At 43.6% G+C, this 288,358-nt stretch overlaps 6 protein-coding genes across 25 annotated transcripts; 4 read left to right on the top strand and 2 right to left on the bottom strand.

Moving 5' to 3' along the window:
* Nucleotides 1-61,308: 61,308 nt before the first annotated feature.
* On the bottom strand, nucleotides 61,309-124,655 carry KIAA1143 (KIAA1143 ortholog). 6 transcript variants are annotated; one of them, XR_012659007.1, is made up of 5 exons: nucleotides 124,390-124,655; nucleotides 122,683-122,842; nucleotides 115,564-115,646; nucleotides 108,856-109,000; nucleotides 105,133-105,362 (listed from the first exon to the last, which is right to left on the bottom strand). XR_012659007.1 is itself a non-coding variant. In XM_075083464.1 (4 exons), exons 1-4 carry the CDS (start codon nucleotides 124,495-124,497, stop codon nucleotides 62,327-62,329), a joined length of 375 nt encoding a protein of 124 aa, XP_074939565.1. In that variant the 5' UTR covers nucleotides 124,498-124,638; the 3' UTR covers nucleotides 61,309-62,326. The 6 variants fall into 6 exon arrangements, 4 of the variants coding, with proteins under 4 accessions (XP_074939565.1, XP_074939564.1, XP_074939566.1 ...); XR_012659006.1 differs by lacking the exon at nucleotides 105,133-105,362 and adding an exon at nucleotides 111,293-111,388 and having other exon boundaries at nucleotides 124,390-124,638; XM_075083464.1 differs by lacking the exons at nucleotides 105,133-105,362; nucleotides 108,856-109,000 and adding an exon at nucleotides 61,309-62,350 and having other exon boundaries at nucleotides 124,390-124,638.
* A 100-nt stretch (nucleotides 124,656-124,755) lies between these two features.
* On the top strand, nucleotides 124,756-167,918 carry KIF15 (kinesin family member 15). 3 transcript variants are annotated; one of them, XM_075083457.1, is made up of 35 exons: nucleotides 124,756-124,884; nucleotides 126,528-126,567; nucleotides 127,718-127,901; nucleotides 128,948-129,024; nucleotides 130,142-130,179; nucleotides 131,118-131,215; nucleotides 131,598-131,777; nucleotides 132,466-132,675; nucleotides 132,786-132,911; nucleotides 134,287-134,409; nucleotides 135,148-135,271; nucleotides 137,009-137,100; nucleotides 137,756-137,965; nucleotides 139,087-139,264; nucleotides 139,687-139,825; nucleotides 142,174-142,315; nucleotides 142,656-142,853; nucleotides 143,786-143,893; nucleotides 144,663-144,768; nucleotides 145,321-145,486; nucleotides 146,889-147,039; nucleotides 148,051-148,136; nucleotides 148,564-148,639; nucleotides 148,915-149,001; nucleotides 149,972-150,076; nucleotides 150,946-151,068; nucleotides 157,823-157,969; nucleotides 158,970-159,074; nucleotides 159,359-159,523; nucleotides 159,960-160,066; nucleotides 162,691-162,763; nucleotides 163,352-163,389; nucleotides 165,047-165,212; nucleotides 165,639-165,770; nucleotides 166,354-167,918. In XM_075083457.1, exons 1-35 carry the CDS (start codon nucleotides 124,773-124,775, stop codon nucleotides 166,414-166,416), a joined length of 4,275 nt encoding a protein of 1,424 aa, XP_074939558.1. In that variant the 5' UTR covers nucleotides 124,756-124,772; the 3' UTR covers nucleotides 166,417-167,918. The 3 variants fall into 3 exon arrangements, with proteins under 3 accessions (XP_074939558.1, XP_074939561.1, XP_074939562.1); XM_075083460.1 differs by having other exon boundaries at nucleotides 124,815-124,884; nucleotides 135,148-135,284; nucleotides 137,013-137,100; XM_075083461.1 differs by lacking the exon at nucleotides 132,786-132,911 and having other exon boundaries at nucleotides 124,815-124,884; nucleotides 135,148-135,284; nucleotides 137,013-137,100.
* A 57-nt stretch (nucleotides 167,919-167,975) lies between these two features.
* TGM4 (transglutaminase 4) lies at nucleotides 167,976-201,875 on the top strand. Its single transcript, XM_075083456.1, is given in 17 exon segments — nucleotides 167,976-168,114; nucleotides 172,815-172,961; nucleotides 185,854-185,886; nucleotides 185,888-186,095; nucleotides 191,024-191,203; nucleotides 191,337-191,443; nucleotides 191,752-191,881; nucleotides 192,528-192,646; nucleotides 194,470-194,577; nucleotides 195,126-195,300; nucleotides 195,812-195,950; nucleotides 196,186-196,289; nucleotides 197,135-197,386; nucleotides 198,483-198,830; nucleotides 200,188-200,357; nucleotides 200,632-200,768; nucleotides 201,284-201,875. Coding segments are annotated over 17 exon segments (2,607 nt in total). The 5' UTR covers nucleotides 167,976-168,006; the 3' UTR covers nucleotides 201,426-201,875.
* An 850-nt stretch (nucleotides 201,876-202,725) lies between these two features.
* ZDHHC3 (zDHHC palmitoyltransferase 3) lies at nucleotides 202,726-239,403 on the bottom strand. 11 transcript variants are annotated; one of them, XM_075083447.1, is made up of 7 exons: nucleotides 239,111-239,403; nucleotides 225,139-225,468; nucleotides 222,381-222,505; nucleotides 219,079-219,175; nucleotides 217,098-217,179; nucleotides 215,204-215,334; nucleotides 202,726-206,520 (listed from the first exon to the last, which is right to left on the bottom strand). In XM_075083447.1, the coding sequence occupies exons 2-7, from the start codon at nucleotides 225,442-225,444 to the stop codon at nucleotides 206,281-206,283; spliced, it is 981 nt and encodes a 326-aa protein (XP_074939548.1). In that variant the 5' UTR covers nucleotides 225,445-225,468; nucleotides 239,111-239,403; the 3' UTR covers nucleotides 202,726-206,280. The 11 variants fall into 11 exon arrangements, with proteins under 11 accessions (XP_074939548.1, XP_074939546.1, XP_074939545.1 ...); XM_075083445.1 differs by lacking the exon at nucleotides 239,111-239,403 and adding an exon at nucleotides 237,049-237,275; XM_075083444.1 differs by lacking the exon at nucleotides 239,111-239,403 and adding an exon at nucleotides 236,854-236,968.
* On the top strand, nucleotides 239,313-261,153 carry EXOSC7 (exosome component 7). 3 transcript variants are annotated; one of them, XM_075083440.1, is made up of 8 exons: nucleotides 239,313-239,575; nucleotides 240,618-240,719; nucleotides 241,427-241,521; nucleotides 247,246-247,411; nucleotides 251,783-251,853; nucleotides 256,468-256,591; nucleotides 257,533-257,688; nucleotides 260,541-261,153. In XM_075083440.1, exons 1-8 carry the CDS (start codon nucleotides 239,519-239,521, stop codon nucleotides 260,643-260,645), a joined length of 876 nt encoding a protein of 291 aa, XP_074939541.1. In that variant the 5' UTR covers nucleotides 239,313-239,518; the 3' UTR covers nucleotides 260,646-261,153. The 3 variants fall into 3 exon arrangements, with proteins under 3 accessions (XP_074939541.1, XP_074939543.1, XP_074939542.1); XM_075083442.1 differs by having other exon boundaries at nucleotides 239,440-239,575; nucleotides 241,449-241,521; XM_075083441.1 differs by having other exon boundaries at nucleotides 239,486-239,575; nucleotides 240,618-240,723; nucleotides 241,449-241,521.
* A 9,529-nt stretch (nucleotides 261,154-270,682) lies between these two features.
* Nucleotides 270,683-279,235, top strand: CLEC3B (C-type lectin domain family 3 member B). Its single transcript, XM_075083455.1, has 3 exons — nucleotides 270,683-271,005; nucleotides 275,812-275,910; nucleotides 277,247-279,235. Exons 1-3 carry the CDS (start codon nucleotides 270,900-270,902, stop codon nucleotides 277,645-277,647), a joined length of 606 nt encoding a protein of 201 aa, XP_074939556.1. The 5' UTR covers nucleotides 270,683-270,899; the 3' UTR covers nucleotides 277,648-279,235.
* The last annotated feature ends 9,123 nt before the right edge of the window (nucleotides 279,236-288,358 follow it).

Here is a 288,358-nt window from a genome sequence, read left to right as displayed (position 1 = left end):
GGTTTTGTAGTGTTTATGGTCAGTAATTCAGCAGGAACCCAAACTGCTGTACCATACTGGCAATTGGCTTCTCTGTGGCTTTGGTTTCACTTGCCTCAGCTTGATCTCTCTGGACCTTAGACAGCTGTTCTTCAGCCCCATTCATCCACATTTCACACGGGCAGTGTAATATCTGGGAGACCCGCCCTTCGTTTTTGATAAATAGAGAAATGTGTGTCTCTGTGTAGCCAGTGCTAAGCAGGGTTTGGGCAGAGAGGGTCTCCCATTCTCTTCAAACGCACTTCAAGAGGTGCTCCAGAGTTTGGGAAGAGCTGTATGGGTTCTCAGATTGCAATCACCTCTGTGCACTTCTATTTTTACCTGCAAACCTCGACAGTTTGCAGTGGCCTTCTCGTCTGCAGAGTGAGGAGGAATGGCTGGCCTGTCTTGTCTGCAGGACCAGGAGGAATGGCTGGCCTGGGAGCAGCGACTGCCCTTTCAATAATCAACCTCATGCTGCCTCTAATAATTAGTGAGAAACGTAATGCAAAACATGAGTTACACAAATCTGAAAATCAGTGGTCCTAAAGGATCTCCTGAAAGCTGAAGCAATAGTACATGATGCCAATACCCTTTCCAGGGCTTTGCCAGACTAGTCCTTGAGGTTTGAATGTTATGAGAAGGGAAGGTGTGCATGAGAGATTTTAAATGGAAACAATCCCTGGCTTTGTGACATATGCAGTAATTTCACCAGGATATCTTCACAAGAGAGTACAAATGAAAAGTGTGTGTGTGTACATATATATAGGCCCTAATTTTCTTACACATACATATGTTTATATAAATAAAATTTCTTGGCTTGGAAAATTCAGTTTGGATACGTGATTGGTTTCCTCCAGTCTTACATCTCATCTCAGTGAGCAAGTCACCCAACAATCGTGTGCCTCAAAGTCAGGCCGTTAATTCGGACTACCTTACAGCTAAACACTTCTCTCTTTTTCACTTGCCTGCTCTAAACACAAGCCCATGTGATTTGCTCATTTACATAATATCTTCTGACAAGCTGACTCTGAAGTCTTCCTGGGTGATTTGCTTCTCTTTGCAAAACAAAATGGGAGACAGTAACATCCAAAGGAATGAGTGTATCTATTTCCCTTGGACTGAGCTCTTGGAGCTCTGGTTCCTCTGGAGGTAGAGGGATCAGAAATTATGCAGCTGCCATGGAGATGGAGGCAGAAAACCTCTAAAGGGATCTGGAACTACATCAAGTGGGTCAGCTCTCCGGCTTTGCATTACACAAACGAGAAGATGGTCTGAGATACTCTTCTTCTCCAGACAATGACAAAATGGCCGTAGTGTCCCCCATGTATGAAACTGGGAGGGTGACATGAGCCAGGAGTTAAACTATGTGCTTTCTCTCCCTGAAATAGCATGCAGTGGTGCTCTGCCTCTTGCAGACCTGCAAAGTTAGACAGATTAATATTTGCTAGTATTAAAAAAAAAAAAAAAAGGTTCCTGTGGATTATCTTTTCACAGAGCCATAAGCCTTTGAAAATTTGGTCCCAATGTTTCTTGCCTATGAAGTCAATTAGCTCCTAAAATGACAACACATTAGAAAGAACCCAGAAGCTGATATAGAAATACCTGGCTTTATTAAGCCTGGCCAGTTTTCTGTCAACAAAAATTATGCTTCTGAAGTGATGTGGAACAAGAATCAAACATGAAAGCATACAAGTATCCACTTTTGAGCCCTTGAACACTTATAAGAAGCCACTTCTTGGTATTTCTGCTACACAGAATGAATTTTCATTACCTGAAGTATCTATTATCTAATGAATAAAAAACTTGCATTATGCATTAAAGTGTAGCATGAACAAAACCCATGGAAAATATACGTTACTTCATGGTGAATTCTTGTGGCAGAAATGGTATTTTTAGTGACTTCTGTGGCATGGATGATGTGTCCCCAACCATATTGTTGAGCTTGCAGTCAAACTTCATCTTCTAAACAACAGAAGCAATGGATTTCACAAATAAGCGTGTGCTGGTCAGGGAACATATAATTTTTTCATCAGGACTCATGGTCCAGATGCTTGGTTGTGGTTGAGGAACACAGTTACCAAGTCCTGAGTGGTGCATGTGCAGTCCAAAAACCTACGGCAGATTGAAGTTACAGCATGACATAAACAGTCCACAACACCAAAGCCAGGTCTAGATATGTCAGGCCACCCCTGTTCTGGGAGCAAAGAATTGTGTGTTAATCCAGCTGTAGGCACGAAATCCACAAGGATTATAGTCTGGAGAACCTCCGAATGCTGGGACCTGCCCTGATGGCTTTGGTCTTCCCTTCACAGCACTTTAAAGGAACCTTGGGGAAAATACATACCTTCAGCTCCCCAGGAAAGAGAGACTATACTTTAAGTCTTGAAACCTCCATCCATTGTTTGAGCATTCAAGGATGGTGCCCTGCATCTGTGTTGTTTTCTGCTCCCTTGCTGGCCTGTCATGCCTTTCCTACCAGCAGCAAACCAGACAACAGGGTCTGTTAATACATCTGAATCTATCACAAGATATGCCATGCTTAATCCCAGCCACTTCATCCCACTTTTGCACATAGGGAAGTAGAGCCAAGTACACTCCAGTTGTGCACTCCCATGAAAAGGCAGCCTTAATGGCAGGGGTAGCCTAACGACCTACTGGGCTAAACACAGAGCTGGTTAATAGCATGAAGTGCTTTGGCCTCTGGGTAAGCTGTAAGAAATATAAGCGATTTAGTTGTTTGGGGAATGGTGGCAATTGCTGATTTACACCTTGGATAACACAATGAACAAATGCAAAGGCTGAGAAGGGCACAGCTCCAACAGAAAGAGGAGTGCCTGGGTTGTGGTTGAGTCAAGTGCTTTTAACCTCAGGTAGCAGACGTGCAGATGTGCAGGGAGTGGTGCAGTTAGCACCGTGCTCTGAGGAGGCATGAGGAACCATAAAGAACAGTAAAACATTGTTTACAGAAGCCAAACAGCCGAGGCTGTGATAACAGATCCATAAAGTTATACTGGAGTGCTAGTCATGAGGAGCAGGAGTTTGGCAGAATGCCTGTGACCATTGAAATAATTGATATTTTCAGTTAGGTGGCCAGAACCAAAAAAAGGAGAAAAAAATCAGTCTGAGTTGTCCAAAACCATTTTCCCCCCTTTTTCAGTAAGGAAAAAATAAACTGTCTTGAGCCAAAGAAACATTTTCTTCAAGCAAAAACATTTTGCTTCCCCACATCTTTAACAGAGCAAAAGAAAAAGCAATGCAGGGCTAGCTTCTTTCATTTAGACTCAGGGGTTAATCTAGATACTGAGGAGGACACAGGTGCTCAAAGGGCTGCTCCCTTCCTCCTCCAAAGCTCAGCCAGCAGCTCAGGCCCTCCCCTGCAATATGGGTGGAGAGTACTGATCCACCCTGACAGTGAGGCAGACATGCCTGAGAAGCCTGAAAAGCCCCATACCCACTTTCTGCAAGATGCTGTAAGCTCTGCAAGGAGAGGCACAGGGGAACAAGGTCAGTACCACTATGGAGAGGCAATCCAGAGCACAGGCATCCTTGGCTGCCTGATTTTTGACCCAGGATGGGGTTAAAAGCCGTATAAAGGAAAGCCTGGGGAAGAGGATCAGGCACAGGTTAGCTCTCGTGCAAGAAGCTTGGAACAAGGTCAGGCTCTGGAGAGGAAGGTGGGAAATGTGGGGTTACTCTATGGGATAGAGTAGGGTCTGTTGCAACAGGACAAGGGGTAATGGTTTTAAACTAAAAGAGGGTAGATTCAGACCACATTTAAGAAAGAAATTTTTACAGTGAGGGTGGTGAAACCCTGGAACAGTTTGCCCAGGGAAGTGGCAGATGCCCTGTCCCTGGAAATAGTCAAGGTCAGGTTGGACGGGGCTCTGAGCAACCTGATCTAGTTGAAGGTGTCCCTGCTCACTGCAGGGGAGGTCGGACTAAATGATCTTTAAAGGTCCCTTCCAACCCCAACCATTCTAGGATTCTATGGAGTGAACCCAAGATGAACTAAACCACTCAAGATAGGATGGGTGGAGATGCCTAGCTTTTTGTGGTTTTTTTTGGCAGGGGGTTATAAATTAGTTGTGGGGCAGGGACAGAGAAAGGGGAGATTTCAAACAACAAAAAAGGGAGTGAGACTGAAAGGGGTAAATACTCACCAGCTCGGACAAGGCAACAGTAACTGGGTGCTTATACAGCAAGGGTAGATGAGCGTCAGGTTTTGGTCCAAATATTCAAGTACCTTTTCCTCTGTGTATTCAAGTATTTTTAACATGGGTGAAAGAATTTCAAGAGAAAATAGAGTCAATATCCAAAAATATCCTAAAGCTCAATAGTGAAGGGCCCTTCCAAATGTACAAATCAGATGGAGAAGGGGCTGGAGCTGAGCGCTCCCCTGTCCCAAGTGTGTCCTCACATTTGGATGGCAAGTATGCATGTAAAGATGTATGTAAGAATGCAGTGGAAGCAAGTTGGGGAGAAGGAGGTAAAAGGGGTATTCTTCATCAATAACCACCCACATTTTCAAAGAATCTGTCAAATCATAGCAACTGCAAAAGGAAAACCTCTGGGATGAAAATGCTGCTACTAAGTCCATTGAATACATCTGCTTTTTCTTTTTGTGTTTCCTGAAAACATTGGCTGAATTGTTTTTCTTGTCCTGACACTAGAATAAATGATTTTCTGATGAAAAATCTTGCCTGAGACTAGTAGCACTGCATACTTTAACTAAATATATCAATCAAGTAGAATACGGCATCTATGCCCCTACTCCAAAGCACATACATAGATATGCAGCTTCTGTTGGAAGCTGCAATTCAAACCATATAAAGGAAAAAGCACAACCCAAGTCTTGATTTAAATGCCATAACTTTAGCTACCTGCCCTCCAGTCAAAGCTGTGTCTTATCGCTTTCCCTCCCCTCTGCCTGGTAGCAGAAAGCAGTCACCTAGAATAGGGTGACACCTGCACAGTCAGAGAACGGGGCTTGGAATTAAACAAAGTCCATTTCCTCATCCTCACACTGAATCCCGGTAATTCAGATGATCATAAATGACTTCTTCCTAGGCAATGCTGAAAACCCGCTCCAGCACATTGTGATCTGTTTTTATACAGGTTAGTGAAATTTCTAAAAATGTTTTTAGGGGAAAAGCAAACACAAATAAGCTCTCAGCCTTCTCAAAATCCTCCTCAAATCCAAGTCTATGCAACACATAATTAGGAGCAATATATAATAATGTTGATTTAGAACCTGTTGTGATTTTGTCCACACCATTGGGAACACAGTACATTAGAGACCTCATCCCAGCCTAAATGATGTATAGCAACACCATCTCATTTCCCAAGCCAGGCTAAGTGAAACCTGCATTTGCTGTCATAGATAAGTAGCAAAAGGTATGTTAAATATTAGGGTCCCCCTTTCAATGAACCCAGTCATGATAAAGAATTATTGGGTCCCATGAGTTTCTGTGATGATCTTTTTTTGTTTTTTCCCTAGAACCAGTAGTGAGCTTGCAATATTTAGGTAAGGAGACTAGAGCACCTCTACACCCCACACCTGAAGCCTTGCAGCTCGCTGCTCATTGGCAGTGGCACTGGTGGGTATGTGGTACACATCATGTCTTTTTGGGGCAAGCTGCAGGCAGCAGCAGCTCAGGCACTGGCACCCACAGCCCAGCAGTCGTCACAACAGTGTGCTGCAAGCTCCACTCCATACACAAGCTGTGGCACCACTTAGACTGCTCCAGAGGCCTGCTTCCTTCTTACACCATGTGTGGTGTCGTTTAAATCCTCCTCCAAGCTCCCACTATTCTCCTTCCACTCCCACCATCTGCGCTGAAGAACAGAAGCATCCACAGGTGACCCCCTGTTTCCATGGCATGATCCTGCTCTTATCAGTGTGATAATTAAGATGGCAAGTCCTGGTTTCCAAAAAACCCACCAACTTGAGAAGTAGCCAATTAAAAAAAAAAAAAAATCTGGTTCTTTCCTGTCTCCTACTCAGATCAGTCTGAAAATGAAACACCATGCAAACACAAAAAGTTATTATGTGGCTTACAGCCTCCAGCTATTCTGACTTCATTGGATGCCACAAGCACCCAGTGTTCTTGAAGATAGCCTGAGCCATGCTTCCCAGACAGATTATTATATATTCTTGCTATGAGGAGGAAAAAATTCTCTGATACTGTGTCACATCATGTCTTTAGTGGTATCTCATATGCAGTATGCCGTGGAGGTGTGAGAAGGAAGAAAACAAACCTGTTATATGACTAGTGGTGTTGAACCACTTATACTATGGACCCAAGAGCCCATATTTTACTCCACCTCTGACTCCACCTCTGTGCTCCTCGCCAGCTCTCAGTATCGCTACACTCTGCCCTCCGAAGTAGTAAACCTCTCTATTTGGTTGCAAAAGCCTTTTTGCTGATCCCAAAAAGATAAATCCTCGATGGCCTGCCTCCCCACAGCAGCTACGCTTGCATTTGTCCTTGGGGCTGGTTCCATCTCCATCTGAAGAGCTGCTCCTGCAAAGGGTGGGTCCCCTGCTGTCACTATGTGCTTTGGACAAACTCCTGAAGAGCTGACAGAAACTCTCCTGTAGACCTCCCAAAGCCCTGAGTTCAGCCGTCTGTGATGAGATGTGTGGTTTATATGGTTAACCTATACATGGGAATGTGCAGCAGGAGCTGGTGATGAGGTGCTCTCTGAAAGCACGTGCAGAGCTTTTCATCCACATGGTCAGCCATAAGCTCTCTTCAAGGGATGGTATCCAAATACTCAAGAAGGGATTGTGACTGCATACCACAAGATATGGCACTGATTTTCCAATTTCAGCAAACTTGAAAAAATTAGTTTTGAACCCTCACAATGCTGTGCAGGTTGGTAATTTATCAACAAGCTTCCACATCCACTAGCACTAAATATCAAACACTTTTCTTTTTTGGAACTGGGTTTTGGGGAAAGGAACAAACCTCCTCAATGAAGGAGGGCATCAGCTTGGTTCAGCAGGGCCAGGAGCTAGACTGGGCAACACAACGTTATGGTGCAGTATGAATGAAGGCTTCATCTCCACCTCCCCAATGACATTACAAGGGGCCACTACTTAGCAGCATGTTGTGGTGTTATTTAAAGTGGTTAGGCAAAAAAAAGGGAGCAAACAGAAGGTGACAGGGCTACTTTCTCCTTCCCACCAGAACTTCAGCTGCTAGCGCTATGTCCCAACTTTCCCAAACATCCTTTTCAAGAACGTAATGTGCTCTCACCGCAGTGGTCTTGGTTCCTCCTACCAGACTGGTGTTTGCAGGATGGATGAGGACATGCTGCAGGGGTCACCTTTCCCGGTTAGATGTAATCCAGAGAAGAGATGGCATATATTATATCATAGTGGATTATGATTGAACCAGCAATCCATGCTGAGATTTTATATTCTGGGTAGTAGTTACATGCTTTTGAAGTCTTGTAATCTCATGCAGCACAGAGGTGTAAAGCTAAAAACAAGGAAAAGGCAAAATATAGCAAGAGAAATCACAGTCTCCATAACATAATAACAGCAGTTCTCCCTCAGATTTTGTTTTCATATTTCTTCTAGGCCACAATTCGCAGAAAAGCTTGTTATTACATTCGCACGGCCCTGGTATGCTGTTTCAGTTACAGTACTGTCCTCTGACGCCTCTCCCACCAGGATTCACTTGAAGGAATCATTATTTGTATTACTATAGTCCTACAGGAACAGAGTCAGGCACACAGAAGCAAAGCAAGCCAGACCAAAGGCAGTAAGGAAGGGGGGGTGGGTCTTGCCAAACCCATATGTGAGAAAGCCAAGCAAATGTCTATTTATTTTGCTCATGTGAATCTCAGGGCAAAATACCCTATGAGGTTTGGGGTGTGGTTTACAGCTGCTGGAGAGTGAAGAATTCAAAGTTGAAATGCATGCATCAAAGCAAAAGCACTGCAACCGGTACAGGAATTTATGCCCTGGCTAATCTTGTCTCAATCTCAAATGGAAAAACCAAAAGGACAATAACCTGGTACCTGGCTTAGAGACTGTTCACAGAGCGGGGATCTTTAGAATTAAAAATAAAATGAAATAAAATGAAATAAAATGAAATGAAATGAAATGAAATAAAATAAAATAAAATAAAATAATAAAATAAAATGCAGGCCTTTAAAACAACAGAGAGAGAAGCAGGTTTAGGATAACTGAGTGAGAAGCTTTACTGACCTGATTTTTCCCCCCGGACAGACTGTTTCTCCCCATTTCTCCATGCCAGTCTGTGAAGCTGAGGTATCCTGTGCCTCCCACCCCAGGGTGCTTGAGACAGGACAAGCCACATTGAGCTGCAGCACTGCAGAGTATGGGGCGGCCATGAGCCATGGCCATATCCCCATTTGGAGAGGAGCCATTTCTGGTGACACTGCCCCAGGCGAGGGGTACTCCTGGGCACATGGTGGGGAGACAGGCAGGGGAAGCAGAAATACTGCAAAGCTAGCACAGAGGCAGGAGGAGGAAGCCAGAACGAGGCAGAAACTGAACTGAGGGCACTTTGGAAGTTGGGAAGTAGAGTGTTTCCCCTCTATTTCTGCTTGAACCTGTCACAAATTCACCATAATATGTATCAGACAGGAAGGGGGAGTCTAATGGAAATAATAGCATGGATAATTAGCAAACATGGTATCACCATGCTAAAACATTAAGCCTAAAAGAGCCAAATTAACATGTATTCTATAATCTGTATGACTTGCTCCATGGACTCAGAGGAACCTGAAATGAGGCAGGTGGGCCTGTGAGTAATTCAAGGGCCCTCTGAGCTCCTGAAGTACTTACAGCAGTAGCTGTCTCCCGAGTTTAGCCCCCCGTGACTCCAGGGGACAGGATCCACATGGCTATTTCAGACCTGGAGCACTGGTGGGAGCTGCTGTGGGTAACCAGGGTCAGTTCTCCACCCACAGCCAAAGGGCAGGTGTGGGAAGAGTTTCATAAGCTCTCAGAAAGACAGTTCTGGGGATTTATTTTGGATGAGACAAGTGTGCAAGACAAAAACGATGACTTGACCATCCTGCTCAGGGACTATTCATTCTTACCATCCCAAACCATACTGCTCCAAAAGAGCTGCTGAAACCCAGGGCTCAGGAACTGCCTCAAAAATGAACCAGTTGCTCTTGCAGGAACCCCCTGAGTTTGAGGGCAGGATGGCCCTCATTCGTTCAAAACACTTAATCCAAAATGTCTTGAAAAGTCTTTGTGGACACTCCAGGCTGTTCTGCGTTGTTAATAAGACATTATGAACTTTTATAGCTTCTCTTCAAAGAAAAAAACCATATAATGGTCCCTCACCACATCCTTGTGAGATCAGCAGAGATTATAATCTTTCTTTATTGAAATAGGAATAGGCAGGGAGAGGGCATTGGCCACTTCAAAATTCATATCCACATGATAATTAGGTGCCACAAACATAATGAGGAGAAATCACAGGAAGTGAAGCACCTACACTACTGCTTTAAGTCTTGAAGTGTCTGGAAAAAATGGCTTTTTTTTTTTAAGTCTCGGACATAACTGAGAATAAAACTCTCATCTCCTGATTTGCAGAGATGTCCTTTAACCGGAAGACTTTTCTCAAAAGAGGTTACGCTAACAGCAGCCTGTTAACACCAACCAGCCCATCAGCACTTACAGGGGATTGCAACCTCCTCCTTACACCCTGGCTGGGTCATCGTTGATCGAAGTCTCCTTTATCCTAGGTGGCAATGACTGCTACTTTATGCTAGACATAAAATTTCAGGATTGTATTCACCCCACCCGTGGTGTACTGAGGGTCAAGAGGCACAAATAAGCTTCACCTACTTAACATCCAAAATTTGGACCTTGCGCGGACTCAGTGTCTTGCTGTTACTCTGTCATGATGTAAAATTAAGCTTCACGTGAGATTCAGTGACAGGAAAGGTGGAAGGAGAACGACCTAGATTTCTTGTCAGCTAAAGCCCCCTACTGCTTTGAGGTCACTCTGGAGCTGAAGGAGGGCATAAGTATTTGTAAATATTTTTAATTAAAGTTCTTCTGATTCTATAAGTCATGTCAAGGAGTTCATAGACTGCCATGCTGAAATTGGAGGTTATCAGTTCGTGGTAGTCAAGGTCCCTCAGAGGCACAGGAGTAAGAACAGGAGCTGAGCAAATGATTTTCAATTAATATTTTTTTCATGAACTTCACCTTTGTCTGAGAATTCTCTATAAACAGATTGCAACATTCTCTAATTTATTCATTATTTATGTTCAGTAGTAATGTCAGTAAATAACTTCTTCTCTGTAGGGCAGGCCATTATAAATTATAATATGCAATATGTGCCATATCCATCTATTTCCCTTTCTATTACTTGTTAAGGGGAGTTAGGTAACAAAGCAGTGCAATGTAAATTTTACAAGAAAATAAACTATTCAGAATTCACTGATGGTCAGTACATGAGCATTTCTGTTTAAAATTCACTCAGCAAGCCCTCATGCTTGTAGAGCTTGAATATACAAATAAATGCAGAAGTCAAACACAGAAGGACTGCTGAACTCAATCAAATCAAAATTCACCTTCAAATTCAAATTATTACATACATTTTTTTTCTCTATTCCTACTCACTCCACTCTGCTGGGAAGCAAAAAAGTACTACACACAGCAGCTTCAGGTCCAGGAAGGTCTCATGAACCTTCCTCCCCCTTTTTTTCCTGCCACGCAATCAAAAGATCTCCAAATTTCAATGCCCAATTCAGCAGAAACCATGAAGAATGCTGTTGATCACTTAAAATCATCATCTTTTGCTGAAACTAGCTGATTCCAGTATGAAATTAGACACTGGTTCACTAGAAAAGTTCCATTTCTCACCTCTGCCCTCTGCCAGGTCCCCCTGGAAAGCTGAGCTGGGGCTAGAAAAATACCAGCAGACATAAAACCTAGCACGGTTGAGTTTCATAGGGAAAGCATTGCTCAGCCAGCAGCATGTGGGGCTAGGAATTGTGTGCATAGAAAGCTTAATCCATTGCAAAATTCCCAGGAATGACTTAACCAAATTTATGCCTAATCTCTAGTTCATTTTATACTTGAGTTGCAGACTATGCCACAAGCACACCTGAGCTTGGTATCTCACAGTGCTGGGCTTTCCATACCACTCCCAAAGGACATGATCCAGGACTCTAGCCTCTCCAAGCACATCACCAAATCATGGTTTGTCCACCTGAAAGTCAGTCTCTTGGTCTACCTACACAAGCCACTCTATGTACTGTATGGATGGATGTGATCGTTTATATGGTGTGTGCAAGTATGTGCCTGGAGGCTGAAACAGAGCTTGGGAAATCTGTGGCGTACCAAATATACACAATATATACACTACACTGTTTTGTAGCAGCAGACCCCACGTGTCCTGATACCGTCCTTTATATTCCTTGTAACTGTACTACACACTGCATTTCTTTGTAATGTAGACAAACATTCCCATTTGAACCATGTCATCTACCCAATTTCAAGATGATTAGGCAGTGTGCATGCTAATAGCACCAGGGCCACACTAATGCTTGTTGCAGCTACAGGGAAATATTTAGCAGGGCAGGTTCTTCGCTGCGCAGACCTAGAAAGACTGAGTCCTCTTCTAAAATGCAAATTTTTATTCAATATATTGCAAATGTGCTCCAAAGAACTCTTCTAGGAAAAGCATTTACTGTGAATAAATATTACATGTTCCTGGTTAGCTGTAATTTGTTCAAATCTTGCTCTGCTCTGAGATCTTGAGGCAGCAGGTGGCAAAAAGAGAAAAATGTAAAAGCTTTTTTCCAAAAGAAATACACTTTTGAAATTAGGCACACAGATCCTAACATAACGCATGCACTACCTCTGCTGAAAATCAGAATTTTTATTTTATCGGATGACTTGAATGCCCAGTCGCTTCTTTAAAATCAAAACAAAACCACATAGTGGTCTCCAACATGGCCCAACACCTGCATAATCATGACCACAGGACGTAGATTTTCCCCACTGTTGTAGAATAATGTAATTTCATGGACAGATTCAACTCCTTTGTGCTTCAGTGTGAAAGATAATGACTGCTCACTGGAGGCCAGATCTTGCACACCTTAAACAGATGAGCTGTCCCTGTTGATTTCAGGCTGTCACCGTAAGCTCTTCCACCTCCTCATATAGTTTGCAGCAGCACATGTGCTCCAAGCATGTTTGCTTGGTGAGGCTGAAGATCAGAAGTAGCAGCCACGACGGAGCTGTCTGTACACACCGCTTTGGGGGGGAAGTGTTGGAGTGGAGATGTCAAGAAGTGATGAGCCTTAAAACTATTTTTATCTCACGCTCCACTACAAGCTTTGCTTCCTGCAACCGAACACTGGCACAATGGAGGTGCTTTCATATTAACTCCAAGCAGCCTACACGACAAAAGTCTTTGTTGCCATGTGCAGTATCAAAGCTCCCTCTGTGTTTAAAAAAAGCGTTACGAAATTTTTAGTGTTGCTGAGTTACTTGGGTTCATTCACTCAATCCCCTGCTCTTGTGGCCCTTTGAATTCACTTTCCACCAAAACATTCGGGCTTAATATTCCCAAAATAGCTGTCGGCAGGAAATGTTAAGAGTTCTCAGTCTGAGAAATAACAGGGCCGTCTGTTGATCTGAATCACTGAGGGTGGGCTTTTCAGTCTGTGTGTTGCTGAAGAGGAGGAGGGAGACACAGAGGGGGGGAGAGAGCCTCTCCCAGCAGCTCCCCGTGGGGTTTGCAGTGGCGTTCATGAGTGTGGCAATAGCTGCAGACCCTCACGAGTCACTCACCACAGCTCACAAGCACAGTGTGAGATGTAATCTTTGAGCTGGTTATCAGGAGAAAGTCCTCAGCACCTCCTGGGCAGAAATAAAGAAAGAAAGAAACAAATGGAGTGATAACTGAGATCAGCTTGTCCTTGGACAGTACCAGGGACCTGCTCCAATGCTCACTGAGACTGGAGGAGAGACCCTCCTGGACTTCACTGTGCTTTGGAACAAGCCTCAGTTGTTCCCTTGTCTCTTTTGCTTTGGAAAATAACTAATGGCACCTGATCTCTACTTGTCAGCAAACCTACTTTCCCCATTTGCTCTTAGAGTTATATACTCATCTGTCCTACAAAGTTTCAGAATTGATGAGTATGGCCCAGGCATCTCCTTCCTTGACCTGGTTTTACCTCTGCCCATCCAGGCCATCCTCTTAAATGGCTGTTCTTGTTCCTGATGATTTCCAAGGTTGTACAACCTGGAAATTGTGCTGTGGTTGTACTGTATGCAGAAATGAAAACTTGGTGTGTAATTGGATCTTGCCAGAAACGCTGACTTTTGAGGCAAAGCAACCCATGAGAAAAGGCTGGGCCAGGGCACATCACAGCTTTGTCAAAAAATGAAAAGAAACCCAAACCATCATGTTGCAGATGTTCTGGCCACACCTGCAGCCAGCTTTCCTTGGCCACACTCTGGAAGTTCAGGAGGAGGAGGACATAGTTTGAAAGACAGACTGGGAGATAGATGTTTCTGGCTGGCCTGGGAGAGAGAGTGATGAATCTTTACTTTGTTCTCTCATAGGAACAAATGTGAGGAAAAAAAATAAGAAAAAAATTTGCACTCCAATCATCAATAAACTGAAGAGTGAGGCTGCTGAAAGGGGTGGGACTGGAACCGGCATGCAGACCTTCACAGGGCAGTGGCAGAAAGGGCTTGCTCTCTCCCTCTAGCAAACAGGGTGCCTATCCTAATTAAGCTTCTGCAAAAGTGAACAGTTTTGCTTCATGGGAATCTGAATATATGTGTCCTTCACCTTTAACCTGCATGGTGGCCATTTCCAACTTGCAGCAACGGTCTGGTTAAAAAGCAGTGAACGGGGCAGGAGCAAGCTCCCAACTGCTCTGTGGCACTGGGATTGAGGTACCATTTTTGGGCAGAGAGCTGTGCTCGGACTTGCTGCTATTGGCCTTAAAATCTCTTCTTCCTCCAGGGCTGCGGTGCTATGTCAGTCAGCGTTTATGAGGTGCTACAACACTCCAACACAACGTACCTGGAAAAGCCTAACCTTACAGATTTGTGCTGTGACCCACTGCAAGCTGCTGGAAATAAAGGCTTTCCCAGTTATTGTCTCAGCACAGTTTCACTCCTCGCTGCAAATGCTTCCCACATTTCTGAATGTAGCAGTCACCTTCTCATTCACCCCGTCACCATATTAAAACCAGACATGGGTCAGATACAGCCACGACTAACATGATGCATTCCCTTTCCTAGGCTTAGCGCCTCAGCCATAGCTAGAAGCGCTTGGTTGCCTGCCAGAGCTGAATTAATAAGGGGGAGACTGCAAGACAGACAGATAGCAGTCAGTTCAGCAGAGGAAGAAGCAGGCTGTGCCCAAGTTGTCAGGTGCCCGATAATAGAAATTTCCAGCTTCATGAGGAATGTAGGACCTGACAGATATCACACTAAGCCTCAGAGAAAACAGCGTGAGAGGTACATAAACACCTCGGCAAAAAGCACTGAGCACACTTGCACTCGTTGCTGACTTGGTAAGGTATATCTTGGTTTAAAATGTGAGCCCCAAGATCCCGCACAGCTGTATTCCTCTTGGCAGGGTAAATCACTATGCTGTACCTCATTTGTGGATGGGAACACGTTCTGAGCATGATGCTGGACTTCCTGGTGCTTTCCTCTGCCCGGCTTTCCCTCTCTAGGGTATAAGGTCCTTCCTCCCAGATTAATGAGTAGCGAGGCTCCTGCTAACTCTATGTACATCTTAATGGTCACTTGGAATGGTAATTAGGTGCATATACATTGCAGAAAATGATCTTTGATAATTAGGGAAGGATGTTAGACATGAGCAATGCTATTTTCCACTTAAACTTTTCCATTTATATACACCAGAAGTTTAGTTATGATAGGCATATCAGATTGAAGAGGGAAATGTAACCCTTTGCATATTCATATGGGGTCAATCTTCTTGCAGGGAATAGCAATTCTGCCTCAGAGGCATTGCTACAAGGCTTTACATCGGGGAGGACAATGGCTGAGTGCAGTGGCAATGCCCAGGAAGAGCTCACCTATGGCAGAAAACAAAACAGCCCAGGTCCTGGACAGAGCAGACCCCGCACCCCAGTGGGAAAGTCCTAACTGACACTAGTGGTGACCAGGCTCTGTGATCACCCACATGAGCCATCAACGCTTATATGTTAATTTATCACTGCTGTGGGCCAGGCATCCACATGTGCGCTTATCCTTGAACAAGCCGTGTTTCTGTGCCCTGTCTGAGACCAGGAGCAACTGAGTGCAGGTGTATCATAATTTACCCATCCTGAAAGAGATTCCCACTAATTCCTTCTCCTGAAGGATCCAGGTCTGTAGATGGAAAGATGCTTCCTTCAGCACAGAGCAGATGAATGAACTCAGAGACCCCAGCAGAGACGAAGTGGAAGTATACAAGTTTGGGTTAAGCCCAAGAAAGGAATATGACTCATCAGAAGTATTTCTCCAGGTGTTGGAAGGAAAGAGCCTTTAAAAGCAACTGCAAATAGCTCAGTATCTCCTCCATTAACACCATGTGAGTCCTGAGAATGCTGGGTGAAGGCATCTTTAGTGAACGACAGGACAGAGAAGCACTCTGCTCCCCACTACCCAGGAGGAGCAGGAAGGGAGCGAGGACTGCCCTTGGACATCTATCACCTCTCCTCTCTCCATGGGTCTGTCCCTGCCATGGTGCTAACTGAAGCCACCCCCACTTGGTGACCTATATCCATCTCTGGTGTGCCAACAACTCCTACTCCTCTTTCGAAAAGGTGCCATTAAACGGCAGTGCTGAGACGGGTGAATTACCACAGCTCTGTGCTGGGACAAAAAAGCTTGAAGCGGCTCAGTCCTCTTGCCGGGGTGGCTCATAGCACAGTATTACAGGTTTTCTGGCAGTTAATTCTGGAGATCAGAAGAGCTGGAGACCAAGGAAATGCTGTTTCTTAGCGGGCAACTCTTCCCACAGCATACCAAGAAGAAAGCAGTATTTATAGCTTGTAGGAGGCAGCTTCACGGTCACCTGGGGTCTGGCTTGTACTCAGCCTGCCCACAGCTGCTTTCTCTGGTCAAAAAGCCCTGAAAAGCCCGGGGAATCCAGCCAGGCCTGTGCTGCAGAGGTACGACTCAGGCAGTGGAAACCTGCACAGATGGTGTCTTTGGAGACCGGGCTGTATCTGAATGCAGGCTGAGCAACTGAAGGAAACATCCCTGCATGGGGTCTGGTGGCTCATTGTACTGCCAGTCACTATTCTCTCTCACTTTTCTCCTGCTCCCAGGTTGATAAATCCAATATTAATGAGGCATTTATACTCCATCATGGAGCCCTCCAAGAACATGCATTTACTCCTAATGGGGTGGGCTGTTAAATAAATTAATAACATTTTAAATTTTTTTAATTATTATTTTGGGAAGATTATGTAGAGCAGGGCTTTTTTTCTCCCCTCTGGAGCAATATAACAAACAGCAGCTGGCTGGATGTTTCATGCTACCTGTGGTCTGGCTAATCAGCACAGCTGGCTATAAGTGAGCAGGAGTATGTGCTTGCACAACGTCATGTGTTTCTCAGGGTACTCTTAGAATATCAGTGACACGGGAAGTGACAAGAGTATCAATGACACTAGGACAAGGGGAAATTAACTGTGAGCTGGTGAAAACCACAAAAGGAAATAAAATTTCCACTCAGACGGTGCTGCCTGAGTCAAATGCCCAAGCCAGAGAGTTTATTGACTTGCAATGTTTGTTGTCACAGATGCTAAAATACAACCATAGCCAAATCCATCATGTCTCACTTTTGCTGACTGCCATTTCACCAGCATGGGTGGGTACCTTGCCCCCACCATGGAGATGAAGAACAATTATGTTGATTCACCCCATGTGCCAGAGAAGGCAGTTCTTACTGCTCCAATTACTAAAGGATTATGAGTCTTGGAGAGAAATAACAGGAGCAAAGACTCCTCTAGGAAGAGCTGAGCTGATAAGGAAACTCAGGCTCATAAGTGTTTATTTCCCATAAGCAAATAATGAAGAAAAGCCCCAATGGGCGTGCATGCACTACAGTAGGAGCAGGAAACAACATGGACCTAGAGGCATATCTGGCCACAACTATGCAGAGATTTTAAAACACACAGGCACACAGGCTCATGCATTCACAGACCCAAGCTGGAGATCTTCCTAGCAGAGGAGACTGTCAGGGACATGCAGAATTATTTCCCTATAATTTTGCATTGCAACCTTGCAGGTCTTTAACACTGGGATTTTGATAATGTTATCTAGTGAGGGAAGGAAAGTGCGAAGTTCAAACAGGCTCGAATGTCACAGACAATATATACTCTGCTTGCCAAGGCTCTCGCTCTTGCAGCATACTCCTCCAGAAGGCAGCAGCAGCAGCAGCAGCAGCAGCAGCCAGTTTTGCGCATCTAATTTGGAAGGGTTTGGAGGGAGGGACAAAGGATCATCTGTGCATCTTTTCAGTATGAAGCCTGTTATTACCTGCCTGCTCAGGATGTTATCATTGCTCTCAGGAAACATGCCTGGACTGCAGAAGAGGCATGAACTGCATTAATTCTGCCCAGCACCTGGGTATTCAGTACTCCTTCATGCAAATATTTACTGCGCATAGTTGTATCACAGAGGTAGATGCTGGACATTTCAGCGTCTCTGCAGGGAACATTTGGAGATACAACTCTTAAGGGCAGGGAGGAGTTTTGAGATTGAAGGATGTACATTTTAGAACAGATGGGTCAGTGCATAAATCATTTCACCATGGAGATATAAGCTGTCATTAGGTTTAGGAGATGGAGGTGAGTTCATCTACCTCTTACAGATTTTCAGGGCTCTCTAAAGATTTATTTATGTTGAAATGGTGCGCACTCCCTCACATTGTTAAAGATTTCTTCATAGTCCTCATGACTTATTGTTTCACACACACACCCTTTTTTTTTTAATAGAATTTTGTATTTTGAACCATGACTTACTGAAAGAGGTGGAGCTTGTGGCAAACTCTCTAGCTGAGGAGCGACAGAAAACAGTAAGAGCCCTGCTGGAGAATGCACATGGTCTCAACATGGAGAGCAAACCACATAAGAAAATGCCATTATTCTCTACTGTCTCCATCACCTCAGGGTCTGAGGTCTGCTCCATCTGCCACTGAGGACTTTGGCCCAAATTCCAGCCATGCAGTAGTCACCAGGGGCGTCTCTCCCAGCACACCCTTATGCTGGACCCACCTGAGCTCTAACCAGAGCCAACTATGCTGCACCTCAAAATCCTCAGACAGATGAGCAGCAAAATTTTAATTTTTTTTCCTGTGAATTCAACAAAGAAATGCTTCACCTGCAGCTGTGCATAGCACGGCTTCACCTCTCTCCAGCAGACCTGAACTGGGAGATGTCTGACCTGGTGCAGAGAGGGGTTCCAGGCGCTGGTGGGTTCAATGCATTGCAAAACCACAGCACCAGCCACCATGCAGCCCCTGCCCTGCCTGTCCCCAGCACCCACTGCAGCCTGCCCACCTCCCCAGCACCATTTGGCCCCTTTGCAGGCACGTACCTGACACTATGCTCGGCTGCAAGCTGTGCACTAAGTCATTTTTCTCTCTCACTGTGGGCAGCGTGATAATTTAATAAGCAAACTGATGTTTTGAAGGCTTACAAAGTCAGCAGAGGGAAAATAGTAGTGAGGAGGAGAAAGTGTCATGCCAGCAAGCAGCTTTCATTCCGTGATGGGAGGCAGGGAAAGCTTCCAGAGGAAAAATGCCACTCCCAGCTAAAAATAAAGTCATCCCAGGAAGCCTAAGCCCAACAGCTTGTCTGCTGCTAACTGAAGCAGCACTAGCTGAGAGAGAAGATATTGATCAGCTTCTGCAAGGAGGCAACAGAATGCCTTCTGCTTTTGAATATATTTCATATTTACTGGTTCATAGCAGAGTATAAAATGTGAGGGCTTTGCTGTTTTGACAGCAGGATGAGATCTTTTCATGCAAATCATAGAGTTGAAAGTGCAAGACGACACCTGCCTGAAGGGAAGAATTTCCTACTAGAGTGATGGAGGCTTTTGGGTTCGGAAACCCAAGTTCTCTTCCACAAGCACCTGTGAGGGCTGGGTGTTTTGTGCATGACTTTCTCACTGAAACTGGTGCAGGGTTTCCCTGTATCACCCTGCCTCAGCTGCATAGAAAACTAAGATTTGCCTGCCTTAGTGTCTCTGAGGCTATATAGTGCCCAGCTTACAAAGAGATCTTTGCTCTGAAGGCATTAAAACCTGATTTTGGTGCACAGCCATCACAGAATTAGTGACAACATCACCCTCTCTTAGACTTCACAGCATCACTGACAATCTCACCCTTCATAAATACCACTCAAGGGAGAACTTAAAAGGCAAAAACCTCTGAGAGAGGTTTATTATGCAAACAAGCAAAAATAGCTACTGTACACATTGCATTGGAGTGAATAGATGACCAAAATCAACTCTGATGACCTGCCTATCAGTTACAGACACTTGAAGTTATGTTCTCAAAGTTAATGGAGACATTAGTGGTTCCCAAGCCCAAGCGTGTTCTGGGTCTCCACTCATTTGGGGACTATCTACTGCATGTACAGTGTGAGGTACCATGTACACCTGTAGCCTTCATGGACTGCCTGTAATGACACTCACAACTGTGAGGGGCCATCAGACTTCCACATATGGAGGAGAAAGCAACACTGAGGAGCAAGGAGCTCACATCATATCTGCAGCAAGGACAGTTCTTTCCTTTACATTTAACAGTTTAGGTGCTATATTCTCATCCTATTTTATCCCAGCAAGCCACTTAAAGAAAATTACTATCATGGTAGAAATTAGCACCACAAAATTTGCCAGACATGATGCATCTGTTTCAGCACGCTCCCTCTGACAGCCCAGGGTGCTGCAAACAGGGAAGGCTCCTTTAAGAGAACAGTTTGCAGCAAGATTACTGCTAAGCCATTTTCAGAAACACAGACATTTCCTAGGGCAAAAGAGGTTCCTTGTACAAAAGGTGGAGGGAATCTTTTGTCATAATAATCTCAGTCATTTTCACAACACACCAGATTTCCTGTCAACATGGTGAGTACAAGCGCATGAGACTCGACGCCTGCTGGAGTTGTAGCAATGGGGAGAGAAAAACTTAACACTCATGGCACTGTTCCCCACATTCAAAGGCTCTTGGAGGAAACTGCCAGGAAAGCAAATATGGTTTTAAGCGGGGATGTCTCCAGAGACTTAGGAATCTTTCTACTGGATGTTCTGAATATGGTTGTGAGCCTCCGAAATCCAGATAAGAAAGTTCCTGCTGAGATGTTCTGTTGAAGTTAAAATGTCTATACGGAACCACTGGAAATCAGCAAATAAAACGTGCATTAGAGACTCACCATGCACACTTTTGAGTCTTTGGAGAATTATTATATTACGTGCAAAAGAGGAAGAAGGATTTATGGGGATCTACAAAACCGGTAAACATATTTATTTTGATTATGAATATTGTAAACATGTATGTTGCACATGAGTACTAATCCATGCATTAAGCTGTGAGGATTTTGCTGTGCTTTTCTTGGCTGTTTATAAAAGTAAGACACTTACTGCATTGATTTGTGACCCCATCCCCTTTACTCACCCATGACATTTGCTCCTGCATTCAGCTGTGACTCACAGATCTCCAAAGTGTGAGGACATTCAGTTCCCAGGACATACCTTTAGTCTACCTCTAATTTTAATGAACCAGAAATGGGATGAGGAACAAAAAAAGCAGGTGTTTGAAAACCAGGGCAGCTTCTCCAGAGGTGCTCTGATAGCTAGGGACTAGGAAACCCAGCTAAAGCATAGCAGTACGCTGCTGCCATGGTGCCCGCAACATATTTTATCACAGAAGCATCTTGTGTTTTGAATGCCTACTATGGGTATGCTTTTAGCACACCAGGCAGGCAGTGACACTCTCAAAGCTCTTGTCTGCATACAGCTTTAACTACCATCATCAAAAATGTAAAAAAGGGAAAGGAAAGGGAGAGATTTTGTTTTTCAAGTATGTGCAAAACCAGGTTTACACTCTGTTCATGCAGGGAGATGCTCCCTGCCACAGTTTCTAGGGCTGTGGGCTGGGTAGACAAAACCCAATGGATAGAAGGCAAGCCCAGGCTCCGGGGAGGAAGACCAAAACCCACGTCACAGCCACCAGCCTTCTGCCTGTGGTGGTAGGGGAGAGAAGAGAGGCAGAAAGGAGGCATTAATACTATGCAGTCCCCCAGCGAGGGCAGTGCAGTGCTGCCTGCACCGGCTGCCTTCCCTTCTTCTTTCCTCCACCACTGCCCTGCCCTGGTGCCACCCTGGGCAAATGACTTCCCATGCAGCTGGGGCAGCTTCACCTTGGTACATCAACCTCTTCAAAGCAAAACTCTAGGAAGTGGGCAAAGGAAGGGAAACCCAGTAAAAAACCAAGGACTAACAAATGCATAGCAGCATAAATCACAGAGATGTTTGCCTGAGAGATATTTGCAAAACCCCAGCACTAATGCGACTCTGGACTGCAAAAGGTATGAGGTCAGAAAGAGACCTGCCTTCATCAATGTGGTTTTTGAAGGAGAAAACGGACATTAGTAGAGAAAGGGCTTCAAATGATAAAATGAAGGTGGACTAGGATTAAAATACTATATATTTATATATACTTATTTATATAGGTGGGACAACAGAGGACTTCTCTGCAGTTGCTGAGGAGGCTGGCTTTCCCTCTGAGGCACAGGGAATTCACATAAACAGGAAGCAGTGAGTAGCTTGGTCATCACAAAGGTATAAAAAACCCCTTTGGCCTTGTCTATCCTATGAAACATTTATACGGTCTAGATAAGACAGTACAGAGGCAGTGACTTTGTTCTAATCTAACTGCCTGATTAATATGTCTGCAGTTAGCAGGACACTGGACTCAATAAAGCCAGTTAGTAGGAAGGAGATAAGCAAGGGCACAGTGATATGTTTGTTCAGGTGTTAGCATGACAAACATTTTACACCTGCAGCCTTCCTTTGTTTTTAATAAATTCCCCTCCCATTCGCTGAAGGTTCAGGTCTCTATGGCTGCCTCTTCAGAGAAGCAGATAAATGGCTTTTCTAGTATCAGGGCTAGGTAAAAAAACTAAAGAGGCTTGTTTGTGTGCACAATGGGCACTCCATCTCCAGGAAGGCAGGCAGCCAGAGAGAGGTCCCACTGTGGCAGAATTGACTATAAAGAAATGGGAATTTCTGGGGTAAACCCTGCCTCATTTTATGAGCCAGGCTTTCCTCCCATCTGCTCCAGTAAAACCCCCAGCACTGAAGAGCTGACCTCTGGGAGACGCTGTTCTGCCTTCAGTCTCACTGGCTGAGGGGAGCCCTGGGCAGTCAGGATCCCTGAAAATCAGACTAGTGGTTTTTAGGCTTTTTTACATTTTGTTTTCAGGGGATTTCCTAAAATGGAAACATCATCTTATTAATTCTTTAACCACAACAATCTTAGAGCAGATTTCTGGCTTATTAAAAATAATGCAGTATGTCAGGCAGTGCCAAGCTAACATAAAACTAACTCTACATAAAACAGTAACTTGCTAAAAAAGAAAACCTGATTGTCTAGACCCTTTATGTACTTTATAGTCACTTATCATGATAATGGTGTAATACATGGTGTAATACGTGGTGTAAAACTCCGACTTACTAGGGGTTTTTTTAGTTTCCTTTTGCACCAATGCAAAAGACTGCAGTTGGCAAGCAAATAAAATTGGACAATGCTAAATATCTTGTACCTCTTTGAGACCCAGTTCTGCTCTGGACCTCCTCTCTCCCCAAAGCCTGTCTGAAATATTTTAAGACTTCAAGGCAGACCGGACCTCACTTGCTTCTCCATTCTTGTCTTAATGGGGGGGGAAAAAAGAAGCAGGGAGAGGAGATATTTAACCCTGACTCACTGAGGCTGCAGAAGATCCTGAAGATGAAGTGTCTGTCTGCCAGTGAGTTGGGTTTGCCTCAGACAGCAGTGATCCGTCCATAGGATGGGATCCTGGATGACTTATTTATCATGTTGCTGCCCATCACCATTCCCTTCTCCCTGACAGAGAAACTATATGAGGCCGGGCAAATGTGTGGGACAGACTGACAGCCCCTTGGCAGCCAGCAGCAGCAGCTTAGTGGCAGGGGAAAAGAAACACTCAATAAGAAATCTTCAGAAAGGACTAGAGGAAGGCTAAATTTGCAATCTTAGAAATGCAAGAAGGTTTAGGTTCACACCATTCCACTTGTCACTACCATCCTTGTCTTTTGACTAAGTTCAGTGAAATCCTGTCCCTGGTTCTGACAGCAAGATTTCCACTGATTTCAGTGGGAATCTGCAGTGTCACCCTCTGTGTACTTAGACTTTGTGTCTGCTGTGCTTGCAGCCAGCATGACTGAAAGCATGAGCCAGAAAATCAGCAGGGGCAATCTGGTGTAACATCCCACTCCCAGCTCAGGATCTGGCCCAGCCTTTGCTAATTGCCTTTCGTGTCTTCACAAAGACACCACTGTGGTCCTGGCAAAACTGACTGCAAAAGCAAAAGGGTGTGAAGAAGCAATTTTAATTCCAACATCCGATACAGCTTTCAGGAAGATGTTAGCATAAAAAACGCAGCAGCATCTGATCTCTCCTTCCCCTCCACCCAAGAGGCTGCCTTTGCTCTGCAACCCACATGGACAGTGACCGGGGCAGCTCATCCTGCTCTCCACAGTGGTGGCCCCATAGGAGCAGTGGTCCTTGCAGGTGCTGGGCGCATGCCCGTGCACCTCCATGTTGACACTATGGATGTGAACATTTCTCCTTACTTAGAATTAGCTACCATCTATCCTAATTTGCTGTTGGTGTGAACTCAGAATTCAGACAGGACCAGGAGATGATACAGGGCTGGTTTGGTGAGCTGGGCTTGAATGCAGTGAAGGAAAAATGAGGGTTGAAGAGAGTTTCTTCCATGAGAGAGAGATCTGCACAGCAAAATGAGGGACATCTGGCCGAGCCATGGTTTTGTCAGTAGAGATATACCAGCAGCACAGCATGGGCTTCCCACCAGCTGGAAAATGAAACATGTGTCCCTGGTTCAGGATGTCCCTCCAACATCTCGCTCTACAGCCCTGCAGCTACATCTGCCCTCGTATTGTTTTCCATGCTTGGGAGATTAGCCTCCCAGAGGTACACCTGTCCACACGTCACCCGCAGTGCAGTTGTGCCCACAGATCAGTTCAAGATTTTGCCTTTCCTGCTGGCTCTTATTTAGTTGCATAATTTTTTTCTAAACAAAGCCACCCAGACTGCTGGGGGAGGGAAAAACAGAACAAGCTTTTACTCTGGAGGTAGAGAGAAAACAGGGCAGGATTCCCCACTGAGTAACAGAAACACCCAGGGGCTCTGATCAGAAGAGGTCAGAGTCCTGGTGTGTCTGCACGGTGCCCAGTCCATGGTGCAAGGCAGCCAGTGCCCCGGAGAGCTTACCAACTGCCAGTACAGCTTGGATAAGGCAGTCATCTGCCAGGCACACTGTACGGTCTGCAGCTTCCCCAGTAACTGGGAGTGCGGTGTGAACGTTAGGAAGGTGCAGCTCAAACCCAGGGAACTCTTTGAGGCTGGAAAATAAAACAGGGTTTAAACAAAACAGTGGGGGTCTTGCAGGGCATGCCATGCTCTTCCCTAGTGTCCTACCAGTCTGCAGTCAAGCCGTTGTCTCTCTTCTACCAAAACCTCCTGGAAAAATGCCCACCCAGCTTCACCAGTCTCTTCAACGTTGAGACCAGAATGGAAGAATTTTGGCAGGTCAGGTATTGAGCTTTTTCCAGTGGATTATCATGACATTATACTCTGCAGTTCTGCCCCGTTGGTTTTGGTTTTTTTTTCTGGCTTTGCATGTGTGTGTCTGAGAGAGAGGTGTGTTTGCATGTGTTCAGCAAAGAGGTAGCTTTAGTTCACCTATCTCCAGTATCGATGACAGCAGAGGCTGCAATTGCCAGGCACACCTGACGGCTGCGGTGCATGTGAACAGCTCAAGCAACACACCTTAAATGGACCAGCTGAATATTGTTTAGCTGGATACTGCCTTGGTGCCAGAGCAGGGACACCCGCAGGTCCCCTCCATGTGTCCCTCCACAGGAAAGCAATGGCTGCATGTCAGCCAGGGGGCACAGACTGAGCAGGAGGCAATGAGCACCTTCATGGGAAATGTGGTTCTGCTTGGGGGTCACCAGGATGGGCAGCAGGGAGGTACCACCAGGCTTCTGGATGTGCTGCAGCTCTCAGCATCTTTTCAGGATCAATCCCTTCATTACCTGCTCAGGGTGTCCGAGAATATGCAAAGGCTGTTTTAATGAAAAAGCAGAAATATCTGGCCCAGACCCACCATCTCAAAGAGGACACCACAGAGCGATCCCAAGAGACTCAGAGCATAGCATCCCCTCAGAAGACATGACATGCTTGCTTTACACCTGCACACCTTAGCAGCACACCTCCTCTGAAATGAGGATGAGGTCTCCATAACTGTGTTTTTTATACAGTAAGAGAATATTCTTCAAGTGCAGTAATCAAATTCCAACTCAAAAGAACATGCACAAAGGAAATAAGTAATCTTCCCACTGTTTACATTCATTACACTGAGTAACTCTGCACTGGGCACTTCTCAGAACTAAGATCTGAAGGGCAAACACGGTTTGACCAGTTTTGTTCTAGAGGAGGAAAGAAAAACAGTTTGGGCAAATTAAGAACAAACCTTAAGCCTCAGCTGCAATCTAAAATTAGGTTTCAAAGTACAAAAAGAATGTAAAGATCCAAGCAATTATTTTGCCTCTGTTTATTGTTGATTGCCTCTGTCTTTCCATACCTCAGGCTGTTCTGGAAGCAGAAATATTAGGAAATATATCTTTAAAAAGTTTATTAAGTTTGTTAAGAAGACTTGGTTCAACGGAAATTTGCAAGTCCATGGGACAAAAATCTGTCAAATAAGAATAAATGTTCACTCAATCTTTTTTTAAAACAAAAGATGGGCCAACTCAACTGCGAAATTCTGATCTGGGGACAGATTTTAAATACTGCAAATGTCTTAGCTTTGCAATCAAACTTCATTGTAGCTTATTACTGAAACAGAGCAGTCACGGAGCTTTGACCCAGAACAGCAGGTTAAATTCCTTCTCAAGGGCTACGAAGTCCTTGTGGGATCTTGGCAGCCTGAGATACCAGGGCTCTGCATCTGGTTCTTCTGATTCTCTGCTAGTTTTGTCAAAAGCCGTTTTCCCTTCAGCTTCTGCAGTGGGGCAGGTACATAGCCCATGAAGTTACTGGTGGCAAGAGCAGACCTGACTTTGATAGTTTCCCTCTAGGTGAGATGAAAGGGAAGGGAACACTCACCAGGTGATGCTGTCATTATCAGGCAGCTGCCAGGATCGTCTGGGCACATTGCACTGACTTTCAACTCCCAACAGGGAGCACCGGTAGTTTTTCCCATGTATAATTTGTGACGCATACCCAATGAGTCACTCCTAACAAATAAAGTTCTTCAATGGCAGCAACACCACCCCATTACTCCTCCGAACATAACAGCAAGATAGTGAAGCCAGTCTAATTACCTTTTCCCCCAACTAATGATCATTCACTGGATCTGAGATGACTCAGCTGGTCTTTGATCATAACCAGTCCTGCACACAGCGCCTTCCTGGTAGGACGAGAGCTGCAGTGGCTGTGCAAAGGACTTGGCTTGTTTGCAAGACTCTTACCCAGCAGCTGCAATGAGGTTTCCAGGGGCAGGTGTTTGGGGACCCAGGCTGTCCCCATCCTGCGGCGATGGGGTGAGATGCAGGGCTGAATGCAGTGGGGCTGTTTTGATGTAAGCTAAATGTATCTCCCCACCATCAAACTTTGGTGTGGTCAGATGGGGGGCGGGGAGGGGGGCAGCTACAGGAGGCAGGAGGAAGGAACACGGCTGCTTCCAGCCTCTCTTGGTGCGAACTCACTACTTTACCTTTGCAAGCTATAACAACCATGGCAACAATGCCAGTTACACTGAAAATGAAATGGGTTCAAGGTCCAGGTTCAACAGCACAGTTTCTACCCACACCGCTCTCAGAGCGAGAGGCTCCACAGCACATTTGTGGTTAGCCTGATAAAAGCCCCCAGGAATTGCTCAGCCAGTCTGTTCTCGTCAACAAGGAAATTCCTGTCCTTGGGTTTTGGTGGGGGTTTGTTGTTGTTGTTGTTGCTGTGGGGTTTTTTTGTTTTGGTTTGGTGTTTTTGTTTTTTTTTTAACTGCTCTGTCTAATCTAGGGGAGAGTTGGGGCAAACAAATCAAAGCCCAGGTGCCTTGGGCATTCTCCTCCCATAGCCCATCAGGCCCTGCAAAAAAGCAGCAGTGCAGCTTAAGACCACATTGTTGCTGGGATTTGGGTAGCATGACCAGCGTCAAATATCTGCCTTCCCTTCGTAATTTTTAATAACTCCACATGTCTGGGATCTTTGTTTTTTCATGTCATTCATCAGCCAGTTATTTGTGAAGAAGGTAGGTAAAGGCACTGTTGCCCCCCACTTGTACTGACCCCCCAACATCTGTATCCCAAGCAAACTCTGCGAAGCTCAGTGAGGCAACACAGGCCTGAACATGAGGGAGAACTAGAGGACAACAGAGGAAGGAAAACCTCATTTGCTACAGGAAAAGTCCTTACCTACAGCTGTGATTCTCTGTGATTTAATGAAGGATGATGTTTCTCACCAGGTTATGAAGCTGGCTTTTCAATAGTCCTGAGCTGGGGAGCACTGGGGGTGGTCCTCACGCAGGTGTTCCCATGCAGAAGTTCAGGGTTGCATCCTGCTGTACCTTCTGCCCAGAGACGAGTGCATCTCAAGGTTACCCTACAGCCTCGCTGCAGAGGGGAACTGGGACATGACTCAGGGATTCTGCGTCAGCCGGTCCTCTCCCCCACTCTGCCCAAAGCAGCATCTTCAGTTTCAGGAGCTTTTGAGCAGGTGCATAATGAATCCAGGATTGAAATGGTGCAGCAAGGAAGACCTGGGAGGTACCTAGCATGCACTCAGTATCTCACATCCCTGCTCAGTGCAGGGAAGAGGAACACGTGCTGCAGTTCAGCTGTACAGCCCCCAGGCTCCCCTACAGCACAGGGGCCCCATGCAAAAAAAAGAAGAAAAAAAAAAAGAAAGAAAAAAGCTGGGAGAAGGGTAAGACTCATTTGTGTTCAGGAGACACCGAGATGGAAGATAACTGATGGTGTCTGTAGCTGTGTGCCATGTTGCCACACAGGACATTATTGTATTTTGTATTCTGACTTTGAGCCTCTCCCCCCTATTTTTTCTAAACGGCAGCATCAGCGTTAATTGCAAAGTGCTGTGTGGGAGTTCCAATTAAGCCGCTTTCACTGGATGCTACTAGGATATATTTTAAACCCTTTATGGGGTTATGCATATTTTTAACTCTTGGAAGAAACTTTGTTTCCAAGGAAGTACATTGCTGATAAGACTAGCCCTGTAAATAAAGATGAAACCAGCTTTTTCAAGGTGGGAGTAATTTCATGCTCAAAGTGAGCAGGAAGCATATAGCTTCACAGCATATTTGCATTAGTGCCAGCCTCCTCAGTAACATAAATTACATCACCATAGAGCAATATTTACTTTCTGAAAGCAGAAATATATCTATATGCTAAGGCAGGGCCATGACTTTTAGGGAACTATTCAGTTGCTATTGAATCCAGCTTCTGCTGCAAAACTTCACCAAGGAATTTGGAGACTTAAGTTTTAGACTTTCTAGCTAAAAGAAATACTGTTTCTTTTTAAAAGTTGAACTAACACTCATCTGTCTCCCTGAGTTTGGAAGAGGCTGCTGAGGAAGCAATGAGACAAATGTTGCAAGGTGCCACAACGACACTGCAAGTATGACAATACTTTATGTTCCTCTCAAAGTCCTGACTCCCCAAATCTTTACACTACAAGCTCGGCTGTCGATGGAGGAAATTATGTTTCTTCCTCTCAGTTTCAGAGAAAGTTTTAAAAGTGCTGGCACAAAAAGCTCAAGAACTAGAAGGCAAATGAAAAGGTGATTAATCACATTGGTTTTGAAGGCACGTAGCATGCAGACTCCCCAGTGTTAATCATCAAAGTTGAATTTGATTCTATGGCTTTCAACACTCTTACGTGTGGAAGTGCTGATTGCTCCACCAGAACCAGGCTCCTTACGCTGCCCAGCTGGAAACTGCCTCCCCATCCCTGCAGTAAGAAGATCCTGCCTGCCTCGCTGCTGGGACCTCCTACCTCCCCTCAGCAGCTTTGCCAGTGCACTTTGGCATGGACTGCACATGAAAAAAAAAGGCACATGATTTTCAGCAGTGGCACGTGAAATTGAAAGTGTAGGGAAACAGCATAAATGGACACTGAGAGGGATGAGACAGAGGATAAGCCACACTTTATGTTATTAACACATCTGGTTAATTCAGTGGATCTGCTGGGGTTTTTTTTCCCCTAATGGGAAATAAGCTGCCACCAGATTTTTAATTTTGTGCATCAGAGCCCTGGTTGCCATCCAGAAGAGGGGACCTTGATAACAGGGTCTTGCTACACATCCAAGACAATAACACACAAGGGCAGGTGTTAGCAACACTTCTTCTGGGTACCATACAAGGTATCCAGATGAGATGAGGGACACAGAGGCTTCACACCTTTCACTGGAGGGCTGTTATCACTGCTGCGCTACCGCTGTGCCTTGTGGGTTTATTGGCTCCCCCTCACCCTAGACTCAGTGCTACTGCTCAAGTTCAGTGGGATGGGATAGTAGAAAGTGGTAATCAAACATTCAATAAATAAGAAGGGGACCAACAGGCAAATCCATCACAGCTGCTGATGGTGCCTGAGATTGCATCTAGTCTACTGGACCCAGTCATGCTTTGGGATAGTGGTCATCTCCTGTCTGCAGAGTGAAATGAGGAAAAAAGCCACAACCAACCTCAGAGAAGGGCATGAAAGCCTCTTAGAGGCTTTGGAAACAGGTATTTGCACTGGATGAACTGCAAAGACCTTTGGGCATCATGAAAAATTGGGATGGATGAAGGTTTAGAACAACGGTGGAAGGAATAGATTGGTAAGAGGGCAAATAGAAAATAGGAAGTGGGCACACCAAAAAAAAGGATGGCACTAACAGGAAAATGTAGCTGAGTCTGGAAAGCATCATCAGCGTACAACCACAAAGACAATGTCATTCATCCTCATTTACTTTAACACTTTGTTTATTGCTCCATCACGGATGCTATCCTGTTCCAAAACTTATCAATTCCTACAAAAAACAAGTTTAGGGAGACTGCCAGTGTCAAAGCTTTTTTGTTTTGTTTTTTTTTTTTCTTCTTTTTGACAAGAAAATTTGAATTTGGGTCTAGACTGCCTGGAGACAAGCATTTCAGAAAACACTTCCTCCCTCATCCTTCCCTAACCCCAGCTCTGCCCATCTGAAGGGCTCTGCATCATGGCACCTGCCAGAAAGACAGTAAAACAGGCTGGTTTTGATCTTTTACCTTTCTGCTCAATCGACCCTCCTATATTCACCTTTTCATCCTGGGAGAGAAACAAAAACAAAGAGAAAACAAACATGAAGATCCCTGCAAGCTGAACTGTTATCTCAGGAGTCACAGAAAGATCAACATTGACTTTCACTGGCTGCTGCCCCCAGCCCAGGCTGTACCTGTCGAAGCCTAGAGCCTGGGCATAGAGCAGCAGTACAGCACAGTTAGCTCTCCGGCCACCGCACAGGCCCTGCTGTGCTTCCCCTTCCCCTCAAGCCCTCCTTTCCTAAGAAATCAAGTATAGTAAGTTTCTGCTCTCCCTGAGCAAAGATCTACCTCAGAATTCACACCATTAAATGATAAAGTGTAGGAAACTAAACTTTGTTCCCTCGGAGCCTGTTCTGCCCTGTCTCTCTGCTGTTGCCAACAGGGCAAGTTCAAAAAATCTAGAAAAAATGGTGTAGTGAGCTCAGCTGCATTTCTCTGGTCTAGACACTGCCCCAAAGTACCCAGACAGACCCAAGTCCCCAGGACAGTCTGCTCAACCCAGGGCATCCCCCCTACAGCAACGGGGGTCCTGGCATTCCACACAGGGAACTGCTGCTTTGGTGGAGGACCAGGAAAATTGGTGGCATAGACCAGGCTCCCTCATCCACTGCTTCAGCTCAGTCCTCGGAAGGGGCTTTTCCTTGCCCCAGGACCAGCCAGCTTTGCAGGTGACAATAGGGCACACAGGTAGAGGGCAGAGAGCAGAGGGGGGATGCCCTCACTCTGCCCATGGGTCTCTAGGCATGCAGCAGGCTGAGATTAACTCAACAGACCCTGTGTTCCCAGGAGACATGAGTCAGAGTGAGTCAGCTCGCATACGACCACCCTTTCCGCTCTCAGCTGCACAAGAAACACTGTATTATTGATGGCAAGCTTAATGAGGAGGTGGAAACAGTGATGGAGAACAATTGTACAATTGCGTGGTGCACACACAGGCTTTGGTGCCCAGAAACGCTCCATATCACCTTCCCCACTGCCTGCAGGCATGACATTTGTCCCAAGGAGATTTCCAACCAGGATTGCTCCTCCTGAGAGCTGCACCTCCAAAGAAAGATGTTTCTTCCCTCTGCAGAATGACCAGCTTTCCCCTTTCCCACCATCAAGCTAATGGAGACCCTCCAGGACAGGACCTGCCACCTGTGGAGACCCACCATCATCCTTCTCCCATTCTGTGCAACCAGCCTGTGCTTCCTCCCAGCTAAAGGGGAAAAAACCCACCCAGGTTCCAAAGAAATGTACCATCAGATATTGACTTTGCTGCAGTTCATGGCCAGTGATGAACCCACAGGAAAGGATTAGGCTTCCAGGGAGCACAGCAGGCTCGACCCCAGATCCACGTGCACCACAGATGGTTGTTTGAGGGGTGGGGTGGCGAGCCTGGCCTGTGTTTTTTAAGGTTGTATTTCTGCCTGGTTTAGCACACATTAGTCTTTTTGAGTTGATTGCAATTAACCCACCCTGGTTTAGCTTCCTTCAATGGGAAAAAAATGGCAGCTAGGTCAGTGTCTGCGAGACTGAGGAGTAAATCTGTGTAAAAAGATGGAGAAACTGCAGTTAATGACCCTGCTTGGGTTTTCCAGCCAGGAAAGCAGATTTTCCTTGTGGTGGCTGCCGTTGTGTATTGCAGACTCTTTTCCTTCGGAAAGGTGGTAGTTTAAATTGGAGTTAGACTTACGGTACCTGCCAAGTTCAACATGCCTCTGAGACAAACACGGCTCTGTCCGCGAGAGGCCCTGCATCACCGAGGCTATGCAAAGGCCAGCTCAGCTATGGAAAACAGCAGGGAGAGGACTTGGCTGTGTGAAAATGCAACGGCTTCTTGCAATGTAGACATAAACTTTTCAAGGAAGGGTTGCTGGAAGGGCAGAGACAAATGTGAAATACAGGCCCGACTGTTTTTTTTTAATTTTTTTTTTTTTTTTTTTTTGCAAGAGTTCATTCCCAGTTCCCCTGTGCTGCACACAGACATTGCTCTGTGCGCTGGCTGCCCCTGTGCCAGGACTGCTCAGCCCCAGGACCAGCAGGTTTCAGCTCTTTCCAGCAGTCATGCCACATGTCGAAGGCTTGGAGCCCATCTCACTGAGTCCCCATCCCCACCAAGCTGTGTCCCCAGCAAGAGGGGATGGAAAATGACTGGGACCCATACTCTCTCCGGGATCTCTGAACTGCCTCTCCTGGGTGCCGCTGGAGAGAAATCAAAGCACCCCAGGCAACCTTCTTTGTACAGGAGTTTGGGGGGGATCCTTCAGAAGCCAGTTTCAGCAGCATTGATTCCTCCCTTGACATTAAAGGGGAAGAGGTAGAGCATCCCAATCTCCCCCAGCTGCCTGGTCAGGCATCATTGGATGCATCACCCACAGCACTGCCCAGAAAGGAGCAGCTTGCTCCCTCTTCCCATTCTTGTTTCTCAGGTGGGAATGGGCGTGGTTTGCCCTCTTCATCTTTAAAGCTTGTGGTAGCACATGCTGAAGTGCTGAGCTCCTACACTCAATGCAAGGCTAGGGCCTTCTGACAAAATGGTCTGCCCTTGGAAAGCCTGACTCAAAGAAACAGAGACTTCCTGTGGAAATGCATCCATGTCTACAAAAGTTTCCTTAGGTACTTGCCTGGACCTGGGCTTGCCTGACTTGTCTCGCTTGTTTGCCTTGTCCGTATGGTTTTGCCTGGAAAAGCCCCAGACCAGCTCCACAGTTTGAACACCGCTCTGCCCAGCCCCAAGTAGGAACATGGTGGATCTGTGTCTCGCATCCCAGCTGAGTGCTCCAGCTGTTGGGTAGGTTTTTTCTCCATTACATGCCTCCTCCTCTTTCTTTCCCTGCACCCAAGAAACCCACCTGAACTTCCTTAATTTCTATGCCCATATGACTCACTCTCAGGCTACCAGTAGATCCAGCTGAATTATTCACTGCAATCTTTATCATTAATCCAGCCTATTTGCTGAGCCAGCTCAGATGGGTGAATACGTTTGTCATTCCCAGGTGTTTGCCAAAATAGCCTGCATGAGCCATTTAGCCCAGGGCCATTTGTAGTAGTTATTTGTGTTCCTTTCCATTAAAACTCATCTCTTCTGTAATGGCCAGTACAAGCCCTGTGCAGCGCTGAAACCCCGCTCAGGTGCTCTTTCGAGCACCTTGGTGCAGGGTGCATTCCCCTGACTCGTTTCTGCTTTAGCAGCCTATCTGCGCTGCCAGGGTGGCACAACACAGCTTGGCAGAGAGCAGCACTAGCTCCCGGAGGCGGAGCTATAATTCCTCAAATTAATGCTTTTCCCCTCTATAACTATTACCTTTTTTTTTAATTGTCTCCAGTCATAGCTTTTCCTGGCTATGGACTCCAAAGTTACGTGGATTTTCTGTTTGCTTCTTCAAAAATGCATGTGCATATGGGTGGAGAAAAGGTACTAAATGCCAAAGCTTATATTTCCCCAAGTGTTGTAGTAGGCTCTATGGTTACAGTCACAGAGTGCAAAGGAAATGCAAATGCTGAAGTGGCTGCAGGAGCTGGAACTGAGCCTCTGTGCGTAAGACTGGTGTGTATTTAACATGAGAGGCTATAGGCTAGGTGATCTGTTTAAAAATATAACCTGTGCACAGTGTTGAAGCCTAATCTGTTGGGGGACCCATTTCTGGTGATGGCTGCCTAAAAACTGCACATTGTATTTTTCCATTTCCTAAGCCCTGGTAAAGATGTGCAACATCCTCAGTTGCACAGAACCCTTTAGAGTCACCATGTAGCTCACCATTATTTGCTAACAATGCAATATGTATTTAATATAAATTAAGCTATTAACTATGCATGTGCATTGCAATTTGAAGGATTCACCCCCTATTAAATCTGGGGTAATGCTGCAAAAAAAAATCCCTATTAGTGACATATTTGTTGTAAATCCTGACAAGGTAAAAAAGGCCTTCAGCTAGCCAGTCAACTTTGGATAAAAAATATTAACATTTAACCCAGAAAATGGCAAAGATGACCCAAGCCTTGTCCCTGCAAATGTAAATAAAATTCATCTTTTGAGATGGGTGGTGTTCAGAAGGAGGCCTGGATTAGCCAGACAGCACCAACTTCATCCCTTCAAACTCCATGACCATGAGGATCCCAATGTGTGGTGGCTGTTACATGTAATGACAGAAGAGACAAACTGCTTGAAACCGCTTCCAAATTTAAGCCCACGGAAGACAAAGCTGATTACATCAGACGTGCTTTTGGCCTCTAAACTGCTGAAAAGCACATAATCAGTTATTTTCTTTGCTTGCAAGACAGAGGCTCCAGCCTCGGACATGGCCAGAGCATGTGGTCAGTGAGGACCGCACTCCGGAGGGATGCACGAGGTTAGCACTGAAGCCATATCCCCCCCTGCATGTCACGTCTCCTCCTGGCATTTTTTCCCATTATCTGTTTGTCACAGCCATCCCTGGATCACACAGCCTGTTTCTGACCAACTGCTTCAACCATCCTCTGATGAAAGAGGGATGATCAGCCTCATGTGTAGCATCGATGGCAGGATGCACGTAGGCAGGTGCTCGGAGCTGCTGACCCACTTGCAGTTCACACTAATTTACTTTCTATCCATAGCCTGATAGTACACCACCTTTGCCTGGCCAGAGAGGACTCTGTTTTCACCGTGCTTCCATCAGGGCCATACAATAAAAACATAGTGTGTCAAGACATCAGATTTCAGAGGTTCTGCCTGTAAATATTTTAGCCTCTGATAATGACTTTTTGCAAACAGGTGATAAAATGCAATTGCTCCCTCCATTTAAAGTGACAGCGGTGTACGATAAGCACCCCCGAGAAGAAGAAATATATTGTTCCACAGCTAGACATATTCATAGTTTTAGACCTACATGTTGCATTAAATGAGTTGCCATCAATCAGCTAGGAAATACTTTAGGTCTGTGAAGCATGCCGTGTTTTAGAGAATCAAAGGATGTACTGCAGAGCCCTTCATCATCAGGACGGGGACACTGCTCTGGGAAATGGTTGTTTCCAAAGATAAAGCCTCATGGATCAAAACTCGAGCTGAGAAATAACAGTAAAATTATACTGACATTCTGAAATGGCCCTGGACCAGCTCCCAGAAACACACCATTAACAAAGGCATTGCAGGACATCTCTACTTGCTGCGCTGCATGGTGGCTCCCCGCTTTCCTCCCTCTCTTCCCCCACGTGGGCAGGAACCCCATTGACACAAGCGGTAATTCTGCCCAGGTAGAAAGACAAATTTATGTCACCAAAAGTAGGACTTTACCACAAGACCTATTTTTTGGGATAAATGGGCCACTCTTGAAATTTATAGATGTTAAACTTCTGTGGCTAGGGCTCATATTTGCCTCATATCTGCACAAAAACTATACCAGCTTTGTGCACGTGATCTCCCCAGATCTTTATTTGCAACTTGGGTGTTAATGCAAGCTGGGAATGTATCTCTGAGGGGAATCAAATCCTTTCTTGCCTCAATCCTGCAGCAGATACTACTCCAGGAGCAAGGTGAGCACACCAGGGCAGTGGGAGGTTTGACATAAACACCATCATCTTTCCCCAGCCTTCCTTGTAATCAGATCCCAAGGATCCCTCTTGGAACTTCCTACAAGTTCAAAATTTGTCTTTGCAGGGAAATGATGACAAAATAAACCAAGTGTTGAATGCAAAGCCCCTTCACCATTGTAGAAAAGCTGCCTTTATACATGCTCTTCTTCCAGAGCAGAAGTGTTCAGAGAGGAACTACTCTAGAACAATGTTGGTCTGCATGGACCAGACCTCGACAGGCTTTTGCAGGGCAAAACATCCTGGTTGCAGTATGCTGAGCAGGTACTGCTAGAAGAAAAGAAAGAAAAGCGAATATGACATTGCCTTCTCTAGGCATGGCTTTGTAAATCTGCATCAAAGAAAGCTTGTGGAGCTTGATAGATGGAAACAAGACACACAGAGCAAAGTACTCAGCATTGAATGGACACAGGGCAAGCAGAGAAGACTGGCATCAACAAGAATTTCCAACACTCCACTGCTTTAGCATGTCAACTGCTACTTAAAATGTGATTCTGGAATAAGAGATCCCAGAAATACATGGTAATCGTTCCCACTTTGCTTCATGACCCCATAAGTGGTGGCACTGGCAGCAGCCTGGGACAGGAGAAAGCATGGGAACTGCTTCAGCTGCCTTTGCTGCCAGGGAGAAATTGCCGTGCAACCACAGCCCCAGGTTCCCTGCAGCAGTTCTGCCTCTGACTGTCAAAGCGTGACGAATCCCATCACCACCCACTCCATGCCCATGGTTGCTCCCAGCTGCACACAGCGGTGCCAGGGATGAAGATGAGGAGGGCCACAGGAAGGGGCCAGCAGCTGCAGGGAGGAACAGATGGCCTCAGCCTTTCCACGGCAGCTGCAGTTGCGTCTGTTTAGAAATTGCTGCAAAGTGCCAATTTTTATTACGTGAAGGACTGAATACTTGCCTGGTGGTAACCACATTTCATCACAACCTACACAAACCAGATATTGAACAGCATCCTGGAGATTAAATGAAATTCTATTAGCCTGGGTCTATTTTCGAATCAGGTTTTAACAATTCTTTCATTTTTACACCTGAGCAATTTTCATGCAGACCCTCTCCCCGCTCACTGCTGCAAACGCAGAGGAAACTGAGCCCAGAGACCAACACAGGACAAAGTTAACAAGATTTAAAGAAGGCAGAGGATGCGTGGAGTTCTCCCCGCTCCTGATAGCAATCCTTCCTGGGGACCAGAGCAGGGCTTCGTTTAAGGGTAGGGACAGATGGCTGTACCATCAGAAATTGCCATGCTTTCAGCCGAGATACAGTATCAGTGCACACTGGTCACCTTGGATAAAGAATTACTTGAAAGGAGTTATTTTCACAGGAACAAAACTCACCTTGCTTCCAGGCAGTGATCTGCAACCAACCGCAGGAACAGGAGGGGCGGGTGAAGGAAGGGAATTGAATGCTTAAACACTTGGCTGCATATTCTGAAATGTTTTACATGTAAAATAGATTAAAGAACATCATGAGGAAGAGAGAATATGGAACAGTGGGTTCATGATTACTGGTGTTGGTCTAACATGCATTCATGGTAAGGTCAGAGCACACAGGAAAACCTCATCTTAAGAAAAAAAAAAAAAAAAAAAGCCCAGATCAGATTCTTGTGTATCCAAGGGTTTTAAGTCTTTTAAAGAATTATGATTAACCTGAATGACAGCATTTGGAGCTCCAGGAGAGCTCAGTGAAGCAAATCATGCTGAACTAAAATTAGCAGCGTCTAAAATTCAGCCGTCTACTTGGCATCCACACACAATGCTTCCCTGGCCCCAGACCCATCACATCACTCAGCTTTCACAGTGCCGTCAGCTCCTTGCTTTCAAAAGCATTGCTAAGTGAATCGATGCTGTTCACATGCAGCCTGCACCTGCCTGGAGTCAGCAAGCCCAATTGCTAGACAGGGGTTTGTGTTATATTTTTCCAATATTTCCTTCAATGTTTATTTGCTGATTGTTTTCCAGGCAGCTGGAATTCAAGATGTGAAATGTGAACTGTCTGTCAGTGAAAGGATGGAAAAAGACCAGAGATAATAAGAGGAGATCACAGGTCTGGAAATATGCTGGAATCCCACATGGCTCAAAATGGACATGAACCATGTCCTAGGAAAAGTAAGGAGGGGTTTATTGTGGTCCACAAGCTATAGGGCAGTGAGACATGAGTTAAGGTCTGCTTAAAGTTTGGACTAGATGATCCCTGAGGTCCCTTCCAACCTGTGATTCTGTGATTCTGTGATTCTAGGGCACTTAGCACAGAGAATGAGTGTGGAAATAAAGTTTTGTGGCTCTGCCCTAGATCCCTTGTGTTCACAGCATCTGAGCACAAGAGTATGGCTGGCCTCACTCACCCTAAGCATCTTTATAGCTTTGAGCTCACCGTTCCCATTTCCTGCCTACAAGTCCATAGGCACATGGGCCAAGCTCTGAACCACACTTAAGCACTCACTGCCCTTGCCCAGGCCCATGCTTTTGCTCACAGGGTCTGGAGGGACTGGTGTGACTGTGCTACAGACTAGTTCACCAGCAGTAATCCCAAAGCCAGCTCCAGTTGGAAACTTTGAGCCCAAACTGCACTAAGAGCCAACAGTGTGGATGGAAAGTGCTCAGGCAAAAGGATCCAGTGTTTGTCACCTCACAGAGCCCAAAGAGTGCCTTGTGAGGAGTAACTTCTCCTAGGGAGGATGAAAAGTATGACTCCAGACATTAGGACAGAGCAGCAATCTAGCTTCCCATGCAGCATTCATTTCCATCTGTAGAAAACCCCTCAGAGATACTGGGGAATGCTGAATGTGAGGTTTTTTGCCTGAAGAAGGATTAAGGTGTGAAACTTGGCAGATGATGCACAGTACACTGGTAACATCTAGAGAGTAAGACAAGTTCACCACAGCTTGCCGAAAGGGTGGACAAGCAGCACAGTAGCGGTCAAAACACATGGCCAGCAAGCACATGTTGGAACAACCCATGGAAAAGGCAAACTAGAAAACTGCGTCACTTCAGGAAGACAGGGTGGCCAGCAATAAATCAAGGATGAGGCAGGGGGAATCCAAAGAGGGTAGAGAAAGAGAAGGAGGAACCAAGATTCACCCACATTACAACAGAAGACACAACAAAGCTAGGGAAAAAGTAAGGATATGGGACATCATAAATGAACGGTATTTAAAATCTATACTGAATTTCTCCTTGTATCACAATGCAGACATCATTCAAAGAATCTGTCAGGGAGCAAAACAGAGACAAGAAAACATACACATACTGTGGAACTCAAGGCCATTAAGGCCACAGATCTATCATGATTCATGCCATGAAATCTTCATATCCACAACTAAATACCAAGAGAGTTTCAGGAGCAACAAAGATCCACATGTCCCACGATTACACCAATGGCAATAACGGACATTAGCAAAGACTCACCTCTTGTAGAATACTCCATATCTATCTATTGCAAGGGTTTTTCACTCATCCCTCTGAGCATTTCACATCAGGTACAACACTGGACTGGAGAGACTACTGGACCTACCTAATACAGTAATTTCCATGCTACTATTTTTTCTAACAGCCTTTATCTTCTGATGTCTTACAGTCATCTTCTCACCTGTGCTCCCTTTCTGCACAGACACATACTGTCTGCATCCTTGTGATGAGGTATTTTCACAGGCTTGCCCAAGTACAGCCTTTGAAAGAAGAGCTGCAGTCAGGAGCATGTGGCTGGGTGCTAATGGATCCTGCTGTGGACTACCTGGTGGAAAAAGGCACGACTTACAGACACAGAGCAGTGGAAGCCATGAGATGAGAATGAAAATAGAGAGGAAATGAGGATGTCCAGATGCCGGTCCTGCCTGGCACAGCAGCCAGCCATGTGCTTCATTTATTCCATCTCCACATCCTCCCAGGCTCCATTTTAGGCTCTGCAAACACCTTTTCCTGATACCATTTGCTGCTGAGCGCAAAGGAGTTTCTGTGCCTCCCAAGCTTCCCTCCCTGCCTCCACCAGCCCCACCACCTTGCACCTTCTGATCTCCGCGAGGTGATTCACAGATCACCATCAGCCCTGACCTTTCCTGCTCACCTTCTCCTGCCTGGACACAGGCAGTAGCACTCAAGGCTTTTATCAGCTTTGAGAGCAGATTTCCATGGCTACCGCAATGCTCAGCCATGCCAAGCCAGCACTGGCTTCCAAGAAACCTTCCTGCCCCAATAGCCATCTTACCTCACCATGGAACGTGAAACATGGACACATTTCATCGGGACCACCAAATCAGATGTTTTTTATGGTGCACAAGCGGCAAGTAGGGTCCCCAGAAGCTGATAAACCAACCAAGGTAAAGCAAGGGGAAGAGAACACTTTTGCTCAGAGCACATAAACGTTGGTTAAGAAACAGGCATAAAAAGCGGTTTGAGGCACAATCATTCAGGCCATTACTCCTGTATTGAGGCTGCATTTTGCATAATAAACAATTTGTGCAAGTTTCTTGAAATGCTTGGAGTTTACTATTATTTGCAGGTCTCAAATGCAGCAGGTAGAGCCCTCAGGCTAAAGCCGTGCCTTTTCCTAGACTTGAGAACTGCTATCCCTATTTTGTCACAGTAGATAAGGCATTAAAAATGAATAACTGTTTTGCTGCCCCTCATTCCCTCCCCCACTACTCTTCCCCCTCACCACCTGAGTAGAAAGTGAAACCTTCTTTCCTCAGAAACCTAATAGCACTGAGCCAAATCACCTCACAGCAAAGTAGTGCCCTTTCTAAAGGTACTGGGGTCACATACAGCTTGAACTCCAGTGCCACATACTGCACTGGGGATGCTGGGGATCAAGGGAAGCGGAAAGCAGGGTAAAGGAAAACAAAAGCAAAAGACAGAAGCAGGGGAACAAGGGCTTTGTCACAGCAGCCATTCTCAGGCCTGGCTTGAGGGCTGTTCTTTGCCACTGGGAAACTGCACGCAAAAAACTTCCCCTGCAGGAATGTCAAGAAGGGTATGAAGTCAGACACTTGGGAATTGGGAAATACCAGCTTTCCCAGAACACCTTTTCTTCCGCACAGTGTGTAATGAAGTGCTGTATTTTCCACAGGACCCCTGCCCAAGATGGAGGCAGAGGGGAGCAGAATCCAGGCACGAACAGTCAATTATAGCATGTCCTAACTTTCAACCAATGGACTTTGTAACTTCAGCAGCCCACTTTTACTATTTGTATGTGTCAGTATGTTGATGCACACACATGCACAGGCAAACACAAGGTAGATTTTCAGCCGCCACTAGTGTGCAGAGCACTGCTGGGAGCAGGGATGCCACGCAGGTTGTGCAAGCTGAGACACAAATGCCCCCCCAGAGTAGACAGATAACACATTTCTCACCAAGAGCAGCGCTACACCCATCAGCTGAGTCACAGGGGTTAGGGACCCAGGCAACTATTTCAATCCTTTTGTTGTTCTGGCATGGTTTCTGGGAGGCTTGGGAAGAGGCAGCACAGTCACATGGGTCATGAGAAAGCAGCAGCACTTACTTCTGCCACCTTCCTAAGCCTTTCCAAATGAGTGGTTTGGGCCAGTTATTCCTCTGCCAACCAGCAGAGATGTCTGCTCAATCAATGCACTTATTTAGCAGGCAATGAGGAAATGAGCTTTCCCTCCAGCTCTGCATGCTTAAAAAGAGGGCAGCATTGGCCAGAAACATGATACCCAACAAGACTAGATACTCGTCGTGTATCAGCCTCTGACAGATTGCAGTCTCCCAGGTCTATGTAAAGTTACAGATATTTTTCCTGCTTTTAGGGAAAGACTGCCAACTGTTTGTTGCAAATGTCCTCTCCGACAGCAATGGCCCACCCAAGTCCCATGGCAGCGTTAGTTTCCTGCCTGGATAAGCACAAATCTTGTAATCAGGAGAAGGTTTTGGAAAGGCCCTTGGTGGCTTTCACTGCCTAGGGACAGGAGGCAGATAAGCTGTGACTCTACAAGTTTTGTACAGATGAGTTTCAGCTTTTCCTTTCTGGGCCACACAGACCTTTGCCTGAGGCACTGCTACTTCAAAAAAAAAAAAGCACACACACAAAAAAACACAAACCAAACTTAAGCTGCTCAACAGATTTGTTGGCAAGATATGGATCTTCCAGTTAATTCTGTCTGAGTACTTGTTAGACGTACTTATGTACATGCATGTTTTTATTTACAGAAGACTGGCACACCCATGTCTGGCTGACTTCATAGCCTTTGTTCCAGAGACCTGGCAGGGCTTTCTGAAAACAGGATCCCACGTTAAAACCTATTATTCCATTTGCAAATAATGAGGTTTAATTTTGCTTTCAGTAGGTATCCAGAGCAGTAAATCTTCACTGTTCGAGTGTTCACAGCTCATGAATGCAAGAGAGGTGTGAACACAGATAAAGCAAGCATATTTTTCAGTCAGAGCAAATACTCACAGAAAATGTACTAAATTCTTCCAGCCTGCTAACCAGAGACTGTGCCGGGCTGCTCTGTTTACTCTGGAACGGAGTGACTCCCATCTGTGCAAGTTAGAGAGAGGTTCATGAAACCAACCAAGTTATTTTTCACAAATCATTTTAGAGATTTAGGCCTTCAGCGTTTACAGTTTGCTTGCAAGCAAGGTTCTTTTTTAAACAAACCTCTTCTGTATTCATAACTATTTGGCAAACACTCCAAGCAAACAAATTTCAGCCTCCTGATTGTTTGCAAGCTGTGTCCATTTGCTATCATTATTTCTATTGCAGAGTGGTGGGCTCCAAATTCCTGCATGAGAAGGAAGAGTTTACTCCTGGGCTCAGCAGAAGCAGGCAGCCCAGCCTTGATCAGCAATACTGTGGTGGAAAGCACACCCTGTCTGGACAAATATACATATCCACCACCTCGTTCACTGTAGGACTACCAGCTAACAGGTCTGCTGTAAACTGCAAGACACTCAGGAGCGACTGGTGCTGTTGTGATAGGTGCTTATGATATTTTTGGCTAGTGAAACACTTATTTGCTGGAAATAAAAAAAATAAAAGGGCAGTTTCAGGGTGGCCAAAGCTATTTGTAAATTCAGGCAGCTCGACTCTGCACGGACTATTTGAACATTTAGCAAGCCAGAGACAGGCAGACTGAGGGCAACAAATCAGTTGCTGCTGATTGAGGTGAAAAGGTTGCCACTCCCAAGAACACTTCACTGTCCCAGCCTCTCCCCACACTGAGAGTAGTTATCACATTCACTTTTTTACCCAGTTTAAACAGTTTGTTTGATTACTTCCAAACACAAACCTGTAAACCCTCCACCTTAATAATAACAAAAAAAAAAAACCACTAAGAACATAATACTATTAAAAATATTTTTAAAAATTTCCCAGACTGTTAATCATTACACAATGGACAGAAAGTTACACAAATACAGTGAAGTTACACAGCAGTAAAAACTGACGACAAGGATGTGGGAAGAAAGTTATGACAACCAGCTGGAGACAGAGATGAGAGAACAAGTAATCTGGACCAACAGCTGGAACAGGTCATCAAGGTCAACAGCTGGAACAGGGACTCAAAGGGAGACCAGGCAAGTTCATGGAAGAGAAATACCTTGGGTGTTACTAATATAAGGAAACAGCATTTGACTCAGAAAAATCCCTGAAGATAGTTGAAGGCTGGGAGCACACTCAGGAAATGCATCCTTGGCATGTTTGAAGTCTTCTCCAGGAACCCACATCTGGCCACTGCTGGAAGCAGGACATAGCACTAGGCAGAATCTTGGTCTGGCACTAGAGAGATACTTGACACCTGGCTAGACAGACGTGATGGGCAGCCCACACGCCCGAGGAGTTAAACAGCTTAGTTCAAATCTCTGTTTCAGTTCCAGCTGAGAAAGTCTGGTGAAGGCACTATTCATTTGGGTAGTAATGATGTGGGGCTAGACTGTGGGAAGAGGGGGAAAGTGGTAATGGGCCTTGAGTGCTATCTGCTAAAGATACACCCAAGCAGTGCTTTTTTTAAGGATTCTTAGACCATGAAGCAAGGCCAGATCACTGTAAGAACAAGTGATGCCAATATATGAGGAATATAAGCTGATGACAGGTCCGTTTTCTGTGTCTCCTACCAAGGATACAGGTGTCCCTGTGATCAAGTAACATTTGCTAATACATTCTTCCAATGAAGCACTTTTCTAGTCCTTAGAACCTCTCCTAACAGTTTTACAAAAGTAATATCGCCTCCACTTTTTAAGGTCAAAAAGACCTTTTTTAACAAAGGCTGTTGGAGCAAGTGGGATAAGTGACAGCATCGAGATTTGATCTGCATCATTAATACTGACTTCTAAAGAAGGCAGTTCACACAGGGCAGGTGACAGGATCAAATATATTGTTTAAACGGGCACAAGAAGAATAACCATCCATCTTCCTTGCGTCCTGAAGCTCTGCAGAGCGTGTAAACGACAACACTTTCATGTCACTAGATCAGCCAGTTGGAACAGTCCTGGGACCAGTTCTTTCAGCAGTTAGTATGGCTCATACACAATCTCCCTGCTGGGGAATCACAAGGTCTTTTTCTAGACGTGCTAAGAGAACTAAAGCATCACTTCTCAGAAATACTGCAGTCACCCAGGTAGTTTGTATTTATACTATTGACCCCTGCCAGGCAAAATGGAGGCTAGTGAATTGTATGTTGTGAGCCACACATCATAAGCCAGCAAAACATGTTCTCCTATGGCATGAGGGAATCAAGTTTCTGGAGTATCGGGAGTATATTCAGCCCTTGATGTCATATTTATCTTCTGTCTGTCACCGGCAAACTTTAAACATGTTTAGCTCATATGTGAGGACATAGTGAAGAGGTGAAGGGTTTGGTAGAATCTCAGTATGTGATCAAGTCATAGAGCTTTATTTTTGAAAGACATTTGGGACTTGCACAGACAAACCTTGAGGGATCTGCAACTGGCACTGAACTACTGAAAGCCAGGTACAACGTCAAGACATGAACTGGACAAACCCAATGCCTCAGGCACTGGTCCCAGGAGCAGTTTTCCAAATCAGCCTCGTATCCACCCTTTCCAAGGTACCTGAGTTCACTGGCTATTGCAAAACTGCTGCCCAAAGCCATTAGGAATGCCTGTCTCAATGGAGAGAGTGGTACGTCCCACAATTTGTGTTGTGATTTCTATAGCAGAGCTCCATGTATCATCCCATGTCAATTGCTGCAGGCCCTTCCTGAGGGTCTTTGCCTAGGAATTGTACCCAGAGGTGAATTAACAAGGACTGGCATAGCAAAGGAGGTTTGTATCCAGCACCGGTCCAGAAAATGCCCTGTACTGCAGAGATGAGATTTTCCCTTACATTGCATGCTGAGGATTTGAAAACTTCCTCTCTCCAGATCTGATTTTTCTTCACTAATGGTGTCCAAAGCAAAGCATAATACTGACCCTTTCTTCCCCATAGGTATGGTGATGTGGAAGCCCATGGGAAAAGAGCTACACAGCCTACACCCTCTTGCCTACTTCAGGGAATGGGCAAAATCATGCTCTTCATTCCTAGAATGACCAGACCTGCTGGTGGCAAGAGCCCTTCAGGCAGATGCTGTGAGAAAAATCCTTCTGCAGCAGTATTAATGGTGAGCCTTGCACATAGGGATCCTGGCTCATTTGCTGCATGTCAACTCCTGTGCCTTATTAATCTATAGGGTAGCTTTTTGAGTCAGAAACCCTAACAGCTAGAGATAAATTAAGCCGGAATTGGAGCTGGACCAAGAACATTTGAGTAATCCATCCAGCCTAAGAAGATCCCCAAGACAGGAAATCTCAGTGAGAGCCTAGAAAGAGATTATAAAAGAAAATAAGCTCAGGCACCGCAGTCGTGCTGGTGGGATGGCCCAGCAGAAGTGAGAACAAATTAGAGGCCATAAAGCCCACTGCCTGTAAAGGCTGTTATAAGCACAAGTCAAAGCATAAGAAAACCTCAGCTGCAAGCAGAACTTACTTAGAAAAATTGTGTCCTTCAGGATCTATGGTTTATTTTTGTGGCTCTATGCTACAGCATCTTCTGCTGTTGCCTTTGCCTGAGCACCTGTAAGACAACAGGAAAGGAAAGCTAATGAGTCCTGTGCATAAACGTGCCTGCTTGGGTCAAGCTGCAGCCCATCAAATGTATTTACCTCTTACCACAGAATATGCTAACATCACACCTGTCCTCAGAGCAAAAGGTACAGGAAAAAGCTACACTGCCATGATCTAGAGGTACATCCTGAAACTGAAGAGTGCAGGAACCCTTGCAGTGGTGTTTCTCACAGCCTAAAACCATGTTACGGGTGCCTGACTAGGGTGGCAGGGACTTTCACCAGGATTTTACGGGCTGTTTCTTGACTCAGCCCTGCTTTTTTCTCCTGTGCAACAATGATACTCCTGAGGTCAAAAGTTTTACTTCTACCATGTAATCCCTCCAACATGACTGCCCTGCCTTTCACTTCAGGTTATTTCCACACCGAGTAGGGCACCTTGCTGAGGACAAGGGCTGGCCAAGACACTTTCACCTCCCCCAAAGGCATCACTGGCTAACAGTGTGCAGCCTGCTTCCCATCACAAACCCCCCAAAATGCCACAGCAGCATTAGCATTTCTCCTGCTCACACACAGCCACATCCCAGCCTAATGCAGTGGCTACACAGGACAAGTAAATTTCTAGCAAAAATACCATTAGCTGTCCTTACTAGGGGCACTGCCTTGAGGCTAAGCGAGGCTCTGGGATATAGGAAGGTGGGTAAGCATAGGAAGCATGAGAAATCTGAGTGCAGACAAAGGGGACTTGTATCAGGAGTAAGTGGGAGAGGATAAGGACTGCTAAGCTTTTAAAGGGAACTGGAATTTAATGAAGTGATTGAACAAAGAAATTGAAAGCCTCCTTTGCCTCCTGCAAGGGTCGAATGGATCTGAGCAATACTTGGCTTGGCTGCATTACAGGGTTGTTATTTAATTTTAAATAACTTGGAAGCTTTCAATGTACTTCATAATTCTATTGACATTTATGATTTGAGATACTTAATCTTGAAAAACACAAACACAATGCTGATCTGCCTCTCACCCAAGAGAATCATGAATCAGTTCCTGCAGCTCTTTAACGCAGCAGACATAGGCCCTGTTTGCCATGGGCCAGATTTTACCTACCTCCAGCACTGACACCAGCCAGGGACCTTGCACTTTGCAGAGCTGAATTATTCAATCCTGAATAATCTGATACCTCTAAAATCAGCTTGTTTCATATTTACCTTGCCAGGCTGTGACTCTGGTCTTGCTCCTGGAGAAAGCCCTCACCCCTCCCAAGCCATGCTCAGGCTGAGATCCTTCCTCCCATAAACCTGGATGGAATGAGTGGAGCCATGGCCACATCACCCATCCATCAGCAGCAAAGCTCATGCAACTTGCTCTTGTTGGACCCCTGACTGCATGAGGGGACCAAGGACTCAACATCCCAGGCTCCATCCTGGGTACCCCAGAGAATCCGCAAAGCTACAGCTGACCCTGTGTGTGTTTTGGGGTGTGTGCATATGATACTGTACAACTGAAACTGGCTGGGTGCTTTTGGGTCATTCTGCCTCCCCTGGCAAAAGATCCCACAGAAACCAATATGAGTAATGTTGGTATATTAAGTCTCATATTAGGACCATTATCCAATTAATGTATTGCAAAGCTCAGGTCTGTGAGGTTTGTGAGCCCCCCACGTGTGAGGGCAGATGTTGCCAGTAATCATACGTATTAAAATGGAAGAATATATGTGGTAAGCCTGAAATTAATTAGGGTAAGATTCTGCTCTCATTATCAGGCGTGCAATTCCCATTGACTAAAAAAGATGTTGTACCCTTAGAACAGACTTTGGTCCTTAATTTTCACACCATGAAATTGGGGCCAGCTTTTCAAAAACATTACAGTAGCTGAAAGCTTGACCCTTGGTCTTAGCTACCAAATGCATTTTCAGAGCATGACCAATTTGCAAAGCCTAACATTACACTCATTATTTAGCGAACGAAAAGCACTTTGAAGATCAGAAGTGCTATTATTATTTCCATATTTTTGCCAAATCGAAGATCCCATGCTGAAGACATGTGTGTCAAATCTAAAGCATTACCTCCAACGCTTTCTTTCTGAGCAGACCCTCCCCACATGCCCCCATTGTTCTGCCTCCATCTGTGTTTCAAGATTATTTTGTGAAGATGCAGTCAATGATGTGGCAGTACTGCAGGGACGGTGGAAGGCGCACCCAGATAGGACAGCAAAGAAAGCTCTGATTTGGATTTCACGACCATGTTAGGGAGCAGTAACATAACATCCAAATCAGGTGTCAGCAGAGATGGAGGATACCGTGGAGACAGGGCAGTGGATCATCGCTGCTCCAGGATGGCAGGCTTGAGGTGAGGAGGCTGTGGGGGGGACCAGGGAGCAACTGAAGAGGAGAGAAAAAACGGAGTGCAAGAAGAAACATACTCTTGACCACCTTGCACTCAGTCCCGTGCCTGGCTGGTGGCGTGTTACAATATGAGATTGAGCATGGGAAAGCAGATGACTCGCAGATTTGGACCAAGTGGAAAACTCAAGAGCCTCATGCTTTGCACAGGGAGACATGACTCCCCTTCGTGAGTGGCTTTGCTGAAAATCCCCCCCTCTGAGCTCCCACAGCCACCCTGCATGCCCATACTGCCAAAGGGACATAGCCAGATGGGAGTTGGAAATAATCTAGAGAACAGCCAAGCCTGTGGGAATTTTTCCATTGATTTTAGCAGACTTTTGATCATATCCCAAGTGAAGCAGAACTTGAGTGTTTGATACCGAATTCCATTCCAGCTCCAGCGAGAAGGAGGAGGGTTGGGTAGAAAAATGGGAAAGATAGGAGGTGAAGCTGCCTTTAATTTTTTTCTTCTCCTATTAAAGCTTCTCCTATTTCATGAACTACCAAATGTAGAAGGAAGGGGAGACAAAAAGGGCCAAATCATACGTGAAGGAAGAATTTGCAGTGCTGAGATGGGGAAGGTCTGCCCTTAGCGAGATAGTATTTCTGATCTGCAGGTGCACAAAGCCTTCATAATTGCCGGCGTCATTATTTTCTGTAGATGGCACAGAGACATGACAGGTACTGCAGGACACATAATAAGCTGGAATGAGCAGTGATGTTAATCCAATACCATCAAAGATCGGGCTCATCACAGAATCCCATTTAAAGTCCACAACAGCAGCCCTGATATTGCTAAGGAATATGTTTCATCTAAGTGCAGACATCACTCGGTGCAAGGCTTCAGTCCATGGCTGTATGTTTGCAGTCTCCTCCTCTGCTCCCAAATGCTGCAGCAACAATCTGTCCACCCCAGTTTACCCCAACCATGTATCTGACCCACCATTTGTTAAAGCCTGGCTGCCTGTATTTTTTTTCTGTACCTAAACTATCTCCAGCCATGAGGAGGCCAGTAACAACCTTAAACAGTGTATGTAAAAATTCACTTATCTTTCAGCCCAGCTTCCAAGGCTGCAGGTGCTGAGTTGCTCCCATGAACTTAGGGGCTGTAAGCTGAGTTTCAGCTCTCAGACATTTTCTATTTATCGTGATTCCCAGGTGCAGCATCACTGAACACCTCAGCATACCTCCTTGCTTCCACAGCATGCCAGGTAAGGAGTATATGTCTAGACAGAAGGCAAGGCTGAAGCTAGGGATAATTTTTCCTCCAGCAGCCCCTTGACAGCTTTCAGCACAAGAATGATAGTGAGGGATTTATGGATAGGTTGCCGAGTCCAAACAGACAGACACCTTACTCAGGTGCTTTTGTGGGGTTGGGAGACATAGGAGACAGCTGCCGAAACAGCACGGCGTAGGAGGACATGTTTAGTCAGAGCTTTGTGAAGCACATTCCTGAATGTTTATTAAATACAAATTTGACTGCACAATTTATGACCCCTAAGCTGGATACAAGTGTTCCTGCAGAGAGACATGCGCGAGAACTGAGGCTGAGCTGTAGCTGACTTCAGTGGAAATAGCACCCAAGGTCTTGAGCATTTGGCCTGTTTCTTATTTTTAGCACTTGAATTTTGTACCAGGGTCTCTGTGAACTTTACTAATTTGATAGTAACCAGAGTGCTCCAAGTGAACAAAACAAGAGAATAAAGCAACTTCAACTTTTAACTACCGTTGTAGGGGAAAGCTGCAAGACACAGCAAAAGGCACATTTGAATTTATACCAAAGAACTTCTTAGCTGACTGCTTATTTAGAAACTATAGCAGTGTGACCTAATAGCCCTGGCATCCAAAGATTCAGTAGCAGAGGACCGGTTTGGGTATACAAATATCCTACAGCACTATAAAACCAAAATGGTACTTGTTTTACTATATTTCTGGAGCATAATGCCTTTCCTCCTCTTCTAACAAAGCAGAGTGTGCCAAGTTTCAATGACTGCAATTAGCCTCCCATCTTAGTTTTGTGGATGTTCTGTTTATTGGTTCTTCTCAAGAAAACCCTGTTTAATGAGGGCTCAACTCTGCCTTGAAAACTTAGCTTCTACAGGAGACACTAAACTAGCCTGGATAACAAAGGACAGATAGGGCTTAACTGGAAGGAAACCAGAGAACGCAGAAAAACAGCCATAAGGGACAGCTATTTGTACTGGGGAAGTATCAACAACAAGTTGGTGTTCAGATACCAGCTCCCTCCTTCAGCTGCACACTAGAACTCAACCTCCTTACCTACGATTAATGCATGCATGCTTTTAAAAAACTTGGAGCACTTGGAGTATGAAGAGAATTTTCAGATTTACAACAATATCCATTAAATGCATTTTTAACAAAATTGAAAATAAAGACTGGGTCTTTATGATACTTAGCACTTCTGCCAGTCTTCTGTTCAACGTTCCCGTACAGTTAAAAATTAAACTCTTGTGTGCCCAGGCTGTATCTGAAGACATTAGCTTGTAACTAAGCCAAACCAGTAATGATTTATATGAGTGAGATGATTATGTAGACTACTGCCAGGGCCTGCTCAACAGATTCCCACAGCTGCCTGGTAGTTGTCTGAAACACTACCAGCTCTCTCTGCAACACTGGAGGATAACGTGCCATCACCTATGGTCAAAGCACCGGTGGCAAACAAAGGGTACTCCATCCCTTGTGACGTGTTAGCTCCACCTGCACACAGTCTAAATTAGCTGCCTAGGTTTTCTCTAGGAGCAACAGAGGGAGAAGATGACACATCGAAGAGGCAGTTCATCCCTTCTGATTTACCTTAGGACAGGTATCTCCAGAGGCAACTCACCTTACAGACCTGCACTAACTAGAGAGTTACTTAAGACAACTAAACTGAACACCTTGCTTTTATTTAGCTCGAGATAGACAAGGCATGCTTGGGATTGCCACCAATATAACAGGAACTTTCAGGGTGCTAGCAGCTGTAATCACCCCCACAAATCAATCAGAAATTAGAATCCTGTTTCTTAACGGGCCTCGGCCATTTTGGGCTCAGGTAGCTCACAACACTTTTAAGTCAAGTGTACCCTCCTTCACATTGCTCTGCTTTGCTGCTGAATTCACTGTCTGAAGCAAGCATTCCAGACTGTCAGAAATAACTGGCTATGCAGGCGAAATAAAGAAGATTTGCAACTCATTGCATTAACTTGAGGGCTAAGAGATCCCTGAAGTGTTGCTCCATTGGTGCTCAAAAACACGTTACATCCCTTTCAAATGCTGTCCAACCCCTAGACTAGCAAGACCCTCCTTCTGCTGGCTATTACTTGCAGAAAGGCTACCATATCCTTACGCTAGAGCCACACCACCATACAAGAAGGCACTTGACCTTTTACTGCTCCAGATCAAATTTTTTGCTTGCAGATTGCAGAGCAAAGTTAGGATTGTTTGGCAGATTGAACTTGTGTCTTTCTTGCAGTAACCTACAAAGATTTCTTTCAAACACCCCCCAATGCTTTTTATCCTTGAATTGTTGAAATAAACACTCCACCTTAAAGGACTTTGTCTTTAAATTACTTGTGGCCAGAGGAACTGAACATATATTCAGTGATAACAGCACCACTGCCCCTGCAATTTGAAGTCTTCTTCAGCCTGTTAGATCACCAGAACAGCAATATTCTGCATGATTTCAGATAAAAGCCTGTGATGTGGTCTGATTTCCAGGAAATTAGTTATCTTTATTAGAAATATTTCGTTAGGTCAGTGTTCAAGACTTACAGGATGACTTGCATTGCTGAGACCACTGTGTGCCTTTAAATCTGTAAGCAGATTTAGCATCCCTCTTCCAAACAGCAATGTCTTGCTGCCTGACCCTTACCATGCCAGTAAATCCCATGTATCTCTCAGAGCTCATGTGTCACCCTGTGAAAGGTGGGAACAATCAGTAGCTGCAAATATAGATTCAGAGGCCTCAGCCATGTACTCATATAGCTCCTTTCACTCTCAGGGGAGAGGAAGGTATAAACAAAGGGTCCCTTACATTTCTTCAGGCTCACTCAGAAAGTCCAATACAACGCGTTCCCCAGAGCATCCATCAAGAAAGACCTTCTCTGCCATTTTCATGAAGGGTTGCTTATGAACTTTGGAGTCAGTGGGAGACAGCCCTTTGTGTTTTGGGTGTACATGGAGAACCGAGTGGACATTATTACTTGGCAGTGATCAAAATCTACCCATGGTTTCTGAGAGTCACAAATCAACACTGAGTCCCAATGGATAAAGTTGTCTTAGTCCTCCTTTGTTCTGACCCTAGCACCTGCTAAAATGCTCAGGAAAATAGGATCAGAGCTCATATAAACAATCCATACCATGCCCACTCACCCTTTCCACTCTGTGGTGGATTGACCCTGGCTGGACACCAGGTGCCCACCGAAGCTGCTCTATCACTCCCTCCTCAGCTGGACAGGGGAGAGAAAATATAATGAATGGCTCGTGGGTCGAGATAAGGGCAGGGAGAGATCACTCAGCAATTACCATCATGGGTAAAATCGACTTGACTTGGGTAAAATTAATTTAATTTATTATCATTCAAATCAGAGTAAGATAATGAGAAATAAACCCAAACCTTAAAAACACCTTCTCCCCACCCCTCCCTTCTTTCCAGGTTTAACTTTACTCTGGATTTCTCCACCTCCTCCCTGTCAGCAGCACAGGGGAATAGGGAATGGGGGTTGTGGTCACTTCATCACACATTTCTGTGGCTGCTTCTTCCTCTGGGGAGGACTCCTCACACTCTTCCCCTGCTCCAGTGTTGGGTCTCTCCCACAGGAGGCAGTACTCCATGGACTTCTCCAATGCAGGTCCTTCCCATGGGCTGCAGTTCATGAACTGCTCTAGTGTGGGTCCCTTCCATAGGGTGCAGTCCTTCAGGAACAGCCTGCTCCAGCATGGGTCCCCGACAGGGTCACAACTCCTGCCAGAAAACCTCCTCCAGCATGGGCTCCTCTCTCCACGGTGCCATAGGTCCTGCCAGGAGCCTGGGGCAGGTTTCTCATGGGGTCACAGCCTCCTTTGGGCATCCATCTGCTCTACAATGGACCTCCATGGGCTGCAGCGGGGCAGCCTGCCTTACCATGGTCTTCACCATAGGCTGTAGGGGAATCTCTGCTCTGGCACCTGGAGCACCTCTTTGCCCTCCTTCTTCACTGACCTTGGTGTCTGCAGGGTTGTTTCTCTCACATATTCTTGCTCCTCTCTCCAGCTGCTGCTGTGCATTTTTTTCGCCTTTTTAAATATGTTATTGCAGAGGTGTTACCACCATCACTGATGGGCTCGGCCTTGCCCAGAGGCGGGTGCATCTTGGAACCAGCTGGCACTGGCTCTATCAGACATACGGGAAGCTTCTAGCATCTCTGACAGAAGCCACCCGCTTCTAAAGTCCCCCCCGCTACTTCTTAGTCCCCCCGCTACTAAAACCTTGCCACACAAACCCAACACACACTCCAAAACACCTGAGCTCTGAAGGCTTTCAGAAATCCTCAGTCATACCATCTCAGCCAGCATCTCTAAATGAAGGCTTTGCATATGATCCCAGTGCTGACAAATTCAGACTCCTGCTTGGCAAGCAGAGAAGCTGGCTTAAAACATGAAGGTCAGTCAGTCGTTCAATAGCCGTTTACGCCAGAAGGTTGTTACTTTGAACAGCATCGGACCAGACTGTGCAGATGTCAACTTGGAGGCTCCTGCCTCCACTGCCTGAGCAGTGAGCGAGGGGCCCTCCCCTGCCTCCCCCAGGCATGATAAGCTTTGACCCCGAGGAGCTCAGCCCTCCACCCCTGCCCACCGTCACCCCACCAGCAGTGCACTGCAGTGCAGCTTTTGTTGGTGGTTTGTTTGTGGTTTTTTTTAACCTCCTTTATGTAAGCCACTTTATGCAATGGAAAGTCCATTTCATGGGGAACAGCTTAAAGCACCCCATCGAAAAAGGCAACAGCAGCAGGAGAGAGGTGTTAAGAAAGAGAGGAAGGAGTGAGTAAGGGCAGGTTAAAATGGTATTGAATTACATTTCGAAGTTGCAATCCAGGTCCTCCTATCGTGCAGGTGTTCACATTTGTCCTTAAAGCATTTACTTATACCTGCAATCACATAAAAATGGCCAAAGCATAGTAAACCTTGCCAGAAAGTAGAGCTTTGGGAAGAGGAGGAGCATTGGCAATTCAATCCAAACTTATTTGTTTCAAGTCCTACGAAGGGAACAAATTTTTTTTTTTTCAGTGTTGAAACATTCATTTTCAACTTAAGAAGTATTTCATTCCTTTCAACATTTCTGAGATGGCATTTTTAATGTACAAAGCAACCCAAGTTACAAGCGAAAAGGCTAGGCTCCCCAAAGTAAATATTTTCCAAATAAAGTGTTACAGGTCAACCCAAAATTGTTTTTCTGGTTTTGTATTTTCCCGGAGAGCTTAATAAAATCTTTGGGTTTTGAGTAAAAACCCAAATTTTTCTAGTCCAGCCACTGCCCAAACAAACCCTTTATTTTCCAAGTTCTACTCGCACAGATATTCCCACCATCAGACCTGTGTTTAGTGCTCCCAGCTTCTCTGAATTTATTATACGTAAGGTGATTTTATCCTGGAAGAACACAAGACACCCTATCAATTTTCTGACTGCCCAACACATATTCCTCGTACTGGCTGCAGAAGAGCAGCCAGTCACAATTACTACGGGAGACAGGGAGAGCCACAAGGAGATTTCAGACAGGATGCACGGCAGAGTAATAACAAGTATTTTCACAAGCAGGGAGGTGAAACCGTAAAGCCCAGTCGAAGTAAGTCTAAGGCTGCTTTGTGTCACCAGAAGCAGTGGAGGGACCACCAGAAGCCTGCTGGACCTTCTAGTGGGGACAAATGTGTCTCTGACTCTGCCACCACCCCAAGAGTGCCTTCTCCATCCACACACCCCCACGCAATATGCGTGCCAGGCTTTTCTGACTCAGTGATGTGGGTTTTTTTTACCCTGAGTTCTCAGATATCACAACCATGGGAGGGGGAAGGGGGGGGGTTAATTGCATTTCTTTAAAAAATTAGGAAGTTAAGCTTATCTCTCTGCCTGCACATGGGGAGCTGTGTGTCCTGGATGAGTGAGCTGACGCGAGATGGTTTCTAGGCAACTTCTGCAAGCCGTGTTGGAACAGGAATACAATTAAAATTAAAAACAAAACCCAAACAAGTCAAACAAAACAAGTAGCAGCTACTCCACATAAAACCAGTTTTGACTGACTCGTGAGGTTCGTGCAAGGTCTTTTGTGGGATTAATATTGCTTTACTGTTAAGGAGAGTTAAACTGGCACCCCTGCACCAGCATCTACTGTGAGACACGTGATAAGTGTGTTTATGCAGACAACATATATAGCTTGTGTGTGATAAGAGGCCTGTCATGCCATGTCTATGCAATGATATTACTTGATAGCTGAAATACCACAAGCCAAGTGTTCCAGGAACACCAGCCTGAGTACACCCAGCAGCTGGAAAACAGTGTCATTAACTCCAGTTCTTTCCTCTTTCCCAAAACATTTTGCTTTGTATTTATCAATTCATTATACCACTTTTTTCAAGGGATTGGTAAAGTTTATGCAAGAAGTAGTGTTCTTGGGAGCTGCCTTTATTTGTTTCTTTACTATGTAGTACAGAAGCAAGGAAGATATATCTCACCTGCTTAGGTTATTCTGTAGTATTAGGAATTGGTTGTTGTACTTCTTTAGTCTCAGCCTATGTTTCAGGACTAAGGTGAGGTGATCCCATTCCCCTCAAAATTTATTCTTCCAACATCATCACCAATTTATTGAACTACGGAGGTCTCAGACAGAACATAACCTCACCCATGTAAATCAAGAGTTGGGTCATTTTTCCAATGTTAGAGTAAAATTTAGTCCTCAGTGCCTCAGCCGAAAATTAATGGTTTCACACCCTGCACTGTCAACTTTGTTTCTGAGCCAGCATAACATGGGGTACTGGATGCAGTGTTTACAGACTTCTCTTAAGTCATGGAGGGCAAGGAATGCCTTCTAGGGATTGTAATTATCAGCATCCCATTCTGCTCCTGCATTTGCCAGTGTGAATGAAAAGCAACTGCCAAAGTCTGAACTTAACTGAGATCAGGGAATTTGGATTGTCAAATAAAATTGCTAGTAGGTGCTTTAAAAGCCAGCATCACCATCATTATTCCGTAGTGTGTGTTTAGGTTTCAAGAAGGTAGATACCAAAATCAAGTGAAGTGATTAATAACCAGGCCTCCAAAGCAGTTTAATTTTTAATTTTTTTTTTCTCTTAAAGCTTGTATGGCACCATTTGTCTGACTGTAAGGTCATCTTCCCACAAGAAAGCAGGCTATAAGCAGTGACACTTCACAAATATTGTTGTTCATATGAAGCCAGAGCAAATCAAAGTTATAGTTAGAAAATAAAATCTCTAAGCCTAGCTCAAGATTTTCTCCCAGCTCTAAAGAAATCATCAACAAGCAACACTTCTGGGCTTTCTTCCAATGGTTACGGACCCAACACCGGCTTTAGCAGGGGTGTGTTTCCTCTGCTTGAAAGCCCAGAGCAGCATCCCAGATACTTCAAATCCCTCCACATGTATCCAGCCCCTGATCCTTCACAGCTTCTGACAGATGGCTAGTGAGTGAGCACTCCTGGGCTCACCTCTGGGGACTGGGCTGTGCTGGGTCAACACCTCTGGCAGTGACATGGTCTGGCTCCATCATCTCTTGCTAGCAAGACGGCTAGGCTTCCCTGCCTTAGATATCCTGTGCAGCAGGACCCTGCTGGTTGTTTCCATGGCTGCTCCTGTTGATGCTGGCTGGAGTTTGTAAATCCAAATTTAATCACACTAGCACTTGATTCCCATGCATTTGGCATCAATTTCTGGCGTTAGCCAGTCCTTAGCACTTGTAGGTGACTTACTCTTCCAATCCCTCACAGATTTCTTTATGGCTGCTTTCTTCAGAGTCCCTGAGACCCGCTCAGACCTCTAAGAGTTTGGTAGGCTCAGCTCAGCCTGAGTACCTCTGAAGCAGATACTGAGACTGGCCTTTTTCCTGCAGTCTTCCTATGTGTTCCCAAACTGACAGCTCTGCTCCCTGCAGTAAATATTGTCGCCTGCTGTCATCACTGGAAAGCTCACTGCCTGCCTTGCTTGCAGACAGAAATGGGCCTATGTAATAAAATAAGGAGGAAAAATTAGCAAAAAGGCCATGCTGTGACACCGATTACAGGGAGTAATGATAGCAGAGGCATCCGTGGTATAATCTGGAGTGACACAGCCTCTCCACAGTCAGGCTCTGGCCCTTCTAGAGGGATAAACTCCAATGACCACATGAAGCGACTCACAGCTTTGGGAGTGAAGCACTTCTGCAGAGGCTCCTCCACTCCTCACTACCGTTTACCAACACTCCACCATCCAGAAGACACACCAAAAGCTATTTTAGGGGTGGTCTTGGATTAGTCAAAGAGGTTGCATCAGAACGAGGAAAGACAATTTCTCCTCTCAGTGATTCAAGCTACTGCCTCAGTAAGATTTACAAATAGCCCTCAGAAACCCAGGACAGGAAACCCACAAAAACTAGATGTCACTTATTGTAGTTCTAACCCAGAATGAAGGACAACAATTGGGTATGCAGTGTATTATTATTATTATTATTGTTGTTGTTGTTGTTGTTGTTGTTGTTATTGTTATTGCTGTTGTTACTACTACTACTACCACTAGAGTGAGAATGCAGGTGGTACCCGACATTGCTCACATATTAGAGAAGCTAACAACTGTCCTTCACTACCTTCTGGGATTTTAGCATTTTCCAACGACACTAGCTTAGCCACAAGTGAAAATTTAGCAGCAGAGCTGATGGAACTATGGTTGCTCCAGCCTGCACCCTTCCCTTTTCCCCCACACACTGCTTGATGCAGGACTGAGGTACTAGATCACCCATCGTGACAGCAGTCATATGGTTATAGAGGTCCCCTCTGTGCACCTTGGCTGCTCTCACCCCTATCAGCATAAGAAGAAATTTGGCATGAGATAATGTTGAAAGATGCTCTTTGGACAGTTCAAGTAGAAAAACTGTGTTTTGCAAAATTAAACCCCAAACTGTGGATGACTTGAATCTAAGTCCTACCATATCTGTACCCTGACAGCCTGCCAGGAAAAGAAGGCTCCAAAAGAGGTCTTAGTTTACCTCTCCCATGTAAGCAAATACACAGTTATGTATGAACAGGTGTCTCATTGATGGCCAGGTATGTTTCAAAAACCTTTGGTGTTTTTAGGGATTTAAAAGACCTGTCACCCATGAAAGGCCATTACCATACCCTCCAATAAGCTACGCAGAGCTTTGTCAATTCTGTTCCATGAAGGAGCCATCTAACACAAAGGCACTGTGGCGCTACACAGGTCTCACCATTTCAAGGACTTCACAGAAGAAAATGGCTGAGGTTCACATATTAGCTTTAATGGACACCCATAAAAATTTCAGGATTACCTGTTATTATATAAGCAAGTGCAATTCTTACACTGCAGATTAAAAAATGCAGAAAGATTTTGCAGTAAAGGTCTACTACTCATTTATGCCTTTTCAGAGGACTACTGGATCTTTGCAGTTTCTCTCTTCTAGAGACCTGAGGACATTGCAAGATACAGCCACATCTGTTTCCTGAATGCAAACCTACGGGCAGTGACAGCTTGCTCTGTCTAATTGTGTCTGTCAGTTTGTGGCAGTAAAAATAGGGTTGTGTTATTCACACATGCATACACACACATAATATTCTGGTGGTGACTTAAGCTAAAGCCTTAAATCAAAACACCAGAGGTATCAGAACCATAACCAATTCTGTGGGTTCACCGTGCACATGATTTCAGCATAATTTTATGTCTTGCCTTGTGGGTTTTTCTTGATAGCATTTTTCTAGAGGGAAATTGTGAGTAAAATGCTGTAGGCAAGGGTCTGATCAGCTTCTGGAATCTGGTGCCAAATTTTCAGCAAAGTCTGAGTCAAAATAGCAGGAGAGGATAGATAAAGATGATTTTTCCACATGCTTGCTATTACAACTTAGTGGTGGGATGCTCAGGGCTATGTCACAGCACAAGCACTTCAGCACATGGTACAACTTGAATAGCATGGGGCAATGGGGGCAAGTGCCTGCTGAGTTATCTGATCAGCAGAATAAATGTCTAGCTGTTGTGTGAAGCACCCTGGGTAAGCCCACAGTGCTTAGTGTACCCTGCCATATCCCAGCAAACAGCCAAACTTGTCTCTGCATAAAACAGCTCAGTCCACATGTAATTCCTGCAACAATTAACTTTCACATGTTAATTACCTGGTTTTTCTGTCATCAGTCTACTCCATTACAGACCATTCCTCTGATTTTCGTTGCTCAAGTCTTAAGAAAGCCACATACTCCTTTTTTTTTATGGTTGAGGAGAAGGTAAGAAGCACGTTTTGACCACCGAGACAATGCATTAGGCAAGGAGCCCCAGGGGGATTACTGCTTCGGCCCTGCTGTCTCCACTGAGAGATAAAGGTGAGCAGAAGTTCACGTGAAACATCACTGCATGATGTTTTGAGCAACTAAACCTCAAAAGGTTTGCAAAATGCTCCTAAGTAAGTTACAGGTGGGTGACCATACTGTCACCTCAGAGAGATACTGAGCTGTTCAGTGTCATTTTCTGAAGTACATTAGACTGCAAAAGGGAAATTCTCATAGCAATGTGAATAGTGATTGATTAGATATCTTTCTGACCTGCCATTTCAAAACAACATGGGACCACCAATTAATTTTTTAGGCTGAACGGCAGGGGCAGCTAACCAGCATAAAAATATATTGCTTTTAAAATGCTTCATTTCCATTTTATGTGGATTTTTCTAGAGGAATTCCATTGAAATCCACCAAAATCCACTATTCCCAATTTACACCACTGGGATTGAAATCTGGTCCCCTCCTTAAGGAGGGCCCATTAAGGTGTCTATGATCCAGTAACGAGATGTTAATAACTCCTTATTAGCAGCATTTAGAAGTCTTCCAAAAACCTGAAGGAAGACCAGAGCTGCCTGGAGCTGCACAGGAAGCCAAATGCATGGTCCCATCTTGCCTCAAAGTCTATTGCTTCGCCCAAGTAAAGCATCCATGTTCTCATTTAGAGTAAAGGCATCTGCAGGTAAATTACTCTCTGCCCAGTCTAATGGTCCATTTTCTGTTTTCGTTTCTGGGGATATAAATCTTAGCTTCAGTTTTCTGACAACACAGGGGATTTCAGTGTAAGAAATTTCATCCAAAAACCTCAAAACCCTGAATGGTTTCCTAACTTGGGGCTTTTTTCAGAGTCCTACAGTCTATTCTTTGTATGAAAACAGCGTACCAAGAGGCACGGCAACCTTACTGCAGATGTCAGCAGCTTATCCAAATAGACCTTTCCAGGAGACATTTCAAAATGAAGGGTGCACCACACCAGCATCATCTGTCTTCAGCCTGGCTCTGCCGTCGGCATTGCAAAGTCAGCTGAAGTGCAATAATGGGCCCAAAGTGTAATGGCTTGGTGCAGGGCACAAAGGAGAAGAAAAGTGAAGACTGAGAAGCATCCATCACGTGGGCTTCTGTGTTTAACATCTGCAAAAGAACATTGTTTTTCTAACAGCTGCTTTTTGCAAAAGGCTTTTACTGCAAACAAGGTACAAACTTTATTCTTAAAAAGCTTTTAATGAAGCAGTTTCAGTAGTACAACAGACCACCTTAGGAAGCGAAAACATTTCACCTATGGTTTCTGTCCCCTGCTTCTGTCTCTTTGCTTTGGTGACTGATGCTTATCCAGCATGCAGGAGGAGCACCTCAGCATGCTCAGGAGCATGAATGCTGAGCTCTCTGAGAAATCGAGTCACTGTTGTTTTCCCCTGTAAAAGGGCTATATGCATAGATATATGTAAGAAGAGCAGGTTTGACCTCTGCTGCTGATTCAGTAAGAAAAATGTAATGCAAAGAGGAGACAAGAAATTAAGCAGACAGCTAGTGGGGGTGCAGAAGCCATCTGCTGATACCTATGCAAAGTGTTGCTGTTTACCCATGATTGACGGCCACTGCTTGAAACTCCTGGGTTTTAAAGTCGTGGCTCACTTTGCTTTCTGCGCTTCTCTATTTGCTCATCTTGGTGCTGGAAGGAGGGCAGAGGAATTAGCCACTTTTCCACACTGTGGTATTTGCCATATAAGTAGTAAGTTAAAAGTGGTTCTTAAAAAGGTACCTGGGGTGGGGCTGTGGAGAAAGGAAGGTGCATTAGCGGGATGTTTAAGAGTCTTGCACCTGATAGATCAATCAAAGCAAAATTCAAAGGCAGAGGTTTAAAAACTAAAATAGTTTAAGAGATTAAGACCTGAATTTTCAGTATGAAACATAAGATACTCGGATGAAGACCCTATATGAGCACTCTAGATGTCATAATCATGGGAAAGGAAAGGGAGAGCTATCTTCTTTCCATCGACCACTGAGGAAGCTCCCAGGAGTGGTCTTTTAATGGGGCACTCTCAGCTGAATGCTTGATGTGAGATGTGAGGCCGTGATTAGTACACTTGGCTGTAGGATTCAGGCTTGAGTTTAGGCAAAGACTCAGTCATAGGCCTCGCTGCTCCAGTGATGGCGCAGCAGGAGTCCAGTTGCTGTGCAGATATGGAGACTCTCTCCTGCTTCCTGATGCTTTGCATCATGCACTATGGTTACCTGCAGAAGGAGCCGGTCACCTGGAGGAGTGGAAATAAGATAGTGGTAACCAGAAAGTACTGAAGCAAACCTAGCTAGTACAAGACAGCAGTCAACACTTGCTAGTCCTCAGATCATGTGGTGAGTCTCAGTCCAGCTCCCAGTGCACCAAGGTCTCCCTTGCAGAGGCCTTCATGGTCAGTGATGCTGAAATGACAAGGCCAGTCCCTGTTACAGTGCCTTTTTCACGGGATGCCCTACAGCTCTATAGATCTGCCCATATATGCTGTCATGAAGCAGAAGACCGTGAGTTCATAAAGGCACCCTGTGAACTGCAGAGACTGGTCTTGTTGACACCTGTCCCTCCAAACCCTCACTCCCACTGTGCTTTTTTCAAGCATATTTAAAATTCCCTTTCATGCAATCGGCGATTTCCCTTCCCTCCCTCCTACAGGTTAGGTTAAAAGGGGCAGGAGGTCCTTTTCCATATTGATTTGTTTTCCTGACCTTTCAGATACATGCAGAGAAGATCAGCAAAAAGGCGCTGGAAAAGGAGCAGAACAAAAGCGCAGACCTTGCTCTCATTTAAAGAAGTAAGAGAAACATGAGACTTAGCATTGAGTAGAAAATAAACTGTCCACTGAGGAAAGGAAAGAAGCTGCCCGTACAGAGAAAGGACTGTGAGAAGCACCACTTTGCACTGCAACACCGATGGAGCAGGCTATGAAGATGGAGAGTCAGCCTTCAGAGAGCAGTCATTATCTCAGAGGTCCTGGTTTTCTCTTCACTTTTCTCTTTTTTTTTTTTTAATGTAATTTGAATAGATAAATCCTATTTCCAAATAAAAGGAAATCAGATAAGTTATTTTTAATCCTTGATATTTACACCCTGCTATTAAGCCGTTCCCCTCCACAGTGCACTGTGTGTGGTACCATGATATGTGCGGTCGATTTGGTTAGACATAAAGCAGACACCCTGATCACTAAAGCTCCCCTGACATTTTCTTGCGAGCACATCACGGTGGCTTGACCAAATTCTAAGCTGGGTAGTAATATTTTTTTTCTTGCATAATTCCTCCCATGCATTCAATAAGATTTTATATTCATCTTCCCCCCCATATCTTGTGGCGCTGCTTTGCCTTGCTGTATTCCACACTAAAAGCAGGCATAGCACAGCAATGAACAAAGTGATTGTTACAAGGCCTTTACCAACCTCACAGGGACATGGTTGAGGATTAATTAATTGCTTATTCAGAGCTTTTATATTCTAAGATTAAAAATAGTATAATCATAATAAAAACAGATTACTACATTATCAGAATCAGTTACTAAAATCCCCAGAAAAGACAATACAAGTTTCCTACTAAAAAAATTTGGGGATTGTATTCCAATTACACTCCTGCTGGGAGGCACAAAAAAATTAACCCAGACTAACTTTTACGGTAGTAAGTTATATCTCATTAAAGGCCTGTATGACGTTCTCTCATAATTATGCTGAAACGAATTAGGATCATTTTAATTCTGAAGAGAAGAATCTAAGGAATCCATCCGTTTATGTGGCTTTGCTAATCCACTTTTAATTCACACATTTAGTTAATTCAGATTAAGCTTTCATCAGCAATTCTCCATAAGCAAATCCTCACTCTGAAGCAACCACCTCCCATCACAGATACTCATCAGCAGCTTTCATAAGTTTGGTAACCTTGTGGATTTATGTGGTTGGACATGAGCAATGGTTTCTTCAAAGCCTCAAACCTCTGGGATTCAGATCTGAGCACCAGAGAAGTGAGGGAACTGAAGAGGAGATTCCCGTAGCCCCTTGCTCAAGATGTGACCCAGGGTTGCTCCAAACCACAGTCCAGATGCAGTAACCCTTGAGGCCTGTCAAGCAGCCAAAAGCAGATGGGCTGCGGGTCCTCCGGTGCCATTCCCTCTCGTGCCTCACTCATCCCTGGTACTGAGAGGCAGCAGGGATCCATCTCTCCATGCAAAATTTACTCCTTCGGGTACAATGTTCATCCTAAAGGAATCCTTTGTGGAGCACTTGGGTTCATAGGGCCAGAAACTGATTTAGAATTGAGAGTTCTATGTCCAATTTTCGTACCATGAATACCTGCCAGGTCCTCAGGACCTCACTGCAAGCACAACTTCATTGTTTTAGAAAGAGAAATACTCCATCAAGTTGCAAACCCTCTGCAAGATGGCACTACTGCACTCCACTATTAAGCCACTACCAGTGAGATCTGCTGAAAGACACCAGCATGAGGGCAGAGTCCACAAATGGGAAACTGAAGCAGAGTACCTAGACACGCAAAGAGCCAACACTCAATTCAAAACAACCAAAACAATCCTTTCCTTGTGCCCCGAGGCACTGAAATTCTCTCTGAGAGTGACATTCTTTTAAAAGAAGAGTAATCAAATATAAATGCTTTTCAGCACTGAAGCTGATGCCTACGCCCACGATGTGCAGGGACAAATGCACCTGTGAAGAAAACGCTTTTGTTCCTTTCCAGCTCACATCAGGGCAATGTGCTGTAGATGGCTGCAACTCCTGGAGCTGCATGTAAAGGCTGTGCCCTAAAAAAAAGAAAACATTGCTTTTGTGTACAGTTAAATCTGGCTTGCCACCAGGGATTCGTTTAAGATACAGGGGGTCCTGAGGCTACATGCCACTGATGTATTTTGAAGTTAGGGCAGATCTTTTCATTGCTAAGCAAACCTTTACAAATATGTTAGTGCACCCTGCATAAGCCATAGGAGGTGTTTAGAAGACTACAGAGGAGCGTTCATTAGAGCTGCTCAGCAGTGAGGAACTGAAGCGCCAACGCATTCTGCCGAGAGAGGAACAAACACACTGCTCAGGGCAGGTTTGCAGATATGTACACCATTATAAAGTGCTCTTACTGCAGTGTTTCAGCTTCTCTGTTGTACCTTTTCTTGTGTTTTCTCCTTCCTTTCCTCACCTTCATTATTCCCCATTGCTCCTCTCTCTGTCTTTACCTTGCTGTTTTCTCTCGTTCCTTCCCACCTCTAGCTGTGAGGCCACTCTTCCTCCCAGGTCTAAGCAGTCCTAGCAATACGACAGCAGCTACTCTGACACTTCACTAGCTCTACAGTCCTCCCTGGCAGGACCTGAACACTTTTGGGCACACAGGCCTGGATACATATCCACTCAATGCATTAACCTGAACTTTGCATTACTGACTGGTCACCCTAAGAGCTCTGTTTGTCTTCCCCCAAGACAGATAAAGAGGTCCGGCAGGGTGATTCACCCCATTCTCCTTGCCTTCTGGAGTGGTTTCACTTGCACTGACATAGGTTATATGCTTAGGTGATGCTCCTGAATCAGACACCTCAATTAGATTTGTCTTTACCTCAGAGTAGCCAGGATGAATCTGGGCTTCACACCCTGCCAGCCTGATGTACCCTTTGTGGTAGGCTTGGGGTTGGTGTATTTTTTTGCCAACTCAGGCCAAGGATAAATATTAAATTTGGATTCACTGAAGTTGTATACGTGAAGTCTGCACTGGGTTCAGTCCTTTCCTAACTATGGAGAAGCTCAAAGCCACCGTCAGCTGCACAAACAATCTATGAATTCATAATCTGTGAATTTTTGAGGATGGGGAACAATTACTGTACAATGCTGCACATGTATTATTCAAGCTTCTGAAGCCACCCAGCTGGCAATACAACAAAAGAACAAACATTTTGCAATAAAGTACATTTTAATTGAAAGACCAAAGAATCACATATGCCTCTCCTTTTAGCCTTAAGAACAGCAGTAAAACTAATGTCATTTTCAGAGCCACTGCTATTAAAAAGGGAGTGAGGGGGGCTTTGTTTTTTAACTATCAGAGAGGCATATTCACTTTTAATGCCTGTCTATGCTACTCTACCATTACACAGAGGAGTCCATTTTGGTGAGACTATGATGTTGTATAATTTGCCTTTTATGGATTATATGGCCTGTCACCTCAAATGTTAATCTAGATATTACCAGAGAAGGGATAAACACAATAAAGATCTGGTTCTGTAACTCAGTCCTCATTCATGACACCTCTATACAAAATCAGTGCCATGTGGGAAGCCCTTTGGTGTATTATCCTTGGCATAAGAAATAGCTCAACAACTAAATGAAATTAGATTCTCCGATTTAGAGGCAAGTGCACATTGGCTGTCTTCAGGACAAACTCACGCACCAGGCTAGAAGTCGGGGTGGCGACATTTCTTTCTTTTTTCTTTCTTGGTTTATAAATCACTAAAGGCAGTTTTGCATGGTACAAATCTGCAGTTTTGCACAACTCAGAATTGAAGTCCCAAAGTGACCAAAACCACTGGTACAGACTGTTCCAAGCACACATATTTATGAGGACAAAACTTGTGAGATTGGAAAGTGAGACCCGGATGAAGCCAGCTTCAGGCTAACTAACTGCTGCGTCCCTCAAAAGTGCAAAACCATAAGCTTCAACCTCCTCATGCATTCTCCTAGAGTGACCTGCTGCTATTAATAGCCCGCTACCATCAAGATCCAGTGTGACACATCAGAGCAAAAGAAATTGCTCCTTTTTGGAAAAGGCAGACAGCTACAATGTTCCCTGCCTGGCTTCCCTGAGCTGCTCACTATGCTATACTCTATCCATGAAGGGCAAATTCCATGGCCTCCTTCATTGGTTTAAAAGGGTGTGCATCAAATGAGGTAGAAATAAAATTCGGATTCTTTGTACTTGGATGGTTGCAGTAGATACAGAGCTCCTCCGTGACACTGTGAAAGCATGAGACTTTCATGCCTGCTGCAAAGCTGCACGGCTGCAGCTCCTGGGAAACTGCTCTCCTGAAGCAAGGAAAAAGGTATTCTCTGCAGAAATGAGCTCTGACTTCTTTCCAGGACAACAGGATCTGCTTGATTAGACAGAGGTGTTTTGCCCATACCCTACAGGACAGCACATCTGCTTTTCTGGGGACCTAAGCCCTTTATTAAGGGCTCACTCCTGCTTGACCAAGTCAAAAGTCCCCCTACCTCCAAGTAGCATAGTATCAGGCTCTTAAACCTTCAACACACTCAGGAGCACAGAGTTCAGTGAATTTCACTTTTTAACTGAAACCTCTGGCCAGTGAACCATGGTTTGCTCCATCCTGAGCTCCCTGTAGTGCTTTACTTCAGATCTCCAAAAATGCTCACCAAATGTAAACTTGCTCAGATTCCTTTTTTAAAAGGTGGAAGTTTTGCCTTTTTTTTTTTTTTTTTTTTGCCTTTTTTTTTAAGCTTTGGAAATCGATTGTTTCTGAATAGCTGCTTGCAGCACTGATTCTTCCCCTCCTGTCATGCTGGGTGAATCTAGATACTTTAATAATGCTCTAAGGCTGCATCTGCCCTGTACCAGAAACCACTCTTTAGTTTTGTGCTGCAAAACATATATGTATTGCTTGCTGTTTGTTGGCCTCCGGTCAAAGGAAATAACAAATGAGCACAATAAATTTAAGATATGGGAGAAGAGGGATCTTTTGGATGTGGAAACGTCAGTACTAGCAATTTCAAAACCCACTCCACTTACCCCAACCCTTCCAAACTCTGTCCCCCCTCCTGCCTTCCAGGATATCAGCAGTCCTGGAGGTGGGGAGAAGCCAAACGAACAACAGCTGCTGAAATCCGGCTTCTGCAAACAGTCCAAGGACAATCTGCTCCTTTCCAGACCACTTGGGGGGGAAAAAAATACCCTTCAGTTTTTTTAAGCATACATTTTGTATTTAAAAGACCACACACAGTCCAGAGCTTTGAAATGATACTGTGGGATTCAAAAGGATATTTTCTGGCCATAATGATTTATGGTCCTGCATCAGAGCCCTCTTTGAAGAAATGAGGTGAAGCCAAGTGGCTTTGGCAGGAAGGGAAACGGCCATCCAACGATATGTCCAGGCATCAGGTTTAAAACAAATAAAGACCCAACCATCACCGCAGGATGTTGCAAAGGCTGGAATTACAAATGGGTTAAAAAAGGGATTAGACAAATTCATGGAGACTGGGCCCACTGGCAGCTATTAAACATGAGGATCTGGCTGCAGCCTCTGGCTTGTGAAGTTCCCTAATCCACTGACTGCCAGCAACTGCTAGGTTTAACTGAACAGAGATATCTTTATGTGCCCTATCATTGTAGTCTTTCCTTACACAGCTGCCACCCACAAAAGGTGGTGTGCTAGTACAGCCCCGAGTCTCATGCAGGAGGGGGAAGCGCTGAATGGCTCTGCTGAGCGACCCCAGGCTGTGCAAATGAGTGCTGCCGGTGGCACAGGGGGGTCTTGTGTCAAATGAATGTACAAAGGTGTCCAGTGGACACTAAATGCAGAGCAAGTGGAAAGGAGCATCCTGCGTCATGCTCGCTCAGGAGCCAAGCAGGTACGTGCATCCCAGTGCAGCTCCCAGGAGGATGACAGCTACAAGAAAATACACTCGTCAGGTTTCCTGCAGTACTTTTGGAAAAAAATACACACACCCTAGTAAAGTCTTTAGCACTGAACAGAAACACTGCAGTGTAGACAGCAAGAATCCCCTCCACCAATTCAAAATATAGCCCAGGACTGAGAGCTTGTGCAACCATATCCTCACTAGTATGGGTGGAGGAAAAAGCACAGGGAGAGTTTCCAAGAATGCAGCCCAGTGAGGGGAAGCTGTGTTCAGCAGAGAGGCCTTCCCCCATGCTCTCCAGTGATGTCCCCAGGTCTCCATACCTTGCTGAAGAACAACCCAGATGTATTTTCAGAAGAGATACAACTGAGATCAGACTTCACAAATACCCATCATCATCTTGAAAACAGAAACTCTTGACATGAGCAGCTCCCCACATGATCCAAAGTGCCTGGTGTTGGTGAAGACCCTGCCCTGCGGTTACCTACCCAGGCAAGAAGGGACATCTCCTCAAAGCCTAGCCCCCTTCTCAAGGAAAAAGCGGTTGAAGATCTGGATTCTCACTCAGAAAATCCACTGATCGATCTTTGCACTTTAATAATGTGGTGTAGGAGAGTTGTCCTGCATTTTGAGACGTTGTGTGATTTTTTTTTCAAGTAAATCCTCCCTCCCTAATACCTTATGCAAGCAGACTTTAATGCCGATCCCGTACAGCACCTGTAAGCCATCTGGAAGATGAACAGCTACAAAGACACAAGCAGCCTACCCCAAAATTATGGCAATGAGAGATAATGATCCTGACTGCAAAGGCAGAGGCAGAGCACTATTCTCAACAACATCTTTTTAAAGTCTTCTCCCAGCCATAACTCTTCTCCCAGCCCTGTCACACCAAGCCTGGTCTCATTCTCCTCATGTTTACACAAGTGTAAACGCAGGGATATATGCATTACAGCTGGTAGTGGGGATTTTCCTCCTTTCTCAAGCAGGGTCACTTTGTTAGGTAGCACAAAAAAAAAAAAAAAAAAAAAGCACTCACTGAAATCTGTGAGATTGTGCTTTGTCCCACGCATCTTCCAGCGCCCAGCATTAAATGTCACCACAGAGGGCAACAGCAGGGAAAGGTCAGACGGTCCCTGAATCAGCATGTTAGCGCAGTGCCAGTGGCAAACAGCTGGAGCGTGGCCAGCTCTCTTATTCACTCCTTCCTTGATTGCTACAGTTTGTACCCAATTGTAAAAACACCAGGCACGGCCTATGTTTGAGGGAGTGAAGCCTTAAGGGAGGTGAGGTGCACAGAGGAAAAAAATGATGCAATGACTAAAACAGGCACTGGGGACTCCAGGGATGCGGGTGCTGCATGACACCAGGCAGTCAGCCCCCAGTTCTGCATGCCTTCCTGCACCACAGTGGTGGTGGGAGGCTTAATAAGCCCTTGGGAATCCTGCAACTTTTTTTTTTAATTAAATTGTGCTGCACTGTGAGCTTTTGCTATAACAGGTCTGGCTGAAATACCATTCACAACAGTCTGCTCGAAAGTCACCTCAACATTACAAATGACTGGGGAAAAATACATCTAGAATTCATTTTTAATGTGCATATTTTTTTCTCCATCCTATTTTAATTCCCCTATTTTTCTCCTATCCCTCCTCTCTCCTTTTATTTCAGTCCAGCCTTGTAAAAGGCTGGTCCAGCTCTCCGACTTCTGGTTCCTGTGCTGCAGGTCTTATGTTCAAATCCCCGAGTGGTAGCAGCAGGTGGAGTAGATGATCTCTTCAAAATTTTTAGGGCTTTAAAATGGATGTTGAACCATTTATGGAAGGCATTATATGCTTTTTCTTCCAGTCCAAAGGACCTTTTAAAAGCAAGAAGTAGCCAAAGTAGGGGAAAGACTTATTCTATTTAAATGAAGAAAAGCTTTAAATAAATTATGGTTTCACAAGGAAATGAGACTTGCTGACCAATTCCTCAGGCATCTTTTGGGCTGGCTGGTCCAATTCAGCCAGGTTTGCCAAACAGACAGACACCTCAGATTCCTGTGAGCTTCAAGGCAGCCAGCAGAGAAGAAAAGCCTCACTGATAATTATGAATGTTGTCACTACTTCTCCAGCTTCGCCATCCAAGCGGGGATCAAGCAGTGAGGAAGAAAAAGGAAGCAGCCATGATCAGCATGACTCCTTGGAGGGGAAGGAGGCACAGTTAGGAACCTGAGGATGCTGCAGTGAGACTCTAGAAGGTTTTTGGGGAATCAGATACAACTCCAATAGCCAGATGGAGAGCACCAGGCCCGATTGTGTCTGTCAGGAGCACTGCGCTGGTGCTTTTTTTTAATGCAACAACAACAGGGCCGGTAAGAGCTGGTAGGGGTGTCATAAGGAAGCTGCTGCAAAGGCCAGAGATGGTCCCCAGTCTCATAAAATCTATCTCAATGGGAGCAAGTAGGACTCATCTCACTATTTACATTGCAACAAAGCAGCCTGCCACTAAGCTTGTCAACCCCATCTCTATTTACAGAAAGAGGGGAAGAACAACACAGTTTTAGGGTGCCATCACCTGGTTTAGGACAAGGGGAAGACTCAAGACTATGTTAGTTATGTGTATGCTGACAGTAATGCAAGCCTAGGGTCACTGCTGCAGAAATCCAGTATGGGGAAGTCCTTCTTCAGGTGGGTAAGTCCCATTCAGTAGTGCCCCTAACCTCTTTTTGCTTAAGCCTGCCATTCAAAAAGAAATTACACTCCCACAAGCAGGTATTTTCAGCAGAGAGAGGATCCCAAACCTGAGGTCAACTTCCTCAAAGTACTGTACCCTAAATACAGAGGAGCACTCTCCCGTGCTTAGCGCTGCTTTTGCAATCCCTCTCCACAGCACCATCTAATTCCCCATCCCTCAGCCAGGGAGAAGGCGTGAGAGCAGGATAGTGAGCACACAACCAGGCTGCCAACATAAGCGCAAGGGAGGGACCAAACAGCACTCTCTACAAAGGGAATTCCCAGCTACACACTAGCTGCCTGCCAGCCGTACCAAGCTGTGCAGTGGTGTGTCTAGCCAGTAGCACTGCACCCCCAGAGACCTGATTTGCAGAGGCTGCGAATAATGAAGAATACCTTGAAGAAAAAAAAATCCTATTAAAAACTTCTGCTTTTAAAAGGATTTCCACAGTCATCCTGTTTCACGTCTTCAACCACAGAGTAAAGGTAAGAGCTAGTTTCATTGCCCAGGCATCCCTTTGCAGCAGCTGCAGTGCTACCCCTCTTTACCCACTTCTCTCCCATGAGGATAAATCCCCTGCAGGCTTTTTCTGAACTGCGTCTGCAGCTTCTGTACAGCAGACGCAGATCTTAACATCCACCAAAAGATCCACCAGACCTCAGTCCTTCTGTCATCCCCAAGACTTCATCTGCCATCCTCCTCCACCAACAGCCACCTGCCTTTGCCATGAGACACCATCCCATGTTACTCAGCAGGACAGATTTCTTCAGCTGCTAAGAGTCTGCCGTTCCACATAGTCTTTTCCCTCTCCTTGCCAAGTAGCAGACAAGGTCTGCAGGTGCCTCTGGCGGGGGACAACAAGAAAAAACAGCAAAGGAGCCACTGAGCCACTTCCTGGTCTGCTGCAGGGAGGCCCCAGAGGGATTTGGGGAGATGCACAAGATGAAGGAAAGCCTGTGCATTAATGGTCTCACGCGCTAGTACCAGAATGACTGTCTGCTCCTCCTGAACACAACTCCTGTGTGTCTGGTTTTGATAACATAGCATGCACCTTTGCAGTGGTCATGAAGACACTCTGACCTTGAAGTCAGGGCTCTTCCAGGCCTGGACCTGCCACGCAGGTATGCAGGGGAGTGAACCATGGGTCCTTGCCAACCTTCCCTGCCTCTCTGTTGCTTACTCAACAGAGATGGCATGCAATGCACTGAGTCAGACACCAGACCCCATTGCTCTGAGTTCTCAATAGATACAACTCCAGAAAGACCTCCAGCTGAAAATGCACAAGAAGGGGGATATGCATGCCACAGATACCTTTTTTTTTTCTCCACCATGCCTTTCCAACCTCTGTATGTGACACGTACAGCTAATCACATTATCTACCTTTGATAGTTTGTTAGTGACTTGCATCTTTTTGTTAATTATCTCATCACCTGCAAAGAGCAGATAATTCAGTGGGTCTGCCGGTGCCATTCAGCAGCCATGTCCCCATGTTATAAAGTGAAGTGCCAAGTGGAAAATTTTAATGACTAGGGGATGGTGAAATCTTAGATTGATGGCAATATATGGTGAAGTCTCTTAAATAATATGAAATGCCCTTTTTGGCTGGAAAGGGCTGGATGAACCTCTGGTTGATAAGTTGTTAAATTACATCCTATGGGAATGCTTGTCTTGGGAAAGTACCGAATGATAAGTGCGCAAATTATTATTACCACACGGAGTGAAACTATTTTCAGCAGAGATGATTTGATAAAAGAGAAGTTATTTATCATGATTAAAAATTGCACATTTGTACTTCCCCACACTGAACAGATCCTGAACTGGCAATCATTTTCTGAAATGGTACCTGAGCCTGACTTAAAGGGCTTTATGACTGTTTTAATGGATGGGTTTTTCTCTCATGGAGAAAGAAGATTTTAATATCTAAATTGCTGTGTTCCTCAGAATTATTTCCCTGTTCATTGCAAGCAACTTGATTTCATTTTGGTTTTCACACCCTGTTGTCATATTTTACTTTTCCTAAAGAAACGGTCTTTCACAAACAAGGAGGAAACAGGCTGCTACATGCAATTGTAGAGGACAGCTTTGTCTTCTATACCTTTACTTTGGGTCATGCAGAGACAGACAATGCTTAAGTTAATTTTCAGTGTTTGGCTACTTAGCAATGGAAGGGATTAGTTGGTAGAGTCAGTTTTGTTGCAAGAGACAGAGTGACTTCAGTTAGCTTTAACTACCACAGCTGGCAGATAACCATTAGCCACTGCCCAGTGGCCTTTTGAACCTCTCAGGGGATAGCTCAGATTAACTTGATATGAGCTCATATAAGCTATCATTTGAAATATGAGCTTCCTGTAGAGCTCTACAGGGTACCAAAGCCATGCTGGGCAAGACGAAGCCGGCAATGTTCAGTGAAATTAATGGATAAACAAAGGGTGTTATTCTCCAGTACCATTATTGCAGGCTCCTTCAGCTAAGTCAGTTAAATGAAACAGGTGGGACTACTTGTAGAGTACCATGACTGCCACAAGGAGCTGGTGAGAGCCATCACTAGCACCATTACACAGTAGCCCTTGCATGGGGAAGAGCCCAATCATATTCCCAAACCATTCCCTTTCCCTTCCCCTACATCACAAGGGACTTGTCCATTTTTCCTTCCTTGAAACAGCATGAAAACCCCCACTTCATTATAACATTAAGCTTATAGTCCAGCAAGGCAGCTAAAGATGTCTGGGCCAAAAGACAAGAATCAATGGGACTGCCTCACGTGCATAGAGTACATGAAGTCTAGTTTGCTGAACTAAAACCTCTTTCCACTATTTCTTGAGGTCTGAGGAAGACATAATTGTTGACATCTTGACATCAATTTACAGGCCCGCTATCTCCTATTGATACAATAGTAGCTGGTTTAGGTTTGATTATCAAACCACCTAATCTGACTTTACATCTAATATGAGCCAAGGGCTAACACAGGTGAGATATTTACCCTCCTGCAGTTCAGCCAAGTTCACCTGCATCTGACTACAGTGCCCCTTTAAACAGTCTTAGTCTTGACCTGAAGTCTTCCAGAGAGGCGATTCAACGCCAGTGTGGACATTTCAAACAAAAGTACCTTTCAAAAAGGGGAAAGAAATTTCACCCATAACTATATAATGATAATGCTGCAGTATCTAGAGCACCAGTGCCTTCCAAAGCTGCACTAGTGCCATCACCAAAGGGAAGAAAATGTCACCTTGTGCTGACATGATACCTTCTGGTAAGGTACACATTCAAGAACTTTGAAAGTTTTTCTCTTCTTGTATTACAGGAGCTGCAATGCTATTATAGATAACTTCTTTCAGTATTTTTTCCTCTCTTCCTCTGTTTATTTATTTATTTATATTTCATTAATACTCTATGCCTATGAAAGTTAGACATTCTTTGAGATTTTCTGATGCTCAGAACACGTAAATCCCCAATAACAGTTTATTCACAAGGAGTGTGTTCAACAAGACAACCTTAGAAGAGAGATGGAATTAAAGATTGATTGAGGGATCAAAACGCTGTTCTTTAAATCTGCATGCTTGCCAGCCAAACAAGGACAGGGCAGCAGTAGGATTTCATAACTAAGTTCTCATAGGGCTCTTCACGCTGCCCTGACAGGAGACAGCATGGAATATTTTTGTTCAGCTGCACCTTAGTATCAAACCCATCATGCCTCAGCAGAGTTTTGTCTTCTCAAACAAGGGACAAATTTGGCCAAGAAGCTTTAGTGGAATAGTTAGCACATAGATAGCCCTGAGCAAACCTTGGTCCTGTCAAAATGTCTGTTTTCTGTCTCCATTAAAAAACATGTCCCAGCATATAATCACTCAGCTGGCAGAATGTGGATCTCCTTTAGCATGCAGTTAATCAGAGCCCTGGTCCTTCTGTCCTGACCTTTTTTATTTGCAGTGAAAGACCAGATGTCTCAGTTCAGCCATGGCACACATGGGGCTTGTGCAGGAGTGGGACCTCATCACTAAGAGCTTTCTGTGCCACATGGACTGAAGGACAAAGCGGTACCCAAGCCCTCACTTGCCTTACTGACATCAGTGGGAAAAGGGGCAGATGCTAAGAGCAGAAATTGCCGAAGGGACATTTTTGGTGACTTCTCTGCTTTGCTGAAATCCAAATGCTTTAAGGCAAATGGTAATTCTTTCCATAAGAAAAGTTTCATGAGAGAGAAAATACTGGGGTGCTGTCACAGACTAGAATAACTCCTGGTGTGTGACCAAGTTCATTGAGTAGGAGTAAACTAAAAAAGTGGGCAAGCTCAACTATTCAGTGGACAACAAGAGAGGCCAAATTCTATGTTGTCTAAATCAGGTGTGGAGCAGCACTGCTTACCTTCTGCTATGCACCTGGGAAGGAAGACTCAGGGTCATCCACAGCTCTGGACATGAGTCAATAACCCAATAACCTGTCTGTCCTCCTGTGCCCAAGCTGGGCACCTCCTCATCCACTGCTGTCACCATGTTGGATGGGAAGAATTAAAACAAATGGCAGAACTCAGAAGCTGCTCCAAAATTGGAATTATCCTCCTTCAACTGGCTTCATTAACCAGCACTTTATCAGAGTCTGGATTCCTTACAAAGACAGGACAGTCTTGGAAATTTTAAAATAGCTCCAGCTGTGTAATTTCTAACAGTGCTTGGAAAATCCACCCAGGTCAACTTGAGCAAAGCACTCCCCTACCTGCTCAGCATGAGGTGCGCTTAGAGGAGTGGGCTTGGATTAAAGCACATACTTAAAATAACACATATGAATAATTGGTTTGCTAATTTGGGGTCTTAAAGTTGAAAAGGTCCTTTTAGAAACTCAGGGCTGAGATATTATTCTGATTTCCAATGGCATCACTAAGTGCAACTGCTCTCAGATGTTTATGTATGGTGAATATGTGTGCAGCAGATAACCTAGAACTGCATTGACTCAAACTCTAAAACATGAGTAATAGTTTCAGTGCTCATGCACTAATAAAAAATCCCATGCTCCATTTATGCTTCTGTTCCCCTGTGTCTCCCCTGTAGTAACCCAGGGCAGTGATGGAAAACAAGCTAAACCCATAATACCCACCCCAGTTTGCTAGGATTCCCTTTTCAAGACCCCAGAGGAACAGGGCAGGCTCTTAGTGGCATTCTGTATTAGCAATTCTGCCCCCATGGGGGAATGAAATGAATTTTCATTGTCTTGACTCACAGAGATGGAGAGCAAGGGCCTTGATCTCTGCTCAGGTGTCTGCAGTGCTACCTGCAGCAGAGGGAATGCCGCAAAGCCAGAAGCAGGGGTGTGCAACAGTACCCCCTAAAATGAATTAAGAAGGGCCACATTGCATCAAAACAAGGATTTGTCTAGCCCTCCCTCAGACAGTGGTCAGAAGCAGATGTTTGGAAAGAACAGAAATAGGGTTTGTATACGAAGATCTTTCCCTGATATGCCCTCTCAGCTTCTGCCTGTCAGCAGTTCAGGCACTCTCTGGGTCTCAGGTTGTATTTTAGTTACCAGTCGATCCTTCCTCCCCATTGCTACACAAAACTTTGCTAAAACCATTTACACTTAGGGCTGCCACAGCGGTCTGTGGCTGTAGCTCCATGAGCCATTTCTGTTGTCAGTGAGTTACCAGCATGCAAAACTGAGGACTCGTTCTGCTGTTTCAGGGAATCCAAAAGGACCAAGTTTACGGACAGATGTAGCTGATCAAGAATGAGCCAAACAAAAGGTGCTTGTTACTTATCCTGTTGATTTGTTACCTCTCCATTCTGCCAATGGACCTTTGCCAAGCAGCCATGTTTTCATGCTGATGCCCATGTTCCTCCATGCCCTTCCCTTTCCCTACAGCATCTGGTGTCAGCTTGCAAGGTCCTGAGGGTAGAGAGCAATGTAGTTGTACTCTGAAAGTCTAACAAGCTCCTGGTAACTGGAAAATATAATTACTGATAGCACTATTTAGTCTATGCTATTAAAGTATACACAGCTGGCTAAAACTCACCCATACTCTGCTAGGCAATTTACTTGAGATGGTTGACAACCAGCACATAAATGACAAAGTTACTTTGTTGCAGGGGAAAAGCATGTGGGTACTTAAGATATTGATGAACTGGACTATAAGCGGATTATCACAACGCTATGAGTAGAGACTAATTTCCCAGTAGAAAAAGCCTTTTGAAATACAAGACAAAATGTCAATCCATTTACTAGTCACACATGTTTAAAACATTTCTCTTATTTTGCTCCCTGCTACTGACTCCTAGCCTTCAAATGATACAGAACTGAGAGGAATGTCCAGCATTAAAACATCACATAACTTTCAGATGAACTGGATCACAAGATTTAGAAATTCGGGACTTGGTGGAAAGGTAAAAGGTTTGTAAAGTTCCATAGTCCACCCAAATTCGTCTAGAGTCTAAAACTCAAACACATAGATTTTCCTTAAAATGACTGCTTTGGGGCAGGAGGATTTCTCCCATGGACTGGTGGAGGAATCCAGGACCTTCTACGTATACCTTGAGGCCCTTTTCCAGCCTGTCGTTTCAGTCACGTGGAAAATTCCCTTAGATTTCTGTGTGACAAAGAGAACATACAGCATAAAACCCTTACTGGAGGGATCCCACTATTTTCAGAACTTAGAGGACTTAGAGAGACTACCCTTCCTTTGGGCAAATCACAGCTCAACCTTGGGAATCTGTAGGTGGATCACCCAAGCCATAGATTCAGCATCTCTTAGGGTACATGAGTCCAGTGCCATGCCAGACTTGAGGCCGCGTGCTCACCACTCAGGCTGGGCTCGATCCTTCCCAAAACCCTGCTGCTGGGCAAAGAACACTTCAGGGTTCAGAGCCAAAGAGAGCACACAGCTCTCTAGTCTCTAATTGCAATCTCTGCCTGGGAGGAAGGAGACCTGGGATGAAGTTCCTGGTATTAGGATTGGGTCTGCGTTTTAGCAAGTGACCCTTTAACTTAAAAAATTATGTCCAGGAGCAGGACCCGTGGTATCGTGCTCTATGATGGTGGCCCAGCCACTGGTGAGCAGGAGCCAGGTACCCTGGGGCTGCCATTGGCCAACAGCCAGAAGCTGCTTGGAAGGGACCGAAGTCGCGCAGGGAGGGCTGAGACAAGGAAAGTCCTGCCTGGGAGAATTTAATAGCACAGCTCAAAGGGGCTGCTCCAAAATTAAATGAAGACATGGGGAATATTTCCACCCATGTCTTTGGGTAAGATTTGGGAGCCATTTCAGGAAAATGCATGAGCACATGACAAATGCGATTGAAGATGGTGACATTTAATCACATCTTCAATTCTGACCTCATGCTTACACATGTACCTGTATAGGAGGCTGACAGCAGCACTCCCATTAACTTCCACTTTTCAGACTTTATGGCTGATCAGATCCTTACGTCGCCAGGGTCATTTTAATCCTAACTCAGCTGGAACAATACACAGGTTGCCTGTCTAGACATAAATCTATTTCTGAAAAAAAAATATATATGGAAAAAAAAAAAGAGGGAGAGAGGGAAGAATGAAAATCTTTTAAACCATTTTCAAATCCCAGATCTTCAAAAAATGCAATTTCACAGACGATTTTGGGTTCTGATTTTGGTTTTGCCAACAAAAGCAAATATACGTTTTTTTAAAGACATTTAAAGAGTCCCGCTGAGGCAAAATTCAAACTCCTGTGCCTGGCTGCCATCTCAAAGGATTGGGCCCGCCAGCGGAGCAGGTGGCGTGTGGGTCACCCGCGCCTGTGTGACAAACTGTGATAATTGGATTGTTTGGGGAGTGGGGGAGGGATGCGACCGCTGTGTACAAACCTCAGAAGGGAATTAAAAGCGAGCCTGCATCCCAGTTAATAGCGCTCTATAAAAATGCAAAGTGGCTAATGATAAGCAAAGGAAGTTCCATTAAGCCATGCGCCTGGCGTGAAGGGGCATCATTGACCCCATGAAGGATATTTGCTGGGAACGGTCAGGCAGCAGAAACAGGTGCAGAAATAAAAGCAAACCAACAGCTAGTTTTAAACTCCCCAATCTGCAATGTTAATGAACATGAGGGCCAGGGACAGCCAAAGACACTAAAGTGGCCAGAGCATAATTTTTTGTACCCATTAAAGTGACAGCCATGCTCAAAAACAGAGGAAAATTGGGAAATGGCTTGCCTAGTGCTGGTCATCCATTAGCCCTGCACAGCAGTATGCCGCACCGAGAGCTTGCCGAGGTTATTTGGGGTGGGGTGGGATGGAGGGCAGGGAAGGGGCACAGGGAAAAGTTCCCCTCAGCCCCAAACACCCACCAAGCTGCGCTGCAGTCAGTGGGGAAAGGGACTCTCGTTGGGCCGATAATGAGCCACCCTCATTATAAGATTAGATGCCAGAGTGAACAACACCCTCTTAATAATGCACACATCACTATGACAACCACGGAGTTTGATACCCGAGGACAACTTTATTGTGCTTGTGAAATTTCCTTATTTTAAAAACACTATTTATAGTCATCAGACATTGATTCGCCATATCCACCCTCCTCCTCGTCTCTTCGCCTTCCTTGTTTCCAAGGCAGGATCGGCCAAAGTGTTTATGCGCCACTCCTAAGGTTAGCAAACTGCTGTCAAGTATCAGCGCCAGAGTCTGCTGACATAATTATCCTGCTAGCCCATACATAATTAGTAAAGCTAAGCCCAAACTATATTAATACCAGGATTAATTACAGTGGAAGCATAAACAAGGATATTAATGCTATGAAAGTAGCAGTATGGATATTCAACAGCCCATATGCTTGTCTGTAGGACCACTAGGGATTGTGTTGAATCAGGAGCTGTGCAGTGCCCTGACTGTAATGAGAAATGAGAAAACTGCTGAAAAATTGATGCCGCCTGCAGATTGCACAATCCGCTGAACAGCAGGGGGTCGGCTTCTTACATCTCCCACTCTCGGTACAATATGCTAATTTCTGCATGCATACGAGTGTAAAAGGAAAGAAGAAAAGATTTCACAAAAGGAAAAAAATGCAAATGACAGCCACAAAGATCACTGCAGAGAAATCCATGAGCTTTATATGGATTAACTGTGTTGGAGCTAGTGCTCATCTAAGTTTAACCCTTTCTGTCCTAGACCCTTTGCCAGGTCCTTTTTGTGGTACAGAGGAATACTTACGGCTCCTTTGTGGGGAGGGAAGGAGGGAGGGGAGGGCAGCAGGGAGCTGAAAGGATGGAAAGGATCTTTTTTGCTCTTTTCCATGGCTGCACCCCTCTTGCTTTAACATTGACAAGGAAGCAAGGGTCTGGAAGGGGGATAAAAAAGGGACTGGGAGGGGAGTTTAGAAAAGGAGGCTCACCAAATGTTGGTAGTGTGTGAGAGGAGACCACTATAGCCCAGTCAGGTCCAGCTTTAACTGGGGGGAACTGGCAACAGACCCTCCTTTGGCCTGCAAGAACTCCTCTGACTCCCTTTGCCCTTTGCAGCATGTGGCCAGCAAGACCCTCCTAATAACACGCTACAAAATCATCATCAAGAATACAATTACCCTGTGATTATTTTCTGCTCTTGATTCACCACCTCTTCCTCGCAGGCAAAAGAAGCAGATGTGCTGGCTTGATGACAAGCCCATCTCTTTGCAGAAGAGAGCCGGTGCGCCGGCGGTCCTGTGGTTCCCTGACGTGCCCAGAACGTGCAGCACGCCTGCAGACAAGCGGGCTCCAGCAGCGCCCAGACAATCCTGCTGCCATTTGCATTCGCCTTGCTCCCAGAGAGAGCCTAACCCTGCCCTCAGCTTGCCCTGCTCTGCCGCCCATGGGACCAGAGGGAATTGCTTCTACCACAGCTCCAGGGAGCAAACTGGCCCCTCTGCCTTGCACACAGTGTTGCCAGTGTGGGATAAAACCCATGTGTGCCAACTCCATTGAAGATAATGGAGGGGTGGGTGTCCGTACAACCCCGCTCTTCCTTCAGGTGCTGCCAGTGCGGGCCACCCACCCAACGGTTTAAGCCCCTCTTGCAGCCAAACTGGAAGGCAAAGAGCATCTCCTCCCCAACCTGCAGGGGGGAAATAACTATGTTTCTGCAATAAGACAAATCAAAGCCTTCATTCTTCTCCAATAATTAAAGAGATTAGTTGCTCCCTCTTTAGTAGCAGCAGGAGCAGCAGCAGGTGATGTTATGCTTGGTCCAATGTATGCATAAAGCAGCTTCTGTATGCAATCGCTGTGTCCAAGTACGAACAGAGACCTTAGGAAATATTTGTCATTAAGAAGTTGCTGCTGGGCCTGTGTAATATAGTAAGAGCTTAGGAAAAAGAAATTGTTTGCTTGTTTGTTTTAAATAGTTTTGGAAAGAATTTAGCACTCCTGGAAAAAATACTACTGCTCTGGCAGCCCAGAACACAAGGACTGGAAATGCCTTGTCTCACGCCCGGCAGGGAGCAAGATGCACATCTTGGAAATGCTGCTTTGCCCCAACCCGGACAGACACTTGGAGTGAACAGGAGAGGTGTCAGAGGAGAAAAATCTGAAGTCTGACCGGCCTCCGTACCTGACTGTGGCAGAGACTGTACGAAAGGAGGAAAAATGCTTTGGGGTTTTTGATGATATAAACTTACCACCAGAAACTGGGACAACAACCAGTGACCACCCTGCAGACTTCAGTACTTATGTGAATCTTCAGCCCTCAAGAGAAAATTATTTGCATCCCACTGGAAAGTCTCCAATCACCTTCTGAGTGTTCTCCCATCCACCAACCTTCTCCCTCAAGATACTGTCTCCTCCTCCAAGCTTCTTTTATCACCAGTGCCGCTTATACTAATTGCTGATTTATAAGGGATTTTTCCTGACTGTGACTTATCAATTTGATTTTAACCTTTGTATCTTTGATTGCTTGTACACACTTTTCTTCCCCTGCTGAGTATTATTCCCACCAAACCATATAGAGTCTTTTCCCTGGTCTGATGCTGGAACCTGTAAAAGCAGGTGAGTTATCACCTGGGAGATCTTCACAGCAGATCCTTCTTCCCATATGGTTGTATAATGGCTTATAGATCCTGATTCAGAGCATCACCTAACTTGGCAGGTCAGAATGGCTCTGACCCAGGTCACAGACACGGTGATCGTACCCTATCCGAAGCCTTCTGACTCTGTGGCAATAGCAGTAATAGCAATAACAGATGAAGAAGAGCAGTTGGCAAACGATGAGACACACATGTTTCTTTCCTCTTCTCAAATACTTTTGCTTGCAGGTAAACAGGGGCATTAGAACAAAGAACAGTCATTCCCCTAATATTTGTGTAAGGGAAGTCCCTTTAGGTAGATGTTCAAATAGCAAACAAGTAAATGAAGCATGAGTTGTTGTTGAGTAAAGTCATCATTTGGAATAGCAATGAATATCTGAAAACAACCTTCAGTAGAAATTATTATTTAGTGTTTGATCAGCTCTACCATTACAATAACCTTCCTGAAGTTACACAGAAAGTCTAGGATGGCACTCAAATTTCTTCCTTTTCTATTGCTCTGTTTGCACCAGCCTGACAGACTAAGAATATGAATGCCATGCTTTAACCTTGTTGGAGTTAAAAGGTGTTTGGGGGAAGGGGGAAGCACTGTGTTTATAGCAGAAAGGCTGTCCCCCTAAATGACAGAGTAGCACAAGAAGACACTGTTATGAATACCACAGGAGGAAAAACCCATGGCCCAGGTGAAAGAATATCCTGTTGGTAGTAATTTAGAGCTGTTATGTTTCAGGAATAATCCGCCCACTCCTGAAACCCCTCTATCCAAAGCTGTCAGCCGGAGCCAGCCAGCTGGAGAAAATGTGGAGAATGGAGAGAGCAGAGAAAAACACCAAATCAAATGGGGCAAGTCAGAACTCCCCCCATCCAGGCATCTTTGCAGCAACTGTGGGGCATGCACCCACACAAGACGCTGGCACCCAGGGGCATGTAGGTGCTGGGGGGGGGTACAGCATGCTGCCAGATCTGGTCCCCCAGGCAGTGTGGCAGTGCCTGCGCCAGATTCACCGCAATCAGTCGAACTACGTCAGATTAAACCAGCTCATTAAAGTGGCCTCTCAGATGTATAATGAAGGCTTCTCCTTTATGTAAGCTAAACTGGCATCCCTGGACTATACAGGCATTTGATTTGAAACAGAAACAACGCCTAATTCTCCTAGTCTGCACTGGCTTGGCTGACGAGCAGTTTAATTTTGACTCCCACTGCAATTTAACACTATGGTGGGAAATTTCAGTTTAAATCATATTTACCCCTCTTCTCTATGCTTTTTTGCATCGCTGCATCATCTCTGGGTAAAATTGTTTGCACTGTAAAACCAGCCTTGCCTGATTTATTATTTAAACCTGGGTCAGCTCACTGATACAGTCAAAAGCCCAATGCCACAAAGAATCAGATCAGCTCTGCTGAAGGAGAAGCACAGAGGCAGGGACAGAAGCCCTTACACCAGGATCATTGCTGAGAAGAAAGTAGCCACACAACGTCGGAGTCTTCTAGAAACACCAAATGCTGTTTCCACCAGGGAAACTAGCATTTCGAAATCTATAGCAGGGCAATGCAGGACATATTTTCATCAGGACATGTCCATTTGAATTTGTGCTGAGCTCAGGAGGACCAGGTGAGTTTGCATAATTAAAAACCTGACCTTGCAACCTGAATGCAAATGCAGCTCCCAGTGAAGTCAACAGGAGATTGCTGTGTGTGAAGAAAGCAAGGTTCATATATGAGCTTCATATATGGCAGTGATGAATTCAGCCATAAAAATGTTTATACAATGGCAGTATTTCTTTCCCTTTTTTTTTTTTTTAAGAGAAATTCTAAGGAATTTGTGGTGGCAGGAAAGTACAGAAAGGCTGTGACCATTCCTGTGACAACAACTTGCTGCTGGTACAAAAAACCTACATAAATTAAGCTTTGCAGAGCACTTGTGGGAGAGGATCTTGGTCCCACAAGCCCCACTGAAGACTTCAAAAAGGGCGATAGCTAAGGAGAAACATATCTAGGCAATGGCAAGATCCCCTTCCGGAGGCTGTGGCAAACAACTCAAGCCATGAGGCCTACCTCAGATATGCTAATGCTCTGGCTCCCGTCCAGGGAAGCCATCGTGCCACCGAGCCTCCCTTACCTCCCTCTTTCCCGGAAAGTTGTGTAGTGCTGCTGCGAGCGCTGTTAGACAGATGCCCCTCGCCGCTCCAGCCCAGGGGAGCCCCGCGTGGCACGGGGATGCGTAGATGTGCACAATATGCTTCTGCCTGTTGCTTGGCTGTGGTGGCGCTTTGAGCTGTATTTTTTTTTTTCTGGATAAAAGGGGCTGCATGAACATAAGTCCTGATTGCTACCCCAGGTTGCGTGCAAGCCCTCTGAGCAGGACTGATCTGTCATGGTGGGCAGTTCTCTGTCTGATGTGACCTGAAGTAATTAAAAGTGGCCCAGCAGGCTGGTGCCTCCCTCCTCCCATCTCTCCTCTAGCTCTGTTTGCTGGCATTTACCCAAAACAACAGTGACTGACGGCTCCAAGAAGGCTGTTGCTGCTTTCCCTGACATGATATGGGCATTGATCCGGCAGCATCTGCCAACTCATCTGCGCTTAATCTAATACCCTCCCTCCAGGTTTGGGGTTTTTGTTTCCCTTTCCCCCTTCACCTCAGGTGAAAATTGCTGCAAAGGAGAACTACCGTTTGACCAGCCTGATGAGATCAACCACCAAGATTGAGTTATAATCTGGAATTGCAATAATTGCACCAAAAGCCTATTATCAACAGCCTGGACATGGCCTTTTTGCAAAGCAAGAATGAAATCCAGAGCAATGACCATCTGCTGTAGCTTCAGAGATGTGAAGTGGGTCTGCCCTGGGTCAGCCCAGGGTGTGTAAGTGAGTGTGAGCAACTCCCCATGAATTTCCCCAGTAGCAAAAGGGGTTTTTGCCATTGGAGATGAAAGAACAACCACCACCATTGATACATTGCCTTTCAGGAGGTGGATTCATTATAAATTAAGCCTTAGATCTGCAAGTTACATGAGCAGTTTGAAGAACTTGGCATGAATTGGCCTGGCTCCAAAGGACTCAATACACCTCTGTGGGAATCATTGCAGCTTCTGTGGACCAATAGCACCTGAGGGATACAGGACCCACAGACAACACCAGTAGGGATGTTAGTCTGTTTTCACTGGTGTTTGAGACTACCTTTTTTCCTCTCTTCCCTGTTAAGGCATGATATAACTATTACTAAGCACAAATAATGACTATTTTACAATGGTTTTAAATTCAGCACAGGACCACGCTAACCAGAAACCCCGTAACACCTTCTGGTTTCCTTTTTTTCTTCCTATTTTTTTTTCTTTTAGCTTCTACTTTCAGATGGAGGTATGCACACACAGAGCAAAGATACCTCTTTCACATAATGTAGGTGTACGGGTGACTGCTCCACCAGGGACCTTGCTGGCCACTTGTACATCCTGGGATGCAACCTGCAGGCTCATGAGCAGGCTGATCCTCTTCCACATTGCAGTGTGCCAGCCTGCCCAAACTAGGCTTATATGCTACCACACACCCACCACTGGTAATTGCATCCAAGAGCTCCTCTGCCCCAGGGAGAAGAAACAACTTTTACCTCCTCACTAAACACCTAGAAAACTCTTTTGGTCCAGGTCTTTCTTTGCTCAGTCTCCACTCATCCGTATGATGATTTCAACTTCAGATGAAAACATCTGACCTTTCTGACCACAGGAATTCAAATATCATCAGCTGGACACTCAACCATCCTGAGAGCACCTTAAACGTGCTGGGATTTGGGAGGAATATTGCAACACCGGTTTGCTACCTTTAGGAAGCTCCATTTTTCCAGCAGGGATGAGAACAAGAGTGCTTGGCACTGTCTCCTCTGTTGCTTTCAGCCCTCCCTCCTGCCCTGTTGTGCAGCTCATCTGTTGTGCAGAGGGCACATCTGGCTGACATGCTTCAGCCTCACTGGGGGTTTTCACCAAGCACCGTGTGGAGTGGCACCAGCCATGCTCAGGAGCCGGATGTGGCCCGTCAGCTGTACTTTCGTCACCCTGCGCGGCGGCTTGCATTGAAAGGAAATGTCAGCCATGCCATTTTATCTTGGGCCTGAGAACGCCCCGCAAAATCCAAAACTCATGTTTCATCCAGACGCAACACTGCTGCTGCAGCAGGCGTGGTGGACACAGCCCTGGGAGGCTGACGTGACCCCGCAGGCATCCCGCCTGGCTCCAGCCCAGCAGACCTGAACTGCAGCTCACCGTCTGAGGCCGAGGAGCGGGCTGAGCACAGATGAGTTGGAAAATAAGACTGCTCTTCAAGTTCAACATGGAGGTGTCAGGCAGCAGGCAGGAGGACCCCTAAATAGCACTGGCCTCTGATGAACTTTTTGATAAAACTTTGAAGTTTGAAGCAAATATATAGAGATACACTTAAACAAGACGCAAGAAAGAAAATGATTTTCTTCCCACTTTTGCTGCAGAATGAGACACGGAGGAGTCTTTCGTCTGCTTGTGGGTTGTTTTTCTATCCAAATGTCAGGGCAGTCCAACCTGCTGCTGTGCTGGCAGGACTTCTGAAGGGCTAAGAAACACCATGCTGTCAGGTTCATCAGCCTTCAGTCAAAGCACTGACCAAATTTTTTTAAGCCTGTATGACCATTTTCTCCTGGCACTGTGTTTTGGCTCTTAGATTAACCTGACCTAAATGCAGACAGCCCCCAAAAGAGGTGAAGGGTCTTGCCCTGAGCCCAGTGTCTGTGTTGCCTCCCTTCTGCTAGTGTGTGTGGCAGCAAGGTCACCTGGAGTGAGGCGCTAACCCACCTGGACACTACTCCTACCAAAAAAAATAGTGATGCTTTTCAATGGGATCAGTCCTCTCCTTGGGCAGACTGCACATCCACTTTTACACTGCTTTCAACTGGCTGTGAAAGAGCGCACAGCCTGTTTCTCAACTGTCAGAATGAAGTTGGATATTAGGAAAAGGTTCTTCACCCAGAGCGTGGTGAAGCACTGGAACAGGTGCCCCAGGGAGGTAGTCACAGCATCAAGCCTGGCAATATTTAAAAAGCATTTGGACAATGCCCTCAGTCACCTGGTGTGAATTTTGGGGTTGTCCTATGCAGGGACAGGGGTTGGACTCAATGATTCTTGTGGGTCGTTTCAAACTCAGGCCATTCTATGATTCTGTGATAACATCAACAGAGATCTCAGTGTCACTCTCACGAAGGAAACCTCCACGTGCTGGTAAGTGAAGTTAGAGTGAGCAATCTGACAGCAACGCTTCTTCCTCATTTCAAATTAATATTGCTGTAGAGGTGCAGAGACAGGGAGAAGGTGGCAAAATCTTCCACACACACAACTTGGAAGAAGGAAAAGCAAAGGCCTTTTAAAAAAGTCTGGGCCTATTTACCTAATTTTCTTTTTTAATTACCACCCCTTCACAATCTAACCACTCAAGTGATGAACATGCTTGTTAGGATTAGTTATGTGACTCCCTTATTCAGGGATCACCAGTGTCCCAAGATGGTATCAATTCCACCTGGGGAAAAAACCATATTCACTTTATTTTCTATTGCTGGGGCAGAGGCTGCATTTTTTGTAAAGTTCCAAAAGAGTATTTGGAGACATCCCCAGCCTGGTGAGATTACAAGACAAACACTTTGTTCAGAGCCACAAGAACTCTGCTGACTCCAAAAAAATATCATGGTAATAATGAATAGCAAATGTGGGTCAGATGCTCAGCTAAGAAAAACGGGCATCATTCATCAGTCTTCGGCAGCACTTAGGTGGTTTACACCAGTGAAGGGCCAGGGTTTCTCACTCTACCTGAGAATATCTACAGAGGATTCCTTATTTGCTGGGGTGGCATAAAGCTGTTATTGACATGAATTTGGGATGCCTGCTCCACTCATGATTAATGAGGCCACAAGTGAGTTATATTAGTCACCCTGGCATGACTGACACTTGGATTTTTACTGTGCCACACCACTGCCTGTTGTTTATGCCAAAGGATTTACAGACACAAAACCTAACTCTGAGACTTTATTAACGTCTGGTTTCTTAATCTGTCTACCTATACTGCTAATTTGCCTTAGCAGAGACCTAGGAGGGAAAATAAATATAAATGGTGCATTTTAAAATGTCTAAGCAACTCCCTAAAACAGCAGTCCTGTCAGTCAGTGTCATGATTTAAAAATCTTATATTTCCAATCTGCCACGGCTGGAAACACTTTCTGTATTTCTCTGGAAAGGAGGATTTCTCAGCTATCCGGTAGCAGAAAGCCTTTCTTTCAAGCACTCATAATGATAGATATTGATATTTGTTTCTTACAGTTGCCACTGTTTGAGGGACTGAATATTGTACATATAGCAAAACCAGCCAGCAGACTAATTAATTGATTGGTTGGTTGATTTTCAAGTGGAAGCAGGATTTTGTATTTGAAAAGGAAATTTTTGCTGTTGGTCAATGTGGAGAAGCTTAAAGTAAATTGGCTGAGGTATGAAATCTCAGATATACATCCTCATTTACAAATAAATACATTTGTTCTAATTAGAGTTGAGATTTCGAGCCACGTAATCCCAGGGGAATTCACAGCCAAGACGATGTTCCAAAGGAAAAGTCTTCTTAAGCAGCCAAGGCCAAAGACTGAGGTAATCAAAGGTGAAAGTTAGATTAAGTAAAATTTAGCACCTGCTTTACCAGCTTACCACATGGGTATATGATTGCCTCATAGGGTAAAATACATGCATGCGTGTATATTAAATAGAGATACAAATCTGGGAATAAATTCACCTTAGTATTTAAAAGCTTGACTCAACAGCAAAATTACACTGCTGTAAACCAAAGTGTGAATCTAAACTCACATAACTACTCAGGCACTGTCCTCTGTGGATATCCTTACTCTGGAATTGGTCACGTACTGCGATGCAGGTAGCTGGTAAGACTTTCTGCCACAGAGAGTTCCTAACTCTCTACCTCATCTGTAAAAGACAGCTTAAGTGATCTAAACTGCAGCCACAAAACATCTGTTTACTTACACTGGCTGCTTCACTTCCACCACTACATGGAGTTAGTTAAGGCTGAATTGAAAAAGCGACCACCAGTATCTATGGAGATAGTTCAGTAAACATATATTGCACCCACAGCCACAGACCCATTTTCACTCGAGAGGTGAACTTGCCCAGATGAGTGGGTTAAAGAACAGTCTTGGCATTTTCATTATGTTTAATAAAGGGAGAGCCTGAAGAGAAGGGTCAAAAAGCCTGAGGAGGTGAAAGTCATGTAAAAGCTGCTCCCGACCATGTGTAAAACGGTTGGCGACTCCAGTGTCATAACAGTTAGACACTGAGCTGGCAGCGTATGCTCTCCCATATGCCAGTTTCTCATGGGGCAAAGGACAGCTTTCCTTGAATTGCCAAGCCTGCTCCAATGATCAGATATTATTGAAGAGGTGACAGGGGCTGGGACTGGAAGGGCTGGTTTGCTTTCAGAGGTATTAGAGGTATTATATTCAGTTCCAAGCTAGTGACATCTGCTTGGACTCAGATCCTCATGAGGCTCTTACTCCTGTTTATTATTTACAGTGTACTTCTTTTCCAGGGGCAAATGTCTAAAGATTTTGTAGCTGGCGTTTTTGTAGAGAAACAGTTCTAGCATATAGAACAATCTCAGTGAAATGGAGGATGAAAATAGAGGCAGGAAGGGTTAGAAGAAGAGCAGCTAGCAAAATACCAAACTTAGCTAATAATAAAACAAAGTGTCCAGATGATTTCTTTTCTTTCTTTCACTGGTGCCTTTTGCCAGCAGTTAAATAACAAAAGAGGAGATGGACCAAAACCTGTGATACGAACAGTTCCTCCCTGCTTCTCTGCTGAAGTTCAGGGAAGTTCAGCTCCAAACTTTGTAACTTTCTCCTGTTTGATATTAACTAAAAAATCCTAGCATTTGCCAATGATTACATTCCTCAGCAAATCCATCTGCTACTGTGCTGTTTCCATGGAGGATGAGCTCATCAGCTTTTGCACTGTTTTGATGCCCATGCATGTTTTCAGCCAGCTTGAAGGCATACCTGAGAAACCATAAGGCCCCTTTTTCAGGAGATCTTTTGTAGCTCAATACCTGCAACCTACAAGGCTCATTGCAAGGTTGAGTCCCAAATCAGTAACTTCAGCTAAAGAAGAAGAAGGGTTGTGCCAAGATGGAAAGAGTTTAGCTATGGAACCTATCCTTTGTTAACATACAAGCACATCATGAACTTGGGAATGAAATTCTAAATCTGTAAACTTCCCACCTACTCTCATTACCAGGAGAGGACAAAAGTCTCAAGATGCCAAAAAACTAATATGGACTGTCCCTCCCCAGGTTTGGTTATTGTGTGCTTTCGGGAATGGTCAGCTTGCTGCCCTGTCCACTGGCACCACTGTGCTGCTCTGCTCAGACCCCTCTGGAGCTCGCTTCCCCCTCAATTTTGTCAGCATAATTGTACATGAAAGGGCTCTCTAACCCAACTGTTGAAGTGATGAGAGCTACAAAAATAAACGTAGTACTGGAAGTGTTGAGGCTGACCCAGATTCCTGTGACAGAATTGGGTTAGGGAGCACCTCCAACCTGCAGTTATGCTGGCAGATACGAAGCAGGGATAATGTTTGGCAGAGTGGAAAAGGACAGCTGGGGCAGGGGGTGCTCTGAAACTGGGTTCATCTGAGGCCAGAAGAGCATATTAACCCCTGCTTTAAACAGCACCTGCTGCCAAGAGAGCATCTCATTTCTTAGCTGTGTGAACTCTTCCCTACGGTACAAGCATTCAGGAGGCTTTTCAGTGATAACAGCAGTGAAGCTAAAAGAAGCAATGAAGAGAAAGAGGGACAGGGTGGGAAGGTGGTAAGAAGTGAAGGTTGTCCTTGTTTTAGGATCTAGGCAAAAGACTTCTGAATTACAAACAAGTAAGAGAAAAGCCCTCTTCTTTCACCAAACCTTTAGAAGGAGATGGGTTTTTTTCAAACCAACAGAAGCTCCAGGGTAGAGATGAACTCTGCCATCTCAGTGAACACTTCTGAACTGAAGTCCATCCCTCACTCAATATTAGCATTTCCCCCTCTCCTAGCACTTGCTGCAGCAGGCACTTGAGTCAGTGAATGTCAGACTCTTTCGTGTCTCTGCATCCTGACTCTGGTCACGTGTTAGAAAAGCTTATTGCAAAGATAGGAACAATTATTACAAAGAAAAGAAGTTTCCGTTTCTTGGAAGCTCTCTTCTGTGGCAGGTTGTTAATCAAATGGTATCAGAAGTAAATTTTTTTTCACAGAAGTGGAGAAAAGGACAAAAAGTCTCCACTTCTTATTTGGGATAGGGCCAGGTGAAGAGCAGGAAAACTCAGAGTGGAAAGTAACCAGCCATCCGCCAAGGTAAAACTATACTTCTTTGAAGAGAGAGGGCATATGTCAGATCTGTCCCAGAAGGTCAAGCTCAGGAGAGAAAGAGAAGGCATGGAAGAAAAGGCAGAAAGGCTAGCTCTGTTTTTTCAAGACTACCTGCAGCTTTCCTGGCCTCTGGTGAGAGAGATGTCCTGCTCAGAGCGCCCCATTCAAGGGAGGTCACCACAGGCAGGTGATGTGGCCAGGGAAAAATCTCCCTCAGCACAGGAACAGAATTAAGACAGGATATTAAGTGGAAGCTATTTGCATTTGGTAAACAAGTTGTATTAGCTTAACAAAACCCTGAAATTATGCTACATATCCTGGACACCACCTACTGATAACCTCTCTGCTGTTCCTCATGAATAACATGTATATATGGTGGGTGATACAAAGCACTCTTTTAATAGCAACCTGAGACCAGTTTGAGGGTGTTGGCTTTGCAGTAACCCCTGGAAAGCCTGGCCTCTGGGTCATAACAGGGCCACTACCCTGTAACTGATTAAAAGCACCTCTTATTCTTAGCAGCACTCCCTCAGGTCTCAACTTTACAATATGATTCAGGTAATGAGAGCAAGGTGATCAGAGATATTAATAGACATCCCATCTAGCTGGAAGATGGGAAGCTGCCTGTAAATGTGAACACCTCCCTTAAGCGAGTTTTGTCTGTGAGCTGGTGAAAGGACTGAAGTGCAAGGGAGAGAGAGTCATTCTCATTTCCGGTAATATTTTATTGATTTACTTCACATAATGCAGTTCAATAACTCATCCCCCAAATAGACGAAACTTCAGCTCCATCTAAATAGGTATTAATCTCAAGTAAATTACTGACGAGTCTTAATTAAGCAATAAGATGGAACAGCCCATACAGTTGGGCTGATTAATGGCAGACCTCAGGCATGTACTGAGGCACAGGGAGGCACAGGGCAAACTAAAGTGCTTCCAGTCCACTCATGGCATGAAATTAATTAGCAGAATGGTAACTCCAAACCCACGCTCAGGGTATCGGCATAGTCGAGGGCTTGACTGTTGCTCCAGCCATGACCATGCAACTTATAACTGCTTTTTTAGAAGAAAATATGGCAGAAACTGAGTCCCTCAGATTCTTCTAAAGCAGCAGGCCATGTGATTGCATCGCTGTTTGCGTCTCTCTTATGCATCCAAGTAAAACACGTCAATAAGAGCAGCAGAAGCACGGGAGAAGGTGTATAATGCAAGAAACTCACTAAGTAGAGAGATACCTTTGCAAATCCCTGGAATACACTGTGTTCTTCAGTGTAAGCTGAAAACAATTCTGCACATTTCAGAGGGCATCGTTGCAATTTTGTTTATGGCACTGTAAATTAGGAGGGACTCCATGGAGGTCAACAGAACTAAAAGAGTGTGAAATTGATGCAAGCGAGAGAAGCGGGGGAAAAAAGCTCCGTATGTTTCTCTCCTTGCACACTAGCGTCAGAGTCTGCTTCCTGGTTTATCAAAGCATGCTATAGCCCTTTCTATTTCCCGCTAGAGAAGTAGACTATTAGCATACAGCTGCATCTCTTAGGCAAGAAAACCAAGAAGAACGGGAGTTTTGGCGGGGTGTTTTTCTGTGGGTTTTTTTCACAACAGGCAATATATAACACACAGAAGAGGGAGACACGACAAAGCAGGTTCTCAGCTACAGTAATTCAGTGCAGCTTCATTGTAGTCAGTGGGGTTATACTGACTTACACTAGATGGTTAATTTACATCTTTCTTCTCCCACCCCCTCTCTCCCCCTGAGTCCAGAGAGGTTGAAAGCAAGCACTGAAGAGAAAACAACATATAAGGCCAAAGAAATTCAAGTGGCAGGGAACCTTGCAGAATGAGAATACATCAATATTTAACAATGCAGAGACGATGTGCCAGAGAGGGAAAAGGGTGACAGAGGACATTCCCAGGAAACTGGGAAGTTTCCAGTGGAAAAGGCATTGCAGCTGGACAGTCCTGAACTGCTAGCACCACTTCTGACCCCTTCTGAAAAGGGGGAAATATAAGTTTAAGAAGTGAGTAAATGAGGGACTTCCACTCTACTCTACAGGTTGAGATTATGGGTTCATACTTACAGGAGCCCAGTGATTGCAGGTTCCCGTGACCCCTTTGCTCAGGGTCTTCCTAGTCTCCTGCATGCTGGAGCTCTGCATGACCTCATTCCCACTGTTCATCCTCTGATTCACCAGGATCCCTCCCTACCACCACCACAGGACCTGCCTGGCATCTCCTTATAATTTTTTCCTCCTCTCCTCCTGTGTCCCTTCACCACTGATTTTGTGGGTTCCATTTTCATTAAGGAGGGAGGTAGGTGAAGACAAGAGCCATTGGCTGTTGATTATTAGCACAAAGGACTTAGTCCCAAAGATAACTGTCCTTGCTGATTAAAGTACTGACTGTGGCTATCAAATCACTTTCCAGTTTAATAGTACTTTTCCTGTGTGCTCTGCCCACCCTTCCAATCCAATTGGAAAAGTCCAGAGCAGGCTGGAAGCTTTGACAATGAAAAGCAGTTCTTTTACAGGACCGTTACGAATAAACCCTTTGTCGGGAACAAGTTATTTGAATCAAATTAATATGGTATGTTGTTACATGGCACAGCTGAGGAACAACCAGGTCAGTTGTTCTATCATGGCCTGCTTCTGATAGCGATAAGCTCTTGCTGAAGTGAGGTGGGCAGAAGTCAGCAACCTCTTCAGCCACCCCCACTGAATCCAACAGGCAGTATGAGTCAGCTGGTGTTCAAGGTGTCAGGATGTCCTGCTGATTTTTCCGCAAATTTAGCATTCTTTTGTTGTTTTGGTTGTTGGTTTTTTTTTCACCTAAGCACCAGAACAACAGGTTGCATATCAGAACTCTTCTTTTTCTTTCACTATTTACTCTGTACTTCAGCTACCCTCCATGCACACATGCACAGACACACACACACACCATTTGAGCTACTGGCAGTCCAGCTATATCTATCCCAGCAAAGCCCTCTAGGGCAGATGTAAGTAACACCAGCCAAAAGTGCTTTGGGTAGTGCACCTTTTAGTCTGGTTCACTGATGTAAATGAACTCTGCCAGGGAAAAAAAAATGCTTGTTTTTATGCTTGATGTTGGTTTAACTGCAGCTGCCATAAAAATCTAGCTCGAAATGTCACAGCAGAATCACACCCTGACTGACAATGAAATACCAGCCAATGTTTCTAGCACAAATCTTGTGTAAAGAAAGTACCAAGGTTTAATTTCTAGGACAAAGGGAAGCGGGCAGACCCAGCAGGCAAGAATTTAAAAGAAAAGAAAGAAGAAAGGCCCTTTAGGAGAAAACAATTCTATTATTAAATAGATATTCATTCATGCACATTAGCAGATAGTGCTGCATACCATTAGCAGTCACTTTTACAACAGTAAGAATTTTTCTATCTGTATAAGGCCTCTGGATAAAGCTGCCAATTGTTAAATGGAAAAAGCTCCAATGAAAATATTTAGTTTTGGCAGAGACAAGGCCACCTATGAGGCTTTCCATTTCCCTTTTTTCTCTCCCAACCCCCTTGCCACCATTAATTTACTAGCAGCAGCTGTGATTGTCTGAGATATGCAGAGAAGCATAAGAAGACCATCCTGCGCCTCATGCCAATGCTGTTAGTTCAGGAATATTACAGGATTATTTTTTAAGGTGTTCCTCCTGTTGTATGCAAGGCTGGAATTGAAAAAAAGGAACTTAAGCGGATTTTCATGCAGTGTGTTTGTTATTCATTTTGTTGTTGCCACAGCATGTGGGATTTGTGTGCATTTAAGATATCAACTTAGCTATGTACCCTTCACTTCATTACTTGTGTTTGCCAGCTGATGGGATGCCAAGGTGAGGTAAATGAATCAAAGAAGAAGATTTAAAGTAAATATCGTTTAGAATACAGGGCAAACAATGTAACGCTAGTGACGTGGCTAGAGAACGGGGAGAGGATGGGAGTAAAAGGGGTACCATGTGCCGTTTTAATAGAGGGTGCCTCTCCAAAAGACTAATGAGAGAAGAAACCAGCTGTCCTGACAAAAATAATCTCAAATATTGCCAGAGACTTCTGTTGTTATCAGTCCTTCTTTCAAAGGACTGCTGCACTCCGGTTTTATTTGGTGATGTCTTTTACTGTGTTCTGAAAGGTGTTCCAATCATTAGTTATCCTTAGGAGGATAACTACAAATACACTACTGCATTGTGCCATAGATTGTTTTTGTCCCATTTGCACTGTTTCTTTACCAGATAGGCCTTATCAGTGTACACCTAATAGATTTTGCCTTTCATCTTCTCATTCTCAGATTTTTTCATTACAGATACCACGAAGGTAAAGATGAAAAACTAGATGATTGGGGTATAAGCACTGGCTACATACTCTGTGCCCTACCTCCTTTTTCTGGGGACCCCTATTGAGTTAGCTCATTCACATGGCAGAGCTCTGCCCAAGGGGCAAGCATGTGACATTACCTTCACTGTTTTCTAGTTGGGAAGGTAAAATCTACTATCACACACCTATCTAAAATTTCACTTGTCAAGGAGGCTGGCAGTGGTGTGTAGTTAATCTTTTAGAGAAAGGAATGAAGTGTCCTGTTCTTGAAAACAATGAAATAACTTGGCTCTTGAAGAACTGACTTCTATCAGGAACTCTCACTACCTGCACTTAAGGCACTTCAGGGTTAGGGTAACTGATTTTCAGTCTTTTAAACAACAAAACAATATTGTGCCTAGGGAACACACTAGTGTGGCAAATTCAGAAAAATTTTCTCTATATACCTGTCTCTCCTCCATCCAGATCTTGGAAATTTGGATATTTATTAACAGCGGCAAAGTGGAAAAGATATGGCCCAGTGAAGGGGAAAAGTCATTGTTACTCCTTGCGAAAATCCTTTTCTAACAGCTTCAAAACTCATGGACCTGCCAAGATAGCCTTCATTTGAAAGGGAAGGGATGGGGGCTTCTGGTATCAGATAAATGTCATGTAAAACATGAAGAACCAATGGCTGCATTACCGTGCAAAGGCCTGATTTCAAAATGGCTCACTCAGTGTTCTCCAAGCCTTGCTGCCTTCCATGTAGCTGCCCATAATAACAGATTTAGCCTCAAAATGTCATCAGGAAACTGACACCTCTGACCCCCATCTTACAGGTGGGCGCGTAGCACAGAGGCTCCGAGCAGGGAGGAGATAGACGTAGATCTCCCAAATGCTTAGCCGGCATCTCGACTGCAAGTGATACCCCATCCCCAAGACCCCTTTGAGCGGCATACATCACCCAATAGTTCCAGCTGTCACCGTGCCAGCATGCTGCTGGCTGTGCCCACACAGCAGAACGCAACATGCCAGCGTACCTGCCTTTTTGCCGGCAAGGGTAACGACAGTGGGGAAAACGGGGGCAGTGGGGGCTTTGGCACATGTTAGGAATCAAACCACATAACCGGGATCCCTGGAGTGTTTGCATGTTGGTTGCTAGCAAATGATAGAGCCCTGGCAGTAACAGAGGCACAGCTGCTGTCGCCCACACTACTTAAGAGTAATGTAGGACATGATACAATCATACCTTTGCTCTTCTCTGAGGCTTTTGGCCATTGCTTGTGAGTCACAGCCCAGGGGCACTGGACAAGATGTCAGGACACCAGACTGCACGTGGCTTGAGACAGGTCATTCCACTTCTGTGCCTCTATTTCTCAGGGGTTTCCAGCCCTAATAATTATTCCTACACTACCATTGAATCTTTTTGTTCTCCTGTTTACAGTGCAGCTTACAAGGCTGCTGTGTACCACTCTCATGTAGTTTTACTTTTTTAACCTCTATAGTTTACAAAACTCCACTTAAAAGGCTGAAAATAAAATTTGTCTATTGATTTCTTTTCTTTTTCCATTTGGCAAACATTGATTTTTTTTTTTCCTTGTGTTTTTAATGGAGCTTGAAATTAACATGAATCTGTTTGTTCAGAACCCTGTTTGAATTAGTGCAGTTTTAGTAATAAAGTTAGGTAGCTGTTACCTTGGAAACAGAGCTCTGTTTTAGCAAACACTTTAACAAAACGTTAGGGCCTACACAAATAGAAGTAGTAAAACCAAATTGCTTGATAAGAGATTGGTGGATGTTGGTATTAGCTCAGCCAGTACCTTCAGCCCAGAACACTGCCTGCCTGATGGCGATCATATAAAAAGTGTGTTAACTTGGGGGCTTTGGCTGTTTCACAAGGTTCAAGCTTTTGCAAATGCTTCTTTTTTCCCTTTTCATCAAGTAGTGCCATGTTGTCAGTCAGTATTAAGGATTCGCTGATTTTCACTATCCCTTAATTGCCAAGCTAATCTGAACTACTTGGCTTAGCTGTGTGATCCTGTAAAGGTGCAGGCGTACTCTACGTACCTCTGATGCCACAGCAGTATCACATCCAAGGTACTGGGCACTATTGTCACAGCAAGTTGGCCACAGGGAGCTGATTATTAGTTGCAGGGACATACTATGCTAGTACAAACATGCAGGTTTGAACAGTAACCCACATACTCAGAAATGTGTTAGGCCTTATCTTCTGCAGAAGTGCAGGAAAGAGCTTTGAGACAAAAATACTGAACTGTATGTGACAGTTCAGAGAGCAGTGGTACAAACACTGAGGCAGAATATATCCCACAGCCAAAACTGGAAAGTGGTTGTCCATATATGACTTCACTGGACAGAATAAGAGGCAGAGCAGACTGAGCCAGCTGTGTTAAGCTAGATCACCTGAAAATTGCTATTTATACTAGTTAGATAAGGTTCATTTTTCTCAATTTCTTTAGTTTCCAGTAACATCCCACTTGTGCACAAGATTAGGACCGCTCTTCCTCTTTCTCCCCCCGAAGCATTTAACAAAGACCAAAAAACCTCCAGAATAGCAGAATTGTTTCAACACCTCCTTGAGAGGCGTGATTCACGTACGCCCAACTTGCTTTGACCATGAGGCTAAAGGTGTCTTGGCCATGCTTGCTCAGATTCCAATTTAAAATAAATAAAAATAAAACGCTGAAGGAGAGGTGATATGCTGTTCTGCTGAGGTTTGCTGCTTTTGCGATTGTTTCTGGCTTCCAATATTACCTTCAAAAAACAAAACTTGGAGCTTTGCAAAACACCAGCTGGCTGGTTACTTATTTAGCTACATGTATCTTTTGCAGGCAGGCACCAGAACAATGCAGAAGGAAGGATAACGCTTAGTGTAACCTCAGTGTTAATGCACGCAGCGTAACAGATGCGTAGCCACCGCATTTGAAGAGCAGTTCATGAAGCAAAGTAGAAATGATGTGTGTGCAGGATATAATTACAGCAGTAATGTAATAACATTCCATGTTAGATTATTAGGGGTCTATTCTGCCCTTGACATGCCTACATAACTCCCATTAATGTTAATTGAGGTTATGCACGTGAATCAGCAGCTGAGCAAATCACTAAATTAATTACATGTAAAGTACCTGTTTCATTTTTTTAAATCCACTGATACGTTTGGCCAGTGCAAATGCTTATAGTCCAGGAATGAACTACCACAGGGTGGAGGAGAAGGGATGTGGAGAAGACTGTGCGGATTTAAAAACCCCGTTAAACAAAATTAAGTTTTGACAAATAGGTAAGGGATAGTGTGAATATTAATTCCTGGACGGCGTTTCCTGTACATTCTTCAGAAACCCTGGGGCTCTGTTTGAATAAGCTAGGAGAGACTCTTGCTCTTCTGTAGCACCTCCTGCCGAGGAGGTTATCTGGAGCTTTTGTAAACAAAGGTGTTAAATACTGGCTCTGCAGGCAAAGGCGGCACCTATTGCGAGTGCAGCCATAAGAGCAACGACAGGCTTGGATAAGGCATACAGCTACTTTTTTTTTTTTTCCCTTGGCAATGGCAACCCCCACTTTCTGTTCAGGAATGCTTTGATCAAGCAGATGTGATGACAAGGATCAGTGTGATGACAAAGTCTTTGCATATGGTGGGAGAACTCATTCTGCAAACACTTATCCCCAAGTTTGAAGGGTGGAGATTGTTATACAAGAAACTGAATCAACCTTCTCTCACTTTCTTTGTTTCATTTTTGGTTTAAGCACCAGGAGCTCTTGAGCTTTCAGTACCCCTGAGCTGATAAAACTGGGTGCAAAGAACGGAAAGCGTTTCCTGGAGAAAAGAGGGGGGCAGTGAATACCCTCCATCATCTGTACCTCTAATATTGCCTCCTTCTGATGCTATAATTAGAGCAGAGCTGGGTTGTCAGCCTTTTCCACAGCAGGAACCCCCTGGAATCCCCTTCGCAGCTGGGCAGGATCTCGGAGGGATTCCCCCACCATTCAGCAACCTGAGAAGGCCCGGATGGTCATAAAACCCTGGCACCTGTTTGTGATCCCCCACCGGGAGGGGCGACAACTGCCCCACATTCAGACTCCCTGAAATAGAGCAATATCCATGAGACAACCATCAGAGCTCCCCTCCTATAGATTAGAAAGGATGCCTGAGCTTTTAAACCTTTATTTTGCATGGAGTAAACAGCCTTTCTGGTTTCGTCTGGACCTCTCTGAAAGAGCAGCTTCTGGAGTGCCTTCAGTTACAGCGAGCTCAGCTGCCCCCACAGATAGTTTGTGGCCTGGCTCCCCATGTGTGCCTGGTGGCACTGGAGCATGTTAGACATGCTTAGCCATGTAAAGAGGCCTGGCTTCAAGGAGTTACGCTAACAGGCTCACTGCCTGCCTGACAGGCAAAGGGGAACTGAAGTTTCGCCTCAAGACAGTGTGGACATAGCTGCCGAAGAAAAGTGAAGCTAACCCTGGTTAGATGTACTGCACGTGGGGTGGCCAATTTAATTATCAGTAGTGTTACTTTCTGTAATTCTTAATAGATATTTTATTTATACCCATTTATTTGTAATAATTTTCACTTAGGAGCCTCTTGTCATCACTGGGGCTATAAAGAGCGCCAACTGGAGGCACAAGCAAGGTGTGCAGTCACCCAGGCTGGTAGAGAGAAAGGAGAGAAAGTAAAATTGCAGCTTTAAGTGAGATCTCACCACAGTGGCCATGGCCTGCACTGTTTCAGTGGCAATGAACAGCATAGCTATTCCCACAGGTCCCATCTCTCTCGAGGAGTAACGAGCAGTGATGGCTCTGCTGCATCGGTGTCTGGTGTACTGCTGTCTCCCTCCCTCATAGTTGAGGACAGACAGCCTACACAGAAATTATGCTTCCCAGGGGCAGGGAAAGGAAGGCGGGATAGAATAAAGGTGTCTAGAGACAGAGCATGTTTCTTCCTCCCCTCTCCCTCCTCTCTGGCACGTGTCTCAATGTTGTCTTGGTGGAACCCCATCAGCAGGACCACAGCAGCCAACTGTGGGGCTGGGGAACCTTCGCTTAGTGCCTCAAAATGTTCAAGACAGATGGCACTTAAAGAAATTGCTCTGCTGCAGCAAAGGAACCCCAGTGCAGGTGAGATGGTCTCCTTTACCTTCCTTGCACCCTGCACTGCGTACACTGATGAGAAACTGGAAGTTGTCATGGAAAAAGGCCTCTGCCTCAAAAAGCTAAAAAGCTATCACCTAAAAAAAGATGAGAATACAGAGGATAGATATTCAAATGCCAAATAAGAATTATGATGCTTCATTTCAGATGCTCATGTTTGATAATATACATATACGTATTTGCTTGAGAAACATAATTACTTGTTCATCCCTTGGTTTTATTCAGTTAAGTCTACAGAGGTCTCTGAAAAGCATTCAAGCTTGTGGAATTGGTAGCTTAAGAAGGAAAGGTGGACCTTGTGGACATAGGACTGGCTTTCCACCTATGTCTAACATAAGCATTTGGCTCAAAATCTCAGTTGCTGCCCACTTCTATTTAAAAATACAATTATAAAGCAAAGAGAAAACAGCATGTGAAAATGCTCACCAGCAGGTTTCATAATGTTTTTAAAAGGACAGCTATCTTAACTGTCCTCATTTCAGAAAGGAGAGGACTGGCACTCAGAGGAAAAGCTGCAAGTAGTCAGGCAGCCACCAAATGGCAGAACCATTTAAATGAACTCCTGTCCCATATCATATTGTGCAAATTTCATTACCTGATGTGTGCACGGATCCTATTCCCCTAACAAGTCACATTCAGAGATATCACAAAACATAACTCACCTCCAGAATGACTTTTATGTCTCCAGCACATAATGCCTTTCTAGGACAACGCCTATGCATACAGGCTCAGTGTAAGCATACAAGGTCTGATGATTAAATATCCCTGTATCAAACATCCAGTAGTTGGAAATTTTACTCTGCAATTCCACAAATATTGATTACTTGACCTGAACTCTTCTGCTCTTTATGACATATTAGAAATCACATCGTACTAGGGCCTCTCCTTTTGCATTACATATTGTAGTTCAGGCTAAATATTCAACTCCAGTATGTTTCACTTAATAAAGTTCTGGGCACATCTGTGCTGGGAGAGAAGTCATAAATAACACAAATAGATGGCAGACAGGCACTGCAAATAGAGCCAGCCAAATCAAAGAGAACTTGAAAGATTTAGACATTGATGATATTAAAGTTTCAATGGTGGCACACAGAATTGGGCTATGCCTCCCTCACACCCTGTGGGGCTGATTACAGAGGCTGTCACTGAAGCCAGTGGAGACTTTCCACATGACTTAGCTTCCACCTCTGTAACAATTGCAAGACATAGCCCATAACAAGTACCCTGTGTCACAAAGGGGAATCTTTTTCCACTACATTTTTTCTTCATTGAATTTTAAGGCTGTCCTGGTAAGCCCTATTTTTGGCCTCTTTTTTGGGTGCTCCACAGGCAGTCCCCCATCCTCCCTGCAGTTAATCTCCCACCTGCTCCAACCAACACAAGGGGCCTCACTCAGAGCTGCCCATCAATTAGGCCGCTAATCCTGGGTCGTGGAGGTCAGCTGCCAGAGGAGCATGCAAGCCCTGGCGTGCTTCATCCTCGTCCCTGTCCCCATCCTCATCCTCACCTTGGGGCCAGCCAGCCCTGAGGCTCTGACACCCTTGCGAGGTGCCCCAAGCCTTGGCTCCCACTCACCCATGGCAGCACAGTGCATGGCAGGAGCCAACGTGGCAGCCAGGGAGTATCGAAAGGGGACCAGCGGGCACTAGCGGTGCAGTGGCTGCCCCACGGTGCAGTCAGTGCTGGCAACCCAAGAACACAGCTTTCACTGGAGGCTGGCATCGCTGGATCTTGCCCCTCACAGCACTTTGTTCCTCGCTCATCCCAAATTAAATATAAACCCGAGCAGCAGATGTTACCCTAGATAAGTAGAAGAGGGAGGAGGGAAAGAAAAAAGGGAAGAGAAGAGGGGAAATAAGAAAAAAAAAAAAAAAACCCAAAACAACCAAAACCGCAGCCGTGCGCCATGCAACTCTTCTGCTGACAGCCCTGAGGAAAGCCTCCCTGCCTCCCAGCCAGGCCCCCCGCCGCGATGAAAGGCCGGCGGGGCCGGGCGACGGGGCGCGGGCTGCGGCGCGGATCCTGCTGGGCAGCGCCGCGGATCCTGCTGGGCAGCGCCGCCGAGCCGCGCTCTTCCAGCGGCAGGTGTCGGGGGGGCGCCAGTAAGGGCAGAGCCGGCGATAACCCCCGGGAACACCGGCACGGCACGGCACGGCCCGGCCCCGCCGGCCTGCCCGCCCGCCGCGGAGGCGGCCTCCCGCCCCGCTGCCTGAGGCGCGGCCGCCACCTGCCGTCCCGTAGCCGCGCTGCAGCCTGCGCCCAGCCCGCGGGGAAAGGTGGCAGGGGCTGCGGCCTCGGTCGGGCTGTTAGCTGAGGGAAATGCGCTGAAGGAAGCCTTTTTGTGAAGGGAAGCCGGGCTCGCTGGAGCAGCCAGAGGGCCGCGGCCACCACCGCCTTCCTCCCGCCTCCCCGGGTGTCTGCCCTTGCTCGGCGCCGGGCCCACTCCTTCGACTCAGCCGAGGGCGTAAGGCCCACACAGGCCCCCCAAAATCGCCCTGGTGCTGCCTCAGGCTGGCGGGGCTCCCGGCAGCCTCCTCCCACCCGCTCGGTGAAAGGACCAGCCGGTTGAAGCAAAGCAAAATGTAGCTCTGAGGGTCTGTCAGCTCCCGACTGATTTCAGACGTAAATTAAGGCTACAAGTGAGTGCAGATCTCCTGGGTGCCTTTGAGCAAGAAAACCCTGAAACGCCACAAACGGCACCGATGATCAGTCAGGAGTAACTGGAGCTGGGCAGTGGGATAGGCCAGAAACAGGGCAAACCGTGCACTGTTTGCTATTCTTTCCCCTCTCCTTTGCTTTTTTATGTGCTAATAGTACGGGTTTTGCAGACAGGTCCCAGGCTCATGTAGATCACACCACATCATCGCAATGTCCCCTCACATGTCCTCTCTCTTAAAAGCTGTAGACACAGACTGCTGTCTGCCATTCCCAAGCAGAGATCAGACCACTTCACGTAGGGATTTATTTCTTCTCCACTATTTTTGGGATAACAGTTTGATGATGGACAAATAATTATCAGCGCTGCGATCAAAGAGTAGGCATAGATTATGAGCGAGTAACTGCTGAGCTGGAGCATGGTCAGAGGCAAGACCAGGAGAGAAGTTTCTCCCTCTTGTGAACCTTCTTTGGTAACATGATGTAAATGCTGTTGCCCGTCACTGCTTTGTTCACATGTGCAGCTCCCAGAATACAGTCCTGTGGGTTTTAGAAAAAGGAAATAAGGCTAGAGAGGATGCTTACTTGGTCAGAAGATAGTTATTCCTCTGTAGCTGTATTGATTACCTTTAGGTATGAATAGCAATGGTATTCTTATCCTCCAAATGTTCATTCTAGTCAATAACAAAATTAATTTGTATACCAACAAATCTGCAGCTATCCAAGAGGGAAATGAGCTCAGTATATAACAGAGGGGAGAGTTTTGGCAAAAGGGAGAGTGTAGAAAGAAGCCTGCTTATAAGAATTATTGATAAAAGAATTACATGTTTATAGAATCCAATTCTGTATCTTGAAGCGTTTTATATGCTCAGTCCTCAGCGATAACTCCAACCATTTCAATAATTGCTGTTTGCTAAAGAAGATTGATTTTTTAAATCTCCCTGATTAATTTACAAATTACTATTATTTTTTGTACTAAAGTAGCACTCCAGAGTCTGTGGCACAGATTGGGGCTCTTCTGGGGTAGGTGCTGTGTAAACCTGTAGTACAGGAGCGTTGTGTTGTCCCGTCAAACCATCACCTAGGAACAGGCTTTGTAAACCACACAGCTCAACAAGATCCATGGGTATATATTTGTGCGTGTGGTAGTGAATGACTGCACTAAAGCCGACACCTGAGATAAAAGCATTCATTTATTAGAGCCTACACAGGCTTTCAAGCTCTGAAAGTTGCCTTAAAAAAGCTAGCATCCACACATAAAAGTCTCTAACTCACTCAAACCCCAAATCCAGCCGGTGTTGCAGCCACCATGGACTCTGAACTCCTTCACGACGCAGAGAAGCTGGGGGAATGTTGGAGCACCATTCACAGGCACTTTCAGCCTCTGCCTTGTGCCAACCCAAAGCTGAGGGCAAAGAGGACAACACAGGAGGTTTGCAGAGGTGTGACAGGATGCAAACACCTTACCTCACTCCTTCAGTTCTGCTGAGGACATGCAATGAACAGTCCCCTTCCCCCCCTGCAGGGAACACTTGCTGGATGACACGTTAGCCTCAGCGCTAGGGCTGCAGGGGGAAGGGGGAACTAAAGAGCAAATGGCCCAAGAGATACAAGGAAAAATGCACCGGGGGACTCACAATCCAAAAGAATTGCCACCATATGTAAATAAGCGAGATAGACACAAAAGGGGTAGGAAAAAAGTATTATTCTCCTCACACTAGGGTATGTGGTGAACTGCCAATATGGGAAAACAAGAAGTTAAGAACCAGTAAACATACGACAGGACCAGGAAACGATCCCCATTACTGTGTCTGAATAACAAGGTTTACCTTCATCTTAATCTCAGTGTTAACCAATGCGCAAAATGAATGAAACTGCATTTTAAGGTTAAGTGATGCTTTGCCATGGACTGTACCCACAGGGGAGAGCAAATGAGTGTTTTGAGCAATGCAAAGCACAAACTAGAAACAAGTGATGTGGGGTGACATGGGGGAAATTAGTCCTCAGACAAAGGACAGTGCATCTTAAGTTGAAATTTAGGGGGCACATGGGATCTGGAGCACCAACCTGGAGGTGCACTTTATCCCCCACCTACACAACCACAGCAGAAGCTGAGGAATATGCACAAAGAATGCCCCAAAAAAGACAAGGAAGGTAGCCATGATCTGGATGCACCAGGATATTTGTGTTGTTTGCCCATCTATCTCCAAAACACGTGAAGGGCAAGTCTCTAGTGAAACAGATGTGTAACCATGGCAAAAGCTACTCTTGACTCTGATCCAAAGCCCACAGCAGTCAAGGGAAGTCCTACTCTACGGCAAATCTCATGCAGTACCCACCACTTCAATGAACATGGTCAGTCTGTAACACGGGAATATTGAAGATACATAGGGGAAAGGGTGTCTTAACAGCACCCTGACAAGCATTTCATCATTACGAAAACCAACTGATAGCATCCTTCTCTCTGCTGTATGCAGTAAAACAATTTAATGGCCAAATATCCAGTCACAAGGTTACCAACTTTCATGGTATATGTTGAATTTTTTCAAATCTCAGCTTCTAGAAGCATTCTGTGATTATGTGAAAAGCCCAGTTTTATTCTGGTTTTGGTTTTATTTTTACTTTAGTTTCTATTCTCCATGTAGCTGAAGAAAAAAGCTCAAAAGCCATGAACACTGAAGGCCAAACTCAAATTCACATCAAATATATAATATATATATTATAACCCTACTTCATGGTTTGACATAGGAGTTTTAGAACCTGAGGACTTGGCAATACTGTTATAATTAATTGCCAGGCATAGCCTTTGGAGAGAAAAACATACGGGGCACATCGCTGAACACTAGGGTATCACCAGGCACCAAAGTGACAGTGCCAAATTCTTGGCTGCTCAAAACTGGCATAGTTCCACCCAGTTACATAAATCAGCAGCTGGGTCATGAACTAAAACCCGTAATCAGGGAAAATACAAAATTCTGGGAATACAGACATTTCAGCTTGCTTCACACCCCCCCATCTTTTGTTAATTTTTTTTTTTTTTGGCATTTGCACAGAAAACATGCTAGTGTGTCTTTTACAGCACTCTGAGGAAGAAAATTCAAGCTGCTCTGCCTGATATTAAAAGATGTGGCATTTGGTAATATTTGGATGCAATCCAATTGCTAAACTGCTGAACCGCAGTTTGTAACACAAGCACAGCTTGAAGGGAAAGCAGCAAAAGACAGATGAAAATGAAATTTATCAACTGGAATAAAAGAACATGTGAGCAGAAAGCGGGAGGAGGAATATCCAGTGTCTGAGAATGGAGAGAAGTGTACTGAGCACATTAACAGCGCATTAGTGATTTGAAGACAGCCACGTAATGAAGCTGAGCACTAGCGTCATGATAAATCGGAGGGGCAGAACGAGCTTTGGAGTGAGTGCACGGTAGCACAGCGTGTGGCCAAACGTGTGATGGCATGTGAAATCAGAGTGACCCCAGCTGGAATATGCTAGATGCTAAAGACCAATGCCTGCTACTTACTCAAATGACGAAATGGAAGTTGCAGTCTGTAACATTAATACACGCTAGAAGAAACAGATTCTTATGCTGGTGAAAAAGATCATGAGCTGGTCGTAAAAGACTCAGTTGTGTAACCTCCAAGTATTTAGCCTTTGAACAAGCGCTACATGCATTCAAGTATTAATAATTACAGGTGAGATATCAACTTTAAGCTTTGAATTTTCCCAGTCAGTTTAAATCTGACTCTTGGCATCGCTATAGCATGTTTTTGCTTTTAAAAGGAATGATGAGGTCCTAGGAATATCACATCAACCTTCCTAATGAGAGAACCATAAAAAACAGGGCTGGAAGGGACCTTGTGAGGTCATCTAGTCCAGCCCTCTGCCCTAAGGCAGGATCAATTATACCCAAATCATTCCTGACAGATGTTTGTCTAACCTGTTCTTAAAACGTCTGGCAATGAAGACTCCACAACCTCCCCAGGCAATCTGTTTCAGTACTTCACTACTGTTACAACTAGAAAGCCTGTCCTAATGTCTTCCTTAAATCTCCTTTGCTGCAATTTAAATCCATTAGTTCTTTTTGTATTCCCAGTGGACACAGAGAACAATTTATTACTTTTCTCTTTGCACCAAGCTTTACATACCTGGAGGCTGATATCACATTCTTATTCCCTCCCCTGCATCTCCTTTCTCTAGATAAACCCACTTTCAATCTGTCCTCACAGGTCATGTTTTCTGGACTTCTGATCAATAGCACTACTTTCTGCTGGACTTTGCAACTGGTCTACATTTTTCTTTTTTGAAGTACAGCTCACAAAAGTAGATGCATTACTCCAGCTGAGGTCTGAATCAGAGAATAAGTAGGGTAGGATTACTTCACATTTCTTCTCCATGACACATTATTTATAGGGCTGAAATTGTATTAGCCTTCCTCACACCGTGGCCTGTGTTCGGTTTTTAATTCACAGCAGTCACAGATCCCTGCAGAATGACTACTGAGTCAGTCACTCCCATCATTTATGTATGTTGTGGGCTATATGAATTCAGTGGCAAGATCCTGGACTGTCCAATGCTTTACTTCCTTGAATTTAAACCTATTCACCTCAGACAACCTTGTTCAGGTTTAGGAAGGAGCTCATGTACTTATCAGTATAATTTTTTGAGAGCAATGGAGTAACATCCAAAAATACTTTAGCCCAAGCTGCCCAACCAGCACAGAGGCATTCAACAACAGTTCTTCCCACTAATACCATGTTTAGCATATTCAGTCTGTAATAATCTGAAATACAAGGATATCTTTTTAGAGGAGTTGGAGAAGTTTAAAATACAGAAAATTAAACACCAAATATTATAGCTCAGAGGTATCCCAACATGATGAAAGGTCCCCAACCTACCTGTATCCTGATGGGCATAATGCCCAGTGAGGTGAAGGCTCTTGCAAGCACCAACTATACCCAAAATAGGATGAAATGGGAACTATATCTTATCAGCTCCACCTTGGCTAGCGGTCCAGAAGGAAACTTCAATCTCTATTCATGTCTGTAATATAAGGAACCATATTTGTCTTACATAACCTTGAAATGTGTGACAAGGAACCAGGTATTGTACTCTTTCTGCTCTACAGGCAGATCCTTCTCCGTAGCAGCTAGAGTAACTTGCACAAACAGCCTTAAGCCAAGAGAGAACAAAGTTCCTCACAGTAATGGGGCCTAAACAACAACCCAAAACTACACTGTGGTAAGAAAAGGGTCAACTCTTCAAGTGCCACAGTGTTTTTTCACCTGAAATAGAATTCAAGTTATGCCTACCCCCACCCCTGCTGTTTATAAGCACATTAAGCACAATAGCAGTGAAATTTAAAAATTGCTCTGAATTTGACCTTCATCTAATATTGATTTTTTACAGAGTATTTGAAACAATCTGGCATGATTAAAATATAATAGTGGAATCCTAAGTAGCTCAATGGAACAAACCACCTAACTCCCGTCAAACTCAAATGCGTAATTCCCACAGGTGCCTTTGAAAATCCCTATTTTGAATGTTGTTGTCCATTGGATAAACAGTTCAGACATCACTGGCTTTCTACACAGACATCACCTGCCTGCAATAATTTATGAAAACCATAAAATTGATTTAAGCTTTTCTCAGTGCTCCATAAATTTTATGCAGCCCTTAAATTATAAAACTGCTGCTGCTGCGGCACTCATCAGAACAATGCTTAATCTCTTCTCTCGAGATAGTTGGCATGTCAGAGGAGAAAAGAAGAGACTCAGGCAGCTGAACTGTTTGTTTCAATTTAACAGGGCAGAATAAAACAGCCTAGATGCCAGGGCTCTAGTCCCACTGAGACTGTGTGCATCAGATTTTTATTGCCAAAATAGTTGTTCTAACCTTCCCCTGCCTTTCCCCAGTTTTAAACCAGAAACTAACTTTCATTATTTCACAAGGATGCTTTTTTTGCACACGTCATCAGATTTGTGGTACTTGAGATGTTCCCCATCTAATTTATAATCAGTGTGTTCCTGTTCTCAGAAACATGACAAAAAAATGCTGCATCTGCCCAGTTACACATTGGGGCAAAAAAGCTCTGCAAACCTCACTACGTCCTTATCATATAGCCTCCCTCTCAGCCCAAAGCTGTACCAGAACAAAGGTAGGCTTTTTGCTTTTACTAAAAATCAGAGTTTTTTAGAAGCGTTTGAAATTTTTTTTCTCTACCTTCCTTGGCAAAGATTAAAAACATCATTTTGGCACTGAATCTAACACAAGGTGAAACTGAAGTCCTAGTGTAGAGAAACAATGTTTGAATGGGCTCCTTTACTCTTAAATTTGGCCTATTAAAACCGCAGACTGCTTCAGACTGCTTTGGCTTTACTAAGATTTTCGATCTTGGTAAGAGCACGTTAAGAGCATCCTTGTTTTTCTGGTGAAGACTCATCTGCAGTAGCCCAGTTTTCAAAGGCAAAGTGCTCAGATCATTATTAGAATCACTCTTTTCAGTGTTTCATCCTGGGAATCCAAAGTCAGCAGCTACTAGTCTTTTTCTTAGCACTGACACATTCCAGCTCTTTCCGCTCTCTTGATAACGTTTCCTAGTCTGTCATTCAGGCAGTCGTCATTTTTAAGGGATGCGTTTTCAACCTTTCTGTACTCACGCTTTTCTCCCACATAACCCTGCGAGTTTCATTCTTCCTCGTACGCTATGTTTTTGCTCAGAGGTGTACAAACCATCTGTGCCTCTAATACAATGTTCTTAAATAGCCTCCAGGCAGATCTCTATGGTTTTTAAGTACTCCTCTTTGCCCTTCAGCCTGCTGTTAACCATTTTCCTCATAGTTTTATAATCTGCCCTTTTAAAGTTTGTTGTTACTATGCTGTCCCTAAAGGAACAACTCTTTCATGATATCAAAACAAAAAGCGTGCAGTGATCACCGTTACCCCACGGAGGCTTGACAACACCTTCCTCTAATAACTTCTGCCTATTACAAGGTAGCTCCCTCTTGCCCATGGCCTTAATTAATCAGGCATTGCACTGAGGACTGCCACAGGAGTCAAGGAAAAGGAATCCTTTGCCATATGGATTGGAATGGCACCAAAGCCACTTTACATCTCCTGACAGAGGAAACACTGCTTTTGCCAGCTGTTGCTTTACCTCCAACAAAAAATAAGACGCGATAGCAGAGTAAATACTGTAGAATTCAATTTTGTGTAATTTTCCTGACTGGTCCCATCCATTTCCTCCAGCAGAAAGTTACTTCCCAGGGCCTGGCTCTGATATTTTGTAGGTTCTCAAAATCTTGAGGAAGCCTACAGGAGATTGCAGTCACTCACCTAAAAACCTGTGGTGTTTCTCCCCTGGTCTTCATGTCTACCCTTGTTACTGCTGCCTCTGGAATGCTCTCAGGAAAGCAGGGCAGACAGGGAGGTCTAGAACATGAAAAATCTCTTTGCAGATTAACACCTCACTCTAGGAATGGGAACAAAGGGATGATACTGAAGAGGCAGTTGATACACCAGCCTTTCAGTTTGCTGAATGCACAAAGGATTGATTTATTGGCATCTTGCCACGGGAGAGGGCTATAGGTTATTAACCAACTTCAATGGACAAATGCTTGCTGAGACTGCATATCATACTACTACTGCTGTACCGAAGGTAATGACTCATCTTCAGACATGCCTGATGTCCTTGAGAATGCAATTGGCTCTACACAGCCAAGTGAAGCATTACTTAGTTTATACACTACAGCACGAGGGAAACAATCAGCTCAAACGATGACATTGCTACTTCCTGCTTCATTATACATCTGCAGCTTCCTAACAGGATTATATACTGAAGTACTGTAAAAAAAGACATTAAGTTCTGTGATGAAACTTAAAAAAATATGTAATTAGAACAGCTAAATACAGGATTCTTGTGTACAGTGTCTGCAAAACACAGCCTTTGATCCACCAAATGATATTTCCTGGAAAAGTGCCGGATAGAAAAACTATCAGAATAGAATTCTGACTCATTCCTTCCTGTTTAGGCCAATGAAATGACCATTTGCAGTTCAACAAATTTGTTTTGAGAAACAGGCTGGAAATATAAGCAAGGGTAGGAACCCCTGGACCACCTGCCCACACGTGTACTTGCTTGCTCATTCTGTCCCATGTCTTTGCAATTTCTGTCTCAATAATGCAGCACTCTTGATGATTCACCTTGATTCCTATCATTTAGAGAAGGATTCTGTTACTTCAAAAGAAGGAAAGGTGACAGAGCATCTCACCTTTCCTGATGACATCCAAGCTCCTTTGCAACATAAAAAGCCTCCACTATAAGCATCCATCTCTGCAATGCTCCTACAGTTCACCAGGTTTGTTTTGGCTTACTGCTCAGCTAAGAAAAGCAAGAACTAACACCACCATCAATAAATGTTTTGGAGTCTTAATGAACTGGGAAATTTCAAAGACTGTATTAATAAACACTGTACAAGATCCCCATATTAGGTAACAGGCCACAGCTACTTTCACCTTGCTCCTCCACAGCACTTCTTTCACACTTAAGCTGAGGAAGCTCCAGAAGGAGAAAAAAAGAAAAAAACAAAACATGCATTCCCCCACTACAGGAGGGGAAAAGGGCTGGGGATGGGGGCAGGGATGAGAGAGAGAAAAAAAAACCAGGAAGATTGTCCATTCCAGTCCTAGTCCCATGTGCTCGCTTTGGCTTCCCCTTTATTAGAAAGTTCTTATGATTGTTATTTTTCCATTACCCATTGCTTAATGCAGATGATTGCTTAAGACAATTTCACATTTCCTTCCTAAATGAACAAATACTTGTTCTCTTTAGTCACAGGTTTCATGAGGAGTTGATGGCGTGTGTAATTTTCCTGGTGTGTCACATTAAGAACACTGAATTTTCACATGACTACTCGACTAAAATGCTCCTCTGCATCACTCACCCTCTTAAGAAATATATCCAATTAGTTATTGTTAGGTGAACTGGGAGCAAAATACAATTAATACAAAGGCCTCCTCCTGGTCAGAGCACCACAAATCAGTCAGAATAAAGGAAAGAAACCGGGTTTCCGTATCTACCTTTCTTTCCCCTGCTGTGTTGCCTGAAGAACAACATGCCTTTCATTGTATTTCCAAGTAAACCCAATTAATTTATTTGCGTTCCAGACATCTATCAGGAACTTGTAGGGCAAGAAGCATGAGTAAGCGAAAGTACTGCACCCAATATTTTGGGGTAACCCTCTTTTTACTAGACTTCAGTCTCACAAGTCTTTCACTAGAAATAATGATTTTTGTTTAAAGGCAGTTACTAACCAGATACAAACAAGACCTCAATCTTATTTTGAACATGCCAAGTCAGCTGCATATCTGGGAGGCCCTCTCTAATTTTAAGGTAAATCCAAATTCCCTCTGATCCTTGGCAAGCATTTATCTCTTGATAGCCGTGTCTCCTAAACTGCCTCACAGCTAAAGTGAAGAGCTTTCAGGCTGTGCAAGAAAAATGTAAGCAAATATATTTTTTGTGCTGACAAACAGAACCAGAAAAGTTGAAGTAAGTAGTCAATGGTTAATTCATTCTTTCAGATGAGTCTCAGCAAGTCAGAATATTTACTCAGTTGTTGAAATATGCCCAAATACTCCTTCAGTATACTGTAATGCTACAAGATTTCTCATGGGTGTGTATATATATATACTTTAATGGATTCAAACAAGTTTTAAGTATACAAAATAAATAGAAAGATTAATCCCTGGGATCCTTTGATTCTGTATTTCTTCTTCCTACGTTTGACTTTTCTTTTTTATATATGCAGAATACAAATTATGTATTTACAAATGTAACATGTCCTCAGGGGAATAATCAGGTTGTCACACTGCACCTCTCTGGAAGTTCTAATATTAGACCAGTGCTACAACATGACTTTAATATCCATTTATAGCTCTGGTGTTAATTTTCTGAAAGGATAACAAATCTTTTTCAAAATCAGGGTAACATGCACTGACACAATTAGCGTGAAATAGTATGCGGACTTGCATCTGATCTTACGCTGCAGGAAGCTGGTATGTATGGAGACAGGTAGCAGTCATAAGAGGCTTCATTATCAGGTGACAAAAAAAATATTGATTTTACACACCAAAATTTTCATTAGAATATCTTTGGACCACTTACAGAAAACATAATTTATTGTTTAATACCAGATTAACAAACTAAAACCAGCTGTTTCACACAGCAACTTCAAATTTGCTCCTCAATGAAGCTTTACAGCCCAAATAATTTTCAGTGTCCTGTCACGCTGCAGAGTAACTGGTTTCATTGCCTTGTACCCTGTAATTCTGCAGCAGTCACAGGTCTTGCTTAAATATGGATACAGAACACACCATACTTCCAAATAATCTCAGAGTCACTAGTCCCATTTCCACCACCTTGTTCTCCCCAATTCCATCAGCTCTCAGTGTTATTTTGAATTTCAGCATATCCTGTCACATAAATGGTATAGAAATGGTCACTTTCAGTGTCCTGTACATGGGCAACTGCAAAATTTTATGACAGCTATAACATTTCTTGACTTAAATTTCCTGTTTACAATTTCCTACTTGAAGAAAACCAACATAATGCTTTTCCACTGCTTAAAGATGAAATACGTTTTTTAAAATAAGCTGTTTGAGATCCCAAATAATTATGAACACATACATAGCCAACCGGAAAAAATATAATTAAAATAACCAAAACAAAACACCACCAAACCACTGAGCCCATCAGTGTAATAACCAAAGTGCACAATCTCCAGGGGTTTAGACATCTTTTTGCAGTAGCTGATACCATCAACTACAACCAAAATTTTTGTATCTGGCTAGCGCAATCAATTCAAATGAATTTGACGCTTCTTAGACTCCATTCACCAAAGACACGACTAATGCTACATGATTTCAGCAGCTGCACTCTCGCTTACTGCAAGGGCTCTGCAAAGAGCTAATCTGCCAAACCACACCTGCAAAAGTTAACACAAACTTTTCTTACGCCATGAGAGAGAAAACTTCAGTCTCTGTCCACAGCAATGCAGTCTCTCTTTCGAATGTCAAGTCAACAATAACAGGTAAAAACCACACAACTGTCAACTAAGGCCAGTAAATAGAGAGGGAATATGTTTTTAGTAATGGAGGACATTTTAAAATGTATTGATTCAAAATGTATATAAGCTGGATATGTACAGGTATATTTTGCTACTCATTTGTGACCTCAAATAGCTTTTACATACATGGTTAAATTCTCTTTCAATATAAAGACATGACATACTGTTCATACAGTTCCACCTGAACTGCAAAGATTTAGCTCTTGCTAGTTTTACACTATGTTGCTCTAGTTGGACACTAACAAAGTAAGAGAAGATGTGGATACCATGCTTCGATTTCTAGGAAAACACTCAATCTTACTCAGATCCCTAGAAGGGTAAGTAAAATATATTTTAAAAACCCCTATACAACTCCTAGTCATCATTTTCCTCATCATCAAATGAGAGAAGACTGCTATTTTTTATTTGCTTAGCTGTACTCGGAGTAGTTGCTTCTCTCTTAGTTTTCTTTGCGTCTTTCATCTTCTTACTTGAACTTACATTGAAGTCCAAAAGCTTCTCTGATGAACGTTTGGCTGGTTTCCTGAACATAATTTTTCCATCAGCAGGTTCTGATTCACCATCTATAACAAAGAGTAAAAGCAGAATTCATCTGCACATGTTTACACACACATACAGACCTTCACTATTATCTCCTCTTTTTCCCCAAGACCAAGATCAGCAACACCTCTGATAGAACAGTCAGGAAAATGTATTTTTTGGCCACAAAGTCTGTACAAATGAACATCCTTCATGCACACGCAGCTGCTCCACGGAAACCAGCCCTTGAGGACAGTTCTTCCTGCAGTTCCTGTTAGAAATGGGTTTTAACTTAGAGAAGACTGTGAGCAGTAGAGCTTTTCCCACACAATCCAGCTGCATCCACTTACCTGAATGGACAGGACAACTTTATAGAATCCTCTAATTCCACTTCACTATTTGTAAAATCCATGAGAACAAATGCAGTTATTTCAGAATTATGATACCTCTTTTAAAGAACAAAATGGTACCTATACCAGACAAAGCTTTTCTTCTAATACACCCTGTCCTGCTGAGACAGCTAAAAAGATTACATGGTCATAAACCTGCCTTTTATTATCACATAGGATTAAAGTTTTAGGGTTTCTTTGTATCTGCAAAATCACCAAACTATTGTAACTGACTAATTCTGCTCCTCTGCATATATTAGAGCAAATAACAATTTTAAAAATAAGAACAGTCCCTTCCAGGATTATCAGGCAGAGGAGGAAAGCTACTGCACAAGTAACAGCATCAAGGCCATATTTCGGGGGGGGGGGGGGGGGGGGGGGGGGGCGAGGGGGAAGATGTAATTGTAAAGTCACGACAGACACAAAGGCTCACGCTGCAGTAGTTTGCAATTTTTAAAATGTATATGAGACAGGATGTTAAAGAACCATAGGTTCTGTGCAAGATATTTTTCCTGAAGTACTTTTGTGAAATTCATGATTCAACAGAAATTTCTATGTGCTTGACAAGATTAAGTGCTGTTTAATTATAACCAATAAATACCTTTTGTCTTTAGCACAAATTCTTTCCTCAATGCATAAGTATTATGGCAGAAGACTTAACGTTTCAGTGTTATCATGCACAGCACTTGCTGAAATACTCTTCAGTGCATACTCCAAACAATACAACTATTAAATCTGGTGTCTTAAGGGTTGTATGGCACAAATTAAGACCATCAACCTCACTCGGAAACTTCATTTATAATTCCTTAAGTTTCACAGACCCTTTTTAAGAAGAAACCTAGCTTAAAAAACTAAGCACCCATTCTGCCAATAACTTCTACAGTACGCACGCAGAGCGTGCGTCGTTTATAACAGCATACTACTATGCAGAAAATACCTAACCAAGTTTTGGGAAAATATTTCAGTACCGGTGTATTAGAAAAGCATTACAATTACAAGGAATTACCAGCAACATGATAAGCATACTTGCCAGTGGATTCATTATGAATTCTGCATGGAAAGCTTCGGTGTTTAGATGCTGTACATGGGATACAGAAGTTTATGAAGTGCCTATGGTAAATTCTGGCAGAGCAAAATAACTGTTCTGGAAAACATATCACACGCAACTAATCAAAATGCACTACATACCATTTGTCTCCAAAGTTGGATGAGAAATTCAAAATATTTTTCCACATAACTGCCTCAATTTTGGGGCTGTGAAGTTAAATATAAAATAAATCCCCTTACTAATTGTTAGTTAACCAGAATATTTGTTGGGAAACCCAGATCTGCTAACTTAAACAAAATCCAAGGCACATGATACAAGCCAAATTCTGCAAAAAAAAAAAAAAAAAAAAGCATCTGTAAGAAAAACTTCACTTATAAGCAGACCCAACTGTCCATATACGGGAGCCAGTCAGCACAAAGACTGTATACAGTACTAGTACAGCTGTGGAAATAGGACTTCAAAGCAACCAGCTACTGCATAAGCATGAGGAGCATCAAAAAATCTCATTGGATACTCTTTGAAAGAGTGACTACTACATTTCTTAGAATGGTAAATTGAAAACCCAAACCCCTAAAAAACAAAAGCATATAAACAAAATAAATCTGATAAAAAACTATGTACTCATACTCCATGTAAAAATGGAAGTCAGGATTTTCAGTTTGACCCCCAAGTCTCCTGCTACCTACGTTTTGAACTGCACAAAAACCATTTCATCTTGTCTCCCAGATGGAGAAACTGATAGGTATCTTTGCAATATGTATTTAAACTCTTAATAAGCAAAGTGCATAAACAGAGCAAAGCTCAAACGCTCCACCAAAATTACAACTAGCTTAGCTCTGACCTCCAGGGCCTCAATACTATTTGCATATCATTCTGCATCAAAGGAAAAGATTTTAAGCTCTTGGCCTGGTTAAACACTGTCAAAATTTCATTATATGCTCAAGGACATTCCTTTCAGCAGGAAGCCCAGGCCAGCTTCCGAGAACTATGATGTTCTTGACAGTGCTTGACAAAGAGTGAAGCAGATGAAGAAACACAGCAGGCCTGTCCTTACCTAAGCAACTTGTGGAAAGAGGGAGAACAGGAAGACTATGCTTTTTGAAAGAACCTGATGTAGCAGCTCAAGAAATTTGTGTTGATTTGTTAAGACTGTCTTTTCTAGCTGGTAAAGCTTCACCTCATCCTTTCTCATTTTACCAGAGTCTTATGTGTCATCCGTCTTTTCTGTTTTTATCAATCACCTCCAAAAATTGGCTTGTTTTAAGCAATGCAAAGAAGGGACTGAAGAAACAACCTCACTGCTGGTAGTTTTTAAAACAGAGCCCTGATAAAATACTGGATCAGTATTACAAATTATGGAAAAAGCAGGATTTCTGATAAACACACTGAAACGTGAAAAGTAAAATACAACCAACATAAAAGCATTACAGGAGAAATAACAAAAGCCACTTCTGGTAAGAGTCAAAAAACTACACTAGCAGTTCAAATTCTGACCGTTCTTAGCCATTGCTGCTTTTTAACCAGATCACAAACCTTTACACTGGTCAACTAAGAGGGGCACAATCAGATGCTGAGCTGAAAACTCACTTCACAAGTGACATCAATTTAAGAAGCAGAAATTTTTTTCTTCTAATTGTAAGTTATATATTATAGAAGAAGTAGAAATGAGGGTCTGAAAAAAAACACTGCTCTTCAGTTTACTGTATTTTTTTTATTTAGTAGTCATTTGTGTAGTTAGCAGCACCATTTTTCAGCAGTTTCTGTTCACATGGGTGAATGAGGCAACAACAGAAAACAAACACCACTAAACTGGCAGGAACAGTAAAAACAATATTTCAAGATATATGTCAATTCAATTTTTTCCCAAACTTTATCATTATGATAACCTGGCCAATGTCTTAATGGTTTCTAAGGTTAGAAGTTCAGGGCAGCCATTTCAGATGATCCTTCTAGTGCTTTCTGGCCAGCCATCTCTACACTTGCTCTTAGAAGCATTTACTACCGGAATTCTGCACACTGGTATTATGAAGATAAAAAGGCCAGTCTTGCTTAGATAGTCACTCTCAATTATTTATGAGGACACTTGGGAAAGTTTTTGTTACTTAAATACTGTAAAATTAGCTTTGATTGAGATTCCTGCTGTTCACAGGACAAAGAGCAGCATGAACTCTGTGATGTATATCTGATTTAACAGCTGCTTAAGCTAAGGAAAGAGCTCGGATACCCAAGACAGCATGGACTGTATCCTCCTTCCCTCTCCCCTCTCTTGTCTTCCCCCAACCCCTGCACATAGAATGAGACAAGAATAGTATTGGACTTTCAATGAGTAAGGACACCTTCTGCCAAATTTGGACATCTGCATGTATCAGAGTACCACAGAGGCCAGATGAACTAGAAAAGCAGTTGAAAAATCAATTTCATATACTATAATTAGTGCTGGGATAAAAGTATTTTGCAGTAATTGCCATCTTTTCTTCTTGTGCAAATTTAGTTTCTTGTAAAACCATTTTTCTTTGCCTTTGAACCAACAGTTTCTATTTATAAAATGCTGCATAAAAATATTAAGCAAAATTACTGTTAATAAATTACTTCTTTTTAAAAAGCCTCTAAGTCAGTCTTACATGGAGAAAAGTATTTCAAGATGGAAGGTCGTTTTCTCACATAGGAAAGGTTCAGTCCTAAATAAAAACGTTCCCTTCGACTATACTTGAAAAGCCAACGTATGAGCTTCACTGAATTTTGTTCTGCCTTAGGACACAACTAAGTGCAGCTAGGACATTCATCAGCTGGCTTTGCCAAATTAATGCAAAAGCGTTACTCATCTGTTAAAGAAAATGCAAGTCACAGGAACTGCTGATGCCTGAAATAAAAAGTATAGCCGTGTCAAACTGGTTATAGGAGAAAATACAGGAGAAGATGTAAACGAGATATGGAAAATCCTAGAGTAACATCCCAAACAAAAGCCTGAAGACAAGGACCTTCAAATGAAGACAATCGCTACAAATACAAAAGAGGAGAGGGCAGAACCTCAAAACTGAGTACCTTCCATGTTTCGAAAAAACTAAGTTTCTCTTCACAACAGATAGTTAGCAGCACATGACTTATGATCTATCAAAGTGCCTCAGCACTGATGCATGGTGGAAAGGAAAATTATCAATTGGAAAATTTACTCCCCTGCTACCTTTTCAGCTTCATGTCATTTCACTAATGATCTGATTTGGGGCTATATATAATGGTCTAGTACCCATTATATTAACTTCATTTTCAACTCTGTGGTAAAAATCGAAGAACAAGAAATGTAATCAAATCATGCAGCATCAAACTTTCCTTATACTTCCCATTTTCAGAATTGACAATTATCCAAAAGAAGAAAAGAAATTGACGTGTTATTCAAAACTCTATTAAACTGGAAGTAACCAGCTGTCTAAATACCTGCCTCTGAGTAGAAATCAATTTAAATCTAGAGGTCAGAATGATAGTGCAAAAATGGACAAAGACTTAAAAAAGCCTTCAGCAAGCCGTAGCACAGTAATCCACACCTTATTAAAAATTTCACAGTGGGTACTCTCCATAGCAGAGGAACATAGTAGCGCTTACCCCTAAGCCAAAAAAAGAAAAAGGAGTCCAAGACCTCACATTAACAGAGAAGGCAGATGAACAACACAAGGATGTACAACACAGGGCAGCGGTCCCCTGAGCATAGTTGTTCAACACTCTTGCTGCCTACTACTGGGGTTTTTTCCCTCCAAACGCAAGTTATTACTGAAGGGCTAAAGGGGTAATAAACAGAGGTGCCAATGTCCCACAAGGACTCAATACTACCATGCTCACCACGTACAAGTATGTCTTAGGAATGTCTTTTTCCACCACAGAAGTTCAGTTACTCTGTTCAAATACATTTCCATTTCACACTGTGTATTCAACTTGGTAGCTCTTTTGGACTTCTTACACAGCATGGACTCCACCACAACAGATTCTCATGCACAACTGCTTCTTTTTGCCCAGCCTTACAAAATCATTTTTCCTCCTACTGTGATAATTCAAAATTCAAGTTGCTTATATGAAAAGGAAACCAATGCTTAGAAAGAATACTGTCGTTTCTTTCCATAGGTTGAAATTTCTCCCAATACTAGGAGGGTGATCCCACTTTTGAAAAGAAATCACGTGACGTCTTCTCAAACTCCAACACCAAGCACATGCATTACACTTCAATAATAAGAGACCAGGAAGTAAGCCAGAAGCTGAACGCATTTTCTCAGAGGACTTCAAATTATATAAACACAGCCCTCAGTCCACTACCTGGTTACACCTTACATATACATACCTACCTGCAGAAACAAACCAGACAGTAAGCTAACCTATATTATAAAAATCAAGAATTTTTCATCTGCTTTTCAAAAACATAAAATTCTTAGTGTATTTTCTCCCACTAATGCTATTTGACTTCTCTATTTATACATTTCTACCATTTAAATTTTAGCACATGCCTCCTACATAGCAACAGCGCAGACCTGAATTTTCGAATCCAAATGGCAGAAAAAGACAGAAACTGAGGATGTCATATTGATAGCTGTGTGCTAGCCTCTCAGTCTGCTCTAAACTCTATTTACAGCCTTTGTAAATAGTCACAATAGCTAACTGAGGAAAAAGTCCACAGCTTCTATGAATCACCGTTCTATTTTATACTTAGGTTCCAGTTCTGTACTCTTACTTATCAAGACATTTTCACTAGAGACAGTAATACCTACCTTTAATCTGTCATGTCTTCTGTCAGCAAAAAATAAAAATAAAGCTACATTTCATCACACCCTGTGTGATGATGGAAGTTTTTTGACTCTCAAAGCATTTATGCAAACCATATCTGAATGATGAATACTGACAGAATTTCTTAACGTAACTGTATTCACCAGCTACAGTTTCACGTCTTTATTGTCTTAACTGCAGCAACCTCTCCCACACCTCTTCCATCTTTCCATTCTTGAAAAGCCTGTTCAATAACTTAGATAAAGCTTTCTAATTCTTTGTAGCCTTGCTGTTTGTTGGCACTATTGTATCATCTGTTATTTTCAACTAACCCATTAATCTTGCTTAATATATTTGCAAGTCACAACACACATCGGGGAAGATTTTAAGCAAGTAATAACATGAACCAGTCCGTTAAGTGAACATATTACTGAGCTTACACACCTGCCATTCCTTCTACTGAAGCACTAACCTGAGTTTCCTCCTTCCACCCACTCTCTTTCATGAACTCATACGATTACCTTTAAGATATCCACTCCACTGTCAAATTTGGCTGAACTAATTAATGAGTTCAGAAATTATCACAGGTGATGTCAAAAGACTGTGTACTAGGACAATGACATACCATAACAAAACAAAACAAAAAAAAAGAAAAAATATTTAAGGTGGTGTTTGGAGGCAGGACGATGCACAATCATGAAGCACAGAACTGCCAGACAGCTTAGATATGTACTCAGCAACTTCAGATTAGGAAACACAAGACTAAATTATTTATCTGAAAAATTCAAAACAACTAATCAAAGGTGGTATATTAAATGGTAAAAAACTGGGCAAATATCAAGCTCCCTTTTATGGGTTCTCTGACTATATAAAGCAAGAAATTAGTATTTTGAAATTCACCTGATTCATTTGACTTTAAGGCCTCTTTGATTTGCTGTTTAATTTTCATCGCTTCTTCAGCAGTCAAGTCCCCTTTTTTCAGTGTTACCACCTGAGGCTGCTCATCCTCCTTGTCACTGCCGTTCTCACTATCATCATCTGCAAGCGGAAGCTGCTCTTTCTAGACAGGAGAGAAATAAAAGCAATTCTGATCACCATATTAAATCACAACAGCTAAGGGTGGGCTAGTACTCTTGTTTCACTTTTGCTGTAATGTTAGCGATGAGACATGGCACAGCTGCCAGCGCCAGGCCCTCCGAACACACTTTGTCCAAATGGCACTCCAATTCTATCACGGACACATAGCAGCCCCTAGAAAAAAACAGTATGGGCTCTTTCAATTAAAGACCAAAGCAGTAGGAACTTGTAAGGTAAGAAATTAATTCCTTTTGTTTGTTATCTTTACTGTACAAGCACTGCCTGTGATGCAACACTAAGAAAATCTTAAATGTGCGAGTCCAAATCTAAATCTTCTATGCTGTACTCAAAACAATGCAAAGGGAAGAGGAGTCCATGGTGGCCTTGTTATTAAAGCTGCCTAACCAAATCACTGTAAGCATTATTGACACAAGAAGACCATGTCCCTGTTTCCACTCTCTCAAACTCGTGCTCTGAGACAGAAGAATCATTTGGAATAACATTTTACATAAACTTGCTGGCATGGAAACTTCAGTGAAACAACATAAAGTTTGGCAATATTATAGGAACGGAAAACTTCCATCTTATAAGAAGTATAGATAGCATTACCATGATCTACTGAAGTTACCAAGAGATAGACAAAATGCAACCTTCCTCAGGAAGTGAAACAGTTCATACTAAGTTTACTAAAGGCATACTTTTATCTCAAATTCCAGGTCATCACAAATAATGACAGGCCTCTTTCTTAATACACCTTCTAAAAACCTTACAAATAGCAGGAAACACATGCAAAAGCACACTGGAAACAAAGAAGAAAAAAAAAAAAGAACGCCTCCAGAAAAGGCTCCCTTTTAACAAGCTGGCTCAAGCCCTACTGCCCCTGCCCCGACTTCCTGGCCATCATACTGGAGTTTGTGTCTACTGACCTCATGTTAAGATGATGTTAACCCCTTTCCAATATTTTTTACCATACTCTTAAAAAAATTTTTTTTTCTTTTCCTGCCCGGGCTTTTTAAGTCCAGTTAAACTTGGAACATCATCACAGACCACTTGGGCACTGACAGGTCGGCACTGGCTTCCTCTAAAAAGCCAATTTCTTCCGGCTTTTGCTCTGCAAAGGGCACCATAAACACCACGGCTACTATTATTAAAAACAGCAAGGGGGAGGGGCACTAAATTTTTTTTGCTGTTGTTGTTTTGAATCTCCAACACAGAAGAAAAAACAAGTTACAAAGCCAGTTCCAGTTAACTTTAAGCAGGTAAACTACAGTTACCGCTCGGCCTACAGGGGCAAAGCCTGGAACTGCTGCTTCCCCATTGCCTGCAGCGGGGCTTCGCCTCCACCTTCACTGTAGGCCCCCGGGGAGGGGGAGAGCATCGCGGCAGAGGAAGCCCATGGAGCGGCGGTCGGCGGCGGGAAGGGAAGCAGGGCCCCGCCACAAGCCTTCCCCCCCCACTCCCCCGACACACACGGGAAGGGGCCGGCGGCGGGGAGGGCCGCGCTGCCCGAGCACGGGGCCAGGCCGTTACCTTGGTTTCCACCGTGGGCCCCTCCCGATACCCGACCTGCCGCTTGAAGCGGCTGAGAAAGGCGGGCTCGGCCGGCCGCACGTAGGAGACCTGGTTCCGTTTGCTCATGGCCGCTGCACACCGTGCTGCCGCCGCCGCCGCCACTTCCCCCCCGCCCGGCCGCGGCCCCCCTCCCACCGCGCGCTTCTGGGCCGAGCAAGCGCGAGAGGACGGTAGCCCTAGCGGGACACGAGTCACACACCACCTCCCTTCCGTACCCCTCCCCATCACGTGAAGGGGGCGAAGGCTCTGTCAGCCAATAGCAGGAGAGAAACCGGAACCGGGAAGGAGGCCATAGAGCGAAATGGCCGCTCCCACGCTGGCTTCGGGGAGGGGGCGGGGCTATGCCGCCTGCGGCTCTTAGCGCCAAATTCAAACGTTCCGCCATTTTGGAGAGGTGGCCGGTGGGCGGGGAGGTGCTGGGGCCGGCGGGGATTATGGCTCCCGGTGTGAGAGGTGAGCGGGATGGGGCGGCCCAGAGGGGGATGAGAGATGTTCCCCCTCGGAGCAGGCGGGGACCGGGGCGGCTCAGTGAAGGAGGCCGCGCAGCACGCAGTGCCCCTGGCCGGGCGAGGGGCGGCTCTGCCCTTTGGGGCTGGCCGTCCCCGATGGGGACATTGCACAGCTGTAAGAACAAACCGGGCCCGGTAGAGGTACGGCCGGGTTGGCTGGGCTCGGTGCCCGGGCGGGAGGGGTCGGTGTCCGGGACTGCGGTCTCGGAGTGCTCGCAGGGCAGCCGCGCTGCCCCCAGTGGTGCCGGGGAGGGGCGGTGGGGCTGGAGGAGCCGGGTGGCCCCTAGTGCTTCCAGAAGCACTTCTGACACCCGTATCCCTAAGGGCTTCCCGTGCTTGATAACGTGTGAACAGTCCTGCCAAGCGGGAAGGCTTTACAAACCCTGCTGCTCTCAGCCGTCCCGCGCTCACCAGTTAGTCTTCTGCAATTTTATCAAGTTTTAATTAGCTGTGATGTTTGTAACTAGTCTCTTAGAAACGTTCAAGTAAGAGCAGTGCTTTAAAATGGGAGCTAAGAATGATTAGCTGAGAGTCGGTCATTTCCCAAGGTACCGGTTGCACAAGTATCTATCAGTCTGGTTTCAGTTTTAAAATGCACAGCTTTTGTTGCCCCAGCTAGTTTTGATAGCATTTGAAGAATAAATAACCGAATTAGAAGTTAGCACATCTCTCAGATGTTGTTGTGTGAATCAAAGCAGGTAGGCTTGCACAGCAGCAGCAGGATATTTATGTAGCATGAGCGTTAATGAGAAGGTTAGTGCCTTTGCACATCATTATTAATCCTACTTTTAAAGGGAACCCCCTACAATAGCACCTGTGCAGTTTCAGAGACTTTATAAGGGCTTTATTGTTGTAATATTTTGGTAAATCATCTTTCACTATAATTTCATTTGCTTTTAAATTGTATTCTGTTTTTCTAGTTAATGTTTTGACTAACCTGCGTGAAATAACTTCATGTCAGATTCACCCTTAAGCAAAAAAATAAGTCACTGCATCTACCTGTGGGGTAATACGTGCCGCCTTCTTGAGATGTGAAGCTGTGCAAAATGATGCTCGTATGAGTAGGAGAGCTTTATGCATTACAGAGTGCTCAGTAATACTTTATAAAAGTGAAAGTAATATAGCTACTCAGTTTTGCAGGTTTAGGAAACTGAGTCTTTGCAGTCACGTCAGTAAAATTATTTCATTCATTATTGTTGTTTTATGCGCAGTGAGTTAGCAATTTTAAAAATATGAGAATATATAATACTATTAACATATATGCTCCTAATTCTCCAAAACACTTGCAAAATCTTATATACCTTAATTTAAGAGAATACTCATTGCACATATGTTTACAGGTGTCTGCATGCTCACATATCAGGACTGGAGTTTCCTCTACCTTTGCAAGAAGCTGCAAACTTTCTGTCAAAGGAAGATAGTTACTAAATATTCTTGTGCTGTTCTGATTCATGCATGAAATGGATATTTATAAGGCTCTCCACTTATCTCCTCCAGTACTGCTTACAGTATTTTCTATTTAAATGGGGGGTTTTAAGCAATAATTCTATCTTGTTTAATTTTTTTGTGTGTATTTCTCTTTTATAGGAGATTTGCGGGAGACTGCATTACCTTTGAACTCACCTAGGTAAAGTAGTATTGGTCTGTTCCTGTATATGAATAATCACATTGTACAAAAAGTAGTACTACTTTGCAAAGGAATTTAAAGTTTGTTGGATTTTTGTGTTTTTTTTTTTTAATATTCTCCTGCATGAGATTGTTGCCTTTCTCGCCTCACTTCCTTACAGGCTTAAAAAAAAGTTCTCTTAATAAAAGTATTTTTCTGAGGCATTGGATTCCTCTTGGAATGCTGCCATGCAATAAATTTTCATTGGTCCACAAACTTTGCAGCTGAACTTTAGAATTTCTTTGAAGTGATATGCCACAGGGAGCTTCAATTCTGTGAGGAAGTCTTAAGCTAAACCAAAAAGCCCTCCAAATATAAACAGTTGCTGCCACAACTCAGAATAATATTATCTAATGAAAAAACAGTTATAACACCCTTGTGCAATAACCGCCTTTTGGGAAAGAATGAACTAAAGTAAATCCAAGTTTGCTGCCACTTCATGTAAGAATTTAATTCTTCAATATTATATTGGTATTTATGCCAGAACTCCTCAAAGCTTTAATATAATAGCCATGCACAGTTCAAATCAAGCTAAATTTACTGCTGCATCCACTTATAAATGTGATAAAATAGATTAGGGAGCTTTTAGGTGTAGGCATTGCTATACTTTATTGGACTCCTGGATCAAGAATTGATTGTTCTTTCCATTCTCGCAAGCAGCAAAGAAAAATGCTAGTAACTTTGTTGCTGGAATGTAGCATCATCACCTCCATTTGTAAAGATTTGTATAACTTCCAGTAGTAAGGAGGATGCTTGAAGCCCATAGTCTTAGCAGCTACTGAAGTCTTTATTATAACATATACATAAACATTACACATAATGGTTTTATGTGTCTCAAGTTCATGGTGAAATGTGTTCTTTTAGAGCTGAAGTTACATGCAACAGCAATAAAATCCACTAACTTCATGATCTTTGTTTTTAAATCTGCCACATTGTTGTCTTTAATAAATCTTTGACTTGTAATGAGTTGATGTGCATGGCTAGAAGCAGTATATTTTCAAGAGAAACCTTTGGATGACTTCACATGCTTGATCTGATTTTTATGATGTAATTTTATCAAACAGCTGATAGATCTATTTCAAAGTAACCTAATGCATAATTATTCATTTAGTGTTGAAGGTGACGCTATCAAAGTTTATGTAAGGGTACGTCCCCCTTCAGAGGGAACTGTGTTAACTGATGGAGATCAAGGCTTGTGTTTATCTGTTCTTTCATCAAATACCATCCGTCTGCATTCGAAGCCTGAGCCAAAGATCTTCACTTTTGATTACGTTGCAAATATGGAAACAACACAGGTAATAACTTCCAGAATCTGATGACAGCATTGCAGTTTTTCCCCCAAATTATGGCAACTGCTACACTAAACCTTTCTAAAGCTCTAATGTCGTCTTTTGCAGTGGTCAGACTGGTACTATATAGTTATAGTACAGAAATGTTGCGCTGAATTCTGCTGTTTAGTAGTCTTAATGTATTTTTTAACTGTTAATTTCTTTAATCAAATTTTGCATTTAAACTGAAATTTCTATTTGTAAATGTTACAGTAACACCGTACACAGAAAATAAAATCCCCTGTTGAGACAAACATAAAAATAGCTGGCAGTCAGCAGCTGATATTAAGGGTGTGATTTATACATTAGGAACTTAAATGTTTATATTAGTTATTTCCTTCTTAAATATTTGCCTTTTAAACAGGTGCATTGTTCATCTGGGACAGGTAATACTAGAAGGAAGATACTTCAATTTAATTTTTATAATATTGTGTTTGAAATTCTGAACATAATTTTAATTCCTCTAAGACTTCAATTCCATTTAATTTCTGTTTAAAAAACCAAAAACCCCCAAAACCCCTCACCCACTGTGGGCAGTTATTTGTAGCTAGGCTATTCTTGCAGGTCTAAGAGAAATATGTGAAAATAGATGAGGCTAACAGCTGTGCAGATTTGTTGAATATACCTTTGTGCAGTGGCAAATGTTGAAAATTAACTAGATTTGAGTGTCATAGGTTCAATGTTGACCTACTGATGGTATAAACCTCATAACCTAATCAAAAACACTGGGCCAAAATTAATATAATATATATGTGAAAGCTGTTACTATGATGCTGAGTTTTATTATTTTTCTTTCAGTTATCAATAAAGTAAAATTTTTTCAGAGGGAGTCATTTATGTCACGAAGACTTAGGATGTATTGTTTTGTTGTGAGAACTCCAGGGATCATGATACATGTCTAATTTTAAGGAATGCTTCTGTTTTATACATTATAAAGTTATGGCATAGAAAACACTGATAGAAGAGACATTAAATGACCGTTGCCAAGTGTCTTCTCTTTCTCTTGTCCCCAGGAGTCAGTGTTCTCAAGTGTGGCCAAAAAGATTGTTGAATCTTGTATGAATGGCTACAATGGAACCATCTTTGCATAGTAAGTCATTTAATGCTATTTCATAGCAGTTGCAAAATTTGAGGAGACTGTTAATGAATAGTTGTGGTTTTAAGTGCCAGAGCCTGCTTAATGTTAGAGTAAACTTTGAAAGTGTTTCCTTAGTGCAGCACAACATGAGGAATGGTACTGCAATATTGAAAAGAACTTCTTACTCTTCTTTCAGAGCAATGTATTTATAGGTGTTATGCTTCTAAATACTTCTGTCTGATAATGCAGATTGTAAACTCATTTCCATTTTATTATTGTTTGTCTAAAAACTAGGAGTTTTATTATTTAGTTGTTTTCAGTCTGTTCCTAGTAAAATGGACGGAAAATAGCTTTACCTTGGTATTTGGCCAGCTCAACTCTTCAGTGAGTCTTAGCTGCCTGTGGGAAAACTCATGAATGATAATTTTAACTTTCAAAACGTTTTCAAGGTAGAAATATATCCATGACTAGTAGCATGAATAGCATTATATTAACTCAATATTTCTTCGTTTTGAAAACTGTGTAAGTGCTTTGGTCAAAAATGCTAACTCAAAGGACTGATCTAATCAAAACCTTACTGGGTTTTTAGCCTAGCACAGCATTTGCAAAACTGAACTGAAGACTACTTTGTCACAATATAAAAACGTGGAAAAATGAAGTGAAATTGCCTTGAAGTTTCTCTAGCGTGATTAATAACTATGGTGGAAAAAAAAAAGATATATTCAACTTAAAAGTATCTTTCTTGGTTTGGGTTTATGCATACTGCTGAGTGACATAAAACTCAATAGATTGACCCAAAAATTAGTTTAATGTATATATTTGAAAGCCTTCATTTTAATGCTGAGTTCCACTGTTTCCCTTTCCAACAGAAATAAGGAAGAAAATGGTGAGTGGTGGGGGAAAGAAAAGGTGATACCTCTAACAGAATTTCATGGTCAAATTAGTTGTTCTCTTTTTATACCTTTTTAGCTGACTGATTTCTCAGCTTGCCTGTCTCTTTTTATCTTCAGTTTAGAAATTTTTTTTTTGTTTTATTTTAAGCTGTGAGTTCTCCTTAAAAGATGCAGATCAATAAAACTTTATTCTGGTTCTGAATTTATCTGACTTTTTTTTTTTTTTTTTTTGTTAGTGGCCAGACTGGGTCAGGAAAAACCTTTACTATGATGGGTAAGTGGATGAGAGAGTGGTTTCTTAATGTATTTTTTTTGTCTTGAGTTAAAACATTGTCCTGCGTAAACACCAGAGATGACACAGATTTTTGTCGTCTTGCAGGTAACTTTAAGGCTTAAGATATAGTGTAGTGCTCAGTGCAGTTGTTCTTGCTTTATATCAAAAAGAGTGAAGTATAGGTACTCTTTATCTATGTTTTTTGAAGATGTAGATTTGTTCTCTGTTTTTAACAGGAGAAACTTTTCAGTTAAATCAAGCACTCTTAGTAAATTTTCTCAAAAATTAGTATTCTACTGGTTTCCCTGTTTGGCTGATATCCCTTGCATGTGTAGAAAAATATTCTAGTATGCAAGGGTCTTCCATATTAAGGTACGGTGGAATTTTTAAAATAACTGCTTCCTACCCCACTAGGAATTCAAGGCCTCTCTGTATATGAAGAGATCCCTTGTAATCTTGTTCTTTTTCAGTGGTGATTTTAAATGCATTAAAATTGTACTTGATTATAGAAAGTTACTGAAATAACCAAAACCAGTTTGGCCGACATGTTTTCAAGGACTACATAGAAATGAACTAAACATGGGGACAAATCTACCCCATCCTTGTGGTTCTTCAAATCACGGTTAAGGTAGCTGTATTGATGTACTTGCACATCCGTATATGTTTTCTATGGAAGTCCAAGTAGTTGATACTGTTTTAGAATTAGGTAACCTATGGATGGGTAAAATAAACTTTCACAAGGATTTTTAAAACGACATATAAATCTGATTATGGAATATTATCTTAGATCTTGGAAGTGGATTTTATTGCATGTCTTCTGTGGTTTTGCCATAAACTAGATAAAGCCTGGTTGCTGAATTCTTCTATAATGACATCTTGAAAAGATCAACCATTATTCTTGAGTGGTACTAACTAATTTTAATAAAAAATCTCTTTAGGGCCATCTGATTCTGATAACTTCACTCACAGTCTGAGAGGTGTAATTCCACGGAGCTTTGAATACTTATTTTTTCTAATTGAACGTGAAAAAGAAAAGGTAAATCTATTTTATACTTATTATTGCAATGAAAGTAATGCCTCGCATTAAAGATGAGCTAAGGCTGTTTGGTAAGCCCAGTGTGTAGCAGTTAAGTTTTCAGGATTATTGCTGTCTTGCATCAAATTTATTAATGAGAAACACTTCTGTCTAGTACTCTACCAAATTAGAGTACATTTTCTTCAGACACAAGTGTGCTTATATTTTGAGCCTAAAAATGCATCTTGGTTTCTGGGTGTCATCTGGGTATCAGAAATGCATAGTATGCAGAATATATATGCAAACTAGTAGCTTCAGATATGCACAAAAAGATACTCACTGTCATATAGTGCAAGACATAATAAAACCAATATGTTTAAAGTGTAAATTACTGTGTTTTCAGGCTGGCAGTGGAAAGAGTTTTCTCTGCAAATGCTCATTTATTGAAATCTACAATGAGCAGATATTTGACTTGCTAGATTCTGCTTCAGCTGGACTCTTTCTCAGAGAACATATCAAGAAGGGAGTCTTTGTTGATGGTGCTGTTGAACAGGTGTTGTCATCTGCTGCTGAAGCATACCAGGTATTTTTTGTCACTTTTTAGTATTTGGATTATTTATCTTGATGCATATTTGGTAAATATTCCTCTTTGATTAAAGCACACAATTTTTTTGCATGGTATCTGTACACCTTCTTCCCCTATCTCCATCCTCAAAAAAAACAGTGTAAAAAGCTGTTTCTAGGCAATGCTTCCTGACTATCCCACACATGTAAGAAATCATATAATTCTGGAGTTTGGAATATATGAATTGCAATTGCAGTAATCCTCCTCTAATGCTTGCCCTACACATCTCTGAAATAACAACAGAAAACTTACATGTCCTGCTAATTATGTGCTGTGTGTTCCAGAAATTGTCAGGTTTATTTCTCCATGAATGAGACACCTACACATAGTACTACTGTGACTTTAATTTTTTTTTCTTGTGTACTGCTAACATATACCAGTGTTGTGTATGTTATGCTTTCAAATGGCAATAGCACTCTTGGAGGAAAGAAGTTAATATTATAATTAGTGGTTTTATTAAGCTGGACTGTAGCTATATTTTTGCACTTCCAAAATACTTCTATTGGAAAAAAAAGTTTAAAAAGTCCTTGAGATTTTTAACAGCTGTTACACTGAAATATGCTTCCTAATGTTTATGTCACCTGTATGTAAATACTGGATACAGTCTGAGATACTTGATATTATTTGACATCTTTTTCATGCTTAGGTATTAACTATGGGCTGGAGAAACCGTCGTGTAGCATCAACCTCAATGAACAGAGAATCCTCACGATCACATGCAGTTTTCACTATCACAGTGGAATCCATGGAGAAAAACAATGATGTTGTTAACATTCGGTCTTCCCTGCTCAACCTGGTAGACTTGGCAGGATCTGAGAGACAGAAAGACACCCATACAGAAGGACTGAGGTTGAAGGTTAGTTCTGTAATATCTGTGGGATCTTTCTTCTTTCAGATCCACTGCCCTGTTCCATCCACCAAATCTGTTCACCTTTGTTGCCTTGTCCTTTTTTTTTTTTTTTTTAGGAAGCAGGTAACATAAATCGATCACTAAGCTGCCTGGGCCAAGTAATCACAGCACTTGTTGATGTGGGTAATGGAAAACAGAGACACATTTGTTACCGGGATTCCAAGCTCACTTTTTTGTTACGGGTATATATCCTCTGGAGTTCATATGCTACTTGGGGTGTGGAAAAAATATGTTTCGGTTGGGTTGTTGTTTTTTTTACTCTAAAAAGGTAAACTTGAGAGCATTTAAAAACTTGTTTCAATATTGGGCAAGTGGAAGAAAGCCTGGAAAATATCTCTTTACCTAAACAGACTTATAGTCGATTTATTGCTGTTAACTGAAGACAAATTTATTTATGCTTATAACTTCCTTTTACATATTTGCAAGTTTTCATCCCTATAATTTGGGTAGTACTGTGTAACACTATGTAATACTTACACATGTTGAAACATTTGACAGGATTTTCAGAATTAGTCTGTGTGCTAAGTGTTGGTATGATTTAGGAATTAGGTAAATTTGCAGTTTCCTACAGGAGAGCTTATGGGCTCTTTTCAAGATGAACAGAAAACAAAGATGGAAGCAGCCAAAGATTTGTTGTATGCACTTGTGGAAATTCTGTGAACAGTAACAAATAATATCTGTAATATATTTTATATATAATATAGTACTTGTAACACAAACACTATAGTATGTACAACATGGTATTGTTGTGATCACAGCAAAATTTCCCAATCGTTCCATCCCTGTTCTATGTAGATCTTAAGAATCATGAGCCTCTGAAGGATTATGTTCTTCCAAGGCAACGCAAAATACATAGAAATTGGAAGAGAATTGCAACTGTATGAGCTGTTACTTTCTTAAGTGGTTATATTTTTAGGTGGTTGTACTGCAAAGAAGTCCACAAACGTGACCTTTTCTATTAGACAGAGAATGCCATTGAGGCTTGTGGGCGATGTTGTGGTACTAGGCTTTTAGCATCTTAGGTAAAACTGTTGCTTTCTCCAGAGACTTGAGAGCTACTTGTCTAATGGCACAGAGGTATTTGGAGACATGCATTTAAAAGGGAGAGGTTTCTCTTATATCCTTGGTCAAGAATCTGTTGTTTTGTCATTTTGTTTGTTTGTTTGTTTGGCAATTGCCACCAGAGGATCAGTTGGAACAATCAAGAGGCTGATGTTCAAAATAGTGTGAATACCAATCTGCTAATGACCAAAATGAAAGTGAAATATCTACTTTATTCCCTGAATTTTTTCTTTTTTTTCTTCTCTCTGTTGTTCAGGTGTAACAAATATCTCAAATTGTTGATTAGTAACATAGAATCAGGGTTTTGAAAAGCCAGATAAAGTCTTCGTTTACAGTCACATCCTTTATACCCATGTTTGAAATAGAATTCAGAAACTTAAGTAGCATGGAGATTTGTTAAATCCCTTCTGCAGTTTGTTCGAAGGGATACACAGTATATCTTAGGGGATGGCTTCAAAACATGCAAATAAAACTAACTTCTGTGTTTTTAAATAGGATTCTCTTGGTGGTAATGCGAAAACATGTATAATTGCAAATGTTCATCCAGGATCCAGGTGTTTTGGTGAAACACTGTCTACTCTTAATTTTGCTCAGCGAGCAAAGTTGATCAAAAACAAGGTAAGAGAGGTACTCAGTGTCTTTATTGTTGCAAGAAATGATTTCTTGTCATTTAAACCACACATCTGCAAACAGGATAGCATCATTGCAGTTGACTGAAATAATTGAAATACTCTTGTGCTTTCACTAATTTAAGTGAATATAACTTATTTTAAAATCCTGGATTTGCTTTCCTAAATGCTTACAACATGATTTTTGGAAAGGATTAGTTTGCTTTTGATTATGACTAGAGAATCTAACAGTCGGGGACTAGTTAATGGCTGATAATAGTGTGTGTTCATTGCTTGTTCCCTGAGGGCTTCATTGGATAAAGTAAGTAAATCTGCACTAGAAATTAAAATTGTCATTATAAAAGGTTAGATTGAATGGTATTTCAGTGCATCTAGTTTTTATATGTGTTAATTCCCAAAACATAATGTCTCATGAGTGGGTTTTAAAAGTATGTTGCTATCTGGCTGGAAACTACTGCCTTTGATAAATACTGCTTAGCTTTGTTGGTCAAAAAGCTCCAGAGAAAATTCCACAGAAAAGGTTAAAATTTTTAACTGATGTTTTTAGTTAAAGTACAGCTTACTGGTTTCTCAGTAAATTGAATGTTGCTCTTCCTCTCCTAAGATGGAAAACTTCTTAGTAGTAGTTTTGTTGCTTTGCAGTCTTTGACTTTTCTTTTTTCCTATAAAATAGAAGATTTTTTTTTATTTGTACCTCTTCCTAATTTTCTCTTAACATTTATGAAAGGCTGTGGTGAATGAAGACACACAAGGGAATGTGAGCCAACTGCAAGCTGAGGTCAAGAAGCTGAAAGAGCAGCTTGCACAACTTACTTCAGTGCCGTCTATGCATGATATTTCTGTATCAGAGGGTAAGAGTTGGAAGTGAAGGAGAAAGAATTTGCTGCTACTTTAGCCTAGAGTGTTGGAGCCTTATATAATTCATTAAGTTTCTGAACAATTAATATTTTTGTAGGGACTGACCTACAGAGGTTGCCTTTGTCTTATGGATCCCATTGCCTGTATTTGTATCTAATATTTTGCAGAAATTGTGATTTTTATTTTCTTCCTCTCGTAAGTTTGTGTACAGGGCTATGTTTCTTTTGTAGAATACGTAGAATACACTTCCAGTGTCTAAAAGGTATGCTGCCTATTCCTTTAAGAAACCAAAAGTTTATGTGTGATTGCTTGTACGTTTAGGTTGGAGAGAGGGCATTAACGTGTTGATAATGCCAATTGAATCTGCATTCTTTTTAAGCTCGGGACTGGATTTCCCTCCCCCCCCCTTCCCTTTTTGCCCCTTCAGGAAGATTCTAAGAAGAATGTTTATCTTTTGATAAAAGACCTGTTTCCATGTAAGATGGTAAAGGGGCTTTTATCAATATGTAATCTTTTTCTTCCAGTAGCTTTTCACTAGCCCACTATATCTGCAGTATAGAACCCAGCATACCTTTCTACTATGTATACTTCTCACTGAAATATGCTACCTTGTAATGTTTGATTACAAGGTAGTAAACTTGGTCTTCTAACTCTTACTGTGATCCTAAGTCAACTCTTTCCTGACCTTGCCAAGAAATAGAAGATACAACAATAGAAGTTACTACAGAAGTTAGAAAAACTTGTCTAATGTAAAGCATCTGTGGTTGAGTTTTCCTAAGGAAAAACTACTTCTCTGTGAGCATACACATTTAACCAGTAAAAACAAGTCAGTGATTATGTGGGGCACTGAATTGCTGTCTGTGAATACATGAATATTGACAGAGGGCTCAAAAACGTTGTTAGACTTGTGATAGAGTTCTGAGGGAAAGCAAGTGATGATGCTTAAACACTGAAAAGAGGTTTTATGCTGAACCTAATGTACCAGAGCTGTATTTGGTCTATACGGTTAAATCATGTTTATAACATTTGGTCACACAAATATGAAATCTGCTTACTACCTATTTTAAAACATGATGGCATTTTTCAATATATTGAATTATAATAGGGTAGTTGTTATGCACCTAGATAATCTGGTGATTAGCATTCTATAAATAAGTAGCCTTGCCTGCATGAGGATATCAAAGAAAGCTATTTTGAATTCATTTCTGAAGTGGATTAGTTAAAGCCTTTCAATCCCTTGTGTGGACGCTTTCCTTCCAGATTAAATCACTAATTGTCCACTTAATTCATGCCTATTTTCCTGAATTTCCTTCTCATAAGCCAGTTAGTCAATTTTTAATATGTACAAACTGTAATAATAATGCCAATAATGGCTTAGTGTTACCAAATAAATTTCAGAGGGATTTTGCATTTTATAGATATACTCAGCTGAACAAACAGATTCTTTTATTCTCAGAAAAGTTCATCATAAAGCTGTTTAATGCTTGAACAACTTTGTTATTATTCAATTAAGTATATTGACTCTGTTCTTTATCGGCACTTGCAGGTGATTAAGAATTACAGTCTAAACTTCTTTGCTCTGGGTATGGCTCATGATCTTAGAGGAATTATATTGTTCACAGAATTTATTTAAACTTTCTTTACAAAACTGTCACATTATGTAGGTAGGAAAACCTGATTAACTGGTGTGTTAATAAATATGGCGTTTGTTTCTTTGACTTACCCTACAGGTAGTGTTGAAAAGGGGAAGAAGAACATAAATTACAGGAGTAACTTTCTTGAAGCAATGTTGTTCTGGGAGAAATCAGAAGGTGAAAAGAAGGTAAGAAAGCACTAGTATTTTGAAGCTTATTCTGGGTACTCTCGTTTTCAAATAAAAATAATCTGTCCAAAGATAAGGTTTGGTAATAAGGGAACTAGTCAAATGACATTTAAGATAAAATCTTTCAAATTCAGACAAGCCATAGGTTAGCTTTCCTAGTATGTTTCCTTTTAGGGGTGGGTTTTCTAATAAATTTGAGCAGAACAACAAACCTCCCTTCTACTTAATTTTGAGTGCATCTTTGAGTGTTTGGATCAACATTGAGTTTTTTGAAGTAAATCTCCCTGTCATCCCCATTTTATTGTGCTTTGGTTCATGTCATGTTGCAGTGTTGAATCATTCAAAATGGATTTTTTTTAAGAAAATTAACTAAAACAAGCAGTCTAGGGATGCACCTGATATGCTTAACTGAATACTTAGTCTACAGGATCATACTGGAGCTTCTAAGTAAAGTTTTTGCAATATAGTGTGTAATTTGGCTTCTTGGTATGAGCTGTTGCTCTCTACAGATCTGCTCCAAATGAATATAATAGTCTGTGTATTCACAAAATTATTAACTGAGTTCTGCGTGATTTGTGTATGTCTTATGGGCACCTTAAAAATTCATCTAATGTAACTGTCACTTTCCTGGCAATCTGTGTATGTACTTTCTAAGAATTTATTAGAAAAAATTGCTCAACTAGAAGATCTGTGTGCCAAGAAGGAGAAGTTTATTCAGTCCAATAAAATGATAGTTAAATTCCGTGAAGACCATATTGTTCGCTTGGAGAGATTACATAAAGAGGCTGGTGGAAGTTTAATGCCAAAAGAGCAAGATGATCTTCTCAGTGAATTGAGGGAGGAATTGCAGACACTCAGAGAACAGGCAAGTCTCTGGTTTTTTTTCTTTCTAGAACAATTTTATTATGTGAGAATAGCTCATGTGATGGAGTTCTGTGATGGGTGGATACAGACGTTTTAGGAAAGGCAGACAGGAGAAAAAGAGGATGGGTGGTGCGTTCCTGTAAAGAAACATCTCAAATGCATGGAGTTTCCCTGTGGAAGGGGAAACGGGTGGGTTTAGAGCTTGTGACTTTGCGTAAGAGGAAAGGCTAGTAAGGGTGATGTCATCATGGTGGGAGCTTGGTACAGGCCACCTGATCTGCGTTAGGCAGAGGACTAAGCCTCCTTTAAGTAACTCAGTGAAGTCTCTAAATCACAAATCCTCATTCTTATGGGAGACTTTATAGCTCCATGACATCTGTTGAAAGGGAAGGATGGCAGGATCCAAGTAATACAGCAGGTTTCTGAAGGATAATAACGCAGGTGCTAGATTGGCCAATCAGGGGTGATGCTGTCTTGGAGCTGTTTGAGGAAGGGAAGTAGCAAAGTAATACCTGAGGCTTTAGGTTATTCATGATTTCAGTAGGTGTGATATCTTTTGCAAGGTAGTTTTGAAGAATGAAAAAGCTCAAGAGAGAAGGCAGATCTTTAACAAAAAATTTCCTCCAAGCACAAGTAGGATATAGGAGTAGAAAAAGGAGTAGATGTATTAAAAGACCAGCTTGAATTTGTAGCTCATAACTGAGCTCCAAAGTGAAGGGCAGAAAAAAGTACAGAAGTCAGGACAGTCATTGAAGGACCACAGAAACATTACGATGGACTATAGGAATATTACTATCACAGTGTTAAAGCCAAAACTCAAAGTTGAGACTGAAATGGGTTGTCAAGGGAAGCAAGAAAAGCTTCTACTGCCTTATTACTAGTAAAAGAATAAATACATAAAATGTAAACCCACTGTCTCTTTTGAGAGCAGATTCCAAGGGAGTAAGAAGACTAACCAAAAAAAAAAATTGGGGCAGTTTTAACCACTGTAGGGAATACCTTTTTCTTTTTTTCCTCTTCCATTAAAATTTAATGCTTATTAAAGGTAGTAGAGCAACAGCTAGATATGTATAGCATTGTCTGGAAAATAAAAACTGTTGAATAAAATACTGCTTATCACAGATGGAGCAACATCCACGAATTGCAAAGTATGCCATGGAGAACCATAACCTGAGAGAGGAGAATAAAAGACTTCGTTCTTTACAGTCAGTTAAAAAGGCTCAAGAAATTGATGCTCAGACCATTACAGAACTAGAGAAAGCTTTTTTGGAAGCTTCAACCACAGAGAAAAATACTGGAGGTAAACATATGCTCATGTTTTTCAGCTAAATAAGCTTACTGTATTTCTATTTTGTGCAGCATAGTGTGAAAATGTTTGTCTTGATGTACTTTTGCCTTCTTCAAAGTGATACCTGAAGACTGATAAATCAGGTTTACTTCATTTTATGTTGGCCTTCAAGCAAACACAGCAACAGGGGATTTGGATTCTTGTGCATCTTGTGACCACCATCCATAATCTCATTTTGTTGTCCTTAGTTGTCGTGAAGACTGCAGTAATATTACTTATGCCACTGGTTTTCATGTGGACTGTTGCTGATACCCATTTTGTTCAATCTCAATTGTTGCTATGCTGTTCAAAAGCCTACAAATGCTTCCGTTTTAGTAAAACTTAAGATATGTGAGCTACTCTGTGATTTCAGAGGGTGTATGTTTGTTCTTTAGGTCATCATTTATATTCCACCACCGTATCAGTGGAAGGTTCACTGGCATCTGTTGAAAGGTTGAAAGCACGCCTGCTGCAGACTCAGAGTGAACTGGCAAGTTCAAAACAAGAATATGAAGAATTTAAAGAGCTAACCAAGTGAGACAAGACAGTATAGAAATGCCTTTAATTAAATGTCTATAAATAATTACTTATATTGATCTTTTAAAGTTAGTCTCAGGTCCTGAATATACAGAATAAGTTTGTTCTCTGCACATAAGAGAGGGCCAGGTTAAAAAAAATGGCACGCACACAGAATATGTTCATGTTGAACTCGGTCACTCCCAGACTAGGAAACAACCATGATGCAGTCTGAAGGCATGTCTGCACTGTTGCCGCTTTGTCTTTCTGAAAGCTCTTGATGCTAAGATACAAAACAATGCTTCACAACATGCAGGAGATGCACATACCCTGGAATTCTGATAATCACCTGCTTAACAGGACAGGGAGAGTTTGGCTTAGTTTCCGTGTTGAGCAAGTATTTTTCAGTAAATGAAATATTAGAGATGGAAACAGTGACAGGAACTCAGTTGATGAGTTTGTGGGGGTATTTTGGGGTTTTTGTTTGGTTTAGTGCAATAGTAGTTTTTAATATAACCTCTTTAAGACTGCACTTTTGAGCCACCATAAACATAGAATCAAAGCACCCCAAAAAATTCTAGCTAACCTGTTGGTTAACTTTTTGCCTCCACTTCAAAGAATAAGAAGGCAATAGTACCATTTTTGAGACTTGTTATTGGAACAGGGATTTAGTTAAAATTAGAGCAAAGACACGATATCAATAGTTCATTCATGTCCATTTGCTTTGGCATCCAAACATAACATAAGGGTCTACTTTTGTCCTTACTAGTGTAGTAAAGAAGTTACTGTCAGTGTTCTCCTTGAGGGTAGCACAAGGTAACGCGAAAGGCCTGAGTAATACCTTCGGGGTGTGTGTGTATATATATATTAATCTGCAAGTGACTAATACATGGCTTAACTTGATCAATCCCATTTCTGAAAAATTCAGGACCTGTTACTGGAGATACAAGAAAAATAATTGCATTTCCAGCAAACATAATGTAAACCTGGAAGGCAAAAGGGACCTGATTTTTTATTATATTTATTTTTAGCTTGTACCTAACACTGCGGCTTTTCATTGATTTCAGTGAACCTAGAGGGTAATTCTAGAAGCATTGGGTACAAGATATTTCCATTTTTGTCTCCCCACTTTTTTTTTTCAAGTAGGTTTGTCATGTCCTTTTTGCTCATTCAGGCAATTGTACAAATCTGTATTTTCATTCTTAGATTTCTGTGTAGCAAATGCTATGACTTTATAAATCGTAATGTTATGATCTACTGAGTATATCAATTCAGCAATCCATCTATTGTCCTGTATCATTAGTTACAATGGTTTATTTATATCTTTGTATATTAATTACATTATTTTCCTTCCAATTCAATGTATTCCTAGTTTATGTATTCCATGCTTTGTGCATGTCTTGATTTTCTTGATAGTGGAATGCATTTTTATTATTGGTTACTGACATTTTCTTAGTGGAGTGCAGTCAGAGAAGTGTACTTTTGAGCCTCTGGATTCACCTCTGGGTTACACTAAATTTTAAACTTGTTTCCAGTTTCAGAGTAACTGGCTGCTTAATTTTACATGCAAGTGTAACTGTATGCTGTAACTGAATAAGTTGATTTTGTGAAATTGTTAAATTTCACTCTATGTATACTAATTTTTCTGTTGTCCCATAGCAGTCAGAACTGAAGTTCTATTCTGTTCCTTAAGTTGTGCTGCAGATGCTAAAAACATGAGGGAAAGCGATAGCATTAAACTGCCAAAAGATGAAATAGTGTATTTCCTTTTGCCTGTAGACTTTGACCCTACAATTATGTCAGTAAGGTCAACTATCACAGTAACAGCATGTAGCTCTACAAAATACCTAATGAAAATTATTCCTACATTTCTGCTCAACTGTTGGATTTCAGTTAAGGTACTCTTAGAGGGCAAAATAATCTTAACAGAGCAGCACTTCAGAGGGGAAAAAAAAAAACCACAAACCAACTTTAAATGATTTATTTTTTTTTAATCCTGGCAAGCACTGGTTCAGACTTCTCATATAACTGGATAACATTGTTAAAGCTTAAAACCCTATTGGTATGGGTGATATCACTTTCTCATAACAGGAATTGCAGAGCTCTCAGCTTATTTATTACCGTATAATGGATTTTTTCTGACACGTTTAGTTATCCACCTGCTTGCTTCATTATGCAAGCACAAATAAGCTGCTTAGCTTTTTAATTTTTAATACAGCAGTGGTGGCTTTCTTCTCAAAATAATTTAATTTCGATGTTTGGGCAAGAGTTCAGCTTCAGTTAGCTCATTGGAAATACTGCAGCTTAATCTTACTGATGGGAGGGCATACTGACGTTTTGACAGTAGTAAAATACTTCCTAAATAGGAAAAAGCATATGGAACTGGAATCAGAGCTTCAGTCCCTTCAGAAAGCAAATCAACATCTTGAAAACATTCTGGAGGCAACCAAAGCACACAAGCGCCGAGAAGTCTCTCAGTTACATAAGCTCCACAGAGAAACTCTTAAGGTAGGAGAATAAGTATATTTAAAACCATGCATACTTACTCCTGAGTTGTGTGAGAACATAGACCTTCATTTGTATGACCCCTTAACCTAACTAGCTTTCTGGCATGTAATCCATATGTGATAAAGCAGATATGCTGCTCTTTTTTTGTTCTGAAATGCTTACAGAATGACTGCTACTGTAATCAGATGACAAATCTGAAAAAGTATAGAGGTTTACAACTAACCACTTTGAGCATTTTATTTCCTTATTCTGTCTGGTATTGTATTTCATAGTTCTATAAGCGAAGTCTTGATTCCATTTTACAGTTAAAATAAAGACTTCTTTGTAATCTTTATAACAGAACATAACCACTCCAACAAAAGCTTACCAGCTAAGATCTCGCCTAGTGCCACGAATAAGCCCAGAAATCTTAGATTATCATTCTGAAGATTTTCAGTGTTCTAAAGAGATGATGGATGACATCTTGAAAGAGCCAGTTCCCCCAGAGGTGAATGAACAAGCATATGAGGCCCTTGCTGAGGAGCTCAAAGTGGCACAGGTGAATGTTCTGAATAAAACCTGAAGTGTATGTGTAACTTCATAATAAAGCGGGTTTTGGCATGAAATACTTCACCCACACCCACCCCACCCCACCCCACCCCGATATATTTTAAGTTGCATGGGAAGCTGAAGCTCTTGATGAATACTTAAGTATTCACTAAACAGTTTATTATACATTGTACTTAAGAGGATTTACAATGAAAATATTGAAAGGGATTTTGAGAGTTGAATATCAAAGTAGTTTAAGATACACAGGGCATTTAAACTTTTACTATTTTAACCTGATCACTTGTTTCTGAGGAAACTTCTTTGTAAGTCCCTGGTGGCAGCTACGTTTGGAACAATACCTAAACTTAATATCTAATATTGCATTATTTGAAGAAACCTGCCAAATGTTGCTCGTCCACCATTATACCTTAATTGTCTTGTATCTTTCCTAAAGGGCAGGGAAGGTCTTTTGTCACACAGAGTGCTACAAACTTACCTGAACTACTCTCTAGAAGCTGGAGCTGACTTCAGTGCATGTAAAACCCTGGCACAACAGCCAAAACCCCTCTTTGATGCTTACTATAGTGCAGAGATCCTGTAAGGAATTTAGCTAGCCTATATTTGAGTAACCTCTTTTTAAAGCCTTATTTCTCCCAGATAAATATATGTTTGTGTTATGTGTTTGTTAGATTCAGTCCTTGTATTCCCTAATGGATTTTCTTGTGTTCTGGCCGTTTAGTTAGCAATAGGAGAAATCAGCTTAAGTATAGCACTATACTTAAGATAGCAGCTTATTTTTGAATGTTCTGTCTTCTGTTGGTTCAGGTCATAAAAAGAGAAAGTAGTTGACATTTTTATATTTAATATGCACAGACTGCCCTATGGCATGTGAGAATAACTGCAAGATGGGTGTTCTAATTTTGGGCATCTGTTGTGTCACAGGAGCAGCTAAGCACAATGCAGACAAAGCTGGATGAAGAGGAAAGCAAGAATATAAAACTCCAGCAGCATATTAATAAACTGGAGCATCATTCTGCACAAATACAGGAGGTGAGAGATCAATATAATACAGAGCTATATGTGAGTGTGCCTATATGGCAAAGTGAGATCTACCACACTCGTATCACTGTGGTGTCTAGTGAGGTCTGCAGTGGTACTTGCATTTTGACTTTTGACAAACTTATATAGCATCAGCTGAGGGCTGTACAGCAAGACAAAGGACTTCATTTAACATAACACTGCAGGTTTGGGTTTGTTTTGTTGCTTTAAATGTTGTGATTCTGAGCCTGCTTGATCTTAAATATAAGCAAATGGACACTCAAGATGTCTGTGCTGGGTTTTGGCCAACTTCATGATTTCTGGAAAACAGCAATATTCACAAGAAAATTTTAAACTTTAGAATGCTGAAAATACTACTTGCCTTAGTTGGAACTGAAATGTCCTTACTCTATAAAATATTTACAAGTCTTTCTTAATGGCTAGGTTTGACTTAACATAGAAAAGAAAATAAGGCCTGCTTTCTTCCCAGATCAGTGTCATTTCTGATAGCCCTGTTCTGAAGTAGGTCTCAGCTCCTATGCTGTGGGTTGCTTCTGAAAGAACTTTTTAGATAAGGTAGCATCTTCAGTTATATTGAAATATTTTTTTAATTGGACTTCTGTGGATTTCAGATTCACCAAACATCAAATTTGAAAGAAAAATGCATCTTGTATTTATAATCAGCTGATGAAATGCTCTAATACATTATTATTGTTACAGCTCTGTAACTTAGCTACTCCTACATTTCCTTCCATTTAAAAATTTTACTTCTCTTCTCAAGCTTCTTTCATCCGAAAGGAATGACTGGAGTAAAGAGCGCCAGGAGCTCCTTGAACAGATAAAATCGCTTGAAAAGCAATTTCAAGACAGTCAAAGCAAGACTGATAGTAAGTCTATGTAACACTGAAAGTCCATCTGAAGTTTTGAGGTGTCTTAATGTTTTCAGTCAACAATAACATATGCTGAGTAACTATTTGGGTTTAAGATGTTAAAGTCATACTGGTCTGACTTTTTGTTTTACCTTTTTTTAAAGAAAAAATCTCTAATACTTACAGAATAGCTGTTCTCCACCCAGTCTTGCACAGCATACAAGAGTAAAAATTGTTCTCTGTTCACTCTGAATGTGAAGGGAGTACAGGATAAAATATTTAATAAAGAAGATATTAACTAAAAATAAAGCGAAAATCCTCTATTGGTCTATGGAAATGCAGTGATGTTGTCTGGAATGTTTTTGATTCTGCTTTTAAAGTTCTGTTCTTAAAGTCAATGTTTCATTGACCTTTTCCATTTACAAATCCTTTTTGTGTGTTACTTCAAGGTTAATTTCACTGAAAATGTGTAAAGTTTTGTGCGACTTTCTGAGGATGTTCTGTAGTGTTACACGTCCCGTATCTAGCATAGTTTTCCAAATAACATGTAAAATATTTGTTTTTTTACAGTATTAAAAAGTGAAGTCTATGACTTGCGCATTGTCCTGCAGTCTGCAGACAAGGAGCTGTCTGCTGTAAAACTGGAATATAGTGCCTTTAGGGAAAAGCAAGAGAAAGAAATAAGTCAGCTTTCTGGTAGACATATGGATGTACAGTTCCAGCTGGACAGTGTCAGGTATGTTGGCAGCTTGGTAAAATGCCTTAACCTGCCTTCTGGATGCATCCAGTGATTTAGTTGTTCTTTTCTGCATGTGAACTTGCACTTTACATCTCTTATTTAAAGTCATTATTTTGTGTTTATGTCCTTTGCTTATTTTTTTCGTCAATTATTTCTTTGCCTGTTTCAGAGCCATGAGGGGGAATGTGGTGAAATTAGCAGAAAGAAAATAAAATGAGGCTTGCTTAATTTTGGTTTCTTATAGCATTTCCCCATTAAGTAGGATATACCTATAAGTTTATTGATCTCCAGAAGTTAAGTAGATGAAGAGGCATTGTTTGTTTGGGGTTGGTTTTTTTTCCAATTTAGTCCTAAAAAATAACTGTTACTTCTCAGTCTGGTCACATGAAACAGGTGACATAATGATGCTGCTCTAAAAACACAGGCAAAAGAAACCATAAAAATAAACTGAAGCTTGACTACTGAAGCGTGAAAGGCTCACTATATTATATGCAATGGTTGACATTATTATTGGGAGATAAAAATCAGTGAGATTTTTTTATCATGAGTATGACTTAGCTATACTGGGTTTTGTTGTTGTTTTTTTGCTTGTTTTGTTGGGTTTTGGTTTTGTGTTTTTGTGTTTGGTTTTGTTTTTTTTCCTGGAAAGCTTAACTACATTATTGCATTATAGCAGGTCATGTCTTAGTTGAAGTCACTTTTTGAGTGATGAATTGGTGAGACTGGGAACCTAGAACTGAAATTAAATGTTGTGGTTTCATTGATGCCTTCTGTGTTAGCAGAAGTATTGACTTTCTGGAGGATATTCTTTCTGTAGACTCTCTATTAATAACATGATTCGAAACACTTGTCTAGCAGTTCTTTTACCCCTCTTTGTTTTTCACTTTTGTGAAAGATCAAATGAAATGTTTTGGGGGCAACAATTTAGAGGGAAATAACCCAGACTTGCCTAGAATATATAAAGATTTTATATGGGGTAAATAACCCAGATATCAACTAAGCAGATGTAGGTACTCCAGATCATTTTAGCAGAGCGCAGAGTCTTTTGTCCAACAGCTGTCTTAAAAAAAAAAAATAAATTTTTAAATGGGTGAACATTATCAAGACAGTGATTGAAATTTCTATAGAATTTTTTAAGTAGTAAATTATTTCTAGGGATCAGAAAGAGTACTTTGCCTCTTCTGCCAATGCAACTTAAATTTCTTGTGCCCTTCATAAATTTGGGGTTTCTGAGTTTAAACAGAAATTACCATTTACGTCAGTCACTTCATTCTAAAATAACTACTCTGTATATTATATGAAGATTATAAAATACAATTGATTGGAGTATTTTTATAATTAAACAAATCCTTATCTTAACATTGTGGGTGGGTTTGTTTTTGTGCTTTTTTTAATAAAGGCTAGAACACGAAAAGATTCTTGAAGAAAAAGCAAGCCTGCAGGATGACTATGACAATTTGCAGGAAGTAACGAAGTTTGAGACAGATCAACTGAAGCAACAACTTGAGGACAGCAAACAAGAAGCAGAAGCAATGAAAACTGAGATTTGTGTAAGACAGTCAAGGCTTTTAAAGGACTCTATTATACAGTTACTCATGTAGCCAGACTGTTTCATCCCTGTTACTGCAACATCAGTAATAGATTCCATAGTAATAATAGGTTTCCTGGTGATCTCATTTGGAAGACATACCCAGAATCTTTTTTGTAAAACTTAATGCAATATTTTTGCAATTGCAGGCTACAAGAAATATCCAATAGCATGATGAAGTAGAAGGTTTTACAGCTGAAGAAATTGGTCTGGAAACATTGAGGGAGATGAGTTGATTTAGTAAAGGAATAAGAAACTGCTTTGGAAAAGAATCCTGACATTGAAATTCTGGTGATCTTTCATCTCAGTGCTGACTAAGACTAGCTTACTTATTCTATCTTTACAAAGCAGTTTCTTAAAAATTTTCATAGTGGATGTGATCTCGTTAAAATGAGCTATGCCTTCCTGTGGTGGATCACTGTCCTGCAATTTAGTTGATGCTGTCCTTGAAAGCTTGTCAGAATGCAGTGACTGCAAAACAGGAAGGTTGCTCAAGGGCTTTTGCAAATTATTTTGTCTGTTTTTCTGCATTGTACACTGTGCCTGCTCAGCAAGTTTGCTGTAAGTTTTCCTTTTTAGTGTTTAAAGGAATACTGACAGCTTAAACTATTGTTTTAAATTCCTTATAGTCTAATCTCTTGAACTGCTGGTTAGAATTTGAAAAAAATCCTCCCAAGTTAATCTACAGTTGAAAACTGTAATTTCTCCCTTTAAAGCCTTGGATATTGAAGAACATTATAGCTATATGAAATCATTATCAATGGCAGGTAAAAAGAGCTGATTGCTTAATATAAATAAGATTTTACTTTTGAACTTGTCTAGGACAAAACTAAAGATCTCTCTGTTTCCATCTAAGGATTTTTTGGAGGAGGTTGTCATCTTAGGAGTTTGTTTAGATTTTTATTATGGTTTAAATTATTCTAAAGACATTATATTATAACTTCTTATAAGAACATATATTTTTATATTCTAGAACCTTTTGAAACTCCTGAAAACAGAAAAAGAACATAATGAAAAACTAATATTACAATTACAAGAAGATAAAGAAAACAATTCAAAGTAAGTTTTAATTAGTGGTGGGGTTTGTTTTCATCTGACTTCATTGGTTTTTGTCCTATGCTGGGTTTTGAGTTCAGATGGGGATCCTATTTGTAGAGGTGTTTTTCCCGAGCTAGGTGGAGGTAATTACATAATGGGCTTTTTTATTTTATCAACTTAGAACAACACTTCATTTTAACGTATGCAATTAACATGACAAATGTAATTTCATTACAAGTATAGTTTTTCATGTCAAAGGTAAAGTTCCACTGCTGATAGCAGTGTATAAATAGTAACTAAGCTATTAGTCTTCCGTATATCACTGAGAAGGTGATAGTTAAGAACTTTTCAAAAAAAGTTAAGTGCAAATAAGAATAAACCTGTTTTTTGTTAAAGGTCTGTTATGCTCCGATTATATTTCTCACTAGAAATAAGTTTTCTTTTCCAGGGAGCTCTTGAAAGTACTTGAAAAAGCACAGGTGGAGAAACCATCCGCTGAAATGGTGGCACGGTGTGAGCAACAGGTACAACAGTAGAATTGAATGACTAAATCATGTGCTCATGGATTTCCTTGTACACTAATAGCAAATTTATTGGTGAACTGACTGTTCTGTAGATTACCAGCAAAGTAAATGTAGAGATCTCCAGTTTCAGATTGTTTTGTTAAGCTACTACTTAATTTTTCTGGTAAGGTAAACAACTTAGTTACTTCCTTTTTTTTTTTTTCATGGCTTTGTGCTTTACAAAACATCCTTCAAAAGTAATTAGGTCGCTCCTTCACAATTATTATTCCTTCTAGGAAGCAAAACTGCAGAAACTGGAGCAGGATCTGGCTGCTGCTGAAGAGTTTATCGCTTCTCTGAAGAAGACAAACGATGCAGATAAGGTTTGGGTTTTGTTTGTTTTTTGTTACTGATACCCAGTTTTGTGGGTAACTGTGTTCTGTACTAGAGTTGAAAGCCCAGAGTATTTCTATGATACTTAGTAACTCTGATTCTAGGCAATCCTGGCTGTGTATCTAGGTAACATAAACCCTACCTTTATACTGGTATGAAGTATGCAGGATAGTAGGAAACTGGTATGCATTCAGAGAAAACACAAGATAACTGAAGGTTAAACAAAAAAAAAATCAAGGCAAAATCAAAGGCTGTTTACTGGTCAAACATTCAATGCATAAACAATGCATAATTTCCCTGGTGATTAACGGGGCCTACCAATCAGTGTCATGTCGTAATGGGCTAATAGAAAAGCTAAGAAAGGTGATATAAGAATGTGACTGGGTATCTTTATTAATAAAATCAAAGCACTTTTACATGAAAAGATTGTTCTTGTGTTCTGAAACCTTAAATAGCAGAAGTTCCCATAGTACAAGCATTTATGCTGTATGTAAGACAGGCAAGAGAAATCACATAGTGTGTTTACTATCCAGCACAATGCATTGACAAGTCTTGCTTTTTCTATGCCGAAACCAAAAATTTGACGTGTGTGGTCAGAAGGATCTGTTATTGTCAGTGCAGCGGTTTTTCTTGAATGTGCCTTTTTCCATCACAAACAAATGTAACCTTAAACTATAGCACTTCTGTTGTCCTATTAGAAACCCATTACAGCCTGAGACTAAATCAGAGGGCTAGTCTTCTCTTCTGATGAACATAGCAGGTTATTTAATTCTTTATGTAAGTGCTTGGAACCCAATGATTTAACAACTGTCCTGTTACTGCTTCATATGTGCCTGCTGAGGCTTCATTTTTCAAATGGCTGTTTGAAATTTCGGATTGACAAATTATACACCAAAGTAAGTCCAGTAGTAAAATGTATATTATATATAATGTCTCAGGATTAACTTTTTTATGTTGCAGGAAGTTGTAACTGACTTGATGAGACAGATCCAGGAGCTGAGATCTTCAATTAATCATAAAACTGAGTCCATAGATGGGCTGACAAGAGAGCTCGAGGATATAAATGTATGTTCTGTCATTTTGAAGGACATGGTTTAGCTTTTCAGAAATGGAAGGCAATGACACATCTTATCATGGGTCTCATACAGCGTAACTTGCTGTAGTGTTTTAGAAGGAAACTTCTTTGTTTTGACATGCTGAAATCTTCTGAACATTTTATGCCTAAGGCTGTCTTGAAAACTGAACTCTTCCCCTGTGGTGGTGGGTAAAGAGCAGAGTCTCTAAAGGGACCTATTCATATCCTGTAAACTACACTCAGCTGACAGTCACATTTAGATTTTCTCAGCAATTGGCAATTTGACCTCAACAATTGAGGCTGAATAGTAAATTGATTTTTGAGGGTGTGAATTTTTATGTTGCTGAACATTACTCTGTTCTACACCTGAAAACATAAGTATAAAGAACTAAAACTATGTATTTTAATAGCTATGAATAAATGTGATGCATCTTCTTTATTAAAACAGGTCTGGTTTGCAAACTGATAGAGCAACCCATAGAATGTTTTTGATACTGTATGTGTATGAACAATGAATTCAAAAGGTCCTACAGACAAAATGTTGATGAGACAGACTTCTACACATGGTTATCTGCTTTTTCAGTAATGGTTTTAACAGTTAATATGTATTGTGGTTGCTAATGCATATTAAATTAATAACCTTTTTCCATTGTTCTGACAAATCATTTCTAATAACAGTACAATTTAGCAAATATGTTATATTGTTCTGATTTTAGTCATTGACACTGAAATTTTAAACATTTGTAGTTGTCATCACAGCACTTGGGATATATATATTTATTTGTATTATGTTTGCCAACTTTCCTTGATAACATGTTTTCCTAAAATATTCTGAAGTTTAATTTCATTCTCTTCGTAGTACAAGTATAATCTTGTCCTGGCTGCAAAAGAAGAAAGCAAAGGAATCATAGAGGATCAAGAAAAGAAGATTGAAGAACTGAGAGAAGCCTTGGAGAGAAGACAAATAGCTGATAACATTGAGGTAAAAACATTAAAGTTGGCATATTATGATTATTTGTTCAACTGGCCAATTGGATGTGGTTTTGCTTAAAATACATGTATAAAACTTAATCTCATTTTAGTTCAAACTAGAGGTAGTTAAGCTGTTCTGAAAGGAATTTTTCATAAGATACCTGACACATTCTGTTAAATTATCACATTACTTGACATAAATATTTTATAAGCTACTTCATAAAAACCTGTGCTAAAAGGCTGGTTTAATTTTAAGGCCACTAAGGAATCATAGAATCGTTAAGGTTGGAAAAGACCCTTAAGACCATCGAGTCCAACCGCTAACCTATCACTGCCAAGTCCACCACTAAACCATATCCTCAAGCACCACGTCTACCCTTTTAAATACTTCCAGGGATGGAGACTCCACCACCTCCCTGGGCAGCCTGTTCCAATGCCTGACAACCCTTTCAGTGAAGAAGTTTTTCCTAATATCCAACCTAAACTTCCCCTGGCGCAGCTTGAGGCCATTTCCTCTCGTCCTATCACTTGTTACTAGGGAAAAGAGACTGACCCCCACCTCACTACAACCTCCTTTCAGGTAGTTGTAGAGAGCAATAAGGTCTCCCCTCAGCCTCCTCCAGGCTAAACAACCCCAATTACCTCAGCCACTCCTCATAAGACGTGTTCTCTAGACCCTTCACCAACTTTGCCCTTCTCTGGACAAGCTCCAGCGCCTTGATGTCCTTCTTATAGTGAGGAGCCCAAAACTGCACACAGTACTTGAGGTGCGGCCTCACCAGTGCTGAGTACAGGGGCACGATCACCTCCCTGCTCCTACTGGCCACCCAATTCCTGATACAAGCCAGGATGCCATTGGCCTTCTTGGCCACCTGGGCACACTGCTGGCTCATGTTCAGCTGGCTGGCAACCAACACCCCCAGGTCCTTTTCCTCCAGGCAGCTCTCCCGCCACTCCTCCCCAAGCCTGTAGCGTTGCATGGGGTTGTTGTGACCCAAGTGCATGACCTGGCACTGAGCCTTGTTGAATCTCATACTGTTGGCTCCGGCCCAATGATCCAGCCTGTCCAGGTCCCTCTGTAGGGCCTTCCTGCCCTCCAGCAGATCAACACTTCCACCCAGCTTGGTGTCATCTGCAAACTTACTGAGGGTGTACTCGATCCCCTCATTCAGATCATCAGTGAAGATATTGAACAGGACTGGCCCCAACACTGAGCCCTGGGGAACATCACTCATGACTGGCCACCAACTGGATTTTGCTCCATTCACTACTACTCTCTGGGCTCGGCTGTCCAGCCAGTTTTTAACCCAGTGCAGAGTGCATTTGTCCAAGCCATGAGCAGCCAGCTTCTCCAGGAGAATGCTGTGGGAGACAGTGTCAAAGGCCTTACTAAAGTCCAAGTAGACAATGTCTACAGCCTTCCCCTCATCCACTAAGCAGGTCACCTTATAGAAGGAGACAAGGTTAGTGAGGCAGGACCTCCCATTCATAAACCCATGCTGGCTGAGCCCAACCCCCTGGGTGTCCCGCATGTGCTGCGTAATGGTATTCAAGATGATCTGCTCCATGACCTTTCCCAGCACTGAGGTCAGGCTGACAGGCCTGTAGTTCCCTGGATCCTCCTTCCGACCCTTCTTGTAGAGGGGCGTCACATTCGCTAGTTTCCAGTCGTTTGGGACCTCCCAGGTTGACCAGGACTGCTGATAAATGATGGACAGTGGCTTGGCGAGCTCCTCTGCCAGCTCCCTCAGTATCCTCTGGTGGATCCCATCATGCCCCATGGACTTGTGAACATCCAGGTGAAGGAGCAGGGCAGTGACTGCCACCTCTTCAACAACTGGGACTTCGTTCTGCATACTATCTCCATCTCCCAGCACAGAGGCCTGACAACCCTGAGGGTGACCAGTCCGACTATTAAAGACTGAGGCAAAGAAAGCATTAAGTACCTCAGCCTTCTCATCTTTCCTGGCAAGGTTACCTTCCGCATCCAACAAAGGAGGGAGATTCTCCCTGGCCCTTCTTTTGTCACTGATGTATTTATAAAAACATTTTTTGTTACCTTTAACAGTGGCGGCCAGTTTAAGTTCCAGCTGGGCCTTTGCCTTCCTAATCTTTTCCCTGCATAACCTCACAACATCCTTGTAGTCCTCCTGAGTCACCTGTCCCTTCTTCCAAAGGCGGTAAGCTCTCCTTTTTTTCTTGAGTTCCAGCCAAAGCTCACTCTTCAGCCAAGCCGGTCTTCTTCCCCGCCTGCTCGACTTACGGCACATGGGGACGGCCTGCTCCTGCACCTCTGAGACTTCCTTCTTTAATAACATCCAGCCTTCCTGGACTCCTTTGCCCTTCAGGACTGCCTCCCAAGGGGCTCTGTTAACCAGACTCCTTAACAATCCAAAGTCTGCCCTTCTGAAGTCCAGGGTAGTGGTTTTGCTGACCCTCTTTCTTACTTCTCCAAGAATCGAAAACTCTATCATGTCATTGTTGCTGAGCCCACAACAGCCTCTGACCACCACATCACCCACCAGGCCTTCTCTGTGTGTAAACACCAGGTCCGGCGGGGCACCTCCCCTGGTTGGCTCGCTTACCAGTTGCGTCAGGAAGGTATCTCCCACACACTCCAGGAATCTCCAAGATTCTTTCTCTCTGCTGTGTTGTATTTCCAGCAGACATCTGGTAAGTTGAAGTCTCCCACGAGAACTAGGGCTAGAGATTGTGAGACTTCAGCCAACTGCTTGTACAGTACTTCATCTGTCTCTTCATCCTGGTTGGGTGGTCTGTAACAGACTCCCACCGGGATGTCTCCCTTATTGGCCTTCCCCCTGACCCTTACCCATAAGCACTCAACCTTATTACCGTCATTGAGTTCTAGACAGTCAAAAAACTCTCTAACATACAAGGCTACCCCTCCACCTCTCCTTCCTTGGCTGTCCCTTCTAAAGAGCTTATAGCCATCCATTGCAGCGCTCCAGTTGTGCGAGTCATCCCAACATATTTCTGTGATGGCGACCACATCATAGTTTCCCTGGCACGCGATGGCTTCCAGCTCCTCCTGTTTATTGCCCATGCTGCGTGCATTGGTATAAATGCACTTCAACTGATCTATTGATCTCGCTTCTAACACAGGTATGCCACCCCTAGGCTCATTCCTAGCTAGCCTGGTTTTATCCCCTTCCCCCTTCGTATCTAGTTCAAAGCCCTCTCAACGAGGCCTGCTAACTCCTGAGTCAGAATCCTTTTCCCCCTTTGTGACAGGTGAACCCCATCTGTCTCCAGCAGGTCTGGTGCCATGTAAACTGCCCCATGATCAAAAATACCAAAATTCCACCACTGGCACCAGCCTCTGATCCGCATGTTAATGAGGTGGGACTTCCTGTTCCTTTCCATATGTCTCCCGGCTACCAATGGGATGGAGGAAAACACTACCTGCGCTCCTGATCCTTCAACCGATCGCCCCAGTTCTCTAAAGTCCCTTTTCATTGTCTTTGCGCCTCTCTCGGCTACTTCACGACTGCCGCCCTGAACAACCACTAGTGGATAATAATCGGATCCTTTTACTAGCCTAGGGAGCTTCCTGGTAATGTCTCTTACCTTTGCCCCAGGGAGGCAGCAGACTTCCCTATGGGATGGGTCCAGCCGGCATATCGGGCCCTCTGTTCCCCTCAGAAGGGAGTCCCCTATGACAATTCCCCTTTTTTTTTTTTTTTTTTTTTTTTTTTTTTTTTACCAGTGGCCATTGTAATTCGTGGGGCTGACTGGTTCCCTCTAGTCAACCCCTTGGGTGGATCACTGTCTGTATCTTCGTCCTCCTGGCCCTTGGGTTCCAGAGCCTCATACCTATTGTGTAAGGGCACCTGGCGGGGTGAAGTTGGCCAGGAGAGGATTCGCCTACTGTGCCGAGCAGGGATCTGAATCCATCTTCTGTCTCTTGGGTCCCCTCCCTCTGCCTGGTGGCACGAGGGCGGGGGGGGGCCACTCCTTCTCTTGATGCTTCTATCTGGTGTGCTTGTCTCAGGGATGGTAAGGAGCGGCTCCGCCAGTCTATCTCCCTCTCACATTCCCTGATACTCCTCAGTCTTGCAACTTCCTCTTTCAGCTCTGCCACCATGCTGAGCAGATCCTCCACCTGCTCACACCTCACATAGGTCCTGTCTCGGGAGCCCTCCATGACTGGAGCAAGGCTCTGGCACTCCCTGCAGCCAGAGACCTGGGTGGCTTAGTGGGAGTTCTGTCTGTGTCGCCACATGTCTGTCTCCTGGCGATAGCTCTTGTCTGAGCAGAGACCACGGCTATGTCTTTTTTGGGAGAGCATAGACCATGAGGAGAGCTTGACAGCTGCCTGCTCGTCCTGCCTGTGTGAACTGCTGTGCCAACTACTGCGTCACGCCCTTCCTGACACGCCATGACCTGTCTGCCCGTCCTGGTCACTCGTGCTCCCTAGGGAGCCGTTTAAATCTCCTGCTGTTGCTCCAGCAACGCCCAAGCCCTGTCTGCCTCACTCGCAAGAGCAGCCAGTTGGTTTTGGTGCAAGGGCCCCTCCGGGCTCTTTATCGGGTTCCCTGGCACAGGAAACGCCTGTTTATACCCCAAACTAGCGCCCAGTTGCAGGACTACTGTTGCTGCTGCTGCGTGCCTCACAGGAGTCATCAGCTGAATTTAATAGCAACATTAGGTGATGCAGCTGAGAAATTAAAATAGGTAGAAGAATATTTTATGTTTAATATTAACTCTTCCCCCAGTGCTGCTATATTCAGTAACATCTTTTTATTCATAATTTTAACTAAAAGCTCCACCTGCTGGAAACAGATCTAGGATGTATGGTTGGTTCAACTGCAGTTTTGCTTTTTAAAATGTTATCTATCTTTTTGAACTTTGTCTGTCCTATTACTGCTCTCACCGCTACTTTGGTGAACATGTCTATCAGTCAAAATCACCAGCCTCTCCTTACAAGTAATTTCTACAAGATCATCTGTCATGTTACAGAGGCTTAGTCCAATCATATAGCATCAATAAAGTCTTCCAGAGTAGCGTTTCCTTCTCAAAACCCATTCTTAAATGTATTTCCACTACATTTAATAAACTATCTTCATAAATAATATCTAACCTTGACATTCTTGAATCCTAAACTGAGTTGCCTGCTAAATGGATCACCTTCTCATTTTGTTTTGTTGGGTTTTTTTGTTGTTGATGTTGTTTTTGTTTGTTTTTTAAACAAACAAAAAAACCCCAGATGTGATCTTTTTGGATTTCAGTAAAGCTTTCGATACTGTCTCTTACAGTATCCTCCTGGACAAAATGCCCAGCACACAGCTGGATAAACATGTAATGCAGTGGGTGAGCAATTGGCTGATCGGTTGGGCTCAAAGGTTTATAGTAAATGGGGTTACATCAGGCTGGTGGCCAGTCACTAGTGGGGCTCCGCAGGGATCCATCTTAGGGCCAGTACTCTCTAATCTCTTCATAAATGACCTGGATACAGGACTGGAAGGAAGACTAATTACGTTTGCTAATGACACAAAATTGGGAGGAGCTGTTGACACTCTCGACGGCAGAGAGGCCCTGCAGAGAGATCTGGACAGACTGGAGAGCTGGGCAATCACCAACCGTATGAAGCTTAATGAGGGCAAGTGCTGGATTTTGCATGTGGGGCGCAGCAACCCAGGATGTACCTACAGCCTGGGGAACGAGATGCTCCATAGCAGCTCTGCAGAGAGGGACCTGGGGGTTCTGGTTGATGGCAAGTTGAACATGAGCCAACAGTGTGCCCTGGCAGCCGAGAGGGCCCACCATGTCCTGGGGTGCATCAAGCACTGCACTGCGGCCGGTCGAGGGAGGTAGTTGTCCTGCTCTGCTCTGTGCTGGTGTGGCCTTACCTTGAGCACTGTGTGCAGTTTTGAGTGCCACAGTACATTAAGGATATAAAGCTACTAGAGAGAGTCCAGAGAAGGACCACAAAGTTGGTGAAGGGTTTAGAGGAGAAACCGTATGAGGAGTGGCTAAAGTCACTTGTTCAGCGTAGAGAAGAGGAGACTGAGGGGAGACCTCATCGTGGTATACAGCTTCCTCACAAGGGGAGGAGGTGGGGCGGGTGCTGATCTTTTCTCTCTGGTGACCAATGACAGGATCCAAGGGAATGGCAGGAAGATGTGCCAGGGGAGGTTTAGGTTGGATATTAGGAAAAGGTTCTTCCCCCAGAGGGTGGTGGAGCACTGGAACAGGCTCCCCAGGGAGGCAGTCACAGCACCAAGCCTGGAGCTATTCAGGAGGCACTTGGACAGCGCCCTCAGAGATTTGGTGTGAATTTGGGGTTGTCCTGTGCAGGGACAGGAGTTGGACTCGATGGTCCTTATGGGTCCCTTCCAGCTCAGGACATTCAGTGATTCTAAACTGAAGTAACAATTCTTATTACACTGTTATCCTTGGGTGTAACTACCTCCTGATAAAATCATAGTGTTTCTCCTTTGATTTTGTGCGTCAGTTAATAATTTCCTTCATTCTTTCTTGGTTGATTCCAAATACCTTTCACAAGTATCTAACTGTAACTTTACTGTAGGGAAGCTCTCATTTTTGTTCTGCAACCAAGACAATGGATATAGAAAGCATGCTAAAATAAGAAATGTATAGATTAATGCTTTATACAATTCACGGTGGCAAAAGGGAGATGCTCGTAGCTGTTAGCACTCTTAGCACCAATGACAAAACATCTTGAAGCAACTGTTTTAGAGTAATAACTAACATTTCTTTACTGATCCAATGACTTAAAATAGAGAGACCTGCTGTGTGAAGACTTGCATCATACCACTGATCAGCTGATAAGACTGACAGAGGCCTCTAAGAAACATGATTCATTGCTTCAATGTGCACAGGAAGACATAGCAAAGAAAGAAGCTCTGATCCAGGAACTCAGGGAACAGGTAAAACAAGGAAATTCTTCTGATAATTGGCTCCTTGGGAAGGAGCTGTGGTTAACTGTAGCTTCTGGAAAAGGTTTTACCTGTAATTTTAGAGCATCTTGTACACAGCACTCTCAGTGAAGAGCAACACTCCTTCCTGTAAAAGCAAAGTAGTTGTTAAAAAGCTTCTGAACAAAGGCTAAGTAACTTCTTAAATACTTCGGAAATGGTGCCTAGCGATCATTAAAACGTTTACTCTGAAAGCAGAGTAAAGTTATCAGTACCTATAATAACAGAGCAACCTGAGGTTATAAGCAGTATAACCTAGGGGATTACTTTTTCCTCTGCTTAACACTTATCCATAAACTGTATCATTACAGAGCTCAACAGTTAGCCCTGCTACGCAAATTATGCAGTCTGAAAGTGATTTGGAGCTTTTGTTCCATAGACCAAAGAGTTATGTTAAGCCTTTGTCCAAATTTTAACTCTAGTTGTCACAACTGTCATAGTGCAAAGTAATATATTTGTGTTGGCAAAAACTCTAATAAGGATAAGTTATTTTGGAATAAAGAGTCCTTTTGTCATGTCAGCAATTCTCTGAGGAAACTGATTAGATCTATACCAGCAAAATCTTTGTATCAAATCATGTCTTGACCAGTTGTGTTTGCCAACAAAGTTCATAATAGTTCCTGTGCTAGCAAGCCCTTTGAAAGGTAGATTGTGGTAGCAAGGCAAAAAAAAAAACAAACAACCAAAAACAGGAAGAACAAAATTCAGATTAACTACATGGTATACGGTATATAGTCTATACATGCTTTCAAAGAATGCTTGTTACATGCAACTATTGAATGATTAACAGTTATTAGGTAAATACAGAAAACAACTATGAAAGTGAAGTCTAAGGTAATTAAAATAACTTGTGGTGTACTTAAGCTTGCTCAAAATAGAGACCTGGCTGCTGTTTTCTTTAATATTTGTCTGCATTATGAGCTAGTTTAATTCTAATTGGGGTTTCTAATAGCTGGACAAAATGACAGAAGAACTGGAGAAGAGGAAGAATGAATATGAACTAAAAATTAAGCAAATAGATTGCTTTGTGGACTCATCTTCAGTAACATTTCCCCAGGTATGGTATCTGAGAGAAACATTTTCATTGTAATGACTGTTAAAACTCATTGAAAAGGTCCAATAACCTTCACAACATGGCTTCAGGCTGGGACCAGGAATGACAACGTATCGAGAATGGTTGAATCCCATGCACCTTGCTTGTAACTTAAATGTATTATTGATTATCTGTCTGCCAGGAATATATTAACATAAATCTCCAAGTATTAAAACATGTAACCAATATACAGGGTAAACAGTTCTTTACTAATAGTTTGTGGGTTTTGTTTCTTTTAAACTTGCCAGTGCCCAAAAACTCCCCCTAATTTTGATGTGGATTTGGCAAAGCTCTTGAAAACTCACGAGCAAGAAATAGCTGATCGGAGGGCTTCTGCAATAAATCTGGAGCGTCTTGTGCATGAACTGAATGAAGAACGAACAGCTAAAAATGATGAAATTCTAAGGCTGAAGGTACTATGAATTAATCTTTACAGGCAATTTGTAAGGTTAAAATACGACAGAATACAGAATTCAGATTTTTAATGAGCTCTGCATAGCAGACTGTCCATTAAAGCAGGAAGGGAGTTCTTCGTCTTCTCTTTACCTAGGCTGGTAACAAATGACAAGTTGCTTGAGATGTCCATATATCTTGTTTTTCCAAGGACTGAGTTGTTTCTTGTTCATGAATATCAAATTGTAACATCATTTTTTGCTGATGAAACTGTTCTTATTCCAAAGTTTCTAATGAAACTGTAAATAGAAGGGTGATGCAGATCTTTGCCAGAGAACTGCGCTTGTTTTCTGAGAAATAGTTTTGTCTTCTGTTTTACTTAGAAACATGTTCAACTGGAAATGAAAACAGGAATTGCAATTTGGTCTTCAAATGTTTCCAATTTCTCTTGCTTAGGAACAATTAAGTGAGATGGAGAACTTGCGCCTGGAAATGCAGATATTGGTGGAGAACAACAGGAATTTACAGAGCCTTGTAGAAGCTCAGAGACTAAGCAAGAACAGGTAAAGTAAAATAAAACAAGAAAAAGCCTGTCTTAAAGCAATTAAGTGAAATAAAGAAATTTACAGTTTTTATTTGAAATACAATCTTCTATGAAAATTGTTTACTGGCTTGTTAACTTTATGGCCTTTAAATCACAAATTCTTAAATACAGCAAATTTTTATAAAGGAAATGGAAATAGAATGTAAAATAATTACATGCATAGTTATTGCCATGTATTATATATTGCCATATCACTAATTGCAGTTATGGATTCAGAAGATAGGAAATGTCCAAATGAATTCAACACAAGTTTTAACACAGACATAAATGGAACCAGTTTTCCCCCTTATGTTTTTGAGGGTAAGGAATGAACTTCCCCTGAAAAGATGGTAGGCTGCTGTATACCTCAGATTTGAGATATCCTGAGGTTTGGTTCAAGCTGTAATCTGTACATCTTAGTTTTGGACAGAAAATATTTTGCTTTGTGGCTTACCTTTTTTGGTTTTTCTTTGTTTTCAATTTTGTAAAGAATTAAATAATCTGTTGGTTTACATCGGGTGAAAAGAAATCTTAACTGGCAGCAAATAATTCTGTTGATATTTAATGACAACTAATTTTTAAGTACAATTTAAACAGTAACTTAATGCTCAGTAGGAGTTTAATCTTTTTTTGCCTATTAAATGTATAAAAAAATATTTTCCAGAACTTCCAATGAAGTATCAGTGTTGTCAGTTTTAGAACTGACTTTTTCGCAAGGTAAATACTTAATGTAAAAGGACACTATTAAATTTGCAAAATTAAGTGTTCCAAGTAGAAGATGTGGTAAATACAAGATGCAGTAATTGCAGGTGTCTGTGCAGCTCCAATTTGTCCTTGCATTTTATATATTATACAGTAATCTTGAATTATGAAGGGATTAATTTCTGGAAAACATTCTGCCCACAAGGCCTGCTTGGTGGGACAGATCAGGTGGGATACTGAATGGTGATGTTGTCCCTAGGGCCTTCTGCTTTGTTTGCAACAGACATTTAAAAGTGTGTTGTGAATTGAAATGGGAATCACAGAAAAAGAAGGGGTTACCTTGCCATCGAAAACTGGATTCTGTGGCTTTGTTTTTCACACAGTTTATGGAGTAGATTACTTGGACTCAGTTTTTCACAGAAAAGTATTGCTTTTACGATCCTCATTTGCTGGATTCCCAGCCTGGGACCTTGGGTGATGATTTGGATAAGCATTAACAATTCCCAGCTGCTGTTACTTAATAAGAGTTGTGGCTTGAATAGACCGAAGGCTAATAGTATATTGTATGCTCTCTGAAAAATCAGGTTTAGATATCTCAGGTGGGGATATTCACAACAGACACATGCCTCACACGTTATGGGAGCAGCTGGCAGGAGCAGCAGCCAGGTAGTAATCTTTTGCATGGCCCAGTGTTAGAGAGCAAGACTATTTGATCATTGGTGTCACTTGTGACAAAGTAATGAGATGTAAGGATCTTGGACTGCATTGGAGGATGTTTGAGAATAGAAAATGAGACCAAGTGCCTCCTCTCTTTTGGTATTTAGTGTTAGGGCAGGGAAGAGCAAGCTGTACAGGAAAGGTCAACCTTCACCTCTGTAATGCTATGCTGGAGCAGGCTCGGCTCACTGCTTTGGAGCTGGTACAGGCTGACCAGTACTGGAATCTGAAAAGCTCTAGAATCATTGATTATGCTTAACTTGGAGGTTTAAAAACTCACGTAAGTATCCACTGAGAATAAGAAAACAAAGTGTGTTGCAGTTTTGCCTAACTATTTATAAGCTGGATGAATTTGGATGGAATTTGGAAGTGGGTGGTACCAAAAATTAACAAGAAAAATAATTTTTATTTTAGTTCTCAGAAGTTGTTAGACTTGTTAATTAAATGCCAGCTTAAAACTTAAAAAAAAAAAACCTACCCACACATACACACACTCTCTGGCTGAGACTGTTTATACCAGATATGAAAAATAAATCAACCTAGCTAAATATGTTGACAAAGATTTTAAGTTATGGAAGATAGTGAATTTTTCCAATTGCATCAAATTACAATAACTGTTAATCAACGAAGTTCTTCCCTTATGCCATACTACAAGAATGAAGTGGTCCCAATGGTGTGTTGGTTTGTAGGTTCTTTTAATTTTACAGTGTTTGCTTACTTCAGTCCAATGTCATGTTTATTAAAAACTAACAAAATTAAAAGTTTCCATGTCTTCTGAATACAAAAATCTGTCACTTTCTGAACTTGGCAAGACCACTGAGCCTACAAAGGTCGTGTAGGAAGGAGTTGCTTTCTGCAGTCTGTACACACCCATGAACATCGTGAACTAATAAAACATTTAACTCAGTCCCAAAGCTGTCTAACATACAGTTTTGCATAGTTACTATATTTTTTAATTGTTTTCATTAAAACATTACTTTCTCTATACTCTAGCAAAGGAAAATGTGATGTTCTTGAAATATAAATTTTAAATCCTTCCAGAGTTGTTTAATGATGTTCAGTATTCTGGGTATGAACATGTGTCAGGACGACTATGCACACTTACTGGTTTAATCTGGATAAGATATTGTTTTAAAAGCTGGTTTACCCTGTTTGAGAGACTTTACTCATTCTTGGATTTCCTAGTGACCAGAAACATCTTGATGTTCAGTACCTCAAAGAAAAAGAGGAGGAGATTGCTGAAGAACGACTGGCCAAGGTATATCACCCTTTTCATATAGCAGTCGGTTGCTGTTTCCCTGCTAAGAAGTATTAACATGTTTTCTTCTATTTCATGGTAGTGAAACAAACACTGATTTCTAGTGAATTCTAACAGATACAGAGCCTGATACTGATCTCCTTAAGGTTTCTGTCTTGGTCTAACACAAGTGAACTGGGTGTCAGATCGCATGATAACCACAAACAGATTCAGATCACTAAATCTGACACATCACCACAGAGTTGGAAAGAGCATGTGACACCATCTTCAATGTCAAGGCTCTGCCAAAAGGAAGTTAATGTCACAGCGGAGGTTGCCACGGATCTCCCAGACGGAAGAACTCCCTGTCAAAGCTCTGCTGTGTATGAATGGACAGAGATACTGCTGTGGGTCACTTGCGCTGGCATGAACTTGGAAATGCGTGCATATAGCAAAGAGATTAACTTATAGTGAATGTGAGATGTGAGTTACTGGGCAGTAGGATGTCTTTGGTGGGATCCAGAATGAGACACTTGGCATTGGTTAAGTGACAAATAATTTTGCATATATTAACATTATGATGGTAACTAATATTTTGAACTCTTACAGAATAAAGCAATGGAGGAGATGCTGAAAATCAAAGCAGAGTAAGTTTCATATTGTTTATTGAACTTGAGACTTGTATTAAACTCATAATACCAAAAAGGTATATTTAAGCAAGAGACGTCTGAAGATCTGAAACTATAAAAGATGTAGTTTGGAATTGCTGCTTACAGTTCTGCAAGACACATTGAATTCATACTCTTCCTCATCAGTAGGTGGTAGTAGCACCTATTACTATATTTTCTAAAAGGGTAACATTATATCAGGAAAATACTCTGAAATGTGTGGAACCAGAGAAAAACTTAAATTGGAAGGGGCATTTTGAATTGTTTAAAATTATCTATGTTTTGAATTCTTTTATATGTAGTGAATTCTAAGCACATTCCTTTTAAACTAAATTGAAATACTGTTCATTTCTTTATTAATATTGTAAATATTTTATAATTTTAAACTTAATATAATTCTTTGACTTTTTAATGCTATTTATTTTTTGCACTTGAATAATGAAAATTGTTTATTGTTAGAGGATTCCTAGATTGTGTTTGCACTACTGTGCAAGCAGTCCTTGAAATCCAATTGTGTTCCACCTTGGATGGGTAGTAGTCAAGAAATAAAATACTGAACTAGTAGATGAAAATTAGTTTGAAAATGTTGTTCCTGTAATTTTTTTTTTCCTAATCTGTATTGCTTCAGGGACTTTTTGTGGCCAAATCTCCTAATAATTTAATTATTTACATTTAATTGAATGCTTTCTATGTAAGTATCTTCTTTTAAGGATGACGATAGCTGTTGTGAACACAGTCATTTCAAAAGCAATTTATACCAAGCTTTCCAGAAACCTTAGTCTTGATTAGGGGTTATCTTGCAATTCAGTGCATTTGTTTTTCACACCTGTCTGGTCTCTGAAATACACTTTATAACAGTGCTACAATGTCTTATAGAAACAAATAATGTACAAAGAGGAAAAAGATTCTTTTGCCATCAAGAAAATGTCTTGACAAATGCAGCAAATGAATACTGTTTTCATACAGTAGGTCTTAAACACCAGGCTTCAGTGAAACAAAACTGACAACGAAAATATTTTCATTTATGCACTAGTTGACGAGACATGCAAAATTACTAAAGTTCATATAACCAGTAGACAGGCTGTGAAGTTTGATGGCATGGTTTAATACTGTGTGAGCCTGATAGATGTCTTGCCTGCTGAAAATGTTTTAATTCTATCCAAAGTGGGTGGTGGTTCTGTTGTCGGCCCAAACAAGCTCAGACCATCTCTGAGCTGTTCAGAGATGTTTCGAAGCAGCAAGGCTATTGGGGAAAAGCCATATTACAAACAAGCAATTTAGGGGAAACTTGGAAGAGCAGTAGAGTTCATCTGGCAAATTTACATGCCTTAGATTAATTCTTAGTGTTCTTGTAGGTGAAGCTTCTGTTTTTTTCCTGAGTGTACTTGCATGGAAACAGCATACTTCCCAAAAAGAACAACTGCAAAACACCGACTAGTTAAGAGATTGTATCAAACTCAAGAGCTGTGAAGCAGAATGGAATTTTTCCTTCTATTAGCACTGATTTCTAGGTATAAAAAGTTGCCTTAAAAGGATATTTTTACAAGAGTCTGCCTGCACGTCCAAGAATGACTTACTAATTCAACTGTACGTCACTTATGCTTTTTAATATTTTATGATGCTTTTATATTGGCAGATTAGAAGAGACCAAAAATACCCTCAAAATGAAAGAGAAAATTTGTCTTGAAATGACCCTGGAAATGGAACAAACAAGAGCTTTGGAGCTGAAAGCATTTCGTGAAAAAGAAGACATTAGGTCAAAACTGGAGGAAACGTATGAAGAGAGAGACAGAATTGGAAAGGTTCTATATGTATATTTTTTGTTGTTGTTTTTACAGTAGAATCTTATTCAGCAGCGGTAGAGCTGTTGCTAATTGGACAATATTCTGAATTAATTAGCCATCAAAGACTGCCTCTGAAAATGTTTTGTCTTGCATTTTAGTTGTATTCGTAATGCTGTTTTCTGCGCTAGTGGAGCTCTGGGTACAGAAATCACTGCTGCAATTTGCAATACAAATCAAACGGTGCTTTTACCCTTTAGACGGATCTAATGTAGTGCCTAAGGAGACATAAAACAAATATGTGTTTCCTGAATGAACCAACTCTTGCATCATATGTTACAACAAACTTAAATGTTAGCACATTAATAGTTCTAGAGAAGCTATTTCTTCAGAAAAGAGAAGGAGGGGCTCCAGTTGAAAGGTACACAATGTATGTATTAATTACAGGAAATGGACTTACTGAGGAAGCAAGTTGACTCTCTTGCCGAGGAGAATGGGAAATTACTCGGACATCAAAACCTAAACCAGAAGATTCAGTATCTTGTGAAACTGAAGAAAGATTATGCTAAACTTACTGAGGTAAGTTGCAGAGTAGAACACAGATGAAGTAATGGCCTGACACAGAAAACAGCTAAGCTTTGAGAATGAAAACTAAAATTCTTGCTCTTCTGTTGGAGAGTAGTAGATAGATACCTCTGATTTATGCAGTTGTGTGGGTTATGACTTGTCGGTCACCTCACAGACTCCAGACAAGAATCACTCCATTTTATTTGCTCAAGTACATAGTATATATAGAACACTTGAACAAGTGTGGAGATGGCTTATTTAGAAATACGAAATAAATGATACTTGTTTCCGTAATACTCCCATGTTAGTTACTTAGGACCCGAGGGAATTGCAGGAAGATGTGCAGGGGGAGGTTTAGGCTGGATATTAGGAAAAGGTTCTTCACCCAGAGGGTGGTGGAGCACTGGGACAGGCTCCCAGCGAAGGCAGTCACGGTACCAAGCCTGAAGCTATTCAGGAGGCACTTGGACAACGCCCACAGGGATTGGGTTGTCCTGTGCAGGGACAGGAGTTGGACTTGATGGTCCATGTGGGTCACTTCCAACTCAGGACATTCAATGATTCCATTATATTCTATGTTTTTTCTGTTTTACAGGAAACTAAAAGGCTACGAGTTGAAAATGCTTTTTTGAGAGAATTAAGAAAATGTGACTTGTAGGCATCATGATCAGCTACAATGACACAAATAAAACTGCAGAGCCATATTTTTGAAGTGTACAGAATAAGAAAAAAGCCAGTTATCAAACTGGACTTCTGGTGCAGCCCTGGAATAATCAATATTTGTTTCCTGGATTTTTTTGCTGGTGGTAACTTTTAGTGAAGAATTTTACTCCAGCTATGTGGGCAGCTTTCAGTGACATATTAATACCTTCTTGTAATTTTTCAAAAACTCATTTTGTATAGGTGCTGGAACATACTTCTTTGAAACTTTTGTACCTTGCCAAGGGGAAGCTTTCTCACTGGGAACACACCTGGATTTTTGTTGCCTTTTGTGCTTTTATTCAGGTTCCTAACTCTTCTGAAATGCTACTTTTTTTATCAGAGCTGAATTTTAAAAAGCACAATTTCTGTTATTTTATTTTTTTTTTAAGCAAAACACAGGCTGTTTTTACTGTGTCAAAATTGATTTGTCAAATTTATTAACTCTTCATACTTATGCATTGCTTAAATCATTTACATATTGAAGTTTGTTCACTAAAGCATGAATGTGAATTTAGTAATAGACTTGTAAATAGTACTATGAATATCTTCCGGCTTTGTATTCTTTTCTTTCTCTATCTGAAGTTAAAATGCTTTTTAAACATTGTTCCCCAGTATGAACTTATAGGAGACTTTTGTATTAGCATTGTAGGAAATTCTTTTGAAGTATTTCGCAACCATTTTCTTATCAAACAAAAATTTAAGAACTTTTTAAGTTCTTGTTTAAGAAACATGATCTGAAACGATGTGGAACATTTTAGGAGTATAGCATTAGTTCATTTAATCGCACTCGAGATTTATTGCAAATACCTGAAACATTTATTAGAGGAACAGAAAGCATTGATTTATATGCCATTATCAAACAGTTGTGTGTGTTAGCTTTTTTTTTTATTACTGTCAGTAATACCATCATGCTCTTTTTGGCTACTTCATACAATGCTACCTTTGCCCACGGGCCATGGGGCAAAAGGGAGTGAAGAGAAAGATGTGTGTCAAGTACCAGCGATGATACCTCCTGAGTTTCTTCCGTATTTGACTAGGGGAAAGAATTTCCCCCAGCTTATCTATGAATTTTAAAGTTGCCTAATCCTGAAGACTAGTTTCCACTTGAACAGTTCTGTGCAAGATAGAAGTAAAGCACTGACCGTAAAATGGGGTGCTTTTTTTTCTGTAAGCGAATACTAACAGAGCTCAGAAGTAACTAACAACGATTACAAGCAACCTCGAGGGCCTTTCTCTTGGCCAGCAACGCTGTTGTCTCCTATAGGCTGTATTTCTTACTGCCATGCCCTAGGATTACAAACGCTCCTCTGAGCACCTGTGTGCCTTGTGGGACTGCTGCCGGCAGGGTCTCCTGCCCGCTGCTGGCCCATCACCCCCCTCTCTGTGCTGTACACCTACGGCTTTCTTGTACTCCATCCTTTTTTTTCCTAATTAAGAAATAAAGCCTTCGTACGTCAACGAATGTTGCACAGGTGCGTGTGTCTTTTCCCCTTCCCCCCTCAGCCGCCCCGCCCCGGGCCCGGAAGGCGCTGGGCCGGGCCGGGCCATGCGGGCGGGCGGCGCGGCGGCGGCGGCCGCTGGGCTGCTGGGGGCGGCGGCGGCCGCCGCGGCGAAGCTAGCGGTGGGGCCGGGCGGGGCGGCGGCCGGAGCCTGGGTAAGGAACGAGGAAATGGGCGCAGGGAAGCGACGTGCGTCAGCCGGGCTGCGGCCTGCCCCGGCGGGCGGTACCCAGCCGCTCGGGCCGCGCTTCGCGCTGCCTCTGTCACGGGGAAGCAGCGAGCCGGTGCTTCCTGGTGCTCTTCCTGGGGGTACCCGGCACTTGTCTTAGGAGGGCTTTGCTGGGGAAACTGGGGCGGTCCTGGGGAGCGGTGCCCGGCTAACGCGGTGAGGTGAGGGGAACAGCCAGCAGGCTGAAGCGAGTCTGCTGGCACGTAGAAGAGAGAAAACTAAGCCCACCTCTGAAAGCCCATTTGCAGTGCTTTTGTGGCAGTTTTACTTTAAAAGCAGCACGTTAGTACGCTCGAGTATCAAAGAAAGGGCTTGTTCTCGGCCCTCTGCTTTGCTAATCATGTTGCTCCGCTCCTTCTCTTGCTCTGTTTCTGCTTGCTCATGACAAGAGGGAGGGGTGGAGCAGTTGGTTGTGCTGCTCATCCGACGTGCTCACCTGGTGAGCTCTCCTTGGGTGTTGGTAAGGGGTGATCTTTATCTCAGTTGCGTTTCTCAAACCTCGTCGTGCTTAAGGTTAACATGGGACTGCCGGCCTTTCGCCTCAGGCATGCGGTGTCCTTACCTGCGGAGGTGAAGCTCTCACCCAGGCGGTGTCAGTGCGGAGGCGCTGAGGCAGGTAGCATGTGCGTATCATAAAAACACACCGGGGAGACCCATTTAGGCATAGAGCAGGTGGTGTTATTCATATGGAAAATGTACATTTGGACTTAAAATCCAAAGGAGAATGCACAAGAGAAACTGGATCTGAAAAAAACCCCAGCCTTGCATCTGGACAAAAGAAAATCAATTTATGTGTGATTATTCGAGATGGTTATAAAAGCAAAAATTTCATACTTGCCTATTCTGATGATCCTTTCCAGTATACCAGAAAGGACGGCAGGAAGGATAATAAAAAAAATTTACATCCTGCTAGTGTTCCCGATCCCCACCAAAAAGCACTAACAGAAAAGCAGAGTGTGGAATGACTGAAAATGTTGACGACATCTTTTCTGAGTATTTTTCTGCTTTGAAATTTATAGAAATGTTTCCCTCTGTTGGTTTTGTTTTTTTTTTAAGGTGCTACACAAAGTATTTTGTCATTGAGGAGGAGTGTTGTTAGCAGGTCAAGGGAGGGGATCCTTCCCCTCTGCTCAGCACTGGTGAGGCCACACCTGGAGTTCTGGTCCAGTTCAGAGCTTCCCAGGACAAGAGAGAGATGGACATACTGGTCGGAGTCCAAGAAAGGGCCACAAAGATGGTGAAGGGACTGGAGCACCACTCATAGGAGAGGCTGAGAGAGCTGGGATGGTTCAGCCTGGAGGAGATAAGGCTCAGGGGGACCTCATCAATTTTATATAAATACCTGAAGGGAGGGCGCACAGAGGACCAAGCCAGGCTCTTTCCAGAGGTGCCCAGTGACAGGACCAGGGGCAATGGTCACACACTGAAACACAGGAGGTTCCCCTCAAACATCGGGAAAACACTTTTTTGCTGTGAGGATGACGGAGCCGTGGCACAGGTTGCTCAGGGAGGTCGTGGGGTCTCCATCCTTGGAGACACTCAGAAACCATCTAGACGTGGTCCTGGGCAACCTGCTGGCTGGACTGGGTGATCTCCAGAGGTCCCTTCCAAACTCAACCATGCCATGATTCTGTGATTATGTTTCTTTTTTCTGGATAATTTCAGATCCATTCTAGGTGGTAATTGTGAATTAAATTAATCAGTTTATCTGTAAAACTATCCAAGTTTTAAGTAAATGCGGTAATCTTCCTAGTAGCTTAAATTACACAGGACCATAGACACTTAAGCGTTTCAGAGGTCTCACTGAATCCTGCACGCTTGCTACAAAGGCATTTCTGCAAGCAGCCACATGGTGACAGGAATTCAAGCAGTTTTGTGTTTGAGGAATAACTACAGAAATCTGAAAATAGATCTGAGAGCAGCCATCACTTGTGCCGTGTGGAAAGCATCAGCAAATGTTAAACGTGTGTTGTTGCTTCTAAGAGGTTATGATGTAGGATAGCAGAATACTCGATGGCAGCACAAAGATGGATTTCCTGGCCAGAAGGATGTGTTGTGATGGCCTGGCCTGAGAGTGGCCTGGCCTGAGAGCAGCCTGACCAGGAGGGGTCATTTCACTTGGAACAAAAGTCTTCCTTTACATTCCCTTCTCCCCTGCCAAACTTCATCTAAAATTACTTCTGCCACATCAGGAGTGGTTCTGGATTATCTGAAGTGTACGCTGAAATTAATCTCATTTTAGAAAAGCAATCAGAACACTAATCCTTGACTCACTGGGCTGGCTCAGCTAAGCCTTTGGCAGGGGAGGAATTCATACCTCCCTCCTTCCTTGTGGGAACACCTGGGGATGTTCCTGTCTCTCTGACTGCATGCCATTGCAAGGACCACTCCCCTGCCTAGAACACAGAGTGACTTGACATCTCTGGAAAACCTTCCTGCTGGGCATATGCCACCTCCAGAGCACACTGCATCTGATTTCCTTGGTTCTGCAATAGAAGAAGATCAGAAGAACCCATGGGTTCAGGGGCACTTTTGAAGGTAGCATAGCTGCTGTAATGGTGGGATTCAGCTTTGCTCCACCACTGATTGACTCACAGACTAATCTGAATCAGGACCTCTGGAGGTCTCTAGTCCAGTCCCTGCTCTGCAACAGGTTGCTCATGACCTTCTCCAGTTAAGTTTTTATATCTCCAAGGTTGGAGAGCCCATGGCCTCTGTCCCAGTGTTTGATCACCTTTGTTTTTCCTTGTATCAGATCAACACTTCACTTGTTCTAATCTTTACTTGCTGCCTCTTGTCATATCCCAACACAGCTTGGAACAGAGCCTGGGCTCCATCCTCTGTACACACTCGGGCAGGTGGGTAAAGACAGTAGCAAGATCTTTTTTTAAGGTGCTTTTTTTCTAGCAATGTACCTCAGTAGGCTCTTTCTGATCCAGAAATAATATACTGAATGTAGGTGAAACATAGAGAATTGTTTTCCCCTCTCATCTCTTTACTCCCAAGTCTGCCAACCCACTAGAGGTATATGTGGATGTACACAACTTGCCCAGAGCAAGGTAAAACTGTCTGGTCATACAGGCAGAGGGTGAAGCCAGGAGGCAAACCTCACCCCACAGTGAGCCATAACACAGCAGCAGGTTTCTTCTGTAGAAGGCCAGTAGCAGCTGGGTATGGTTGTCCCTCTTATTCCTCTCTGCAGAGTTTGCTGTGGGACTGGTAGGAAAGCAACATGCTTCACTGGTGAGAATCATTTTGGATCGTTTACCGTTGCCCTGATAAAGTTGGAGACCTTTGTCACACGTGGGGCAAAATGAGGCTAAATACCTGAACTGTCCCTCTCTGGGATGGGGTTAGCCTTGGAGAGCTTGCACTAGCTATGAGCCAGAGCTTTATGGCCCTTCCCCTTTACCTTTGTGCTTGCTACATCACTTGCTTCAGAAATCCCTGTGGCCTCCCCTAGCTTGCAGTTAATAATTTCTTCTTCTGAGTAGGAGCAGAGGGTGATTGGTGACCCCCATTGGTTTAGGCGACAGGCAGGGGGCTGCCGTGCAGCTGTTCCCACAGGGCAGGTGTCACCTCTTAGCTGTGTGTGTTGGTGGCTTCATACCTACATTTCTGTCTGCTTCAAGATGGAGCCTACCATGGACTGAGAGAGGTGATGGGCCATGAAGGCATGATCACTATGGGCTTTGACAAAGCCTTGCTTTTCCTTGGCCTCATGTGCTCCCTGAGTGTTTGTGAGAGTCGTTCTGCCTATGATTTCCTCCCTTGGTGTCTTCATGTGAAGTACGCGACACCCAGGGGCTAGGGAGGTGGCTGCAGCAGCTAAAACTATGGGTGTGGGGCGAGACTGTGAATGGTGAAAGCTTTTTAGGCAAAGCTTTGCCCTTTTTTCAACCTGAAGCTGTTACATGTCTTACCAGGTTGGCTGAGGAGTAGCTCTTTCCTGAGCACCTAGTTGGCCTTGAAGGTCCTTGAATTCAGAGGTTGGCTTTGTTGCTGCTAAACACTGCAGCAGAGAGCTCTCAGTAAATCTGCTCTCCAGCGAGCATGCAAAATAAAGCATGAAGCCACTCAGCTCTCACTTTCCTCTCAGAGGACCCTGTTCTGCCCTCACTCCAGGAGTAAAGACAGGCCAGGTGATGGGAGGTGGTGAGGACCAGTGGCTTGGGACCACACTGGTCTCAGTCTGAATTCACAACCAACAGGTCCTGGACCACACACAGTGCCAGCACAGACAGCTTCAGTGTTCCTCTCTGGCAGAGCTGAATTCTACCCTTTTCTACACATCTAGTGATGAGTGAAGGGCATTTCACTGGGATTGCATGTGGACCACATCAGGAGCTTGAGAGCCTTCTGGAGTTTGGCTTCTGCAATGGCAGCTGCTGTATGCTGTTCTGGCAGTTCCGGGCTTGTGGCCTGAGCCTGGACTCACAGCAGGATGCACCAGGATCATGTTCCATCCAGGCCTGTTTCCTCGCTTCTGTTTCTTTCTGCGATTTAATATATTTGTCTTCATGTAATACCAGCCCGCCCTGTTAGGTTTTGCTCCAAAGTACCTGTGAAATAGGGTGAGTAAGCAGTCAGTGAGAACACATGGAGTTTTTCCCTTTTGTCCTACAGCTTCCTGTGCTGCTTCGCATCGGCTGTGTTGGCCTGGTGTTTGTGTGCAATGCGGTGATGTGGACGCTCTTTGCAAAAGCCCTGCGACTCTCGTCCTCCTCAGCCACTGCCTCTGTGACGGCGACAGCCTCCAACTTCATCTCTTCAGTGAGTAGATCCTTTCCCCAGGTGCTGAAGCCTGGAGGAGCACAGCGACGTGGGAACAGTCACACTATCATGTGACTGTCCATAGCTTACCTCCCAGTGCAACTGTCATCGCTGGCTGCAAAGGGAGAGTTACAGGCAGACGTGAAAGGATTGTATTGGGCCTCAGCTGTTCTGCCTGTTTTTCATGGCAGAGGCTGTAGGGTTTCTCTGGGTGGTGTAGGAGGAAGGGCCTTGCTGCCTAGTGCAGCACCTTGCAGCAGCTGTACAGTTTACTGAACTTATCTAATTGCCAGGGAGAGCTGGAGCTGGTAGCTTTGCTTTGTTTTGCTTTTCCTTTGCAGCATCTCACCGGTGACAAGCCAAAGCCACCCTAGCTGGGTATGAAGACGCACTGACTCTAGTGACAACAAGAGCATTTCTAACCCACATGGTTTTTTTTCTGCTTGCTTTTCTCAGCAGCTGTCTTGTTTCTGTGCTCCAACAGCTCACAGCCAGCCCATGGTGGTGTCCAAAACTCAAATCAGTGGGGCCCCTTTTTTATCAACCGGAGTCACCCAGTTGACTGGACATTTGGCTCCCAAGAGGTGCTGGGAAGTCAGCAAAGCACACGCGCATCTGCCAATATCCTGTTCTGGGGCACAATCTGGCTGTGCTTCCAAGCTGGATGGTAGCATAGGTTGTCACTGGCATCGCCAGCAGCAGGCATTTTTCCCTCAAGCAGTTTTTCCAGGACAGGCTCTCCTAGCAGAAGTCTCTGCAGCTCTGGCAGCGCAGGAGGCTTTGAGATGGATTGGCCCAGTAAAGCTTTGTCTGTCTTTTCCTTCAGGCCATCCTGGGCAAGCTTCTCTTCGGGGAGTCATGGAAGCTTCTGTGGTGGGTCGGCCTCGCCATGACGCTCTGCGGCCTCATGCTGCTGCATACAGCTGCGCCCCAGCTGGCACATCTCCCAGCAGAGAAGAAGGAGGCATGATGGCTGCCAGAGGGGGCACAGCACCTTGCCACCCCTCACCCCTCGCCAGCCTGCCTATGGCCACGGACCTGCTGACCCCTGCTCGCCTGCTGATCTGCCAACTTGCAAAGTCACATCGATGGCATCTTTCCTGGAAGGCTGGTGGTGGTGTGGTGGCAGCAACAGCCTCAGAGGGAGCTAGTCTGTTCTGAGCCAGTATTGTGGAAATTGGGGCCAGAGGCCTATCAGCTGCTCCTCCTCTTCATACCCTGTGGCCGCGGAGCTTTCCTGTTCAGGGAAGGCTGAAAGTAAATGTGGTGGCTGTGGAAGGTGCCTGTACATCAGTACTTTTCCATAAGAGGACCGATCTCAAAATAGAAAAGCAATCAGAAGCAGAAACTGAAGGCAGCTGGTATGTTTCCTCTGCTGTTCCTGACTTTCCTCTCTGCCTCTTGAAATGGCCCCATGCCTGCCCTAAGCTCCTGCTGCCTGTAAGGCTGTGGAGCCTTTTATTAATTCACTCAACTTCCCCTATCAGCCACATACCCCATTTAACTTGCCATTTGTATCTGATGCCTGTAATTCCCACTTAGCCCTTCCTGTTATTCACTGTCAGACTGCTCCTCTTCCCTTTAAACTCTTAACCAGGATGGGTTTTTGATTGCCATTCCTGCTGTGTGTAGGTCAAACTGTAATTTTGGGAGAATGCAACAGGCTACATGTAAACAGGCAGCCGCTTTCCCTGAGAGTGTCCATGTTCAACACACCCCCATCCCCCTGCTTAAGTTGGCAATAGCTTTAACATTTGGTAAAATGGAGTTTCTCAAGTAATTTTTTTTTTTACACCTCTGGATGATGCTGATTTCCATTCATGCAATGTAATCGACCACATCCCTGGCACCCACACATGTGCTAAATTTTGGGTCAGTGATTACTCAGTGGCCAGGATGAGATGCCTGTCAATGCAATACATGTGTCAGGAATCATCAGTTCTAAGGCATTGACTTCTTTCCCATGCCTACGCATCTTGTTTTACTAGGAAGTTTTTTAGTTGCAATCCTAATCAAGAAATATAATGATGCCTATAAATGTATGCATCGTGCTGGTGATATCTCTTGTCTGCTCTGGGCTTGCCAGGTTGCCTGTGTCTTCTTGTAACCACATAAAGTGAGTCATGATTGTGGCATGTGCAGCAAACCAAAGGACACATTTCTGCAAGCCTCTGTGTCAGAACCTGTCAGGTTTGTCATGACTGGCAGATCTGCACCACGTCCAGCAGGAGTGTAAAAAATAGGCTTGTGGGTAGAAATGCCACTGGGATTGGGTTTGTGCCTTTTCCTTCTCCATATCAGAAAGACGAAAAGTCAGTGTCCCCCAGAAGAGGCCAGGAGCTGTTTGCACCAAATCTCCTGCTTCAAAAGAGTCTAACTCATCATGTCATCTCCCGTCAGTGGGTTCGTAAGTGTTCCCCTCCGAAGAGAGGAGCTGCCTATGTGGTGGGGAAGGGGGCATAGTGCTCCAAGTGCCTTTCCTCCTTACCAGCATGGGTCTTTGCACCTGGGGAGCTCTGTGGGTAGCAGCAGAGATAGAAAGAGTGAGACGTGTCTGGCTGCCTGGGAAGCTGGGACATGATGCGGTGACCCAGCATCCGTCATAGGTCTGTGGAAGTGACAACCAGGAACTATGTATTTCTAAATACATCAAGTCTCCTTAGGCCTTTGTACATGATGGAGAAATAACAAAGGCTGCAAACCTGATTTGTTTGCCCTTGTTATTAACTCTCAGCCAGCTGTGAGCCATGGCCGCCTTCACACAAACAGCAGAAGAACCAGACTCTCTCCTCTCTGGTTAATTTGGCTGTTGCTCCTCCTTCTAACCTGTTGGAAAGTTTTTTAACATGGACTATCTAAAAACTGACATTTCTTTATTACAGTTGTTGTTGGAAGTCAAGGTCTAGGAGATGTTTGCACACATGCAGGAACCGTGGGTGGCATTATCCTTGGTGATGTTCACTTTTAAGGCAAGAGAACGTAAACTGGGGCTGTAAATTTGCTGTCATAAATAATTGAAGGTGGGAATGGAAGCAATATTTCCTCCAGTTCTTGCGGGAGGAAAAGATTGCTGAGCAGGGTGCATTTTTTGGCAGAATCCCTTTCTTCTATGTACACAGGGTTTGGCCCATGTCTGCCAGTGTTTCTTGTCACTGTGGGGCCAGGGCTGCAGTTGCTATATGACAAAGCGGTGCGCTTCTGGTAGATGGGCATATGTGGTCATCCAAAATGCAGCTGGAGGTGATCTCAAATAGGGGTGCCAGCATTTCCAGATTAAAATACTGTCCAAAGCTCAGTGACTGAAATGTAATATTTGCAGATACTTGGACCACACACACACACACAAAAGTGATGCAAGACTAATACGCAAGCTGTGTTTGAAGAGCGGGAGGTTCAAATGTGGTAGACCTTGTAAGGTGGCTGAGGATCATGGCCAGCCGTAAGACCTTGGTTTACCAGGGCAGAAGGTGGGTTATCCTTCGCAGAAATGTGTTGATTTTGTCTGGGATAGAGTTAATTTTCTCCATAGTAGCTGGTATAGGGGATATGTTTTGGATTTGTGCTGGAAACTGATGCAGGGGTGTCTTAGCTACTGCTGAGCAGGGCTTACGCAGAGTCAAGGCCTTTTCTGCCTCTCACCCCACCCCACCAGCGAGCAGGCTGGGGGTGCACAAGTAGTTGGGAGGGGGCACGGCTGGGACAGCTGAACCCAACTGACCAGAGGGATATCCCACACCATATGACATCATGCTCAGCATATAAAGCTGGGGGAAGAAGAAGGAAGGGGAGGACATTTGGAGTTAATGGCATTTGTCTTCCCAAGTAACCATTATGCATGATGGAGCCCTGCTTTCCTGGACGTGGCTGAACAGCTGCCTGCCCATGGGAAGTAGTGAGTGAATTCCTTGTTTTGCTTTGATTGTGTGTGCAGTTTTTCTTTACCTACTGAACTGTCTTTATCTCAATCCACAAGTTTTCTCACTTTTATCCTTCTGATTCTCTCTGCCATCACACCAGCAGGGAGTAAGCAAGCGGCTGCGGTGCTGAGTTGCTGGCCAGGGTTAAACTGCAAGAGGGAACTACACTAGTGTGCTTGCGTGGAGTTTTTGCACACTTGAGCCAAGGTATTTCTAGAGAATAGTCTCAAGCACACGTTTCCACTCAAATTCCAGCGAAATACACTCTTATTTGCATATCTCCTAGGTGTTCTCTGTAATGAGTCTTTCCTGGACCTCCCCTCATTCTCAAACACAACCCTAATTTTTTAGCATCTTGTTCATCAGATTTTCCTCAAGCAGGGCTATATCATGTCACACTTTAAACAGTGGAAGAAGCAGGTGCATGAGTAATAGCAAGACTCACAATGTTGTTCATCAAGCTTAAAGTAAGTATTCTTGAATTAATGGTGGGAAGTGTTTTGAAAAATCTGTTGTATAAACAAAGTCCAAGAGTATTATATTCTAAAGTAAATAATACCTTGTTTAACTTTACAAGGAACAAAGCCAAATGAAATTATAGTTGCAGTTGAACCGTAAAACATAGTTTGATTGATTAGATAAGGATCTATACGTAAAACATGGGAAATGTCCCTTCTGTTTTTGACAAAGAGCCACTGAAACTTGGAAGGTTTGTATAACATCTCAGTCATAGGATGTATCAAATAACTTGAAGGAAGGTGTCTTTGCCCGGGTGATAAGCAGTAGAAGTAGATGCGATAAATAAGTTCGGTAGATTGTTCTGCCGAACTTGGTATATTTAAAATTTCCAAGGAATTTAATTCCATGCCCTGTCTTGACCCTTCAGAGACCTTAAATATTGATCACATTGCAAGGGTGTCACACACACGCTTAATTACTCTAAAATATTGCAAGTGATGGGGTATTTTCAAAGAAGGAAGTCATGGTGACTCAACATCCCAGAAGAGTGGTGCTATGGCTCTAACCTTGGCTGTCAAAGAAAAAAACATGAAGTTCTGCATAAATGGGTAGAAATCCTGACGTGGTGGTGCTAGGTGCTGAGCTCGCCTTCTGCAGAAAAGCAGCAGCAAGCCTTCATTTTGGGGGTTCAAGAGCCGCAGAGGGGAGTTGCGCAGGGTGGGCACTTGTCCACAGCAAACTGTGTGGTGCCTGCAGCTTGCTTGGTCTTGGAGAAAAATCTGGGGTGAGCTCAAGTCAGTGGTAAAAGCCTGCCCAGGAGAGCTAGGAGTTTGCCTCTAAAAATCAAGTGTGGGCGGTGTTGCACCATGTCACTTTGTAAAGGAAAGGATTGCAAGAAGGTGACTTTTCTGAAAATGTCCTGAGGAAGAAACAAAGTATTTTAGGCTGTAAAGTAACACCTTCTAGCTTCAGGTGGAAGATGATTGTTGGACTAGGTGTTTCAGTGCCCTTTCTAAGGCAAGTCTGTGTCTAGATACTTTTAACACCCAAAAAAATGGTCAGTGACTTGCCTGTAAAATCTGAAATGGGGTCCTGGGCCATGGGCAGGGTTGGGGGGAGGCCCCAGGGGCCAGGCAGGGCCAGTCAGTCCTGTTGGTGCCCTCAGGGCCCTCACATAGTCAATGGCTGTACCTAGGGTGTTGCTTCAAGTGCTGGAACCCCCCAGTTCAAGAGGGGTATTAGGAAACTGGTCTGTCAGAGGGATACCAAGACGGCAGGGGCCTGTGAGGAGAGACTGAGGGATGTGGGCTTGCTTGGAGATAGGGAGGCTCAGCCTGACTTGATAGCAGCCAACACGTGGTTGGAGAGGTGTTACAGAGGCAACAGAGCCAAGCTTCTCTCTGTAGAAATGGCCAGAAGAAAAAAAGGCAACAGGCACAGGTTGTTTTGGTTGTTTCAAGCTGTCCGTCAGGGAAAAAAAGTCACCAGGAAGTTAGTTGCCCAGAGAGGTGGCAGAGTCTCTGCCCATGAGGCTCAGCTAGACAAGACCTCAACTGACCTGACCTAGCATTGGTGACCATCACATCTGGGCAGAGGACTTTCTGTGACCTATGGATGGATTTCATGGGCAACACCATCTATAACCAAAGCTGATTTGCTCTTTTGCCTCCGAGTTTGGCAGCTCCCGTTAAATGCTGCTGTGCTACAAATAGGAGGTCCCTACTTGCAATGCCATACAGACCTAGGCCACCAGAGGCTTGTTGGCTAACCACAGAAACCATAACAGGCGCATATGCATTCATAGCCTGAAAACAAATGCACTGTTATAAAAGAAGGATCCCACCGTACTCAGCCGCTGATAATGAAGTGCTCTGTGCATTTGAACCTTTGCTGGTTGAGGAGACAGCCTGCTGCATACAAAGCTAGTGGTGGCTCCCAGGGCAGGGTAATGTTGACCAGCTGCAGCAGCCTGGCATGGGGTGACCAAAGCACTGGGAAGCCTGGGATTTGCAGTGCTCCATCCCATACCTGCATGCAGCACCACAGTAACCCATGTCCAGTAGCAGCACTTGACATAGAACACCATTTGCCCTGCTGAGCAACCAACCAGCCACTCTGTTCATTCTCCAAGGAAATTTCTTGGTTTCTGACTGTTTGATAATTATCCTCGTTTTGTTTTTTTCCTCAGAGTTTAAGGAAAAGTGGTGGTGAATAGCTGTACTAATTGCCAAGGCTTCCTAAGCAGTTCCTGGGGCTACTCCATGCCCTTGAAGTCCCAAGGGATTGCTAGTGCTGGGTTAATGGCTGCGGAGCTCCTGGGCTGCGCCTCCCACTCTGGTTTTGCTGGGGGGAGATGCTGCATACCCTGCTCACCCCTGCAAGGGTGTTGCACGGCACAGAGGCCCCACTGTGACAATGGAAATAAGTGGGAGGGGACAACTGGAAAGAGTGGTAGTAAGTGGGGTGTGGCACATGGTACCACTGCTTTTTTGGAGACACGTACATTTTGAACCCATTGCTCAACCTCACTTGGCTCAGGGGCCACTATGGGCTGGGGTTTCATCCCTCCTGTGGGAGCTGGGGCTGTGGCTTGGCCATGTGAACAGCTCACCACCTCCCCTGATAAAAGTGGAGCCTCTTTGTTTTTGCAGCAAGAGGTAAGAGTCAAAAACTCTGCTTGGCAGTGTGACCTGCCCTTGGTGCATGTGCACGATCTGAACATCAGCCAGAGCTAATTGCTTTCAATAAATTAAAGTAATGCTTAGGGAGAAATGAGCAGTGCCCCAGGGAAGGATAAGGCATTACAAATGCTACAAGCAACTGTTTCCTCATCCAGAGAGGAGGTATTTTGGATTACTTGTTCCCTTCAGGACACTCTTGAGTTAGGCAACATACTGGCATGGCTCTGCCAGGAACCAGTGCTGCAAGAAAATGCTTCCTAAGAAATCCTGGTGGGAATGGAGCTATTCCAGCTGCCCACCATGGTGAGAGCATCTTACACTGCTGTGAAGGGCAATGGCCTGGACACTGAGCAGAGGAGTGAGTGGTAGTATGCTGGCTTGGTTGCTTTTCAGGACAAATAACCACAGATCCCTGCCCTCAGTCAAATCCACCATACCGAGGAGGCTACTGCACATGACATCCACATGTCCAGGGATGGGCCAAAGCCTTTGCACCTACCGTGCTTTTGGTCTGCTCTGGTGTGGCATGTGAGCCAGGTCTCCAACACTGGACAAGACCGGCTCCTTCCTGCAAATCCTACTGGTCAAGGAAGTTCTCCCTTCCCACCATGTAGCGATTCCAGTCACACTGCTGGCTGGTGGGGATGTGGCATGGCATAATCTGATCAGTAGTCTGTAGACTGTGTACATCTACATGTATATAGACACACAGACCCACACAGACAGATGGGAGAAGGTGTCTCATCACCCCTGCAGAAAGAAATGTTACTTGAGGACACTGGCATCAAGTTTCTGTTTTCTCACTTAGACATGTGCAACCAAACATATCACGTAGGTGGGGATGTATTCTGTCAGTATTTTCCTTGTTCTCTGAAGCTATTTTGAATATACGGATAAACTATTTTATCCCTGACTCAATATTTGTATTATTTATTTCCTTTCCCTTACCATTTACTTTTTGCAGCCCTCTTTTGCTTTATTTTTCCTCATACCTTTTCATAGTTTGCTTTAGGTGTAGTCTGTCAACATGTGTCCACACTGCAATCAGTCAGTGTGGTCATACATGTACACTCGAAGCTAGTTCATGGGTCAGTGGCAGTAGGGTGGATACGGCCCTGGAATAATTGCACCCACACCGTTGGACCCTTTCCAAGCACACGGTGCAGGATTGCACAGTGTGGAGGGGGTCCGTCTCCCCATCTTGGGTCTCTTGATGGGGTGGGACAAAGGTGAGAGGAAGGAGTTAGCAGGCTAGGACTGTTCAAGTGTGAAAAAGAGACAGTGGTGGTTTGTAACGGGGGCTGAGATGACCATGAGCTTCATGGAGAAAGTAAGCTGGCATAGCTGCTGACTGCCTCCTCTACCACGAAGACGGGGGCCGCAAGGGAAGCTAGTAAGCAGCAGCTTCAAAGCCAGAGGAGCTTCCTTCTCTACAGTGTGTCATTCAGCTGATGAACTCTTGCCCGCAGGACGCAGCAGATGCTGGCAGGTTCCTTGAGTCCAAAAAGGAGGCAATTTTGTTAAAAATAAGAAGCTGCTGTCTGAAAAGTGACACAATAGAGATCTTTTTTGCCATTTCCTGCACAAAATTCTAAAGTGTTTTGCTGAGGAGCAGAAGTACCTTATCCTGAGTCATTTTAGTCCAATACGTAGCATAATCTTCTCAGCACTGGAGCATACTTATTTCAGTGTTTCCAGTGCAACAGTTGTACCAGAGTTGAAGGTAAATCAGTCATAGTACTGAAATCCCAAGTTCAACTTTCACACATAGTTGCTCCCTGTATCTAGACTGATTTTGCAGTTTTGCCTCTTCCATCTCAGTCAGGGAAGGAGAAAGGGATCTTGCAAAATAACCAGAAAAGGTATTGTACTATAGCATTTTGGCTTGCTGTTAAAGCAGCTCTGTATTTTTCCAAGATAGCCTGACCTAAAACCTAAGTTTCCTGTGATGACCACAAGACTTCTCTTTCAGGGCAGGGAAAGTACTACACAAGAGCATTTTACCTGAGTAAGGATCACAAGGCCATAAGCTTACATTTGGTATATGTATGGTTGCAGTCTCTCTGTTATCTTTGTCTTTTCCTTCTTCAGGAGCAGACTCCCTGGGTGGTGCTGGGTTGGGCACAGAGCAATATGGTTTTCATTCCTTTCGGAGGTAAATGCCCAAAGCTAGTCACCTACATCCTTAACTTTAGGTCCAAGACTCCTCTTTCAAGATTCAGTGAGAAGGAAACAACGGAATTTCTGTAATAATTTTATTGGCATCAATCACTTCTCTGGTATTTGCCTGTGAGAAACTCATTACCAGGTAGCTGGGGCCAGATGACTTGGAATCAGTTAAGATCTGGGCTTGGCCATCTTGCATCAACCGCTGACATCTGATTGCCTGCCACAAGTTGGCTCATGTAAGATTAGAAGAGAATCTGCCTTCTGGGAACAGGGGATGCCATTTGGGCATAGCTGACAGGCCACTGTCACGGCCCATGATTGGTGTACGTGAGTGAGAAGTGATCGCATCAATGCTCCTTTCAGAGTAAAAGCAAGCACAACATATCAGGGTCATTATGTGGATGAGATGTGTCCCACTACTAGACAATTCTTAAAAACCAAGATACAAGAGTAATGAAATGGTGAGGGGATGACCAACGTAGCATCGCAGTTGAAGTCCAGCTTAAAAGAGATGGACCAGACCCTCAGCTGTTCTCTGTGTATTTTTTCCCTTTTTATCCCCACAAGACACCTCATTACTTACCATTCCCTAGGCAGTGATTCAGGAAGGACTCAACACGTACTAGATGGTACATGTGCGAGCAGTCCTGCTGTGGTCAGTGGAAGGCACCTTCTTACTGTGGTGCCCCTCAGGACCCAGACGTGGGCTCAATGTGTGTGTACCTTGGTGGATACACTGCTCACCCCTTGGCACCCTGGAACAACTCTGCAGGGGAACTGGAAGGATTAGTTCACCTTTACAGAGTGCCAAAAAGCAGACCTGTGGTGCTTTTGATCTCTCTTTTGAGTGTTACTCTGACTGCACATATTTAAAAAAAAAGAAAAAAAAAGGCAAAAAACAAAACAGAAGCAATGTGAATCCTTAGATGGTTACAAAAAATGTAAGTCAGTACATTACTGTTATAAAAGGCAACTTCTCCATAACTAGGCATTGGGTGGAACTTCATGTCCTTCCTACTTGGAATCAATATCCGTGGTCATGCTGTGGAAGTTCTGTTTGTTCTTGTCGGCTTTGATACACAAAATAAACAAAACCTGAGTCAAAGGGCAAGCTCATAAATAGGGCAGTTACTGGGGAATTCTAATTTTGTTTGTGTTTTATTATTTTCTTATGTCAGCTAATAAGGTGACTTACTTTGCAACAGATAAGGTTGATGGCCTCTGGTTTCTGGTTTTGCTAGCTGGGAAGTGGGTTGCTGAAGTTGTTGTTGGTAGGCTGGAGATTGCCTGTGAAAAAGATATAATCTGCTTTTGCTAGTTAGAAGAGTATACTTCTATGAGACGGATTGAAGAGATTAACTCTTGTTACTCTTTGGGAAAAAATATTTTAAAGGGCTGGTATTTTTTATAGGTTCACCAAGGAGGAGGAAAAAAAGCCACGCTGCTGAACCACAGCCGTACACTTTGGCTATTCTGGCCAGCAAAGACAAAAGGAGATTTGCCTGTAGGAAGGACAGAGATCACCTGCTGACAACATGAAACAAGCTGAAACCATGAAACCGTGTCTTTGAAAAATGTTCCTGCAGTTTAAATCCCTTTTCTCAGACCTTGTCAACGCTGTCTTGGTGGGTATTACAGTTCAATGCCCTTCCTGGCAGGACAAGCTTGTACGAGCCAGGGAAGGAAGCTCATGCAGGAACATTGTACCATATGCCAAATTTAGTGCCCCTGAATTGAGATACTACCAGTGCATAGAAAAAGATGATGGGAGCAGGCAAGACCAGCAGCTGTGCAAAGTGAAAGGAGAACTGAAAGCTAGATGCTGTCTCCTGGCATAAAATAAAAATTCCTGTAGACAGCGAAAAGGTCAACCACCTTCTAGTATTAAGTAGGCTCAAGGCAGAGCAGAACCCACAAGCATTTAACTTCTACACTCTTTTCTTGAATTCTGAGGTTCCAAGTGAGGGTCAGAACATGCAGGCTGTTGAAATTAGCCTTTTGCAAAATCCTATAGGGCTGCAAATGTGACTGTACCTAGTGAAACATACCCTGCCTCCACCACTGACCCTCCAGCATGCACCTACATAAAATTTTTTCAGGAGCAAAATGTTATCAACATCAACCTGTTACTGTTTGCAAAAATCTGTAGTTTTTGCTGCAGGACTACTGTGTCAACACAATTTAATCTGCCTCCAACCAAGCATGGATGATATATATGTAACAGGTTGAGGCTGGATTAGAAAGTTACTCTCAGTGCCTTCAGACGAAGTGGATTACTCTGTTGCTGCAGTTAAGTGGAAACCAGTAATATATATCATAAACATTCAGATTACAAGTATTGTTGGTTATGTTATTGTACCGACATTCCACGTATACTTTACTTCATCCCATGCTGATTCTAAACAGAAATGTCTTTCACCTTCCAGGAGGAAAGAAATGCAGAATAAAAGCAATGCTGAAAGGTAAAGTGGAGTTGTAGTGGTTTTTTCCATAGTGAAATATGTACTTGCCAGCACATTGTCTGGTGCTGAATGGTGAGTTGATGCTCCATCTACTAAGAATGTTGGCAGTTCAGATGTTAATACAGATGTCCTGTGAGATTACAGATGCTAGTGAACCTTCGGGTACCCTGGGATGCACTAGTCATGCTCTCAAGGAAGGACACCCAATGTACACCTGCCAGCAAGCAGTGACATGCCCAAAGGGTGGGATCTGCTAACTCAGCACCTAGCTTGCACCAACATTTCAGCACCAAATGAAACAGTCCTCCTAAAGTAAATACCTAGCTACCTGAATTGATGGAGAAAAGTTGGTGCCTTTGAAGGCTTCCACAGGGAGCTCTTGTTTAGGGAGATCATACATTTAAACAAGCCAGCCTTGCAGACTGAATCCTACACTGCTTGACCCTGGGCTGCTGCCATGAAGACAGGCGGCGGGGGGGCGCTGGGGCTGCTTCTGTGGCTGACCCACCTCTTCACTTTTTGGTATTTAGGGACATGTTTGTATCTCTTTCTGGCCACCGTGCCCATGTCACTGTTGGCCTATGCCACCAGCTCTCCCCTCCGTGGGGTAGACTCATCTCTCCATCTTTGGTCACCCCCAAGGACCAGGGTGGCAGTAGGGCATGTGAGGTCCAGCCACCTCCTGGGCAAAGCCCTTTGGTACAGCTGTCAGCAAAGAACAGCCAGCGACCGGCTGCTGATCCACCACATTTCTTGCTCCTCCTGGACATGGCCTGCTTCTCCTCTTTCCCACCCAGTGCTCCCAGTGGGCTATCTCCCCTGGCATCCTCCAGTGGGGAAGGGGCCACCACCAGTATCCTTAGGCTTTCCAACCCATGTGTGTAAATGCTGAATTTCAGCCCAAAGTTTCAAGTGTTTCTGTCCAAAACATGATGATAAAAATCTCATTAACTTCAAAGAAAGTCACACTAGTCCTAATGAGGAACTCTGTTTTCGTATGGTTTAAATGTTTGTAGGCTGCCTTGTAAAGTTAGCCCTCGAGTTGCAGACCCGGTAACCTGGATGTTAGGGCATAGGTGCATTCTTGTTACTCATCTAGCCCATGTTAGTCAATGTTTGTCGGTGAAGGGTCTGTCCACTCATCATCTGATTGTGCAAATCCACCTTCCATGTGAGTTGGGATTTAAGTTTCACTGGTTTTCAGGGTCTGACTATGTGCAGAGGGAGTTGTAGTCATTTTTTTTTCGCGGGGACTTCCCTTCTCTAAACACCACACCTTGGCAGTGGACCTGCTGACACCTCAGAGCGAGACACTGATAAAAAGGGCAGTCCGGCTTCCGTTGCCACGCTCAGAAGCAAGTAGCAGACGCTACTCACGAGCTTGGAAGCTGCTGGCAACACAGGCTCCTCAGGTCGAAACGCCAAGAACTATGTCCAGGAACACTGGTGAGTTTTTAACCCTTGATACAATAGCCTATGTTAGACGTGCAGTTTGGCAAGTCTCCTGCGGGGAGGATGGCAGCTCCAGTGGAGATGGAGGGCTTCTTACCCCTCTGACTGCTGTGGGTAATACCTGGGGGAAAGGTGGTTTGGTGCCACTGCTGCTCACAGGGGATAGGTTTGCTCTAGCTGCGCAAATTCTGATTTTGATGGATCGGTAAACCAACTGAAAAATGCTACCCACTTTTCGTCACTTTTCCTCAACCTGTCGACATCTGGCTCTGTCAGTGATAATAGGAAAGAAATGCAGCTTTTCTAAGCTTGTTCTGTGTCAAGGGGAAAGGAATTTCTTTCTTTCAGGCTACTTAATTGTGTAGATTATTTCTCTTTAGTGATCTGACAGAAGTTTCACAATAACTGAAAAGTGGACTTACTTGGACTTGAGCTCCATCCCTTGACTGTTCTGCCTGCCCTATTGTCAGAAGATCCTGCATTTACCTAGAAAGGTTCCTGAATCAGTCCTGTAGCAGGTGCTGAACTATCACTGCTGGCTGTGCTCCTGGGGCCAGCCCAGCCCCAGGGTGCCCAGGGTTTGGGGCATAGCTGAGCAGCTGTGTGTGCAGGCTGGGTGATGCCTGCAGCACAGCCAGGAGCAGGTCTCCACAGCCATCATGAGGGGAAGGGTGTCCTGACACTGCTGTGAGCCCCTTGATGTCAGACCTCTGTACTCTGGGTGTGGATGGGCTGAAATTTTCCAGAAAGTCTCGGTGTGCAGCATCTTTGGGATGTGATCTCACGCCTCTGTGATGTGAGAGAGTGTTTGCTGGAGGTTGGGCAAGGATGAGGAGTAAATGCAGGTGTCCAAATTTTGCTCTCTCTTCCAAAACTACAGTTCTCATCCCACTTTTCTTCTGTCCTTCTGAGCAGCCCTTATTCTCACTGAAGCCAGGAACGCTATAAATGCTCTGCTCCGTATTAATATCTTTTTCCAAACACATCATCTTGTCCTCATGGAAAAAAGGCCCCATATCCTTACCAGTGCAAAGCCTTCATGTCCCCATCTTTGTTCTGGGTGACCACTGTGCTCTCAAAGCGCTGAATGACTTCCCAGGAAGGTACCATGCGATGAGGCCAGTGGGTTAGTGTAGGAAGGAGCTCTAGAAGGGATAAATCATGGAACCAGGAGATAAAAATAAAAATACTGTCTTTAAATTTCTTCTAAAAAAAGGAAGAAGTTATCTGGCACGGTTTGGGGTTTGCTTCTGGCCTGCCCCAAAAGCAAGCGCAGCCAGGGCTGCCTCTTGCAGCTTGAGCCTCCGTCCCAAGTGTGGGTGCGTTCTCAGCATGCCCAGCTCTGCTATAAATCATTAATTCCTGTGCTGGCAAACTATGGAGCCTGCAGGCAGCTGGGCACAGGGCGTGTGGGCACCTGGCCCCGTGGCCTGGGCAGGAGGCAGAGCAGGAAGCCAAAAGCTGCCCGCAGGGGCTGCCCAGGGAGGGTGGACCGTGACCAAGCCACTGCCTTGCTCCGTGACATTTCTTGGCATGGGACACTGTGCCAGCTGGATCACAGGGTATCACAAGTGTGTTTGCACAGGCGTAAGTACAGCACAATTGACAGCCAGTGCTCGGGAGGACAGGTCTTTGACACCACACTCTGCACTGTCTGGGCATATTCCAAGGCAGCTGTTCTCTGTGGTTTTTCTCTGTGCATCCTCAACATCAGTGATGTCCAGAAACAAGGAATGGAAATGCAGTCCCTAAGTTAGGGAACACTGGAAGGATGGACTCCCCAGGGCTCTTTTCCTCATCCCTCCAAAGCCCTTTCCCATCACCGGGGCTGTTTTCTCATAGCTTCTCAGCCTGGCCCCAGGGGTTCCATAAGGAACAAGGTCAACCAGCTTTGGTGGCTGGAGATTTGCTAATGCTGAGGAAGACTCACTTCCCCTTCCTCCTTTTTGAGAGAGTTAAGCAATTTCAGCTGAAATTTTTTGATGTATACATACATACGACCCCCGTTGCTCAAAACATCATCCTGAGATTGGCACCTGGCAGGCAGCAAGCAAACAAAAAGTACTCAAAAATGAAATCAGTTAATGAAAGGTGATGGTCAATTTTAAGTCTATTAGCTGTATCACTGATAACTGTTTTATAACTGAGATAAATATGGTTTATATAGTTGCTAAGAAGAAATACACAGAGGTAGTAATCTGGTGGGGATCCATGAGCAATCAGTTCAGTTTTCTCAAGGCTGCAGTTGCTGTCCAGCACAGCTTGCAGTGGGAAATGTACCACTGATTTCAACCTGCCCTCGATCTGGCCCTGCCTGTGGCATCTCTCATCCCACAGCAGCTACCACCAGATTTCACTCTCTTCAATGTTAGGGACGGCTCTTGTCAGTACTCAAGTTGGAATGGTTGTCCGGTACCATGTGAACCCGTCAAAACATTTTGTGAACTAATCCTTTCAACCATTATGCTTTGACTTGCTAATTTCAAAGTTACTGTAAATGGTTTTAAATTTTGTGACTCTCCCATATCTGAATCACTCATGAGCCAAGTGCTTTTGAGGTATTGTTACTCCCTACTGTTTGTGCAGAATTTATCCTTTAAGGATATTTAATGGGCAAGTACAAGACAGGTTAGACACTTCCAAAAAACATAGCTGGGCCATGTTCTGACATGCTCCAGCTTTCCCTGTCACACCTGGGCAGCCTGCTGCCAAAGCCTGATGCAGTGACCCCCAAATCCCCATCTTTATTGAAAGCTGAGGGCTTTCACTTCTTTGCTCAAAGGCTTCACTCTTTGCTCAAGCAAGAGGGTTGTGCCTCTTGGAGCTCTGCTCCTACACTGCAGCCCTGAGCCCTTTTCCCAGCCCCGCTCCCATCCGGAGTTGCAGGAGGGGAGAGCAGCCTGGGAGATGGTGATTTTAAATGCTGTGCCCTATGAAGTCAGCTGCTGTGTTGGGAAAGAATGTGAGCAGGGTACCTGGCAGGGACTCTAGCTGGAGTCCAAAGCTCTGCTGAAGTCAAATGGCAAAAGCACCAGTTGGCATGAAGTGGGGCAGAGTGCTGCCCCCCACATTTAGCATCCCCCTAGATGGGCAGCATCTCTGCAGTACAGCTGGCTCCCAGCCCCAGACCTTCCTTTGATACTTGGGTTGTAGGAGAAACCAAGTCCTTGGGAAAAAAAAAATGTTGCAAAGATTCACATATGCAGACTTCTGCAAGAGGTTGATTAATGGCACGTGTGGTATTATTCGGGACTAATTTTTGAGGGGAAAATACAAAGAATCAGCTTCAGAGTCCTGAAGAGTCCCATTTCCCAGGCTCATGGCATCCCAGAGACACTGGGGTCTCAGCGATTGAGGGGAATCGAATTTCAGCATATTTGGTTCACTTCCAGCTTCACTGTGTATGCCACGTTTTGTAAGAAACAATTAAAGCTACTGTTAATTATTATTTCATAACATGAAGGATGTGTTCAATGCTATTATAAGGCTAGTTTTTGATCAGAGAGAAATATCCTGAGATAAAATCCCAACAGTAAGGTTTAATTTTTAAGCTGCCCTGTGCTAGCTGGGGACCGCCTGGGAGCATCACCTCTAAATGTGTCTTGGCAAGCAGCGCTTTCTTCACCTGTCCATATTATTATTATTATTATTACTACTACTACTACTACTACTACTACTACTACTACTACTATTACTATTACTGCTGCTGCTGCTGCTGCTACTATTACTACTACTACTGTTGTTTAATACCTGCAATAACAAAGAAACATTTGTAATATTCAAGGAGCTGATGCACCATGTGCTCAGCAAGGCACAGGCATGCAGCAAACAGGAGTTACTGTCACGACATTGTCTTTGACAAGGTGCCACCAGCAAAGCAGCTGAGCAGATGGCAGCAAGAAGGAGAGGGCTCAGAGATGTGGCAGGACCATGGGCACTGCCCACTGGGATGCTGCAGTGGTCAAGACCTTTGGTGGCTCCTGTGCGAGATGCTTAGGGGAGAGGAGCTGCCCTGCAGCAGCTGTGGCGGTGGGATGCGGATGTGCTGTCCCCAGTCCAGTTTCAAGGGAGAAGCAAGACTTTTGCAGAAGCAAGACTTTCAGAAGTGCAACAAAACTTGCAGTCATGCCATCTTCCTGGCCCATGGCTGGCTGCCGAGCTGGCTCATGGCTGCTAGCCCCGCAGCCAGCTGGCAGCATGCAAGGGCAGGCCATGGGCCAGCAGACATGGCTTTCCTAACCAGTGAGATCCCATTCACAGCCTTTTGGCTGCTGAGGAAGCAGCCCCAGGGGCGCACAGTGGGCAGCTGCCCATGCACGCAGGTGCTGGGATGCCGGCTGGATGCCTGGCTGCTGGCAGGGGCAGAAACCCTCACACTGTCTCCTACTGCTGCTACCTCCCTCAAGCTGCTCATTCCCCACTCACCCAGGGCAACCTCACAGGCCAAACATCCCTCAGACTCCCTGGGTGGCAAGGGAGGGAGGCAGAGGCACATGGCACCAACCCGGGGCCAAATAGTTGGAGGGTGAGGCAGGCACTCGTCCCTGCTGCGGGCAGGTTGCTGCAGCATGCTTACCAACACCAGCCTCCGTAACCCATCCCAGCAATATGACTCTCTATATAACTCTATATACATATACTAAGTATTTATATTATTACACTATACTATATTATACTATACTATGCTATACTATTATATTATATTATATGATACTATACTTTTTTTTTTGTATATATAAACTGTTGTACCATCCATTAGCTTTGTCAATCCTTGGTGTGTTTCCTTGTGCTAGGCCACTGGACCCCTTAGATGTTTTGATGACCCACAGGGGTCTGCGAAGAAGAAAACTGTCTTTACTGAGCAATTTACCATCAACCCCCTTTTCTCTTTCCTTTCTACCTCTCTGCTAATGGCCTTCCAGAGACAAGTCTGAAGGTCACTGGGATTGACTTTCTCAAGAGCCAGAACTCCCTCTTGCACCACACGGATGCATACAACATCAAGAACCTGGTGGTGCGGCGTGGGCAAGCCTTTCAGCTCCAGCTCAGCTTTAGCAGGGAACTGAAGTCTTCTGACAAGCTGAAACTGTGCTTCGGCATTGGTAAGCAGGTCCCCTCTCCTCAGCCACCAGGCAAAGTGGGAGAGCTCCAGCAGCCTCGCAGTGCCATCCAGCACAGCGGGGTCATTGTAGACCAGTGCAACCCTCCCACATCTCACATTGGGTTTGTTTCCAGGCAAAAAGCCAATGAAACCCAGGGGAACCCTGCTGTCGCTGAACCCAATTCAGGGGAAGAACACCGCTGGGTGGCAAATCTCCATCGTCAAGAACAGCGGCAAAGAGGTAGAAGCCATGGGCCATGCTCTCACATGGTGCAATGGTAGAGAGCAGCAATACCAAGCCTGTTGGGAGCGCTAGAGCAAATCCTCATACCCCTGTCCTGCTTTCCTTAACCCTTTAATTTTAGATGGGCAGCAGCCTTGTCTTGTTAAATTCGTTGCTCCCCCACTGCATGCACAGGATGCACCCCATCTCTCTTCCCCCACATGCATCCCCATGGCTACCACCTTCAGTGCTCATGCTGTACTTGTGCCATGCCTCTGGACATGGTGGAGGGTCCATCATGCCATCTCTTCTTGTCACCTCCCCAGTGCCTGCTGTCTGTCACCAGCTCACCCTGGGCCCCAGTGGGAAAATACACTCTGAATGTGAAGACTGGGACTAACATTTACAAGCCCGAAAACAATGCTGTCTACCTTTTGTTCAATCCTTGGTGTGAAGGTGAGTGGTCCTGCAGCCAGGGGTGATAATTACTGCTCCTTGGGATTGTCCCTGGGGTAGTTTTCCTCACATTTTTCCTCCTCTTTTTCCCACATACATTGCCTTTTCTCCCTAAAACACCACAGGCAGCATCCTCACAGAGCCAGTGGGAAGCTGGACAATAGCAATAAGCAAGCTCCTTGCTGGGGAGGCCACAGTGTGGGGTTAAGGGGCATCTCTCTGTCACCTCTGTTTGCACCTCTGTGTCACCTCGCTGCTTCCCCAGGCCACTGCAAAGGTTAACCGAGAAGACTGGGTTGGCTTAAAATCCAGATTTTAAAAAGTAACTGGACAAAAACTGTATGTTGTTTGTTGGCATCAAGCCCCCAGTTCTCTCTGCTGTCTACTTATTCCACTGAAGTGTTTGTTCAGAAAGAAGCATTTCGCTAAAATAAAACAGTGGTCATATAGCAACAGACCTACAGGAGTAAAATAAAACTTAGTCTTATAGGAAATTCTTCAATGATAGGAAAAAAACATGTGAGTGCTGCATGGTCATCATTTGGTGTGAATGTTACAGACCACCAGCTCCCCCAGTTTAGCTTTCCAAGGAAAATGTCATATAGCCTGTGTGCAAACCTAACATCTGAGGGTTTTTTTGTTCCAGCTGACGTTGTCTTCCTGGACAATGAGGCGCAGAGAAACGAGTACGTGCTCAACGATACAGGCTACATCTATGTTGGGTCTGCATACAGCATATACAACAGACACTGGAATTTTGGGCAGGTAAAACACAGCTGTCTAGTTGGAGTTGTTACCCTTATTCACTCTTTCTCCCTTAGGTGTTTGTTTCAATGAATCAGACCTACAAACAGTTAAGCCTGCAAGCAGCTCAAAGCGCTTGAATAATCCTGCCAGGTTCACTGGGAGGGCTCACCTGCTTAGAGTAATCTGCGTACTTAAGTGTTTTCCCCAGCCACAGCTTTAGAACAGGGTTTAATAACATGTTTATAATCTGATCATGAGACTCCTGGCAAAGGACATGGGAATTGGGGATGGAGCATTTCTGGTTGAAAAGATTCCTATAAAGAGTCCTCCCTGCTCTCATGCAATACAGCAGCCATCAGTAACCAGCCCGAGAGCTGCAAAGAGGGCTGATGGGGGAAAAACCCATCTGGTTATTTGCCTATTGCATCATGATCGGGGAAAAAATAGGGGAAAAGCACTGGCAGAGGTTGTCATCGTTCAAGTGGTGCCTTCACACAATCAGCTTGCCCTCTCAGGAAGGGTGTTCCTCCACACTGCCTCTGAGATAACTCCAGTGGAGTAGAACGACAAACTTGTTTGGGCTAGAGATAAGAGGTGGATGCCAGAGCAGGTTTATTTGCACCCCATTCAAAGCACACAGCCATCCAAATGGAGCATCCCGCACCCTGTCCAGACAGACATACTGTCCTGGTTGCAGCTGGGATAGAGTTAATTTTCTTCCTAGTAGCTGGTGTGGTGCTGTGTTTCGGATTTAGCATGAGAATAATGTTGATAACACACTGATGTTTCAGTTGCTGCTGAGCAGTGCTTACACTAGTCAAGGACTTTTCCAGCTTCCCACGCTCTGCCAGGTGCACGAGAAGCCAGGAGGGGAGGGGGCACAGCCAAGGCAGCTGATCCGAACTGGCCAAAGGGATATTGCATACCATATGGTATCATGCTCAGTGTATAAACTGTGGGAAGTTGGGTGGGGGGCAACCGTAGCTCGGGAGCAGGCTGGGTGTCCGTCAGCGGGTGGTAAGCAGTTGCATCACTTGTTTTTCCTGGTTTTTTTTGTTGTGCTTTGTTGCCAACTAGGGCTAAACCACAACACTTCCCCACCAAAATACACTGGAATCTGGTTTTATTTTTCTTTTTTTGGTTTTCATTTTTAGTTTTAGTTTGTTTTATAAGCTTGAAATTTCAAGCTGCAAGATACAGAAAGCCCAGCAACAGTTCTCACGTTGATGCCTTTTCCACAAAGGGGCAGTGTCCTTAGGGCTGTTCCTATCCTAATATTTATCCTGCTGTTAAGCAATGAGAATTGATATTGATATTCTGCCAAGCGTTGTTGGATCGGATGTTTGACATCTCTGTGAATTAGACCTCAGGGAGCATTATCAGCAATTGCTAATTAGGAATCTTTTGCTGTAATAACCTGCAGTTATATACCTTTTATTTTTCCCTGAGTTCATTTTGTACATATGTCAATAGACTGAGTATCTGTAGCACTCTTAAATTTTCATCACTCTTATGAGTAATTTGTAGGGCTGCAGAGAGATGACATAGGTGATTTAGGACTACTCACAGGAGTAAAGATTGCTGGGTCACATTCCAACTGTGTTTGCAAGGTATGGAAGATGGGCTTTTGTCTTCCAGGGTGGGTTTTCGTTTAAGCCCTTCTTTGGAGAAAACAGCTTTGGGAAGACTCATAGGCTCAAGAATCCAATACCATAAGGAAGTTTAGAAGTTAGGACTAATTGGACAGTTTCCTCCAAGTACTTAGATAGACTTTGTAGTGATTGAGCAAAGTCTGGTTTAGAGCGACGTATGAAAATGTTTCCACTTTCTCTCCAAAACAGTTTGAGGAATTTGTCTTGGATGCCTGCATGTATCTGCTGGACAAAAGTAACCTCAAGATAAACAATAGAAGGGATCCTGTGCTTGTGTCCAGAGCCATGTCTGCTTTGGTATGTCTCTCTCAGAGAAGTGCTGTGCCCCTCCAGCTTTTCCTCCTCCTCCTTACTTGCTCTTTCTCCGGGGCCTTGAACACCATTTCAGGATGCATCTGAAATAGGTTCCTTTGGGAAACCACAAGAAAAGAGCCAGAGGCATTTTGGGTGGAGGCAAGAGGCAAGCAAAATACAGCATCTTCCTATCTCCTAAGCTTGCAGCTGCCCTGGTGGTTGTTCTTCCTCAGCAGCTGCATTTGCAAGGCCAACACATGGGTTGTGTTTCGGGGGGCAACTGTTCTCGGTGGTGGGACCCTTATTGGAGCCTTGGGGTTCAAGATACAAGATGCAGAGTGCACTTCAGCTGCCCCAGGCAGCAGTGGCACCTCTCTCCAGGTGGAGGGTTTCCAACCAGGGGAAACCCCAGCCAGCACCAGCAGCCTCACCAGGTGCCACAGGGCTGCAGAGCACCTGGGGAACCACAGGGTGGGCAGAGACGCCAGGGTTTAAGCATCATTCAGCCTCATCCCCATATTTTTCTTCTTTGCATGTGTGTGTGGCCACAGGTTAATGCCAACAATGACAGCGGTGTCCTGCTGGGGAACTGGTCAGGGGATTACAGCAATGGGACCTCCCCTATGGATTGGATTGGGAGCGTCTCAATTTTGCAGAAGTATTATGAAACGAAGAAGCCAGTTGCTTATGGTCAATGTTGGGTCTTCTCTGGAGTCCTCACTACAGGTAAACAGTGAACTGTCTCCATTCACTGATATCCTAATTACTGTGCTAGTAAGACAAATGCCTCTGAGTGCCGGAGGTGGCAGGGTCTGTCATGTAAGGAGAGGCTGAGGGAGCCAGGACTGCTCAGCCTGGAGAAGAAAAGGCTCAAGGGATCTTATCCATGTGTATAAAAACCTGATGGGAGGGAGTGGGGCAAACAGAGCAAGACTTTTCTCCGTGGTGCCCAGTGACAGGACCAGAGGTGCTGGGCACAACCTGAAACACAGGAGGTTCTGTCTGAACATGGGAAAAAAGCTTTTTTCACTGTGAGGATGACAGAGCACTGGCAGAGGTTGCCCAGAGAGGTTGTGGAGTCTCCGTCCTTGGAGATAATCAAAAGCTGTCTGGACACAGTCTTGGGCACCAGCTCTAGCATCCTGGGTGGGCAGAGGGGTCAGAGGAGACGATCCCCAGAGGTGCCCGTCAGCCAGAATGATTTTGTGACCCTGTATTTTGTTTGTGTTTGCCACAGTCATGCGATGCTTGGGGGTCCCAGCCCGCTCCGTGAGTAACTTCAACTCTGCACACGATACAGATGAGAACCTGATAGTTGATGTTTACCTGAATGAATTTGGAGAAAAGCTGAACTCGATGTCTTTCGACTCCGTCTGGTACTGCCAAGGGGGAGCTGATGCTTCCTATGCCCCACACTGCCCCACAGCCTTTCCTTTGAGAATTTCCCTATTGCTTCGTGTTTGCTGCTCAGGAGAGAGAAAGAGTGGGGTTTCACAGGGTTACATGCAAATCCCCATTAAACCTCTGCTTACTTAAGGATTAAGAGAGGAGATCATGACTCTTCTATCAGTAACAGCTCACTCCTTTTCTTTCCAACCCAAATGCATGCAGGAACTTCCACGTGTGGAACGATGTCTGGATGAAGCGGAAAGACCTGCCGCCAGGGTTTGACGGCTGGCAGGCAATTGACTCAACCCCTCAGGAGCTAAGCCAAGGTAGGATTTGCCTAGAAAGGCTCTTCTGCAACTCTGAAGGGTGGCAGGGAGATTTTGTATGAAAACCATGGTCCCCAGTCACCAAAGCACATCGTCCCCATGCATACCGTCACACACTTGGGCAGTGATATCCTAAAGCCAGAGCTCTCACTCCCGCCCTCTCAGCCTGGGATGGAAGGAACAGCATTTCTTAGCAGGCAGAAGACCACTGTGTAGGATGCTCTGGGGACATGAATGTCATTTTAGAGGTTAGAGTGCACAGCTGGAAACCAGAGCTAATTTCTCTTTCCACCATCCTCTGATTTCTTTGGTGAAACTGAGGACTTAAAGCAGTCTGTAGTAAGAGGTGCCACAGCTTTCTGTAAAGCTGCTTTCTGTAGGGCTTTCCTGAGGAAGTCATGAGTCTGTTCGTTGGTAAATGAGAGAGGTGACTGCCAAAATTAGTGACTACCCTCCCTGCACAGATGCAGGGAATTTGGAGATTGGAAAGAAAACATTAATCCTCAAGACTATGCAGAAAGCGGGGGATTGCCAGGAGATCAAACACAGGTGGCTGGACTCAGATGACTCCATGACCGAGCCATGACTTTCAAACCTTAAAATTAGTTAAGTGAGGGTGAACACATAAAAGCTTTATCAGATCTTGGTCATCTATAAAAAAGCCCACACGGCTATGGGATAAGTGGGGCGTTTTGGAGTTCATCACTGAGTTGAAGGGATATTTACTACTAAGTGTCAACTACTACAGCCACAGATTCATGCTTGGGTTGATCTGAGGGTGGGAAAAAAAAATTGAGCCTCTGCTCTTATTTGGAAAAGCAAGTAGTGTTGAATGTGCTTTCTAGGTATTTTCCAGTGTGGTCCATGCCCGTTGAAGGCTATCCGAGAAGGGGATGTGTATTTGCCCTTCGACAGCAAGTTTGTGTATGCGGAAGTGAATGCTGATGAAGTCTACTGGGTCGTCAAGAAGGTGAACGGCAAGGATAAGTACACCAGGGTTGGCACGGAGACCCAAGGCATTGGCGTGAACATAAGCACAAAAGCCGTGGGGCAGGACAAGCGGGAAGACATCACTGCGCAGTACAAGTTCCCTGAAGGTGACTGCCCCCATCCTCTAAAGTAGTGCCAAGGAGGAGACCCCTAGCCGTGTAGGTCACCCCACAACGCGTGTTTTCGCCAGGAGAAAACCACAGGGGTAGCTGCAATGGCAAACCCCGTGTAAGGCCTGGAGACCTGGGGGAGGCAGCTCTGCTCCTGGGCATCTTCATGCCCGCAGTGACACCTACAGGCTGTTCTTTAGAGATGGGTGTGAGCAAGCTTGTAGGCAGCGAAAGAAATGGGCTGAGTGACCAACCTAGTGGTCAGACTCACTATTGCTTCATTTCTTCATTCTTCTTTTTCTCTTTCTGTTCCCCAGACCATATTGAAAACAAACGAAAAAACCCTTACATTCCCTCCCCACAGTTCTCAGATCCAGCCATGTTGTGCTAGGCTGTTAAACCCTTCCCAGTGAGGAGCAGGAAAACCTTAGACTGCAAAATTTAAAAGCATCCATCCCCTAAAAATGTCTCCTTCAGGAAATTCTTCCAGTCCAAAATGTTACAATTAGAATGATGGAATTATTTAGATTGGAAAAGACCTTTAAGATCATTGAGTCCAACCGTTAACCTAACACTGCCAAGTCCACCACTAAACCATGGCCCTAGGCTCCACATCTACACGTCTGTTAAATACCTCCAGGGATGGAGACTCAACCACTTCCCTGGGCAGCCTGCTCCAGTGCTTGGCAACCCTTTTGGTAAAGAAATGGTTCCTAATATCCAATCTAAACCCCCCCCCGGCACAACTTGAGGCCATTTCCTCTTGTTTTATTGCTTGTTACTTGGGAGAAGAGACCAACACCTGCCTCACTACAACCTCCTTTCAGGTAGCTGTACAGAGCGATAAGGTCTCCCCTCAGCCTTCTCCTCTCCAGGCTAAACAACCCCAATTACCTCAGCCACTCCTCATAAGACTTGTGCTCAGTTAGATATGGTGGTAGTGTAAACCAAGAGGGTCTCCTGAACAGAGGCTGTAAGTGCCCTGACATCCTCTCTGCTCGGCAGAAGAAACAAAAATGAGGGACAGCGTCTCTGGGTGAGGAGACTGAGATACAGCTATCATCACCCCTTTTTTTTTTTTTTCTTCATCCAGGCTCCAAAGAGGAAAGGGAGGCCATGCAGAAAGCTTCCTCCTTCATACACCCTGCAGAAATGACACCTCGTGCATACTTTGCTTCAGTTATGTCCATGGATGATGTGGACTCCAAGCCTACAGTCCTGCGTGACACAGTCTCTAAGACCGGGCTCCAGCTTGAGATAACTCACAAAGAAGCATTGTATCCTGGCAATCCCCTTGAGCTGGCCATCACAGTGAAGACCTCTACTCCTGGGAGCTGGACCATCAATCTTACCAGCTCCTGCCAGCTGCAGTCCTACACTGGGAAAGTTGAGGCTACCCTTGGATATGTCAAGGAGACCATCAAGCTTGAAGGCAAATCTGGTAGGCACAGAAAGCGTGCTATGTTCTATGGGCTGTTTACTGTGGTGGTCTGGGGCTGCACTCAAGCTAGTTTGTAATAGCTCCACTATAGGTTAGTGCACGGCTCTGTACAGCATGAAGAGCAGAAATTGTCTGCCTGCTACCTACCTTTCTTGTTACTGCATTTGGGAGTCTCAGCTACAGACTGGGACCCCACCACAGCAGAGACCAAAGCACGAAGGCCCTGTCCCTGCTGCAGCTTCAATGAGATGGTTAGAAATACATCAGTGAGGGCAGACAGACATTTTCACAGTGCGAGTGAGGTGTGCTGTAACATCTCCCTCCCATCCCAACTGTGAAAGCACCAAAGACGCCACCATAGTCCTTGGGCGCGTCCATATAGGTGAGGTCCCTCACAGGATTTAGATGGCTGGAAATTTCAGCCTTTTTTTGTTTTTGTGCTTGCCACTCCAAAGTTGATCAGCTGCTGGTGATGTTGGTGAGTGTTATTTTCTCAATTCTTCACCCAAACAAATTTCAATCTCATGGCTGCCTGCCTGGCTGTTCCCAAGAGCTATTTGCTGTTCATGGCATACCTTTGAGTGACCTGGGTTGCATTTCTGATCCCCAGCAATGTGACTGAAATTTACTAAACAAGAGACTAACGAGTGATGAATAATTAACAGCACTTGCTCATTCCAAGTGCAAGTCACTCTCACAAAAAAAACCAACCTCTTTGCTGCTGTTGATTGCTGAGTGTTTTCATGCGTATACCGTGGCTGTCAAAATGCAGCAAGGTAGGACACAGAGGTAGCTACCTACATTTAGATATAAGGACAGGCATCTTTTTTTTTTTTTTTTTTTGATTCCCAGAAGCCAGGAAGCCTTGCGGCTAAAGCAATGTTCAGTTTCCAGCGCTGCTGACTCCAGGGCTTTTCTGAGCCACTGGAAGTTTGTCCAGGCAATTAAAATCTGAAGTGAAAGGAAAGCTGCTAATTTTATAGCAAGCAGTGCCTCAGAGAAACCCCAGGGGACACGGGCTTAAATGTACCCAACCTCATGCTCCTCTGCCTCCTCCTGAATGTGGGCACAGCTGGGGATGAGGACTACCAAGATGCTGGATGTGAGCCCGAGCCAGTGCTTGGCTTGGTGGAGAGATGGCATGGGCTCAGCCACCCGTCCTGTGGGCTGTGTGTGCCAGATACCACTGTCCCAGCTGGGGCTTTCCCCCAAGGGGCCTCTAGGTCAGGCCAAAAGCAGGATGGTCTCAGCAAATACACCTCATCCCATGCCCCAGAGTACTGACCACCACAGCTGACTTTGCCACGTAATTCCTGGGCATGTGATGAAGCACCTAGTTGTGTTTTCTCTCCTGCAGAGACGCAGGTCCCTCTGAAAATTGCACCTGATGCGTACATGAAGACACTGGCCTCGGTGGAAGATGAAGTGTTTATCCACATCACCGCCATTGCTGAGGTCCAGGGGATGGATGAGAAACTCACCAAGGAGACAACAATGAGCTTTGAGTACCCCCCCATCACTGTCCAGGTGAGGCAGCTGCCAAACCACCTCCTTAGGGACGAGGGTTAAAGCCCTGCTCACTGTAACTCCCAGGAGGTACTCGCATTCTCAGGGGCATCTCCCAAACAGCTGCCTCCTGGGGTGCTCAGTCCTCAGTGTTTCCCACATAGCGGAAAGGATATGAGGGTGTTGTCCCCCACCATGCTAGTGGTGAGGAGCAAACTTGCAGCAGCTCCAGTGTCTTTATTACCTTTCTGATCCTCAGTATTTGGGTTTGTTTCTCTCTTTCCTCCCCTGCCAGATGCCTGAAACGGCCCAACTGAACAAGGAGTTCACCTGTGCCCTCATCTTCAAGAATAAGCTGAATATGCCCCTGGACAACTGCAGGCTGCTGGTGGAGGGCTTGGGCATATTTAGGATGACAGAGTTTGATGAAGGGTAAGGAGATGAGCCAAGTATGAAAGAAGTGTGGCAGGACTTGGTTTTTTTCTTCTTTTTTTAACTTCCCTTGAAGAAGTGGTTAGGGGATTTGGAGTAACAGGGCCCTTTGCAAGCCATGTTTGAAACCGCACCATGTTTGGGCACAGTCCGCACATCAGAAAGACCCACTCAGAGGCTGGCATGCTCAGGGCATTCAGGCATGACAGGGATGCTCCCTGTACTCCTGCTGTGATGCCTGGTGCTGCCTGGCCAGTGTGACCACACCTACTTGCTTTAGAGCTGAATTTAGTGTTTCAGCAGTATGGGGAAGCCTGGGGAAGGCCCCCAGGATTGCTGGGACCACCAGCCAGCACCACGGTGCCGAGCCCTGCTTGCTGCATGTTGGTCACAGGAGAAGAGAAGCACCACCCTAAATACATTCAGCGGCTATTTCTTTAAGCAAAACAATTCAAAAGCTGCAAATAAGAACCATAATTCATGCTGGGACTATTTGTTTTTTTATTTCTCCTTAGGGATGTAAAGCCTGGTAGGATTATTAAGTCTGAAATAATATGCACTCCGACAAGACTAGGAGAGAAGAAAATGATAGCCAAGCTGACCTCGACCCAGATCAAAGGGATCTCTGCGGAGAAGACCATCACCATCACACAGTAGCGTCGGTGCCTCAGCAGGGTGTAAACAGCACCTCCACAAAATGCATTGTGCCGTTGCATGTCTCAGGCGCTTCTTGCCTCCTTGATTACTTTGAGATTACTATCCAGCAAAGAGGAAAAATTCTATTAAGCTAAGTGAATTAAACTGACTTAAAGGGCACAATTGTGTTGATTGCAGTTAATTGTGATTCAATAAATGCTGTTAAAATCAACTGTTTAATTATGTTGTATGGTATTGCCAGGTTGGGATGGCCCTGCACCTGTGGGAGGACGTTCCCCACTCAGGCCAGGGATCAGAGCTCACAAAGGTGCAGGCTTCAGCCGGCGGTGGGTGTGAGCACAGGGGTGTTTTGGGACTGCTTGGCTGCCCGGGCTGTGGTCCTACATGGGAGGCCACCCAGGGACCTCACTGTACCACAGGCTGCTGTGTGGCTCAAGAAACATTTTACACAAATCCCTCCTGGGCAACTCCCTCTCTTTCCCAGCTGAGAAACACCATTTCTCATACATCTTCTTTTCCCCACACACAATTTCTTTTGGGATTTTTCAGGCATTTTTGAAAGTACCATCTCCAGCACCATTACCAGTGCTTCCCTAGAAACGTATAACCTCTCTCCTTCCCCTTCCACCCTGCACATTCCTGGACTACATGTTGCACCTTGATGGTGATGCATGTCTGGAGCTCTTCCAGCCATAGTCACATCAAAGGATACAACAGCTGTGCACAGCTGGAGTCCACCTGGCCCTGCTGCTGAGCTGCACACCCCAGCAAGCCCACTGGTGGCAAGGGATGGCTTTGCTCCACATCATCACTACAACATGTCCAGCAGCAGCCAGGCATTGGGGTTTCCAGCTTTTCCACAAAGAAAGAGGGAATTAAGGCACGGAGTTGTATAGGGGTTTATTTATTTAAAGGCAAATGCTCAAGTATTAGGGCTGCAGAGTGGGAAAAAAAGAAATGGTACTATACCTGGTTATGTGCCAGCCCAAGAAAAGGGAGGGGGAACGAAAAAACAAAGGGGAGGGGGAACGAAAAGTTTTGACTACTCCCTTGTGCTTCAAACATTTAGGGAACACCCAGAGGAGGGCCCAAGCGGTGGCTGGGCCACAAAAGGTGGTCAGGCTCCCCCAGCCCCTGCCACCCCTCTCCTCACGGTGTCCCGGTACCCTGCAGCAGCGCTGGGTTCCCACAAGGCCACCTCCGGCGGTGGCAGGGCAGGGAGCAGGATCCCCTCTCCCCAGGCAGAGCAGGCGCAGCATCCACAGACGGCGACCACAGGGAAGGGAAGAGCAGGCAAGTCTTCGGCAGATAAAGTATTAGTTCTTTAATAAGTACAATAGTGACCAGAGGCATAAAAAGGAGTTACAAACAGCAAAACATATATATTTTCAAGAGACGTAAATTCTTTACTTGCATAGAAAACCTCCTGCAAAAGACACCAGATAAGAAGTAGAAGAACAGTTTCCACATCTGCCACGACCTTGTCCATTATGTATTAACACCTTGCACCGGAGCAGGGATGGGATCTCCACCAGACTGCAGAAAGTGCTCTCTAGGAGCACCTTCCCCAGAGCCCAGCAAGCCAGCTAGGACCAGAGCAGCACAGCCTGAAGACAGGGGCATGATTTAACAAGGGGCAAGGAGTGCACAGAGGGAAAAGAAGGAAAATCGTGGGTTTGGTTTCAATTTCATGAAAATCACATTTGGTCTCAAGCTACCAGGTAGTCATTAAAGAAGGAGGTTTATGCCACAGCTGTGGATAAAATAGATTTTTCCAACTTATGAAGACTTTTAAAATTTCTGACAGCTGACACTATATGGAGACAGAGAGGGGTACTGGCACTTTGCAGGGGAGGGGGACAAGGGAGACCGATAGCCAAGAGACACCAGAACAACCAATTCGCCGGACATAGGAAGTCACCCCACCAGGTCCTGGGGGCACCAGAGCCAGGGCTGAGCTGGAATGGGTCTGTATAGTGCACAGGGACATGTCCCAGTCTCTCACTCATACTATAACTGTGCTGTCGGAGGAGTAGAGATGGCTGTTCTGGCTCTCACCCCCCTCTTCACACTGCTTTTCCATTTCAGCTATTAAAAAAAAGAAAAAAAGCCTAGAAATGCCTGCACCTGAAGAACAACATGAGTGGTGGGCAACAGAAGTGAAGGACGCCTGTCCTCATGATGAGGTGAACCAGGTTTGAGAGTGGTGGAGGAAATACACTGCCTCCATCTGCACCTACCCAAAGCCACACAAGTGGGGTCCGTGTCCCAAGAACCATAGAATCATAGAATGGTTTGGGTTGGAAGGGACCTTTAGAGGTCATCTACTCTGACCCCCCTGCAGTGAGCAAGGACATCTTCAGCTAGATCAGGTTGCTCAGAGCCCCATCCAACCTGACCTTGAATGTTTCTAGGGATGGGGCCTCCACAACCTCTCTGGGCAACCTGTGCCAGTGTTTCACCACCCTCATAGTAAAAAATTTCTTCCTTATATCCAGTCTAAATCTACCCTCCTTTAGTTTAAAACCATTACCCCTTGTCCTGTCACAACAGCCTTGCTAAAGTGGTTGCCCCCATCCTTCCTACAGTCCTCCTTTAAGCACTGAAAGGCTGCAATAAAGTCCCCCCACAGCCTTCTCTTCTCCAGGCTGAACAACCCCAACTCTCTCAGCCTGTCCTTGCAGGAGAGGTGCTCCAGCCCTCAGATCATTTTTGATGTTCCGAGTTTTGATATTTTGAAGCATCACCACAACACAGGACAAGGGGTCTTACCCAAGCTGACATCTCCATGCACTTGCCTCAAGGCAACTTTCAACCATCAACCAGTTTCTCCCCCCAGGACCCTGTAGCACCATTCCCACTCTGCAGATGCGGCACTGGAGACAAGGACATTAACTGGATACAGAGGCTGAGCAGCAAAACATGAGCTAAAAAGGGCACTCTTACTTTTCCTCCTTCAACACCCCTATTGCTCCCTATAGGAAATCCCTTATAGATCTGCTTATGTCCCTGGTGTCCCTTTCCTGTGGGAAGTTGCAAGAGAGGAACGTGGGCTGCTACAGGAGCGGGAAAGCTTCTTCCCTCACTATCACACTGCTGCACAGAGCAATGACATTCAAGACCTCACATCTAAATGATGTGAGAAGACATCTCAACTCCCCCCAAGTGCAGGGTGTTTCCCTTTGCCAAAAGGGTTTTTATAAATATACATGTCCTAATGATTTATTTTCTAAATCTATTTTCCATTGAAAAAAGGAGACATACAGAGGGGATAGGGGATGGGATGACTGTTTGGGAATACCCACTGGGTTTTAGCCAAGCTGTGCTCCTAACAACCACGGCACTTGGTTTGTTCCCAGACCCTTTGCCAGAAAAAGGGACTGCTGTAGCAGAGGACAAGTCCAGGAGAGAATCTCATCCCTCCACAGTAGCCCTGAATGTCACACCATTAATAGATATTCAGATGCTTTTTTTGGGGGAAAAGAAAAACATCTTGCACAAACTCCATTTGGCATTGCTTCTATAAATAATAAAAACTTCACCTAGGTCTTTCACAATACCATGCTTTCATCCCCAAAACTCCTTTCTCTTACTTTTGAGAAGAAGCAATTCTCTTTGGTCCACATTACAGGAGAGGGGGAGACAAAGTCAAGCATCTCCTGCGAGGCAAAACCAGGAGCACATCTCTATATCCTGCAAAATTTACTGACAATTAAGCTAATGGAGATGACAAGACATTAAAAATAAACCCAATTGAAAAACAGCCTAAATTAAAGCTACACTAACTGACATCTGGAACATGCCAAGCGTTTCTCCTGTGTCTGAACGCAGCGGCTAGCGTCACCTTTGCATGACTTTGCTGCAACTATTTCCACCTGCAGTAACGCCTTCCTTGAGCAATGCATGTTCCTTCAAAGTGTTCACCAACATTCACCAGGAGCTGGCTGCAAAATTAGTGTAATGAAACCCTGCATAATGGCAAGTACTATCAGGGCAGTGTTAAACACCTCACTCTCTTTGACCACAGAAACAGCCTCAGTGCCTCGCCTAGACCAGCTGTGTGCTTTCTGGGCTGCAGTTTGGCCAGGCAGCTCCCACTCCACACGTCCTACTTGCTAACGAACCGCAGCCCCTGGGCAAAAGCCTCCCCCACCAGCAGCTTGACAACCCGGCCAGTGTTTGCCTGCTCTCTGCTGCACTGGCCACAGGTGAATGGCCCCACCGGCCCGGCACCGCCACCAGCTCCAACACTGCTCAGCTAAGCAGCACGTCTTGCGCAGCCCCACGAGCACAGATGGTTAAGATTTACGCCTGGAGATGTTTTGTAGCTCGCCCATCTGCTGCGTCGGTATCCCACCTCTGCTAAGACCTGAGCACCAGCAGTTTTCATAATCCAGAGGCAGCATCCATGGGATGAGCTCAAAAGGATGTGTTTTTCAAGAAAACCTTTAGAGCTGGGCTTATCTGGCCATTGCGCAGGGCTTATCATTTAGCCCCCCAAAAAGGGTGTAAGAACAAAAGATTAGCCAGGCTCCTTAGGACTGCACATTTCTGGGAGCTGGGACCAATCTATCTGACAATTATAAACTTTCCTTAAAAGGCCAAGTAAAGCTCAGGAAAGCAGTTGTCACAAGTCTGAAAATGAGCTGATGAATCTCATCACTTACAAAGCTTTCCCTGGAGATTTGCATTGCTTCTGCAAGTGCTGTACCTGGCTTCCAGATAAATACTCCTGAATTTTTTAATGCACCAAAAGTATGTTAAAGAACAACCCCTTAAGTCTCCAGCACAAGTAGCTATTAAAAAAACCAAAAACACCTGAAAGCTGCTTTTGACATCTTGGTGGATGCTTTGCTTATTCATGTAACACTTGGACGGCAACGTCTTGAGCGAGAAACTGCTCAATTTCTTCTTGGGTCATTATTGCAGATGCAGGAGCTGCTGCCGCCTCAGCCGGCGCTGGGCTCTCGCAGTTCAGATTCGAAAAGGGACTGAACCAACCCAAGGAGAAAGCACCACCGAATGCCAGCTTCATTCCTTCCCAGCCACTTATTTTCTCCCAGCTTGGCTTCTGATTTTTAAGACGCTCAATACCCTGCAAGAAGAGAAGAGTTTTGGGTCGTCTCACATTTATAGCATGCATTTGTGCACCAACCGCTGCAGCACATGCAAAACTACATGTTCACCAACATTCACCAGGAGCTGGTTATCTACAACCAGGATATGACGTTATTCAAATTTTAGTTAATAATGAGGACAGACATCCTGTGTCACTGAGTTTCATCCATGAATTTAAAAACAAAACCCTAAACCAAGACTAAATTCATGGACAATCTAAATCTCAGAGACTTATTTCGGTATGAATTGCTATCGATTCTAACAGCAAAAAGCTGGCTTCTAAAAAGCCATCCCTTTTGGAAACATGGATCTCTTATCCCGATGCTTTCTGAATCCCTTCAAGGAGTAACAAAATACATTTACAACTTGAAATTTCACCTTACTTGGGGACTTTTACAATAGCTCAGATATAGGCAAAACCTGCAGTATTTTGCAGTATTTTCTAGTGACCAGGAATCTACAATGGCCACATCTAGGCTTGTCACTAGAAGCTGATGTAAGAACAAGCTTACTCCGTGCCAGTTAAGACCAAATATTTAAGAACAAAATTTCCATTTAACAAACTGTCAAAGACAAATCACAATACAAGCCAGATACCAGCAGGGAGATGAGGAAGTCGCTATAGGTGGAAGAAGAGGTCTCAAAGCAGGATGAGCCTTGGTCAGTCAAGATTCTGATACATTCTCCCTCCAAGAACATCACTTTTAGTAACACAAATATTTTGATTGTATTCAAATAACAGGTCCACCAAATTTGGGCAGCAATATTTTTCCTAGTAGTCTTTTCCATGTAGAAAGAAGGAACCAAGTTGGGTTTTTTTGGGTTGTTTTGGTTTTTTTTTTTTTTTTTTGTTTGTTTGTTTGTTTTTTTCTTCAAGGCTACCGCTATGTGAAATAGGGCATAAATTTTTAGGCCTATCTTCTGCACCATATAACAGAGGAGTCAGATCTACAGCTGTGTATGATATGCTCACAATGATATCAAAGCGACCATGCAGAAACTCTGTTCTTAGAAAAGCAAGGATTCTGGATCCAAGTTCTGAGACACTCAGGAGAGGAAAAATGAGCAAATTCAGTGAAAACCATTAAAAAGAGCAGTTTTAGAAGAGCTGGATGAAAAATACACTTGTCACGTTCTAGTTCTGCAGGTTTTCCCTAATGACCCCCAAAACATTTCAAAGCCTTGCAGAGGGGGAAATGAATACACGCAACAGCTCAGCAGCACCACATCTGCGCTTGCAGTAAACCTTGTAAATAACATGACATTTTAATACAGCAGCAGCTTGGTTTTGCAATAACATTGAGTCAGCATGAGCAGGCCCAGGAGAAAATACACCGTAAACTGAAGAAATACGTGCAAGGCTTTTGTGAGCTTCATTCACGCCCTGTTTCTTGTGCTGACTTAGGAAAAATCCAGCAGTGAATGCACAGAAAGAAAAGACACAATACCAAAGCAGAAGTCTTCGTGGTTGCAATTTTGGGAAAAGTTCAAGCCCCGAAGCACAAACATGCATCTTGCAACGCTAAGCACAGGCACGTGTCCCTTTGCGCTGCTCCCAAGCTTGCAAACGCGCAGCTTCAGCTGTTCCAGGGAAAATCCCTTGCAGCCCCCGGCCCCTTGGGACGAGGCACTCGGTGCTGCCGCAGCCAGCGTCAGTCCTTAGCTCCTTGCCGGGCAAGCCAGGAGAGGGAACTTGTACATGACAGAGCAGAACCTAAGCAAAGCATTTTAGCACTACCATGCACTTTTCCTCCAGGATAGTCTGGTTCCAGTGCCCCGCAGCCACGCAGCCAGGAGGCAGATGGCTTTTGCAGCTTTAATTAAAGCAGAGAAACACCTTTGGTCGTCAGCTGCTCCTTAGCAAACTGCAGAGGTTTCTAATGCGTTAGTAACAAACCATCACCACGGCTGCAGTGTTTATTGCGTGAGTATCTAGAGAGAAGAAAAACAAGTAGCATGGGGCAGGAGGAGAAACCGACACCAAGCACTGAAACCCTTCCCCGGCAGCACAAGCTTTAACCCCGCCCTCAGTCATGTGCGTAATCCAGTTTGATCCATGCTGCCATCTAAATTCGGAATAAGGATCTTGACCACTTCTGGGCAGCAACCCCTCTCTTCCCTTCTCTCCCCCCAAAAAACATAGTTCACCTGCTCTGACCGGTATCTGCTAACCAAGGCGACAGGCAAGGTCAGGCTGAGGTTGTACTAATGCCAGATTAGGGAGCAGCTAATCGGACAAGCAGGAGCAGACTTTCTCCCAGCCCGACCTCACTAATCCCTTCAGGGCGCATACTGAAAATGAGCAAAAGTTTTAAAAATTGTACCCTGGTCTTATTTTGGCTGCCTGCCCCACAGTCAGTAGGGAGTGACATTTTTGCCTTAAAAATTTAAGGGGGATGGAAGGAATGCACAACTGTTGAAGACGTTTCATTACTGTTTAATGAAACTTTTTTTAAAGAATATGTTTACCTAAAAATCTCTCACCATTATTAGAAAGTGAGAATTTTGTATTTCAAATTAAACCAACACCTGTTTCTCTTTCCCATCATGCAGCTATTTCACCTTAAAAAAAAAAAAAAAGTGCTCAGAAAGCATCATCTTTCACTATTCCAGATTACATAATTTTGAACAAACACTGGAAGAAGACGACATACATAGAGAAATATAAAATACAGAACATTCCCATTTCAATAAGGGGTACAACATTGCAAACGCGGGACAGTAAGACACGGTTAACCCGTAACCACTGCGAGGCTGTAGGATACACCCCGTTTCTCCCACTATTGCCCTCAGTATCTGCTCCTGCGCAGTGCCAGAGGAGGATGCTGGGCTGCGTGGCCTGACCCAGAAGCAATCTGCAGGACAGTCCTCCCGTGTTAGAAGAAATACATTAATTTCTTCGAATACACTTTTAGAATCCAAAAGAAAAGGATGAACAGAACAGGCAAGCATTGTAACAATTTGTCCGGTGTGGGGAAGACACAGGAAGCCTTGCTAGCAGAAATCATGATTAAGGCAGACTTTCCCTACAGCAGCTCCTTGCACTCATTTCTGCTTGGAGCACTGCTCAGCTTTTCAAAACAGCACCGTCTCTGCTTGAGTTTGTCCTTCAATTTCTCTTGGCCACACTAAAAGAGAACTAGCACCTGAAATCAGGTAGTCCTGCCTGAGAAAATACTTCCCGTGAGCAAATCGGTAAGTCTGCCTTTCTCATGTTAACATTGACCCACATTTAGTATCATTCAAATTGCACCACCAAGTTGTACAGTGCAAGTAAAACTGAGGACCCCCAGTTACTGAGGCACACACGCAACAGGTACCGAAGGGCATTTCTGCAAGCTGTGACGATGCCTCATTTAAAATGAAAACAGTTTGACTGAAAATATCCATACTACATAGCACTGTTTAACAATTTCCATTTGTTTGAAACAAGAAAAACTGAGTACAAATTTTTCCAAAACGGCCAAAAAGCCAGAACAATGTAACCCATCTTCCTCCAGAATGCAGAATGAATAAGGGTAATTAAAGTAAACCATAACTGGAACGTGCACCAGTAGAATTTATAATCAAACCATTTTTTAAAGCAATGAACTGCAGAGAGATGCATTCGCTTGTTAATTGCCTAGATGACTAAAGCCTCCCCCCCACCAATACATCTGATTTTGTGTCAAGACAGTTTTAGGGCTGGATTCTCTACCAGTTCAAGTTACCACATGCATGTGCCTCATCAGCTGAACTGATCCCAGCCAAAGATCCAGCCCTTAACCATTAAGCTGGGAGCATTCTCTGAAAAACACCATTACATACTAAAATCAGAGCTACGTCTTTATTTACAATGGCTTTCCACTATCAGCGGTATCAGCACTATAGAAACAAAACCTAAACTTTTCCTGAACTTTTCATTAAGGAAATGAGTAGGCCAAGGCCACACTTCCTTCACAGTATCTTCCCACCGAGGCACAAGCGCGGCCTGTGGCTCCCTCCGTGCAGCAGAGATCGCAACGTACCCCTGGATGATCTAACCCCGAGCAAGCAGGATTGCAGAAACAGCCTGTCTACACAGCAGAGCACTTACTGACAGCCACGTCCAAGTGGTAAAATAAAACCACTGATTCGCAGATCAGTATATTACCAATTAACTAATTTTTAAACTTAAAAGTTGAACATTTAATTAACCTTTACATGCTTCTGCCTGCTCGTGTACAGAGTGAAAGTTCAGAAAACCATTACAGATTTTTCCCAATGTTTGAAGTGAAGGAAGAAAATAACAGCAAACAAGTTTTTGGAAAAGTTTTATTGCATTTGTTTTCCATATGGAAGCATTGACAGATTGAAAAGATGCAGCATTCACATTACTTCCAAAATGAGACATCCATTAAATTTCTTCTTCCCTGATTTCCCTCCCTTCCCCCATGGCTTTGAAGCAGTCTAAAGAGGTTGTTTTCCAAAAAAACCACCATTTTATTCTAAACCAAGGAAAGAAAAGATTCCTTGGAAGTCATGGACACAGCTGATTTGTATTTTTCTTTTGTTTGCAATTCATTTGATAAGCCCATGGGAGTCATGATCCAAAAATATAACAAAATTCCTGCCTGAACACAAGATGTCAGTTGTAGTTATGAATGGTTTTAGCTCTACCCGTTTTTGGAATGCCTTCTGTCCCTCCCACTTTCAACACCACACAGTTCATGCTCCTTACCATCAATATTTCCCACTTTAAAACACACATATAAGTGTGTGTGTGTGTTTACACACATACACATGTATGCATAAATGTGAGAAAAGATTTACCAAGCTCTAAAACAGGGCAATGCTAAGAATATAGAATCCATCACCCTGGTACACCTAACACATCCCGTCAGTATTAGTCTTTAGAGCAGCCTGGGCATTCATGTCAGTTTTTCACATTAACACCGTTTAGCAGGCATTGCTCTAACAACTCATTTACCAAGACAAACACACACAAACAAGATGACTCTGCTATTCTAAACACTTGAAAATTAGATTTCTTTCTTTCTTTCTTGCAATTGTAAGGCATCTAATAATCCAAAGAGTCTTCTAAATCTGCCAGAGTTACCCTAAAGAGGGCAACAATTTCCTGCACACAAGGGAGGGAACAGACCAAATAATGCCAGAAAGATGGAATCAGTTCTGTGGCTGGAAGGAAAAAGGAGGGTGGGGTGGGAATTGCTGTTGGCAACATTTGTTTTAAGTACTTCAACTGTATGCGATCACCAGGTCAACTGGCTCTCTTGCTGTGTCGTGTTCTTGTCTTGCACCTTTTGGTAAGTGAAGTGTCTGCTTCCCCATTCAAGTTCACTTATGAAAGAGCAATGTGCTCCTTCAGGAAGTCCAAAGGTGTCTGTGTAGGGCTGTTGGCACTCACATGTCTTCCACAGAGCTCATCACAGTCAGGAGACAGCATGAGAATCTACTCAGAAGAGGTGGGTCACGACAGAGAAAGAGCATCCCCTTCACATTAGTTACGCCATACAGAAAGCAGAGAGAAACAAAGGCCAGTAAAGTTAACAAGATTTTAAAAATTAGAAAGAAAAAGAAAAAAAAAAAAAGAAAAGCAGCAGCAGTTTCAGCCAGAGATATAGAATTATCTAAAATTGTGGAATACAGGGCTTTTTTTTCTCTGCAATTATCAGCCATTTAATTGACATAAAAAAGTTTGTTTTGCTTTTTGTTTTAAACATTCATGGAAAATTTGTAACAGTAGTGCTGCAATATGTTTCTATTTTAGTGGAAATGCTGGTCAAGAATTCCTCAGACCACATACTGGTATGGGTCTGCTTTTCCTTGGTCTGGTGTTGCGAATGGGCTAAGCCATGCTATAGAGAACGGATGGCCAAATACTGCTTTCATGTTCATCCATTTTGTTTTTTTAGCCCATCTTCTCTCTTCCTTTTTCAACTGTTCTATTCCCTGAAAACAGAAATATCACATTTTCAGTCAAACACTCAGATTTTGTAGTTCTGGATTTGGGGAAAAGGTCTACTCTCAGTTACCCCTTATCCAAAGTGTGGAATAAAAAAGTAAAAATGCATCTACGCTGCCTTTCCTTTTCTTCTCATTGAATTATACTTAAAAAATCTTAAGGATAGAAAGTATTCCTTGGAAACACTTTCATTTTGTTCAGACCTAAATATTTCATAAACCTTTTAAAACCTGCCCTCCAATTGCCTCTGATGTCAATTAAAGAAACCCCGCCACCTAAAACCAAACAAAAAAAGTATGTGCTTTAATGGCTGAAAGCATTATGTGCTAACCAGGTGGAAAAGTTTTAGAGGAAACCATTATAAGCTTGCAGACAAAAAAAAAAACCCAAACCCACAAACCCAAAGATAATCTCTATAATGCTCTCAGATTCACCAAGCAAGTTCAGGAAGTGCCCATGGCTCAGTGTAGCTGACTCTACCTGGTGCCTCTTCATGTTTCATTAGAATCACTGCTAAAACATGCACAGGCTGACAGCAGAGAGAAAGGATTAAATAAGATACCAATTTGAGAGAAATCATTGGCATTGTTTAGTAAAGGTTAGAAGGTGAACAAAAATAAGCCATCAAGCTATCAGCTGAAACATTCACTAGTCAATCATTTAAAAGGAAAAAAAACCCAAAACAACCCTGTATTTTGTCAAAAACCCACAAAGTAAATTTGGTCTTTCAGGAAAGCTATGCCTGGCTGCCACAGAAGCAAAATGAACGAGTGTAGTCACTGGAGAGCATTACTCTTCTACAGGTAGCAGCAGCAGGCACATCACCCTCTTCTTTAACTTCAGATTTTTCACAAGGTAAGCTTGTCCTGACCTACGTGTCTCTCCTGCGCTACAGATTAATGCACTGTAATACATCTGCATGTCTCAAATTACCGCTTCTGGGAGCTCTGCAGAACACAACATGGGTCAACTGCAAGAGCTGTGCTGATCCGTGGAAAACACCACCTCAAGAGACAACACCAAAACACTAGGGTTCTGGGTCCTGTCAGGCAGAAAAGAAGCATCTGGGCAGGACAGCGTATACAAGATGGGGAAGGAGGTCTCCCAGTGATTGGAAGAGGAAGGTGAGAAAGGGCAAGGCACAGCCCTATCTCTAAAATGTGAAGTAAAATGCTGCAAGAGACCACACCAGGAAGAATTTCACCCAGAAATATTCCTCTGCTCAAAACAGATTCCTTGCCAGACACAGCTGGCGCAATGCTAGAAGATCAACAATGAGACGTTCCACAGAGCAAAATCCTTACTGGTACACATTTAAAAACCAAAACAGAAATGAAAACCTGCAACCCAACAAGGGGAGACCAGATTTCATTTTTTATTTTAGATTGTGGCATTGTTCCTTTAACATCTATAAGTTCCCAGAAGTTGAGGGTAAGGGAAAATTGGGGGACTTATTTGGGTGCCCATCTGTGGGAAGCAGCTTCTAAAAATTCTTGACAGGTTTCAAAGATTGAGAAATTCAGATGATGTTTTCACAGGCAGCATTGCTAATTTATGCACTTATTGATAAACTCAAGCTCAGCGGGATCTTGTTGTTCTGTACAACACTGTACGTCTTCCTGGGGCTCTCCCCAGCAAAAGGGCAGTGGAAGTCTTCCTCTGAATATGGAAGAGTCACAGTGTGAACATCAGCCTCTTGCAGAAGCCAAGGAAAGTACTTGTTTGTACAAAAAGTATTGCAAAAAATACCCAGGAGCGACAGGTTATTACAGTTTATAATGCTCTCTAATAGCAGCAAAAGTACATATTTTAGCTTCAACTGGCCATGGGCAAGGAAGTGAAGGTGAAAGAAAACTAAAGGAGGCAGGGGAGGAAATAAGAGTTGTCACTCTTTTAGGACTATCACTTCTCTTCAACCACTCCAGTTAATTCAGATATCTGAGCATGCTTGGTGAAGGCCAGCAGTATTCACAAGTGTGGGAACATCCCCAGGAGTCACAAGTTCCATCTTTACAGAAGCAGGCAAATGCAGGGATATACGATGGACTGCAACACCATGTAACTTCTACTGTGCCATCTTTGAACTGGGGACAACATGGTGGCTTTGCAGCAGACAGTACCCAGCAGGTTCCCATGAGCCTACTCCACTCCCTTTTCTTTTTCCCTCTGGCAAGAGTTTTTGAACTCTTTAACAAGTGGCTAAAACTGGAAAGCTAGACTAAAAGAAGAGTGAGAGAGTGTGTGTGTGTGGGTCTGTGTATGTGTGTGTATATATATATATAAAAAAAAAATATATATATCCCTCCCCCACCTACTCGTCTTGGCTTTCCAGCGCATAAAGCTGTAAATAGTGACACCAGGGGACACACAGCTGAATTTCAGACAGTACCAATGTAAGAGTACTTCATTAATGGAAAAAAGGTTCTCGAATCCACAGGGACAAATACTCTATACAGAGTAATCCCTGTTACCAGTGCCTACCGTGTCAGAGGTACCGTGAACGCCGCATCCCAGCCAACACATAGGTATTCACTACTTCTCACAGTAACCTTCAGAGAGTACAACCCAGCACTGTGCTAGCTCTATTACACTGGGTCTTCCCTCAAAGGTTGCACATACATCAACTGCCTGTGCCATGAGATAAAAACCCTGTAGCGCTTCCCTGTTTATACAAATGGTGAGAGAGAGAGTAAAGGAGAAAGCGTGTGACACCCACCGTTTCATCAGTGCAGATGGAGTGTACTTGGGTCCCAAACATAACTGAGGTGAAGATGAGAAATAGGAGAGCTTCAAAACACAAGAGGATGAGAAGAATCACTGTAGTTGGCGGAGAGAAGGAACTGCATTCTGTGAAGACAAAACAACAGAGTTGGAAGGGGAGAGATCAGGTAATGCAGCAGCTGCAAAACACCTGCCAAGCCACGCATTTTCCATACTCAAACTGTCAAAAAAATTATATGATCACCATTCTCAAAAAGGAGCACAGGGAAGCTCTGACATTGAGGATATTCGACAATGAAATGATCACTCCTGCAAGTTAAAAACAAACAAACAACCCCCCCCCCATAAAACCCCCTGCAACACTTCAAGAACGCAACCTTCTTTTCCACTTAGGTGTTTCCCCAGCACACTGGCTAGGACTCCACTCTACTCCATTTCACCTGTAGCTTCTCTCTTAAACCTTAATCTTAACGGGTTTTCCACAGTAATAAACTCTCATTAGAAATCTCAAGCTGGTGGTCAGGACACAAGGATAATTATTTCTGTAGCATCAACATAAAACCAGAGTATGCCTCCTTTCATAACTGCTCTGTCATAATGTAAAGAAGGGCAGATTAAACCAAAGTCTTAATTTTTCCTCATACTCTATAGTGCAAACTCAGGCAAGAGCTGAAAAACAAAATACCTGAGGAGGTAACTATAAGAGAGGAGCGGAAGAAAGGAAGAGAAAGAAAAATGTTATAGGGCAAAAATCATAGCGTTGAGTGTTGTGTCAGAACATCTGCAATCCAAGAATGAGCATCACCAAAACCCCCTATTTTTCCTCATGAGATGTTAAGCTTTAACAGATGCACCACAATCAGGGGCTAACACAGACAGCACAAATCCAAGGCAGCTGGAACAACAAATACATCTCTTGTAACTGCTCTGCCACCTAAACCTGGGACAGGTGGGAAAGTGCTTCCCCCCACAGACTCTGAGAAAGCTGGCAAAGGAAACTTACCTTTTGACGTATCCTTCCTCTATGGCCCTGGCCACTGTAGTCAAATCCAGATGCTCTCAGTGACAACCAGCAGCTGTTTTATAACGTTCTGAACTGCAGAACCTTGTCAAATTCAGTTCATTTGTGTAAATGTACCAATCCTCTGCAGTATTATAAACTAAACCCCATCATTATACTGAATGACACAACTGAAATTCCAAGAAAAACTAAGCGAATGCTCTTCCAAAAATCCACAAGCAGCACATACCTCTGCACACACATTCTTTGACCGCTTGCCATTTCATTCAGCATTACCTAGAGGATTTCCTATATCCATTTGTGGTTTCAAAAACACATCTCAGCTGGCTTTATGAAAATTTATTCATTGGCTGCTGCAGAGTGAGGGCTAGGTTTTTGTTTGGGGTTTTGTTTATTGGGGTTTTTGTTGTGGAAAGGACTTGTTTGTTCTTGTGAGGGTGGATTTTTGGATCTGAGTTAGCATGTTTTCCTGGCAGTCTTGCAAGAATGATTCACATTACCCTTTTAAAGAAAAGCATACACATTCTTCTTATTTCGTGTTAGCATTCAGAAAATCAGTGCTGTGTTCACGTCAACGGTAGACTATTGCACACATACTATCTAAACATCTTTACATCTCAGCTTCTACCTAGGTAGTATCAGGCTTAAGTTGAAACAGGACTTTTCAGGACAGAGATCCCAGCAGGCCATAAAGATTTATGAAGTTCCAGGACTGATCATAAAAAAAATAACAGAGATATCACAGCAGAGCCCTGATAGCATTCTTCTGAAACTAGCATAAAAGGGGTCACCTTACAAACAAACGACATTATACGGTCTCATTCATAGGTTAATCTGGTATTTTAATGAAATTTTTGTTAGTACTTACTTGTCCAGTCTTCTTCAAAGCAATACAAGAAATGAAACCCCACCATGATTAGAGCATGCAGGGAAATCAGTGCTATATACATCTGAAAAATAAAGGATGTAATATAGGTATCAGGTAAGTTTAAAGACCGAAACGCTAAATCTTCCAAACACTTTAAATAAAGCAAAGTGTTAAGACTTAAAAAAAAAAAAAGGCGCAAAACCACAAAACAACCCACCAAAAAACCCAAACCACAAAACCCGAAACAAAAAACCAAAACCAAACCCTCTCGTCCCCCTAAACAAGAACCCTGAAGCTGGCAAGTGCCAAGACTACACAGATTCACTCTGGCCCTACTAACAGCTCTGAGTGCACAGGAGGGAGACTGTTTAACTTGAAGCCAGCTGTACACAAAACCCACCCTCCTGCACCCCAGTGCGGCCTTCCACACAGCTTACTGTCCTCATCTCCGCTGGGCACAGCTCAACTTTCAAAGAACAGCAACTCTCTGACATAGAGGTATCATGTTGTCAGAGCGTACATCCTTGCTCTTGAGAGCACTACAGTTTCCCAGAGAAACAACAGCTAATTTGTTTTAACCACAAAAAGCACTTCATCTATTTTCCAGCATGAGTTTCAGAAATTTTTTATTTTTAATAAGTATTTTACCCTGAGGCAGACACTGGCATGGGAAGTTTCTCTCAAGCTTTAATACTTTGTACTTAATCCTTTTTGGCTTAAATTAGGTCTTAGCTGTGTAATAAAAAGCATTAAACTATACGCAATGCTACACATCAACTACAATTTACCAAGACAGGGCTAAAAAGATGACTCTCCTGAATGTACAGACTTGACAAAGTTCAGCAGATATTAGAAGTAAGAGAGATTTTGTTACAAGAAACCCCTATGGAAGCAGTAAAAGGCCATAGGAGAGTATTTTGGTTTTCCCTGCAAGATGAGCATGCTGCTGTTCTTTCACCTCCTCAGGTCTCAAAACGAACAACCAAGAACAAGAGAACAATGAAGTTGTTTCTTTCAACTACATTAACTGTTTAATACAGCCTGCTTGAAAGTAGATGCCAGTTGTAACAGAAACAGAAATCCTTTTGATAGGATTAACACACCTAGCTGACTCCTCATGGTGAAAAACAGTTGCTCAAGGGAAAGAAACAGGATTCAGTTTGTTCTGTAATCCACATCCTAACAAACCACACTACAGAAGAGTAAGCCTTTCCATTTAACTGAAAATCTCCCCCTTTTTACTTGGTTTTATGAGAACGTTCTTCCTTGAACCTACAGATGTCTCAAAAGACTTATTAATAAAAGAGAGCACTGAAACTCAGCCTTGTAATGTTCACGTTACTCCCACGGGATATCTGCAGTTTGCTTTGATGAAACGGATTTCAACCCTTCCATAAATGTGTAGTATTCAAGTTTGCACTCCTGTTTTCTTACTCATAATGCCACAAATACAGTACAAAAAAGTCAAACACCTCCTTGGTTTTCATGTATGAAAATACACCACTTGCAAGTAAAAGGTGGGTAATTCTTGCCAAAGGGGATGCAGACTTCCCACTCCTCACTTGAGATGTGGCAACAGCTCGTATTATATGATCCCACACGGGAACTCGATACAACTACAACATTTAGGAACCCTACAGATGGCCTGGGACCCTACCAGCCACAGTACGGTATAAAAGGACAGCCCACGCCTCAGATAGCTCAACACCACAATAAACTACTCACACTACGAAACAGCGCACTGAACAACTGTCAACACAAACCTCACAAAACCCTGGCAAACAGTTCCCGTGATGCCTTTTCCCCCATTGCTGTGTTGTGTGTGTTCCCTAATTAGTGAAACAAAGTCTGCAACAGCTCCCTGTAACTGTTCTGAGACAAGAAAAAAAGAAGCCGCCAGCCAGCCTTTGGAGCAGCTTCACACACAGCATTTCAGTGCTGCCCACTGGACAACCTCAAACACCACTTCCAAAATACTTACTGTAAACAGTACAAAGTACTTCTGGTTATTCTCTCCTACACAGTTATTGACCCATGGGCAGTGATGGTCCATTTTCCGAATACACCTCTTGCAAACACTGAAAGAACACAGGTCTTTATTTATAGCACATTTCATTCCAGGAATACAAGACTTCACAGAGGTTTGGGGGACGTAGAAATCAAAGGGAAGAATCAGAGGTGAAATTTCAACCTAAATAAATTTACTGGTCACTGCATTTATATTTGTAGTTTGCTCACTTGACTATGACTGTTCAAAATGATCCATACAATACCAAATCACCATTGTAAAAAATTAACGCCAAGTAAGACACATTAGCATAATATTCCCACCAGTGGTTCTGCTATAATATGGTTTGAACAATACATTCAGGCAGACGGGGGGGGGGGGGGGGGGAACCAAACAGTGATTTAATTTAGTTTTAACCTATTTGGTCTGTGAAAATGTCCACAGATAAAAAACCAAAAAACAGAAAGATATGAAAAGCAGTAATGAATAAAGATATTTTTCAGAGTTCCTAGTAACAGGCTAAGGTTTATTTACTAACATTAGCTGGTAGCAGGAACTTGGAAAAAAGAAAACTAAATAAAGCATTAGAAAAGATTCTTGACATCAAGGTAAGCCACCTACTGCAGTACCACAATACACATTCAAGGTAAAATCAGATGTTAAAGCACTTCACAAAACCAGACTAATAAAACCAAAATTCAAATTCTTGCCAACATGCACACTGTGTCTCGAAGTCAAATAATTAAAAGATGATTATTTTGTCTGAACATCATTCTCTTGTTTAGTCAGTAACTGCTTCAACTCACATAATAAAGGAAGTCTTTTTCTCTGCTGCTTTCTCATATGATAGGAGACGAAAGGCAGTCTCCTGATACCACATTGCACAAACAAGCACAGAAATCAAATATGAAACAGCACAATACCCCAAAACAAGCAAACAATAGACCCAGAAAGGAAACAGCCATTCCAGAACAATTCTGGCGGCACTGAAACAGACAGGATCCACGGCTCTGCTAATTGTATTTTTCTTAAAACAAAAAAAAATATTTTGAACTTAATATAAACAATAAACTTCAACACCCAAATGCCTAAGGGAAACTCAAAAACATAAACACGTTCTTACCAGCACGTATGAATAAATAATAGAAAACCTCTCTGTCAGAACAGCCTTGCAACTCACTTTATGTGGTAGGAGCGGGTAATCCCCACGGACACATCCTATGCCTGAAAAACAAGTGAATTGCTATAGCCCTGAACCTAAATGAACGGTTGGTTGGGCAGGCCCCAGCCTCCCAGCATGGGGGCCAGATGAAGAGCTGCTTCCCCTCGGGCAGGCACAGGTACCATCCCCAGGTGCAGCAGACAACAGGAAAAGCCTCGTTTTGCTAGAATAAGCAGCTTGAGCTATGTGGGGACTAAAATCAGCTGGCACAGTAAAACCAATTTATCTGCCAGATAATGTCATACTTTGTATAACAAGTATCAATTACTGGTTTAAAAAAAAAAAAGGGGGGGGTGGGGAAGCAGGGCAGGTGGTATAAAGCAGGAAGATGCCTCCCTGTGGCCTAATTTACTTTGTGCAGATGTGCACACACGTCCCTTGAGTTCTTAAAGAACCCAAGCAACCTCTTCAATTGCCCCAAGGTCCTAGTTCCCCAGAGGGACAACCTGAAGCAGCCAAGCCAAAGATGACCTCCGTGAAGGAGGTAGCAAAAGCTGAGAGGACATTTTTTATTCCACGCATACATACCAAAAGCAATTGGATGAGAGGCAGAACATGAAACTAGCTGGTGGAAAAGGGAACTGAGAAATTAAGACTGAAAACTATAGGCAGCAGGGTTTGCCCTTACTCAAGACATGCTCCCCCTACTCAACCATTCAGCTTCCAAATGCTGGAAGGAGTAGTTTGCTGGGCATGAAGTACTCACAAAATAGCATATGAATCAAAAAGCACTCTGGTCCCTCAGGCATACAGCTAGCAGTACCTCCTGCTGATGCATACACACAGCCTTGGCGTGTGAAAGTCCAATAAATCCTCCTACCCCACAAAAAGACATTTGACTGAAGATTCTCAACAGCATCAGTGCTCAGTGGATCAGCTTCTCAAATCTTAATGTCTATAAAGTTATCTTAAAGCATAGAAATAAGGACCATGGAGATGATGTTTTGTCTTTAGCCAGAGAGGCTTTTTCATTTACCTACACTGTAAGCCATCAGCAAGACAGCATTTTAGATGCGAAGTTTCATTCATAATTGAAGAAGTGTCAGAGGGGATTTTACAGTAGCATTAATAAGTGATAGGCATGATCACATTGCTCCTCATCACCATCTCCTGATTTTGATTAAAATAAAACAACAACAACAAAAAAGAAAAACATTTGCAAACCAACGGTCTGAAAATAAATATGAAAAATGTTAACAGCAGAACAGTAGTTTGTTCAGCTCAGTACCACGCGTTCCCTTCCCCACAAGGCCCCTGGCATGTAACCGTGATATGAGTTCTCTCAGGATGTATTCGGTTTTGAGTAGGTAAGGAAGGGACACCAGTGCAAACTCATTAACTACTTACTGGAAAGCAGGTTTACTTGTTTTAGAAGTGGAAGAGAATTTTAGGAAGTAGGTTGTTTTTTTTTCCTCACTGCCTTTAGTGCTAAAAGCTCACTACCAGTTACTTTCTTCAGGGAAGTTTATCCCACAAGAAAAAGAAAGGATATGACAGATGAGTAGGCATGCTGATCTATCACAAAACAGAAAACAAAGTCATAGCACTCAAAGAAAACGTGGAAGTCAGAACTCTTTAAAAATACATATAGTTACCCAAACTTTATTTTTAACTTAAGTACCACTTCTAAATAGAATCTACAGTTAGACAAATGGGTTTGTGAATAAAAACAGAAAGGACACCGACCTTTTGAAAGACATCACATTTCATGGATTTCTATGCATTCTGGTATATAATGTCTCTTTTTAAGTCATGTTTACATGAAGGTTTATGGCATGTCAATTACAGGTCTGCTGTCCAGCAGCAGTCATTTGAAGTGTTTCTCACTTTGCAGGAAGTGGCCCCAGCCTGCTATAGATGAAAACTTGTCAGGAAAGGCCTGAGATTTTTTAGAGAAGCTTGAACCTGTCTTGCACTATTGGCCACAGAATTTGGATGCCAATCTCCCAATTTAATCACTCAAGTCTCAGATTCCATTAACAATTTGGATCAAGGCACACTGGATAATTCTTGAGGTCTTCATAAAAGAACATTCCTCAGAAAAAAACTTTACCTGCAGTGATGTGCTCTGTCAGGTTTGATGCTACAACACTTTGGGCACTTGTAAACCACCTGTCCTGGCTTTAGCTGTAAACTCTCGATGAACTCCTTTGTGGCATTACCTTTGGGTACAGCACCCTGCAGAAATAAAAACAAACCAGAAGATTAACCTGTGGACATTACAAGTGCTGAGAACATTAGCATGACTTAAAACTATGGGAGGAGAGGGATGAGAAAGAAATAAAAAGCTTCCCTAACATCAACAGTTTCAGGAAGGGCACAAAGATTCAGAATAAAAATTAAAATGAGGTCCTAATATATGGAATTACATACTTAAACATCATTTTGGTGGTTTTTGCTTGTTTTTTTTAAACAACAGTAAATCCTCACTTAAGCGATTAGTCTTTTGTAATCATATAGTAACCTTAAAATATTTAAGAATCCTCATCCCTCTCTTCACATCTAATCAATTTATCATGCCAGAGTTTTATAATCACAAACCAGAAACCGCAGATGTTTTATTCCAGTAGAAGCAGCTACTTCTGAAGTATCATTGTATACATTAAGAGTTGCTGGTAAACACCTCATGTATTTATAGCTATGCTTCCATTGTGTATTTGTTATTTAAATTAGGGTTTAACATTCAAACAGGGAACACTAAGAATCCTCCCACCTGAATAAGACTAGGCAAAACATTCTTAGCTGTGCAATTTCCACTTTAAAATACGTGTCTTTAAACAGGTAACATATTGCTGCTGCAAGAGCCTCAGTTCAGGAGTTTCCAGCCTTTCTAGGGCCCCCGCTCCCCCCCCCAAAAAGTCATGAAACATGCTGTACAAAATCAGTGCTGGTACACTATCACAAATGTACCTCTGTGGATGTAAGGCTTTTATACTGAAATAAAAACAGGGATGTAATATTTTAACAGATTTCTGATGGAACAGTCTCTTTTTAACACACCTTTACAACCTCCCAACAGCAATAAACAGGAGCAATACACGATGAGAGAGCTGCACGTTAAACCAGCACTACAAGGCTTTCTTAAGCAGTCCTTGGGTTTTTCCACAGAAACATCTCAACAGGCCTGACCAATTTAAAAATTACCGAGACCAATTTCCACAAAATGCTACAACTCATGTTCTCTCTCCTTAGTAGCCAGCAAAGCTCAAAACATGAGGAATGTTTTTAGCAAGAACCCACAGGAAGCAGTTCCTGAAAAGCATAACACATGCTATCAATTCTGAAGAATTCAGGTGTTCATGTGTTTGTAATAAGAATTCTATTTGTTTGCCTCAGCAGTGCTTTCTGTTTCATTCTGATCCTAGACATGCCCCTGGTTCTCCATGTCCCGACACCTTCCTTCATCCCTGACTCACCGTTTGCCAGATGTTGCTGCATCCCCTCGTTTTATCTTCCCCCCTCCATTTTATTTAGCTGATTTACTCATAAAACAATGAAACAAAATCTCACTGGCTCTCGCCATCTGCACACAAAAATCCCACCACAGGCTAGGAATTAACATATCTTTTCCCAATTATTCTGCATAGAGATTGTATTTGCTTCTCCAACACTGCTTGCCCAGCCTGCTTCAGAATACAGCTTTTGTTTCAGAAGAGTTCCTGCTAACTCTGCAAAATAATTCCAGCGACCTGAAGGCTCCTAGGCATTAAAGCCACACAACATAAAATAATTAACAACAAGAACCCCTATGATACAAGCTATATAACAAATTGCTGCAACCTTCTGTTCCTGAGTCTAATGACTAGAAACTTTAGAGCCTCAACTACTGCTTACAGTTCTGCCCAGCAGCAGTAGCATGCGATACATCGGTCTTTACCATAAACTGTGAAATTACCCAAAATCAAGCCATTTCTCAGTGCTGTGGCTTCTGGGAGAGCTGGAAACTAAGAAACAAAGATTACACTGTAGTTTTAATGGCACCTAACAAGGTTTCAAGCAGGAAATGACATTTGGAAAGAACACTTAAGAGTATCAGAGGCACAGCACCATTCCCAACAGCAAAAAGAACACTCAGGAGGAAGGGGACAAGAGGAGGCTAAGCTTGTTTCTCCTTCCACTGACTAGCAGGGATGGGGTTTTGAACTGAAACTGTCCAGAGGTTATTAAGCAAAATAAACCATCACAGGCCACTCAGAATAAGCATCATGGTACTAAACCATATCTTATCACTCGCTGAAAGACAAGAAAGCAACAGACCAGATCTCTCATAAAGCAATGTCCTATGGAGACATACAAGGGGTCTTCCAACTCTGATGCTTCCTGCCTAAGAACTGTCACCTCTTAGCACGATCACATAGTATTTATTTCAGCATGGTCCAATAGTATGAGAGATGGTGACACGGCTTTCCAAAACAACACACATTCTACTTGTGTTCTGCTGAAGCAATACTTGCCAAGGCAGACAACTAAAACCAGCTTTTCCAGCTTTCCTGTTTGTCAAGACACAACAAGCCAAACACAAGATCTGCCACTGGAGAGAAAACAGTGTCAGAATGTAACACTCTCCCTCCCAGTGCAAAAAGAGGAACTGCTTACACAATGGGAATCTAAAGCTGGGTCCTTGACTTTGCATCTGACTTGAGTGGGATGAGAAATTAGCATACCACATCAGCAGCCTCACACAGCAGGCTGACACAGAAAAGTTATTTAAATATCTGCCACTCACTCAGCAACTGAGTTACCCAACATCTAGCAGACAAGAAAAACACCGCCTGTTTCTTTCCAAGACATACAGAGAGAGATATACTTACTGGATCTGTCAGCATAGCACGAAAATGTGAAGCCAAAGCGAGGAATGCCAAGGTGTTGAACAGTGTGCCATTGATGACACTATAAACATAATCTCTCGATGGAACTAGCATGACAAGAAGGACTACAAAGTCGGCATAGAACACCAGCATCCAGGTAACGACAGCACATGCAATACCACAGCCATCTCGAATAAACCACATTGTTCCCAGGGAAGCGCGGCTAGGAGGTGGAACACACTTTTCTGGCTGGAGGTATTCAGGTTTCCTTTCAATATCTCTGAAGCGGTGGACTGGAGTAATCATCATAGGCTATTATGTCCATACTTGCATCTGAAAGAGAGTCAGAAACAGCATTCACTGCTTTGCAAGACATGTAGACCTCCGTTTGTGTAATGGCCTGGAGATCGTGTGGGAAATTCCAAATTGCAGAAAGTGAGTTGAAAAAGCAAAAGAAGTAAATAAATCAAACATGAAATAATGGATTTTGAAACCAGGCTCTTGCGCTTATCGGAACACTTCTTACCCAGAAGACTCTCTAAGTGCTTTTAAGGCTTGCTTAATCACACACTAAGTTCACCGGTGTGCCACCTCCACTCCCCCCAGAGCAAAGGCAATAACTGTTTTAATGAAGAGAACAGTGATCAGGTAGGTGCCAACAGGAGCTGCCACAGCAGGAAATGAAGCAAGAACTGGACACTGTCATGCAAGGAAAAAAGTAAAGACCTGGCACAGCTGGTAGGGTCCTTTTTTGCTGTCTCAGACCTGGGGAAGGGTCCCTCCTACAGACACCAGGAAGCTTAGCAAGTGGAAGAGGTTCCCTTTCTCCTTATCCATTGACTTACAGATTTGGTGTAAAACTGCAAAACCAAACCACTACAAAGTTGTAGTGGCAGGAACTGCTGAAGAAGCAGACAAGACAAAGACCCTGACAGGAATTTCTAGTCTTGCCTGGAAGATGCTCTTCCTGAACAACAGCTGTCTCCCACTCTCACCTCCTGCTTCGGCTTTATGCCCCTCGTAAGTCCTCTACTTCGCCATGCTTCTCCTACCACCTTTGCTCCATCCCTCGATGGCATTCATTGTACCTCCCCTTTAGCATTCCTAGCCAAAACCACTCCACTGCATTGAGGACACTAACATGCTGCCATTGCCCTGTCCTCTCCGTCTCTGCAGAGGTGCACCTCTGCAATGCACCTTGACCACCCAGAAGGTAAGGTCCATCTCGGTCCATCTGGAGGCAGAAACAGTACTACTCCACGTATGCTTGGCACTTACTGTAGTCTCAGTGTAACTCTCACCAAACGTAGGCATTTGAGAAAACAAAAAGGTGCTCATAAGACTTTGGCAGGCGATAAATCAATTTGCACTGTGAACGTACACCACTCAATGTTAGAGCACACCTGGAACAGTACACTTTGAAAGCGGCTCTTTATACACCCAGCAACTTCTTCCAAAGACACTTATTAACAGACTATTTGCACAATGCTGTAAATGCACAAAAACACTACAATCGCTACATAAAGACCCACCTTCTACAAAAATGAACACAATAATTTTACTACCAAATACACTGAATTGCATATACCTCAACAGAAGGGCTCAGCCTCCTTGTATTCAACACGGATTGTTGAATCCATGTTGAGGAAGGATTATTCTCACTGCTTTGCAAAAAATAGAGTGCATTTTTTCCATCTTAATTCGGAGAAAGTAGACAACGTTCACCATTATGTTTTCTGCCAAAAAAATTAATACTGAAGCTATTTTTATGTTTAATTGTTAAAAATGTGACACTGTTACCTAGACAAAATGGATAAATTTTATAGAAAAGATAGTGAGAAGATCGCAAAAGTACCTAGGAGCTTAAACTTCTCTCAAAACTTTTATGGTTAAGTTCTGTCATGTACAAGGGGAAGGCTCTATTTTGCATAACATCGACCTTAATGGAGACACTATTGCCCCCACCTAGACAGGAAAGGCAATGGTAGCTTGCTTTCTATTGTTATTTCAAGAGGACCAAATTCATAAAGGACAATTAGTCTTTCACAGCTAAAGATTAAGATCATTAATGAGCAGGATGGTTAATTACATCCAAGCACAGAAGCAATGAGTTTGTGCATGTTAGTGCAAGTGACATGGAAGAGAGGTGACTGATATTGCTACTGCCACAGTGAGAGGCAAAAGACAGGAGCGCAAAGTTTCTAGGTTCACAGAAGTGAATGAACCAGACCACTTAAAATATTGGTTTTCTAACATAACTGGTATAAATAAGCCAGGTATTTTCTTATATTTCTGCTTTGAGCATTTAGCATGCTGCCAAGTGAGAGAGTTCAAGATATTTTATCAATCTGAAGAAAGTCAGATGGGTTAATGTTAAAACATATCAGTCTTATATTCATACATACATTGCACAAACAGAAAAATCAAGATAGAAATGAGCACGTGCGAATCTTATTTACTTTGGTGAGAAAAAAACACCAACAAAAAACCCTCTCCTCCTCATTCACAAAATTCACATACCACACTGTAATTACTTTGTATTTTAACCACAGCTGTAATTTGGCCTCATGACTCCTGAAACATAGGGGGAGAAGCTATATAATTTTCAGAAACTGTGATTACCCAAACAATCTGGTGGTCCAAGTTCAGATAAATCTATACCTACTAGTAAATCCATACCTTTTCCCCAGTTTTTCATGATTTTTTAAGGATGCTTATGCATTCATACACTCACACAGACTTAACTAGTATTTTAAGGATGGAATCCCTCCCCTCCCCCATGGAGACAGGTTAACCTTCCCTGCGTTATTTAATAATCTTATTAAAATTGTTATGCTGGTTTGCCAGCTCAAAATAAAGCTGACATAATTAAAGACTCATGCCTGACAACAATGTTGACAATAACAACATATCACATTAAAAAATAAGAAAGAAAATACCAATTTAGGTGTTTGATTTTCAAATGAAAGTCTTAGACTTGACACACCAGGTGCAGTAACAAGCTGCGATAGTCCTGAACACAGACTTTCAGGATTTTTTTGCCTAGACTCTGAGCCTATCCCGCCCCCCCGAAGTTTTGTTTCCCAAAGCAAAGGAATGAAACAGTCACAGGAAAAGTAAACTCCTCTATTTAACAGAGGAATTAGTTTGACAAGTCACCTTAAGGTCAGTATTAGTAGAGACTGACTGAAAGCTAGACAAATACATAGTGATTAAAACTGCGGGTTTAGCCCTAAACAGCACACTTCAGCAGTCAAATAAAAATTCCTCTCTCTTACAAATGCAGGAAGTGGTTTCACTCCTGCAAGAGTTCTGCAGCTCCCTCTCAGAAATATTATTGAGCTGTGGACTTGTCTAAGGAGAAACTGGAAGGAGCCTTGAGGTACCTCAGTCTGAAAGTCTGGGGGCTCATTTCTGCAATGCAGTAAGGAAGCAGTTGAGAGGATACAGCTCAGGCCTCCAATTCCAACTTCCGGCTGGAGGACAAATTTGTTATTTAATGCACTTTGTTACTTAATATTTGCTTTAGAGGCATCATCAGGCAACAAAATAAAAAAATCAGTAATCAGTACATAAACACCATTCATTATTTGAGAAATACATATGTGTTTTAGTGTGAATTAACTTAGAGTCAAGTTACAGGAGCTTGGAGTCTCAGCTTCTCTTCTACATGACCTGGGTTTTGTTTGTTTGTATTCCTTTTTCTTACATACACAAACATCTGTTTCTGTTTATGTTGTCCAACAGAGTGTTTTCTTGTAAACAATACCCCCAAAAAGAGACTGTAGTGGGGAAGAAGCAGTATCTTGCCCTAACCGGCCTGCTTTTGAATCATGCTGCGTATGAACTTGATTTATAACACACAGATGGAATATGTCAGTCCCTCCTGCTCTGGAGCAAGCAACATGTAAAACATGAAGGCAAAGGGCTTAAGGACTTAATCACGGTTTTAGGCTACAAGAGAGGCCACTCAGTAAGTGTGAGACACAATGACAACACACACAGCGATTTAGCTTAACAACACGACAGACCAAAGACCTTTTCTTTTTTACCTGGAAGGCATTTGGCATTGTAGGAATAATCAAAAACCATGTAATATACACATTAGAAATGTAAATAAAACAAATTAAAATCTACTTCCTGCTACAATGAACACTTAAAATATACTACTACAGCCTACATAAATGAAGCAACTGTCTTTTGACCTGCCATAAGCCGTGTCAAAAATCTGTTTTTTCATGGCCTGTGACTGCCAAAGAATTCATTACGAATGAGCTAACAAATGACGTGGGCTTTCATCCAACGTGTACCTGAAAGCTACAAGGTTCTGATGTTATAAAACTTACACCAAGCTTAACACCATCATTGTCATCATCACCCAGCTGATTTTCATGTAATTACTCATGCTAGTGATGTCAAGCATATAGGTATGACTTGCAAAACTACAGTATTACTGTGTACATTGCAACCATTTCCTCTATTAGAAGTCCATTAACATTCAACTTTGGGAAGAGGTTACATTTGGTCATATGAACCAAGTCAATTTCAAATTCTGCTAATTACATGAAAACAATTTGGGGCAGGGAATAAAATAAAATGAGACCAGGACAGACCATGTGCATTTTTTGAGGGTTTCAGTTTGGGTTTTTATATACTTTAAAGAGATACTTCAGAAGAGCTTTCATGAGACATTGACAGTATGTTGAGAGTTGACAAACAACACTAAAGTTAACTTTTTATCATAATGCAAAGGAAGCAAACACACATAACTCGTCATGTGATGACATTCATGACAGCTAAACTAGGTGATCTAGATCCACAGGAGAGGATGCCCCTTTAAATAAAACCAACACCGCATATTTAATCTTCCTTTGCAACAGAAATGAGAGAAAGTGTGTTTTCTAAGTAACAGGATATTTACTTATGCTTCTCCTGCCACACTTTCATACTGCCCAAATCTAACAACGAGCCTGTCAAAACTTACCAAAGCAAGTTCTCGAAGGATAATAAGGAAACATCAGTATTCATATATTTTTCCTAATGGCTCCTGCAAGGGCTAAAAAGCTTTATCTGATCAGTGGGACTGGAACAAAACAGCCCAGCTATGCTGAGAATTTTTGGCAGTCTCCTGCAGATTCATCCAGATACCCAACAGCATGGCAGTTTCCAACCCCTGGTTTATAAAACCTTGGAGGGTCAATGGGACATTTCTAACAGGTCTTTGAAAGGCAGCTAAAAAAAGCAAGCCTATTATTAGCAGGCTTAAATTTGCTATAGGGAGCTGTACTTCCAGGGAAATATTTTCAGGACTCCACACATGGATAAAAAACAAACAAACAAACGAAACAAATCTCAATCCACAACCCCAAACCGGTCAAAAACTACTCCTCTTGGGTTCAAATGGCAAAAGTAATAGGGAAGGATCAGGCACGGGGCTTAACGCTGCACTGACGGGACAGCCCATGACTCAGATCAAAATGTCACAGGGCAAAGTCAGTACTGCTAGCTCTACTCCAGCCACCCCAGGAGCAGGGCAGCAGGATTATGCCTAGCGCAGATAATTTTTCATTTTTTTTCTGGAAATTCAGGCCACATTAAGGAGTAAAGTTTCAGCCTAAGTACTACGTTACCAGCTATGTGTTTGCTTTTAGCAAGAGGCTCACAAACATGTCAGATTCCCCTGGACTCTCTGGCTACTGAATTGATGCAATTTCAACAGGTTCAGTTCCCATAATGAAGAAAAGCGGCATAAAGAAATCAGAATGTTTCTTATATTAAATCCATTAAAAATAATCTGAAAAAATGACAAAGTTTAAAACAAACTTGTGTTTTCTGAAGCTAATTGCACAGGCTTGGATTACCTGCCTTAGAAAGGGGGAAAGAGAGCACACAAAACCAGACAGCAACTCAGTTGTAACGTTCTTCTATACATGAAGGGAATAAGTGGCTATATTACAATGTTGCTTTATAGTCCCAGTTTAGAAAACTGTTTACATAATTAACTATTTTATGAATAATAATTTATTGTTTTTTATTTTTAATTTATTATTTTGAAGGGGCCAAGTGTGAACAAGACCTTAGTAAAAATGGGTCACACTAAAATCACACTATTATTTTCATTAGAAACATCTTACTGGAGGGGAAGATTTAACTGAAGTCATGCATTTCTGAAGAGTACATTTGAACAGGAATATGAATACACAGAGGGAACTTCTCCCTTAGGAGAGCAGGGTGAGGTGGAAACTACCACAAAGACATCTGTCAGATCTAGAAACTCCATCCTGAGGGCCTGGAGCAGCCTGAGACTGATGTGCTCAAAAGAGACACAGACACGTAAGGCACAAACCCCACAGTTCTCTCCTTTACGTCTGCGCAAACAAGAAGCAACTTCAACAGTGTCAGAGGAATTCCATTCACAGAACTGTAAGCAAAACAAGGCCATGTTTTCTCAATTAAAAACATGGGGGTTTTCCAATCCTAACATTTGTGGTACGCAATCTCTCTGGACAGATGGTAACAGCTTCCTGGTTAATGTCTATATAATTTCTATTTAACTAATGGATATGTACTGTATAAATAAATTATAATGCAATAAAGACTGACCTAAGAGTTTGAGTTATCTGGTAAGTGACTGCACCCCCACCTACAAGGCCTGTCAGCTGCTCGGCCGAGCAAAGGAGAGGTGACAAAGGCAATGTAGTTACTGTCCAAGGTACATAAACACTGGACCACTTCGATCAGTGACAAAATTGGGTCAACATCTAGGAACAGGACCCAGGTGACAGGGGCAGTAGAAGCTAAGGTCAGACTTGCACCTGACAGTCTGATTCCAAAGTTAGTGATCTTAATAAGCTTTTAATCAGAGATGGAAGGTGCTTTATAACACTGTCATTAAGTATGAACCATTACAAAATATAACAACTTTTTAACTGTCAGAGCTGCAAGGGCAACAGAGAAACTCTTTCACTTCAATCTTACAGTTTCGTGATAAATACATATGAGCTATTTAACCTATGTAAAAAGAGAAATATTAATCCTAAACATACAAATGCAAACCAGCTTTGGGGCATTGCCACCTATCTGGAGTAAGTATCGGAAGGAAAGAGCAATCTTGCAGGGGAAGCTGAATCCTGGGGATTCCCCTGAAGCAGGGGAATCTTGCACCAGGAAAGTGAAAAGAGTAAATGGGGGTGTCATGCTTTCCCACGGCATTGCAGTTATCCTGAACAGACAGGCTTATGAGAGACAAAACAGGAGAAGCTGTCCTGGTCTTCTGGACAGCTTTGCAGTTTTGACACTGACTCAGGACTTAAAACAGCAAGCCACTGGATTAAGGGAATTTAAATTCTCAATTTGCCCTGTATTGACCTTTAAAAAAAGGACAGGTGAAAATTATTAAAATTAAAGGGGGGAGGTTTGTCTCTACAACTGGTATTATTTTTAGCATCTCTTTTTAAAACTACACTGCCTTCATGGCATAAGAAACATATTTTCCAGAGGAGCAGAAAAGAGTGGCAGCGTTAAAGTTTTAATCAAAATAAGAAGCTGGCAGAACCATCCTAGTCTAAAAAAAAAATATTCTGAATATTATCTTTCAAGGCAGAAAGAGCACCTTAGCTATCAGACATACATTTTCACTCAGGTGGTCTCACCTGCTTCTGCTACAGCCCTCCCTTCCCAAGCATTAACAAGTCACTCCATCCCTCTGTATTTTATTTCCCCACTTGTAGTCTACACTTCTTCCCTACCGTATAGGCGCAGGGAAGATACAGGCATGAAGGCTGTAAGGCATTCAGATTTTAAATCTAAAACATATCTAAACCAAATGTAGAAAGACACAGGGCATAATTTAGAATAGCACGTTAATAAAACAGGGACCAAAAAAATTATCACCTCTGCCCTGAAAAGGCCTGAAGTGAAAATGATGATTGTCACAATCCACCTCTGTGATGTTAAGAGCTAGTCTAGAAGAAACCTATGCTGCTGCTTCAGAAAACTGGAAAAACCTGCAGGTTCAAAGTTGCTCTGTGCTAAAGCTTGAAATGTAGGAAAGAACTTCTGACCCAGCAAACTAAGTATTTCTTGTTTTGTTCACTGTTGCATTAGCAACTTGGAGACAAGTGATGCCTATCTCCATTTAAAAAATACTATTTCTGTGTGAAAACATTAATTTTGTTATCCTTCAAAATACCGAGAGTTAGAGACCAGACTAACTGCAATACATAGTATATCGCTTATCTATTCTGTGCTATATTGGACATCAGTGATTCAAGTAGTCATTGCGAAGAGTAAAGATGTATATCACATTACTATGACCCTTTATCATCTGCTGTAGCCCTCTGATCTCTATCTATGGTATGGTACTACTGCCTTCCCACTAGCACTGTGTTTCATTGTCCTTTTTTTTTTTTAATAGCACAGTACTTCACACTACCTCTATTCACTGTTTCAATTTGAGCCCATTTGTTTTAATTTCTGCATGCTGCACCATGTTTAAGATTGGTCACCCCAGTCAGTTCTCTGTTATTGCAAAACTCACAGCTGAACTTCACAAACACGCCATCCACCACCCAGCTAGCAGCAGAAACATCAACAAGGGCCTTGCATTTCCTCCCGTTCAACATTCCTTTGTCCAAGGGTATTAACACTGAGTTTTCTGTGTCCTTGTTTTACTTGCTATTACAGCTCCTGCAACAGCAATTCCCAACGTTTTTCTAGCTAAACCTTGCTCCTGTAGCCTTCCTTCTCATTTCCTTACTTTCCCACCCCCCCACCTTGCACCCCTCCTTCTCTTGTAACAGCACCAGTTCTGCATGGTCACTTTATAACCTGGTGGGGGTGAAAAGATATGGAGCAATAAACCTAGATAAATCTCTCTCCCGTCTCCAGAAGCCCTCCCAAGCACCTCCCATCCTGGGGGCACAGCCAGAAGCAGGTGAAAGGAGTTAACCTGTCACTGCTCCTGTTCGGTAAGAGCCAGTGCCCGGCTGCACCTTGCACCTCGCTAGCTGGGAACTACTGCTGTATGAGGTGGCCTTTGGCACCCACAGCCTGCAGAGGCATGCTGGCTCGCTCTTTCAGACTTCCTCTCAAAAGGGCGATGTGTAACGTGTTAACTGTCAGACTTGCTGCACTGCAGTTCCAGTCAAGTTGCAGGCTATCTTTTTTTTCTTATTGTCTGCACAACCCAGGAAATATGCAGCTCTAATTAGGAAAGCTTTAACTTCTCTTTTTCTCTACAGCAACCTTAAGTTTTGGAGTAGTTGCATGCGCAAGTCAAATAGGATGTTCCAGGTACCATCGTTCACACCTCATTTGCTTCAACGAGCGAAGCACAGGACAGGGAAAATAAAAACTGACAAGAAGCTTTTCTACCTTGTCATCTTTTACATTACCTGCTGTCTTCCCTCAGGAAGGCATAAAAACTGTATTCCAGAATATCACCCTAAGAAAAACAACATGTCTACACCGCAGAGGGACCAGAGAAAACCATAAGCTCAGCCAATTAGCATCTGCAGAGACTGGCTGAGCTACAGCCAAGCCGTTTTCAGACAGACACCAGCGTGAGTGCCCATTACCCACCCCGTAGTCTCCTCTACGGGAGGGATATCCCATTATAGGTGCATGGGAAATGTCTGCATGAGAAAGCTTTGTGGCTGCAAGAGCAAGTTTCCCTGAAATAATACAACACATGGGTTTAAAATGCATTGACTATGCGACACTGCTAGTTCCTACTCTGTTTGAGATGCACAGCAATCCACCCATCAAGAAAAGTAAATTCATATTAGATAAGAAAAAGCGATCCACCAAAGCTGAGTTAACACTGCCTGTGCTACGTGCATACTGTCAGGCTGTCAGTTGTTCCCCTTTGCTGGCACAAAGAAAAGACGCGTAACATTACTTGGGCACAGCAGACCAGCATCTGCTGAGGAATTAGACATTCATCTTCTTGCAACCTGCTCCTAATAGCTGCATTAAATTACATTTGATGACATTTTTGTCTGCTACCTAACAAGCAATTTCAAACAGAAATACACACCCTGTCTGTAAGCACAACACTTAAAATGAAAATTAAAAAGGAGGCAGAAACGGATGCAAAATTACCCCGGGGGTGTTAAATGTTGCAACAAATATTTTAGCTTTTAGGCAGACCTTACTTTTATCCTTTTATTAACCTATAACCGCACAGAGCTTCTGGTCGCACCTTCTAAATCTCAAAGAGCATTCAGCCAAACACAACGTACTACCACGAGCAGCTCCCATTGGTACGACAAATACTGTTGCGTCAGTGGGACAGCACTAGGAGCCATGCTGACAGAGTCGTAGTGTTTGAAGGACCGGATCTTTATGGCACGTGGGGCTGCATTTTCAAAGCCATATGAATGATCGTGTGGCTCCCCTTGTAATGACTTATCACTGAAACGCCTCTAACACTATACAAGAAACTTATTTGTTGCTTTCATTAATCGAACAAAAAAGACAGTAATCACTAAAGCCTTGCTATCTACACCACCAGGCATCAGAGACGGTCACTCACCAGCCCCTCGTCTGCAATTCCACTGTATCAGAACAACCATCCGAATTTGGGCTCCTTTCCTACAGATCTGACATTGCCCACCTTTGCTGTGTCAGGAGTCTGGCACACAGCCTCTCTCTCTCACACGCCAAAAAATATAGTTTATGAGGATCAAAGGAGAGACATCTAAACAAGCTCTGCTGTCCACCCAGCATCCCTCACTGGCACGCAGGCACGAGGAGAGCACATCAGAGACCAGACTGCTGCCTCTTTCCCTGTGCCTATGTTTTCTTCAAGATTACTTTCTAATGAGCCATCGGGAGTGCTCGCTTCTTCCTAAAAATTACTTTTCAGAAGTACTCCAGCAATACTTAGATCCTGCTGTTTAAAAAACAGCCCCGTCCCGATTACTTCCCATTAACACGTAACTCACCATCCGTTTCAACTAAACCCGGCACAGTACAGCGCCATGGCTTGTTTCAACAGCGGTTACTCCGACGCCGAAGTCGCAAGTGCCCTAGGGTCCCGCCGGACAGCCGCAGCCAAACGCCGGGTGACCGCGGCCACCTCTGAAGGGACAGGGTCCGCTCCGCCGTCCAGCCGCTCGCCGACGGACACGATCCATCACTGCAACTCGTTAAGAGATTACAGGACCCCGTTCCATCACTGCAATTCAGTAGCACACCACAGGACACCGACGAAATTGCTGGAGACTCCGATTTTAAAATCCCTGCTGAGGGACCTCACGCTCCTCCGAACGGACCCCGGCGCAGATCCAAATCGCGTATTTAGCCCAGTGTTATTTAACGCGCTCAGCCCCGCACTAAAGACCAGCGCTAGAAGCCGGCGGACGAAGAGGAGGCATGGGGAGCCCACCTCCCCTTTCCCGACCGAGACCAACAGCTCCAGCAGACGCCGCTGCGGGACACGACCCGCCGCCCCGCACGCCCAGCCCGTCCCCGGGACTCCGGCGGAGGGAAGCGGGGAACCGAGCGGCCCTCGGCCGACCGCGCCACCCCCCCGCACCCGCCGGGCGCACCGGCAGGGCCGATCGTGCGGCGCAGGCGGCGGGCGCGGCCCCCGCCCTCAGCCCCGGCGGCGGGATGGCCGCACCGCGCCGCTCCCCTCAGCCAAGCGACGGCGGCCCGCTCCCGCCTCTCCCCCCCGCGCCCTCCCCCCGCGCTGTCAGTCGCACCACCTACCCCACAGGCCGCCGCCGCCGGTCCGGCGCGCGCCCCGCCACCGCCCCCACGCCGCGCCGCGCCAGCGCACGCCGCCACGCAGCGCCGCGCCCCGCCGGCCAAGGCTGCCCCGCGCGGCGCCGCGCCCCATCCGCCCCGCCGCACCGGGGAGCCCGCGCGCGGCAGCGGCACGCCCCCTCCCCCGCCGCCCCTTACGCTGGCTCGGTGAGGAGGTGGGGCGGCCGCCGGCGGGAACCAGGAAGTGAGCGGCGGCAGGCAGGGCGGGCGCGTCCCTGCCCTTCCCCGCCCCGCCGCTGGGCGCGGGGGGCTCCCCGGCCCACGCGGGGGGGGAACTCCCCGACCCACGGGCGGGCACCGGCGCCGCGCCCGGCGGGGCTGGGCCCAGCCGCCAGGGTGCCGCAGGGCGCCGTGCGGCCCGGCCGCGCCTGTGCCTAGTGCGCATTTGCGTCTCAGGCGTGCGGAGAGGGGGGAGGGAAATACGGGTTTTGTGACAGAAAAATAACCTTTTTTCTAATTTTTAATATTACCAGGGAAACAGACAGGCTTCACTGCGCACCTCAGCCCCGGGCGAGTTTGGGTATTTTTGGTTTGTGGGTACCCAAATCCTCTGGCCTCCCCGAGGACACAGTGTATCACCACAGGTGGGATCGTGTCCAGGCACCTGCACGTTTGCAGGCGGGGCAGTGGTTCGCTTCACTCGACGCTCTAATGCCTCGAGGCACTGCTTACAGCCTCACCATCGTGGGGTGCCAATTTTTATGTTCCAGATGGTTCCCTTAGGCTGGCATTACTTCAGCCAGTGAATGTCATCCATGTACCATAATGAGGTTAGAAGATGGTTGCTTTGCCCATGTTAAAATAAAAATAGCGTTCCTTTTTGTCTGATAACTGCTGCTGCCTTGCATTGGAGATGGAAATTTGAATGCGCTAGGAAGTGCTCTTTATAGTAACAGGGTGCCTTCTCCCATCCTGGAAGAAAAACGTGCCAGAACTGGGTTTCTCCAGCCTTTGGAAAATTGCTGTTTGCACGTAAACAAGATTTACTAGCCAAGCCTCTGGACTGCGCAAGAATTCGACTCCTTGCAATTAGAACTGCTAGCTGCTGTGGGCTAAGCTGTGAGACGGGCAGGGAGCCAGAATATCATCTCCCCAACTTCTCACTAGGAATCACATGGTGCCCCTGCTTAATTTCAGATGAGGAATTCACTTTTACAAGGGAGTTTCTAATTTCCACTTACTGTAGTTTGGCTCACACTGTGGAACGTGAGGACACAAGAATCATGCTGTGGGGTCAGATGAAGGGCCCATCTGTGCTGGATGACAGCACTGGCAGATGCTATTTAGTGAGAGCTGACAAACTGGGCCCCTTTTCTGCACGGGCACTGCCTTTGCCTGGCACTCCCCCAGCCCAGAAAGGCAGCCTGGCACCACTCACCTCTGGAGGGTCAGCGAGGAGGGCCCAAGTCAGGCTCTACTGCTGGCTCTCCCCACTAAGCTAGAGTACGCAATCCCCACACAACAGTTCTGGCATGCAGAAAGTTGACTCCTTTGGATGCAGGTGAGCCACGGGATGCATCTCAGAAGTGCATCTGCTCTGACTGCTAATGGACATGCAGCCAGCTAACGGGACGAGACCAGTGCTAGCCCCAAGTAGAACCTCCAAAACGTCCCTCACTCTTCAGTTTCACTCCCATCGCTTCAGGCTGCCTGCTCAAGTAGGCAGCCAGAAATGCTCTGTGCATCTGAGTGAGCAAGGAGACTCTGAGAGGGGAGCTAGAAACAGCTGGATAAACTCTGGCAGTGCGCTGTGTAATCCTTGTAAGCCATGGGTCATTCTCACCCAAGGAAGCATCAGTGTAAAGTCAAAGAGCAACTTTTAAAATAGTTTGAAAATGATACACAAGAGCTGTGCAGAAAGTGTGAAACTTACGTAAACCACTCACGAAACTTTCAGTTAAGGCTGTGAAAAAAAAAAAACCCTTAATTATTGCTTTAATAAATAGTACGAGTTTTTAATTACATTTCCCATGCTACTTTCCCAGGGTTATCTGGCACAGGACCAACAGCACGCTCCTAATGAGAGCATTTGGTTTCTTCCCTGCTCCTGTACCAACCTGCCCCGTGCGCTGCACTCCACTCGGACCTTTTTCTGAAGTAACCACCTCTACGTTTCCTCATTTTCCTTGCGGGGTTTATCGCTACGCGAGCCCTTCCCCAGCACTGGGGTATTTTTGCAGCCTCCTTCAGGAGCTTTTACCTCAGCACGGGGCCCCTTCGGTTTACCCTGAGCGTCAGTCTCTCGGAGGGAGCATTTTGCAGGAGCCGCTTAGCAGGCACTATGTTCGAAGCGCTGCGCTCACTCCCCGTGAAAGCCCTCCGCAGGCGGTTCAAGGGCTGCACGCCCCACTTTTCCTGTCAGGCGGGGGAGACCTCGATGCGAGGCTCTGGCCGGGCGAGCAGAACAGCAGTTACAGCGACCCCGGTGCTTTTCCCCTCAGGAGCGAGGCAGTGCACAGGCGCATGGCCCGCCGCAGGGCGTCACGCGGATCCGGAGCACCGCGCGCCTCCCCGCTCCCGCCCTCTGCCGTTGCCGGTAACGGCGGCGACGCGCGCGCGCGCCGGAAGCGGAAGGGCGGGAGCGCGGTGTTGTCCGGCGGCGGGAGGTATGGCGTCCGTGGTGCTGAGCGAGGTGGAGAAGCTCTACATCGTGCACGGCGTCCAGGTAGCGGTAGCGGGCGTCTTGCGGGAGGTGCCGGTAGCCCGGGGCGGCAGCCTCCGCCCCGGGGAGCTGGAAGTCACTTGGGCCAGCTCGGCCTGGCCGTGCCTGTGGCTGGTGGTAACGTTGCCCGGTGGGGCAGGACCCTTCCTCGCGCCTCCGGGCTTGCTCCCTGTGAGCGGGTGTGGGGCGGGAACGAGTTACAGCTTAGGCTGGGGAGGAGGGAGGGAGCTTTCCATTATCTGGTGGCTAGGGGGGAAGCCGCTGGGGTCATAATCGTCCAAGCACACTGAGAACACAGCGTCAGAACAGAAAGCAGGCTGAGAACAGGACATGGATTTGTTTTATTATTTCTTGCCCTCCTCTTTCCCCCTATTCCCTTGCTCTTTCTCGAGTTTTTGCCGTTGCATAGAGTTTTAGCCTGTCACAGCCAGGGAACAGTGAGTGGACTAAGGAGGAAGGGTAAAAAACATGTGGGGAGAAATGGTAAAGGTAAAAAGACTGTATTTTCTGCAGAGTACAGAAACTGTATTTCACTGCAAAGAAACTACTGTTATTGGGATGAGCTTTATAGTATCTGAGGGTGCATAATATCTGTTTTTTGAAATACAAAACGGTGAAAGCATTTGGAAGGCTGGTGGGTTATTTTTGTCTGCTGGGTCCTAATTGCACATACAAAAGTATAGAACTTGAGTATCCCGAGAACGACCCGTGTCGTGTTAGGTAAAGCACCTTTTAAAGCCAAGACCTTTACGCTTTTGTAGTCTGAAGCTTTCTGTTGAAACGAGGTAGAAGTAGTGCAGGAGTTCAGGTCTGTCTGCAGAGAGCTTGTTGCAAGATCAAGGTAAATGGGAGGTGAATGGAAAAGTTCAGTTGGTTCTGTTGTACTGTTAAGTGGAGGTTAGTGATGAAACTGGGAGCTGTTGGTTTTATATGAACTTTACTGCTGTGTTTGGCATAGGAAGAGGAAATTTTAAAGTCACAGCTTCTTATTTTTACTTTTCATTACTGATTTCCTTAAGCGCAATATATTGATTGTTGTTCTTAGGAGGACCTCCGTGTAGATGGTCGTGGCTGTGAAGACTACAGATGTGCAGAAGTAGAAACAGATGTTGTATCAAACACAAGTGGATCCGCAAGAGTAAAGCTGGTTGGTAAATTTCTTAGGGATCACGGACCTTGCTGATGAGACTTCTGGTTTATGTGACTAGTTTTAAGATAAGCTGAAGCTATTTGTAGGTGGGATTGTATGTGTGTATGTAACAAAATGTGTGTGTATATAGCACTAATGGAAACTATGGGTTAAAGAAATAATGACAGGATATATAATTCATTCAGGCTGGCTTAACCTACCTGAGTGTAGATTTACTGTGAAGTATCTGAAAAGCCTTCTATCTGAACTAATCTATCATTTAATCTTGAAAAAGTGAAATTGCTGTTGTGCCTAATCACTGGAAAAAATAATTCTGTTCCTTTAGAGTGAAGCAAAACTGATTCTGGCATGTGTTGATTTGAAGAAGATAAATATACTGTGCAGTATTGTAAAGGTTCTGCAGATATAGCTGTTTCTAGAACCAAAATGATACAAAAAGTCATGAATATGAACAGTCTCCTTTTAACCTAGAGAAAGTTAATATGTATGGTAATTATTTGAAGAAACTTGTTAGGCTTAGCATTGTTTTTTGAAAGCCTTTTTTAAAAAAACCTAATGTGATTTTAAGTTCACTCTGATAGAATGATGGGTGCAGGTAACTGAAAGGTAGACCTGTCAGCTTACCTTAGATATTTAAATTAAGTAGTTTTATTAATATAATTTTAGTTGTGTGATTTTTGTTGTTGTTGTTGTTTTATTAACAGGGACACACTGATATCTTGGTAGGTGTAAAAGCTGAAATGGGGACACCAAAGTTGGAGAAACCAGATGAAGGTTACCTGGAATTCTTTGTTGACTGGTTAGTATACTAGAAGAGAAGGACATAGAAGTAATATTTGGAATAAATGACTAATCAGATCTTATCATTCTCCTGAAATTTTTGCCTTTGTTCCACTACCCTTCCATAAGGGTCTGAGTAACAGAAACACATTATTCTACTGTTTCAATAGTGGTGAATGTTCAGAAACTTTCTGCTGGTTCTGCAGACCCCAAATAAGCAAAACAATAGGAGTTAAAAAAATGAAATCAAGATTAAAAAAAAAAACCAACAAATTGCATAGCATAACTGCAGCTGGAAAAGAGTAATGGTTTGACTGCACATGCGTTTAACATGACTATAATGTCAATTGATTTTTTTTCTGTCGTTGTAAAAAAACCTCTTTAAAAAATGAAGTATTCCAGAAGAAAAGAATTGACTGATACAGATACAGTACTTTAACTGTACTTAAAGCATTTTGCTTATTTTCTTTTTGAAAGCAGTGGGAAAAGTCTGAAATGTATTTTTTATTGGTGAATCAGTATTTTGTTAACCAAAATGGTATTTATTTGTCATCCTATTCCTGGCTTTGTGCTACAAATTGACTATTGCTTATCCTCACAGTCTTCATAATGCTTTAATTATGAAGGAAGCTAGAACAAAACTGAGAGCTCTTGTTTTCATGTTGCTGGGAGATAGCATAGTGACACCTCAATGCTATTCAGACTGCTGTTTGAAACCACACTACTCATATCTTGCAGACTTCCTAAAACTGCTTTTTACAAAATAATGTGCTTTGGAAACCTCTCATAAAAGCCTTGGTACTGCCAAGTTAACTGTTTTGCATGTGACCTTTTTTATTTTTATTAAAAACAAAAAAATGTTCCTACTATGTGTTAAACCAATATACTGTTAGTAAAGTTAAGGTATGAGAGCTACTAAGTATATATCTGGTCATCTTTCTGACCTAACTTGCTATATCTGCTTTAACATTTGTATCTTTCGTATTATGCAGCCTCTTCTAAGACTGCCTCTATACATCACAAGGTACTAATTAACTGTGGAAACTTAGAGGGAAGGACTCGTCTCTGAATGAATGATTTGTCTATGATTACTGTTCAAAAAATATCAAACAGCAAGATGGTCTTCTCAGATGTGGTCTTGCTGTTAGAGGGGATCTGAGCTTGACTACTTTAGAAAACTTCTGTTTGAAATATCCTAAATAGTACCTCCCTTGTTCTGGTGGTTTCTATAGGAAGAAAGTCCAATGACAGCAGGGACATTTCCTTACTAAAATAAGTGGTCTGTGGTGCCATTGCAGTTCTGTGACACTTATTTCATATGAAAATAAATGTTGGAAAAACTTTAACTCATTAGATTAAGAGTTAAGAAAACACAACCTAACATTAATCTCTGCTTCATAAGAAGATGGGAGGGAGATGTGCAGTGATATTGTGCAAGATGGATCTTGTCAGTTCGAGAAATAGGTAATCCTTACTTTCTGTGACAACACAGACCAAAAGCCTAAATTTTAGAGAAGCGCTTCTTGCATGCTTGTGCTGCCATGGAAAGGTGACCTCTAGCTTCCAGAAAGATCCAAAAGACTAAATGTGAAGTGGGAACAGCTTGTTCTCTGTAAAGGGAAATAAGATGCTGCCATTACTGATGCTTTTCCAGGCTGCCACTGGGTGGCAGCAGCTGACCATAGTTTGATACACTGCATCTCGTGGTGAGGTTCCTGTTCGTTCTACTTGGCTTTTATATTGTTGAAATTAATAATAAAAACTCAGACTGCAGTGTTACCTAACTTAAAATGCTCGTTTCCTAAAGCTTTCATGGTTTCTTGTACTGCTGAAAATAATGACTTGCTGGATCATGTATGTAATTCTCTGCCCCAAAATCCCATTTATCTTCATTCTGCTCCGAGTCCTTATCCTGAAATCTGAGAAGCACGTTTAGTCCCATTTTGAGACAGACTTTAATGCTAGTCTCCGGAAGAGATTATTTTTGGGGCACTGATTTGTGATACTAGAAATCAAATATCATAGAACAAGTCCGAGTCCTATGTGATGTCCTTGCTGCCCATCAGCACCAGAGAAGGCAGTAATCCTGGTCATTGATGTTGAAAGGCAGCTGCATCTGCTTTTTTCATGTTTGAGTTTTGGGGCTGTTCTAATACTGATTGGTTAGGGGTTTGGGTTTTGGTTTGGTTGGTTTGGGTTTTTTTTGACTGAAGCAAAGATTTGTAATTTTCAAAGTATAAGAAATAAAAAAAAGAAAAAAAGCAGACAAATCTGAATTCCTTGAATGCATTAGTTTTTGTTTGTGGAATTAAGGAAGCAAGGAATATATTTGTCCAAGTCTGGCCATCTGTTCCTCCGCTTTGAAGTCCAGACATGTTTTTATTCCATCTGGAAGAGCGTGCCTATTTCATTGCTGCCTGCATGGAAGACTGGATCAGATATGATCTTAAATATTATAGATGGAAAACAGTTTTCCAAATCATAAGACAGTATTGCAGAACAACCACATCAGCATGCTCTTAGGTGATCCTCAGATACTGTTCTGTTGGATTTTATGGGGAAAATGTTAACGTAAAACCAATTCCAGTGCATTCACTAAAGATATCACTTGAATGGTGGCTGCAAAAAAGAAACCTTTCCTCCCTCTCTCTCCCCTACTGTAAACCTGTTATCAAGGCAACTACTCTTTACAGAGGCAAGGGGCAAAGTAACGAGTTTTGAAAGAATGAAATGTCTTTACTATTTTTTTATGGTACTTACTTCATGAAAGATGGTCTGTACTGGATTTAGCTTAGTTTTCAGGGAGAAACACCATCTAATGCTTGAGTAAAAACTGTTTCAAACTCTATAAGCAGATGCTCCTTTCAGATGGGAAGTGTGGTGACAGTGCCTGACCAGGCAAAGACCTGAATCAATAATTCCACATTGGTAGCGTTAACAGTTTGACTAGGCTAAATCCAAACCCTTGTTAGCCCAATGCTTTGTAGGGTCATGAGCTTAAATATCATCATAATCATATTAACACAGACAGCACCTGGGCCTGAATTCAGGTCTGTCTGTGGGACTGCCTTGGCAGTTCAGATTTGTCATAAACGTGATGTCTTCTGGCTACTTTCTGGACAGGTAGAATATTAGTGAGGTGGTTAACTTACTACTGGTTCTAAAACAGTGAGCCTGCCTTGTTTACATGACTGTATGCTTCTTTTGGTGCAAGAATAGAGAACTGGTATTTATTGCTTGAAGTAAATACAGCTTTAAGTGAAGAATATCCTCTGTGAAATGAAGCCCTTGTATACCAGCAAAACAGCTGTAGGCTTTTGTTTAATTAAACTGTTTTATCTCTGTTATAATTACTTACATTGTTGATTATAGTATATTAATGGCATGAGCAACGGATGGGAAATACTTAACTACTGTGAGAGAAAGGTTATGACTGGTAACAGCAAGGGTTTTGAAAGCAGAGGTCTCTGATAGAAGTGTCACTGTAGTTTAGGAGTCTTGACTGTTATGCGATGTGACACTGAAATGGTTTTGAGACTCTCTAAAATTACATTCTGTTCAGGAGTAGAAGTTCAGTGCTCCACTTGGGCACTACTAAGTTCTTTCTGTGCTCCATAAAACGAGCTTTTTGGCATTTGCTTTTATTAGTGTGCTAGACAACTCTTTTGAATTTTACCTGGTATAAATTACTGTAATAATCTGTGAGTATTGGGGGCAATATTTACTGTATAGTTATTGTAATAGTACCCTGCTAACATTACTTTATTACACTTTGATTACAAGGAATTAAAGTTTTAAAATAACAAAGGAATTAAGATGCAATGAAACTGGCAATAATATTCCAGTTGGGTCTTATATTCTCCTTACTCTCACTGTCGAAGACAGGAGCCGTTTATAATTAAAAACTACACCATTTGATGAAACTTCATGTTTAGAAATGATAATAAGGTACAGACTGAGGTTTGTATAAATCTTTTCAGTTTACTGTAGGAATCATAATGCTTGCACAACCATACTTTGAACAGGATGGTTTAAACAGAATGATCTCGTTAACTTGCATAAAAGCTGCTTCCACAGATAAGTGCTTGTTTAATACAACCTAATGGCCTGACTCGGCATCTTGCCAGAATTAAGTTAGTTATAATTAGGTATGGTCCTACATTATAAAATTGTTGGCCAGTATTAACGCAACTGCGAATACTAACATGTCACACTTGTAGCGCTTACTCATGTGGCAAGTATAGTTTGGAAGCATAGTTTGGTGCTTGATTGGCAGTAATTTTTTTAAGCGTGTATAGTGTTGTCTGGCTATAGAAGCGCAAACAGCTTCTATAAAAGTCAGTAGCTCTTCCTGGCATTCTGAGTTTTCATTAGTTCTGCAAAAGAACAAGTTGGGAGAATTACTGTGAGGTAAGGATTTCCCTTATAGGTGCTGCTTTCTTGCTGATACATCTCACTTGATGGTTTAAGTCATACCTAGATAATATGGGTCTTTAGCTGGTTTTCTGTTTTTTAAAGGTGAAGGGATTATATTCCAAGACTTTCTTTTGTGCTGTATGTTTGCATTCCTGTGGTGTTCCTGTTGGAAGAGCTAAGGGTTTGTATCCTCACATAAACAAAAAACATACATGAGAAATTGGCCAGGAGAATACAAGTCTCTTCTATTATAGATTTAGAACATATCAAGCTATTTCTGTGGAAGCAGCTCCTTTACTGTGTTCTATAATGACAAAATAATTTTGGGGAGGTCTGACTAGTTTATTTAAAAACAAGATCTGCAATGTGTGCCATGGGTCCACTACTTGAGAATGCTTCTGTCCTCTCTATAAACCAGAGGATGGGTTCAGGGTATTTGTTATTTTGCTGTATATACACCCCTGGACATTTCTGTTCTATTTCATTGTGACTTGGAGGTGGGGTGGTGGTGGTGGTGTTCGGTTGGTTTTTTGTGCGTTTGGGGGTTTTTGGTTAGTCGTTGGGTCTTGGTGGTTTTTTTAGGTCTGTTTTCCTTTATTATTAGAAATTTGTTCTTAGCTGTGTACAAGGACTCAGCACCCAGACTTTCTTGCACAACTGCCCTTAAACAAAGTTTGTTATGTTGGAATCGGGGAGGTGAAGACCACACGCTTCTGTCAGATCCCTTCTGGAAAAAAATGTTCTTTGGTTGCTGCTCTTCATAAGCTTCAGTTGCTGAAAAGAATGAGCTGCTGTCTGTAAGTGGCTTGATAGCAGAGAATACACTCGGTAAAGAAATTACCAATTAAGGTCAGGCAGTCATGTCACTCTAGAAAAAATTCATATTCCACTTGTCATATCGACACATCTTTCTCGTCTTAGCCACTCTCTTATCTTACTAATTTAACATTCAACTCTAACAGGCTGTCTTGTTAGCTGTTCTGAGCATAGTACAGATTTCTCTCACTTTTTTATTTTTGAAACGGTTGAGATGATAGAAGAGTGCTTAAGAAATAATCCCTGAAAGAATTCATCAACTTCTATATCATAACTTGGGAACCAAAGATAGTACTGCAATTTAATTAGTATCAGAGTTTGTAGCAAAATGTAAGTATATGATCTGCATCAAGACATTTTCTTATGCAAAATGAAAAGAATTTCTTTACAGATAAGATGCTTATTCTTGTACAAATAAATCCTTAGATATTTCTAATGCATTATAGTTAAGAGATGTTCTTGGGGTGTTGGCTGCTTCAGAAGTGAAAGTATTTTTCCTTTCTTTATCTAGTTCTGCAAATGCTACTCCTGAATTTGAAGGCCGGGGAGGAGAAGAACTTGGCACAGAGATAGCAAATACATTCTACAGAGTATTTAGCAGCGAGAACTGTGTAGACTTGAAATCACTTTGTATTAATCCCAGACAGCACTGCTGGGTTCTCTATGTTGATGTATTGGTAAGTAAGCAAATGAAAACTAAGATTCAAGGAGGTTTTTCAAGGTGCTGACTGACTTAGCATAACCATGTGTTTTTTCATATAAAAAAAGCTTCTCATAATGTGATATTATGCTTGTGAATCTGCCTGTAATAGTTAATCACTACTACCAGCTTGCTCTTTTTCTACTCTTCTTGATGCTGCTGCTCCACTGGAGCGCTAATAAAATGCTGAATTCTCCAAACCTGTCTCACTTATACTGACAAGGAAATTGCCACTAAAGAAGGCTAAACTTTTCTCCAAGCTAGATATAACAGCAAATGTATCATTCTAATGAATGTAAGTTAGCATGGATATATGTTAGCCCTAACATAACTGTCCATCCAGTCTACCTCTTCGCACTACTATCAGTACTAATTCAGTAAAGTCAAATAGACACTTCTCTGGCAAAAAATGTTTGACCTAGGCACTTTTTGATGAAAGTTGTATACATGTATTGAATGTAGAAGAGAAACGAATATCTGTTCCCATTAAAAAATGGAAATTGAATTTTATGCATTTAAATCTTGTGCATCCAGCAGCTCAGTCTCTAACCTATGCTGTATTTAAAGCACTCTGTTATGGGAATTTAATATAAGTCTGCAAGTCAGACTCCTGAGCATTATTTCCAATTTTTATTGGTCCAAAGTTGAGTTTCTATTTGTCAAATTTGTAACTGTAAATATGTTGAGGGATCTTACTCACAGGAATCCATTAATGTCTATGAAATTATTTGCAAAATGTTAAGCTGTACTGCCAAAAAAAAAAATTACAGGGTTTTGTTAAACAAAACAGGAACATTCAGACTAAGACCTCAATAAATGTGAAAATTAGTCCATTAGGTGTTTAAAAAGCAGTAGCATTAGCCTAATTATAGTAGATATGGTACATACTGTGACTTAGTCCGCATACAGAATGATCAAATATGTACCACTGTTGAGTGCTTTAACAGTCCTAGTCACCGGCTTATTGGAGCTTGGCATAGTTTAATAGAGGATGAAGTGTTAGTTCTGAGAAATCACACTGGGGCCTTTAGTTACTAGGTAATTACAAGCAGAGGTACAGAATATTAAATGTTGTGCTTATTTAAGCAATGTACTGCTTAACATTGCATAAACACTGCATAAACAAAGACTTTCATAAAGCTGACTGCTGCAGAAGTAGTTGTATGAGGTGTAATTGATCATTATTTGATTCTTCCTGGACAAATTTGTTGATTGTCCGCAGCTGCGCAGCAAAACAGCCTTGGTATTTTTATGCTACTAGTTGTATCAGAGTTATGAACGTCAAGACCTATGTTATGTGATGAATTTTACCTTTAGCTTTGTTTACAGTGCCAGTAAAGAGTCTATTGTAGGTTCATAATTAGGACTCTAAACTTCATGATGTCATATTCTGCAGGGATTTTGTGTGTGAGCCGTTGAAGAGCTGCTGTTATAGTTAGAAGAAGATAGTGTTAATATTAGTTTCTTATTCTGTTTATCCCCTCTTTTTTTATTTTTTCTTCACATTTTTGAGATAGACTATTTCCTTTTCTAAGCAGGAGACATGTATATCACACGTGATAGTTTATACTTGATGTAGGTGGTTGATACCTACAGATTCTCCTGAAGCTGCTCTAGCTGAATCATACCTATAGAATTCTATTTTAATAGGATGTGGTGGAAATATGATACTTGTGCTAATATAATGTACTACAAGTCATATTATTCACCATTTGAGGCAGGTAGATTCTAAATATAATAACAATGCTTGTGAGAGTTCTTTGGGTGATGTTTTCCTTAGAATTCCTGGAAATTGTTCACATCGGTGTTTGTGTTCATAGTTAAGTTGGAGGGAAAATAAGCCTTAAATCTGTCATAAGCCTGAAACTACTGGTATCTTGCGGTTAGGTGGGAAGGTATTTGTTTCAAGTCTCTCATCCAAAAAGACAAAAACCCAGAAAGAATGTTATGGACCAGGAGATGCTCCACTGCTGTGTAATTCAGCCATGCACACTTTGATAGAAGCATCTGTATTCAGCTCCTATGTGTAAATAAAATTTGAGGTATACAACCTCAAAAGAGAAAATAGTGTATTTTGCATAGTCATGCAGCTTATGGATCAAAGCCATCTCTCAAATATTTTTGAGTGGTCGGTGTACTTGGGAGGTGTTATAATTGTGTACGGTCAGACTGGAAAGAAAATACTTCAACTATACACACCACAAAGATGCAGACATATGGACACTTATAGCTATGTGTCAAAGGTCAAGAATATATACCTTGACCTTTCAAAAGGTCAAAATACATGCATTCTTTCTTAATAATTGGAGATGTTCCACTTCCAAAGAGTAGCTTATGAATGTGGAGTTACACGGTACAGCAAAAATATAAGCCTGTTTTGTCTTTCCCTCAATTTCTTTCCCCTTCTAAGTCACTTATGTCAGAAATAAGCTTTTAGGCATTTTTGAGGTGTTTTTGAAACAAGTATAGCCTTCTTCACATAATTTGCCCCAGCAGTTTGCAGTGCTGAGCAAGGAGAATCAAAGCATGCAATCTCTTCTCATTCCCTACCCAATCACAGTACATTGTGTGTGTGGGGGTGCATTAGGTTCTGTTGAAATTTTAGCAATTTACTGCCCAGCATCTCTCAGAGGATTTCCTCATCTTTTCTATCCTCCTCCAGCCTGGAAGAAAGGAAAAAAAAAAACCAACTTAGAAATCTGACTTTTTGGAGGAAAAACTTATTTTAATAAGGCACGGTCTACAATGTTTTCTCTTTTTTTTTCCACCCCCAATAACTTTTTCATTTGTATATCAGAAAATTAAAAGCAGTCCTTTCTAAAGGCTCCTTTGCTTCCCACAACTTGCAGTTGTGCAGACTTTCTTAGTCCTTAAAAAAGTTTAAAAAAACCCCACCCCAAAATGGGAGGAATCTCAGTGCAAGGTGCTTCAGCTGAGAAGACAGTGTTCATTTCTTTTTGGAGGAATTATTGTACCATGCTTGATACAAGCTGTGTTCCTAGCCTGTAGGCGCCACTTTAATACAGATAAAGCTATAGAACAGAGCCTGAGCGTAAGCTTAGCAACAGTACAGGCACATCCCTTTGTTGTGTTTTAATAACAAAGATATTGTGAGGCTTATTGTGTTATCCAGTAAAATCCAATAATGACTGAAAGTGGCAAGTTAACCTCTCTGTATCCAGCAGCTGTTTGCAAAGAAATAATTTGATCACCTTTGTATTTAGCTTTCTATCCCAACTTTTTGTCATTCTTTTTACACAATTCAGTCTGCTTTCATAAAAATAAACTGTCTTTCCAGAGTATGTGATTTATGATTTGCTCCCAGTGCAGGAGTTTATATCATTCTTAAATGGATTTTGAAGAACAATCAATGCCATCAGTGTTGCAAAACTTGTTTTGCTCTCATCATACAGCATGGATTGATGTAATGGAGAAGCATCCATATGTTCTCACTGAAGTAGTTTCAAATGCTTGCTGGGGATGTGTGTGCTCGTAGAATAGAACTGGCAGCTCAGAGCAGAGCCTGTCAGAGAACTAATGCTAGATTATGGCCAAATATACCGTTGAGTTGTCTGTCAGCCTATAGAAGGTATTAGTGGTTATGGGAGCCCTGCCTTTTGATATGATATGCAGTGCTGCTGTTCTCATGATCTTCATGGGAAAAAACTAACCTAGACTCCCTCCACACACCTTAATTCAAAAGAAAGTGTTACCAACAAGTAAACTTTGACATCAGGATTTCCTTAGATCCTTTTCAGCTACAAGACAAACCTGCTGATGACTCCTTTTCCATAAAGAATGGAGGATAAATCACGATGTGCCTTCATAATTATTCTTTGTAAAACTAGCTTCTCATACCATGTTGTGGGTGGCAATTTGTATTGCTTCTTTGAAAACAATTCTACCAATTGGGTTTGTCCAGTTGATATTTAAAAAATTCCCTTTTGAAACACAGTATAGAAAATTGATTGGCTTGATTTAACGTTAAAGAATTAATATGGTGAGTTTGTAAAAAGTATTCTGGTCGTAGTCTAGTTCAGAGCCTTAGCACAAGAAGAGCAAGAACAGTGGTGGTTTCATTTCAGCTGCTATTATTAAATTCTCTCATTAATTCTATTGTGAAGTGTGTTAACTCTTCTACTTTGCAAGTATAATACAGTTAGCTGAAATCTTAATCTCCTACCTGTTATTTATTTTTATAGATAGGCTTTAAAGGCAACTGTTTTTTTAAAAACCTGTTCTGTTTCTTAATTTTGTGCTGTTTCAGGTAGGTTTAAGTAAAATAAAGTCTTGGTTTAAAGGCACTAGCCTGATTTGCTCTTAAATAGATTCTTTTTTTCCTCCCCAGTTATTGGAATGTGGTGGGAACCTCTTTGATGCAATATCTCTCGCAGTGAAAGCAGCTCTCTTTAACACAAGGTAAACCACAGATCTCATTATGTGTGAGTGGAAGTGGCATGGGAAGTGAAAGAGAAGTCCTCTCTGTGAGCTAAGCATTTTTAATGCTTAATTATTTAAATAAGAAGTTCCCAAGGCAACTTGCATTCAGATACAAGGCAGGCCATTTGCATGCGAGTAACACGAACTAACTACTTTAATTCAGTTTCTAATAATAAAGTGTCACATTATGTTATGTGCACAATCAGGCTCACAATATAAATTTTGTTCTGTAGCCAGATCCAGGAAAAAATTGTCTTGACCATATGGTTTTGTTGCAAGTAGTTGGAGGCATTTGTGTTGATGCCTTATGGGTTTAAAATAAGAAGTGGTTACTGATATGTGATGGTCCTGAGCAAGAAGCCCTCTGTCAATGTGACTACTGACTTCTAACTATTTTCCTACTTCTGATGTTCTTTTTCATTAACTGTTAGTCTAGAGTTCTTTTTAAAAGTAAGAGGAAAAATAGTGGTGAGAGATCATGGGGAGCGGAAATGATGTGTCTTTAAGAGAACTTTGCCCCACACATTTTAATTCAAAGATTGGAAGAACAAAATCTAGTAGAACAAATGGTGCAAATGCTCACTGTGTGTTTAAGTGATATTCAGTAATATTTTTTCTAATGCTTTCATCTTCTTAATCTATAGATGAAAAGAAATACAGAGTTTTGCAGCATCCTTGAGAAAGAAACTAGTGAATGGCTTTGCTAAAAAACTTACGTAGCAAAAGTAGCTGGAAGAGGTGCAAAATGTAGACTCCTACAGGCATAAATGTTTTGAAAGTGGATCTCAAATTGTTCTTCAGCTCTAAATTAGAGATCTGCTAAAGTCACTGGCATAATTCTGGCTTATTCATCAGGGAATCAGTGCACAGTACTAGAGCTGGAAAAGTACGTGCAAGAAGAAGACGAAAATACTCTTTTGAAGACAGGCAGTGTAGCAGGATATAAACACTTTAAAAGGGGACAAGGGGAGAATCCATCTAAAACTACAACTTGTATATATTGCTGAGAAATTAATCAAGTTCTCGACAGTAACTTTTAACAGTAGATTGTTTTTGTAGCGTTAAGAAATACTGTCGCAAATGTAATGGCTCACAGTAGAGTTGGCAGTACACTAAAGGGAAGAAATGCCTGTGTCTCTGTGCGTGAGCTGCCAGGATGCAAAAGTCATACAGTTAAAACAGTTGCTCCCAGGTGAGTTGTTTTGCAGATCCAAGGCACGTACTTTATTTACAAGATAAATAGGTCTTTTTTCTTATTTCATTCAGAATCCTAGTTCTGAATAAAGAGAGATCATATAAAAATAATTCAAATAAATAAAAGAAAATCTTTTGCTTTGGGAACATGGGCAACACGGAGAGTGTAATTGCTTTGATGATTCTCCTTTATTTTTATTCTTCTGAAAACTGTATCTTTTATATAATCTTTAATCTGTGTGCAAGCATCCACAGTCTTCTGGAAGTCTGATATCAAATCAGAATGTGTACAGTGTGACATAATGCAGAGTGTGTTGATTTTTGACCTGTGGAAACTCTGTCTATTGATTGGAGCAGGGAATGCTAGTACATCTAATCTCATATGAACTCAGAAAGTCAAGAGGTGAAATTCAAAGCGAAAACCTGTTGTCCTCATTCACTGTTCCTTTGGTACCTACTAAGTTTTGTTTGGATTGACACAAGGTTGTTTAGAGTAGCTGTCCACTCTCCATAAACTGTTATTGTCCCAGCAAGACAACGGTTTGAAGATCACTTCAGATTAAGCATTCTGAACTTCCCTTGACATGTGTCCCCCTCTTTGAGTGTTACTTGTCTTTCATAATCTGTTTACAACCAGGTTTTTGTTGTGTTGTCAGATCTTTGTCAGATCTTTGTCAGCCTTGACTGTGGCCTTGGAACCAAGAGCAGGGAGCTCAAGGTGCTGTTTTTTCTTTGAAGCTACAAATCTTTAGATGTTCAGATAGGTGTTTGGAAACCTCAGCTTCATCCTTAAAATCTTGCTCTAACCATTTTTATAATAGCTATGGACACATTTTTCTGTAGGGCTAAGTAATGCAAAATCGTAACTTAAGGAATTTTTTGCAGGAGTTATGGGATTTAAGTACTTTGTATGTCTGACCTGACGCATCGTATCCCCTTCAGGCATGGAACAATGACAGCGTGACTGGTTTAAGGGGACCATTTACTCCTTGGAGTTTTGTATTGTTCATTATGTTCTAAAAACTGTATCAAGATCATGTGCAAAAGATAGCAGGTATCAAAATTCCTTTTTGACTGTGTCTCCAAGGTGCTTAAGGCTGGATTTATCCATGATGAAAGTAGATATTGCAAAATGTGCAAATAGCTACTCTGTCAGGACTTAGTGTTAAACTTGATCCTGTGGAATGTGCCTACCTACAACCGAGGCAACAGAAACTAGGCAAGTAACAAAAGCTACAGAGCTTATAACACAATAGCCTTGCAGATGTCCTGGTTTTTTTCTGCACGACATGGTAGAGGCAGAATTGATGCCTGCTTGCAAGGGTAGAACTGGTTTTGCAGTTGTGAAATCTGGGTCTGCAGCGCACAGAAAAGAGCATTGTTTGTTATGTGACTAAGTCCTGCTGTACAGATTTCTGCCCTGATTAGTTGCAGGAATCAAAGCAGAAAAATAGAAGTTGCAAAGTAAACATGTACAACTAGTTCTTAAGATAAATCTTTGTAAGCTGGGAGAGGAAATCTCCTGTTTTCTGGCAAAGTTTTTTGTGCTGCACTCTTTTTGCCTAGTTTTTCTGTGTATATAACCCCTTTTTATGCAACTACAATGCTTGTGTCTGATCGACTATCTTTTTGCCTCTGCAGTAGTTCTAATTTGTACCTCTCTCATCTGTTCTTGGCCAAAACAGCTCTTTGCAGGGATTTTGCAGGAATTAATTCTGCCAACTTTTTCTTGCAGACCAAACATTGCTCTGGTTCCATAGCTATTTTAGGATGGAGTTAAAAATTCCTTAATCTCACAGATTTTCTTGAAATCTTCATTCTTTTTTAAGCACTGCTCTGGCACATATACCTCTTGTCTAGGCTGTTGTCCAATGTTCTCCATTGTCCTATGTAGCTAGAGGGTTAGTCACCTTGTAAATTTATTCCATCAATTTTTAATGGAATATTTTTAACTTGAAAACAGGCTTTTCCAGTGAGTTGCTATGTAACTCTGCAAAGCGTTTTGAGTTTCATTTCAGGAAAAAGTACACATCATAGTTGTTCTGCTTACTGGAAGTTTTAGTTTTAGCTTGGTTCAGGCCAATGTTCATGTAGGGAATTTGTTCTCACTGAAGGAGGGTTAGCTGTTGTGAAGTACTTGCATCTTCTTAACCACAAATAACTAAAATACTCTTCCAAAGAACAACAAAATTCACTTTCCATTGGAGGGGAAAAGTTCACTAAATCAATCCCTATCTCCTCCTCTTTTAAAAGAGATTTGGTACAGGACACATAAAAGAATGTAACCTCCAGAGTCTAGTTATAAAACACGCTACTGTAAAAGCACTAATGTAAAAACAGATTGTGGTTACATTCCACAGGGTTACTGATGTTGGCTTTCTAGGGATGTCTTGAAATATTTTATGCTTTCAAGTGCAGATGTGTGAAAGTGAGAGCAGTGTGGTTGAGCTGGGGAGGGGAGTTTACTGGCCAGTGAAGCAAAGCCTCTCAGTCAGTACTCCATCCTAGCAGGCACCTGAATAAATGCAGGTACATAAGACACTGAGGTTCTTGGCTTCTTGAGATACCATCCTCTACTAAATTGTTTTAAATTGCTTTATTAATAGTGTTAAGAAAGCTGCATTAAATCATCCTGTAAAACTCCTATTAAATGGCTATAACAAATACCATAAATGTATCACTGATAAAGAGCCTGTCTAGCTTGTTTGTGAGAGCTTGTTGCTCACAATTGAGAAGAAAGCTTTGTTCCTTGGATTTCTGCCTGGTTTTTTATCCCTGGTGGTTGCTTTTGTATATCCGTCCTTAGAACAGTAGAGTCTTCGGGCTTCTTAAAGAATGAGAATATCTTGCCAATCTTCCCATCTTGCTAAAGAGACGGGATTTTACTAATGTAATCTTTTTCCTTTACCCCGTCTCCTTGGTGTCTTTCTTTTCCTAAACAGCTTTACCACTTGTATTTGCTACTGATGTCACAGCTTTGCCAAGCAATGCAATTGCTGTAATTCTGGCAAATTTACTGTTGTCCGCAAGGTTGGGAACCACAGTACAAAAGGATTCAGTCTTGGTAATTTCTCTCCTGTACGTCCAGACAGATGCACAAAGAATTGTTCAGAATTGCATTGTGAAAGTTCCATAAGAATTCCTCCCCGTATATTTGTAAAGACCAATTCAGATTCTAACAGTTTGAATGATGGTCTTATCCTAAGATACCTTCCTGCTTACGATATTTTCTTCCTAGTCTCAGTGAGTGAGTTGTTAATACATTGATAGCTTTCTGGATTCTTTTTTGTAAACACTTAATCTCATTTACAGGAAAGTGCTCTTTTTGGAGTTGAGACTGTATGACACCTGTATTTGTTATCTGTTCTGGCAAGGATTTTGCACGTTTTATTTCTACAGAATACCCAAAGTGCGTGTTCTGGAGGATGAAGAAGGCTCTAAAGAGATTGAGCTGTCTGATGACCCTTATGATTGTATTCGACTTAATGTGGATGATGTGCCCTGCATCGTCACACTAAGCAAAGTAAGCCTGACAAATTTCTGACCTTCTACATAGAGACTTCAGTTTCCATTAACTTTACATGCTGTTTATTTTTTCCCTAGAGAGAAAACTTGTGTTACAGAAATGGTCAGTGTCCACTATGTATATATTTGTTCATCCCTGGCCTCCTAATTAAGAAGAACTTTTACCGAATAAGGTTTTTTTCCCACCTCTGACTTGCAGATTTCCACTTGATGCATTCTTAAAATGCATCTTCTTGCATGCAGAGGAGTTAGTTATTATTTTTCATCTACTCCTTGCTCAACATCCAGAGCAGCAGATACTTCAGTATGTTAAAACAAATGGGTATTGTTCTGAGGCACAGAGGTTGTGTGATCTGCCTGGAGTTACACAACAAGTATTTGTTGCTGGGGACAGAACTCTTTTCATGAGTGCAATCCTGTCCTTTGCTTTCAAACGGGTTTTTGTTTTCCTTTTCCATATATAGCCCACAACTAATGTAGTTGATTTGCTGGATGCTGCATTTTCCAATGCAAGAGTTAGCGATTTGCTTAGCTACCTGGAAGTTTGTCTGACACATCTGTTAAGCAAGTTTCATAAATAGTAGAAAGGCCACCACTGAAGTGGGGGCTCACCTGCGTCTCGGGTGTCATTTTCACCCAGCAGGGAAGAAAGTCCGTTCTTGGAGTTGAGGGGAAAGGAGAGTGTGGAGTTTCATATAGGTGAAAGGATGGTCGGAGAGGAAAACAGTGTGAGATAGTGACATGCTTGTCTCACCTCTGTTGTACATGTACACATTATTTGGGGTCAGAGGCTTTTTAAATACTGTGCTGTCAAGTCAGTCACATGATATTAGGATGGGAGGCTTTAGATAGCCAACAGAGCAACTACTCACTGTTTAACTTCTTAATAAAAAGCTTAGCGATTGCAAACCAATATGTTGTTTTGTCACTAATTTACAGATTGGATATAGGCATGTGGTAGATGCTACCCTTCAGGAAGAAGCCTGTTCTTTGGCCAGCCTGCTTATTTCCGTGACCAGTAAAGGCACCCTCACTTCTATGAAGAAAATGGGGAAAGGAAGCCTTGATCCTGAGAGTATTTTTGAAATGATGGAGGTAAGGAGTTTTGAGCAGTTACTGTTGGTACTGAATGAACTGGAACTTGAGTATATGAAAAGCTGCAGTAAGGACTTAAAGAGCAGAGATCCTGGTGCTTTTATTAGGTGCACAAGGGATTGTTGAAGGTCGCAAACAGTTCCTTTGAAACAGAACTTAATGTGAATGGAAGTTATCTAAAACTTTCAGATGCCTGAAATGTGTGGCACTCACTGTTGCTTCAGTCAAGTGCCTCACAGCTGTAAGACTGCAAAATCAAGTGGATAAATTTTGAGGGTATTGAACTTAACACTCCATGAAAATACTAGTGTATGGATGTTGTTCACATCTGCATAAGAATTCCATTTTAAACCTTTCTTCAGGCTTTTTTAACACTGTCTTCCGGTATAAACTCTCATGCCTGGGTTTGGCCTTGAGCATGAGACAGAACTGGATTTTGAACTTGGAGTCAGAATGAAAATTCAAACTGGTTGTGTTTCCTAGAGACCCAGAACTAATTTCAGCATGGCTGTAGCGAGGAATGCAGAACTTGAAGCCAAGTTTGCAAACAGTAGAAGTTACATGCTGAGTATATATGGCACTTCCCTGTTTCATGATACTGACCCAGAGTACTCATCTTGGTGGTACTGGTGGGCATTTTATTTGCATCCAGAGAGGTCACTTAGCCCCCTTATCATCTGCATAGTTGTGCGGAGGGGGGTTATCTCTAACTTGCCATTCTAAAGAAACCAAACATCTATGGACATCTGATGTGTCTTCCTTGATGGATTTTGAGTCCAGTTCTAACTAAATGTCATAGAAGACTTGAGATTTTGGGTCTAGGGCTGCTACAGAGATGGGTGCTTAAGTTAAGTATGGGTTCATGGTAGAAACTGGCCCACATGCAAATTATCTGCAGAAAGCTTTGATTGGAGACTCTATTTTGATTACAGATTTTGCTCTATGCTGAGCCCTAAATAAGAAATGAGCTTCTGCAGTTCCATTGTATAGCCTACCCCCAAAGGCTCTGCTTGGGATTATATAATGCTTATCTAAACACTAATCAGAGATGCATATGGAAGGCAAGCATGGGAAATCTTCAAGCTGTCCTACTCTGCTCAAGAGCTGTAGTGAACTTGTCCCTACTTGCTGCTGCAAGGAGTTAAAAGCTTAAGCTGATCACCCAGTGAGTTGTGCTGTCTCACACTTGCTTTGGAAGGTCTTCCCTCCTGGGTGGTGAGCAGTTTGAAGGAGTGAGGGATAAAGCTGATGAGAAGAAACCAAGATGATTTCTGGGAGGTCAGAGATTACCTGTTTGGTCCTGCCTCGAACTCAGCAGCCCGATTAGGATACCAAGAAAAATAAAAAGGCCTGGGAATATCCAGTGGAAGAGCTGCATAGCCCTTGCTTGACACCTCCATTCCCTAATGATTTGGCTGCAAGTTGGAGAGTGTTCAGCTTTCCCTGCCTGCTAGAGAACAGATGTTCCTAGGACATGTCTCTTAGGAAGGCAGCTTCATGGGGAAGTTTTGGGAAGCTTCCAGCATTAGGCTTTTTTTACTGAGTTTGTGATCTGATCCATAAGAGAGGCAAGCAGGAATAAGATGGCGGTGTTGTGTGTTGTGTCCATACCGAAGCTCTGCACAGCTCCCATTCACTTTGACCTGGTATGAGTGATGCTGTCCTACATTTGAGGAGAAGAATGCAGAAAGTGAATCACCCCTCAGGACTCCAGGCTGCTGCTGTGATCTCTGTCCCAGTGCAGAGCTGTAACAATTCTTGTGTGTGTCCCCCTTTATTTAGCATGACTCATAGTGTCTAGCAGCTACCCTGCTGCATCAAAGCTCTTTCCAAATTTCCTTTGGTACTATGGGCCGTATTCTGTCACCTCATTCTTCAACTAGAAATGTACCTTATTTTAAGGTTTATGCACCCACAGTTGTCATCAACAGGTGAAAGAGAACTTTGTGGTCCGCCACGTGGCAGGCATAGGCTTCATTGTATAGATCAGGAGCTAATAAACTCAGTTTAATATGAGCTAGGGCTCTTTTCATCTCTGCATGGAGTTAGTATTTCAGGTCATATATAGAAAACCTGAGAAAGCTCTAATGAGCACCACTGCCTTAAGGTCTCTCTTTCAGCATTGCCCAATGTTTATGTTTCCTTGTCCTGCAGCTTCCACAGTACAGTTGTGCATGTGGGAAGAGTAGAGGCTGATGTTGGAGCTAATGGTTGTGGTTTTCCACAGCTGGAGTTTATTTCTGTAAAGAAGACCTTCTGTTAACTCCTTTAAGGTCCTTGGATGGTAAAGAATTGCACATCATAATGAAGGATCTGCCCCCAGACTGATTTGGTGATGCAGCCAGTATGCATTTTGAGCTTCTCTGGCCACATGACAGGGTCTTAAGCTGGTCTAAATTCAGTCTGCTGATTCTCAGCATATCCAGAGGAGTTTACTGAACTTTGCATTAGTAGGCTGCTTTCCTGGTCAGGTATCTCTTGTCCTCTGGCAGCTAGGATATTGCTTCATATTGTGTGTGCTGGCTAATTTGAATGTGTGCTTGTGCCTGATGTGAATTTAATTTCTGTTCCTCGGTGATCCAGCAGTGCACAGATCTGGTGTTAATGATCATGGAATGCTTCTCTGATGAATGGGAACACTGCCTTTATATGTACGTTTTTCCGAAACTTAAATTAAAACGAAACTTCCACCACTGTTATTTTTCTTAATTAAAGGCATGTTTTTATTATGCCAGCTGGTGTACATTTATCATTAAAGGGAAAGTATTTGTCAAGAGGAAGTGTTCTGTGAGAGCTATCTTTCTGCTAATAAGCATATATCTCAGATTTGTTTTGCTTTCTTTGCATTGCAGACGGGAAAAAGAGTGGGCAAGTCATTGCACATAGCTCTTCAGAAGATTTTGGAGGAAGAAGAGAGTTTGGGGACCTCACGGCAGAAAGTTGGATTTCTAGGATGAGTTTTTATTAAAAGTTCAAAACTGTTTTTAATTGATTGTGCAATCTTGTCAGTTTGTATATAGAAAAAGGATATTTTTTTGTTCCAGTACCTTTATCCTTCTGGCTAAGGGGCTTTTAAAATGTTACTAAGCATAAAGCTAGCTGCAGTTAAATGCGAATAAGTATATTTGACATGTTTTTCCATACACGTAACTGTCCACACCTAGAAAGTGCACCAGCAGCACTTGATGCAGTTGCCTGGGAAGTGCTTGAGTCTGTTTTCAGAAGTGACTGCTGTAGATTTCACTTAATCTTGTTTGCGTGTGTTCAACTTCTGCAGACCAGCTGCTGTGTCCTAGAGCATATGTGGGGGTGTCCTCAGTACAGCACAAGCCAGGTTTTGGGCCTCTTGACATTTTTTTTAATTTTATTCACCAGCCAGATGAGAACAGCACTTTGTGGAATTCTTCCTTCAAATTATCTTACTTTCTTTGAATAAAATGTGATTATATTTTACTGTAAATACAACATGGTCCAAAGTTTCTAATTCATATTTTAAACCAAGATTTCTTTGCTTACTAGAGCTCTGCCTACCCTTTTTGCCAACAGGTGCAATAGTAACCTAGCCAAAACCTCTTACAGTGGCTAAAGAAAAGGGCCATGACTAAGGTAAAGGGAAAATAAGTTCATTTTTTAGGAGTTTGATAATTCAGCTGTAAAAGCATAGTGGCTGTCAGTAATAATCCTTTACAGGGAAAGACAGAAGATGGCAGATAAGGTATGCAATCAAGTTGTATCACCAGGTCTTCAGAGCAGTGGATTCCTGCCCTACATCAATTGGCTGGCCCAGCAAAGAGTAAGTGCCATTTATTTGGCAGGATAGGAAGAGACAACAGGTGGAAGAAGTCGAAGGAAAAAGTTGATTCTCAAGAAGTTGATATTTTAGTTGCAAGTGTTATAAGGATCATTTTGCACAAACGTGGCAAAAGTTACTACAACAATCCAGGAACCATGTAGCTCTTACTCAAGCAGCATTTTTTGAATTTCCTGGTTTAATTTCCTAATACCAGATTAAGAACATTCTCTTGTCTGGAACATGTTTGGTGGGGAGAAGGGGAAGATTTTTGCTGAAGGAGAACTGTATATATAGGACAAAGCATATTACAGCTCAAATTAGTAATCATGATCACATTAAAATATATGGTGTACTTAGGGTCACTAAATCTCTTCAGCCTTTTTCCTAGAGCTTGCTCATGTAATTATTCAAGGTGACTGCAGTACTACTGTGTATTTCAGATATGTGTAGCCACTACTACAATGAGCAGGCAGGATTAAAAAAAAAATAAATTGTCCCACAATATTTGCCCAAGATGTCTATTTTAAAGAGGTGGGATTTTTTTTTTTCAGTACCTTAAGTAATGGGTTAGGTTTGTTATGATAGTGCTACATAGTAATACAGGCAAGAAGTGACAATGATTTTATATATCATCTTTAATCACTCCAGTAGGGTTATTCTATGTGAAGCACAGATTAACCTGATGTCAGCTTTACAGTAGCTATGATTCATTCCTTGCCACACAAAGCTACTTGTAGGAATATAGAAAGAAAGAAAACTGAAGGGAGAAGAACCATTTACAGTACCTTAGACTTACCACAGGCAGTTTTTGTTTGGTCATGTATTGTTTAATGTTTCAGAAAATGGTTAATGTAAATGAGGATTGCAAGTCTCAAACCACAGCCATTCTCTGCATAGCTTTTGTCTGTTTTATTCTAGATTTGTAGCTGGATACCAGAAGGCTGCCCAGAGTTACTTCCAGGGTGAATTTTGTAACATGATAATAATAGTGTATTTCTACACAGCCTTCCAGCTGAAGGATCTCCAAGCGTTTTGCAAGTTACATCATTTAAGATGCTTCTTGTCACCTCTCCAGATCCTTTTAACCTTAAATTCATTGTTCTGAGACTGAGAGCTGGGATGGGGGAAGGGGGCAGGAGGAGGAAACCTCATTGTGTTTCAAGTGTGTTAACTGACACTTCTGTGGAGGTGCATGTATTTGCATTCTCTCTCCAATTCTTACTAAGGATGGCAAATATTTAGCCCATCTGAGATCGAGGCTATGTGCTCAAAGTACCTAAAAAGCAAACTCTTGCTGCCTGAGCATCTGTCTGCTGCTAGCACAGGGAAACCTGTGGAGCAGCTGTGTATACAAAAATGGCTACCCCAGTCACAAAATACTTGGTACCAAGCACTTCCTGAGAGCGTAAGTGTAAATTAACATGATGCAAGTATCTGCAGTGCCTCCTCTAACCATGCATGTCCTCCCGCCGGGGCTTTTGTAGCTGTGGAAGCAGGCACAGAAATTAATTGGGAGTCTTTAAGGGGTCCAATTCCTTCCATGCTTGCTACCTCCCATCTGTTGGCATTGAAAAGCAATGGGGTGGAGTGTGGCCCCAGCTCAGTCTGGGGCTGCTTCTACCCCTGAGATATAAATAATGAGCCCCGCCAAAAGTTCTGCATAGCTAATTGGTCTCAGCTGCCCTGGAGGTTTGCTCCTACCAATTCATATCCCAAATGGATAAACAAAGCTCTGACGGGTAAAAGGGCCTACAGCTCTCCCAGCTGATACAACATCTGCCAAGAAATCTTTGAGACTGTGGTTCTCAGGCATGTTAAGGGCTATGCTGCCCATTTCTATTTTCTTAGCTTTCTTTAACCCCTCCCTTCCATCCCAAACAAAAATAGCAGTTAGATTTTTAATAGAGGCTTCAACTGAGACTGCTCCTGTTCCCATCTGGGCTGGTGGAAAGTTCCATGTGTTGCTGTGCAGATATTGCCACGTTTTCATTGACTCAAGTCCAGTAGAACTAAGAGGAAACATCTGTGGAGCGGGATAGCTCTCTGTTTGTCCCAGAGATTAATTGCTTCTGCTGGGAGTGTTGAGAGCCTGAAAGCTGTGTACAAGAGATGTGGAGTCTAGCAACTCCTGCTAGGCTTCTATTTGTGTTGCCTAAAATGCACCCGTCCACAATTTTTTACTTTTCCTTCCTCATGTATCCCAGCCTAAAGGTCTGTTTGACAGGACCCTTTGAAGCATTAGAGGGCAAGGCTGTAGGTCAGTGGACCTGGCTGGTTTCCTTCTCATGTTCCTCCAGATCTACGTTTATGCTCAGTGTGATGTACAGCCGATTTACCAAGCCCAGGAATCCCATCAGCCAACACTTCACAACTACAGTAATGGTTCAACATTGCAATTGTGTAGTTTTGGGAGGAGAGGGGAGCTTGTTCTGCCCTGGGGTGGGGGTTGAGGCAAGGGGGAGGAGAGGGGATAGGCCGCTCACAGTTGGGCTTTATGAAAACTCGCCTAAGCACAGTCTGTTGTAAAGACAAGTTAGTGAGAGCCAGAGCTCACTCGTGGCTCCTGTGAGACATGAGTGTGCTAGTCTTTTTGAGGGACGCAGCACCTTGATTTGATGTAGATAATATCTCACAGAGTTTCTGCATTTTCTCTGTAAATAGGAATTAACTGGGACTTACCGCCTTTTGCTAGGACTGCCTCCAACTTTTCTTTTGAACTTCAGCAGATGCCACTGCCTTCCTCAGCAGAGGGATGTTCTCCAGCCCTCCTGTGGCACTGTTTTACGTTGCCTGTAGTAAGCAGCCGTGGGGGTAAGAAGTCAGCATGACTTGGTAAGACCTGAGAGGAGAGCGCTCCAGTCCTTATCCCAGAGCCTTGTTCCCTCCTTTCCTTGAACATGCTTGAGCAAAGTGCAAGAGCAGGCCTGCAACTGGGACCTGAAGCTCTTCAGCTGTCAGCCTCTGTGCTGGTGTTCCTCCCTTTTCCTGTGGTAAAGCCCTGGACTCCCAGTCATAGTGCTCGGCCACAGCAGGGCACTTCGGTGCCCATCAGCTGCATTTCTAACTGTCCAGTAACAAAGACCTTGTTGTTGTTCCTGCAGAGCAATATTAGGGTCTTGGACATGCTGCTATTGATGACTCCCTCGTGAAGGTTTCAACCTCAATTTCATAGCACTTTAATAGCGGTGTGGTTATCTTACAAGCTCTGTGAACATCTCTTCTATCCTGTTGTCAAGGTTAGGGTGGGAGCACCAGCACAGGCACCCCTGAGTTTTCACATCACACCATTTGTAGATCAGATTTAGTCTCTCTGATTTAGACTGAGATGATAATAATTACTTTGGCCCCTTAGCTAATACCTTAGGAGTGGAAAAAGGAAATGAAATATCAGCTGCTTTCCAATGTACAGAGGCCCTCCTCCACCCAGCTGGCATGGCAGGGACTGCAGCCGAGCCAGTTGTGCTTGGACATTGGAGGTAGTCGGAGCCACCAGCCTGCAGGGCCTTCCTTCCAGAGGAGCTCTCTCACCACGTGTTCTCACCGTGTTTTGGCAAACGGTAAGTTTTGATATTTCTAGGGATGGAAACCTATGGGTTGCAAAGTCACGATTTAAGTCCTGCTTCTCTCCTTTCCCCCTGGAGAGAGACCAACTTTAATGTGATGAGGCTTTTCAAGGGTATGGATTGCTTTCTTCCTGCTGTCTGATCACACCACCTTTTCTCTAAATTGAAAAAATTAAGAAGTTTATAAGGATGATGCTGAAATTCACTTACAATCCAGAATTCAGCATCCGTAGCCATATGAAAGCAAACTAATCGCTCAAAGCGAGAATGACATGCAACAAGATCATAAGCTGGCAGAACCGCTGTCTGCCTGCCAGTCCTAAAATACTGACTTTCATTTCAATGGTGACTTCACTTGAGCTGATGCCAAGACAGTTGGTTTTGTGCAGCCTGCTCAGCAATCCTACACAATTGGGAATTTCTCCAGAGTTTTGGTGTTAGGTTTAGACGCTTGACTACAGTTTTCCTTTGGCTGGTTGGACTTTAGGACGTGGATGACACGCAGAAAAGCAAAGGAGTGAAGACAGATTTACCCCTAGCCCCCGGGAGCTGCATGCTCCAAGCAGAAGGGAGGGTGAGTCCTTTGGTGTCACTCCTTTTGGAAATAGGAGGATTTTGAGCAGCGGATAGCCCTTCAACTCAAGTTCTCCGCATGTTGGTCTGGTTTAAGGCCAGAGGATCTCTCAGCACAGATCCTTCTGTCCTGTGACCCTTGGTGAACATGGGGTAGGGATGTGAGACATGCTTCCCATGGGCTGTGATGAGAAGGCTCCCTATATAGGCTCAGAGCCAATTTCCTGAAGTTGGTGCTGGGGATAACGTTTTGGCAAAGTGCTGACTCCTTGGTTTTCCCCATCATTGTCTTTACGAAAACCGCCCTTTCCTGAGCTATTATCGCATTTCTTCTCGATTGGTCACAAAAACAATGATCCATAGATTTGGCTCTTTCCATTTTAACCTGTTCTGATGTTGTTTATGCTGGTGGAAGTCAGGAACGATGCCAACATGAGTTTGGGCAGCGGCTAATTAATATCAGAGATTTTCTTCTGTTAGCCCCACTTCCTTGCAGCATGTTTTTTGCTGTCCACCACTGTTTCTCTCCTGTTCCTCTTCGAGGTTACTGCGGTGCCACGGAGACGCGGGTCCTCCCCCTGCAGAGTGGACTCGGTGAAGGCAGCAGAGGTATGAAACCCTGCCTGCTGCCCCAGCCCTGCGTCAAGCATAGCTCAACATGTAAAGATGCTTCTGGGTCTCCCCTTTGCATTCCTGCTGCCAGCACCAGTGGGGGAGGTAGGAGCCTTCCCAGAGGAGGGGGACTGCAGGCAAAGAGCAAGAATTGTTTGGTGTTGTGGTGGTCTGCCTCTGAACTGGTAACTTAGCCTTGAAAAGCCAGGACTGATAATTGCCTATCTTGATAACAACCATGTGAATACTGTTATCTAGTCCACCCTGCCACTTTCCAGACATTGTGCAGTGGCGCTGCCTCATTTCTTGGCTTGGCAGTACCTGCTCATTTCCTAGGAGCTCAGTCAAAATAGCCTCTGATCTCGCTGCCCATTTCCTTGCCTAGCTGGGCACGAAATCAGAGGTCCACATCATTGCCAGGAGCATCCAGCTTCCTTTCATGGGCTTATTCCAGCCACTGTTTCGCTAATGGAAAGCCTTCCAAATTCAGCATCATAGCCTACTTACTGGGTTTCCCAAAGCCACGTAAACTTTTCTGAGTGCTTCCCAGCAGCCCTGGGACAGTTTCCATAAGCAAACGTTCTACTGTCTTCTCATCTCAAACCAGTTTCCTTACAGCTAACAGGAGCTCTACTGTCTGTCTGACCAGGAGACCAGGCTTGAAACAGGGAGTAAAGTGCTTTTACCGGGAAGTAAAATCCATAATGGTACAAATTAAAAAAAAAATCATGGACAAAAGCCTGGTGTCTTGGCATAATTACAGCCTTTCTGCTACTCATTAACCCTTCCATGAATCAGCTGTTGCTCTCTTTCCTCTGGTGTCTGCACCCTTGCTCTCCCATGGGCTACACATGCCTAATGAGCCTCCCAGCTGTTGCTCCTCAGCTCTGACATTTGCTTCTTCCCTTTCAGCCCTAAAGGGGAAGGGGTCGTGTGGCCAAAAGCTTGCTGCAGTCTTCCAGCTCTATTAGTTCATCTAATAAAAATGATTACCTCTACCCACCTCCCATGCCTCCTATACATAAAAAGCATGAATCATTGGGATCTCAAAAGCATATCTGCCCAAAGAGCCTACTTACAGAGGACCATTGGTAGCCCTGTTATTTAACTGGAACTGCAGCCCTGGACTTCAGCAGGAGCCCAGGCAGGGGGTGGCCTTGGTACATGCAAGGGTGTTACAGCTTTTAAGTGGCCCTTCCCCATCGCGTCCCTGTTTGGGACCTATTGCAGCAACACTTCAACTTGCTGGGTGGGTTCATGAGCCTTTATGGTGTCAGGGATTAATTTTTTCAGCTTACATGAGGCAGAATTGCAGCAAAGCCCCCTGTGAATAGGTGTTACAGACGGAGACAGGCTTTTTAAGTCTGCTTATTTTCATTTTTCTCTTTTTCAATAAAAATTACAGTGGCATTTAGCACACGACCTGCTGGCTGGCACAGGGAGAGGCCCCCTTTGTTGCAGATCTTCAGGATGGGGACCTTCACCCTCAGAGAGGGGCTAACCAAAAGCAGCCCTGCCCTTCTCGTTTCAGCTGGGGAGTCAGAGAAATGCAATGCTCCGGCAGGTCTGAGCCACCCAGAAACCTGTGCTTAGTGATTACCATCAGACTCCACACCAGAGCCATCTATTTCATGTGTAGCCGCAAAGGGAGCGTGGCAGGACATGAATCAAAGCAAAGGCAGGCGAGCAAATCTGGAGCCAAGGAAAACTGGGAGGTGCTGAGTTACCATAAGTGTTTTGGATAGGTCAGTGCTACTCAAGTGTCAAGAGAAGGGAGCATATATGCATATGTAGGTATCTGGCATCTCTTTGGCTCCATCCTGTTTTGGGATAGTCCAGGCAGGAGAATGGTAAATCCCCAAAATTTATATTCTCTGTCTTAAATCAGAGTGGGGCTGTGTGTGTGGGAAAGGGGAGTGAAAATCAAACCCATTCTTCCTTGGCTTCAAAAGTTTGGACTGCAAAGGAGCTCTATTCAGGTAGCATGTAAGGGTAGGGTTTTCCTTATTCAGCCAAAGTGCGAGGCAGGGTAACACAGTTATAGCCAAACTAAATCAATGGCAGCTCTTTTTCCAGCCACACCCCTTTTTTATCTTGGACCTTTTACACTCCTGTGACTCCAGAAGTTCACATTGTGCTGGGTGGCATCTTGCCTTAATTTTTCAGAAAAGATTTAAGATTGATGGCTGATGTTCGGAGTACTTCGTTCTTCAAAATGCTTGACCGTCCTCCCCTCTCTCTACGTGAATTACCTTCACTTGCCCAAGGGTTCCTGTTGCTTCTGCAGGAAAGACTGACCCACTTGTGCTGCAGCCACTGAACAACCCAGCACCCAAAAGATGAGGCAGTGGTCTTTGCTTAGGCTGCAGGGCTGCCCTTGGAGCAGCTGGGCTGTGCTGAAGTCAGGATGGATCCCTGCGAGGGGTACTTGTGGGAAAATGGCTTTTTGTGGGATGTGTTCCCCCATCCCAAGCCCAGCTAATCATAATTGTTAGTGTTCTGGGATATTTAGAAGCTTGAACATTCTCAAAACTGAGTGAACACCTAAATATCTATTTTTGGTTGCCTAACCACTTGGGTGGCCCCAGGGAAGACCCCCGATGTACTCAGCCTCCCTGCAGGGCCATGCGCGTGAAGCATCAACCAGCTTTCAGAGCTGCCGTGCCTCATGAGGCATTTCAGTGCTTTGACAGACCTGGCCATGAGATACTTTGAATTTACCAACCCTGGTCCATGCCAGGATTTTTAAGTGCAAAGAGCACCTGTAGATTTTGACTCTCAAAGGTATGAGTACTGCCAGAGGATGAAGGGAAGCTGTCCAGCGCCAGGTGGATACAATGCACTTGGTATGGAGATGGAGCAGCCTTCCGTTTAGTGGGACATCTGCAGTAGGAAGTCAAACATCTTCCCAGCTTTTTTCATCCATGTTTTTGCCCAGGCCTGCCAAAACATGGCCCCTTTTCAGATCACTTTCTGTTCAAAGGTGTAGAGGCTGAGATCTTTCTCTGCTGCCTGATGGGGTGAGGCAGAGCTGAAACAGCTCCAGCTCCCAGCCAGGGCAATGGAAAGGGTTAAAAAGCAACACGATGAGTAGCCCTCTGCTTTGGTTAAAACCCCTGGAGTTGCTGTTAGGTTTCCTATGCTACAGAACCAAAAGAGGTTTCGGAAAACCAAAAGCATGTGAAGCCACTGCATGTTCTGGTGGTGGGGATGCATTTGCCACCAAAGGAGTCTTGCTTCCGCTGGACAGTGCTGCCCAGGCAGGCGCCTCTGAGGTCCCCATGCGATGCTGCTGCCAGGCATCCCCACAGCACTGACCACCCCAGTCCTTGCAAAATTGCCATAGGGGTATGGGACAGTGTGGCCAACACAGCTGTCCTCACCCTTGAGGATGGGACTTGCTATAAGAGTGATGTACGCTGGAACTGTCCCAGAACCGGCAATTCAGGCCCAAGGCTGGGAGCCACCTCTGCCACAGCCGTCGGTGCAAGGAAGAGGGGGACGAACGTCGGGCCAGCCCCTGCTGCCCTGCAGCCCAAGGCAGATCCCACAGCCGAAGGGGGTGCCACCAAGCTGCCCCACATGGGCACAGACCGAAGCCTTAACCTGCAATGTAAATTTGGGAGCTGGGCAAGAGCAAAAGCACTGCTACACACACCACAGGGCTGCCGTGCATAGCACACCCCCTTTTGGAGGGGGGAGTCCCAAAAGTAGAGGTCCAAACCTATTGTGCTGGAAGCTACCCCCAAATTGTGGCTCTTTAAGGGCAAACAAGAAATCACTGCCAGGGCAGAGGGGAGGAAGTGGCTGGCTCTCATGGGATGGCTCTGCCTGCAGCAGGCAGGGCTGCCCAGCACCTGCCTCCCATCCCCCCAGGGAGGGTCACCTTCCACAGGGGACTCAATGCAGCGCTGGGAAGAGGTGGCATGAGGCACAGTCTCACCTGTCGCAGAGAGGCAATGATGGCAGGACAACCCTGCCAAGGCCACGGTGGAGCTGGTTTTTTGAGGTGTAAGAGCTGTCCTCCACTTCAAGCAAGGACTGCTCTAGAAGAAAAAAACCCTCTGTGCCCACTGCGGCCGCGCTTGGGCTGGGGGATTGCAGCAGCCCCTCGCAGTGGGGATAAACCAGAAATCTCCATGCAGGGCCTTGCATCTTGCCGCGGTGGGGGCTGAGGTGCTGAGGCCCCCCACATGCTCCACTGCTGCCGGTGCTCATAGCGTCCCTCAGAGGCAGCCCCACAAAGGGGCCACCCAGGCAGGCTGGCACCCCCTCTATTCCCTCGGCCACCCAGACTCCGTTTCACACCTCACATCATCATTGCTGTCACTGACACATGAGATCAAACCGGTGATATTTTACTAAAAGCCGCAGGAAATAATTCCACAGCCTTTCCTTCTGTTTAGCTTAGCAGACTTTCAGTAGATTAATTCCTTTTTTTTTTTTTTAAACAAAAACAAGCAGCATGCTAAGAAATGGAAACCTGCTGGGATGTTTTCAGCCTTGGCCCGAGCTGCCTGAGCCCCCCCTGGGCCTGGAGGCTGCCTCTGGCTGGGGCTCAGCGGGCAGCCTTCTGGGACAGCCATTTCTGATTCAAGCCGGTGTTAAGCCAGCTGTCTGAGGACAGAGCAGAGCTGCTCCACCTCCGCCCGGCGTCCGACGGCAGCGGCATGGCGCTCCGGGGAGCCTGCCTGCTCCTCTGCCTTCTCTCCCTCACCCAGGTCTCCAGCCAGCAAAATGCCAAAGTCCAGCAAAAGGCAGCAGCTTCCAAGAAAGGTAAGGAGCAGCGGCACCTTCCCAGCAAGGAAACCTGGCAGGGCTTGGGGGTGGGATGAAGTCGCCCTCGTCTTCTGGGCATTTAACAGTGCTTTAATGAAACTTTTTTAAAGCATCGAAAAACTTAATAAAGTCTATGTTCTTCCTCACTGTCGGAACGATTGCATAGCCCTTCTGTAAAATAGTGAGGAAACTGAAGTTTTTGGCGGTTTCCTACCTTGAATAACTCTGATGGGTCAGCTTGGTCTGAACTTCAGAGGGGAACGTACTTTCTGTGTCTCTTAAGGATCACCCCAAATTTTTCCTCTACTAAAATATCCCTTTCTATGACTCCTACCCCCCTTACTGATTTTTCAGAAGCAAGTAAATGGCAGATGAAAGACTACTGTTGTAGATATGGAGAAGAGTAGGCAGATAATATATAATCCATTAAATATCAGCATGGATCTTCATTTTAAAACACTTGCCCCGGCTGTATGTCAAGCCGTACATGAGCTCCAGCTACTTAGGCTTACCAGAGGGCAATGCACACAAAAAGATGCCCAAGTTTTCTTTTCCCTAGTGGTCTTTATTTTTTTTTCCTTCTTTTTTTTTGCTACTAACCCATCCTTTCTCCCTCAGACTCAATGCACATTAATTATAGAAGGCAGGTAAGGAAGCGGCTTGTGTTGCAGCCCAGCGGCGTGTGAGCCAGCCTGCCTGATGTGTCCAGCTGCAGTTGCGTGGGCTGGGACCGCTTCTGGCAGGCGCTTGGCTGCTTGGGATGAAATGGGGAGCAAGGAAGAACTATCCCAGGAATTCATTTGGCCAGGCTGCTCTCTGCACTCACCCGGTGGCTATTTTCATCTGGTCCCATCCTTGTGAAATTTTTCCTTTTTCTCTCATTAGATCTTTCCATGAAACCACTGTGTAGCTGCTTGTTCCATGTCTGTGGCCGGTTTCTAGAGCAAAAATACCTCCTTGGGCTGGTATAGGGTACATACATGCATTGCACTTACTGGATGTTCCAGGAGAGAGAAATCTTATCTTTCTCTCCATGTCACAGGAACGGCTGTTTGTAACCCATTGGTGACAAGCAGGTGAGAGAAGTTGCCTTCTTGACAGGAAAATTGGGTTCTGCTATAAACACATTTTTCAGAGGGGAGGGGGAAACACCTTTTTTCTGCAAATCAAGCCATCTGAAACAGCTGGCAATTTTTCCTGAGAGCTTCAGAGTTTCTTTTCAAAGGAGAGGTCAAGTTTTCTTTGGGGAAAAGAAAAAAAAAATCCAAACTTGGCAGTTTTTGGCCAGTCACATCCAGTCCTGCAGCGGGTCAGCTTTACTGGAAACTTCCAGTATTTCTTGGTTAACTTTTTCTGATTTTTACCAACACCGCGGGGTGGGGAAAGAGGGAGGAAAGCACTAAGTATCCCCAGCGAGGCTCTTTGCCCCCAGCCCCTCACCACATCCAAGCCTGCCTGCCCACCCACCGCGGGGGCCAGGGGCTCAGCCGCTCCTGTCCTGAGTGAGGGCAGGATGGCCCCATCCCATCCCCATCCACATCCGAGGCCCCCAGCGCCCCCCTCTCCCAGCTCACCCCCTGCCCTTTGCTGGGGAGGGCCGGGCAGGGTTGAAGCCACTGGGGGGTTGGGGTGTTTGGCTGGATTTATTTTTTTTTAATCTGCACAGCCAAACCACAAATGTTAGAAAAGAAAATGGTGATTCGAGCCAAGCTTTTTCTTTTTTTCTTTTATTTGTTTTTTTCCTTTTGTTTTGGTTTTTCTTTTTTTTTTTTTTTTTGTAATTAGTGCTTACATTTGGACCTGCTTCAGAACAAAAATGGTGCTGTTTCAACATGAAAAAGCTAAACCATAGCATTTAGAAAATGCTGAGCTAGCATATTCACTTTGCCTGCTCTTGGGTTTTTTTTCCCCTCAAATTGCTCTCCAGTGATTTTCCCAGACACAGCAGTTTAGCAAACTCTCCCTGAACCCTGGTGTCTTGAGGGGCAGATGGGATTTGCCCATCTCAGGCGGCCGTGGGGGCTCTCACTCAGAAGGGTGCTCAGGGGAAGTGGGAGCCGTGGCGGGTGATGACAGCCCTGCCCAGGGAGGGAGTGATGGTACCCCCAGCTCAGGGGTCCAGGCTGGGGACCTGCCAGCCCTGGGGGGGGGCTCCCCTTGGTCCTAGTCACAGTGGAGTGCTTGGGGCTAAGGAGGGAACATCTTTGTGTAGCTCTCGTGTTTTTAAGGTAATTGAAGCCAGCCATGTGAGTCTGGATGCTTAAATCAATGGGTTGAATCAGGGGCTGATGTGGGCATCACTCCTGAGGCTGCCCAAAATTCCCAATTAATCTTGAAATCTGGGTGCTGCTCCCAGAAAATGCCTGTGAACATTTACACTGATATAACCTCAGTGTAGGTGTGTTCAGTCCCCTCCTCTGATCTAGGGACAGACTGCAATATGGGACCTGACTTTTCTGGCTGGGACATTCAGGGAAATGCCTGGTGTCAGAAGAAATACCAATGGCCAGGGAGGTTTGATGACAGACATTGAGAACCAGAGCAATGCTCGCCCTGCCGGGGGACAGAAACCTGTTCAGATAGGAACAAACCAGACTGTGCCTGCCCAGGCAAAGCTAAGCAACCCAGGTACACATCCAAATTTCATATAGGAATAGTTAAATAATCAAAAGGAAGTCCAGATGGATTTGGTTGTTATTCAGCATATAATTAGAACAAAGAAAATGGGCAAGAGCTCCCATTTACAGCATTAAGTACATTACTGGCCAGGCTTTCAAGCCAACAGACTCTTGTGATCCACATCCTTCTGTGTGTCTCCTTTTCATCTCGCCTCTGCCTGCACTTAATCCTGCTGCTCACGGTTAGCCGCTCCAGCTCCCATGGGCAGCATTGGAAGCCCCCACGCTGGCTTCGGTTGCAGCAAACCCCAGCTGTAATAGCCTTGATCACGGGCTTCAGGAGGTGAGCCCTGAGGAAATAACAGTGCAGAGACAAAAACCTCTGGCAATAGAATAGAAAACTCGACGTTTGGTGATGTAGCTGCGGTACTTGCTTTGTAGCTGAGGTGCAAATTAACCACTCCTGGTTCTCCCTGCAACATCCCAATGAATGCGCTGCTGCAGGCACATCTTGTGGCCCAGGGCTTGGAAACCAGGTGGTGAAAAGGGACAGGGTGCCTAGGTAGTTATAAAGGAGCCGTGTCCACCTTGGGTGATGGGGATCCTCTAGACAGGAACCCACTGCAAACCTGGCCAGAATAACGTAAGGAGCTAATGCAGCAAGACTCATTAGCAGTGCCCTGCCATGGCCCTTGGATGTTATTTAAACTTAAGGGACATTTGTTCTGCTGCAAGGGAGGCTTGCATGGAAAAAAAAAAAAGCATCAATTAGCTGTTTACCATGAAGTGTTTTCATCAAAGACACCAAAATAATAACTAGTCCCTCAGTGTTAAGTGAACCCATTAAAGTTAATTGAGCAATGAGTAAAGCAGCTTAACGCCCTCCTCCTGATGTGTCTGGCTTCTCCTATTCATGGCACCATGTAATCTCTGGGCTGGTGGTTTTGGTCCTCATCCAAGCTGCTTCCCCACGTACCTGGCTTCGTGCCTCGGCTCCCCATCTCCTTGACCCTCGAGGAGGCCTGTCCTACTGTGTGCATGGGCAAATTGTCTCCTTTCCTTTCACTCCATGATGACTACCAGATGCTTATGGCAGGCAAGGTAAAGCAATAGTAGAGCTAGTGTAATGAACACAAACACCTCAGTGCCTGATGTCCCACCACCTCCAAGGCACAACAGTTTTTTTGCTCCTAGACAGGAGAAATCCAAGTACCAATGAATAGTTGTTTGGAGCTGTTGCAGAAGCAACACACCTAGCAAGATGTAGGCTTTAGTGGCAGGCTGCAACGAACTCCCCAGCCAAGGAAGCATCTTCTCATGGCAGCTCTGGCCAGTTTTGGGGTACCTGCACTGGGGATGCTGAAGGCAGAGGCAGGGCAGAGGCATCTGTGCTGGCCTGAAGGATGGCATGGTTGGTGTACTGAGGGCTGGGGGTGCTGATGGTGCAGGGGCAGACATAGTGGAGGTACTGCAGCCCATCCAGCCCCTTCCTGCTGAGCATCAGCCTGGTGAGCAAAGCGCTTTCCTGCCAATGCACCCATGTGAGCAGATTAACATGGGAGCACAGCAGGGAGTGCATGCAGAGAAAAATCATGCGTTAGGGTTTTTAAGGAAAGCCAGGATGTGCAGTGAAGGGAGAGAGACAGGGCATGTTTTTGAGGCATTAAAAAAACAACAAACCAAACCAAACAATAAATCCTATTCAGCAGCAGCTTTAAGTTCCCCACAAAACAGTCAAGTGTGGCAGGACTCCTGCTTAGGATGGGCAGCATCATACGGTGGCCTCTTGCATTTTGGGAGCTTGACCCCAGTGCAGCACCACCCCAGGCTAGTGCCCTACATAGGGGCTCTAGAGATGAGCCTACACCTTGCAACATTCCTGCATGCATTCCCATCCCCAGTGCTGCAGTAGCAGCCCCAGGGGAGACCACCGCCCCACAAAGACCTACAGGGTGTGAAGCCCCGAAACCCCGACTGGGAAAACCGGGTTCCTGGTAGAACCAGGCTATGAGCAAATGCTCACTCTGATGGATGTGCAAGGGCACAGGCGTTGATTTTGCAGATCCCTTTTGTTTGTCTTTCTCTGATGACGGAAACCCAGGGAGTTTTGGTGGTAGGAACAGCTTTGGTTGCCTCGCCAGGGGATGCAGCCAATGTTTATGCCCCTCCCCGGTTTCGCCAACAGATGGTGTGATCCTCAAAATTATTGAAGACCTGAAGGCCATGATTGACAACATCTCTCAAGAAGTTGCTCTACTGAAGGAAAAGCAAGCACTCCAGACAGGTAAAGGACTTGCTAAAGAAGGCCTGGCTTTTGCTTTGAGAGAGGAGCTGCTTATAAAGCAGGTACAAGTGCCCCACACACTTCAACAAGAGATGCCCAAGATCCCTGCAACAAGGCGTCTGTCACAGGGAGAGAGATTGGGGGATCAAAGCAAAGTGTGGGCTCACTGCAATTCCTCCAGGCAGATGAAGCTCCTCAAGCAGTCAATGACGTGTTGTGCAGCATATGGCCCCCCCTCTTTATGTGATAGAGCTTCCCATTTGTAAAGCTGTGGATATTTCTGTGACACTGAGCCAGATGTTCATTTTCCTTTATGAATCAGAGGGATGGGTAACAGATTATTCTGTACTTCAGTCAAACATAGCTTACTCTTCTGTCTGAACCCCAGTGAAATGGTGACATGGTCTGTTGTACATACCACGGTATTGCCCAGGGAACCTCATGGAGGTCAGTCCCACCATGCTTCATTGAACACATACAGAGGACAGCCCTAAAATGTCCATCTTCCAGCCATGCTCCACAGTTATTCTGTGCAAACTCCACTGACACCAATGGGAGAGAGAGTTGCAAAACATGAAAGAGAAATGAGATTAAAATGCAAGTTAAGGAGCATTTTTCTCCTTAAAAGAAAAGGAACAGAAGCAAAATCAAGGCTTTAGTTCCAAGCTCACATTCACTGGTTTGGATATTAATGCGTGTCTCTGATTACTTATTGTTTGGTTACAGTACTACAGCACCCTGCACTTTCAGGGTTTAGAGCTTAAAAAAAATTGCTATTGTTAACAATAAAATCAGAGGCAAGCAGAAATTTCCTCTGAAGACCTCAAGCTATGCAAGTACAACAGTTCTGATCAAAGCTGATTAAAAAAGACGTTTTTCTCATGCATGCATAATTAAGATGATTGAATTGAAATTGCAGACTTTTTTCCAAAAACACTCCAACACCCGGCAGCGCCCACCACAAACTTCACCTCCACCAAACTCATCAGAGAAAGTGTAGCAGCAGCTGGGGAAGAGTGAGGTGAGGGGAAGGGGTAGGAGGATCGTGCTCTGCCTCTGTTCTGGCAGCAGCAGAGTGCAGGAGGGTGACAGGGGCACCGTGAGGTCTATTTTTCCTGGAGGTTTGCAGATGGGGACAGCATATCCCCGCAGCCGTGCCCTGCATGGGAGGGAGAGGGCTCCTGGGACTCCCGTGCCGCCAAGAGTCGTTGCACAGCCTAGGAAATGAAGTTGGTAGTTTGGCTGCTGCATTTGCTGCTGCTGTCTCTTCCTGGGCGCTGTTTTAAAACCAACTCCCTTTCTGTCTTTTTGTTCTGTTCATGTGGTAACCACTCAGTTTGCCTGAAAGGCACCAAAATTCACCTAAAATGCTTTCTTGCATTTTTGGAGACGAAGACATACCACGAGGCCAGCGAAAACTGCATCTCACAGGGAGGCACGCTTAGCACCCCCCAGAACGGGGAGGAGAATGATGCCCTCTATGACTACATGCGCAAGAGCATCGGCTCCGAGGTGGAGATCTGGCTGGGCCTCAACGACATGGCGGCAGAGGGCAAGTGGGTTGACATGACGGGCGGCCCCGTCCGCTACAAGAACTGGGAGACCGAAATCACCACCCAGCCAGATGGTGGCAAGCTGGAAAACTGCGCAGCCTTGTCGGGGGCCGCGGTCGGCAAGTGGTTCGACAAGAGGTGCAAAGACCAGCTGCCCTACGTCTGCCAGTTCATGATCGTGTAGCAGCAGGGTCTCCCCCCTGCCCACCCCCTTTGGCAGCAGGATTATAAAGCAATAGGTATGTGTATGTGTACATGTACGTATGCATCCACATGTGCACATGTTCAAGTAGAGTCACACTTTGCAGAGAAAGTCGTCACGGCTCAGTATTGGATTAGAGAGCGTTAGAGCATTTTGTTTGGCCACATCCAGCCCTGTTAGCAGCTGCATCATTCTTACTAAGGCACGATTTATAGGTATATTTTTTTACACAGGGAATTTATTAGGACAGCTCGGTTGTTTCGGCAAAGAACCAGTGCAGCAGTCCAACCTTGCGAACAGCCACCTTGGCTGCCTGGGACTGTTGCTCTGCCTTGTCCTCTCCCATCTGGCTGAGCTTTGTTGGGACACCAGCAAAGCTAGTTCCCGCTTTCTTCTCCTGTTTTGGTTTGCCATAAGCCCTGGTAGTGAGGCACACAGGATTGAGCTACTTCTCCCTCACAGCACCCCGATTCAGGCTGCTGGGGATCGAGGTGCTGTCTCAACGAGCAGAGGGAGTTACATCTGCTTTGTGTTGAGAGATACAATCGGGCTTACTGGCTGAGTACCAGCTGTTCAATGGGTTGTCCAACTCATCCAACTACGTGCATGAATGAATTAGCAAGTACTAGGCATGGGTTGACTTACTGAGAAAGGGGGCGTCCTTTCCAGAAGCATTCCCCATTTTGTTGGTCCTTTTCTCATCAGTCAGAAGCCAGTGTTTCACTGATTTCAGTGGGAGAACTAGACCCATTGCCAGATCTTTTTTAAAAAAAATCCCGTCAGAAGCTTTATTTATTCTTCAGTATCACAGAGGAAGCAGGAATGACTTACAACATCAAATATATTATTAGAAACAGAAGATGAAAGTATTAGGTAAATGATAGAAATGTAATGCTATTAGGGAATATGCTGCCATATAAAAACCAAGCGTCTCTTGAAAATGAACCCCAGGACAACTCACTTTAGCAGCTTTAGGAATCATCTGACCTATTTTAGTGTTGGAAACCCAGCTGAAATACTCTAGTCTTTGTTGGTCCAGGCACAGTCCTCAGCAAACATAAGTCTGCTGAGTGTTACTAAAGTCATGCCCAGCTGAAGGTCTGACCTCAGTAATTTTTTTTTTGCTGAGAAATCAGTTAAAGAAAAAAACCAATTGAAACAAACAGCAACGATGGGAAAGAAGTGCAGGTCACCCCAACGGCCTAATGAAGCTTTGCTGACACTGATTTTCTGGCTATTGGTTGAAAGGTATCAGCAGTTCTTTGCAGCTCAATGCTTGGTAATAACCCCTCCAGTTCGGGCCACATCTCCTGTGCTGCCAGGTTGGGGGTGTCAAGACATGATTCTCTTGGGGAGCCCATGGAAGAGGTATTTCAATTTGCTGCTTTGTTTAAAAACAGCATGATCGTGGGTATTCCAAGACACTGAGTGGGAGAGCCAAGCTGGAGGGATCGAAAGATACACACACACAAATGCAGAGTGCACACTTCCGAGGCTGTCACTATTGCCAAACTTGCCGCTGTTCAAATGACTATAAAAATAAAAATATATATCTAGCTTGCTGAAGGAATGGAGTTGCATCAGTGTGATTGAAGTGCTTTCTTCTCCTGCATTTCTCTTCAGAGCAGCTCCAGGGACCTGTCAGAGGGTCACAGTTATCAAATGCAGAGGGGAAAAGCAGAAAGCGAGGGCCTCCCTCCCGGGGATATGGTTTATAGGATTTCCACCCTCTGCCCCTTATCATCCCAGTCACATGCCACACGTGGGATACAGGCAGGGAATCCTTTTATAGGCAAATAAGATTTCCTTCTTCCCCTCCTCTTGCTGCTGGGAAATGTCACTCCAAAATACAAGCCAACCCAGAAGAAAAGTTCTTCCCTCACCCCCATTTGGCAATGGTAGCGGTGCCGGGGGAGGTGGCACCTCAGGTCCCAGTGTGGAGCCAGCACTTCCCAGGCTGCCTCCCACCTCCTCCACAACAAGCAGAGCTGCAGCAGCACTAAGCATCCCTCTCCTTCCCTCACTGAGGTGGTGACGACTTCTCCCTCCTTGTGCTCCTCCTCAGCATCCCGCGAAGGAGAGAAGACCATACACGAAGAAGCCAGTGCTCCACACCATTCTGTGAGGTTTCAACTGCTGCAGAACTGCATGTGAAATTAGGTCTCTTTTGCACAAGACGACAGCCCTTCACAGACTCTGGGCCCTGGTCCTGAATGTTTCCAAGACACTCTGCTGTAGGCCACGGTTACACCCTACAAGCCCGCTTGTCTCAGTATAAACTCTCTAGTTCCCTTGGCAGATGATCCCTCCATATTTTGAAATAAGTGAGTGCAAAGCAGCAAAGCCGGCAGTGTTGCTGGCTTTGATCCTGAGTGGTCATAAACCACAGGGTCTTAAAACACAAATGTGTGGTCAGAGAAATAAACAGAGGGCTTTTATGGGAGCCCAGGAACTGAAGAGGGGCACTGTGGATGCCACAAACCCTGGCGATGCTGAGCTTTGGGGAGGATGCGGTTGCCGTAGCCAAACCATCTCTCTGCATGGAGTGCGAATCTGAAAAACAGCCATGGAGATTGATGCCAAACAGTCTTCCCAGGAGGGTCATTAAGCAGTCCATCTGTCAAAAATCTAGACAATACTAAGCTGCCCTCAGCAGATTTCTTGCTTGTATCTGTCTTGCGCTCTATTTTCACATAGCTACACTCCTGCCAACACATAGATGCTTTTCTCTTCTGAAGCTGGAAGGAGTGCAGGGAAGGGGTGGCTTTGCTTCTGCCCTATTTGTTGGACCCAGGATGCCAAAACTGACCCTGCAGCTGCAGGGTTGCATTTATGATATTAATATTTTTCTATATGTTTCTTCTTATGGTATATTATAAACTACAACTTTTCTTTTGAAAAACCAAAGAAAAAGGAATTCTGGAAGAATCCTCATCCTTGCTTACCACAGCACTCTTTTTTTTATTTGTTTGTGGCCAGCCCTGCGGTTTGTGCTCACAGTGAATGCCAGGGTGTAGGGGTTGAACAGGGGATGCTGGCTGCCCCCACTCCAGTATGGCCCAATAGGAACTGCCTAGAGCATATGGGGTCCATCTGCTGGGGGCTGGGACAAGCATCACTTTTTTGATCTTCTATCAAATCTTTTTGGCACTCAAGCCAGAGAAGAACATCTGCTGTCCTCAAAGTGTAGTCTCAACCAAAGGCATGCAGCCTAATGGAAAGAAACCTCAACTCTTCCCCAAGAAAAATAAATGTGGAAACGATCAATGTACTGTGATGCCTGCAATCTCAAATTAACATCATGTTATTAAAATAGGAGATGTTGTGTAAGATCTTGTGCTGCTTGATGGCACCACTCAGCTGCCTGTGGCTTTGTAACACAGCAGAGGAAACCTAAAATGTGCATATATTTATGCAAAGAAAAGAAGAAAATTTACTGGGTGAGCCCACAGAAAGCACTATGCCATCCACGGCCAACTTCAGTAGAGCTACGCTAAGCTACCCAACCACTTGCTCTGACCCCAGTTCACCAAGGTCCTGAAGTACAGGCAAAGGACCAAATGGTTAAAAGTAAAATGGTTAAAACGTTTCTGAAGTATCCCTCTGAGCTAGGGCCAGAACAGCACACTGCCAACACACGTCAGCGCCCTGGCCAGCAGCCAGATTGCTTTCAGCTTCGTCAGTAAAAAGGGCAGGTAGGAAAAGGTGGGTAAGAATTTGGGAATCACAAGCCAAAAGCTTGTTTTGAGCCTCGAACATTTTTGTGGGACTCGATCCTTAGCAGTCCTGAGTAAATTCAGATCAAATGAGTTTGGTGACATGGGAAAAGGACCCCAAGCAGAGTAAGGGAGAAAATTCACAGTCAGAACAAGCAACCCAACCCCGTGCCTCTGCTCCTTGCGCCTGTCCGCTCAGCCTGGGGGCTACTCAGACCCGAGTCTCTCACCCTGGGGAGAGATGTAGTCTCTCCCCATCATCTTTTGCTAGGAACAGCTCCCAAACACTTCTGCTTCCCCAAGGGGAAGGCACTTCTCACCTCTGCCTCTGGGACAAGACCATCAGTAGGATGCACCTCAAAAGGGAAGGAGCACTTCTACCCCTGCACCACTGAGCCTTGTTATTCCTATAGGCTTTACTGTTTGGTCCTGCTCCAATGTAAGCACCGAACCCCACTTCAGGACCTGACCTCTCAGTCTCTCCTTTTGCAAATAATAATTAAAAAAAACTACATTGAAGTTACATTTCTCCAGCTCATAAGCCACCATAGGCAGGGAAGGAACACAGATCTGTGAGGACCAGCAAGCTAGGATAAGCCAAACAACTGCTGGGAGCATAAATGTAAAGCAGTTGGAGGTCTCTACACTGATGGAGAGCATAAAAATAATCTCCTTGGGGGTAGAAGATAAAGCAGGGAATGAGAGAATATCAGACTACAGTGTACACAGAGATAGTCCTTTATTCCCTAACACCATCCAAAAGTATCTCCAGTTTATATGTACCCAGAGGGGATCCAAAGGTAACAGCTGGGGGCTGTTGCAAATACAACTAAAAACAAAATCACAAACACCTTAGCCATTGCTCACACCCAGCAGCCTCACCTGTCTGTCCTGCTCTGTGCAAACAGGTTGGTGGCTGCCTCACCTCCCTGCAACCTCCTGCACACATGGTCATACTAGAGGGTCAGGTCATCGGTGCTGGTGGTGACCACAAGGCGCCCCACACCTGCAGCCTGGGCGCTCACTAACCAGCTCTGCACTCTCAACATTCAGCCTCAACCCAGGAAGGAGACAAAAAACCCGCACATGTCTCTGCTGCCACGAGTTGAGGCCAACTGCTAATTGTGGAAAATATTTGCTTTCGCTTCAGCCCTGTTAGAAAGCTAACCTTGAGCCCGTTGAAGAGAACAAAACACACAAGCCTCTTCCCAACCGTGCAGGCTGGCAATGAAGAACACATCTCAAGAAGCTATGTTTAGAAAACACTGTTTGGGAAACACATCATCTTATGAAAGAAAATGCAAGAGGGGAAATAAAACCTACACCACCTACTGCTTTGCAGAAATACCCTGAGGCCAGCTTAGTTTCCCACCGCAGTAATAGGAATGCTTATTTCTATCACACCCATCAACAGGGATCCCACAAGCAAGGTCTCAGGCATTCAGTAATTGTACCCCATTTCTGTGTTTCTCAGGACCAGGGAGGCCACATCTAGGGCACAAGGTCCAGTTTTGGACTTTCCAAATACAGGGTGAGGACACAGACTTGCTGGAGTGAGCATAGTGAAGGGCCACAAAGATGATGAAGGGATTGGGACAGCTGTTGTCCGAGAGCAGGTACTGCTCAGCCTGGAGAAGAGAAGGCTCAGGGGGTCTTATCCACATGTATAAATGCCTGATGGGGATGGGTAGAGAAAACAGAGCCACAGGCACAAACTGAAATACAAGAAAACCTGCTTAAACAGAACAGAAATCTTTTTCCTTTGAATGTGGTCAGACCCTGGCACAGGTTTCCCAGAGAGGCTGTGGAGTCTCCAACGTTGGAGACACTCAAATCCCGACTGGACACAGCTTTGTTCTACAGTATGTCAGAGCAGAAAGCCAAACGCTCAAGCAGGCAGACTTTAAACCACCCATATTTTAGGAAATGTTCCAGAAATAGCACTGGTTATAAACACGGTTAAACAATTGGCTCCATTGAAGAGTGAGGACTTAGAAGGCGCTGTGTGGGTGGGGTGCTATGTACCTACAGCAAGTGACTGGCAGTTTTCTACACAGCCTAGAAACCGAACTTGCTTTGAAAGATGAAGCAGAACAACAATCAGTCCTTTTTATTCCTAAATTAAAATGTATGCACCAAAAAGAGCCGCAAACACAGAAAGTAATTGTAGTGTAACACTGGAAGGTGATGAGCAAACCTGAAGGCATGGTCCTGGGGGAAAAAAAAAACCACCTTACATATAAAATGTGGAAAGCTTGAAAACAAACAAAAATAATCATTACTGAGAATTTTTCCTTCTCTTAAGACATTCGCAGGAATTGTTATGTCGGCATAAACAAGAAACCTGTTTTTAAGCCTGCTGGAACTCCACATGGAGATAGTATCCACAGCCAGATATAAAACCACCTCATGGCTTTTATCAAGTGATTAAAAAGAGAGCAGGCAGTTCTGGAGGCCAAACTGTAGTGAGCAGTGCATGCACCGAAAAGCAAAGATTCAGCCTTTGCTTCTCATCCTAATCAGGGGGCCCGGATGACCCCAGAGGTCCATAGAAAATCGCAGTCTTGGGTCTCAGGAACTGGCTGTATGAGGGGCAAGATAATTTTGTTGCTTCCCTCCTATTTGGGGATTAATGAGAGGTTTCCATAAGCTGCCAGGCCCTCCTGGGACATCTACCACTCCGTTTCTTCCTTTTCCAGTTATTGCACAATGGAGCATGTTGGCCATTGCTGAAATCCCTGGAGCAGATGGGTGGCCCCACGGCACAGGAAAACTGAGAAGCCAACCCACTTCCTTCCTCCAGCCTTAGGGGAGAAGGACACAGAGGTGGCAGCTATCTTGCTTTAGCTCATACAGAGGTCTGAGGCAGAGCCCAAGGTGCCAAGATATTGCCTTACGATCACCCATCTCTCACCTCCCACTGTGGAGCAGCAGTGTCTGCCAGCTGTGGGGCCAAGGACACCACTCCTTTCCTGCTCTCCTTCCCCTTTCCCAATGCCCTGAATCCCCACTCCTTGCAGATTAAAGTTGGTTGTTCCAGGCACAAGGACTTGAAGTAGCATAAAAGCTGTCTACTAAAGCCCCACATGTAATCTGTTTCCCAATCTGCACATCAGTTACCCATCCGCGGGAACTGCGGCATGCCAGAGCTTATCTGCACGCGTCATTTTGCAGCAATCCCGCTACTTCTTCAGCCACATCCCCACAGCATGGAGCCAGCTGAGATGTTTAGTGCTGAGGGGCTCAAGTGCAGCACTGGCATTTCAGCTAACAGAAGTAACAAGGAATTACACATGCCTGGAGTCTTAAGCCATACTTGGTCTGGGAACACAGTTCACAGTTAAATTCAAGCCTTCCCAGGCAGATAAAACAGGCAGGGACCACAGCAGCCAGTGCCTCTCACCTCCTGCCCGTGTCATGAACAAGTTCCGATCAACTCATTTCCCAGCTGCTCTTAGCAGGGCTGCCGGAAAAATCCAGCTTTGCCATAGAGGAGGGAAAATTTAAACTACCAGGTCATAACGTCTATGTTCCAGCCCTTTGCCATGGTCACGGTCCCAGAGATAGATGTCAATGCTTTTTATTCATCAGGAAAGGTGCCCAGGCTGTGTAAGCATTGCTGTGGGGAGCCAGTTTAAAGGCACAGGCTGGGACGAGGCAGGACCAGAGGTGCCCGTGTTAGGGCTGTGATCATGATGCAGAGAGCACCTATTATGGACACCACAGTTATGGGACTTCAGGTTTGAATCCTGCACAACAAAAGACAATGCATGCACACACAAAGTAAGATATAACAAAGCTGTAAAGCCCTGGTTAAAAAAAAAAATAAATCAGGAAAATGTAAAAATTAAGGTTGCCTGGAAACCTTGACTCAACACCCTTCTTCCATTATATCATCATGCATTAGCTGTACCAGTAATTTCATAGCAGGGTTAGTGTACTTGCTACAAGCATAACAGCAGCAGTAACCGCAGCAAATGTTATTATATCAGCAGCTCTGTGGAAAAGGGTGAAATTTAATCACCCAAGCAGGAACACACTCTCTGGCTGTGCAGAGGAGCTCCTACTCCCTCCCTCGCCTTCCCCAGCTGTGACCAGTTTCTCACCCAAAACCCAAAGGGTGGGTTAGGGTCCCTAGTTAGAGTGCGCTATCGATGTTGATGGAGGAAATATCTCATGTTTCTACTGTTGTATCAAGTTATCTAAAGATATTCTGCCAGTTAGGCAGGAAGTGATTTAACTAAATATCATGGCTAGGAGCAGAGACTTAGTAGTCAGAGGGGTACTAACTTCAACTAACACCATCAAAAGCAAATGGCTGGCTTAGGCATGGCCAGGGGCAGCACACTTGGTCCTCATCATCCACAAAAGCCCAGCACAGCCTGCCTACCGACTGCATCTCCAGGACATTGGCAGGAAGGAGAGGTGGTTGTGATTTCCCAGGAACAGAGAAAGCTTCATGCACAGCTCCTGCCACAGCAAACAGGATCCTACTCTTGTGTCTGTGTCCTCACGACAATCACATGAGACAATGCAAAGTTTGGCATAGATTATTTATTATCAACAAGAAATACCCCAAAATTCTGCATTGAACATAAGCCATTATTACCAAGTGTGAGGAGAAAAAATGCATCCCCCAAACTCATTAGCAGCTACTGCTTGCCATATTAAGTAACTTGATTCCATGTGCCCTTTGTTTTTGCAGCACCCCTTTGAAACCCAGCAATCCGAGCATCCTGATCAGAAACTGCTGATGGCACAGCACAAGCTCTTAGTCATTCAGCCTCTCCGTGAGCTTGGCTCTCAGGGAAGCAATTCTTTTTAATTTCCCACTGCCCCATCCCATGGGGAGTTTCAAATTTGAGATCCATTCCCTCTTCCCACATTAGTCAGGTGGCATCCACCTGATGGGCATTCACATTTGATTTCTATGTATTAGAAATAAATCAAGGAAACAAGCTACTAAAAACTGCCTCTGTATCTAGGATAGGCTGTTGAGGGGCTGTTTCTATGGGTGGCAATCTTTTTTCCCCTGGCTTTGGTGGGACCAAGGTGAGGACAAGTGTACAGCCTAGCCTCACATTGACCCTCAAGAAAGGCTTAAATCTCAGTAGGATACAGGAAAATATCCACCCTGAGAATAAGGGATAAGTTTCCCCTTAGTGATTAAAGTTAAAACTGGTATCTAAACCTCAAATCAGACAAATTCTAAAGAAGAGGGGTGCATTATTCCCATCATCTTTTTCTACTTCAAGGTAGCAGGAATGGGAACAGATCCTCTGTGTTGTTCCCTAGTGACAGAAAGCCAGAATCGTCACCTAAAGCAAAGTGTGAATTGGTGGAGACATTTTTACTATGGTCACTGTTAGTGAAGCAATTACAGATTTTGTGAAGTATATCTTGGTTAGTGGTAGAGATGTGATTTGTTGTACCATTCATGGACCTGGCTTATCATTCTGCACACTTTTCATATGAGTAATATCCAACTAAACACCAAAGTCATTCACATCAAGAGAAGCGATAGTTTCCAAACTAATTTGAGTTTCTCCTACCTGTATTAATGTTTTCCCAAGTACTCCTCCAGCTATTAGAGATGTAAACAATTACTTCAAGTACTGCCACTACATTCAACTCTGAAGCACCTTTGTGACCGGAAAGCCAGGGCACCTTGCTGTAGCAAACCTCACCCAGCAGCTTTGCTGTAATATCTCCAGCGAGAGGGAAGGGAGGCTGAGACAGCATAGGTATTTTTAACTCAGGTAAAGCAAGCAGGTTCAGGGGTGGCTGGAATAACAACTCTGTTGTAGGCAGAGGTTAGAAGTATTTCACCCCAGCCACTGGTTGCTTGGTGCAAATCTCATAGAGGACATTCACCTATGCTTTCTGAAAACTTCTGTCTTGAATTTGGCTGACTGGGATTGCAGGGAGAGGGGAAGAAAAGACATGAAAATACAGCAGTAGAAAAGAGGGGATGATGACAAAAATTCACCTTTCAGTCAGTGCTTGGAGCAACTTAATTGACATATGGTTCAACCCCTCCAGGTTGAGTTGCCTTAGTTCCAGCAGTGCTACCTTTCCAGCTATAACCCAGGCATAGATTCCTTAAGACTCATGTCCCATGAGTAGTATCGGGAAGCATTGTCACAGAAATCCAGCATCTCTTTTCAGCTGAAGCTGTACCTCATCCTTTGACCCAGATGCGTGGCCACCAAAACCTAATGAGAACGTGTAGAAATTTGACCTGCAGAACCAATCAGCCAAAAATAAGATATCAGAACATACAAGTATATATATAATTGCCCATTTTACTCAGATGTTTGACATTTGTCTTCTAGAACATTAGACATATATATGAACCTGTATGCTTTGCTAGGCTGGTGTAAGATACTTAGAAACTTGATCTCCATTAACCCGAAGAAAAGAAATGAGAGAGGAAGATGCAAGGGCTTGCTGCCTTTTTTTTTTTTAATTGCTCTGAAAGACTAAGCTATAAAATAGTCACAGAGCAGTCACACTAGAAGATTTCATTATGCCTTTGCTTACTTTTTAGGTTTACCATTTATTAAATAAAAAACCAAACATACTATCATTAACTTAAGGAAACAAATAAAGGGAAAGCATATTAACCTTTTCAAGCTTTTGAATGGGTAAAGCATTACGTTGTGGAAGTAATTACCAAGTAACTGAACAGGTTTGATTTGGCAGGAAGTAGAACAGTTTTAATTTACTGTGGGAACATGAAATCAGTAAAGATTCAAGCTTTTGGATTTGCATCTTACTACAAAGATTATTCTTATACAAAAACATCCCAGCATTTATCTTTAAAAAGTCCTCACTTCTGACAAGATCAGAAGATGCATTACTTTTGTAAGTAGTGTAACTCAAAAGTTTCTACAGTGTGAGAAGGCACTGGTGGGTGTGCAGGTGTCTGAAGTTGAGAACCTCGTGTACTCATGCTCAAAGTGCAAACGAGCAGT

The sequence above is a fragment of the Phalacrocorax aristotelis genome, chromosome 2 (assembly GCF_949628215.1).
Source record: "Phalacrocorax aristotelis chromosome 2, bGulAri2.1, whole genome shotgun sequence".
NCBI lineage: Eukaryota > Metazoa > Chordata > Aves > Suliformes > Phalacrocoracidae > Phalacrocorax > Phalacrocorax aristotelis.
This window is presented reverse-complemented; position numbering and strand designations above follow the sequence as displayed.

What these genes read in the sequence shown, in the direction of transcription:
- KIAA1143 (XM_075083465.1), bottom strand. Translation starts at nt 124,497, where the DNA reads ATGAGCAAACGGAACCAGGTCTCCTACGTGCGGCCGGCCGAGCCCGCC. An exon ending in GGCCCACGGTGGAAACCAAG is followed by an intron (nt 122,843 to 124,389) that starts GTAACGGCCTGG and finishes TCTCCTGTCTAG; the next exon opens with AAAGAGCAGCTTCCGCTTGC. An exon ending in CTTAAAGTCAAATGAATCAG is followed by an intron (nt 115,647 to 122,682) that starts GTGAATTTCAAA and finishes TCTTTGTTATAG; the next exon opens with ATGGTGAATCAGAACCTGCT.
- KIF15 (XM_075083457.1), top strand. Translation starts at nt 124,773, where the DNA reads ATGCCGCCTGCGGCTCTTAGCGCCAAATTCAAACGTTCCGCCATTTTG. An exon ending in TTCCAGCTGGACAGTGTCAG is followed by an intron (nt 145,487 to 146,888) that starts GTATGTTGGCAG and finishes TTTTTAATAAAG; the next exon opens with GCTAGAACACGAAAAGATTC. An exon ending in GATAAAGAAAACAATTCAAA is followed by an intron (nt 148,137 to 148,563) that starts GTAAGTTTTAAT and finishes TTTCTTTTCCAG; the next exon opens with GGAGCTCTTGAAAGTACTTG.
- ZDHHC3 (XM_075083447.1), bottom strand. Translation starts at nt 225,444, where the DNA reads ATGATGATTACTCCAGTCCACCGCTTCAGAGATATTGAAAGGAAACCT. An exon ending in GACAGAGCACATCACTGCAG is followed by an intron (nt 219,176 to 222,380) that starts GTAAAGTTTTTT and finishes GTGTTCTTTCAG; the next exon opens with TGTTTGCAAGAGGTGTATTC. An exon ending in CCATCTGCACTGATGAAACG is followed by an intron (nt 206,521 to 215,203) that starts GTGGGTGTCACA and finishes CTCTTCTTGCAG; the next exon opens with GGTATTGAGCGTCTTAAAAA.
- EXOSC7 (XM_075083440.1), top strand. Translation starts at nt 239,519, where the DNA reads ATGGCGTCCGTGGTGCTGAGCGAGGTGGAGAAGCTCTACATCGTGCAC. An exon ending in TTCTCTATGTTGATGTATTG is followed by an intron (nt 247,412 to 251,782) that starts GTAAGTAAGCAA and finishes TTTCCTCCCCAG; the next exon opens with TTATTGGAATGTGGTGGGAA. An exon ending in GTATTTTTGAAATGATGGAG is followed by an intron (nt 257,689 to 260,540) that starts GTAAGGAGTTTT and finishes TTTGCATTGCAG; the next exon opens with ACGGGAAAAAGAGTGGGCAA.
- CLEC3B (XM_075083455.1), top strand. Translation starts at nt 270,900, where the DNA reads ATGGCGCTCCGGGGAGCCTGCCTGCTCCTCTGCCTTCTCTCCCTCACC. An exon ending in GGCAGCAGCTTCCAAGAAAG is followed by an intron (nt 271,006 to 275,811) that starts GTAAGGAGCAGC and finishes TTTCGCCAACAG; the next exon opens with ATGGTGTGATCCTCAAAATT. An exon ending in AAAGCAAGCACTCCAGACAG is followed by an intron (nt 275,911 to 277,246) that starts GTAAAGGACTTG and finishes GTAACCACTCAG; the next exon opens with TTTGCCTGAAAGGCACCAAA.